Below are 248,493 nucleotides of genomic sequence, written 5' to 3'. Positions count from 1 at the left end.
AAAGATGGCTAAAGAGCTTGAACTTGAGTACTATACCTGAAGAACACCTACTCCTGTATGAAACTGCTTGATGATTGAGTTCTTGCTCAGAGGGCCTACTCAGAATACTGCTGCTTCCTAAGTTAGGCAGGTTGCAACCAGTGGCAGCTGGTGCCCACTAGACCTGATGCAGCTACTAGGAAGTCATGGAGGCCTGGCCAATGAGCAGTCACATTCTCCTTGCAGGGGCTCTGCCCCAGTAGCATAATTCTCCCAACCTCCACTGGGTGCAACATGTCACAGGGCCTTTTCATCTGTGGCACCTCAATAGCAGAACTGCTCCCTCTTCTCATTTGTTCAATGAACCCATTTATGGCTTTCAGATAACAAGTTAAACAAGTATTATCTTTAAATTATTTAAATTAATGTAAATAATTATTATACTTAAAGATAGAAACCAGAAAGGAAAGTTGGGGGAAGTCATGGGGTGGTGGTGGTCAGGAATTTACTTTCTGATAGTATTATAAGATGTAATTCTGTTAAAGATGAAAAATCTAATAAAAAATATTTTCTTAAAAAATAAGTTAAACAAGAATTATGCAAAACTTAATGGAGTTTACTACTTTTTAACTATATTTCTGTTGCTGGTTTTAATGCTGTTCAAAGTGGTTTTAAAATGTTGCTCCTGCTTTTTTTGCTTGCTTGGGGGGCCTTTATGTGCAAGCTGCTGCTTTGGTTCAGTTGTAAGCCAGCTCAAAACCAAGCTTGAGAAGTAGGCTATAAATATTTAAACAAACAAACTCAGCAATGATCATACCAGTTCATTCCCTCATGTACCATCATAAATGTATGAACAGGACTCTGTTTGCAGGTCTTTCCTGCTAATCCATACAGATCTTCTGTTTCAACCTGATGTTCTGTGCAGGAATCATTTGAAAGTGCTCATGGGTAAATATTACATAGAATCTAGTCTGAATTTACAGCAGCCAAGAACAAGGTCTTGGGGATACAGAGGGCGATGGTAGGAAACCAGCTTTCCATCAGACAACTGGAAGCCATGCCCCTGACTCACATCCTACTCCTTCATTGAAGAATCTCTTAAAGAGTTCGTTTTCTTGGCTCAAAATCTAGCACTTCTTCCCTACTCTGTATTCCACTGGCAAACCTGTTGGTATCTTGCATCAGGAAGAAGGACAGGTGCATGTGAGGCCTTGGTGAACTCTTGATGGATCCTCTGAAAGCTTTGGCTGGTCACTTGGGCAGCCTGGCCTGCTGGTTCTGGGGTTCCTTCAGTATTGGGATCCTTTGCCTGCCCATCCCTACATGGAGCTCAAGATTTCTTAGGCCCTGTGAGCAATTTGAGCCCAATTTTGAGCCCGTGGACTTATCTATACTTCCTATTGTTCCACTACTACTTTCCCCCAGGGGAAATGCTCTTTAGTGCTCAGTCAGAGCAAACAGCAAACAGGTTTTAGGCAGATGGCCATTTGTTCCAATTTAGAGCTAAAGAGCAGGTTTTCCTTGTGGAAGGAGCAGAGTAAGCAGGAAACTGCTCTGATTCATGTTTTTCAGGCATGGGGCAAGTGAAAGTACGGACAAGCTCTGTGTCACTTCTACTACAGCTAGAGAGATAGCTGCATCCTTCCCTGAGGGGGGTGACTGGCTGGAAGCATCAATAGTAAAAAAAAAAAAAAAAAAAGCTGCAAGAGGAAATCAGAAACATTACCCCGTTAGAAAAGAGATAAGACAGACTAACTAGAGAATTATAGCTCAGCTGGTCTTGCAAACTGCTGCATCATGTAATTAAAATATTCCATTTAAACGCCACAGGAGTTCCGACCGGGACATGTCATCTTAAATTCATCTGACTGGCTAACTGCATTGCAAACCAACCTTCTGGTTTCTCTTGCAAACCCACACACCGCATCTTCTACTTCAATGGGACCCTGTGTCAGTGGCATGCTTTGAAGGCCTCATTGCCTGTGGGATAGTTCTGTTTCATGATTCCAGGGAGGCATTTGACAGAAATGCAGCGTGACAGTCCTCCGAGTAAACTTGAAATGCAGCTCGATGGAAGTCCTGGTCAGATGGGCGCACGTAACTTGCTGAGACATATTACTCAAAATTAGTGGATCAATGTCATACTGGGAGAAGATAACTAGGAGGGTCCCCAGAGGGTTTGTCCTGGGTTTAGCGTTGCTCAGTGTTTTCATTACCGACTTGGATGAGGGAGTGAAGAGAGCACATTCTTATCAAATTTAGAGATGACACACAAGCTCAAGGGGGATGAAAGCACTTCTGAGAACACGATAAGAATGTAGAGTGAGTTTCAGACTACATCAGGGGATTTGTCTCCTACTTGCAAAGTAAAAGGAGAAAAGAAATGCAGATTGATTGATTGATTTTCAGGCGTAGGATGAGATGCAATTGTCATCCATAAGGCCTGGGACTATAGCAGATAGCCACTTATGTAGCAACATGGTGGCAAGTGTTTTAGCAGGACAGCTTGCCAGTCAATAAGGTGTACATAGCAGACAGGAAATACTAACAAGTCACCACCTAAAGGACCAAATCTTTCTTGACATGAAATAGGTGGGCCTTGCTTTATGAGATTCAGATGATTCAAAAGTAGGAATCCTGGATTTGGATCCCAATGCATTCATAGTAGCAATCTGGCAAGCATTTGCTAAACCATAGTATTTCATAAGTGCAGGATACAGATGCATTTGGGATAATGTGTGAACACGGATTTAAAAACCCAGGACTGGGAATGCAGTGAGTGCACAGTAAGCAAAAGCATGAACACAGGCTTACAGTTAAAATTGAACCTGGCGTCACAAAATAGCAGCCTTTCAGACCCCACAAGTGTCCCTATTTTCCAGGGACGGTTGTGGATTTACAGAGGCCATCCCAGTCTCTGATTTGATCCCACAATGTCCCACTTATCCTTAGGACGTCCTTCTTTTCATTGGAGAAACATTGGAGAATATGGAGTTATGTGAAATCTGAGCCAAGGAAATAAGGAACTATACAACCTTTAGAAGACATCTGAAGGCAGCCCTATATAGGGAAGTTTTTTTTAAAAGTTTAATGTTTTATTAATATATTCTGGAAGCCAGCCAGAGTGGCTGGGGCAACCCAGTCAGATGGGTGGGGTATAAACAGTGTTATTGTTGTTATATTGGACACCCTTATTTTCATCAGAGAAATGTTGGGAGGTATAGCCTTTGTGTGCATTGATCTTGGTAGGTTTGGGACAGTGGTCAATCAAAATATATCTCTGTCTCTGAAAAAATAGGCCTGTAGGTGGCTTAGGCTAAGAGGATGCCTTCTCCTCAATATAACCAGTCCTGTTTCTGGCCAGGCACCCACCCCCATCTTGGTCTTCTGGTAAAATGTAAACATTCATTTCAATTCAGCTCTACTCTGGATAAAAGGGAAGTTTCCTTTCCCACCCTGCACAATTTTATGGCTGGTTGTTAAACCGTGCTTTGCCTTCTAAAATGTCATCAGTGAGAGTCAGTCGCCCTCATATTTTTCTGCATGGTATAAACACACATAAAAAGAATTGCATTAAATGAGCTCCAGCTCGATCAATATTAATATGTCTTCTTATTCAAGTTTTGAATCCTGCTGAGAAAGTGCAAGCGGAGGGGAGCCTTGTAGGAGATGGGACGTTAATCCTTCAAGCCAATAAAAATGTAGGGCACTGCAATTACTTGATGGTTTGTTGCAAGCTAAAACTTTTAAATTCTTAATGCTGAAACCTGGGTTTCTTGCAACACTGAGGTCCAGTTCTTGGTAGGCCTCTGGCCCATGAATTTATATTTAATTTTACATGTATCCATATTTACTACAAAACCTTGTGCCCTGGACTTTGCCATTATAACATTGCCCAAATGTGGCTAATAAAATAAGTAACGAAATATATTATTACTTCAAAACATCACAACTAGTCGCATGCTTCAAAATGGCAGGAAAAAAACATCTAGAGAACTACAGTGAGAAAACTACCATCAGGGGAGGCTAAATAGCATCCAAAAAAGGAACATCTTCATGTAGTGGCATAAAGCCGTAAGAGAGGAAGGTGAGGAGGGTTTTCCTTGGAAGGGAATCCCAAAGCCTACAGAGAATGCAGAATCCTCACCCAATGGAAATGCTAGACAGAAGCTGCTCCTTAGATGGTAGCTGCTCGTCTGGCTATTAATGCTTACACTTTTGTCAGTGGGAGATGTCCATTTGAGATGAGCAAATGTTCCCAATGGGTGGTACTGCCATAGTCACTGAACACCTTCTTTCTTGCTGCCCTGCAGCCCTGTTGCCCACATTACCATACACAGCCCATATACAGCCAGTGTGGTGTAATGGTTAGAGTGCTGGTCCAAGACTTCGGAGACCAAGGTTCAAATCCTCCCTCCACCTTGAAGCTCACTGGGTGCCTTTGAGCCAGTCACTATCTCTCAGCCTAACCTACCTCACTGGGTTGTTGTGCGGATAATATATAGCAGGGGAGAGTCATGCACACCACCTCGAGCCCCTTGGAGGGAAGGTGGAATATAACAGCAATAACAACTATTAATTTTACTTACTTATTTATTTACCTACTATTAATTATATGCAGCAAGTCAGCTTTTTTAATGGGGGGGACAGCAGCAGGTACATTACTGTGCAAGGTCATAGCTCTCAGTGGTGGATGATTCCACACTACATGCACTACATCCTGGGTTCAATTCTCAGCATCTCCAGGTAAGCCTTGTTATGTATTCAGTGGCCTGTGTTTGCCTGAGCTTGAGTTTGGACTAGGGATACTGAGCCCCCGTGTTCTGATTCGATACATGATATCCAATCACAGAACATTTCAGGATTTGGGTCTCTGCCATTGGCCCTTAAACTCTGAGTCATGATTCGCAGCTTGGAAGTTTAGACAGCCAATCGTGTTGGGAATGGGAGTGGCCCAGGCCTTCAGAAATGTATATAAGCAGTTGCTTTGTCCCTGTTGTCCAGTTCTGTAGTTCAGTAAAGGTTCTTGCTGTTATCCCTGTGTCTTGGGAACCCACCTACACTTCAAGCCTGGAAGAGACTCCTGGCCTGAAACCCTGAAACCCTGGAGAGCCACTTGCAGTAAGCAACACTAAACTAGATGGCCCAAAGCCTTACTCAATATGAAGGCCACTTCCTAGGAATCTGACCTAGCCATAATCTCCTGGCGGTATGAGGGACGAGGGGAGCAAGTGAGGGGGATGAAGAATGCGTCACAGTGGATTCCTGTCATGACTTTGGGTGCTCAAAGTTATGCTGCTATCCAGTAAGCATTCTATGCATGCTTACTGGAAGTCAGTGGATCTCGCTTTTGAGTGTTGTGCAGGAGAAGGCTTTGCTGTGGGTGAAGCTGTTCACATCCGCATGTGACCAGCTCAACTTGGCCAAATTCATTCTTCTTTCCCGTTGCGGCAGAAGCTCTGTCCCTATACTTGGGGCATACTGCAATTCACACATCTACATTGTGAAAAGGTATGATATGATAATATGGAAACAAGACGCAAGGAATGTAGCAGATGTTTCTCTGTTGTTTTTTACAAGCAGGCATTGTCTAGTCAAACCTAAAGTTTAAGTAGTGGGGAAGAAAGAGATTGCAACAATGGCAACAAAACCCTTCCAAGCATCAAAGAAGGCATAATATAATTTTGTCTAAAAACGCATGAACGAACAATCCAATTTCACTTTTTCTACCCAGGCTTTCTTGCGCAGAGTAAATACCACACTTTTTCCCCCTCCTCTCCTTCTGACCACTTGTAATAGGATGTCTTCAATTATTGTTATGTCTGCAAGAAGCTGGTAAATAATTCAAATGGGCTTTTTGCCATTTTTCATTTTAATTAATCCACAAAGAATTTTTTTTATCTTTTTTAAAAACCATTATTTCAGCTAGGAAACAGCAGGCAGCAGGAGGTGGGATGGGGGACCTTACTAGATTCCGGTGCAGATTATTTCCAGGGTCATTATTAATAGGGTGTCAAGTTTTGCATTGCCAAAAGGGGGGATTTGCATCAGCAAAAAAAATTAAAAAGACAAAAGAGGACACCAGTTTGCATAAAATTTGCATAAGATGATTTGTATGTATAGACAGAAATTTAGAAATAGTTACTATAATTTAAATAGAAATGCAGTACTTCTCACTACTGTGGGGGCCACCTCGCCCAGAAGGCCTCACTCTGACCCCCATGGCCCTTTCTCAAAGCAAGGTGTGGCTGGCCATAGGCAGTGGGGCAGGGATGGTTGGACAGATTGCCACCCAGTCAGCCAATCTAGCTAATAATGAACTGAGAGGAAGGCTGGGAGAAGGGCAACCATTCACCACTAGCCATCCCTATCACCCAAGACAATTGCCTCATTCCATCTTCATTATGGAGTTGGCCCTGGTCCTGCCCCCTTAAGAATATAAACATTTTCCAATGTGAAAGCCACCCATAAGCTTTACTTTTATGGTTATGCAGAGCAAGCCCATACTTGTGTATTCAGAAGTCCTGTTGTGTTCAGTGGGACTTATTCTCGGGTAAATGGGACAAAATCTCTCAGGATTATTGGAGGTTTACAGACAGCCTTGGTCGAGTATATCTAAAGGAGCGTCTCCACCCCCATCGTACTACTCGGACTTGAGGTCCAGCGCCGAGGGCCTTCTGGCGGTTCCCTCCCTGTGAGAAGCCAAGTTACAGAGAACCAGGCAGAGGGCCTTCTCGGTAGTGGCACCCGCCCTGTGGAATGCCCTCCCACCAGATGTCAAAGAGAACAACAACTACCAGACTTTTAGACGACACCTGAAGGCAGCCATGTTTAGGGAAGCTTTTAACGTTTGATGCATTATTGTATTTTAATATTGTGTTGGAAGCCACCCAGAGTGGCTGGGGAAACCTAGCCAGATGGGCGCGGTATAAATAAATTATTATTATTATTATTATTATTATTATTATTATTATTATTATAGCCTTTTGACTTACCCTTGTTATTATCATTGTTCATGAGTTGTTAGTCTGCAGTCAACCCAAATAGTGTCATGTGTTTCTGAGAAATTCTGTTGTAGGGTGCCAGTGTAGTTGATAGAGTGGAGATTGGGAGCCTATGCACCCCGTGATATTGTTGGGCTCCAACTCCCATCAGGCTCAACCAGCATAGCCAACAGTCAGGGATGATGGGAGTTGGAGTCTAGACACATCTGGAGGATGTTTCCGCATCCTTGAAGTGAAGGGTTCATCTTGGGCCAGGGGAGCTCGGCACAATCTTCTGCCATCCTCACTCACAAAGCTCAGAGCGATATGTTGGACATGTCCGTATCTTTTGGCCCTAATCTGTCTCATAGGTATGTTATGAGGATAAAATGGGGTCACCTCTTGTATGCTGCCCCGAGTTCCTTGGAGGAAGAGCGGCGTCTTAAGTGTGGGTTATCTTCAAGTGTGCCTCACTTAAGGTTGTCCTTGATATAAATGCCAGCAAAGTACAGTGGAGGATCGGACTTAAAGACTAAAGCGTATGCTTCACTCCAAAATGCTTTGCAGCCCGTGCTGTGACTTACGAGGAACAAAATACTTCTGAAGCTGACAGCATGAAGATAAAGCATGGAAGCTGCCTGATGGCAGCACATTAATGCTACGTTGTTGTTTTTCATTTATTTTCCTTGCAGCGCACTGAGATTCATTGCTGAGTGTTTGCATTTGTGTTTCTGGCTCATTCCGTTTCGTCAAGAACACCAAGGTGTGATTCGCTTAAACTGAATGGCTCCTTTGCCTTGATCAGCTATGCTGAGACTAAAGGAAAAACAGAGTGCATCCATAAGCACAACTTTAATTAGAAGTGTTAATAGTGCTGAGAGCTTAAAGGGAATAAGCACATCTTGGCAGACAAAGGGGGGGGGATCTGCAATTAGAGGAGGGTGAGATATAAGCAGGGGATCAGGTGACCTAGCTTGATGCTTCTGTATTTGCTTGTGCCTGGAGAAGTCACCCATGTTCGGCAGGTGGATAAACTGAGCTCCAGGAGTCCATGGATAATTACTGAGAAGAGAACCCCCTGCTGGCCTGCATGAATCATTTATGCAAACTTTAGCCATGTTTTATAGATGAAGAGTAAAAGCCTTGACCGTTTTTGATTAGATACCACCCCATAGGTAGGTTCTGCTTTGCTTTCCAAAGTTCTGCACACATGAAGGGGAAGAGGAGGGGAAACAGGAAGGGCGTAGTGTTCGTTCTGAACTTGCAAGTTACTGTCAACAACCATCCACCTTTGCAAAGTTATGGGCCGGAATTGTTTCTCTGGGTGAAAGCAAGGACAAAGTGGGTTAGGTACAAGAAGCAACCTTTGCTCAGACCGTGAAACTTCCCCTCTCTCTCCTTCCCAACTATGTGCCCTCAATTTCCCCTAACCTTGCAGAGCAGAAGTTCTGTTGCAAAAGTGGAAGTCATTCCGCTCATGCAGTGACTTTGTTTAATTCAACTCAGTGGCTTCTCCATGGTTAGTCATAAAAGCCTGAGTGGTGCCATGGAGATTAAGAATTTGGTTGCAGGGATGTGTTTAAAGCTGTGTGGACTGTCCATTTACCACCAAATGGAGACCCCTTCCCGTTTTTGTTCTGTTGAAGTTAACTGCTTTAGTTGTGATCTTTTCTGAGATTAACCATCAATATACCCAAATTCTACATCAGATCACATAGCATGTCCATGGCTATAGCCTGCACCCAAGCATCAACTGTTTCATGGGGTTGCAATGGCACAAAAACGTGGTTACAAAGCACGGATCCACATGGATTCTCAGGATTTTTGCATTGGGCTACCCCTAACTCACCGTCAAATCACATATTATGTCTGTGGCCACAGCATGAACCACAAAAATCATGCATCCACTGTTTCGTTCAGAATATTTTTTTTCTTGTTTTCCTCCTCTAAAAACTGGGTGTGTCTTATGGAGTGAAAAATACGGTATATGTAGCAGGCATCTTGCTGGTGAGCCTCTTGCTCCGTGGCTCTTAGCCTGTGCTGAGACACTGAAGAAATTGATTGAGGAGCAACAGGTGTCACAGTGGAAGTGGGAACATCAGATACAAGAGAAAGATATGAATTAGAAACATCACCTCCAGGGCTTAGCGTTACCTCACAGGTTGAGAGGGGAATCCAGCCAGCGAGCCAATGATAACACAGACAGCAATTCAAACTATCATAGAAACTGTTGTCATCATTGTGCAGAGCTAGCCAAAAGAGACCATCGATAGGAAGAGCTGCTGCTTAGGAAAATAGCTGCATGGAGAGCAGCTGCCAAAGGGAAGGCAGCCTTTTGGGGAAGATCCTTAGTGGGATCTAAGTCAGAGCCATATAATCTCTGCTGGAGACAGCAAGTGGAGGAGCAGCTGGGAGTTATTGCTATTGTAACATTGAATATATAATTTTCGTGTGAGTACATTGTATGCTTGTTGTTTTTTATTGCTGGCTACCTTGAGTATTATTTTAATAGAAATGTAGGGTATAAATATTGGATTATATCTAATTGGTTTGGTCTAATCTAACAGATTTTGGTCCAGTCTACAAGTTGGTGGAAAAGGGACACGGGTGGCACTGTGGGTTAAACCACAAAGCCTAGGACTTGCCAGTCAGAAGGTCAGTGGTTTGAATCCCCGCGATGGGGTAAGCTCCCATTGCTCGGCCCCTGCTCCTGCCAACCTAGCAGTTCAAAAGCACGTCAAAGTGCAAGTAGATAAATAGGTACCGCTCCAGCGGGAAGGTAAACGGTGTTTCGGTGTGCTGCTCTGGTTTGCCAGAAGCGGCTTAGTCATGCTGGCCACACGACCCGGAAGCTGTACACTGGCTCCCTTGGCCAATAAAGCGAGATGAGCGCTGCAACCCCAGAGTCGGTCACAACTGGACCTAATGGTCAGGGGTCCCTTTACCTTTACCTTTACAAGCTGGTAGCAACACTACAGGTTATGCAGATTTTCAGGGACTGTTCTTGCTCTTTAGATTCATCACTGTCAAGGTTCTCCTGCTGTGAAATTTGGAATGGGTAAAGGAGCATGTGAGCATCTAGTGAACCAAAGGTCTGAGTGAGAAGAAGAGGACATAAAAAGCCAGACCCCATAGTGTGTTTCTCTTTAGCTCAAGAATTTGAAGTAACAGTACACCATGGTTAGTGCACCAGTTATAATCTGATTTTGTATGTGAGTAAAAACAATGTGAGTGTGCTTCTCTTTAGCTCAAGAATTTGAAGTAACAGTACACCTATCAGTGCACCAGTTATAATCTGATTTTGTATGTGAGTAAAAACAAAAGTATTATTGGAAATATTAAGGCTGTGTACACAACATATACCTTTAAAGCACATTTCCCCTCTCAAAGAATTCTGAGAGCTGTAGCTTACCCCTCACAGAATCACAATTTCCAGCAACACTTAACCAAACTGCAGTGCCCAAAATTCTTTGAGGGGGAGATATGTGCTTTGCATGTGCTTTAAAGGTATAGTGCGTATGCAGCCTGAGACTTGCTGTTGCTGTTAATATTAAGAATCCTAATGCAAAATTCACCTCAACCTTTTGAACTTCTCTAGTAAAGGTAAAGGGACCCCTGACCATTAGGGCCAGTTGTGGCTGACTCTGGGGTTGCGGTGCTCATCTCGCTTTATTGGCTGAGGGAGCCGCCATACATGACTAAGCCGCTTCTGGCGAACCAGAGCAGCGCACGGAAACGCCGTTTACCTTCCCGCTGGAGCAGTACCTATTTATCTACTTGCACTTTGATGTGCTTTCGAACTGCTAGGTTGGCAGGAGCAGGGACTGAGCAACGGGAGCTCACCCCGTCGCGGGGATTTGAATTGCCGACCTTCTGATCAGCAAGTTCTAGGCTCTGCGGTTTAACCCACAGCGCCTCTAGCCCGACCCAAAATATACACACTGTAAAATCAGCTTTTAATTTTATTTTTTAAAAAATAAGTCACTTTAAGGGAATCAAAAGAAAATTAATAATAAATCCTCAAGATAGCATCAAAACTATGACTACTACCACATCTTCCCACACATTGTTCCCCCTACTATGGCACCCTCTCTCACTGATGTTCATCAGCAAATGTTTCCAATTCATTGTGGACCAAAGCAGCACACAGCATCACCTACAGCAAAGCAAACACATGGGTGCTTCACCCCTTGTCAAGTTGAGCAGGTCTCCTTCTCCAATAGCAGAAGATGAATCCTTCACCCTCCAGCATCTCTGCTGCAGGAGGAAGGGGAAATCAATTTTCTATTAAGCAGTTAGAGGCCATGGAAAGTCTTGGAACATCCCAGCACTGTAAGAGAGATGCTAGATCAGAACACCCTTTTAACATCAGACTATGCAATGTTCAATGCTTTTCATGCAAAGCTGCTCCTCTCTTTTTAATGTGGGGCTGGAAAAGATGCTCACCTACTGTGCTCTATATGTATGAATGTCTGTCTCCTTGGAAACGAAGATCCAGGCTGCATTTGTTGTTGTAATTTACATTCCCCCCCCCCTTTTAAAAGTGATCTGAAGACCACATTACATACCTTACTTTGCCTTTTAGGCTTCAGCCTCTAGAAGGGATGGCCTCTGGGGTGCCAGACTGTTTTTTTAATTGAAAGGATTGGTTCTGAAGTTCTCCAGAACATGTTAGCAACATGAACATAATAACAACCCACCAATTCACAAGTTGCACTGAGAAATCCTATGTGCTTTCGCTCAGAAGTCTCATTGTCTTTGGTAAGACTCATTCCCTATTCTGTCTGTTTTTAGGGCTGCGTTCAAAACCCTTGGATTCTCCTTATTCCTGGAGTTTTGATTGTGTATGATATTTCAACCTGGACAGCCCTGAGCAGATGTCTCTTAAGATTTCCATATCTCTTCTTCATCCCGCACTGTCAATTTGTGCATACTAACAGGTTGCATATTATTAATTGTCTAGCCTTGTTGCTTACCGAAAAGCAAACAAGCCAACAGCCACTAGAGTTAGTATGTCAACACATCAAGCTATTTCAAAAGCGGCAAGTGCTTACCAGGTTCATGTGCGAGACATGAATGCTTCCAGCATGTTCCAGCTACCTGATTATTTTTTGCCTATTTTTTTGCCGCCGATAAGTTTTCAGAAAATATATATACATATTTATACCACATCAGAAATTACATCTGAAAGAGTCAGCTGTCATAAAAAGCAGGTAAATAAATACATAGTTATCTTGATTCATTTTCAGCACTTAATAAAGACTTTCTAGCTCCTGCCACAACACATATTAAATTTATACAAAGGCCAAATAGGATATGCAAAGAGAGACAGCATGAGCTAAAAACTGAATAAGGTAAGGAAATTAAACAATACTGGCTTTTTTAGATACCTAGTATTCTTTTATTTCATATGTACATTTTACATGTGGTAACACATGACCTCCAGTTGCCCAGGGCTCGCACTGGAGACCTGCTGTCCTAAACCTGAGTTGTTCCATACTCTGCCGATGAACATACTGCTGATTCAAGAAGGAGGCTGTAAAAGGCAACACCAAAACAAACACACACTTTGTGTTTTGTCTGTGGACTCAGCAACATTCATCAATTACCGATATACCGTATTTTTCGCCCTATAGAATGCACTTTTTCCCCTCCAAAAATGAAGGGGAAATGTGTGTGCGTCCTATGGGGCGAATGCAGGCTTTCGATGAAGCCTGGAGAGCCCCACCACCAGCCCCACAAGCTCGGGGGACAGCTGGGAGGCGGAACACCGCCATCCCGCTGTCCCCCAACTTTGTTAGAAGCCTGCTCCTCCCCGCCGCCAGCCCCGCAAACTCAGGGGACAGCGGGAGAGGCGCAGCGCGCCTTTCCCACTGTCCCCCGACTTGGTTAGAAGGCTGGCGGGGGGGAGAAGCCTGCTCCTCCCCGTCGCCAGCCCCGCAAACTCGGGGGACAGCGGGGAGGCGCAGTGTGCCATCCCGCTGTCTCCCAACCTGGTTTGGAGGCTGGCAGAGGGCTTCCCGCTTCCCACAAGCTCCCAGAGCGATGCTGAAGCTGCCCGCAGCTTCAGCATTGCTCTGGCTCCCGTTCTGGGGGCTGGGGTCGGGGGAAGCTCGGGCTTCCCCCGCCCCAGCCCTGCGCTGGGGGGGTAATTTTTTCCCTTTATTTCCCCCCAAAAAAAAAAATCTAGGTGCGTCCTATGGGCCGGTGCGTCCTATAGGGTGAAAAATACGGTAACTGCGTTATAAACATGTGACACTAGATGGTGCTGTAGAGCAGTGCTCCATCACCAATGAGATTTTGCATTGAGAGCTTTTATAGCATTTTTTCTATAGTTTTTTTTTTTATCAGTGTAGATCCAGCCTGCTTCAGATTTAGTGTTGTATTCATTCATATAAAACCTGATTTATTTTTTCAGTCAAAACTATATTTTAAATGGGGGAGGGGATATATATAAGCAGAACACCTCTGCTCTGTGGATTTGTTATTGCTGTGTTGTGGTTTTATTTTATGATGTCAGCACAAATTGTACAGGCAACTCCCCATTTACGCATGTTCAAGGCATGCATGACTTCACAGGCGTGCATCGTGCTGAATCCAGAAGTGGCATGGAAAAGGGCAAAAATGCCTATTAAAGGAGCACAAAAAGGGTGCAAAAACAGTGCCTAGCAATCCCATGAGCCTTTGCAAGTGCAATCCCAGGAGCCTTTGCACTGACCTTTGAGGCTTGTGCAGAGTTGGAGTTTGACAAGGAAGTTGGGAGGGAGTAACTGTGGTGGAGTTTGATGGGTTGGGGGTGGAGTTAGGAGGAGTTTTTGGAGGAGGAGTTTTTCTCAGTAATGTATTTTTTTTTCTCAGTAGAGAGACATACTGCTGGAGAAAGCTTTACCAGGCAGGTTTCTGCCTGCTAGCATGCCAGCCATTAAAGGCACCAGAGTCCTGACTGGTCCTATGTACAGACTTATGACTCCGACAAGCTGACATGCACACACAGCCTGGCACTAGGTGTTTGTGTAGCTTGATTTTAGGGGGGAAAGTCAGAACATCCTCTGGCTAGACAGATTGCACAAACTAACTCCATGCCCATCATTTCTTGAAGTCGCTGTAACACAGATTATTTTGCTCTTTCTAAAAAAAGCAACAACACCTTGACTATTTCCAGTAGTTTTATTTATTTCAGTGATGGAGTCTTCCTAAAGAGGGAAAGCTGGAAATCACATTCCTGCCTATGAGGAGAAAGACAAATAGTGTTTGATGTGGATGAATGCTTGCTTCACCCTCTTGTGCCTCATTTATCATTCACCAACCATCTGCACATCTGCTGTTGAGCCGTGTGCCTGGTAGCTACACAGGCGGAAGAAAAACAAAGAGCATGACGTCCACGGGGGTCAACCAAGCCTGGAGCATGATGGCTGCACAAGCAAGCACCGCCTCTGCCCATATGTGGGTTATAACACCACCACCCCACTCTGAGATATGGCAGTCTTGTTCATCAGGAAATGGTTTAGAAAGACAGAGAAAGCAAAATTATGTCAGGTATTTGGAGCGTGTGGATGTGAACTGTTAGCAGAACATTGGGATTGTGGTCATATAAATATTACCATGGCATTTACCATTCTGCATAAGCAGAGTTAAGTGGCATATATTGCAACGCTTTTAATTAAAAAATACAGTGGTACCTCGGGTTACAGACACTTCAGTTTACAGACTCCGCTAACCCAGAAATAGTACCTCGAGTTAGGAACTTTGCTTCAGGATGTGAACAGAAATCGTGCGGCGGCAGCGGGAGGAGGCCCCATTAGCTAAAGTGGTACCTCAGGTTAAGAACAGTTTCAGGTTAAGAACAGACCTCCAGAACAAATTAAGTTCTTAACCCAAGGTACCACTGTATCCTGTTTGACTGACAATTGGTGTCCGGATTCTATTGGCCATTCCAGGCAGCCCAAATATTTCCCTGAAAGTGAGTAGAAAAGGTCTATAGTTCAGCAGTAAAAGCATTTGGTGGGAAACTAGAGGGATCCATATTTGACTTTGGGACGGTTACATATGGCTTCCAGCCAAATGTTATGAGCCCTCCACAGGTGCTCAGATGGAGGCTGGATTAGGCCAGCCTCCGCCTGGATTAGGCCAGTACCCACCAGATGTTTTGGACTGCAACACATTTCCCGTTATCCCATTTCCCATCATCCCAGACCGTTGGATATTTGGGCTAGGGTTCTACCAGCAAAACATCTTCACTGTCCCTCACAGCAATAGTAACATTAAACCATGGTTTAGTGTGGTGTGGGTGTGTCCATTCAGCCTCCCTCTCCTCAGATACAGCAGGGTGGGGGAGGACTTCTGGCAAATTTAGTTTCATGATAAAGAATTCCAGCTTAGCATTGTGTATCCTAGCCCAACCCACAACTAATTATGTCAGAGTAATTTTGGTTGGCTCGTACTTCTGATACGCTATCTTTTTATTTCAGTTGCTGCTTTGGTATCGGTGACTTCGATGTGGATCTTTTATTATTTTGAGATTTGGGAATGTTAATGTTGGCGTTAATGCTTGTTTAGGGCATTGTAAAACACATTGACAGACTCTTTGGGCCAAAATGATGGCACTTATACTTGAAAAATACATACAGATGTGGCAAGCAAATGTAGGCAACTCTTTGTGGACTGAATGGTTCAATTCTTTTTCTTTCCACAGGATTTGGGTTACCATGGTGCTGAATTTCATGGTAGTACGGAGCATACTGTCCCATTTGTTTCCTCCACTTCTCACATGCCACTGAGGGAGGTGAGAGTAGGGCCTCCAGGAAGGACTTTCCACTTGTCCGGTGGTTTCTAGGCATGGATCTGAGTGGTTTTTGCCTTCACTCCCAGAAAACCTGCTCTTTAGTGATAAATCGGAACAAACAGCAATCTGTGGGAAACCCAATTGCCCTTTGCTCCAATTCAGCACTAAAGACCAGGTTTCCGCAGGGGGGAGCAGCAGGGCAAACAGAGGTGTGGTTAAGCCCCAAGACAGCATTCTATGCATCCTGAATCCAACCCATGGTCGCCCCATTTGATTAATTCAGACTGCACAGTTCTGCATCTTTAAAAGAAGGGGGAATCAGAAAGAAACCCTCTCAAGACCTTCACAGTGGTCCCAATTGCTGCAAATCCTGAATATTTTAGCAGTATTGTAAACGTTGTTTGTGTATTTTCATAGCAGCTGGATTTGTCTTATATGTCCTCTGCTATATATGTCTACATTTTTCTACTATAAATTATAATGAAATATTTATATTTTAAAAAGAATAAATATTTATAAAATAGTGTAATAAAATATGTAGGATTGTTCATAAAATAAAACAGTGCTTTGCAATAAAATGGATCAGGGCACAAGCTTAACGGGGAAAACAGCATTTTTTCTTTTTAAAGGAGACCCGTCTATCCCTTTCCAGAACATGTCTCTTGCATCATGCAGCATAGAATCAATCTGGATTCAACAAAAGTCAGAATGACTCTCATTTTTCTGATCCAATTCAAGTGGGAACAAGGGTCTTTGATACTGAAAATGCCTAACAAGTTGGCTCCCTTTGATTTTTAAGCTCAAAAGTGTGCATTAGACATGGTCAGCTTTGAGACAAAAGTAGGTGACACATACTAAAGTGAGGAGAGAAATGGCATGTTGCACAGCTGGGTAGATCTCACCTTTCCATCAACCTGACGGTAGTCAACTTATTTCCCTCAGGAATAAAAGAGGCAGAATCTGCTGAAATATGTAAGCCATGTTGCAGCAATGAGGCACGTGTGCCTCTCTGATGCTGTTGGACTCCAACTCCCATCAGGATGGCCGATGGGCAAAGTTGTTGGAAGTTGTAGTCTGATAATACCTGAAGGCCCACAGATCGTCCCCCCCCCCAATCCATGCCATATACAGTGGCCAGTTACCGTATTCTTCTGTGTATAACATGCCCCCTTGTATAAGATGACCCTATTTTGGGGGACTGCAAATTAAGGAAATGGGGGGAGATTGCCCAGAATTGTTAATTTGGGGGGATGCTGACAATTGCTCACCCACCTGACCGCCGCTGACAATCACACGCCTCGACGAAGCCACCAATCGACTGGCCGCCAGTAGACGCAAATTGCCAACCCAATTGCCGCCGCCACAGCCTATCGCCAGCAGCCCTTGCTGCAGACACCAATCACCCACCCAAGCACCACTGAAAGTCTCCTACTCATGGCTGCCACCAATCACCCGTCACCCCCCCCCCCAGCAATATCAGTGTATAAGACAAGCCACAATTTTAAACATTTCTTTATAATACAAAAACTTCATCTTATACACAGAAAAATACGGTATGCATTGCCAAAAAAAAGAAGAGGAAACAGGACAAACATGAGGAGAAAGGAGAACAGAGATTTGCATAAAATGGGAATGCTCTAATTTATGGATTCAACTAACCCAGCATACTAGCTAAAGCCAGCACAAAAGCTGCTGCTCATACAATGGGGATTTTCCGCCTCACTTCTCTCAGCGTGCCCCTTGCTTCTGTCCCAAATATGTTCTGGAGGGCCGTGGGGGGGGGGAGTGTTAATTTGACACTCATCTGACTGGGTTGCCCCAGTCACGACTGCCATGACACGATATTGAATTCCACCAATGGTTTTAGAAAGGAATTTAAAGCAATTTGAATTGGACTGTGTAGACAATAAGATAATAAATACACAACAGGGTCAGCGCGTTCATAATTGTTTTGCAGGGAGAATTTCAGTAGACCCAGTTTCTCCTGCTAGTGTTACACTGAGAGTAGAATCAGTGTGTCATAATTCTCCCTTTATGCACCTATTAATTGTGTGATATGTCTCAGAGCCCTACGCAGGAGCCCCTCCACAGTTACGATTTCATCTCCTCTTGGCAGTTTTCTCTAAATTTCAGGAGCTTTGTTGACCGAGATCTAGGGTGTCCACAGCTACATGGCATGAGTTCCATAAAAGTCAGTAGGCAAGGGATCCCAATGAAATTGCCTCCAATTGGTGGGAGTCGTGGAGGAGACACCATCAGAAGCAGAGCAAGTCGCCAACCACCAACCTTAATAAATAGGATCTTTCTTTCTCTGGGAAATTGTTTCCCATGGAGTTCTTCAGGAGCAGCCCATCAAAGAAATTCTGCTGAAAAATCATTAAAAACACCTTGACCGTGTCCTTTCGGTGTAATTAAAAACCTATTTGCAGGCATGCCAAATGTTTACTAATTACACAAGCATTTGTTCTGTAGTGCTAATGAAAAGAAATGGAGCTACTTTTCGGCAAATTCCAGTTTTTAAGAAATAATTACTCTGTAGAAAATGAGTTACTAAATTATTCCATTCTTCACTGGCACTTGTAGCCTCTTTGTGTTTTATGCAGGAGGCCCAAACGCTTGTAATCATTAGGGGATTCCCCCCCCCTCCCCACTTTATCTTGAATGAAAAACAAAATTCCGTTATGGAGAGAAGGAGATAGAAACTGAATCAGAATGTGGCAGAAGGGACTGTTACCCCCATTATCTTCCCCCCCCTTTTTTTAGATTTATGTCTTTATTTCTAGCGCTTTCATCTCTCCTTTTAGCAGAGGCTTGTAAAAATAACTGCCAATTAGTATTGCCATATTCCCCACCACACAGACAGAGAAGCTGTGGTTTTAACAACAACTTTTCGTGAGTATATTCTAGAGAGGCTTCATCAGAAGGCATTAGTAAATCCCAGGCAATGGAAATGTTTGCTGCTGTGGCATCACCTGGCTTATTTAGCAATAGCCCCACAGTCCTCATGGAAGAGTCTGGAGCAGCCTTCACCAAGCTAAGGTAAAGGTAAAGGGACCCCTGACAATTAGGTCCAGTCGTGGCCGACTCTATAGGCTGAGGGAGCCGGTGTACAGCTTCTGGGTCATGTGGCCCGCTTCTGGCGAACCAGAGCAGCGCACGGAAACACAGTTTACCTTCCCGCCGGAGCGGTACCTATTTATCTACTTGCACTTTGACGTGCTTTCGAACTGCTCACCCCGTTGTGGGGATTCAAACCGCCAACCTTCTGATGGACAAGTCCTAGGCTCTGTGGTTTAACCCACAGCGCCACCTGCATCCCATTCACCAAGCTAGTGCCCTCTAAATGTTTTGGACTACAACTCCCCAAAGCCCTATTGCAGTTTGAAGCAATAGGATGAATAAAAACTGACTCCTCTTGGGAGGAAAATTGTCCAGACCCAAAATATGGTTCCAAAGCTTTATTAACAGAACAGAAGGTCACCCAGAAGACAATGGTGGAATCTACACACATATAAAAAACGTTCTGAAAAATAGGTTACATTTTCCATAAGGCTCACCATCACCACCTAGTCTCACGTTGTATATTGCACTTAAAACATTTTATTTGCAGCTGTACAGTGGCACCTCGGGTTAAGTACTTAATTTGTTCCGGAGGTCCGTACTTAACCTGAAACTGTTTTTAACCTGAAGCACCACTTTAGCTAATGGGGCTTCCTGCTGCTGCTGCGCTGCGCTGCCAGAGCACAATTTCTGTTCTCATCCTGAAGCAAAGTTCTTAACCTGAAGCACTATTTCTGGGTTAGCGGAGTCTGTAACCTGAAGCGTATGTAACCCGAGGTACCACTGTATAGCTGAGTCCAATGTGGCCCTTTAACTTAAAAAGCTTTTCTCTCCTACCCCTCACCCCTGGATTAAGCAATTATATTTGTATATGACTAAAAACAATTGCTCTAAAGCAATTTCCCTGTTTTCAGGTGGACAGAAATCCACAGTGGACATCATCCTACAAGAGGCCTTACCTTCTATTTGCTGCAGGATCATAGAAATGTAGTCAGAAGGGACCTGAGGGTCATCTAATCCAACCCCCTGCAAAGCAGGAATCTTTTGCCCAACATGGGGTTCAAACCAACAACCCTGAGATTTAGAGTCTCATGCTCTACTGCATAACTGTCAACTGCCCTGGGAAAAACGGGATATCCCATTTTTTCTAACTGAGAGAACAGCAGCCCAAATGGCTGCTGTGATCTCGTACAATTTTGGACAGTATTTTTGTGGGGCCTGGTGCCCCAAAACACGCATTTCTTTCTTTTAGCACCTCCTTTCTTTTAGCAAATGTTTTGTCCCACTGGGGAAGTGGTAATTCTCTATTGATTTGTTCTGGATGTTGTATGTGATGCCAATAAAAGGTTATACGATACGACGATTTTGGGGCCACACAAGATCACTGCCCCCCGAAAGCACATGTTATATGCAAATCACATGTCACCAAAACACATGCGACGGGCCCTTTGTTTGGGGGAAGAGCGGCTTCAGAAGGTGTGAGGTGGAGAAATGGCAAGGATGAGAGGAGGGGTCACTTAACCCCTTCCCCTCCTGCCTCTTCTCTGTCCCAAATTGCCCTTGCAGATTTCGACAAGTGTGCCGACCGACCTGAAACCCCGTTTTCCTTCAACAGAACTGCGGCAGAGTTCAAGCCAATTTTTATTATTACCATTTTGTCATTGAGCACGATTTGGCAGCCATCCTAGCCCATATGCTTTCCTCCTCGTGGCTGACGGTGACTTCTGCTCCAAATCGAGATGCAAATGATTTTGATCGTAACGTGACTGGCCCCCGGGGGCTGCAAGTGCAGTGGAGACATATTTGCGACTATCATAAATAAGATGAAATGTGTGCATCTGCTTCCTTCTTCTGCAGGCGCAGGAAATGTTTGCAGGCCAAGGGGGATGTTTCTCCAGCTCTGGTGTTCTGGAGAGCGTGGTGCTAAATTGCACATGGATTCACGAACCACCTGGCATTCATTTCTCATTGTAGCTGCATGCCTGTTTGAGCCAGTTTGCAGTGCCTTCTGGGAGGCTTAGACTTTGCAACTCGGTAAAACCAAAAACCTGACGGTGACACTTCTTCCTAATCTGGGGGAAGACAGTGAAGAGGAAACAGAGTTCTGACACATGCAGCCAGCCTGTTATAGAATCCTAAGGGGTGACACGTCTGCCTTGTCTGGATTCTGTAGGACTTTCTGAGCAGATGGGAAGACTGGCTGCATTTGCTGATGATGGATTAAGAGGCTTATCTTTTCAATCTCAACTTTCTCCGGGGTTAGTCAAATTTCAGAGGGGCTCAATGGCAAGGTGTAAGATGAGGTTGATTAAGGGGATGAGCCCCAATGTGACAAGGAAGCTAATTATGAAACATGTGCTTGCTCCAGGACAGGAGAAGATGACAAAGACAGAAAAAACAGTTGGGAGTAAAAGGTGAATTGCACATTTATCTGCATCTCAGCCATGATAAATAGTTTGGGAAGATCATTGATTCTGTGACTTTCTCTGATCACCAGCCTTCCTCAACCATCTGACTGGATTCTTCATTACCTACAGGTGCTGTAATCCTGCACATACCTGATCAGGAGTAATGTGCAATCCTATATATGTCTACTCATTGAGCTCAGTCAGGTTTACTCCCAAATTAGTGGGTATAGAATTGCAGCTTTAGGTTGGGTACGCATTGCTGGCTTAAAACGTAGCTAGGCTGTTTGTTTTCTTAATCTCAATCAAAGCCAGTTTTGGGGGGGAAATGTATCAAAATACAATATTTAACAAGAAATGACAGGTTAGATATGGATTGTGGCTAATATTGTGTGTGCACATAAGGAAAAATTTGTATAGAGTATGGGATAAGTATAAAAACTTATTGGAGACCAAAATGCCACTTTGGCTCTCACCGTTGGAAGCCAAAGCTGTAAAGAAAAAGAATATTATATAATGTTGGACAACTTATATAAATTTATTAAAACAAGAGGAGAGTTTAAATTAAAATAATTTAAGAATTTATCAGGAAAGTTAAAAACATGGATATAATGCCATTAACTGAATGAAGTATTTAAGAAAGATAAGAAACGAGGGTTTGGGGAACAAATATCACAAATGAAGAGAGATCTGTTGGAATGTAATGTTACAGTGCTGTCTAAAATGTATAAGATATTACTGGACTGGGAAACAAAGGATGAGCAAGTAAAATCTTCAATGATACTTTGGGCAATAGACATTGGTTATAATATAGATATGGAAGCATGGGAATGATTGTGGAATACAAGTATAAAATTTACAGCATGCTTCATATAGAGAAAACCATATGAAAAAGTTATATAGATGGTTACATGTTCATTATTTGTTTCGTACTGGTTTTTGTATTTTCCTTTCAAGTTTTCTCCTCTCCCCCCCTTTGTTTAGTGTTATGTGTGTTGGGTTGCACAATAAAATAAATCTCTCTCTCTCTCTCTCTCTCTCTCTCTCTATATATATATATATATATATATGAAAAGTTATATAGATGGTATCTAACACCAAGTAAACTGGCAAAAATGTATAAATCAAAATCAAATAAGTGTTGGAAATGCAAAGTGAAAGAAGCTATCATATGTGGTGGTCTTGCAGTAAGGTTAAAGCTAACTGGGAAATGATATATAATGAATTGAAAAAGTTGTTTAAAATAGCATTTGTTAAAAAAAACACAGAAGCTTTCTTTCTGGGAATTATAGGGGCAGAACTACCTAAACAGTATAGAAATTTATTCATGTATGTGACTACAGCGGCAAGAATGCTATTGGTCAAAAAACGGAGAGAAGATTGGATACAAAAACTCATGGAATATGCAGAAATGGTGAAACTTACCAGAAAAATATGAAATCAAAACAACAAACTTTTTTAATAAAAGAACAGAAATGGTTTATTAAATATGTACAAATAAATTGTAAACGGATAAGGACATTGGCAGGATTATTGTAATAACCTGCAGTTTCATAAGAGTAACTAATTAAAGTAGATGAATAAAAGAATAAGTTAAATTAATTTAGAATATGCAGGAAATGATAAATATAAATTTAAGGAGCCGCAGAAAGAGGAGGAAGGAAGTCGAGTTTTGAAATGTTAAAATGACTATGAAACTATTGAAATACATATAACTGAAAATTACAAATAAATATATATCTATTGTGTGTGTGCACCATTTCCAACACCTGCAGTGGGAATGCAGAGTAAATGTGATTGTGAACAGTCCCCTAAATAAGTAGGACTTGCTTCTGAGTAAACAACCATGGGGAGAGGCCATTATACCAACAATTCATTGTTGTTTTTAAGTACAAACTGCTTTCCATTAGGGGAAATGTCATTATCCCTTGCTGCTTGTGTACGGTGTGATGACGTCGTTTGTATTTTATCCGTTATTGGTGTTGTGATTACCGGTAGATGCTTTTATCTGGTTTCATCTTTATGAGCTGTTTGGGGTCCATCTCAAGAAAAGCAAGATACAGGTCATTAAAATAATAGTAGCAGCAACAGTAGTAGTAATAACTTTGCAGCACAGATATGAGGATAAAAGCATCTGGATGACTGTCAAAGACTGAACAATTGTTTGCAAGCTGAACAAAAAGAGGACACATGGCTTTTGTCCTACGATGCCTCCCATTATTCTAATAGTCCAACTACTGAAGCAATGGCTGCAACCCTCAGTCGTTTTGAAACAACATCAGTTTACGGTCATCAGATACTCTTTTCCTTCCTTACAACATGCAGTTTTTGCCCAGAATTAATTGCCAGGTGCCACAGTGATGTCAACTGCAACCTGGGAGTGATTTGGTGCACCTATATGAATATGCTACACTGCTTTGGCTTCTCTCAAATACTAGTTGGCAACTATCAAAATATTTCTCTCATTATTTCTTTTCTTTTTAAAGGAATGGAGTGGCGCTCCCTTGAAAGAACATAGGGGAGCCATATTAAACTCAGTAGGACTGTGCAGATGGAACCCAGTTCTATGAATGCTTACTCTGAAGTAAATCTCATTGAGCTCAGGGTATTTTGCCCCAATGTAAGTGTGCCTAGGATTGCAGGCTAACAGTGCAATCCTACGCATGTCTTCTCAGAAGTACCGTATTTTTCGCTCTATAAGACGCACCAGACCATAAGACGCACCTAGTTTTTGGAGGAGGAGAACAAGAAAAAAATATTCTGAATCCCAGAAGCCAGAACAGCAAGAGGGATCACTGCACAGCGAAAGCAGCGATCCCTCTTGCTGTTCTGGCTTCTGGGATAGCTGCACAGCCTGCATTCGCTCCATAAGACGCACACACATTTCCCCTTACTTTTTAGGAGGGAAAAAGTGAGTCTTACAGAGCAAAAAATATGGTAAGTCCTATTGAGTTCAGTGGGACTTAGCTCGCAGGAGTCAATGCTTATAGGGTTGAAACCTTAGCATCTTCCATGTCATCTATGGAAGGACATCATAAGAACTTAGGAAGCTGCCTTTTACCAAGTTAGATCATTGGTTCACGTAGCTCAGCATCCTTTGCACACAACTTGTACACTTTGTTTGGTTTGCTGCAGCCTCTCCATTGAAGATGCTCTGACAAAGAGATTGCTGCTTACCAGACTAACATCTTGTGTCATCTAATATGATGAGGAGCCTTGGGCCAAAGCACTGGCTGGCAAAATGAGGGAGCCCCGCAGGACAAGTGGCCTGTTAGCCCTTTTGGGGAGAGGAGAGAAGGGTTTCAAATCCTTTGAGGCAGAAGTGCTATCAGGAGAGGGCAACTGGGACAAAAGGTTTAAGTGGGATTTAACTTTGAAGCGTTCACTGGACCACTCCAAAGGCCTGCAGAAATGTGCCTCTTTGCCTCTGAGCATGAATGGCAATAAACCAAAAGAAGAAAGAATCACAGCCTCTGGAGAGAGAGACAGAAGTGTCTGGCATTCCAGCAGGCTTTGTTTTCATCAGGGCCTCTGGATTACCGGGGGGGGGGGTCATATTAGCCTTGTTCAAGAGAAAGAGTTTACAGCTATTCCAAGATGCATTATTATTCACATTTGCATTGTGTTTATGTAAAGCCTCCCCTACCAGGAGATGATTCTCAGGATGTTTTGCAAAATGACAATATACTCAGCACTCCCAGAGCTTGCAAAAATAATAATCATAAGATGACATACAAATATTAATAGACCTTTAAAAAAACAAAGAAGGAAAACAAGGCCAACCTGATCATTAAGGTGAATGAAGCAGCTGCTTCAGGCACCGGATTTTGCGAGTCCTGAAAGAGTAGCAAACTCTTAGTAATGTCATGTGTTGTTGTCAAGAAGGGGATTTTTGCACCTTGGGTGCCAGAATAACTTGGCTGTCCTTGAGTATCATGCAATCTGCCCTTGGAGGTGCCCAATTTGCTTCTCTGCCTGGAGGAGCAAGATGTGTTGGCCTTGCAGGGGAAGAAGAAAAGGCAGGCTAAAGGGGAACCAATAGGACAGGCATGGCCAAATTTGGCCCTCCAGCTGTTTTGGGACTACAACTCCCATGATCCCTAGCTAACAGGACTAGTGGTCAGGGATGATGGGAATTGTAGTCCCAAAACAGCTGGAGGGTCAAGTTTGGCCATGCCTGCAATAGGAAATCTTTAAGCATCTGGAAAATGAAAAAGGACTTCAAGCCAATCAAGGTGTCTACAATAAAGGTGAGAAGACTAAAGATGTTGCTCCTCCACAGCAAAGTCAAAATCAGCACTGCATTGCTGTGCCAAGACAAACTGCAGTTGCCACAATGCCTTCTTTTTTCATGCAGTTATGAAAAGGGCAGGAGTCTCAGCCTTCTTTGAATTGGGTCGCATAGTGTGCCACTTTCCCCATATGGAGGAGAACATCTAAGGCAAGGATAGAGAATCCATGGCCCTCCAGATGTTTGTTGTATGACAAGCCCCATCAGCCCAGCTAGTGTGGCCAATATCCATCAGGGATGGATGGGAGTTGGAGCCCAAAAACATCTGCAGGGCCACAGATCTAAAGGGTGCGACTTGGTAAGTAGACTCCACCTGTAAGGAGAACATCCCTCCTGTCTCCCCTGCCCAGACTTCTGCCTGCCACTGTCTGCTCTGCCTTTCATTGGAGGGGATGAAAGTCTTTCTTCCTGTAATGGCTGACTATGTGAATATCAGTTCAGCTAGCAGGCCCAGTGGCATGCCCAAGTCCAAAGCTGATCACATTTCCATTTGCTACACTTTGTCATTAAGTTTGCCAACTTTGTTGTCACATTCTTCATCCACTGAGCAGAAGATCCTGCCAGATGGTCATCCACTCAAAAAGCATAACAAAATCTGTTCTAATTTTGCTTTCATTGCATATGACTGATGAAGAAACAGATGGTGGGTTCAAACAATATAAAACAAGCCTGCTATCCTTATCCTACTTGGGGGTAAGTCCTGCTTAATTAAATGGGACTTATATTTGAGTAAATGTGCCTAAGATGTGGTACCAATTCACTTGTGCTGAAATCTTATGCATACTCACTAATAAGCTCTGTAACTCAGTGGGACTTACTTGTAAGTAAACAGGGAAAGGGGACTAGCAAGGCTCTGGTTTGTTGGTATGTTGTTGAGATGGGGGGGGGTACGATTTTCAAGCCTGTGGCATTTCTCCAAAATTTAAATTTCCTTTTACATCTCCAGGTACAGTATTTTAATTAGACCATACTTAATCGTCACTACTTAACAGCACTACTTGCTCTGTTTCTACCGTGTGATTCACAGAGCCCAATGAAATACTTGCCCATAGGAGCCAACTCCTAGAGGTCATAGGAACCCCCCTCCAATTAAATATTTGAGGGGGCCATGCCCCCTAAAGCAGATGGACATTGCCATTCAAGTGATGTGCATGTGCTGTTATCTTGTGATCAGTTATATGAAGTGGGGCTTACCTGTCCCCCTCCCCAGCATTTTCTTCAAGTTGGCACCCCTGCCCTATTTCAAACAGTCCTCTTTGGACCTATCCACATATCAAACTTGGTTTAAGACCAGTCTTATTGCTGCGGCTATCTCCAAAAACCTCAGGGACCTGTAGTGCGCTGAGAGTGCCCATAATACTGTACTAGAGACTCCATAGCTCCCTTCACAACCCATCAGTTCCCTGGGAACCCTGGGAAGAAAGTATGATTTGTAGAAGCAGATTGACTCTATAGTGCAGATATGCTGATTGCCTCAGAAATATTAATACAGTCGTACCTTGGAAGTCGAACGCCTTGCGATTCGAATGTTTTGGCTCTCGAATGCCGCAAACCTGGAAGCAAGTGTTCTGGTTTGCAATCGTTCTTTGGAATCCAAATGTCCAACATGGTTTCCAAGTGGCTACAGGAAGCTCCTGCAGAAGCCATGCCTTGGTTTCCAAACATTTTGGAAGTCAAACGGATTTCTGGAATGGATTCCATTTGACTTCTAAGGTACCACTGTATATGCCAGGGGTAGGCAACCTAAGGCCCATGGACCACAAGCGGCCCACGGGCGTTGTTTAACCAGCCCAGGAGCCGCCTACACACAGAGCCGCCTGCTCGGTGAGTCCCAGCGCACTGCGCTAAACTGGCGCAACGTTGTGTGGGGACTCACTTCTGCGGCACCAGAAATCGTGTCTGCACATGCTCAGACACTGAAAATTGTGTCTGCACGGACACAGATGCCGGAAATCATGGCCATGCACATGCAATCCGGCCTATGGAGGGATATCTGCTAGAGTGAACCGGCCCAGGTGAGGTAAACCTTGCTGACCCCTGGTATATGCTTTGGAGGGAAATACAGATTTCTAGGTGACAGTGTGGCCAGAGGGAGGTGGAGTCCATTCCCTGGACTGGTTGCAACAAAGAAGGGAGGTGGGTAAAGGCCGGCTGAGGTTAGTGCAGCGTTTCCTCATTTGCTCTGATGGGCCAGCCTCCATTGATCATGATATTGAAAGAAATGCACCCCTGAACAGAGAGCCAGTGTGGTGTAGTGATTAAGAGTGGTAGACTAGTAATCTGGTGAACCGGGTTCGCTTCTCCGCACCTCCACATGCAGCTGCTGGGTGACCTTGGGCTAGACACACTTCTCTGAAGTCTCTCAGCCCCACTCACCTCACAGAGTGTTTGTTGTGGGGGAGGAAGGGAAAGGAGAATGTTAGCCGCTTTGAGACTCCTTAGGGTAGTGATAAAGCAGGATATCAAATCCAAACTCTTCTTCTTATTATTATTCTTCGGCGACAGAGACTGCAGGTTCTGGGTATTGCACTCCGTTTAGCTCCCCAATTCCCTGTATAAACACAGACTTCCTCACAGCCAACCATGTTTCAGTATCTTCAAATGCTGGATTCAGCTGCAGACACATCTCTGTCTAGCCAACATGTTGCATGGAGGCTTCTTCCCAGCCAACGGTAAATGGAGTTGGCTAATGAGAACTGGCCAGAGTTGCCTTTTCCTCCATATTAGATAAGCACTTGGCGAACACCAGCCAGCAGCTGCGTCTGCACAAGAGAGCAGCCAGCGGCAAAAGTTCTTCCACAAGAGCCAGGCCGGAGAAAGGATGAGGCGGCAGCAGTGAGGAGGAGGGGAACCTCTCCTCCTACAACCTCAGCTAATTCCCCAGTCTGGGAAGCTGCCACTCATAACGTAGTCGAGAAAAGGCTCTGGGTTTGTTCAGCAGCATCAGGGTGGATTAGAAGACAAGCTGCCGCGATGCTCATGCCTCACGCTGCATGCTGGGACTTTAATTCCAATTCCAGCTGGTGGTTTAGATACGGCCTAGGCTGCCTCTTGCTCTGTGTCAGCCTCCAACGCAGGACGTTTCATGGTTTAGAAGGGGTGAGGCCCGGGGGAGAAGTGTCTTAAACTATTTTCCATTGACCTCCGTGGGTGGTGATGAAATATTCTGCTGTGTCTCCACATTTCCAGGGGCTGGTGGGGGTGAAATAAGTTTCTGAAATAACATGAGACCCAGCAGTCTTGACTCCCACGTCAGCTCTGTGTCCTTTGCCAGTAAGAACCAGGAGGGGGGTAGATGCTGAAAAGGACAGGGGGAAACTGGACCTTTCAATAGTTGCGCAGGCGAGGGAATCACTTGTGCGGCAAATGGTTCATTTCATATCCAAAAAGGGACAGGGTTCATGTAGTTGCCATACATTTAAAACAAATGTCTTCCCCCCCCCCCAAAGAATCCTGGGAACTTTAGTTTACCTCTCACGGGGGTTCAGTTCCCAGCACCCTTAACAAACTACAGCTCCCAGGATTCTTCAGGGGGAGCCGTTGGTTTACATGTCTGCTGTGCACACAGCCAGGGCTTCTGTAGTTCTTCCACCTTGGTCCCTGAGATGTCATTGGACTACAACTCCCATCATCCCTAGGGAGGCTGGTGGTGCAGGGAGTTGGACTACCTTTGGGGCCCCAAGGTTGAAAGACAATGTTTGACACACCTATTGAAGGTCCAGAAGGCCCATCCTTTTTGGCATCTGGCCAACCTATTGTGAGTTCTGTTCCCCAGAGCCTTGGGCTGTTTTGTTACTTCTCATTTGTGCAAACGATGCTGGCGGAATGCCACACTGTGTCCTGATTTGCTCTCAGTTTGTGAGCTTTTCAAGTTGGGAGTTCTCAATGGGCAGACTGAGGTTGGTAGGGCAAAGATCCATTCACCCTAATGGACCTTCCTCCAGCGAGGTCAGTGAAGGAGATCACTCCAGACTCGTGTGTGCAAAGGACTGTGACCTTAGGTGGAAGAAAGAGAAGCCAATCCCATTAATTCACCACTTCTGCCCTTGGAGTAGCCTCACAAGGAATGAAACCATCAGGGCAAGATTATTAAATTATCGTCTTTGAACATGTCCTCTCGATATACAGTGGTACCTCGGGTTACATACTTAATTCGTTCTGGATGTCCGTTGTTACTGTTCTTAACCGGAAGCTGTTCTTAACCGGAAGCACCACTTTAGCTAATGGGGCCTCCTGCTGCTGCCGTGCCGCCGGAGCACGATTTCTGTTCTCATCCTGAAGCAAAGTTCTTAACCCGAGGTACTATTTCTGGGTTAGCAGCCCATTTCTGGGTACCCTATTTCTGGGTAACCTGAAGCATCTGTAACCCGAGGTACAACTGTACTTGGCAGCATCTCACAAAGCTGGATCCAACACATAAGGAAATGTGAAGCCCTGACTGGATCATATATACCTGAATGAGCGTCTCCACCCCCAACGTTCCGCCCGGACACTGAGGTCCAGTGCTGAGGGCCTTCTGACGGTTCCCTCACTGCGAGAAGTGAGGTTACAGGGAACCAAGCAGAGGGCCTTCTCGGTGGTGGCACCCGCCCTGTGGAACACCCTCCCATCAGACGTCAAGGAAATAAACAACTATCTGACTTTTAGAAGACATCTGAAGGCAGCCCTGTGTAGGGAAGTTTTTCATGTTTGATGTTTTATCTCTTTTTTATTATTATTAACAATCTACTGAGAGCCACCCAGAGTGGCTGGGGAAACCCAGCCAGATGGGCAGGGTATAAATAATAAATTATTATAATAAATTATTATTATTATTATTATTATTATTATTATTATTACTACTACTACTACTACTACTACTACTACTACTACTACTATTTGATGGGGAGGTTGCTTGGGGAGGGGACCTGCTGAAGAAGAAGAAGACAGAACTCTCCATTGTATGTCCTCCTCTTTCTGCAGCTGTGAATGAAGAACATTAAATAAACTGTTGGTTTCCTTGCTTTTCAAGGTGTGGAAGGAAACCTTGGAAGCTTCATTATCCCCTTTCAGTACCTATTAATACGAATAATTGATAGCACAAACTCAGCTTATAAAAGACAGTCTGGCATTTGCAATAGGAGATGGAGGAGGAGGAGGGAGGGAGAAACCAATTCATTTTGTTTGTTTTCTTAAAAAAAGAAATAGCACTGAATCACAGCAGAGTGCTCCTCTTCCCTGCCTTCCCTGAGATGCATTTCAGGAATACATCAGCTGATAACCTTCTCGATTTACAAGGCAGGCTGCTTGTCAGAGCTGACCTAAACTGGGTTTAATTGAAAGTCTCCTGTTGGCAGTGGGAGTGAGATATCGGAAAGGGCACCTTCATAGGAGAGTGTAGTACAAAGAGACTGGTGAAATGGGAGAAGGACTCTCAAAAGAGGTGGAGAGAGGGAGAAGGAGGCACCAGCGAGGGAGCAGCACCCTCTGCTGGGCAGTTCCCAGAAGGGATGTGGAATTAGACTGGGAAGACAGGCGTGCTTGAAAGCAGCTGGTGATTTGGAACGGCATGTGTTAAGTGGAAAGGGAGACAGGAAGAGTTCCTGGAGTCCGGTGCTAGAGTAACACCTGCGTGAGGTGTATATAAGAGATCGCATTAATCTGAGCCGTTGCAGCTGACAACCTGAAGATCTGTTATCTACGCATTTTGGCTGTCTAGCAAAGACATCCCATTAGTGCAGGGGTCAGCAAACTTTTTCAGCATTGGGCTGGTCCATTGTCCCTCAGACCTTGTGGGGGCCTGGACTATATTTTGAAGAAGAAAAAAATGAACCAATTCCTATGCCCCACAAATAACCCAGAGATGCATTTTAAATAAAAGGACACATTCCACTCATGTAAAAATATGCTGATTCCCAGACCATCCGCGGGCCAGATTTAGAAGGCGATTGGGCCGGATCCGGCCCCCGGGCCTTAGTTTGCCTACCGATGCATTAGGACCACGGAACTTGCCCTGCCTCTCTGAAGTAGACAGGGGGGTACACAGGGAAAGAAGAGGGAGCAAAGTTTTGTTGCAAAAGTGAATGTTCTTGCACTAAGAGGACGGCATGGTTGGATACACTTCATAGACAGATCTATATGTATGCCAGATGTTTCTTGCTGAATTTCCACAACACTCTGTTGTATCAAAAATTCATGCCTCTGAGGAGAAAAATATATAATCTCTTCTTCATCTTATTCGTTCTTAAGCCTCTGCTTCTTCGCGAAGCGCTTGTTTTCCGGTCGCCTCATCAGAACTTTATTTGATTGCGATTTATCTGCATATTCTAGCGGCCTTTTCTTTTTGACACCATTCAAACTAATCCTGTAAGAAAAGCTCTATAAACTTGTCAACTTTTGAAAAGGGGTTTAATCCTTCATGGCACACAGTATATTATCTTTCATCCCTTTCAAAATGAGATGTGGGCCGAGGGGGCCTCTTCTGCCACGTGCTGAGCTGATTAACATCTAGCATGGCGAAAGAGGGAAAGAAAATTGAATTACACGTGGTTGATGATCAGTGATTTCTCATATTAATTATTGCTACCGGCAGCTGCATTAGAGGCTTTGTGTGAGCAAAGGGTTTGAGTTTGCTTCGGCACATCGCCTTCATGTTTCTTTTCCTTCTAGAAAGCCCACTTGTGTTCATGCGTTAGTCATTGTTTCACATGCGTATACAGTGGTACCTTGGTTCTCAAACACCTTGGTACTCAAACAACTTGGAACCCAAACACTGCAAACCCGGAAGTAAGTGTTCCAGTCTGAGAACTTTTTTCGGAAGCCAAACATGCTCCATTTTGAATGATACGCTTCCGTTTTGAGCGTTACGCTTCCGATTTGAGTGCCACACTTCCATTTTGAGTGTTACGTTGAGGTCTGTCTGTTTTTGCTATTTATTTTGCGTTTTTGTTTTTGCGGCTCTTTTTATTTTGTTTATGTGACTGTGTGGAACCCAGTTCAGCTGCTGATTGATTGATTGTGTGACTGCAGTACATTGTTTATTGCTTTCATTTAATGGATGAATGGTCTCGTTAGATAGTAAAATTCATGTTAACCTGCTGTTTTAGAAGTCTGGAACAGATAAATCCATTTTGCATTACTTTCTATGGGAAAGCATGCCTTGGTTTTGGAACGCTTTGGTTTTGGAATGGACTTCCAGAACAGATTAAGTTTGCTTGAGGGCAAACTACAAACAAAACTGATTGGGGGTAAAGCATGATTAGTTTGTCCAGCCAGATTCACCTACATACATGCAGCACAACTACTTTACAAAGTGACACCTTACCACAAAAAAGTTTCCATTCCCAAGGAGCTTAAAAGCTAGAGACTGACACTAGGGATTCCTCCAGAATGCCAATATTTTGCGGGAGGGATTCAAACACATACTGGAAATCTAAGTTTGTGCACTAAAAGTGGATTGAAGGGCTCTCTTGTCAAGGTGCAACAATTCTATTTTAAAGAGAGAGAGAGGCACTTTTTGCTGTTAGGAAGACGTGGGGGAAATGCACAGAAAGTGTGGGGTGAACAAATAATGAATGAGAAGAAGACACAGAAGCACCCTGCACCTCAATCAAGATGAATGCTCATTGCTGTTAAACTAGCCTGCAAACAAATCCATGAAGACTGGACATAGATTAACCTCTGCGTAACCTTTGTGCAACGAAACCAGGATGGATGAGAAATAAACAGGTTTCCTGGAGGAACCCAAGGAAGACAAAGGGGAAGGGGGCTTGAAATGGAGGCAGGAGTGCATAAGGGGAGAATATGCAATTGTATTTATACCTTATTACATTTATATCCCACCTTTCCTCCAAGGTGCAGAAGGTAGCATACATTTCCCCCCTTCCCATTTTATTCTAACAGGTATGTTAAGCCTGGAAAAGAGGTAATTGAGAAGAGAAGTGATAGCCATTTTCAAATACAGTGGTACCTCGTGTTAAGAACTTAATTCGTTCCGGAGCTCTGTTCTTAACCTGAAACTGTTCTTAACCTGAGGTACCACTTTAGCTAATGGGGCCTCCTGCTGCCACCGCCACGCGATTTCTGTTCTCATCCTGAGGTAAAGTTCTTAAGCCAAGATACTATTTCTGGGTTAGCGGAGTCTGTAACCTGAAGCATCTGTAACCTGAGGTACCACTGTATCTTAAGGGCTGTCACGTGGAAGAGGGAACATGTTTGTTTCCTCCTGCTCTGGAGGGTAGGACTCAAACCAGTGGCTTCAAGTTACAACAAAGGAGATTCCGACTAAACATTCGGAAAAAAACTTTCTGACAGTAAGAGCTGTTCAGCAGCGGAACCAATGAGAGGTGGTGGACTCTCTCCTCCCTTGTAAGTTTTTAAGCAGAGGTTGGATGTGTTAGGAAATCTGCCATATCAGGAGAAACTGGCCACTCTCCAGGCACCCGGCATGATCTCCTGGTGACCTCCCTGTCTGCATTCCCCGGCAGATGCAGGCTAGGTCGCGATCGGCGATCCTCCTCAACGTGAGAAGAACACACCGCTCTTCCCCCCCTCCCAGGTAGGGGGAAAGAGAGATAGACAGAAATGTATTTACATGCCTTTATTTCTGTCTTTGCAGCATTACACAGAAACACGTCTGCTCTCATCAGAGTCCATCAGAAGAGAAGGAAAAAACTCCACCTCCTGTACTTCCTGTACAGGTCATATTTCGCTCTGAGCTAATTCCGGTGCTTTGCACTGAAAATAGACCCTCCCTCTGTTCCCACGGAACAGTTCCAACATTCCCATTATGTTTTGCTTCCAATCCACCTGCTGCTCGCGGTCGCATTGCATCCATATTGTAACAGGATGGCCACCTGTCAGGGATGCTTTAGCTGAGATTCCTGCACGGCAGAGGGTTGGACTAGATGACCCTTGGGTCCCTTCCAACTCATAAGATTCTATGATTCTATTATTCTAACCCTGTGAGGTAGTTTAGGCTGAGAATGAGTAAGCCGTGATTTGAATCCTGGTCTCTCAGGCCCTAGTGCAACACTCTAACCACTACACCACACTAGTTTCTGAGGCTTTTCATGATGTGGGGACTAACAGTGCAATTCTAACTATGGGTAGAATCTAACACACCACCAAGGACTCAGCTATAAAGCTGCAAATATAACGTTTTAAGTGTGTTTTAAGTGCATTATACAACCGTGACACTAGATGGCGATCGTGAGCTTATGGCAAATCCAATATATATTTTAAAACGTTTGTTTATTTTTAAAGCGTTTTCACAGCCTTTTTTTGTATGTGTCTAGATTGCTCCTAAGTCCCTTGTTCTCTTCATGGAAAAGGTAGATTTTGAGCAGGGATTTTAAGTAAGAAAAAGAGGTAGCCGCACGAGAGCGTTCTGGGCTGTATTTCTAGGTACAAGAAGGAAATAATCATAGCAAATGTCGCACATGAATTGCATAAAGAGTGCTACTTGCAACTTCAGGACTGAATGAATATTTATTTGAATAGAATGAAAGAGAATGCAGTGAGCCATGTGAAATAATGCTACCGAAAGCCATCAGTCAAGGCATAAATATACTTTAGGTCGTATATCCTGTCCAGGTTTGTGCTGTTCATGTCAATCCAGGCAGCAAATGCCTGACCAAAACCGAGGAAATATTTCTGCTTCCAAGAGTCCACAAACTGAATAAAACAGCCCATGCCTATTCTTATGTGCGCAAGCCTGCTCCTGAATTGCACTACACAGTACTTCCATTTACATATGGGAGACATACTGCACAATTTGCATCCTGAACCACCATCAGCTAGGTTTTATTTATTTTATTTTATTTTATTTTAATTATCTTAAGGCAGCCCTGGCCAGGGAAGTTTTTAATCTGTGATATTTTAGTGTATTTTTGGTTTCTATGGAAGCCGCCCAGAGTGACTGGGGAAACCCAGCCAGATGGGCAGGGTACAAATAATAAATTATTATTATTATTATTTAACATTTTTATTCATTTTTCATTTTCGTTCATTACATACATCTCAAATTCTTAACGTCTACTATATATAAATAAATATATAGGTTTTAGAACCAAACCAGCATTCTACAGGTTACTGGTATTCTCAAGGCCAATCTGTAAAATTACAGATTTTAGCTGATCAATAATAGAATTATAGAGTTGGAAGGGACCCAAGTGTCATCTAGGCCAACTCCCTTCAATGCAGCAAACACAGCCAATCACCTGGCTTTTATTAAATCTCTGTTCTTTCCCTTGAAAGGTAATGCCCTTTATTAGACACTGGGTGCCACCTATCATAGGTGCCATAGTAGCAGATTTCCTGTGCTGCGGTTCGACTAGATGGCTTTTAAAGTCATTTCTAACACTCCGATTCTATGGATGTTGCTAAAACAGCTGCCTTTCTGATGCTATTGAAGGAAGAGCACAAAATTCTTTTCAGCCCAAGAGCTTCCATGTTAATACACCAAATATACCATTCTGTTGCGGGGGGGTGGGGGGGAATGCACTTAAACTTTTTCATTGCCATTGTTTTCATTTTGGAAATTTGGAACTTATGGTAACAGTTGCGCATCAAAGCCTTAACAGCTTCAGAGTTCAAATCCCAGATCTGCCCACAAAAAAAGATGGTTGTACAAATCTTGGGATTCTCCAATACCTCCTTCTCATGGGTGGTGCCATTCTGGCTGCATGATGATGAGCATGATGTTAGTCTATAAAATGCATAAATGCAACAGTTATACAGTGGTACCTCGGGTTAAGAACTTAATTCGTTCTGGAGGTCCATTCTTAATCTGAAACTGTTCTTAACCTGAGGTACGACTTTAGCTAATGGGGTCTCCCGCTGCCGCCGCGCGATTTCTGTTCTCATCCTGAGGTAAAGTTCTTTACCTATTTCTGGATTAGCAGAGTCTGTAACCTGAAGCGTCTGTAACTCGAGGTACTACTGTATTTATAAGATGTTCAAGTCACCTTTCCCTCCCACTTTGGTGGGGGTTTTTAAAAAAAAAATATAAAACACATGAATAAAACAAATACGGCACTAAAATTACAAAACAATGACAAAGCCAGCAGAGAGTCGAGCCGTTTGTCAGCTCAGTGAGCTAAAATGAGAAACAATGCAGCAGTTGCCTGCAAATGCTTTTCCAGATAAATAGCCTCTTCAGCTGCCAATAGAAGGCATAAAAATAGGAGGGAGCCAGCAAGAGCTGGCCAGCTGGGTTTTGGTGTTTTTTTTTCCCTGGCAGTGATTATTGGGGAGCGGGATGGGGAGAGAAAGAAAAAAGAAAAAAACTTCACCTGCTGGAATTTTTCTTGTCATGTGTCAGTTGCATGCCCATGTGGCTGCTTTTGTGCCCGCCCCGCCCCCCAGCTCTAAATGAGAAGCTTGCTTTGTTCAACTTTGTAGCTCTGTCCTGCTCAACACTGGGTGTGTCCATAAGCCACTTGCGGGAGGGGGGACCCAAAATTAAATGTATCACACACACAATAACAAAGCAACAGTTTGCATGCACTAATTTATATGTGCAGATGCCAGTTTAGCAATAGCCACTACAATTCAGACAGAATAGGAATTTCCTGGGATTTCAAAGGCAAAATCGATTGGGGGGCGGATTTCCAAAAGGCAGTACTTTCTCCTGGCTCAACAATTTGGGGGCTTTCCTTAAAAAAGCTGAACAATTTTGGTGGTTTCCTTTTTAAAAAGCTGAACAATTTTGAGGTCTTCCTAACAAAATCTGGTTTTTACTTTTTGAAATACGGCAACCCTAAGATAGAACTACAAATGCATCTCTCACCATAGCGGGGAAGACTATCCTATCCACCCCATCCATTTAAAACACTCTTATGCCATGGTCATCACTTCCCCTCTCCCTGCTGTCCTGCAAAGAATTATGGGAACAGTTGTTTCTTCAGGGAGCTGAGAGTTGTTTAGAGACCCAGCACCATTCCCAGCACCCTTAGCAAACTATGCTGGGGTTGCCGCATGTCCTATATAATACAGTGGTACCTTGGGTTAAGAACTTATGGTAATTCATTCTGGAGGTCCATTCTTAACCTGAAACTGTTCTTAACCTGAAGCACCACTTTAGTTAATGGGGCCTCCTCCTGCTGCTGCGCCGCCAGAGCACGATTTTCTGTTCTCACCCTGAAGCAATGTTCTTAATTCGAGGTACTATTTCTGGGTTAGTGGAGTCTGTAACCTGAAGCGTATGTAACCCGAGGTACCACTGTATAGGATTGTCCCATATTTCAATGTAAAATGCTACATCCTGTATCGTTTCAGTTTTGTCCTGTATTTCAGATCTCTCTCTGCCAAGTTAGGGATCCTCTCCAAATGTGTGTGTCTGTGACAAATTTCAGATGGGCCATCCTATTAGGCTGCAGTAGATTTTAATGAATTGCTTTGAAGTTGCTTCAGCACCAGATATATTTTTTTAATCGCCCAACCACCCCGCTTCGCCCAGCCCTGTATTTTGCCAGAACCCTATACAATTCCCATATTCCTTGTGGGGGATCCATGACTGTTAAAGTGGTGTAAGAGTGCATCAAATGGATGGGGCAGCCCTGTGTGCTTGCACAGTCCACTGTTGAGTGTTGTGTATTGATGGGCAACTTCAAGACCCCTGCCTCTCTCCTTTCTTATGGTCCTTAAAACTGTCCACTTGGTCCCTGGGCCTGCAACAGGGGAACACACAAACATACCAAGATGCTTTACCCTGAGTCAAACCACTGGATCCATCCAATTCACCGCTGTCTACACTGACTGACACCATCTCTCTCGGGTCTTTCCTAGTCCCATCTGGAGGTGGCAGAGTTTGCAAGTGGGCCTTTCTGCATCCTGAGCTACGGCTCTTCCCTTAAGCTTCCCTTTCTTCTTAGGGAAGCAGAACCCTGTGCGGGGAAATATCTGACAAACCCTCAGAAGGAAAAATGGAAAACCTACCCTAAAATCAACGATATGGGAATAATGCCATTCAATTTAGGAAAATGATGCGGTCCGAGGATTGCAGGTTTGTAGTCAGTGGGGAGGGGGGCGTGTTGTCTTCATTTTGTCTCTTAGATCTCAACCTTACGAGATGCTGCTCTCTGTCAAGAACCCCAGTCAATTAAAGCAAATCTGCCTTTTCCCCGTGGTGTGTTTCACACTGACTATTTTTGCAACAAGCAAGAGATGAGTGTCAGGTCCGTGCTTTAGACAGATGCTTCAGAATACAATGAGACTAGCCGAGGCCCCATCATGGTTGTTCTGTCAGGTTTTGAGTAGGAGGAACTGACATGTTTACACCAATGAATAAAACATAAAGCAGGATGAAGAGTACAGTGGTACCTCAGGTTACATACGCTTCAGGTTACATACGCTTCAGGTTACAGGCTCCACTAACCCAGAAATAGTGCTCAGGATAAGAACAGAAATCGTGCTCCGGCGGCGCAGGGGCAGCAGGAGGCCCCATTAGCCAAAGTGGTGCTTCAGGTTAAGAACGGACCTCCAGAACGAATTAAGTATGTACTTAACCCGAGGTACCACTGTAATTCCCTTGGGATGGGATAATTAATTTGGCTCTGGGAAGACTTGTGACAGAATGCTCTTTTCTTGGTAAGGAAAGTGTGTGTGTGTGTGTGTGTGTGAGAGAGAGAGAGAGAGAGAGAGAGAGAGAGAGAGAGAGAGAGAGAGAGAATGAGAATTCAGGGCTTGCAAGTATTAGGAAAACTAAAGGAATATCAATTTTTTAAAACCATCTATTTCCCCTTTATTTCAACATCTGTTCAAAAGGAATGGCAAGAGACTTCAAAGAGCCCTGGAGATTTCAATCCACTTCAGAAAGGACATCTTTTTTCTTGACCTCTTAAACACATCCAGTCCATTTCTGACACAAGCTCTTCGTCTTGCCAAAGAGACAGATTGGGACTGCAGAGGAGGCAAGAGATGTGAGAGGTTGTGATAAAACTGAAGATCAGCAGCATATGTGTTGACCTGATAAAAGCTAGCTAAAGGAATGAAAACCATACATTCACAGCTGCGGAACTCACTGCCCTTGGAAACAGTGATGGGTTGGGTTATACCTGATGAAAAAGAAAACAAGGGAAAGGAGCCAATCCAGGGATAATTTGCATGTAAATAGGAATGCAGCATTCAAGCATTGTGCTCCCTTTTGCACAAGTTGATAGAATCTGAAAGATGACATTACAGACTATGTGATCTGGTCAACTGCCATGAAAAAGAGGCAGGACCAATCTCCAGGACCAACTGGTCTCTGCATTCAAGATGGCTGTATTTATTCTGTTGCCCCTGAGCAGAAAAAGTTTGCTGCCCTGACATAAGCGCGCGCGCACACGCACACACACACACACACACACACACACACACACTAGTGCCTGAGGTAAAGACACTCTTTTCTCCTGGGGGTGCATTAGGGTGATAAGAATCCACCAGTTTGGGATCTTTTCCTGGCTTTTGGATTACCACCCACTATTGCTCCCAACAATCCCATTAAATAGGTCCACAAGGTTTGGGACCATTACCACATTTGTAGAAGTCTGCAGACAATCTATCTGGGCCAGATCAGTGATGTGGTTTTAGTTTAGAAATAACAGTGCACTTCCTCAGATGTTACTTTATCATGAAAGCATTCCCTAAATTCCAGAGTAAAATTTGGGACAAAAACACTGTGTAAAAATGATTCAATACATTCCTGAAAAGGCTCCTTGGAGGCACAAAGTGATTCATAGACTTCAGGAAAGTGGAGATTTGTTTTTCCTGAATATAGTATATGATCCCCATGGGCAGAGCATATTGCAAAAACTTGGCATTTCATATACTGTTGTTTTAAGGCATTGACTAAAAGAGGAGGAATTTGAACGAAAAAGAGTTGTTGTTGTTGTTTTAAAAAAAATGCAAATTGCTGCAGAAATGTGGAGAACTGAATTTAAGACCTGAAAAGACTGTAAGAGAACCAAAACCGACAGATTCTTCTATCCCTAAGTGCTGGTTATTGCAACTCTGTGAGAAATAAACTACAGTTCCCAAGATTCTTTGGAGGAAGCCATGACTGCTAAGTAGGATACAAGTGCTTTAAATGTACAGTGGTACCTCTGGATGCAAACAGGATCCGTTCCGGAGCCCCGTTCACATCCTGAAGCGAACGCAACCCGCATCTGCACATGCACGGGTCATAATTCACCGCTTCCGTGCATGCGCGTACGTCATTTTGAGCACATGCGGCGAACCCGGAAGTAAAGCGTTCCGTCACTTCCGGATCGCTGCGGAGCGCAACCCTAAAACGCTTAACCTGAATCTACTTCAACCCGAGGTATGACTGTATTGTGTGGATGTGACCTCCCAAAGCATGCTTTCTAGGGAAGGGCCCCGAGTGCTTTTCCATTTGCCCCACCAGTTTACCTAGGAATACCTGCTCTTTACCACTGAATCACAGCAAACATCAATCTGCAGAAAAACCAGTTGTCATTTGCTCTGATTCAGCGGTAAGGAGAGAGTTTTCCCGGGAGAAAGCAGAGGGACAAACAGAAGTGTGGCTGAGCCCTGAACCAATGGAAGTGGATTATCCTGCTACTCTCTCCTTTTGCTGACCCAAAATTGAACGCTATTGGAGAAAGGCTATCTAATAATAATCACTTATCTGCCTCCTGTCACAATAAAAAAGAATTACCATATGCTATCAGACTAATGCTTGATCAGGACAACCCTTTCTGGCAATATCTCTGAAATTCAGACATCTAGGATTTCAGCCAGAAGTCTTTCTACACCCTTGCAATGAATTTCTTATGAAATGTTGGGGATCAAATCAGTAGTTGGGAGATCCATGCTGAGGTAATGGTGAGCTTTGTTTTAATGCTCAGGGTCCACCATATTTGAAATTCCAAATCCCTCCCCCCCCCCGCAGTGCTATGTTTCTAGAAAAATAAGTGCCGGAACCCACCATGAAAATCTCCCTTGTTTTCTTACAATGGCAATGGAACCCACCTCAGAGGTGCCAGAACTGAGGGACTTCCGGGATAGCGCGATCCGGTAATGGCGGATTCCCTCCGAGCTCCGGAGGGAATCGGCTCCGCAGAGGACGGGTCTTGCCGTGCCGGCGACACGGGGACCCTCAAAAACCGCAGGCGCTGAAGCCTGCGGACTTGGTGACTCGGTGGGCACCTTAAACGCCCTCCCCGACCCGCGAAGAGCCTTTTTAAAGGCTGCGGAGTGGACTGGGGTGCGGCGCGGTGCTGAGAGTCCATCGCTACCTCGGCGGAGCGAAGCCGCGAGCCATGGCCGGAGAGCGCTGTCTTCCTTCCTGAAATTTGGACTGAAACAAAGAACCCGTGAGTAAAATGAAAATTCGACACTAAAATTTTACCTTTGATTGGAGTACGACCGGGGGATGTGCTAAAAGGAAGTCCACACTCCCCCCCCCATAAAAAGATTCAAGCAAGGAGAGGAGCACTAAGGTGGAAAGACTTTTGTGTTTAGAAAAACAACTTGCACGAAATGGATTAAAAGTTACTGTGCTGGAGAGGAGAGAGGAATATTAGAAGCTTTTGTGTAATCCCCCCCCCCATTCTGGACCCGGGAGTGTCCTGCGTGTGAGCCTGAGGAAAAAAAAAAAAAGAAAGAAAGTTTGACAGCTGTCAAAAGAGCTGTCAAACGGACGATTAGAGGCTGGAACTGTGATATTTAGAAATTTCTCTTTGGATTAAAGGTGACAGATTGTATCTGAACTGATTGGAAACAAAGTATTTTGAACAACAAAGTAACGAATTGCTGGAAAAGAACTATTGGACTTGCAATCCCCCTGGAGGGAACAAAGGATACTGCAATGGCTGCAGAAGGAAAATTATGGGCAGAGATAGAAAGGATGCTTTTTCTCGTGGGAACTTTACAAGAGCAGACTGCAGATATGAGCAAACAACTTGTGACCTTGAATCTGAAACTGAGCAACTCTGCTGACAATACAAAGTTGGAAAAAAACCTGGCAGCCGGAAAAGAAGAGACAGCTTTGGAAATGGGGGGAAAAGAAGAAGAAGAAGAAGGAGAGGATGTTCAGATGGAAAGTACCAACCAAAAGCCTGCAGCTTCAGGAAACAAAGGAACTGAAGAAGAGGACCAGTGGACCGTAAACCTGCAAAAGGAGAGAAGGACAAAGGAAGAAGCCCCTGGAATATCTGGAACACTGGAATACAAAAAAATAAATAAATATGACTGGGACTTCTTCCTCAAGTTCGAATATGGGAGACTGGCAGATCCTTGGCAGCAATTGCTATTGACTGATTCGGTGGAAGGAAAGAACAAGCATGATTGGGACCTTTTCTTGAAGTTTGAGCATGGGAGATTGGCAGATCCTTGGCAGCAACTGCTACTGACTTTGGTGGAAGGAAAGAAGATGGAACTTGGGACACAACTCCTTCGAGAACTGAAGGCCAATAAGCAACAAAACAGATGGAGAAAGACTAACTGGGGCTTGAGAGCCTCGGATGTGAGAAATCCGGGCTGAAACTGTTCTTTTAGAATAGTGATTTGGGAAGGGACAGAAACCGGGCCAGGGAGGGAGATGGAGAGTAGAATAGTAAAAATTTATGATTTTTGTTTTTTTTTGATTTTGATATGACTTGTTTAATAAAAAGGGAGGATTTCGTGGGAGAGAGGGTAGGACGACCTTAGAGAAAGGAGCTAATGTGTAAAAATAGGATAAGTAAACTTGAGCCTAACAAGAGATGTTAAATATTAAGAACAGAGGACAAAAATATAATAGAGAGAAGAGGAAATAACTTGCTGAATTAATTACTGAAATTGGAATGTGGGGAGGAGAGATGTGGGGAAGTCAAGGAAAGAGGGTAATGAACATTATATATGTTTTGTTTTGTGTTTTGTGTTTGTGTGTGTGTATGTCTATAAAATGTGAAAACCCAATAAAAATATTTAAAAAAAAAAAAAAACAGAGGTGCCAGAACTGAGTTCCGGCTGAAGAAAGGGCTTGCCTCCCCCCTGCATTTTCCTCTACCCCAGAATGTGACAAAGCTCATTTGGCTAAACTTTCTGACTGACTTGATGTTTACAAAGTGCATTCCTTGCTCAGAAGGTATCACCCTCTGATCAACCCTGCTCACTGGGACAAGGTCATCAGAGTATGTAATTAAAGAAGCTCCTGCCTCAGTTGACATATAATAGCTCTCTTTGACATGGCCAAGGGGCCTCTTTGGCTGTGAACACACTATACCAGGGATGTCCAACCAGTAGCCTGCAATCTACTGGTAGATCCCTGGCTGATCCTGGTAGATCGCGGGATCCTTTAAAACTCTGTGCAACCCTTCCCAAAAAAAGCTCAACAACTCTCGGCAATCCACCCACCCCATGCATGTTCCTCTTCGCTCCAATGACAATAGGTAGATGACTGCCAGCTTTTTTTTAATACTGGGAGTAGATCACTATACCTTTAAAGCACATTCAAAGCACATTCTTTCCATCAAAGAATTCTGGGCATTGTAGTTTACCCCTCACAGACCATCCAAGCGTCCCTATTTTCCAGGGACGTCCCTATTTTCACAGACCATCCAAGCGTCCCTATTTTTATCAGAGAAATGTTGGAGGGTATGGAATTATGTGACCCCCGAGTCAAGAAGATATACAACCTTTAGAAGACATAGGAAGGCAGTCCTGTATAGTTTTTTAATGTTTAATGTTTTGTTGCATTTTAAATATATTTTGGAAGCTGTCCAGAATGGCTGAGGCAACCCAGACCTGATGGGCAGAGTGTTGTTGTTTTTGTTGTTGTTGTTGGTGGTGGTGGTGGTGGTGGTTGTTGAATAGGATATTTAATCCTATTTTCATCGGAGAAATATTGGAAGGAATGAGAGTTACGATTTCCCCCAGCCCTTAACAAACCTATTGTATGTGCTCAGCCTTTGATAACAGTACTCACTTTCTATTTAGCAGATGGGTAGGCAAGATAGAACACAAGATCAATTACCTGACGCTCAACATTGACTTAGCAACATCTCCAAGAGGCAGTGCTGAGAAAGGTATTCCTAGGCAGTCAGGTTTGAGACTATTCATTTATTCAATCATTTGTTCATCATTGACATTATTAGGCTAGATGGACCATCAGTTTCAGCACTGGCATAATAATGGATGGCTCTTTATGTACTAGATGTTGTCTTCTTACTTGTGGTATTCTGCATATGGCACAACATGATCTATATAGGGTAGAGTAAGTGCTGGACCTACAGGAGACTAATCAGCTTCCTCATCTGCTCCTTGTGCTACATGGAGATACCTGGGATTGATTTTAGGACCTTAATAATTGCTCTGCTGCGATGGCAGTCAAGAAAAGAGTACCTTGTGTTTCGGGCTGGATGGCCCCACCTTTTATTTCTATATTCCTATAATTTGCAGAGGAAATGATTCATCCAGAATCATTAAAAAAAAAAAAGCCAGAAACCCACTTACGGAAGATACTGTATTGCCAGCAGGCAGAAACCATCACATAGCAAAAGGGAGCCTAATTGAAGTTGATTTCAACAAATGACTTTCATAAATGGCGATTTCCTTTTAATATGACAGCATGAGAAATTTCTTACATAAACCACTAACCTTTCTATTTATTTCCTCCTTTCAGAGATAACACTGAAGACCAAATGCCTTTTGTAGGAAGAGAACGAAATCAGCCTTGCTTCTCATTATCCTTTTTTTAAAAAAACAATAAAACAGGATTAGCCATTTATTTCAAATAACGAGATTCAACATGTCAAGCAATCAGCCATAAGCCCTGTTATTATAGCAAACTAAGAAGGTTGAGTGCCTATCAGTTTGGAAACAAAATACCACTACCCAAAAATAAGATTTGTGTGGCTTCTACATACGGTACTTGGGGGACAGCCTAAGCCTTTAGAAGTACTTGGGTTTGTGGGTTTAAAGAGAGAAAGATGGAATGTGATTTTTTTTTTAATTGTCTGGTTGTTATATTGATATTGATGACACAGTGGACACCCATCTTTAGATGGTAATGTGTATTAATTACGTCATTTACTGCCAAATGTGATAAGCCAGCTTTGCTGATTTAGGGACACTCCTACTCATTCTTTTTGAGCGAAGCCCTGGACTTCAGCCTGAAAAGTATTGCCTTGGAGAAAACACTGGATGCCTTCTGGCAGGGGCAAAACTAGGCTTTATTTCACCTTGGTCAAAGACCCAGTTTCACACACACACACACACACACGCCTTTGCATACACACATACACAGGCTGGGAGCATCAATGGTGCCTCTCTGGAGGCTTCACCTGGGGCAAAAAAAAAAAAAAAAGGCTAGCCCCTTTGTAGAACACCCTCCCTTCAGATGTGAAGGAAATAAGCAGCTATCCTAACTTTAGAAGACATCTGAAGGCAGCCCTGTTCAGGGAAGTTTTTAATATTTAATGCTGTACTGTTTTTAACACTTGATTGGGAGCCGCCCAGAATGGCTGGGGAAACTCAGCCAGACGGTCGGGGTATAAATAAATTGTTGTTGTTATTCTTCTTGTTGTTGTTGTTATTGCTACGGCTCTGCCTTCTAGGGCTACACAGCATGGGTGGGGAAAGCCTCAAGGGATCTCTCCCTCCCTCCCTCTCTGGGGTGTAGGAAGCGGGTGTGGGGGTGTAGCCTGCCCTGGGTGTCATCCCTGAGGGGGTGACAAAATGGCACTTACCGTGGGGCCTGGTCTGCAATGCACCCGAGCCACGTGTCTCTCCTGGGAGTGACGTGGTGGCTCGGGGTCCTGCACTGCCCGAAACAGCAGCGTGGGGCTTGCGTCCACCAGGCGGACTCCGTGGGCAGCTCACTGCGCTGTGCCGCCCCTGTGCGCGGATTGCTGCCCCCGTGGGCGGCTCACCCCGCCCCCACTGCTCCGGGTGCCAGAGCAGCTAGCTACACCCCTGCGCTCGCTCTCGCTCTCTCTCTCTCTCTCTCTCTCTCTCTCTCACACACACACACACACACACACACACACACAATATCTTACCACAAGGTTCCTATTCCAAGCTGCCTGTAATGCTGGACTACAGCACTTCTCTTAGAAAGCTGTTGTTGTTGTTTAGTCGTTTAGTCGTGTCCGACTCTTCATGACCCCGAAGAGTCGGAGTCAGAAAGCTAGCAGGTCCCATTTGCATTCCTCCAGGTTTGTGTTTCCCTGTCCTTGCGCCCATGTGCTCCTATACCGGTTGCGGCGAGCAGGACTCTAGATCTAGCCCACAACTCTACGGATAATTGAGGCACCATCTGCGTTTGTTGGCTGCCTGCTCCTATTGCATTAGAAACCTTAAAATCGCAACTCGCAAATCACTCTGCCATCGTGTGCTGCAGCCTGCGCAACAATGCCCAGGTCTCACCTGCTTCCAAAGTTTCCGTTAAGTTGCTGTCGGCCATCATTTATTTCCGGGCAGCTTCCCCAGACCCCGCTTTGCAGGCACCGCACGGTACATGTTTGCCTCAGCAAGTGACAGGCCTGGCTCAAAGACATCCATCTTCTTAGGAAGGATTGCGGCTGCCAGCTGGAAGCTATGGATTCGGGCCATGAAGGAAATCATGCAAATGACTTTGATTTCCATAATGCCACAACCATTACCTTTGTTAGGGGCTGTTTTACAACGAGCTGCTTGTGGCAGAGGACAGGGCAGGGCCTAGGGGAGGAGCAGTAAAAAGTGAGAGGCATCTATGCAAAGATGGTCCCTAGGAGACAGTAGAGCGCACATTGCTGTTCTGCCAGAGCAGCTCCCAGCCATAATGTCTGCTTTCCACATCACCATTTACAACCTAGGTAGTAACAGAAGTATTAGGGACCCATGGTGGGGGGGGGGACATTTTGCTGATTTGCATGTGTGTTAGATCCTTCTATGCTTGTAGCATTTCCCCTCTATTAGTTTAGCCATGTATATATTCGCTTACTTCATGTCCCATCAGCTACTCTCAGCCTATAAAACAAATAATGCAAACTTCCTCTTTCCTCTAAGTGGATGGGGACGAGGGAAAGGGCCTTAATTGTGGCACCCTGTTCATGGAATGCTCTCCCTAAGGACTAGCACCAACTGATATCTCTTTCCAGTGTCAGGTTAACACATTCCAACACAAATACAATGGAACCTTGCGTCCCGAACGCCTTGGTACACGAACATTTCGGTTCCCAAATGCTGAAAACCCAGAGGTTTTTCCAGTTTTTGAATGTTTTTCAGAAGCCGAATGTGCTTTTGGAACGGATTGCATTCAAGAACCAAGGTATCACTGTCGGCCATTGTTTCCAGGGCGCCTGTGCCAATTGGAGGTTACACCTTGGTTTTCAAACGTTTCAGAAGTCGAAGGGGCTTTTGAAACGGATTGCATTCAAGAACCAAGGTATCACTGTATATGAACTGGCTTACTGTTGGTTTTATCCACTTTCTATCTACTGTGTTGTTTTTTGATTGTGGTGGTTGTTTTTTTTTAAAAAAAGATTGTCTTTGAATGCTGTCCTTACAATTTTGTTGAATGGTAGCTGTCAGGGTTTCTGGGAGAGAGGAGGAGATGACAGAGGAGACGGAGAGCGAGTGGGAGGAGGGGCAGAAGGATGAGGAAGAAGATGACGGAATTCTGAGGGAATCCACGAGTCTGAGCAGCGAGTCAGAGGATTCTCAAAAGGGGGTTACCTTAATCAAGCAAAAGGGAGGAGAAGGGAGAAGCGGAGAGGAGCCCAGTGGAAGACAGACGCAGCAAGAGGCGTCTCAGCCGGAACGGAGTAAAGGGGGTGGAGTCGTCAGCCTCTCGGAGGGAGCAGGATTAGGAGAGAGCAGAGAAAGGGGGTTGGAGCAAGGTGTTCAGCCGGAAAGGGTGGAGAGCAGAACAAGGGGTGGTGTAGCGGTCGAAAGAAAGGTCAGCAGCAACGTACGCGCGCCAAGTTCAAACGTAGAGGCGCGCGGAAGTGGAGAGAGCTCAGGGGAGGAGCCCGGCCCTAAAGCCAGAAGGAGGGGGGAAGAGGCGGCAGAGGATTCAGCCTCAGGCGAGTCACGGAGAGAGGGAACCCAGGGGGGCAGGAAGACCCTGCGGAAAAGAAAGGAGAGGAAGAGGTGGTCTAGAGCCAGGCTATTAAGTTGGTGTGGAAGAGGGGAGGAGTCAGAGGGGACTTCAGCGGTCTAACGTGACAGACGTACGGCCACGATGCTGAACTGTACGAGAAGCAGAAATCTTCAATAAACTTTTCCTGTAAATAAACTGCAACGGAGTGAGGTCTCTTGTGAGCTGGGACCCGTCCTGGGTGGCCGTGACAGTAAGTCCCCTCTCAGAAAGCAAAAAATTTTTTTTGCGAAGCTCACGAACGGGAGCAGCCATGAGCGCTGAGGAGCAGCTGGTTGCACTGCGGAATCAGGTTACCGCTCTCACATCGGCAGTCATTGCTTCGCAGAAGAAGAATGACGACTTGGAGAAGACGTGCCAGGATTTGCAGGCAAGGTGGGAACACGCGGACAGGGCGGGGGCCCCAGGTTCCAGAGCGGAGGGCATTGCGCTTGGACGGAGGGGGGGTGCCCTGGTTCCGCATTTTAATGGCAACTTGCAAGACTATCCCAATTTCAGAGCGGACGTCGTATATGCACTGCATTTGCTCCGTCACGATTTTAAAGATGAGGAGGAGAAAGTGGGGTTCATTGTTTCGCACCTGCATGGGGAGGCCAGGGCTTGGCTACGCAATCTGTGGCGCGAAGATGGACCGGCCCGTCGCAATTCAACTGCGTTCATCAAAGCGATGGATTCTTGTTTTCAATCCTCTGTGGATGTGGACATTGCGCGCCGTCAAATGCACGGGTTGAGGCAGGGGAAAGCGACTGTGCGCCAATACCACTCTAAATTTTTTGCATTGCTCACCGCCTTAGATTGGCCAAAGGACAGTAAGCCGGTCAGAGATCTTTTTTGGGAGGGATTGAGCCCCCCCATCAAGGATGAGATCGCTAGGGGGGACAGACCCCAGACCCTAGAAGACGTGGTGCAACGGGCTTTAGCTATTGGAATTCGACATGAGGGACGTCCGTGGCACGAGGAGGACGGGCCCCAAGCGCGTGCGCAAGCGAGGACTCTCCCTTTTGTGCACAGGGATTTCAGCCGTGCGCACCCCTCGCCAATGGGGAAGGACAGCGAGGAGCCAATGGAGATTGGTGGTGCTAGGGCTCAGAAGCCATCCCAGAGCCCTGTCCCTGGTGCAGCCAAAGCGAAGCCTCCTAGAGGAACCAGGAAGTGTTACATCTGTGACAGTGCGCACCATATGGCGAAAGAGTGCCCCCAGAGGCTCCAGAAGCACACTGCAGCACTGGCAACTGTAACAGCAGAGGTGCAACCAGGGGAGCAGCTTCAGGGAAACGACAGTGCCTGGCTGGAAGCAGAGCTACTGGGGCTCAGCCAGGCGGATCTGTAGACAAGCCCCCAGCATCACTGCAGAGCGTGGACCCTTTGCCTCCCAGACCGGCAGTTCTGCTCACAGCAACACTCCAGTTGCCTGATGGGAGACTCCTCGAGGTTCCAATAACGATCGATTCGGGAAGCAACGCCGACTTCGTGGGACTGCAGTTCGTTAAGCAGCACAACATGGCGCTCCTGCCTGCAACGACGCCTCTAAACGTGGTCACGGTAGACGGCAGGAAGTTGCTGGGGGGGCAAGTGGTGCAGCAAACCCCTCCCATGATGATGCAGATTGGCAACCATCGAGAACTTATTAGTTTCAATGTCACCCACTTATCGGACACACCCGTCGTGTTAGGCATGAGTTGGCTGGAGAGGCACAGTCCCGCGGTTGCGTGGTACCAGCGGCAGATCACCTTTTGTTCATCGTATTGTGCTCAGCATTGCTTTCAGACCGATCAGGGAGGAGAAGCCGAGCAGCAGTTGCATCTGGGTATGGTGCAAACAGTGCCTCACAAGTACCAGGACTTCTTGGAGGTTTTCTGTGAGAAGGAAGCTGACAAGTTGCCGCCTCACAGACCTTACGACTGCGCGATTGATTTAGTGCCAGGGGCGCAACTGCCTGCTGCCAAGCTGTACTCCATGTCGGAAGACGAGATGCAAGAGCTTCGGGAGTTCATAGACCATAACCTCAAGCGAGGTTTCATCCAGGAATCTAAAGCAGCGGGTGGCAGCCCTGTGTTCTTTGTGAAGAAGAAAAACACGCCCCAAAAAAGGCTTATAGTGGATTACAGGTTCATAAACAGCTTGACTAAGCCCAAAGCTTTCCCCATGCCCAAGATTGACGACCTTTTAGCGACCGTCAGGAGGGGCAAGATTTTCACCAAGCTGGACCTACGTGGAGCTTACAATCTCATCCGCATCCGGAAAGGAGATGAGTGGAAGACCGCCATGTTCACCCCTCTGGGCACATACGAATACAGAGTCATGCCTTTCGGTCTCCAAAATGGCAGCCACGTTTTTCAAGCATTTATGCACCACGTGCTAGCAGGTCTCCTCTACAAAAAGTGTGTCTGCTTTCTCGACGATATCCTGATTTTCTCGGAATCGCCGGAGGATCACGATAAGGACGTGAGGGAGGTCCTGCAGAGGCTGAAGGACCACAGGCTGTACGCCAAGTTGGAAAAATGCCAGTTTGATGTCAGAGAGGTTGATTTCCTTGGCTACAAGTTGTCCGACGAGGGACTGGCCATGGACAGGGCTAAGGTTCAAGCGCTGTTGGACTGGAAAAGCCCTCGAAATCGGAAAGAGGTCCAGAGGTTCATCGGCTTTGCCAATTTTTACCGCAAGTTTATTAAAGGTTTTGCGAACGCGACGGCGGCTATCACTGACACCCTCAGTTCCAAGAAGAAGAAGTTCGTCTGGACCGAACAAGCGGAGCGGTCCTTCCGGACGCTTAAAGGTCTTTTCGCCTCCGAAGAGCAGCTGCTCCACGTGAATCCCGGCAGACCCATGCGGGTAGAGACCGATGCGTCAGACAGAGCGGTTGGGGCCGTTCTTTTGCAAGAGGATTCACAAGGCAACTGGAGACCGGGTGCGTTCTACTCCCGGAAGCTCAGCAAGACGGAGCGCAATTATACCATATGGGACAGGGAGTTGTTGGCCATTCATGCAGCTTTCAAAGCGTGGCGACACTTCTTAATAGGAGCCAAGCACACGGTGCAAGTCCGCACGGATCACAAGAACTTAGAGTATTGGCGGACGGCTAAGTTACAGACCCAGCGACACATGCGCTGGGCGGAGTTCTTTGCGGATTTCGACTTCAAAATAGAATACATCCCAGGAGACTCCAATGTTATTGCAGACGCGCTGTCCCGAAAGCCGCAATACTTGGAGGAAGCAGCTCCAATCGCAGCAAAGCACATTTTCGCACCGCAGGCGTGGACGTGCGCTACCATCGCAGTCGACCTGGACGCGGTGCGACGCGCGTTGCAAAGGGATCAGTTTGCACAGTCCAAGATGGAGGAGCTACGCGGAGGGTCGCGAGACAACGATGAATTCCAATTGCAAGATGGACTTTTGACTCGTAAGGGTGCCCTTTACGTGCCCACCGACGATCTTCGAGCCAAGGTTCTGCAACAATTGCATGACGCCCCTAGTGCAGGCCATTTCGGCAAAGAGAAGACGATGGAGTTGGTGGCTAGAGACTTTTGGTGGCCCCAGATGAGAGGAGAGGTGGCGGACTACGTCGCCAGGTGTGATATCTGCCAGAGGTCCAAACCAGTGCACCAGAAGCAGGCGGGATTGCTAGAACCGCTGGAGACACCGCAGCAACCGTGGGAGAGGGTAGCGTTGGACTTTGTTACGGACCTGCCCAGCTCCAGAGGTAAGACGGCGGTGTTAGTGGTGGTGGACTTGTTCACCAAGATGGCGCATTTCATCCCTTGTGCCAAGGTGGCGACGGCAGAACAGACCGCAAAGCTCTTCATCGATCACGTCTTCAGAGTGCATGGACTTCCACAGTCCGTCTTGTCCGACAGGGGGCGCCAGTTTGTTTCCACTTTCTGGCGAAAGCTTCTGGGCATCTTGCACGTCAAAATCAACCTGACATCGGCGAGACATCCACAAACCAACGGTCAAGCGGAGAGGGTCAACGCGATCATGCAGCAGTACCTGCGGTGCTACGCCAACCAGCGACCTGCGGCGTGGGTGGACTATCTACCGATGGCTGAATTCGCCTACAACAACACGAAACACGCATCCACCGGGGTGACGCCTTTCTTTGCGAACAATGGCCGTCATCCCAGAACCTTCCCGAGATTTGCGGCACCAGGAGGGGGGGGGCCTCAAGATGCCGACCAGTTTGCAGCGGAGTTGCAAGAGGTGCACGAGGAGCTGCGGAGACATTTGGAGCTGGCAAAACAGGCGTATAAGGTGCAGGCCGATAAGCACAGGAGGGCGGGAGAGGACATCCAGATTGGGGACTGGGTGTGGTTAGCAGCCCACGCGATGCCGGCCAGGTCATTGGCCAAGAAGAAGTTAGGACACAGGCAGCTAGGGCCATATCAAGTTGAGGCTAAGATCAATCCGGTGGCTTTTCGCCTAGCCCTTCCGGAGGGTTCCAGGGTGCACCCGGTCTTTCATAGGTCGGTGCTCACTCCCTACAAAACCCCACACAGGTTTCAAGAGTCAGGAGCACTCCCAGAGCCACGTAGAAGGGCGCCTGAGGGGGGGGAATCGCCAAGACCAGAACCTCTTAACGAGGTCACAGAGATACTGGACTCGAGATGGGGGGAGGAGGGAGTTGAATATTTTCTAGCCAGGGAAGGCACTCCGGCCTCTGCCAATAGCTGGGTGCCGGGTTACGCGTTGGACGAACCCCTGTTGAAGGAGGAGTTCCATGCACTTTTTCCGCACAAGCCCATGCCCGAGGAGTATTTTGATGATTGGCTTTTCACGCCCACTTTGTCAGACAGCACGTTCGAGGGTTTCTCCTCACCCGAGGGCCATACGCCCGAAACAAGCCCGACCAGGGATCCGAGACTGGGGGGGGAGGAGACAGGCCCTTGTTGGTGGGTGGATCAGCCAAGGGAGGCATGGAGTCAGAGATGGATGGTAGGTCCTTGGCAGGCAGCGCCAGGAGAAGCAGTGATGGAGGAAGAGACTGTGAGGTCTGTGGGTGGGGAACCCGAGTTCGAACACACATATACGGAGATGACAGAGGAGAACGTTGAAGTGGACAACTTGTATCCTGAACCGACCCCGGAAGAACCACGTTTTCCTCAACCTGCACCCGGCGAGCGGGAGGGGGGAAGGGGGGGCTTCGAGGGGGGGATGGATGTCAGGGTTTCTGGGAGAGAGGAGGAGATGACAGAGGAGACGGAGAGCGAGTGGGAGGAGGGGCAGAAGGATGAGGAAGAAGATGACGGAATTCTGAGGGAATCCACGAGTCTGAGCAGCGAGTCAGAGGATTCTCAAAAGGGGGTTACCTTAATCAAGCAAAAGGGAGGAGAAGGGAGAAGCGGAGAGGAGCCCAGTGGAAGACAGACGCAGCAAGAGGCGTCTCAGCCGGAACGGAGTAAAGGGGGTGGAGTCGTCAGCCTCTCGGAGGGAGCAGGATTAGGAGAGAGCAGAGAAAGGGGGTTGGAGCAAGGTGTTCAGCCGGAAAGGGTGGAGAGCAGAACAAGGGGTGGTGTAGCGGTCGAAAGAAAGGTCAGCAGCAACGTACGCGCGCCAAGTTCAAACGTAGAGGCGCGCGGAAGTGGAGAGAGCTCAGGGGAGGAGCCCGGCCCTAAAGCCAGAAGGAGGGGGGAAGAGGCGGCAGAGGATTCAGCCTCAGGCGAGTCACGGAGAGAGGGAACCCAGGGGGGCAGGAAGACCCTGCGGAAAAGAAAGGAGAGGAAGAGGTGGTCTAGAGCCAGGCTATTAAGTTGGTGTGGAAGAGGGGAGGAGTCAGAGGGGACTTCAGCGGTCTAACGTGACAGACGTACGGCCACGATGCTGAACTGTACGAGAAGCAGAAATCTTCAATAAACTTTTCCTGTAAATAAACTGCAACGGAGTGAGGTCTCTTGTGAGCTGGGACCCGTCCTGGGTGGCCGTGACAGTAGCTCAGCAATCTTTTAAATAAAAATAATTAGACTGAAATTATTACAAATAAGAATCTTTAAAATTGCAGGGGGGGGGGAGAGAAAGACATTGTGTGCTTTAGATATACATATACTCAGAAACCTATGCAAAAGTATTCCCAAGTGTATATAGGATTGCAGTCATGGCTTGCTCTTAATAATCCTCTGAACAGTATCAATTGTTATAAAATGGCTTGCAAGAATTCTAAGGTAAGGACACTCTTCACCATTATCAGGAAAGAGGGGCATCCACCATGGCTGTCATGAATTCTTTCCGTAAGACAAGACGCAATTTTTCTACCAGACAGAAAAAGCAAGGAATTTTGCAGATAATCCACGCCACACATTTAACTCAAAAATCACTAAGCACATTTGCAAAATATAGGTATTGGTTGAGGTTCACTTTTATTCAGATGGTGTAATCACAGAAAGAAATGAAACAAGGAGCTATTCTCAATACTCTCAAAACTGGTGCCATAAAAATGAGAATACTTTGAGTCATCATTTTTTTAAAAAAAATAACAGAAGTATGACAATAAACTAGAATGGCTGATCACAAAATCATTTCATGAATTGAAATAATCTGGGACAGCAAGGCATGTGTATTGCAAAATTTATGCCAACGACATCTAATTACCCAAACCTTTGGTGGTGGTGGTGATGTCTCTTCTCAAATGAGATTTTTAAAAAAGATGTGCCAGGTTCTGTAGGTGGGCAGCTGTGTCTCTCCCCTCCGAGACAGGCAATGCCTGATGGGACCAATGCCCTATTTCTGGAATCCCTTTGCTTCATTTGGCATTTGTCCCTTGACATCCTTAGCCTCCACTTCGGGGTCAGACCAAAAGTTTGAAGAAGTTCAGATAGCTTCCTTTCCTCCCCCTCTCTCAGCAGCAACTATTTTAAAATTTCTGAACACAATCCACTGTGTAGGCAATCCCCACTAAAATTAACTAATCAGTTTCAACAAGGCTTTGCATTGAGAAGCTCATAGGACCTAGAATCATCCTTTTCATTCCTCACCCATTGCCCCAAACAATAAGCTCTTTACTCTCAGCAATGCTCTTGGAAAATTATTCCCTTGGGAAAGGATTAACCCCCAGGTAGTTTATTTAATAGTAATCTCACCAAATTCCCAACAATGAACTCAAGGATGTTCAAGGAACTCAAGCCAAGTAAGCCCACAACTTACATAGGGGGTTTGTTCCATGCCTAATGCCAAAATTGCATATAGTTAAAGACACATTGGGTGCAATGCAAGTGGAATTGCCAAAGTATTTTTTCCTGGATACCCCCTGCCCTTTTTTTAAAAAAAAAATCGCCAAGCATGTAAAGCTGAATGCACCTAAGTCAAATGTGCATAAGTTGTGGGCTTAGTGTACTGCATTTTTCCACTTATCCCTTTAAGCACAGAGTATGCAATTCAATGTATCTAGTTGTGTACATGCAGACACTAACTGTACACAGACACCATGATTGTCACATATGGTTTTCACACATTTCCCTACATTTACTTTTTAAGGCTGCAATCTGTAACAGTTACTAGGGCGTAAGTGTTGGTTTCTATTTCCCTCACTGAGCAGCAACTGCAGTCACAAGACATTGTTTTGCATTCCACAGTCAGAGTTACTGTTGGGTTCCCACGGGAATGGGAGACTGGAGTAACATCCAGTACACTGGTTTCCTGTTTTTCACTGTTCTCTCGGTGTTCTTTGTTTCCGAGAGGGGTTGTTTCTCTGCTCTCACAGAGGCAAGATGCATGTTTGTATTCTCTCAGCATAGAAGTGTAAATAAAGTTAAGAATGTGGCACATACTGCTTATCATTCCGCTGTGTGTGACCACGCTCTGCTTGGGCTCAAGATAAGACGAGCCTGTATCAGCTTCAGCTTCAGATGGGCCGAAGCTGGTCGAAATCTCACAGTAAGCCCTACTTCTGAGTAAACATGCACAGGAGAGCACTGTAAGCAGTTTGTAGTATTTAACATTTTAAATGGCCCTGAGTCTCTTGCCATTGCTCTTAGCGGTGTTCCTCCCTGGGATCCTGACAATGCTAAACTCGTAAGATCTTATTCTTCCCAAGCAAGCATTAAAAAATATATTAAAAGTCTGTGGTGGCAAATTTCCCCAAATGATGTTGCCAGTAAAGTAAGACAATGAGGCTAGAATCCAGCACAGCACTTTCCTTAATCAGGTCCCTACCTGTGCAGCTGAGAAATTTTATGCCTGTGACAAGCCATGCAGAACACCAGGGTATTTGAATATTTGTGGGATCACTATGGTAAAGTATTTGGGAGTCTCTGGAGTGCATTTCCTACAGAGTTTCATAGCAGCAAATATCATTATAAACTTGATCCTGAGAAAATATAATATAAAGTCTCAGAGCACACAGGAATATGGGGACTACGGGGGTTCTGAACCATAATCATTTTTACCTCTGATGAGACTCAGCTAAAATTAGCTAAAATAGCTTGTGCAAATGCATTTCATTCCCTTATGCTATTATCCCATAATATATAGCTCCTCTTTTAAAAAATCGACGCTCATTCACATTATAATGTAAGAACATTAGAGTTATTTGGAGAAAAATGGAACTGGGGTTATTTTAAAAGCATTGGAAACCCTCCATGGATTTCCATATAAATCCACAAAGTGAACTGGCCTTCCATCTTGTGAAAAAAATATCCTCATGTACTTGGGGGGAGGGGGTGTCCTGAAAAGACTACTGTTTGCTTCAGAGACAGTCAAGTAAAAAATGAAAAAGGAATGCAATTAAAAAGAATAAAGGGTCTCCAAAATAGGTGGGCATAAGCGTAAGATGCAGGCACTTGGCAAGTGGAAATAATTAAGAAGAGGCTTCGCTGCCCCAATGGCCAGGCTACTATTCCACATTGTAGTATGCAATACCCATCACAACATGTTGATAAGGGGAGGGTAAGCTTTTTAAAACTTTGGAGTTCAGTCTTCCCTGTGTTCAGAAGATGCTATCAAGTCTTTTCTAAGGAGCACGTGCTTGTGTCTCTGCATGTGAATACTGTCGCGGGCCACTGAAACCGCCTCCATCAAATGCTGCTGTAATCTGTGTTTTTGGCCACAAAGGCTGGGGCCTCCCACTCCACGGTGAAGAAGGAAAGTGTCCCAAAGAACCCAACCACGGCCATAATCAGAAGCTGCCACTGAAGAAGCAGGTAGTTGCTGTAGAAGTACGCGATGGCGGCACAGACAGACTGAAAAGGGAAGCAAGGAAGGGTGTGAGTGACATTTCAACTTGGCTTCAGTGCCATTCAGCTTTAGTAACATTCCAACTTTTTGTGATTTCCAGAGCATAAATTCCCCAGTCCAAGTTGTTTTTCTAATTAACTGGCTTACTTAGCTCTCCTGCAATCTGCCTATTTCAAAGTGAACAGCTTAGCATCAAATGCCCTTTCATATTCAGCTTTGACTCTTCCTGATCCAAGGTCATTCCTAATTCCTAGATTCCTTACTGCGTCTACAAATGGCTGACCTGCACCAAATCCAGGAAAAGAGACTCCCCGATTCCTAGAATTGTAGAGTTGGAAGGGACCACGAGGGTCATCTGGTCCAACCCCCTGCAATACAGGAATCTTTTGCCCAATGTAGAGATTAAGGGTCTCATGCTTTACCAGCTGAGCCATCACAGTGACTTGCAGATTGAGTTGGAACATGGCGTTTTTTGCATCTATCTTTTCCACTTTATTCACTTAGCTATTTTAATTTAATTTATACTGATATGGAATGCTATTGTTCCATTAATATCATTCATTGCATTGAGATAGAAGGTAGCATTTTCTATATAGCGCACCTACCAATGCATGTATTCCACTTATGACTACTCCAAAAGTTTGTTCTTTAAAAATAATTGTTCTATTAACCATTGTTTCGTCACGCACAAATATATCACATCACACATGCTTATGTTTAAACAGAATTAAATTTCAGTGTCTTCACTGGGGCTTAAACACAGGACTGTAGTATGTATTTTGGTTAACCAAACATCCTGCATTACTGAAAAGGCTTCTGTGTTTTTGCCTTACCCAGTGTCCTAGACAAAAGTAGATGACTTTTAAACTCCTTCCAATTTTACACAAAGCTCTTTGTTTGCATAATGAATAAACTACTGTATTATTTCACTAGACTACTCATTATATGATGTCTGGCTCTGACATTTGGCAACCAATAATACCTGGATGAATTTAAAGACTGCAAAGGCAGGTGCACTGTCTTCTGAGTACAGGAATCCCAAAATACTGAGGAGTTGAGTGTTGAAACAGCTATCACCTAGACCCAGTAAGAAGCTGCAGAAAATTGCCACTTCTTTGCTGAAAATAAAGAGATGCCAACCACACTGTAATTAATAAAAATATACACAACTATGAATGGAAAATTAGGTACAATCCTACCATTCATATTATTTTTGTCTAAGTCTATTGAGATATAATGGAGAAAAAAATGGCAAGGTCCAGATTGCTACCAAAGAGCTGCTTCATTTTGAGAATTCTCGTTTCGGGCATTTCTGCATTGCAATTAAATATGTCAAAGGCACTTTGCCCATATTATTTAATGTTTTAAATATTCTTTGACTTAGCATTCCATCCAAACCTGGGCTTATGGTTTGTCTTCCCCAGATAAACCATGGGTGGTAAACCAAGAGCAAATCTTACGTTTACAGTTCATGGATTGTTTGGAGCAAGAGAAACCATGAGCCCAATTTTGGCCATCACAGTAAGGCAGTCCATGACTTGGCCCAGATAGCGCAGCAGCAGAAAGGGAAGGAGAATGGCACCTCAGCCATTACCTTTGGTCCTTGCCTATTCATATTAAGCCATGGTTTGGCTTAGCACCCTGTGTAAACCAGATCTGTCTGGTCATGAGAAGTAAAGTAACTTGTACCTTGGTTCCATGAATGCTATGCTGTCTGTGCCATGGATGGAGGCGATGGGGGCATCATTTGGCATGTTGTAGAAAATCAAATAGAAGGCTACAAAATGGACCACAATGCCTAACATCACCACTGGGTTCCTGCCAAAACGGTTGTTTTTGCTAAGAAGGCCAAAGATTCCTCCACCTGTAATAGAGAATGTATCATTATTGTGAGCAAGAAAACAGGGTTAAATCACTTCCCTAGTATGTCATGTAAGGGAATGATGGGAATGGACTTATTTGACTCAACCCTGCTCTGCTCAGCAGCATCCCATCGCACCCCTAAAAAGCCTCACTAAAGGATGAGAGGATCCTGCTAAATTGTGTGTTCTCTGGCTTGGGAGGTTGAGTAGGAAGGAGGGATTCCAGAAAATCCAGCAGAGGCAACTTCCATCCTGAGCGTTATGCCTTGTGGTGGTGGTTCTACCCACAGTCCAACATGCTAGAAAGCAGGCAACGCTGTGGGAGGGGAGAAGCAAACCCCCACCAGATGACTGACTATGGCAAAGTGTCGAACTAACGCTCCATCCTCTCTCCCCCACACAGCACCACTACCTGATCCACAAGTGGAAACTGTGGCCTGGCCTCTCACAAGAGCAAATCAGGAGGTAAACTGTGTCACCACTGTATCACATGAGACCTCAAGAGGGTAGGAACTCACATGCTCCTCCATACCTCCACCTCGGTTAAATAAACATCCCTGTAAAGAAAACGCTAGCATGTCAGGAAAAGGACTAAGCTTGTATCCTTCTCCCTGGAACCTAGTCTATTAAGCCAAGGGTTGTTTTTCTTTCTTTCACAGAAACATATTCACTCATGTAAGTCTATATCTGCAGTCTAAAGTGGTACACTTCAATGGTTTACTGCTATTTCTGAGAACTAGGACTAATTATGTCACAAACATTGCTGGCTCCAACGGCCAAAAAGGCAATCTGCTTTTTATACCCAACAGCTGCTTGCCTTGGCTGTCAGAAGTCCTATACTGCAGAGTTTGCATAGTCTAAAATGAGCAAAACACTGCTGCTACTCCATCACCACTATAAATAAGTATTAACTTCCTGATCTTCTGCCAACCTAGCAGTTCAAAGGCATGCCAGTGCAGGTAGATAAATAGGCACTGCTGCGGCAGGAAGGTAAATGGCGTTTCCATGCACTCTGACTTCCGTCACAGTGTCCCGTTGTGCCAGAAGCGGTTTAGTCATGCTGGCCACATGACCCAGAAAGCTGTCTGTGGACAAACGCAGGATCCCTTGGCCTGAAAGCAAGATGAGCGCCGCAACCCCACAGTCACCTTTGACCGGACTTTACCATCCAGGGCTCCTTTACTGGTTTTTTTTTACCCTTTAACTTCCTGATGCATTAAACTGGTGTGGATAGTTTTAGTTAGCTCCTGAGGATTAAACAAACTGTTGTAGCTGTTTATATTAATGCACGTCATAAGCATTTAAAACAGGTCCACCTCATTTAACTACATAGAAGCCATTTTGGCATATGTGGTATATATGTATTAAACAACTGTAGGCAAAATTTATTTCCTGCTATTTCAAATCCAGTTTTGGGAGATGCCATAGTGCAATGGTAAGGCATCTGCCTTGCATGCAGGAGATCCCAGATTCAATCCCCAGCACCTTTTCAGATGCCTGTCTGAAACCCTGGAGATCTGCTATGAGTCTCTATGTCAACAATACTGAGCTAGATAAACCAAAGGCCTAACGTTCATCAAGGAATTTCCTTTGTTCCTTTGACTCACCTAATATTTCTCCAATACCAATAAAAATACCAGAGAGTCCAATCAGACTTTTTTCTTCAGTACCAAATTTATTTACAGCACCTATACAGGTCCCATACACTCCAGAGAAGAACGTTAATTCCAGACCTAGAAAAAAAACAGCAATATTACAAAAGGGAAGGAGAAAGTCCCTAGTTAGAGCTTTATCAAAGTCTACAGTTTAAGATAGAATTGCAACATGGATATCAGTAGTCTGAATGATACACTGGTCTTTTAGGAGAACTTTTCATAACTGTATTCATGCAATGCAAGTCAAGTTGACCAGCGGTGGCATTGGTGATTATCTGGAGGAAGCAGCTGGTAGCAAAAATGCCTGTGTAGGATCCAACCATATAAACCACCAAGGTATTCCAAGTACCATGGCGCCGATATTAAATTTTAAGAATGTTTGTGCAGGATTCAGCTACAACAACCAAGGTACCTATGGAACACTAAGTGTTAGCTTTACTAACAACTCCCAAGAAGTATTCGTGAAACATTTTACTTCAGAGCTGTCTGGTTCTATATAATGATTGTTAAAAGGATCATATGTACCACATGCCTTGATTTCTTTTGATGAAAAGTAGAACGTAAATTAAATAATAAAAAATCTTAACCAAGTGAGGTAAATGAGGCACATGGCCCATTGAGAGCCTGCTATGGGCCAAAATTTCCACCGACCCATAGAACTGCAGACAAACCCCCCCAAAACACAACTTGGTGAAGGAACCTGAGACAGGCCTCCAAGTTTAAAGCAAGAATACTAAAATGTGGTGATCGGGCCAACTAAGGTCCGCAAAAAATGGGATCGAAATAAATGCAAAATTCTGAAAATCTCCACTTTCATTTTAAAGCCCCAAAAATTTGAAATCCTTTCGCATCTGAAAGGATTTAAAAAAAAAAAAAAAAAGACTGCAGGCTATGAAAGGTACAGATACTCTCAGCTGTAACCACCAGATGGCAATCTGCAACACAAGTATTCTGCTACCAAAGGGAAGATACAGGAAGAGGAGCACTGAAAGTTGCTCCGGGGGTAGAGAGAGAGAGGAACATATGATGGAAGAGATAACTGAAGATGTTGGAATGGAATGTCTTGATGCAGGGCAAGGGCCACAATCCAAAAAGCATCTACAGATGTGTACAAAGGAATCATCCAAGCAGCCAAGGCTTTTGTCCGAAGCAGCATCAGCCAGCAATATGAGTGGCAGTTCATTAGAAAGAGCAGGTTGTCTTTTTTGGATGCAGAGAAATCTTTAAAAGAAATCCTCAGCTCTGTGCATGGTTCTCCCACAGGCTCACGGGCTCAGAATGAGAGCAGAAACTCAGACTAACAAATGCTTTGGGAGATACAAGGAAAAGAAAAGCACTTGGGGGATTTGCATGATGCAGCCAAAAGCAATGGATGTGGGGTAGGACTGATGGGCAGTAAGAAAGTCAGGGCAAAAGAAAAGTCCCATGCAAACTCCTAAGGCTAGTGATTCTATCCCCGTCCAGTTAGTTACCTGTATAGGCCGTTGTGATGCTAAGCAGCAGAATCTCTTTTGTGACACACAGCTTGATGGATCTTTCTGCAAAGAAGCCACAAGTAAAATACACACATGCACACCATGAGGATCCTCGCTGGATGCTGAATTAAAGTGGGAGGAAGTGGAATGGACTGAAGTATGTTATCCCCTCCCACAATCATAATGACGACTTCTGAATTAATATTCACAGTTGCATACAGGAACACAGAACTATAGGGCTTAAGAAGACAAAAGGGTGACAGATTCCAGCTTTGTGAGCCTAGACCATTGCTCACTGGTAGAGCAGCTGCTTGTATGCAGAAGGCCCCAGGTTCAATCCAGGTAGGGGTCTCCAGGTGGGGGTGGAAAATACTGAGCTAGATGGATCAATGGTCAGAAGAAGGCCGCTTCCTAGGCAGGAGAAGACACCTTAAGAGCCTCCCTTCCTGCCTACTTCATATCTGAAACAAACCACATTACAGCGAATGTAGTAATCCTGATGCTAATATTAGGCAAACCATCTTTCAATTCCCCTTACCCCACTGAGAACACATCCACTGCTCCCTTAAGAGAACAGCCACCATGCTCCATTAAGGATGAAACTTTCAAGGAACCCCTAGCACAGGGAATTAAAAGCATATTTTCCTCGCTAGGGGTAAGAATCTCAGACAATGAAGCTTAACTGTGGCCCTGGGAAATGCAAAGCATTGGTGTCTGGGTGGCAAGAAGAGAAGTATCATACAACACAGGAAAATAATGCATATTGCTTGTCCTTTTTATAAACAAAACACCTGGAGGTGAGCTTTTAACGTGAGACATCCATGTATGACTATGGCTTGACATGCTGGAAAATCTAATATTTCCATGGGATTTTACTTACTAAATGCGTCGATGGCCCTTGTCATGTTGCTTTGGCCAGACCTGGTTAAAACAAACATTTATTTAAAGTGAGAAAATAAATTTACAAATGGTGAATTTGTCATGATTATTATTCTTTATACAACAACGCCATTAGAAATTTTACCATACCAATATGGGAAATAACTCGTTCAGAAACGAACTACTTATCATGTATTGCTTATGATTATTAGCCATATTTCAGAATGAGCTCGCCGGCTGGGGCAAAACCACTCCACTAGCTTCCTGGTGGGTGAGTCACGACTGCTTATAACAGGAGAAGCGTAAGGTGGCAGGGAGGTCAGTGCAGTGCAAACACACTGGCAGGTGTGCCAGGTTGGCTCTGCTGGTGCATATGCACTCTGCTGACCTCCCCACCACTCCTTCTCTATCTCCCACTACGCAACAGCAAACCCACCTGCCAAGAAGCTCATGCAGCAGCTGCACCCCAGCCAGCAAGCTACCTCTGAATTGTTGTATTTTACTGATATTATATTATGTTCTATAATTATGTTTCTACCCAAACCCAAGTTAATTTCTGCTGCCCAGATGAATGCATTCTATAGTAACTCCTAAAGTATCAGAAGGACTTAATTCTTACTTTAGCCACACACTAGCCTGGATTAGTGTCACATTAAAGGTAAAGGGACCCCTGACCATTGGGTCCAGTCGTGGCCGACTCTGGGGTTGTGGAGCTCATCTCGCTTTATTGGCCAAGGGAGCCAGCGTACAGCTTCCAGGTCATGTGGCTAGCATGACTAAGCCGCTTCTGGTGAACCAGAGCAGTGCACGGAAACGCCGTTTACCTTCCCGCCGGAGCGGTACCTATTTATCTACTTGCACTTTGACGTGCTTTCGAACTGCTAAGTGGAGTCTTTCCCACAAACTCCTCTACTCCCCCCCAAAACAAACCGATTAATGGAAACATATAGTGCGACCTGTGAGGACAGTGTGCATAACCATCCTTCGTAATACAAATTAGTTATCTATCTTATTCACAGAGGAGTAGAAATGGCTAAGCATACAGATTCAGGAGTCAGATAGCCATAAACACCTACGTGCGTTCTATGAGGTTGTCAGTAGAGGCATCAGCGTCTTCTTCCTCTGAATTTGATTCTTCCGGGGTCCTAATGAGAAAAAACAGAACGGTCCCCACAAGACTAATCACCGTCAGAGCAATGAAGACGGTCCTACGGTCGTTTTCTGGGAAAGAAAAAGAAGTGTGCGTCAACTTCATAAACCAACAATAGCATATCCATTCATTCTATACCTAGGACATTTCTGTGCTGTGATTAAATACAGCATATAAAATAAGGTGTACTCTCCCATGTACTAGTCAAGCTCTCCATCAATGAAACTCAAGTTCTATATCCCAAGTTACCTATACAATAGAAGTGGGGAACCTTTTTCAACCCAAGGGCCAGTTCCCTCTGAGTAACTTTCTGGGAACCACATGCCAGTAGCGTGTTTTAATTCTGAGCTTTATTCAATTTCAAAATCAACTGTGAATTCTAGCTAATGTATCAAATCTGACTCACAGACAAAATAAATGTAAAAGGTTATTGAAGCTTGTGAAAACTGGCATGAGCTCAGTTGCAGAATCTGGCAGCCAGAGCAAGAGGAATGTAGGAGGGAAGTTCAAGGATGGCACAGTGCTTTTTTGAGGTTGGAATGATAAAATAACAACAAACAGAAGGGAAACACTGTAGTGTTTACAATTATGCTGCTACACATGAAGTTAAAAATAGCCTCCAAGGACTTTTAAAATACTGTTTAAAATAAGCCGTGGCTATCTCCACTGCTTTTTTAATTTCTGTTTGTCCCCTCATCAACATAGCAATTTCCCCTTATTATTTCATTCACAACCTGGTTACCTTAAAAAAAAAGGATATATTAAAAAGACCAACCTGATATATGAAGTTTCCCTTGCCAGGCAAAGTATATATATAGATTTCCAAAAAACAAACTGTGAACAAAAGAAAGCACATTACTGGTTAAGCAAGCTACTTGAATCGCGAAAGAAGGGAAAAAATGTAGACTGCAATTTAGTCTACACTGTCAGAAGATAAGACTGCAAATCCTAGTGAAGCTGAAACAAGCCCAAGGATTTCCTTGTAAAAAGTTAAATTATGTTGGCTTTCCAGGCATAGTTGAACATACCTGGACAACATAAGATAACAAAGAGCTTGTTCTCTTTGTTCTCCTGCTACACACACACAAAAAGTCTAACGAAGTTAAAGCAAGAATACTTCTTGGCTGGATAAAGAAGCCAACAAGTTGCTTCCAACAATGGTGATACAGTGGTACCTCAGGTTAAGTACTTAATTCATTCCAGAGGTCCGTTCTTAACCTGAAACTGTTCTTAACCTGAAGCACCACTTTAGCTAATGGGGCCTCCCGCTGCCGCCGCACCGCTGAAGCACGATTTCTGTTCTCATCCTGAAGCAAAGTTCTTAATCCGAGGTAATATTTCTGGGTTAGTGGAGTCTGTAACCTGAAGCGTATGTAACCTGAAGTGTATGTAACCCGAGGGACCACTGTATACATCTACATCACAAAAATTGATCCAAAAGAAGAATGGATTTTGTCAGCATCTGCTTATATCGTTGCTCTTCTTTCTTCATTTTCTACCACCACCACCACCAGATCTCAGAGTTAATTCCAGGGGGGCATTTGTTTCTGGGCTCAGTTTAAACTACTGGTGATGACCTTTAAACCTCTAAACTCTGCCATATATGAATCAACAAGCATCAGTTTCTTCAGACATCTTGTGAAAACTTTACCTTTCTGACCAGGCTTTCCCTGACTCATGAAATTGGGCCCTGTTTTATATGTTCGTATTCCCTGAATTCCTGTTTTTCTTATTCTTAGATCCTTTTATAGTTCTGTTTTATAGGGAGTTTTTGTATTAATGTTTCATATTGTACACCACTTGGGAGATTTTTAAAAACGTTAAGCAGTTTGTAAATGTTTTTAATTAATTAATAAAAAAATAAAGCTGCGGGTATCTAATTAATTAATTAATTAATTAATGGGTAGCTTAGGGACCAGTTACCTTGGCAACTGCCCACTCACACAGGAACTTGACTGATCTCACTGCCCCTGCTTCCTGTGCGACTCCTACACAAAATCAGGCAGGGACATGTGATAGACAGGACCTTCTCAGTGTTGGCACCGTGACTCTTTAACTCCCTCCTGGTGGGGATTCAAATCCCCACTAGCCGCTTTATCAACTCACACTAAAAACTAACATTCTAAAGACTTCTTGACATTTGTTGGACAAATTTAAATCAGGGGTCTACTCATTAAAAAGCAAACAGGGAGCATCTCCACCCCCATCACCCAGCCCAGACACAGAGGTCCAGCTCCAAGGGCCTTCTACCTCACTGCGAGAAGTGAAGTTACAGAGAACCAGGCAGAGGGCCTTCTTGACAGTGGTGCTCGCCCTGTGGAATGCCCTCCCTTCAGATGTCAAACAGATAAACAACTCTATGACTTTTGGAAGACATCTGGAGGCAGCCCTGTATAGGGAAGGTTTTAATGTTTGATGTTTTGTTGTGTTTCTATATTTTGCTAGAAGCCACCCAGAGTGGCTAGGACAACCCAGTTAAATGGACAACATATAAGAATGAGAATAATTTTTTTCAAAGCCAGTGTGCCTCCCAGATAAAGCAGGTTGTCTTAAAAATGAATAGGAATTGCCTTCCAGTCAATCGGACAAGGAAGCTTGCGTGAACTGGAAGGAAACTGGTTATTTTCCTCTTCTATGGGCAAGTGACGACCATATGCAGGTGTGAACACGACAGCAGGTGAACGGTTTTGTGGGTTAGTGCCACGGAAGGCTGGAATTAAGCTTATATAAAAGACTGATCACATAAGCCAGGCAGCATCCTCTGCAGCCTTCCCTGAATTTCTGACTACTTCCCTTCAGATGCCAGGCCACTAGCTAAGTTCATGGGAAATTCTTAGTGCTAGCCTACAGGAAGAAGGCCGATCATTTCCCATGACACAGAAATGATGTTGACTCAGAACAGCCTTAGAGCAAAGTACTCCTTCCAATATAGAAGACCATTTCTAAATAAGCATTTTGGAACACAGAATTGTCTGGAAGCTGTTATTCAACCCAATCCTAGCCATATTTTCTTGGAAGAAAATGAGTGAGCACAGAATTGCTACTGAACTGCAATTGTTTTGTTCCAATTAACCACGGATATTTCAGAAGAGACAGAATTCATAAAACTAGACATTTGGTGATAAATGACACAAGTGCAGCATTCTCTAAAAAAGCTAACAAGTGCCAGGTAGACAGACAAAATATTTATTGGCTTTTTACCAACAACAACAAAAAAAACAACAACAAGTAGGGAGAGGTCAAGATCGTATTCGGTAGATAATTTTGTTTCCTACCTGGATTGTAGTAATGCCCAGAAGATGCCACTGTTTCTGCCAATGGTGTTTTCGTTGGAATTTATTGTCAGACAGTTTCCCTGAGCAGTCCACAATACTGAAATTTAAATCAGAACACAGGTAAACAAGGAAAGAAAGTTATCTAGGATTTGCTGACATTTTTTGTGTGTCTTGTGTCTGTGGGCCCAGGGTAGTTAGTATTTTTAAGATGCCTATTTGGGCCACTTCACAGATTTTTAGGACTATACCTAAGATGTTTTTAAATGTACTAATAAAAATGTCAAGCGTGAATGTAACAAAGTTCTGTCTGAAACACAAATATCATACTTCATATGCTACAAGGCTGGAATTGGCAGCAGCTCCTTGCTGAGTTTGTTGCCATGTGTGAAACAACACTTATCCTCCATCTTCAAAATGTGAAAATAATGACACATTTGCAAGCATCAACAAATCTCAAATACCAAATAGAATTTGTTGCCATGTGTGAAACAACATTTATCACCCAGCTTCAAAATGTGAAAATAATTACACACTTGCAAGCATCAACAATTAATATATACCAAATAACATAAAACATTACTAGAAGGTATTCTAGGTATTTCTCCACTTGCTGGCAACGCAGCCAGCCTCTGCGGCACTAAGGGTTAGTTTCTGATTTATCACAGGCTGCTGGCAGCAACAAATCTGAACCATATATACTTTTTAAGATGCATAAGGTATGACTTTCAGAGTGGATGCCACTTCAGCTACGGTCATATTTCTAATCTGGACTTTGAGTACCACTTCAGGGCATCTCCAAATGACACAGCAAAAAACCCCAAGTTAATTATGCTGCTACCTACTTTGAACATGGTGATCCTAAGTAAATCTCTCTAAATTCAACTGGGCTTGCTTTCTAGATAATGTGTTAGGTTTGCAGCCTAAGGGAATAATTATAGTAAAATAATAATAATAATAATAATTCCTGTGGGAACCTTTCACACAAACCATATCCATGCCTGAGTGTATGCTTTGTGTAAATATTTCATTTTCAAGATATACCAACTTGATAATTCTCAGCTTGAGCTGTAAAAATGAAACAAATGTACTGTTGCGTGCTTAAAGCCAAACTAGCCATGTCACTTGTTCTTATGCCTTTTGCATCTTAATTCATAATCGGAGGCACAGAGAACTTGTTGAAACCATGGTGCCAAGGAGAGGGAGTTTAGCCCTTTCTTCCCCTGATGCGACTGTTAAAAAAACTAAAAATCCACACACTAGCTGTTAGCAATTCAAAAAGAAACACGTAACATGTGACACATTTAATATAACATCTCGCCTAGATTTTAGGATTCCTACTAAGTTGGAACATCAAGAATCACAAACTTCTTTTAATTTTTAAAGGCGGAGCTTAAGAAATCAAGAGATTTCCTAACAGAATAATTTTGGGGATCTTTTACATTCAACTTTGTTTTCATTCATTCCTCTTCCAGCTCCAAACTATCAGGTATAAAAGTTCTCTAATGTTTCTTTACAACTATCATTACTAGAGAAGTGGGGACACTAAAGAGCTTTTTAAAAATAGAAACGCTAACATTTGGATTCAAAGACCACACATAGTTCTTCTGCATGTCCAAAGGAGCTTTGGACTTTGTCGTCTCAAACAAGATATCCTCATACTACATAGCACACCTGTTTTTAAACTGAAAGGAGTTTCAAAAGCAAAGTTGTCGTTTGGAAGATGGGGAAGCTGAAAAAAAAAATCAACAATTCCAAAGGGCATATTATGTGCCTAGAATATATGCTCTGGGCATCTTGGCCTCGATCTCAAGATCCTACCAAGACCCCAAGTCCAACCTAAACATTCCTAGATCTTTCTGATACAAAGTTGGGAACAGCATACAGAAATTCACACATTTTGTTAAAACCATAGTTTAGTGCTACACACGTGAGCCTCCCAGAGCCTGAGTGAGCCGCTGGGCTTGCATGCTCCTACCTCATCTCTCCTGCACAGTCAAGAGGAGTTCTACCAAGCTTAGCTTCAGTTTAAAAAAATTTTGCTAAACATTGCACACAAACCCGGGACCCTGGATTAAAACAAGCTCTGGTCAGTTTTGATACAAGCCAACTTCCAACCATAAGTTATGAAGTTGGGTTGTTTAACAAACCACTTTTATTTTAAACCAGAATCCCTGATTCACTGCTAACAGTTAGCCAAGATTGTTTGAAAGCAAAACTCACAAACTGTGTGCAAGAGGGGAGGGAGAATTACGCAAGCCAAACGCTTTGCTTGGGCTCATGAAGCCTCACCAACTTAGCACTCAACCAAGCATAGGCAAACCTGGCCCCCCAGATTTTTTGGGACTGCAACTGCCATCATCCCTGACTACTGGTCCTGTTTGCTAGGGATGATGGGAGTTGTAGTCCCAAAACATCTGGAGGGCCAGGTTTGCCTATGCCTAAACTAAACTATGCTTTAATGTTCCATGAGAACCAAGGCGTGGTAGAAAAAGGCTTACCAGCAGCTGCTATTCCAAGGAAAACAGAGGCTGTGTAGAAGCTCCAAGTAGAAGGCTGGATAAAAACGGCAATATATATGCTGAAAAGATGGCAATGTATGGGATTCAGTTTTAAAATTGCTGATGCTACAACTGCAATACTTTATATTATACTAAAGTCAATTTCTTACTCCAACTGCAAAAAATACTGCAGCTCAATAAATCTGAAAGTTTTACATATCACTAAAGCACATCATGACATGCTGTTTCAATCATGAAATCTAACAACCATTATTTTCTTACACTGTACCCCACTCCAAGAAGCTCAATTTAAAATATTAAAAAAATTAAAAATTTAAAATATTAGCCTCACAGCAACCCCGAGTGCTCGATTTAAGCTGTGAGAAGATGACTTGATCAGGGCTTCCAAGCGAGATTCATGGTTCTACAGGGATTTTAACTTGTACATCCTGTGTCCAAAGCCAACACACTAACCACTATCCCATGTTCTTCAGTTCCTCACCTGCTGATCCTGCCCATGAGGATAATAAGCCTTCCAAAGGTAGATGAATAAAAGGTAGACAGCCAGAAGGAAACATCAAGGGCTTACGTATTTTAACTTACCTGTAAAAGATACCACTAACAAACATGGACAATTGCGGTCCTATGATGGCAACCACCGAAGGCGAGATAAGATTGGATGCCGAAAACACCCCATAAATAACAGCCATGCTGCGGAAAGTAACACTAATTATTAATAAATCTTAGGATACCGTTCAATGTCATTTCAGAGTTTTTAAATATATGAATAGTGGGGTAGGAGAGATGAAAATAATGCCAACTTATTTCACATATGGCAACCAATGTGCCACTTTGGTTTCAGATAGTACATGGGTAGACGAGTCTAAAAAGCCCGGGACACAAATTTTCATGGCCCTCTAGTAGCTATGGTGGCTCATTTACCAGAAGTAAAGCATTTAGTGTGAACTGGAGCAGAATATACATCAAGAGGTTTAGTTTGGTCAGTTATATAATGTCCAGTTTGGCCATTATTTGCCTTCCTCAACTGTATCTATTAATTAACACAGGACTGTATGCCTGTGTTATGCCAGGTCCAATCCAATCAATTTGTAGGTCCCTCTACAAAAACAACACAAAACAGGACACGTAGGAAGTTGTATTCACACATATCCAATGACAAATTGGATTTAGCCATTAGTAGTCAAAGGATTTGTTATTATTAATTATTATTTTAGCCATTTTCATTGTTCTTCCCTTCTTCCATGGCTTGGATCAAAACATTATAAATTGGGAGAGCTCAATTATGGAAGCAAAATACATTTCACAAAACAAGCAGATATAGTGGTACCTCGGTTTACAAACATAATCCATTCCAGAAATCAGTTCTTAAATCGAGGTGCGCTTTCCCTAATAAGGCCTCCCGCCGCTGGTGCCCTTCTACCATTCGGCTTCCGTTCATAGACCAAGTTAAAGTTCGCAAACAGGGACACTACTTCCGGTTTTGCGGAGTTCGTAAACCGAATAGTTGGTAAACAGGGCTGTTCTTAAACTTAGGTACCACTGTATATGCATTTTTACATAATTTTGAGTTACTGTATTTTAGCAATTACCTCACACTATGAGATGAAAATAACTAGGAATGTATCATTTGTATCTTAAGCTGAAATGCTGTCAGCACATTGTAACTTCTTATCCAGAGGCTAATCCTTACTTTTTTCTGGGTGTTTTTAACACATTCTTTGTTAAGGACTTTCAACTTTGGAAGAGCAGAGTTTGTTTTGCGGGATATCACCAATTTATTTACATAAATCCTTATGAGTCAGTGAAATGGACAGGGGGAAATTGAGTTAGACACCGGCTTGCCTTCTCACCCCACCACCTTCCCCCACAAGAAAGGCATGCACATAAGGGGGACAAAATGAAGGGGTTTCTATTTTTTGACACTTTGGTGCAAGTCTCGTTTTCTTCATGCACTTTTTTCACTGCTTTGCAGATGGGGACTAGCATTCTGACACATTGCATTAGCTGTTTAGCTTGAAATGTTTAGCTCTGAACCTCTGTTTGGGACCTCAGGAGGAACTCAGAGTATTGATAGGGAGAATGATTGTTTTCCATTATGAACCCAGCACATAGTGCAACTCAAAAGCAACAAAAAGAGAAAGGTATCAGTGAAGAGTACCTTGTGTAGCCACTGCCATGGAAATCAGTGTGATTTAAATTTGTGATGACGGTTTGCTGTACAGAAAGAATTTTTTAAAAAGATTAAAATATGGTATATAAATATATTTTTTTAAATGATAAATACTTGAGATACCTAACAGAACTAGAAATCAAACTACAGATTAACAGTAATTAAAACACTAATTAAACTTCAAAGCAACACCTTGAATTAGGTAGTTGCTATTGTAATACTCCTTTCATTGATATAGGCACTGACTGATTCAGCACGTGAACACAGGTTTTCATAATCACTAATGTTGCAACACAGAAAGCAAGGATGCAAAGGAAAGTTGATAGCCTGAGTAAGTTAAGAGTTTTGCACATCGGTTTTCTGAGCTCCCTGAGTGTTTTTCTCTCCCCTTCTCCTGAAGGCAAAACTACACTTTACTTTCACAAACAGATGTTCTGAAACCTACATTTGAACAGGTAACACTAATGAGATTGCAATGGAACATTCTAACTGGTGAGTGGGAAGTGTCCCTGATTACGTATAATCCACAGGGAACTAGGAAGGGAATAACACTCTCACACTCCTGCTTATTGAGGACAGGATTGATACTGCATGCTTGGAACAAGATATTATTGCACAACAGGAATTCCCTCCATCCTCCCCCCCCAAATGCCTGCCAGCCCGCCAGAAATCTGCTCTGGAGGGTTGGATGAAAGCCCAGAACTGGTTTAGGGGGCACATGGGGAGTGTCTTGTTGTGAGACTGGACCATGTTGTGTGTATGTATGCTTCATTAGTGCTACATTGAATTCTACCCCTTATACCCAGGAAACCTGATGCATGGGATTGGGGCGAGGTGGAGTGATAAAAAAAGGAATTTCAAACAAAGGGATGGGCAACATGGTAACCTCCTAATGTTGTTAGAATCCTTCTCCCATTAGCCTCAGCATAGCTAATAGACAGGGGTGGTAGGAACTGTGCTCCAACAACATCTAGAGATGCATGGGTTTCTCTCTATAAAAGAGATGTGCAAGTGCTGGCAGTTAAGAATACAATCCTACAGTCCATGGGAGGGTGTCCCAGGGCCATAGAAATTTGCGGATCTTCATTTCCTTGGCCAAAGAGAGAGGTCCATCCTCAGAGGGGGGCATCCACCCCCAGAACGATTCCCCTGGTTCCCAATAAAAAGGCCACGGACATGGCTCCTCCCCAGTGGTTTTTGGAGAGGAATATTGGGATGAATCCCAAGCATCTGGGATGCTCTTAGCATGATCCTCTGGCATGCTCCTGGAATATTGGGGGGGGGATAGATATCAGTCCTGGCAGGGCTATAGAATTGGTGATTATTCTGCCTTGCATTCACATAGACATGAACACACAGAGAGACAGAATAAAGATTATTATGCCTCAGCATTACGTCCTGAAAGATCATCTGAATGCTACACAGGGCAGTGTGGGGAATCACATGCTTTTTCACTTGGAAGCTCATTGAGATCTATTATCCTTGCAGGCAGTGAGGTTAGGATTCCAGCCCTAATCATTTTCTGTGTTCACTAAAAGCAGTAGATAGCTTCAGAAATATTTCTAAATCTAGAGAGATTAGAAGAAACAAAACTAGAGTTATCACATTGCATGTGCTTGAAGCCCCAAAACAATATAACCAGACTGAAGCACCATGAAGAAAGGAAAGGGATGCATTCAGGGGGAGGTAGGAAGGGGTAGGCTTAGATTTTCACTTACCGCAACATTTCCACATGTTTGGAAAGCAGTGAACATAAACATAAAGGCTGTTCCTAGAACAATGATGTTCAACAGCTTTTTTGTCTCAGGAGTCATTTTGTGTTTCCTCAAAAAGCTTTCTGGCTGAAGTTGGGGCAGGGTCACTACCTTTAAGCTTCTTTTTTAAAAAATTCTGTCAAGACAACACAAATACCACAATAAGCGCATATGTAAAACTGACTGTGGCATCGACAGATATATTCTGACAAATGAAGGGAAATCATGTACAACTGTAGCTAAGCAAAATAATAGCAGAGAAAAATCTCCAAGCAACAGGAATGAAAATACTACCTTTCACACAGTGAACAACAGCAGGCTCTCCCAAAAGATGAAGCATTCTGCCCCAGCTGATCTTCTTTGACATTTTACTTCCTCATCATATCTTCTGAGTCAGTTTTTGGCCCAGAGACTTTAAATCACGTGGTGACAAAGGGAACTCCTGCAGAGAGAGCATTCAGTTCATGCTGGACAGGAACTAAAGAGCAGTACAGAAGTCAGGTCAGCTGACCAAAAGGAAGAAAGCCCTGATGTATTCTGGGAAATGCAGTTCTGAATGTTCCATTCTTAGTCAACACAGAAAAGGCAAGCATGCAAAGGACTTGCTTGGTTGTTTAAATGATACATTTAATGAGGAATTGTTGACTCCCTTTAAAAAACATTCATTTCTGCTTTATATATTTATATAATCTCAATGAGTGGTAAAAAGAGGTAAGATATCTAAGTATCATTTACTTAATTGGGCATTCAAGTTATGTGTTTCAGTGTTTAATTTACTTTCTCCACACTGTACTAGAATGTGAATTACTCGGATATAACGTGTACTGTTAACACAGTAATAATTTCTATTACTTTATTTTTCCATCACACAAGGAAACCACTTTTTAAATTAACCGTTACACATTCCCATGCAGCTTTTTGGTGACAATGAGGCACAACAGATTAGGTGGTGATACATTCTGGTTCAGGGGTATGTTTGGAATGTGGGCAAGATATTGCTGATGTATTAAAAGGTTGGGAGGCATTGTTTTTAGATGCTTCTACCATGATTTCAGGGATGCAGGTGGCACTGTGGGTTAAACCACAGAGCCTAGGACTTGCCGATCAGAAGGTCGGCGGTTCGAATCCTTGCGATGGGGTGAGCTCCCGTTGCTCGATCCCTGCTCCTGCCAACCTAGCAGTTCGAAAGCACTTCAAAGTGCAAGTAGATAAATAGGTACCACTCCGGCGGGAAGGTAAACGTTTCCGTGCGCTGCTCTGGTTTGCCAGAAGCGGCTTAATCATGCTGGCCACATGACCCGGAAGCTCTATGCCAGCTCCCTTGGCCAGTAAAGCGAGATGAGCACCGCAACCCCAGAGTCAGTCACGAATGGACCTAATGGTCAGGGGTCCCTTTACCATCATTTCATAAATCAGAGTGATGACCTCTAATATTTCAGAATTTTGTCAGCTAAACATTTCACTTGTGGAAACAAGTAGCCAAACACTATTTTTGTTCATAGCCAAACACAAAAGGGGTGCCTTATTAACTCACTAGTGCATTGTCCCAAGAAAAAAGATATTCCATTTGGGAGAACTACTAATTAACCTGTCTTTAAATCTGTTTACTTCAGTGTAATACTTTTGTACAGAACACAGTTTGGTAGGTTAGGTTGTAATAATGGCTATAAACCTCCATAGAACAAAATACAGTAACACAGGTCTATTGTTTTTTTAAAATGCCAAACTTTTACTTTTTTTGCTGTTCACATTCACTAATACACCAGTTGTAATCTGCAGTCCCCTTAGCAAAAAGCTTGCTTTATGGTGTCATGATTGCTTTTGATAAAAGACACTGCTGGGCTATTATTTTCTGATTCCACCCCCCCACCACCACCAACGCAGCACGGCTCCTATCAACATCTCCCCCACCTCCACGTAACTCGGCACTAATAGCAATGGGCGGGGCAAAAAGTAGCCACGCCCTCAACCCTAGTTCGCGCCTCTTCACTGCGGCAGGAAGGACATCATCGCTCCGCCTCACATCCTTAAACCGTCCAAGGCTCTCGTGCACGCTACGTGTGTACTACAGATTTCGCGCGCGCGCTCCCTAAAGATCAGTTTCCGCTCTCCCTTCGCCGCCATTTTGAATCCAATACTTCCTCTTTTTCGACAGGCGCTATTTGAACGCTTAAAAAGAAATAAACCCGCGCAACTTGTAATAAACAGAATCTTAAAGAACATATTTTCATATTTGATTCGTCAAATTTAAAAACATTGCATAGTCCTCAGGAACAGACATTTATGTATAATACGTGTGTGTGTAATCTCTTCCGGGGTTTCAAACCTAACGGCGCCTGAGCGTCCAAAACCCTGTAATTAAGTTTACAGTATCTCCCTTGACGGCCCAGTTGCACCGCCAGCGCGTTTCAATGACTTTTTCGGTTGAGAAAACGAAAACGGATTTTTAATTTGAATCGGCCCAGCTCCGGGAGTAGGAGGGGGGAGGGTGGTCTCGCGGTTTGCTTCCGGGTCACAGGCGGCCATTTTGTGGCGCTTAAGTGCTCGGGGAAGGGCGGCACCTCGCTCATTTGCTCGTGGCTGCGCGGAGATGGTGGTGAGCGAATGAGGCCTTGTCCGCGCGCTTGAGACCCGACCGCAGGTCCCGACACCTGCAGCCCCAACGGAAGAGGCCTTCGGCCGCTACTCCTCACTCCCAGCCCTCTCGTCACGCGCCTTCTTCCCCCCCACCCCCGTCACCGCTCCGCTTCTCCGGCGTCACCCCCTCCTCCCTTCCCTTTCCCCCCTTTCCCCTCCCGCTGCTATGAGTTACGGGCGGCCGCCGCCGGACGTGGAAGGCATGACCTCGCTGAAGGTAGACAACCTGACTTACCGCACCTCCCCGGACACGCTGCGGCGCGTCTTCGAGAAGTACGGCCGCGTCGGAGACGTCTACATCCCCCGCGACCGCTACACCAAAGAGAGCCGCGGCTTCGCCTTCGTGCGCTTCCACGACAAGCGCGACGCGGAGGACGCCATGGACGCTATGGATGGGGCCGTGCTCGACGGGCGGGAACTGCGCGTCCAGATGGCCCGCTACGGGCGGCCGCCTGATTCCCACCACAGCCGCCGGGGGCCCCCTCCGCGCCGGTACGGCAGCGGAGGCTACGGACGTCGGAGCAGGAGGTGAGTGGGGGGGGGGGAGAGAGAAGGCCCCGCGGCTGCTTCGGAGGCCAAGGCTGGGCGGGTGGAGGGGTGTATGGAAAGTGGGATCTTTGGCGTGTGAAGGTAAAGGGAGTGATTGTTGCGAGTAACTTGAGGTGGCAAACGAAATGCCTGTGTTCTTTGCGGATCGCTTTGGCTCAGGTCGGCGGGAAAAGAGCTGGGCCACGTGATCCCCGAGGGCGAGGGATCGAATGGGCGGCGCGGAGTTTTCCCCTTTAGGCGTCATAAACGAGATCTGGCCGGGAAATAGCATTGTGAGTTTCTAGCCGTTATTCAATCCGCCCTTTTTTCTCCCTTCTCAATCCTTCCTCTAACCCGCCCGCTCTCCGCAGTCCTAGAAGACGTCGTCGCAGCCGGTCCCGAAGCAGGAGCCGCTCCAGGTCCCGAAGCAGATCGCGCTACAGCCGCTCCAAGTCCAGATCCCGCACACGATCCCGGTCTCGTTCCACTTCCAAGTCCAGGTCTGCCAGGAGATCGAAGTCCAAGTCCTCTTCTGCCTCCAGATCTCGCTCCCGATCGAGGTCCAGGTCCAGATCAAGAAGCCCCCCGCCTGTTTCAAAGAGGGAATCGAAGTCGAGGTCCCGTTCTAAGAGCCCTCCTAAGTCTCCCGAAGAAGAAGGAGCTGTGTCATCTTAAGAATATGGTAACGTGTCTGGCGGCCTACTGTATTTGCATGCTGTATTGTAGCACTCTAGTGGGTATTGGGTCTTGAGACAGGATTCTAGCGTAAGTAAATCCTAATGGGGCATGTTCGTTTCTGAGGAGGGCATTTTAGCTTATGGCTAATAAAATAAAATGCAATTTTTTACAGAGACTATATTTGTGTTTTGTTGCAATTAATAGCTTGCTTTTTAATATCTATTGTTTGAGACGCAACCTATTTCTGAAATGACTATTTCTTACTGTTCTTACCCAACATCTGCATTTTCCCCTTTAAAGCTGCGGTCTCCTGTTTGCTTAAAGAATATTGGCCAGTATTGCAGATTTTAACTGATTTGGCTGATCCTCCAGGGACCAGTTTCTGTGGGCGTGTATTGGAGCAGGTTTGTCTTTAAATGTTAAAGATACACTATCCTGTTAATGACCAATCAGTCCTGTGTTTACAATGCTGAACGGCATCCAATATTTTTAAAAGTGGAAGGTGAATTGCAAGAGCTAATGGAAATCAGTTATCTAAAGTACGATTGTGGGCTTCTAAGGATATGTAGGGTGGGGAAAATGGATAGTGTGTCTTTAACCTCCCTCAAATTGTTTGGTCCTGTTTTTTCAACGGAAGTGGGCCTAGAATTGTTAAGTTACACAACTATTTAATGATTCTTCAAGGTTTTGAATAAGAACTGATGCCTAATGTGAATTGGGCTGGATTCAGGTTAAGGGTAGTTCGATCTTAGACACTATGTAACATCAATAATGGAGATTCAACAGTATCAAAAAATTCTCATGCTGTCTACATTAGTATCCAGTATCATGGTGGGAGGTGGGCATTGCACATTTCTAAAACAGTGAGACAAGGCCAGTATTACTAGGAATCTGAGAGCATCCATAAAATATGGAGGACATACAAAGGGGTACCTTGCTGAACTATACCTTTTTCAAACCTAGATACCGTCAAAAACATGAGAAACCTACATAAAGGAAGCCCTGGAGGAAGTACGATCGTTAGAATCGCCAGTCCATTGGAGAGATCCCGGCACAACCAACCAGCTGTTGAAAAGGTTATTTTGTAACACTTTGTCTAACTTTTACTTTACTTTTGAGCCTCAAATGGCAGACTTTTACATTTATGTGCCATTTTGTTGCTATTATTCAAATTTCTTGTAATTTAGTGAAGTGAACGACTACAGATTTCATTATTGGCTTGGATATGTGAGGTAAAATTTTCATTTTTGTTCATGTAGTGCTGATTTTGCAAATAAAAGTGATAACTAACTTGCTTCCTCAAGTTTATTAAAGATCTATGCAGCTGTGATATGCTGAATAGCTTAATGCTGTCCACATGCTCAATTTTTGCCTTTAGTCTCAAATTCTGAAATTTTTAATTCAAATGCATTTGCAAATACTTCGTTGAAATAGTATCTACAAGTCAAACGTTAAACTTTACAGCTGACAATTATTTTGAACAATTTGTTTTTATCAGACAAAATTCTAATCTCTTCTCTTATGTATTTTTGTGCACTAGGCGCAGTTGTGTAGCAGTTGAGTAATGCTGGTTAGCTGTTAAGGTGGCGTGTTGCAGTGCAGAGTGCTTGGCTGTTTCCTGTTTTCTCCTGATTGCTCCTGTAACGATGCCTTGTCGTGCAGAAACAAATGGCTGTCCAGTTAATTATAATTGCCTGACAACTGCACTTCCAGTCACCCGGGCCTTGCATAAAAATAACGGAGCATACAGTGAGCACATCTAGCTGGTGGTAAACACACCTTATTTTTTTCCAGAATGGTAAATTAGACCATCTACATATGTGAACTTGGATATAAACAAATGTAATGTTAAAAGCATTTGATTCATTCCTCTGTAAGTTCTGATATGGAGTATCTCTTACAACATTCTATACTATAACCACTGTGTCTGTAGTTTAATAAAACACTTACTTGGTGTTCAGTTTTTTGAACTCTTATATCCTGACTCTGCTTTGTATGTTAGAAGCGAACAAAATCTGTCATCCTATTTCAGAACAGTAGCTAATGTGTATTAACCTTCATTTATATATAACAAATCACATTTGGAGTACTTTTCCTTTGAAATGTGTATGAATTGTTCCAGATTTGCAGGATAGGTGTCAATAATGTACCTCTACAGTACACACTATATAGTAGAGCACACAGATGGGAATATTGCACATAAGTCATTGGAGGTGTTTTTCTGGGTAGTGGATACATGAAGTAGGAAACTAAACTGACTAAGCAGAATATGCTATCTTAATGTGAGAATGGCTGCACTAAAACTTTTAATAAACATGCTGTGTACATTGACAGCTATGTTGGGGGGCAACTGCTACTTCACTGCTTAATGTCGGGGGAAGAAGACTAGGATCCCTTGAAATGCAAGGAAAAGCACCACCTCATGGTGCCACATAACTCCATTTACTTAAGAGCAGGCATGGAGGAGCAAGATGTGTTGGCCTTGAAGGGGAAGATGAAAAGGCAGGCTAAAGAGGAACCAATAGGATAGGCATGGCCAAATTTGGCCCTCCAGCTGTTTTGGGACTACAACTCACATCATCCCTAGCTAACAGGACAAGTGGTCAGGGATGATGGGAATGGTAGTCCCAAAACATCTGGAGGGCCACATTTGGCCATGCCTGTTAGAACAGCATCTATTGTAAACTGGCTTGAATGTACAGCTTGCTAGTATATCCAACACAAATGTGTTAGAGGTAAATAACTTTTATTTTAAAACACATCAAAGCAAACCTCTCTTTTAAACAGTAACAGGATCTGACTTGGTTGCTTTATTTGTTGTGAGGATCAGCATTTCAATAGTATGTCTCCCCGGAAGAGTAGAACCTGCCAGTTGTTCCTTGTTGCCCTCAAAGGATTGCAAGGGCACAGAGCTGCTTTCCATTTCCCATTTGTGAAGCAGTCCTTCAATAGTCCAGTCAGCACTGAAAGAAACACCAGTCAGCACTTGAATCTTTATCATTCAATACCTAGGCTTGTGTAATCGCCAACGTATTTTAAAACTGGCTCCTCAGTAACACTTCAAGGTTACAAGTCACAGAACACCTTGTAAAAATACAAAAATGGTAATAAACTAATAGTGTGCACATTTTAGACCAGGGTCCATCAGTATGCCCTGTGAAAATGCTTGAAACAAAATACCAATACAAATACAGCATACCTCCTGATTTGATGTGTGGTCCAGAACTGAGCATGCGGATTCTTTTCCATTAGGTAGTGCACTGTACTTATAACATCTTCAAAGTCTATGAAATAACGAAAGTATTTAATGCAATAATACTGTAAAAGTGGTGGCATTTTACTTTTGTGCCTTTTTTACTTTGGTCTTTAAAAACCTAAGCTGCCATTTATTCCATGTTGGAGAAGGGATATAAATGTGTAGAAGTTTGTAAATTATTTGCACTGTATTTTGCTGTACAATGGCATAAATACTGTTATCAGAAGTATAAGTTGTAGTAACATCTATTCTAAAAAGCCTCTTCATATAGGCTTTGTTCTTTTAGAGTGTGTGGGGCTTTCATCCAGTTTTGCACATAAGTTCTGTCTGTTTTTCAGATCTTGACCCAAGTTTCTACAGAATGGGTAGTGAATGAGACTGCCAACCGCATCCTTGGCCCATGGCTATGCTGGCTTGGGCTAATGGGAGTTGGGGAACCAAAGGTTCCCCACCCTTGCAACTATATTATTTATCCAGCTGAATAAAAGTACAACCATTGTATCTGATTCCCATTTCAAAAGAAACTTCCCATGTGACAAGGGCAGAAGAATATTACTGTACACTGTTCACACACACACACGGGTGTGGGTGTGTGAGAGAGAGATATCAGGTAGTTTTACATAGCCTTCACTGGTCTGGACTAATTTTTTGAAGAAAGCGCAGGTGGAATATCTACCACATGCCGATAAAAGGCCACAGTGTATGTTCCCATGCTGCCATGATAATGGTTATTTGCAGCTCCTAAGATAGTAAAAATTAAATGATTACAAGCACATAAAAGAGTGAGGAAGGTGTGTTGCTGTCCTATTTGTGTCAGGTGCCCAGTTCATTGTGCTATCACTTAAACAATTGAATCAACACTATTCATATTATAGTTCATCAAGCCATGGCTTGATGGTGGAGTAGACACTTCACAGACAGGTGTCCTGGGATTTGGCTTCATTAAAATACCTTGGGTAACGAGAAGAGTTTGAAAAGTTCACTACATGATATCCACAGCAGGTCGAGATAGATTACAAATCCTCACAGCCAAGCTGATGAGACTTAAAAGTCCCAACAACATCTGAAGGACCACATGTTCTCCAGCCCTATAGACTAGTGGTTCTCAAACTTTGTTTTTACTATTTTGCTAACAGTCTTGATGGACTTTCTTTTCTACAAGTTGCAAAAAAAAATTGTAACTACAGTTTTCATTTCTGACGTGCTTCCAGCTTGAAGGGATTTTTGTTGCTGTTCAATACCTGTATTTTTAAAACCATCACAGCATTATGAAAATAGTGGCCCCCAGGTCATGGCATTCTTAGCCTGCTTAAGAATCTGGCCCTCATCAAAACTACATCCAAAAAAAAGTGTAGGACCAAGTTTTTTTCACATAGACCTTTAGCAATAGAAAATGCTGACCAAGATGAGTAATGGTCCAGAACAGCTTCATATTTTTTGTGGACATGTTGGCCAGTCTGCTCTTGTTGGAAAGAAGACTGGAATATAAGAAAATGAATTCATTTACATATAATTGACCAATGATACTTAGTCTGATATATAAACGAAAAGCAAATATTTGCTACTTTGCTAGATTTCCATGAGTCAGTAATTTAAGAAAAACTCCCATTTACTTTCAAAGTTGCTCTATCCTAGTATACTCTTGCAGTGCCTCAAATCAATGATTTACCATTTCTGTCATTGCAGAGCTCCCACACTTTGTGTTTTGATGATAGTTTTAGGAATTTCAATATACTGGAGACCAAGTAAAAGTTCATGTCAAATACTTAATTCGCAAATATTCTAAGAATGACACCTGGACCTTTAAGCAGGAAGGAATATCCTTTTTTATTCTTTTTAATTTCATTCATATATATATATATATATATATATATATATATATATATATATCAAGGGGAATAATACTTTCTTCACCAATAACACACATGGCAGACAGGAGTGGCCAATAAGAGCTGAGGAACTACTCAGGTTTTTGTAGCCACCATTCACCAATTTAATTTGGTGTCAAATTCTATGCTATGCTATCTTCACACGGATGCTCAGAACATGCACAGCAGTAGAGTTACCTTCTGGTTCGAAAAAAACGTCGGATGCCAAAATAATGTCCACTGGAGGTAAGGCCAATAGACTGGGTGATACATGACCCCAGGTGAGTCCTATGACATATACTCCTGAGAGGTTATTCATCTGGCAGCTTCTTCGACAGTTGTCCAAACACTGAGGGGATTCTGCGTTATCTGACAATATAATTTCTGCTCCGCATTTTGCTGCCACTATCCCAGGAAGACTCACACCTGCTCCAATCTAAACAGAGTAAAAACCTATTTTTAACACCAAATACATGTGTAAGGAGTTCAGAACTTTAGTACAGCGTGGGTGTGTTTTTTCCTCATGATCATTGTTAACTGCTAAATGACACAAATGAAAACATACCAGCAGTTTACTCACCAGAAGCCTCTTTCATTGCACAATCCGATTTCTAAGGTCTTTTTCTACTTAGAACCATTCTAGAAAGTAATTTAATCTTTGATTAAGTGTTTCCTTCAAAAATGAACTGTCAACAGTTGTGGTCTGGTCTACATTTGCTTGTTGCAGTTTTTTTAGCAGGAAAGCTTGAATGGGAAAGTAGGTATAATAGTTCCATGGTCTGCTACCCGATTGATATGGTCCATGTCCCAGAGATTTATGGAACTAGGGATTCCTGAATACTATAGAGGATTTTCCAGTGGATAGAGTTGATCCTGTCAAAGCCCTCTCTGTTGCAGAAAGCTAGATAACATCTGAAGGGTCACACCCATGTTTTAAAAACATAGTTTTACTTTATTTTAAAATGATAATTTCATACTATAAACCTATAATCCAAGGTGTTGCGTTTCGATGTGTGTTTTCAGGGCCTACCCTATTCCTGTGACTAATCTGTTTTCACTTTTTAATTGTAAGCCGCACTGAGACCTGCTGGCAAAGGGCAGGTAAATTTTATAATGAAGATGATAATAAAATGATTACGATGCTTTACCTCCAAAATTCTCTTGCCGCAGACTAGTCTTCTATGAAACCACACATATTGGGCCAGAACCACTGCACAGGGCCAAACGTACATGCCATATTGGGGATCAAGGACCTGAAAAAAGGACATCTTGCTGTGAAACATGGTTGATCCAGAAACATTTTTTTAAAGAAACATGATACAAGTGCATTTTAAGTTTTCATCAGTTTTCCTTTTTGTAATGGGATTTTTCATTAGAAACCACATACTGACAGAGAGCTGCAATTGCAATTGTGTAATACGTCAAAGGGGAATCATGTTTGTTTTGCAGAAGACAATTGTTTTTTCCTGCTGGGTGTCCATAAAAGGAGTTGCTGTCATTGATCAGCTATACAGTGCCAGTGAAGCAAAATGATGGTTGCTGGTTGCCAGCATAACCAATTATAACCACATATGTAACACAACAACTGAGACCGTTAACTTTTATTTAGATGGCCAAGCAACACTACCATGCTACCATGTGGAATGACTCCAGGATTTATTAGAGTCTATGTAATCTAAAGTGCTGTTACAATCTTAAATGAGGCTAGCAGCAGCATTGAACATTTGCACATTTTAAAGAATGTCAGTGTTGCCACTATTATTCCACCAGTAATGTGAACTCTTGTAACTTTATCATAGTTATAATCAGTGCTTTTTTCTAAAAAAAATTGTTTAGGGGTACTCTCATTTTGACCCAAGAAAATCACCATTTTATAGTTTAAATCGAAGGAAATAAATACAGTACAGTAAATAGACAAAAGCACAAAGATTCACAAAATATTTAGGGGTATGCATCCCCCCAGAAAGAAAGCACTGGTTATAGCCAATGTCAAAAAAAGAAAAGATGTGTTATGGAAGCTTTGTCAACCATACGTTGTATTTGCTAAATTAACACATATAGATAAGAAGTCAAATTACCTATAAAGCACTTGTGCATAAAGGACAAATACACAAACACACATACTGTACTCTTCCTACTATTTTAAAAAACATAAATGCAAGCTGCTGAAGTTTTGACCCAGTCTGGCACATCACTGAGGCATGAACCAAACATTAAACATGTGCAAATGGTCGAGACAGTGCAGATATGCTGTGATTTTTTAGTTGTGAGAGAGTAGAAGTGGCAAAGATCTGCAGAGCAAATAGAAGCTTGAGATACAAAAGAGACGGAAAAATTTTCCTGAATTCATTGATTTGTCCTACAAAATGATCACCTGTACCTTACTCCAGTGATTCACAAATAATGGAACAAATTGTGCCAATGGATCACAGGAACATAATGGAAGAGCCATCAGATTTCCAGCTACTGATGAATGCTAAAGGGGAAAATCAGCATAATGGACTAACAGTGCAGTCTTGTACATCTCTACTCAGAAGAATGATCCATTTAGTTCAATGGGATTTATGCCCATGTAAGTGGGCACAAGGGACGCAGCACTTGTGCCAGCGCCTGCCAACCTAGCAGTTCGAAAGCACCCCCGGGTGCAAGTAGATAAATAGGGACCGCTTACTAGCGGGAAGGTAAATGGTGTTTCTGTGTGCTGCGCTGGCTCGCCAGATGCAGCTTGTCACGCTGGCCACGTGACCCGGAAGTGTCTCCGGACAGCGCTGGCCCCCGGCCTCTTAAGCGAGATGGGTGCGCAACCCCAGAGTCGGACATGACTGGCCCGTATGGGCAGGGGTACCTTTACCTTTAAGTGGGCACAAGATTGCAACCTAAGTGGTTTCCACTTTCAGATCAATACTTGAAATTTAAATAGTCCTGAACTAAGATGAAATGTTGTCATTGTTACCTCCTCGTCAACAGATTTGAAAAGAAGCATTACTTTTCTTTTGCAACAGAATGCCCTGCCAAACCTTTGCAGGGTGGGACTAAAATAACAAGGCTACCTTTTCATCTTCACAATTCGTTTTATTTTAAAACAAAGCTTATCCCCCCAAAATAATATTTTTAAAATCCTATAAAATTGCTCTTAGTTTTCTCCTAGGAGTTAACATCTAAACAACTTAGTTGATTTTGCCTATCAAAATAAATTAAGCAGCTTTCATTAAAATGTCTCTAAGTGGCAAGCAACACCAAATGATTCCTGAGCAATTTACTAGTAAATGCAGACCCATTTGATACATATATTTCTATATATGTATCTCCTGCCCCATATTTCTTCTGCTTTAAATTGCGCAGTTCCAAATTCTGCTTCCTGCAAATACGCATTTAAAAAATGATAATGGATCAGCACCTCAGGAATAAGCACCACTAGCTGATCTCTTTCTTCTTCCTCCTCCTCCTGATGCTCTCCTGCAAACCTGTACTCCCTCACACTGAATTTGCATTCCGGCTCGCACATGGGAACCCTTTTCCCCGCAAGAAGGAAAGCTCCCGATACATAGACAGACAACCATGAGGTGCTTCCTGAGCTTTGGCTGTATCTTACTCGCTTTCGACTGATGTCTAAGTGGACCATTCGCAGTCAAGAACGTTAAAGGCGTCTTCCGGCCAAGCACCCTATCGCAGCTAGTTACGAGGAGGGTGGGATTAGGAAAAGCAGCAGGCGGGTTGATGGAGTTTGTGCTGCAGCAGAGGTCCCTCGCCTTTTGATTTTTGTTTTACTCAAGTCTTCATGGTTCGGCAGGATGTGCTTCTCAGGCGTTCCCCTGGAGTACCCCTGTTGGTTCAATGAATGCATTACTACTCCGGAGTTAATAAAATAAAATAATAATCTGATGAGGTGAAATGCGGGGACAGAACACCTGAACCAACACACAGCGAAGAGCAGCTGATAATGGCCAGGAGCTTTCGTGGATCAGAGCCCACTTCGATGCATGGAAGTTTTTAGTTCTTGGTTCTTTTTAAAGAACTTCCGTGGGACCTACTTCCATCCGGTGCACGATATCGGGCACCTGTGATCAGACCCACGTTGCGACGTGGTCCTCATCCCTGCGCAAAGTCCGGAAATGTCTATGGGTTGTTAGCAAATAAGGAATGCAACATGTTGTTTCCAAGAAATATAAAGCACCTTCCACTGCCGGAGCATATCCCGCATGCTTTGTCCATAAATTGCTGCAATCGTTTGCACACTTGCTGGAACTGAGCCACTGACTTTAAGTATGATTCAACATGCATTGTTTAACCATCTCCTCGAGCGATGGTTGCAGCCTTTAATGCGTCTCTTTCTTTGCTGGAAGGGGTAACTGTCGTGTAGCAAAAACGAAGGGTGGGATTCAACGAACTTCTACTCAGAGTACACCTATTGAAATTAACTTGAAATTAAATTGTTCTTGCATTTCAGTGGGTCTACCCTGAGTTGAATACCACCCAAAGAGTTGTGTGTGTCTCCTTATGAACACATGCATTGGGGCAAAAGCTTTCATGACCTCAATGCCGCTTCACGGTGCATCTGAGGAATCTCGAGCCCACGAAACCTTATGCGTTAGAATTAGGTCTTCACGGTGCCACATGCCTGTGTGATTGTTTCTCTTCTTTCAGCCTCTCCTCTCTTACAATCCAGACTGACATTGGGAATGGGCTTTCTGACCCACGCCAGCCAGCCAGTCAGATCTTATGCACCATTCCTCCCTAAACAGCAGTGAAGTTCCCGTTGTTGTTGTTTTTAATAATAAAATACAACAACAACGGCAAGAACCTGCCACAACTTTTGCCCATTTCAATGCGGCGACGCATCCCCTTGAAGGCGGGCGACTGTCTTCTCAAGATGGCGGCGGAGGCGGCGCCGCTTCCTCCGCCCTCCTCCAATCCTTCCCTCTCGGCGCCCTCTTTCCGCTGCCAGGGTCATCCAATCGGCGCTGCCTGCGCGAGGGAGGGCCGAGAAACGCCGGCCAATGGGAAGGAGCGATGCCTGGAGGGAGGCTGAGGAGGTAGCGGCGTTTGGCGGCGGAGCGAGGAGGCGCGGGCGTGAGGTTTCTGGAAGCTGCGGGGCGCTGCTCCTTCGGGCGGGGTGTCTCCGCGAAGGATCCGTAGCCTGAAGAGACGGCGGACGAAGGAGGAGGAGGAGACGGCGGCGAAGGCGCCGGCAGCGGGAGCATGAACCACAAGAGCAAGAAGCGCATCCGCGAGGCGAAGCGGAGCGCCCGGCCGGAGCTCAAGGACTCCCTCGACTGGACCCGGCACAACTACTGCGAGAGCTTCCCGCTTAGCCCCGCAGCCTGCAAGGTGAAGCGGGCGCGGGGAGGTGAAAAGGGGCAGGAAAATGGCGGGGCAGGGAGGGGGAGAAGGGCTGTGGGGCGCAGGGAGTCGGGGGGAGGCTCAAGGCCGGATCCTGCGTGAAACCGGGCAAGGTTAGGCAGGTGCCAGTCCTCCCTAGGGGCAAAGGGGCTTAACCCACAGCAGCCACCCCGTGAACGCGTGCCCGTTTTCCACCACATAGGAGGGAGTATGTGTGTATATATATATATATATACTGTATATAATATGTAAACAGGTATGGGGAAAGCAGAAGTCGTGTGATCCCTTGAAGACTAAGGTGTATTGTGGTGTGAACTTTCCTGGACTGGAACCCGCAATCACCAGAGGCTGCTTGTATGCACTTGCATGCTTCACTTAACTCTGTGGCGCAAGCTGATAGATGTCAGCTCAGAAGCAAGCTACTGTACCTTGTTCAGTGGGGTCTACTTTCACTTAAATGGGGATAAGGCTTTAGTCTTGTCAGTGCAACTGTTGCTGCAGATTTGAGGTTTTCCCCATTGGCATTTAAAAAAAAAGTACTTTGCAAGAGCATAAGTAGCTGCTCTTTCCCTATTTTCTTCCATTTTTTCCTGCTTTCTCTGACCATGGAACCTAAGGTGGCATATAAGTGGTTTGCCAGGCGGTGTCAGACTGAACATCTCCATAGTTTCAGCTATGTGCCTTCAGAGCACACCCTGGGAACAGAAAGCCGTTTGGCACTGTCTTGCCATCCATGGTTCTTTATTTTATATGGTACAATGACCCAGAGAGAGTGAGTTTATGAGTGTATGCTGTGAAAAGTGGTAGAACACTTGTTGCTGGAGATCTGGGAAATAAATCGGGTGTTAACTCAAGAACATTCGTATTCTCAAGAAATTGTATAAATCTTGCCTCAATAGTCTTGGAGGGGAAGCGACACAAAGTAGAACTTGTTATATACAGCATTCTAAATTCGCCAGGTCCCAAGAGCAGTTGTGACCAAGTGAAGATGTCCAGGTGCCAGGATGGCACCTGACATCTCTGCCATCTGGAGGTTGAAGCCTGGGGATCCTTGGATCTTGACTGTCTTCATACACTAGCAACACATCCAGTTGAATTCTTCCCATTATATTTTATCTGCGCAATTAGAATGAATTTTAAGAATCAAAAAGTCTTACTGAAAAATAGAACTTTTGAGTTGTCTGGAACAGAAATGGCATCTAGACATTCTGTTTGGATGACTGTAATCCTGGTTTACGAAGGCATTTGCCTCCTAGTGTATATATCTGAGTTTCTAACACTGAATAAGGAAACAATTTTCAAAGGCTCATGGTGACAAGTTTCCTTATGTAACATAGAATCCTGTGTCATCTTTACAGTGGGTAGTTATCGAGGAAACATGAATCTAATGCTTCTTGTCTCGTTCTGTTCTTTGTATCTGTAACTCTATTCTCGGAGTGGAAAGCAACCTTTTAAAATTCAAATCATAAGCACACCAAAAATAGTCTGTTTCCAAGAATATTATGGACCATAAAATTACTCTTAATGTGTAATCCTCCGCACATTGAACTTGGTGGGGCTTCTGAGCAACTCTCCATATTATCAGGCTTCATGTGCTGCAGTTGTTTACAGATCTGACTGTTTGACATAACTTGGTTATCTTGAAACTTTGGAATCTTTATGGTGTGACATAAATGTAGGAGGGGAATCTGTTGATGTGTGTTGAAATACAAAGTAATATCTTATCTTAATGCATAGCAATTTAGGCATGAAGAGGAATGGAAATTTCCATTCAAGTACTTCACTATTTGTACAAAGAACTTTTAGCTGTAGCAAGAATCTTGGGTGCCTTTGGATTAAGTTGCAATGTTTTCTCTATCCCTCTGATTTCACTCATTGCTTCATGGTGATGATTCAGGTATACTTTTGAACAATTGGGATATTGTTAGTGCTGTGCCTCATTTTAATGAGGAATAAGAACAGAATCATTTAGAACTGCATGTTTTCAGTGTAGAACAAAATTTATGTGTTTTGAAGCTTTCCTATCTAAAGGGGGATCTGTAATTGTCAGTTTTATTGCTATATTTTAAATTCCTTTGTACACTGAGGCTGCCCTCTGGTATTTGTTTATCTGAGAGTAAGTCCTGCTGAAATCAATGGGGCTTCCATTTGAATAGACATGTATATGGTTGCACTGTTAAAGTGTTGTAGAAATTATATTAAAATAATTATTACCATACACAATGTTTTTCCTTGAGGGTGCCAGTTAAGGACTAGAACCTCTTGTATTTCATTAAGCATATCAGATTATCTGGCCATTTAAAAAGATATTTTTAAAAGTGTGGATCACATAGTGCTATTATTCAGATGCATTCAGAATAAAATCTACTGCCTATTGGTTGCCTGGATGAGTCTATGTCCTTGTAGAACTAAGGAAGATTTTTTGGGTGGCGGGATTTTAAAGACTGCTTAATGTATATTTCTTATTGACTGGTTGATTCAGTATAAGGCTTGCTCTGCACTTGTTCTGTGGAACTTAACATGGTCACTATTATTCTGCAGTATTAAATGTGCATTATCCTGCATTGAGAACACTTTATCCATCTTTCAGGACAATGTGGAAAGGGCAGACGCACTCCATTTGTCAGTAGAAGAATTTATTGAACGTTTTGAGAAGCCTTACAAGCCGGTTGTCCTCTTAAATGCTCAGGCAGGATGGCCAGCTCAAGAGAAATGGACCCTGGAGCGTTTGAAACGCAAATACAGGAACCAGAAATTCAAGTGTGGGGAGGACAATGATGGGTACTCTGTCAAGATGAAAATGAAATATTACATTGAATACATGGAGACCACGCGGGATGACAGTCCCCTCTATATATTCGACAGCAGCTATGGAGAGCACCCAAAGCGTAGAAAACTCTTGGAGGATTACAGGGTGCCCAAGTTTTTCACAGATGACCTGTTCAAGTATGCAGGCGAGAAGAGAAGGCCACCTTACAGGTATAAACTGGTTATTTGATGCCTCGGGATAGAAACAGCAAAGGGCAGTGATCTTTAAACAGATGCACAGTCCATCAGGGGTCCAACATTTTCCATTTTCCCTGCATATGCAGCATAGGTGCGCCAGAGTTGTTTTTATTTCAGAACTTTCACTAAAAGCTAACAAAAAACATAATAGGGAAGAGCTAATGAGAAATGGAGACACGTAAAAGACCCATATTTTACGGAAATGACCTTGTACTTCCTATGCCAACGCCAGATGTTCCTCCTCACTCCTACTGTCACCCTTTTGGTGTATCATTTACACAGTTTTGGCTTACATTCTTTGCAGTGCATTTTCCTATGCTTATATATACTTTTCATAGCTACATCTCAGGGTAATCAGGTTCCTTACTTTTTTGGGGGGTGGGGTTTCCACAGTTTCACACTCGTACCATGTTAACATATTTCAGTAACAAAATTATGGTACAGATCATTGGTTCCCAAACATGCCCCCCACAGAACTGTGCTAAGTGCTACATGATTTCCAAGTGATTTTTTGTTGCTTCTTTTATTTCGTTTACTGTATTTTGCTATATTACAATTTGCATTACATAGAATTTCAAATTGCAATACAATGTGAAAAATAAAATTAAAATGCCCCAGTCTCTTACACCTTCATTTTTCAAAAGGTATTCTAACTTCTGTTCTTCATTTGGGTAAAATTGGTTTCTTTCTTGCCTTCTGTAGGCTTTTTTTGACTATTTACTATTATTATTTATTAGATTTGTACACTGCCCTTTATCCATAGATCTCGGGCAGTTCACATTATGCTGGCATAATCATAGATTTTAATTTATTTTTTATATGCCACCAACCTTTTAATTGCCTTTGTAACATTTCTATGGAGACGTCTCCCCAGGTTCTGGGATAACCAGCTGGGCTGAAGAAGGGTTCGTCTTGGATGGGAGGCGGAATAATGCAATTTCTAGTTAAATGAATAGCAGGCTTGGAAAGGCCTCTGGAGAGCTTGGAGAAAGCTGCTGGTTAACCTAGGCAATACTGAACTAATGGTCTGACTTGTATAGAGCAGCATAATTTTTATCGTTCTTTCATCTCTTTGCTTTCATCTCTCCTCAAATACAAACAAAAGATAAAGCAAACTTATCTCAGACTGCTTTGGAAATGGAAAGAAAACACTTGCTTTTGAGAAACACGTTAAGGAAAATAGCGGAGTTGTTTGTAACCCTGCTGGGTTTTTCCCTTTGTGCAGATGGTTTGTGATGGGTCCACCTCGATCAGGTACAGGCATCCACATTGACCCCTTGGGAACCAGTGCCTGGAATTCCTTAGTCCAAGGATACAAACGCTGGTGCCTCTTCCCTACCAGCACTCCCAGAGAGTTGATCAAAGTGACTCGTGAGGAAGGAGGGAACCAACAAGATGAAGCCATCACTTGGTTCAGAGTAATATATCCAAGGACTCAGCTTCCCACTTGGCCTTCTGAGTTCAAACCCTTGGAAATTGTGCAAAAACCAGGAGAGACTGTCTTTGTACCAGGTAAGGGCTTTTATTAAGTTTTGTGCTGAAGTGAAGTTATAGAAGATACACTTCTGGTGCAGTATCCAAGCCTGGACAGATGCAAAACAAAGTGTCATAAGAGTTCTTCATAGATTCTGTTATGTTAGGCTGTGTGTGTTGAAGAAGGATGCATAGCAAATGTGATGGGAGGTAAACCTGAAATAATGTATACTTTAGCAAGGCAACTGAGATGGAGATGTGCTAAACCTTTGAAGATTAGGAAGTGGGAGGAAGCCCCTTGAATAATGTCCTTTCAGTTCCAAGCAGATTAACTGGCACAATAGGCGAGATAATTTGTCAGCTTTGAGACTTCCACGGTGAAATGGAAGCAGAAAACGAAAGTGGACTCCACTTGATCTTGCTTCTTAAAATTACTTTTGCGCTGTGTCTCTTGTTACATCTGTACAAACCTGCATCTCTCCAGAAAAGGTATATGAAGCAGGGAAGTAAACACTTGGACCCTCATTTCAATTTTTTCCTTAGGGAAATAATCTCTCTCCTTCTGTCTCCAACTTTTAATTTCAGAAACTCAAGTACATGGGTATTATGGTCTCTGGCAGGTTGGGGCTGACCCAGTAGCAAATACTGGTTCTGTGATCTGTGGACCAGATCAGGTTTTTGGCTTTTAAATGCACACTTCTAGGACGTGAGCCAGATGTCACATAATAACCAGACTGGAGTAGGCCTCTGTCTCTTGTGTTTTGAGGATTTTTGGTCAGTTGACAATTGTCTTTGTAGAACTGTTGATTCCGTATCAGAAATATATCACAGTCTTCAGTTAACATGAGTTGCCTTGTCAGTTTCCTTTATAAACTGTTTTTGTCTTAGGTGCTTATAACTTTCATAAGAAATGTGTAAATGTAATCAATTGAACATATCTTTAATTGTAGCTTCATATGTAAGGGAAATTAATATTCTCGTCATAAAAAGTCAGCTTAAAAATAGATCTCTGGTATTTGATACAGAGTTTCTGTGCAACATAGATTACATATTAAGTATGCCACTAACAGTGGAGGAAACAGAATTCCATTCTTCTGTGACTCCTTTGTTCTTTTAAAACCATACTGAAGCAAAACAAAACAGTTTTGTTTAAATACAATAGTTTTATTTAGTTGAAACAATAAGATCCCAAATAAAAACCAAGCTATTGTGCTTCCATTTCATTTATCATTTAAAGTTCATTGCGTCTTCTGTCTTACTTGATATATTGATTGGATGCTGTGGCTAACAGCCCAGCCTTCCACAGATTTATTTGGAAGCAAGTCTCACCATGTTTGGTAGGACTTCCAAGTAAGTGAACACTCTAAATCCTATTGAACCCAGTGAGGCGTACTTCCAGGTAAATCTGAAAGGGACTGGACTGCATCGTATGTTCTCTCTGTGGAAAATGTATAGAGTAGGTCCAGATCAGCCCTGACCATCAGCCATGCTGGCAAGGGCTGATGAGATTTGTAGTGTAATAAATTTGGAGGACACCAAGTTGGGGAAGGCTGTCCTAGGAGGATGGCTCACCAGGTGAACAGTCCCAGAGTATAAGGAAACCCTTTTATTTATCCACTGTTTGCTAAGCAGTCCCTTTTCCTCCTCTTATGTAGTGTCATGCTCTGCCACTCTGAATTTTCTTCATCGATGTCAGTCAGGGGTTGATTTGGGGACAAAAATACTCATTTTCATTCCTATATATGGGTTTGCTTTATTTATAAATTTATACCCTGCCTTTCCTCCCAAAGCAGGTTGTTTTTTTCCTTTTTCAGTTTGTTTATAATGCAGTAGGATATTGTTCTTCATTATTGTTTTTATGGTTTGGCCTTTGGTCTACATACTACATACTACATACTACTCTGTCCCCCATGTCAGGAAGGAAGATTTTGACATTGTTCAGTTTCACTTATCTCAGCTTGTCCTGTTATAAAGACCAGGGATTGTAGCTTGTAACAAAGTTGGTTGTCGGTTTCAAAACAAGCCAGCTTCAAATCCTGGTTTCTGAAACTCTCTTTTTAAGCTAGTCAGGGTTTTAAGAACATTTTCCTGTTCAAGTGAAAGTAAAATGAAATGCTGCTGAAGTCACCCTCTTGACTGTGGGGACGATGGGTTACATTAGTCTGAGCCACACAACTCATGCACATCATGCTGAACACTGCATGGTTTATCACAATGTGTGAAGATGACCACTGTCTACGAACTGGGGTTCTCTATAAAAGCAGGAAAAGTCTCAACTTGTTTTTGTTGTCTGCTAAAGCCTGGCCTGAAGTGATTTAGAAAAGACCCCATCCCTGAGTTTCTTGCATATTACAGAGTACTTGGGGAGCAGCTTTTGCAGAGGGCCTTGCCGACCTCTCACTGCTTTTTAGAAAGGTGAAAAATTTCTCCCCTTTCCTCACACTTTTAAGGCAGAGGTGACTGCCACTTTTGACCAAATTTGTAAACCTTTGTGTTTATCCCAAGACATTATTGGAATGAGTATTGTACAGGAGACATGGGTTTCAAAGATGCTTCTTATACACCTCTGTTTCCAAACATGCTTTTCCCTATTTTCAAGCCTACATTTAAAAATAGCTTCCTTCGTTTGGTTGTTTATAACCTTATGTGGTGTTGCATTTGTAGGTGGCTGGTGGCATGTAGTTCTCAATCTTGACACAACTATTGCTGTCACTCAGAACTTTGCCAGCTGTACAAATTTCCCTGTGGTGTGGCACAAGACAGTAAGGGGAAGACCAAAATTATCAAGAAAATGGTACAGGTGAGAGATGTGATCATTACTTCTGTGGTTTCCCAGATGCTGGCAGTACAAGCTAAATGTTGCTTCCTGCGTACGCCTGGAATGATGTTTGACAGAATATCTGAAAGGCAGAAGTGATGAAGGTGTACTTGTTTTTGCATTTTGGAAAAAGATTGTGGCTTTCTAATAGCAACATCTTGCATGTGGTCCAGAAGGAGAATTAGGCTTCTGGATTTCAAGATTCAATAAGGTGACTCAACTGTGTTTTAAAACATATAGTTTAAGACAGGGAATGCATTTGAACACTTTGTTTAAACTTACAATTACCAGCTATCAAATAAAAATGCTATTTCAGTAGTTGAAATGTATTATCATGGTGGAAAAGGATGTTTTTGAGCATAAGTTAAAGTTATTTTAGAAACAGATGCATTCTCACTCTGTTGTGAGTACTCATTTCTCAGATTACCTATGTGAGTAGTCTGATCTGGCTTCCCATTGAACTGATCAAAAGGAAAGGCCCATCTAGTCCAACATCCTGTTTCTCATTTTCGCCTTTCAGATTCCTTTTGAGACACTTACAAGCAGGACATATGGGCAATAGCCCTCTCCTGTTGTTTCCAGCAACTGGTATTTTTGGTGGCAAGCTCAAAGTTGCAATGGTTACATTATGGGAACAGGCCTGCTCGAACTGTTGAGTGAATTTGGATCACATTTAAGCAGCATATTGGGAATTGAGAACATCTGTATCCCATTTCTTATTTTACCTAGATACTGTACATGAGAACCCCAGTCAATATTGTTAAATTACTTTTAATAAACACTCCAAGTTGCATGTAAACACAGACTCCAGAATTGTAGCTGATGCATTTGGCTTGTGAAATAGTCTGCTGTGTCATATGGGCTGAAGATGCAAAATGTACAATAATGTTGCCATCTGCATGTATATCCATTAGTTTGTTTGCCAACAAATATTTCTTGAAAATTTGTCTTCAAGGGTCCTAAAACAGGAACATCCTGATCTGGCTGCACTAGCAGATTCTGTTGACTTACAGGAATCAACAGGCATTGCTTCTGATAGTTCTAGTGATTCGTCCAGCTCTTCAAGTTCCAGTTCTTCAGACTCTGATTCAGAGGTAAGTCACGGGTGGGGTTGTATGACAACAGTTCTGGAGTGGGGGATGTTGACTTTCAGGTGGTGTGCTTTAGCAAAAATGATTGCATCACTAGTTCTGGTCCCATATATAAATGGTTTCTATATTCCCCAACCACTGCAGATGATCTAAAAGGTTTTGATGGTCAGTAATATCAACAAGTGAATCTTCAGCAAAAGGTGGCAGTGTGGGATGTTCCTGTTCAGGGTCAACCATCATGTTTTTCATTTCCCCCCTCTATTCAAGCAACATTCTGTGGGGAGTGAGCACACTCGGTCACCATTGAGCTATGCTTGTTTTTTCTTCTTCTAATTCTTCTTATTCTAATTTTGTACATGTGATATGCCACTGTAAGATCTAGGGAGCTGAAAAAGTCAGTCTCCAGGCACAGTCCACCAAGGAATACTGAAGTGGCTTAATTTCCAAATCTTGGGCCAAAGCCCAACTGATATGGGTCCACCTCCACCTTTGGCCTAGATTCTAGAAGTGTAACCATCATGTTCAAAAATGAGACTTAATTGCATTCTACCCCATCTTTGGACATCTAAATAGGAATATAACAGACTCTTAACAGCTCAGATTCTAGGAGCCTCGTAATCACTTCAGATGTCACCATGAAATAATGCTGTTCCTCAGGCAATGTAGACATTATTATTGGCTAGCCATTATTACTAATCAGTGATCAGAATTGCTGCTTTGATAGTCAGGATTTATTACTGTCATTTCTTGTTTAGTGTGATTCTAGCTCTGAGACGGAAGGAATGATGCATAGAAGGAAAAAGCGAAGGACATGCAGCATGATGGGGAATGGCGATACAAGCTCCCACGATGACTGCGTGAGCAAAGAGCGCAGCTCCTCCAGGTGACCAAACAAATTATGGAAGCTCATCAGATTTGTGGGGCTGGGCTGCTAATTGCAGACAAGGAGTGTATAAGGGAGTTGTCCATAAAGGGAGGTAGCTTCACCATGTGCTTGTAACCCACCTTACCCCACACATCTCCTTTCTCATTTCTAATGTTCTAAACTGGGACTTCTATTTATCAAAAGTGCCTAGATTTCTTCACTTTTGATTCATTTTGATTGCTTGTCCAACTCACAACTCCTTAACTTGAAAATGGTAATGTTGTTAAGGTATAAAAATTCTATTTCTAGGAAAGAGAATCAGATTCCATGCTTATAGGGATGTTAAGTGCTAGAGCTGGCAACTGAGGAATGAGACTTGAATAGCTAATCATATCTTGGAAAATACTTCTCAGGTTTTTGTAGTTTTTTGTAGCCTTGACTTCATGTATCTGCGGTGTTGTAGATGTTGATGTTCAAATAGTAGGTCAGAGCTTATGCCTGGTAAGCTTCCAGTGGTGGGTGGTAGGTAACAAAGGAAAAGAAATGGTGTCTCTTGTACCACTGGGTCATTCTTCAGAGGCAGCAGGTGGATTCTGACCATACTATCTATTGTGGATCCTGTTGATATAAAGCTTAGGAGTTTCTGCTTTTAAGACAAAAAAAAATTGGATCTCTGAAGAGCTGTTGTCCTGCTCTTGGTAAGGCTTGTGGCTGAGGTAAACATCTTAAGATGGCATCTCATCTCTCTTGCTTTTGTGTTCTGAAGGCTAGCAGGATGGGAATTGTTGGGTAATTAAAGGCTCTTTCCCAGCTATTTATGTCAGTACTTTTCTCAGATATTCATATGATTGGCTAGCCACTTCTGATTCCGCTGCAGTAAATGTATTGAAGAACTGGAGCTACTTCCAAGAAGCTTGAGGTTCATTAGATTCTCTATGAAAAGTTTTTTTTACTGCCATCTTGCATAAGCTAAAAGATGCATGCCCTGACATGACAGGAAGTTGTGTTTTTATTTTTGTTGTTATTTTTGACAGGATTAGGGAATCTTGTGGAAGCCGTGCTCATCCCTGAAAGATAACAAGACCCCTCTAAAGGCAGTTGCAGCCAGCCAGCAGTCTTCTATTCTTCCTGTCAGCTGTATGCTTGGAGCTTTCTCAAGTCTTCACCACTCCTTTTAATTATTTTTTTAAATCCAAACTTCTACTTGCCATTACCTGCTGACTTCTTGCTTCCTAAAGGAGAAAACTAGAGATTTCTATGTTCTCAAAACTTTCTGCACTCCATCAAACAAGCTTTGTTATACATCAGAAGACAATGCTGCCCTCTGCAAGGCTGTGCTGTGGCTCACAACTCTGTGCAGTCGGCAAAAGAAAATGGGGAATATCTATTCAAAACGTAATCTTAAAAATAAGCAGGTAGCTCCTGAAAGCCTGTGTCAAGTTCCAACATTGTCATATGTTTACAAGTTGAGTTCTCGTGCACTACAACTGGAGGTCAGAACTATAACCTCTGCTGCATGTAACTAGTCAGCAGGTCCTTTAACTAGAGCACAAAAAGAGACACTGTGTTAGCTATATCCAACCAAGTACCCTTCTGTTGTGTAAAAAAATGATCACCCTGTAAAAAGCACCTTTTTGTAATTCTTAACTTGTTGATGACACCAAACCAACCATGGACTAATAAGATTCATGAGATATGTAATGTCTGAACCAGCAGTCCATTTCCACAATTAATATGCTTTCTATTTTAAAGAAAAGCTGCTGGATTTTGCAGTAAGTTTGTAAGTTTGCCCCAGAAAAATAGGTATGGAAGAAGCTGTAGTTGCCTCTTTTACCTCTCCCTGTGGGAGCTTCTGGAAACATTATATGAAGGTAAAGCTTTTTTATATGGAGTGTATGGAGTCTGAAAAAATACAATAAAAAACCCATTTTATGAAGAACTGCTTCTCTGCAGCCCAGAAACTTCCTACTCGTATCTGCTGTTGTAATATGGCAGGTATTTTTGTGTGTGTGTGTTTTGTCTTGAAATAAGATGTGGTTGTGTGTATCTTAAGGTAGCTGTATTCTTTCAGGATATGTTGCTGCTTCAAGGTTTTGTGTTTGGTTAATGGAGATGGGTGTTATGTGTTAAGATCGTCTTGTACCTCCATACACAACAGTCTCTACCCTGAAGGTCTGCAATATAGTGAAAAGGTCTGATGCCCCAATAACACTTAAAAGCAAGTTTAATGATTAATTGGGTATGCTTCTCAATTCCCATTTTGTTTTTCTACTTACCCCTATTACCAGCAACCTAGGGAGAATTCACATCTACTGGCTGATGCATTGTGAAAGTACTAATTATTCATTTCCAAAATACTACCATATCACTCAGGCAGGGATCCACATATCACTTGCCAGCCTTAACTCCATACTTGCACAAAACTATCATTTTTTGTGAATGCCAACAGTATGTGTTAAAAGAATGGCTGCCTTCTGTATCCCATAACTGTTTTCTCCCAGGCTCTTTTTCCTTAAAAACACTTGGGTTAAACTAGCAGACTTGTACCTGATGCTGCTCAGCCAGTGCAGTTAAAATCAGTATCGTTTGTAAGGTTCAGTCTACTATCTTGATTCAAAATTGCATCCAAACATTGAGGAGAACCTGATGTCTGAACTCAGGAGCTATCATGTAAAGTTTGGTTACAATATCTTAAGAAGGATCCAAATGCATAGCGAGCGCACAAACACCTTTCCAAAATTTATAGTGGATGAAAGTAACCAGGTGAATTTACCTTGCATACTCCTGGATTTTACAACTTCCTGGGAAGCTGTATCTGTATAACTTTATGTTCCGATATTGTGTGGCCTGGTACCCAAGAACTTGTAACTCAGGAGGCAGATGAACAGCAACAGGAAAGGAATTAGGACTAGTATAGATATCTTAACATTGACCAGAACATTTGAAGCAGCCTGAGTCAGCCCAATATTTACTCATTGGCAGCGGCATTTTCAATATCTTGGGCAAAGGTCTTTTCTAGCCTTGCTTCCTGCTATTACGTTGTTTGACAACCGTGGATTGCATCAATAACCTTCAGCATGCCAATCAGAATTTGGCAAAATCTGCCCGTGCTGTTAAAGTATTCCTTGCAACCATGAGGTTTAGAATATTGAAAGTGTATTTGTTTTGCTTTCTATGTTTAAAAAAGGAGAGTTGTGTAATACATTCTGTGTGGCCTTTATGCACTAGGTTTGCAGGGAATGTCATCTTTACCTAGAAGACTTAATTCCTGTTTGTCATACCGGGATGCAGATACATTTGTTCAGCCATGTACATTTATTTAAACTAGGATTATAAACCTTCACTGAGTTGATCAGTAAAATTCATCTGGAAGTTGGGGGCTAAGTATGCTTGGTGGGTGAGGCTGAAGAGTACATTTGGGTACAATATGCTAACTTTCTCTGTCTTGTATCAAATATGCTATTAAAACACAAACTTCGGTGGCTTTTTTCTTTGTATCAAAAGCTGATGGATATTTGGCATTTCAGGGTTAAGCCAGTTATATTTTTTTAGGAATACAGTAGTCACCACAGGCAACTGAACATATCAGTGTTCAGCTACAATCAGTGTCCTTTTAAAATGTATATTTTCCACAAGTGGGATTTGTTCATTTATAGATGCCATTTGTCTCTGTTACTGTACTAGGGAATATTTTTATTCCAGATCTCCCAAACTGATGAAAAAAACCCCACATTAAACTTGGGCTTTCTTTCTTTAAAAAAGTTGTAGATTTTATTTATAGGAATGTACATCTTGCATCTGAGTAGCTGGCTAGCTCCTTTCAGTTGCGCTCTTTCAGTGTTGTCATTTTCATTGTTTTGCCAGATGCCAACTATATTCCTGTTCTGCGGAGTTGAAGCCAGGCAGCTGTCATGCTGGAGGAAAGTAAATTGGTTTTGTTAAGTACCAATCATTCAGATAGCCGTGGGTTGGGAATAAGGATCCTGAATTCTTTACTTGCCCAGGGTTGCAAGCAGAAGTAAATAACTCCAAGCTTCTGGTTTAATGATTCCTTTGTGATGGGGTGACAAGAGTGTGAAAACTGCAATATTGCTTCTAAATAATCCTTGCAGAGAAAATTTACAGCTGATCGTTGTTTAAATCACAACTCTTATTTTAAAGATACTGCTTTTCACAAACTCCCCCCCCCTTAATGTGCCTCTTTGAAAACCAATGCAGTGTTTATATTATGACAGCTGCGGTTAGACCTGAAGTTGCTGCCTAAAAGTCCAATGGCTAATACTTGCCTTTTTTATAACTATGATACCTAGAAACTTATATTATGAGATTATAATGATCCTAGCCAGGATCATTATTAAACACTAATTAAGCAACAGGGGCTTAACAAATCAATATATCTCTAGCTCAGACTTTATTTTCAGGTCCTTAATGCTGCACTGTTATTAGAACATCTGCTTTTGTTAATGGAGGCACTTTATGCATTTTTAAAGGATGCATGTTTTACAGTTACCCATCCGGTGAAAATTTTCACTTAGAGCTTGTGATTGCATCAAAGAAAGTCCTGGGTTTATTAGCTCTTCTTGCATATTTCAGTTAAACTGGATCAACCTTTTTTTCTGAACAGCTTTCAGCAACAGGCACTTCTTACTTGGGGAAATGTGCTAAAACCTTTCCTTTCTCGAATTCCTAATGACTGGGTCATTGTGTTGAGGATACCTGAGAGGCCCTTAGACTAGAGCTCCATTCTTCCCTTTTGTGAGGGGCGAAGTCTCTGGACTGTTTCAGCAACATTTAAAGTGCCACCTCCTCCAACAACTCTTTAAGTCTAATCATTTAATGGAGCCAGGGTGGGAGTGCTCTGAATTGTTCTCTGAATGATTTTCATGTTTTTCATTTTTAAATTTTTTGAAATAAAGCCTTATTTTCCATTACTTCACTTGTACTTAGCTTTCATCTAAACATTGGGTGATAATCTTTTTCCTTATGTGCAGTATCTAACTTGCAGTGTTACAATTTGTAGGATTCTGAAATACTTGATTCAGTGCAGCGTGCTAACTAGAATATATCTTCTGCTAGAGCTTCAACTTCTTACTGAATTTGTATCCTGATTACTGCCTTGCATTTTCTAGGAAATGCTTTAGATGGTATTGTACCCTTCTGCACAGAGGAAATCAGAAGCCCAAAGTGACTTCATGCTTCCGCAATACATACATTTGAAAGCAACAGTGAATTGGCCTTTAGTTTTGTGTAGCACTTTTTAATCAACCCGTATAGCCTCGATAAGGATATCAGAGACAGAACAGATTACCTTTATTTAACTTGTAACTTTCGGTTAAGCCGTATCAGACAAATGAAACATAAGTTTGATATGGCTTAACTGGAAGTTGCAACATCCTTTACTTAGCCAGAGCAACCACATAGATCTGAAAAGAAGTTGTGAATCTCTGCTTCGCTCTCTATGCATGCTAGGCGGTGTGCTACTTACTCAGTGCTAGGCTATAGTTACGTGGCTGAGAGGAATTAGCTATGTTTTACTAAAAAACTCATCAATAGTGAAAAAAGGGAATAGTCTATTATAGAATTGTACAGGTGGAAGGTACCCTGGGGTCATCTAGTTCAACCGCCTACAATGCAAGAATCTCAACTAGATCACATATGGCAGATGGCCATCCAACCTCTGCAATTATATTGTAGGAATTTATTTTTAGGAGACTTTAATTAGTTACCAGAGTTTGATCTGGAAGCTCCTACAAAGCTTTCCAATCACCTTTTTGTTGACCTTGGTCTTTCTCTGGATTTAGAGTGCAATCGGAACAAATGTGGTTATGGTTTAAACAAGTTTCACACAATTTCTTACAAACATTTGAAACAATAAAGTCACACATATATTTAAAAGAAGAAACACGAGGCATTTCTTAAACAGTAGAGATTCAAGGTAGCAGTTCTTACCTGTCACCCCAGAGTCCCATATGCACCCACAGCTTTGGTGGTCCAAATCCAAAAGAATCACACCTGTCAGGGTTTCTGGGAGAGAGGAGGAGATGACAGAGGAGACGGAGAGCGAGTGGGAGGAGGGGCAGAAGGATGAGGAAGAAGATGACGGAATTCTGAGGGAATCCACGAGTCTGAGCAGCGAGTCAGAGGATTCTCAAAAGGGGGTTACCTTAATCAAGCAAAAGGGAGGAGAAGGGAGAAGCGGAGAGGAGCCCAGTGGAAGACAGACGCAGCAAGAGGCGTCTCAGCCGGAACGGAGTAAAGGGGGTGGAGTCGTCAGCCTCTCGGAGGGAGCAGGATTAGGAGAGAACAGAGAAAGGGGGTTGGAGCAAGGTGTTCAGCCGGAAAGGGTGGAGAGCAGAACAAGGGGTGGTGTAGCGGTCGAAAGAAAGGTCAGCAGCAACGTACGCGCGCCAAGTTCAAACGTAGAGGCGCGCGGAAGTGGAGAGAGCTCAGGGGAGGAGCCCGGCCCTAAAGCCAGAAGGAGGGGGGAAGAGGCGGCAGAGGATTCAGCCTCAGGCGAGTCACGGAGAGAGGGAACCCAGGGGGGCAGGAAGACCCTGCGGAAAAGAAAGGAGAGGAAGAGGTGGTCTAGAGCCAGGCTATTAAGTTGGTGTGGAAGAGGGGAGGAGTCAGAGGGGACTTCAGCGGTCTAACGTGACAGACGTACGGCCACGATGCTGAACTGTACGAGAAGCAGAAATCTTCAATAAACTTTTCCTGTAAATAAACTGCGACGGAGTGAGGTCTCTTGTGAGCTGGGACCCGTCCTGGGTGGCCGTGACAGTAAGTCCCCTCTCAGAAAGCAAAAAATTTTTTTTGCGAAGCTCACGAACGGGAGCAGCCATGAGCGCTGAGGAGCAGCTGGTTGCACTGCGGGATCAGGTTACCGCTCTCACATCGGCAGTCATTGCTTCGCAGAAGAAGAATGACGACTTGGAGAAGACGTGCCAGGATTTGCAGGCAAGGTGGGAACACGCGGACAGGGCGGGGGCCCCAGGTTCCAGAGCGGAGGGCATTGCGCTTGGACGGAGGGGGGGTGCCCTGGTTCCGCATTTTAATGGCAACTTGCAAGACTATCCCAATTTCAGAGCGGACGTCGTATATGCACTGCATTTACTCCGTCACGATTTTAAAGATGAGGAGGAGAAAGTGGGGTTCATTGTTTCGCACCTGCATGGGGAGGCCAGGGCTTGGCTACGCAATCTGTGGCGCGAAGATGGACCGGCCCGTCGCAATTCCACTGCGTTCATCAAAGCGATGGATTCTTGTTTTCAATCCTCTGTGGATGTGGACATTGCGCGCCGTCAAATGCACGGGCTGAGGCAGGGGAAAGCGACTGTGCGCCAATACCACTCTAAATTTTTTGCATTGCTCACCGCCTTAGATTGGCCAAAAGACAGTAAGCCGGTCAGAGATCTTTTTTGGGAGGGATTGAGCCCCCCCATCAAGGATGAGATCGCTAGGGGGGACAGACCCCAGACCCTAGAAGACGTGGTGCAACGGGCTTTAGCTATTGGAATTCGACATGAGGGACGTCCGTGGCACGAGGAGGACGGGCCCCAAGCGCGTGCGCAAGCGAGGACTCTCCCTTTTGTGCACAGGGATTTCAGCCGTGCGCACCCCTCGCCAATGGGGAAGGACAGCGAGGAGCCAATGGAGATTGGTGGTGCTAGGGCTCAGAAGCCATCCCAGAGCCCTGTCCCTGGTGCAGCCAAAGCGAAGCCCCCTAGAGGAACCAGGAAGTGTTACATCTGTGACAGTGCGCACCATATGGCGAAAGAGTGCCCCCAGAGGCTCCAGAAGCACACTGCAGCACTGGCAACTGTAACAGCAGAGGTGCAACCAGGGGAGCAGCTTCAGGGAAACGACAGTGCCTGGCTGGAAGCAGAGCTACTGGGGCTCAGCCAGGCGGATCTGTAGACAAGCCCCCAGCATCACTGCAGAGCGTGGACCCTTTGCCTCCCAGACCGGCAGTTCTGCTCACAGCAACACTCCAGTTGCCTGATGGGAGACTCCTCGAGGTTCCAATAACGATCGATTCGGGAAGCAACGCCGACTTCGTGGGACTGCAGTTCGTTAAGCAGCACAACATGGCGCTCCTGCCTGCAACGACGCCTCTAAACGTGGTCACGGTAGACGGCAGGAAGTTGCTGGGGGGGCAAGTGGTGCAGCAAACCCCTCCCATGATGATGCAGATTGGCAACCATCGAGAACTTATTAGTTTCAATGTCACCCACTTATCGGACACACCCATCGTGTTAGGCATGAGTTGGCTGGAGAGGCACAGTCCCGCGGTTGCGTGGTACCAGAGGCAGATCACCTTTTGTTCATCGTATTGTGCTCAGCATTGCTTTCAGACCGATCAGGGAGGAGAAGCCGAGCAGCAGTTGCATCTGGGTATGGTGCAAACAGTGCCTCACAAGTACCAGGACTTCTTGGAGGTTTTCTGTGAGAAGGAAGCTGACAAGTTGCCGCCTCACAGACCTTACGACTGCGCGATTGATTTAGTGCCAGGGGCGCAACTGCCTGCTGCCAAGCTGTACTCCATGTCGGAAGACGAGATGCAAGAGCTTCGGGAGTTCATAGACCATAACCTCAAGCGAGGTTTCATCCAGGAATCTAAAGCAGCGGGTGGCAGCCCTGTGTTCTTTGTGAAGAAGAAAAACACGCCCCAAAAAAGGCTTATAGTGGATTACAGGTTCATAAACAGCTTGACTAAGCCCAAAGCTTTCCCCATGCCCAAGATTGACGACCTTTTAGCGACCGTCAGGAGGGGCAAGATTTTCACCAAGCTGGACCTACGTGGAGCTTACAATCTCATCCGCATCCGGAAAGGAGATGAGTGGAAGACCGCCATGTTCACCCCTCTGGGCACATACGAATACAGAGTCATGCCTTTCGGTCTCCAAAATGGCAGCCACGTTTTTCAAGCATTTATGCACCACGTGCTAGCAGGTCTCCTCTACAAGAAGTGTGTCTGCTTTCTCGACGATATCCTGATTTTCTCGGAATCGCCGGAGGATCACGATAAGGACGTGAGGGAGGTCCTGCAGAGGCTGAAGGACCACAGGCTGTACGCCAAGTTGGAAAAATGCCAGTTTGATGTCAGAGAGGTTGATTTCCTTGGCTACAAGTTGTCCGACGAGGGACTGGCCATGGACAGGGCTAAGGTTCAAGCGCTGTTGGACTGGAAAAGCCCTCGAAATCGGAAAGAGGTCCAGAGGTTCATCGGCTTTGCCAATTTTTACCGCAAGTTTATTAAAGGTTTTGCGAACGCGACGGCGGCTATCACTGACACCCTCAGTTCCAAGAAGAAGAAGTTCGTCTGGACCGAACAAGCGGAGCGGTCCTTCCGGACGCTTAAAGGTCTTTTCGCCTCCGAAGAGCAGCTGCTCCACGTGAATCCCGGCAGACCCATGCGGGTAGAGACCGATGCGTCAGACAGAGCGGTTGGGGCCGTTCTTTTGCAAGAGGATTCACAAGGCAACTGGAGACCGGGTGCGTTCTACTCCCGGAAGCTCAGCAAGACGGAGCGCAATTATACCATATGGGACAGGGAGTTGTTGGCCATTCATGCAGCTTTCAAAGCGTGGCGACACTTCTTAATAGGAGCCAAGCACACGGTGCAAGTCCGCACGGATCACAAGAACTTAGAGTATTGGCGGACGGCTAAGTTACAGACCCAGCGACACATGCGCTGGGCGGAGTTCTTTGCGGATTTCGACTTCAAAATAGAATACATCCCAGGAGACTCCAATGTTATTGCAGACGCGCTGTCCCGAAAGCCGCAATACTTGGAGGAAGCAGCTCCAATCGCAGCAAAGCACATTTTCGCACCGCAGGCGTGGACGTGCGCTACCATCGCAGTCGACCTGGACGCGGTGCGACGCGCGTTGCAAAGGGATCAGTTTGCACAGTCCAAGATGGAGGAGCTACGCGGAGGGTCGCGAGACAACGATGAGTTCCAATTGCAAGATGGACTTTTGACTCGTAAGGGTGCCCTTTACGTGCCCACCGACGATCTTCGAGCCAAGGTTCTGCAACAATTGCATGACGCCCCTAGTGCAGGCCATTTCGGCAAAGAGAAGACGATGGAGTTGGTGGCTAGAGACTTTTGGTGGCCCCAGATGAGAGGAGAGGTGGCGGACTACGTCGCCAGGTGTGATATCTGCCAGAGGTCCAAACCAGTGCACCAGAAGCAGGCGGGATTGCTAGAACCGCTGGAGACACCGCAGCAACCGTGGGAGAGGGTAGCGTTGGACTTTGTTACGGACCTGCCCAGCTCCAGAGGTAAGACGGCGGTGTTAGTGGTGGTGGACTTGTTCACCAAGATGGCGCATTTCATCCCTTGTGCCAAGGTGGCGACGGCAGAACAGACCGCAAAGCTCTTCATCGATCACGTCTTCAGAGTGCATGGACTTCCGCAGTCCGTCTTGTCCGACAGGGGGCGCCAGTTTGTTTCCACTTTCTGGCGAAAGCTTCTGGGCATCTTGCACGTCAAAATCAACCTGACATCGGCGAGACATCCACAAACCAACGGTCAAGCGGAGAGGGTCAACGCGATCATGCAGCAGTACCTGCGGTGCTACGCCAACCAGCGACCTGCGGCGTGGGTGGACTATCTGCCGATGGCTGAATTCGCCTACAACAACACGAAACACGCATCCACCGGGGTGACGCCTTTCTTCGCGAACAATGGCCGTCATCCCAGAACCTTCCCGAGATTTGCGGCACCAGGAGGGGGGGGGCCTCAAGATGCCGACCAGTTTGCAGCGGAGTTGCAAGAGGTGCACGAGGAGCTGCGGAGACATTTGGAGCTGGCAAAACAGGCGTATAAGGTGCAGGCCGATAAGCACAGGAGGGCGGGAGAGGACATCCAGATTGGGGACTGGGTGTGGTTAGCAGCCCACGCGATGCCGGCCAGGTCATTGGCCAAGAAGAAGTTAGGACACAGGCAGCTAGGGCCATATCAAGTTGAGGCTAAGATCAATCCGGTGGCTTTTCGTCTAGCCCTTCCGGAGGGTTCCAGGGTGCACCCGGTCTTTCATAGGTCGGTGCTCACTCCCTACAAAACCCCACACAGGTTTCAAGAGTCAGGAGCACTCCCAGAGCCACGTAGGAGGGCGCCTGAGGGGGGGGAATCGCCAAGACCAGAACCTCTTAACGAGGTCACAGAGATACTGGACTCGAGATGGGGGGAGGAGGGAGTTGAATATTTTCTAGCCAGGGAAGGCACTCCGGCCTCTGCCAATAGCTGGGTGCCGGGTTACGCGTTGGACGAACCCCTGTTGAAGGAGGAGTTCCATGCACTTTTTCCGCACAAGCCCATGCCCGAGGAGTATTTTGATGATTGGCTTTTCACGCCCACTTTGTCAGACAGCACGTTCGAGGGTTTCTCCTCACCCGAGGGCCATACGCCCGAAACAAGCCCGACCAGGGATCCGAGACTGGGGGGGGAGGAGACAGGCCCTTGTTGGTGGGTGGATCAGCCAAGGGAGGCATGGAGTCAGAGATGGATGGTAGGTCCTTGGCAGGCAGCGCCAGGAGAAGCAGTGATGGAGGAAGAGACTGTGAGGTCTGTGGGTGGGGAACCCGAGTTCGAACACACATATACGGAGATGACAGAGGAGAACGTTGAAGTGGACAACTTGTATCCTGAACCGACCCCGGAAGAACCACGTTTTCCTCAACCTGCACCCGGCGAGCGGGAGGGGGGAAGGGGGGGCTTCGAGGGGGGGATGGATGTCAGGGTTTCTGGGAGAGAGGAGGAGATGACAGAGGAGACGGAGAGCGAGTGGGAGGAGGGGCAGAAGGATGAGGAAGAAGATGACGGAATTCTGAGGGAATCCACGAGTCTGAGCAGCGAGTCAGAGGATTCTCAAAAGGGGGTTACCTTAATCAAGCAAAAGGGAGGAGAAGGGAGAAGCGGAGAGGAGCCCAGTGGAAGACAGACGCAGCAAGAGGCGTCTCAGCCGGAACGGAGTAAAGGGGGTGGAGTCGTCAGCCTCTCGGAGGGAGCAGGATTAGGAGAGAACAGAGAAAGGGGGTTGGAGCAAGGTGTTCAGCCGGAAAGGGTGGAGAGCAGAACAAGGGGTGGTGTAGCGGTCGAAAGAAAGGTCAGCAGCAACGTACGCGCGCCAAGTTCAAACGTAGAGGCGCGCGGAAGTGGAGAGAGCTCAGGGGAGGAGCCCGGCCCTAAAGCCAGAAGGAGGGGGGAAGAGGCGGCAGAGGATTCAGCCTCAGGCGAGTCACGGAGAGAGGGAACCCAGGGGGGCAGGAAGACCCTGCGGAAAAGAAAGGAGAGGAAGAAGTGGTCTAGAGCCAGGCTATTAAGTTGGTGTGGAAGAGGGGAGGAGTCAGAGGGGACTTCAGCGGTCTAACGTGACAGACGTACGGCCACGATGCTGAACTGTACGAGAAGCAGAAATCTTCAATAAACTTTTCCTGTAAATAAACTGCGACGGAGTGAGGTCTCTTGTGAGCTGGGACCCGTCCTGGGTGGCCGTGACAACACCCATCATGCTTTTGCCCTTTTTATATAGTTCTTAAACCTTGGGTTCCATATAAGGTGGCTATCTCAAACATAATGCCCCTCTGATTCTCCTTTCTCCACATGTGACTTTGACATACACTGCAGAATTCAGTAGCCTTTCCCACCATGAGCTCATCCCAGTTATGTGTTCTCCTGGTCTTGCTGAGGTTTCTGAAAATAATTCCCTGTTATGATCCTTTAAAATATTCACCAGATGTCCCAATCAAAACCCTAAACATTTAACACACTTTCCTGCCTATGTTCTGTGTCTGTTTGAGATTGCAAGTGTTCACAGAGTACCTCTATCCCTTCTTCTGTTTGCTTTACCGTCCACTAGTTCTTCTTTTCCCAAACTTGCTCCAGCTTAATATACAGTACCAGTGTATCAATGTGGTCAATTTTTACAAGACCCCATATCCTTGATGGGTCTAGTATTCACTTCTACTTTTTTCTAATTCAGTTATGTGCATTCAGCAATGAACAATCTTTGCCTCCTGTGCAGCCCACTGTAAAATTTGGCCTTTCCTGTTTCTGCCAGCAGCTATGAATAATACTCCATTTAACTTCAAGACAGGAGAGTCTGATAGTTGAATGGTGGTCACAGGGTCCTAGAATAGCCAGCCCAGGAAATGGCTGAAGCTGTGATCCAAGTATACATGGTTACTAGAATGTAAGCCTCACTGAACTCTGTAGGAAGCCACCTACATCAGTTTCTTAAGACTTTGCAAATTCTTACAATTCTGTGGTACAGGATTTAGATTCTTGAACCTGAACAACAGCTGCTTTGAAGCTTTGCCTTCATCTTCATGGTCTCCCTCTGCATCACTGGTAGGGAAAGTGTTTCACTGTCCTTCTGCTAGAATCCCTTTTGTATGGTACCATCTTGCTTGTGGGATTTGCATTGGCTGTCAGTCTGCTGCCAGCCACTTTCTCCTTTTATATCCCTTATATACTGCATTCTGTAGGAGACTTAGTCTTTAAAAGTTCCAAAGATACCAGAAGCCAGCCCCACAGTAACTCAGACCAGGGCTTTCAGTATAGCTGCCCCTGTTCTATGGAGCAGCATTCCTGCTGAGATAATGGCAGGTGTCCACTATGTATACTTTCTAGAAACAACTGGTACCATTTTTGTTTCTGCAAGCCTTTTCAGCTAATTGAAAAGTTACCTGCCTTAAGTGTTCATTTTGTGATTTTAAACCTACACTGGGTTGGTCTTTTCTGCCTTTTAGGGACATGGCTGTAGGTCACCTGGGACATGTATATGGAAGGCAATTCCCTAATTATCAAATAATCATAACAGCGAGAAGTCAAGAGGGATTTTCTCTCCCATTTCAGATGTTCAACTGATTTGCTCTTTTACCATTCCATGGTTTAGTTGTGCATTGGCTATCCAAACACACACTGGTTGTTTACAAATTAGGTTGACATGTCTTTGTGCATTGGAAATAGTGCTGGCACTCAACTAACCTTTCCTACCTTGTTTTTCTCAATAAGGTCCTTTCCATTCTAAAGCGATTGAGTCTGCATATCGCCACCATAGTTGCAGCTGTCCTTGCTGTCAATTTCCTGCTTAGCTATTTGTTTGGAGGACAACCCTTTTCCAGTAGAGGGCAGCAAATTGCCGAAATTAGCCAAGTGTTCTGTGGAAATGCTTGGACTGTTAAAAATTAGACACCGTTTGATTAAGAACTGGCCCTTATCTCCAATAATGGGGTGATCTGGACTAAGGAGAGCAGACAACAGCAACCTTGTCATTTAAGTAAGGGGGGAGGGGAGAATCTTGGCAAACCATGCTACCACTTCCTTATAACCGGGAGAGGTAAACCTGTGACCCTCAGGAAGTTTTGTTCCAATTCCCATCCGTTCCAGTTAGCATGGTTCATTTTCAGGGGTGATGAGAGTTGCAGAGCAGCAACATCTGCAGAGCACCAGGTTCCCTATCCCTTCTTGAAATGGATTGCCACATCAACCCTTTGTACAGATCTTTGGCTCTTCATCGGTGAATCTTCAAAAGGATTCCCAGTCCATAGATTTCCTTTTTTGTCAGAGGTTCTGAGAACCAATATATTCAGTCACATAAGACTACAGTGGTACCTCGGGTTACAGACGCTTCAGGTTACAGACTCCGCTAACCCAGAAATAGTACCTTGGGTTAAGAACTTTACCTTAGGATGAGAACAGAAATTGTGCGGTGGTGGCACTGCTGCAGTGGGAGGCCCCATTAGCTAAAGTGGTACCTCAGGTTAAGAACAGTTTCAGGTTAAGGAAAGACCTCCAGAACAAATTAAGTTCTTAACCGAAGGTACCACTGTATATACTTGGTTCCTGGCTGCATGGTTCCCATGGGCATCTGGTTGGCCACTGTGAGAACAGGATGCTGGGTTTAGATGGACTACTGGCCTCAGCAGGCTCTTTTTGTGTTCTTATACTGTACTCTCTTTTAAAAAAATAATAATCAAGTTTGGGGTGTTTCTTAGCTAGATACTCAAAATCCAGAAATGTCCATATTGAGTGTGTCCATATGAACACTTCTGCAAAATGGAAATTTAAGCAACAAATAAAATAGAGGCTATGGCCTTTCACTGATGTGCTGTATATCTGGCTCACTTGTACCAGTTGCTCCCTCTTGCACACAGAAGTAGTCAGTGTGGGAGCTACTCTGATTAAATCAGAGAACTGGAAAACTGTATCAGATGCCAGTTCTGTCATCTATTACTTTTACCTGCCAAAATGAAACTTGGAGGCAACTAGCCCAGACCTTCCCAAAGATTTGAGTCATGCAGAGAGAAAGGTAGAGATGTTCTAATGCTAAAGATTTAAAGAGAATTCACTTCCCTTTTCTGTCATAGTCCGTTCTGAAAAATGACACTGACGTATCTAGCAACTCTATATTGTCTAACAAAAGAGAAGAAATACCAGCCAGCTGACAACGCTTCCTAGATGTGCCTTAGCACCGTCCAAAAGGGAGCGATCAGTAACAGTCCAGCTCTGCTTATCCCTTTCCTGTGAGATATAAAGCTGTATGGAGGAGAAGATTAGGTGTTATGGCTGTTTGTTACTAAGAATATAATTATCCGCATGCTAATGATCACCGTCTTGATAGGATTAGCCCGAAAGACAATCCCAGCTACAACCCTGGAGACGTTGCCTTGGCCAGTCCACTGTTCTTTAAAGTGGATTTACTTGGTCTCCCTATCCCAGGCAATGCATAAAATATTAATTTATAAAGGTCACATTAGAGCTCGGAGAGAATTTATATTGGCTCTGTTGACTTAAGTAGGACAAAATCAAAAGAAAACAAACCCTGTTCCTTAAAGGCATGCTGGAATGTGACCCTTGTCTCCAGAGGTGAGCTTGATTAATGCCCTCTTGCTAGGGATGGTGTGTCCCATTTTGTTGCTTGAGATTAAAGGAGAAGTTCTGCTTCTGCCATCTCCTGCCTTCTCCTGCTGCCACCTGTTCTGCCACCACCATGCATCCTGGTGCGCCATTGTCAGAGGAGTGGCACCACTATCAGTGCTGATTTAGGGTAATATTGCACTGGTTTCAGGTGAGATCTTGCCCAAAATGGCTGCAAACTTGCCCAAAATTGGTGCTGATTGTGGTGGGGTTTCTCCCATGGGGTAGGCAAGGCACCCACAGGCATGCCGCCTAAGGAGTTTCTGCTGCCTTATACAGTGGCCTCCCCTGCCTGGTGGCTGGGACACCTCTGCCTTCTGTTGTAAAGGAAACAATGCAAACCTGTGGGAATGTGATTTGGTGGGTTTGTTTGTTTTCTACAACTCTTAAAGGCTGAAGTAGTCCTAAATGCCAACTGGCAACTTCTATTCATATATTTTAGAAAATGGGAGCAGCCCTGCATCCATCACGTCTCATTACTGATGATGACTCACTTTTTCTCTGACCTACAAGCTAGTAGCATAAAATCAAAGTGTGTGTATGGCTGCAAGCCTCTCTGCACACAGAGACCTCTAACCAGGCACTCGCATGAGGCCGGTCTGCCCAATACCAGGAGCATTAAAACCCTTTTTCTTCAACAAAGGTGATCTAAGGTGGGTCATAACAGTCATGTTACCACCACACAAATGTATGGAAAAGAAAAGAAGAAAAGAAAAGGATCCCCAGATTCATGTCTGGATTAAATATGGGTCCTGGATCTGTAAAAATGCAGACTCTATCAATTCAAGCCTTTGGTGAAGTCTCACAAGCTGTGTGTGTACAGAGATGGGGGTGACTTGTGGCTCTATGTTCTTGAACTACAACTGTCACCATCTCTGACCATTGGCCATGCTGACTGGGGCTGATGGGGGTTTGAAGTCCAGCTACACCTGGAGGGCCACAGAGTTCCCCACTCCTGCTTTGCTGTCTCAGTACAACGTATTGCATTCACTGGACCCCTCAAGACTTCACACAAAACTGGGAACCGTAACATGAGCTAGAGACTGAGTTCTACCCAGCAAATTTGTCCCAGTAGCACAAAGGCTTCCACCACCTACACAAAGGAACTTCCTCTTCTTTCCTCCCCGTGAATTCCTCCTGATCTGTTCTAGGGGTTCCTTAAACCCCCAGAGCAGATGTGGGAAGAGAACGTCCTGTTTCATAGGCAGAAGCCCTTGTCCTAGTCGGAGGACTTGGTTAAAGATAGCCCTGTGCTGAGCACCTACGCCGATTCATTTATAAATCTATTTTAAAAAAATGGGGATATGTTTAGCGAGGATGTGGATAAAAGCCAACCCTCTCTTATCCTACCAGAGTTGTGATGTTACATACAAACTTCAGAATCTTAAAATGAACCAAAGAAGGCTGAAGCTGACCTCTTTGTGGGTTTTTGTTTTTACAAAAGAAACAAGGTAAAATCTGTAAAATGGAGAGATGGGTAAAACTTCAGCCGCTTCCAGCAGCCACCCTGTACCATATCTTTTCCCCCAAGGCTGTGCAAACAATATTTGGCCATCCAGCTTCCTGGCAATGACTAGAGACCAGTAAACATCACTGAAGGATGCATCTGCGTTGACTGCAAGGTTATGGTGCAGTCTCTCTCTCTCTCTCTCTCTCCCCCCCCCCCCTTATGACTGAAGCAGGATGGAGAACTGCAGGACTAATCGCTCTGTTTACAGGCCAGCACCTAGCAGCCCTAGGATATGAGTCTGGCATGCGAGTTTTAATTTCCCTTTCCTGTTGGCAAGTCAGGGCATAGTTATCTATCCTGATAGCTTGGGGGGGAGTCTGTAACGGCACAGATAAATTTTACTTCTGGGCAGCAATCTGCTACCAGACTTACAAATCTTGCAGGGCTTAATCAATACAGTGGTACCTCAGGTTACATACACTTCAGGTTACATATGCTTCAGGTTACAGACTCTGCTAACCCAGAAATATTACCTCAGGTTAAGAGCTTTGCTTCAGGATGAGAAGAGAAATCGTGCTCCGGTGGCGCGGCAGCAGTGGGAGGCACCATTAGCTAAAGTGGTGCTTCAGGTTAAGAACAGTTTCAGGTTAAGAACGGACCTCCGGAACAAATTAAGTACTTAACCTGAGGTACCACTGTGTTTAGGACTGTTAAAGAGAGGAAAAGCATGGCCCTATTGTCCAGGGATTTTTTCTGTCACCTTGTGCCTCCTTTTGTGGTGCATCAAGGATTGTTCATCCTGCCTTGCTAAGCAAGGCATTGCTGTGGTAAGTAGATTGAACAATGCAAAAGGCAGGTGCGTGTGACAAATGGCACAGGTGTCTCTAAGGGAAGCTGTACCTCTGTGGTTTAACCGGCGACGGCCGCTGCCAGCACCTCAGATTCTATCTTGCTTTGAAGCCAAAGGCTCTTCAGCTACGATACTTTTCAAAAACAGGGAAACAACACTTCTCAGCCCACTGCTCACCTTCATTCCTAACTTGGTTTAATAGACTAACCATCTCCATTCATGAGGGAGGTCTCTGGACCTGATCCTGATCAACTTCTGCTGAAGGCAAATAAACAGACATCCCAACTGTATTAAGTATTTTAAAAATGTGTTCTAGGAATGGGGGAAGGTAAGCAGAGAAGTTTTTGGATGTTCACTTAGTGTAGCAAAGAGGCAGGGAAAGTACTTAGCACTAAGCCAGGGAAATCTCTGGAGAAGGTGTAAAGGAGATACCCTCTTGCAAGATTTCCCCTTGTATACTGAGGAACAAAACAACTGAATTGCTAAACCAACCTTAATTGTTGCTTGGCTTTGGAGATTATGGACAGAAAGAACCTTCCTTGCTGGGTGGAAGGAGAGAATCCATACCAGACAGAGTATTTAAGTGGGAGATGGGTTTGAGCTTAGTTCTGCTACGGTGGTGAAGGGCTGGCTGCATGTGAAAGAGTGCGCCAGTTATATAGCACTCTTAATGGACCAAGTGTTTTACAATCTTAATATTTCCTCATTCCTGTGAAATAAGTGCTTAATGTCCCCATTTTATGAGTAAGCAACTGAGGCAGAGGCTGAGTGATTGATTCAGGGCCACCCAGTTGTCTTAACTGAGCAAGTGCAATTCCTTGGTGGAAAGAGGCTTGTTATTCTTACTTATTTTATTTCTACACCACCCTTCATCCAAAGATCACAGGTCAGTTTTCAATATAAAAACACATGCAAACCATAATAACAAACAGAAATAATTTTCCCCTTCCCCTGCACACACACATATACACAGTTTGAAAGGGAGAAGCAGAACAGAGCATTCCATAAATATTGTGTTGTCACCCTATGGACCTCTTGCAGAAGAGGCACACAAAGAAAGGCCTCGGGTGATGATTGCACCATATGATTTTATGATACAATTTTATGATTGCTTGATCATAGTGCTTATCTATTCATAGGCCTAACCAGGATTTATATTGGAGTCAGGATGGTGGGGGGGGGGGTGTAGAACCAAGCTATCTGTGACACAATTGGTCGGTTAGTTAAGTATTTTAATTTACTAGGTGGGGGGGACTGTCCCCTGGTTACGCCCATGTATCTATTATGATTTGATGATATTGTAAGATGTCTTATGATATAATATTTCACTTTCTTCAATGTTTTATTCTGGATAGTTTTATTTGATGTTTTAATTAAGGTTGTAAACCACTTTGAGTTGTTTTTTGCTTAAAAATATAAAGTAGCATAGAAATAATAATAATAATAATAATAATAATAATAATAATAATAATAATAATAATAATAATAATAATAAATAGTCAAGGACTGGGCCCAACCCATACCAGCTGGGGAGAAGGAGCAAAGAGAACTCGCCCCCCCCCCGCATCAGGGGTCTAAGAGGCGGGAGCGCGCGGCGGTGGGCGGGGCGCAGGGCCGTGACGCGCGTGTTGTGAAACCCGACCCAGCTTGAGGAGAGGCGGGATTCCGCCCAGTGCTGCTGCTGCTGTCAGGCTGTTGCGCGGCGCGCGTGGGGACCGTGGAATTCGCCGGACCTCTTTCCACTGCTCGGCAGCAGAACCAGGGGAGGCGAGATATCGGAAGGAGCTGCCTGCCGCTCTTACCCTTAATAACGCGGTTCTTCTCTGCTAGCGGCGGCAGCTCCTTGCTGGTGCGTTGCAGGCGGTGCTGCGGAGCCCCCAGCGCAGGGACTGCGGCGGCGCTGCTGCTGCCGAAGGAGGGATGGATGTAGCGTCGGAGTTGTACTACCTGGCCGTCCCGCTGCTCTTCACCGTCTTGGCCGTGATCCTCGCCTCGGTCTTTGTGAAGCTGAGGACCGGCTCGGAGGGCGACAAAGCGGCAGCGGCGGCGGCCCCGGGAGGAGGCGAGCCCCGAGAGTCCGCCGAGGAGAGCGCTGCGGCAGAGCCGGCGGACGGGGCAGAGGGCGGCGAAGCGGGAGCGGAGGAGCCGGACGCAGCGGGGCCTCCCCGGCTTCCTGAGGAGGGAGGCGGGGAAGTGAAGGGCGATGGGAGAAGGCGCCGCGAGGAGGAGGAGATCGGGGCTGCCGAAGAAGAAGGGGACGAGGAGGAGAAAGAGCAGCGCCAGGAGAGAGGCGCCGAGGAGGACGAGGACGCCGTCGCCTCTAGGACTGCCCAAGCCGGACAGCAGAGCCACCCGCAGGAGGTCAAGATCCCCAGCCAGGCGGCGGCGGCTGTCGCTGCAGCTCCGGTGGCGGTAGAAGAAGAGCAGGAGGAAGAGGAGGAAGAAGAGGAGGAGGAGGAAGAGGAGGAGAGCAAGGTAAAGGAGATGCGACTGGGGGAGCCAGGGAGAAGTGTGTGCTTGGAGTCTTGTAAGATCCAGGTGTGTGTGTGTGTGGAAGGGAGCCCGCGAGTCATCTAGTCCAACCCCCTGCAATGCAGGACTCTCCACTAAAGCATTCCTGTGTATGCATATATATGTAGATCGCGGAGCTTTTGCATTTTGTGCGCGTTTGCCTCGACTTGTGCATGTGAGCCAAGCCGGTGACTTGAACTGTGCGGGTATTTGGTGGGGAGGTCAATGCGCTCTCCTTCCTTTCCTTCGAAAGGCCGAGCGAAGCCTCCCGCCGCAGCCAATCAAGGCGCGGATCGCCTCCTGCCGAGGACTCCCCTCGCCTTTGTTGCTCTGCGTTTCGTGCCCATTCAGCATTCCAGGCAATTGGCGGGCGCAGCTCCAGGGCGATGCCACGTTCCATGCAGTGCTATTACTTGGAAAAAGGTAAAAGGCGGATCTACACGGATCCTCGTGAATTCATATGATTTTTTCATTCAAATTAAATAAAACCACCATGATACTGTAGACCATGTCCTACTCTGTAGACAGCATCAAAAAAATCATGCATCCACTATTTCGTGGGGCCGCAGGGGCGCAAAAACATGGTTAAAAAACACGGATCCTCATGGATCCTCATGATTTTTGCACAAGACCAGCCCAAAGTCACCATCAGATCAAACATCATGGCCAGGGGCACAGCATCCACCACAAAAATCACAGATCCACGGCTTCCTGGCCATACCGTGGCCCAAAAACGTGGTTCCGAAGCACGGATCCTCATGGATCCTCACGCTTTTTGCATTGGGCCAACCCAGACTCACTGTCAAATCACATATCATAGCCAGGGGAACAGCATCCACCACAAAAAACTCGGAACCACGCCTGCCTGGCCATACCATGGCCCAAAAACGTGGTTTTCAAGCACGGATCCTCATGGATCCTCACGCTTTTTGCATTGGGCCAACCCAAAGTCACCATCAGATCAAACATCATGTCCAGGGGCACAGCCTGCACCAGAAAATAACGGATCCACGGTTTCCTGGCCACACCGTGGCCCAAAAACGTGGTTTTGAAGCACGGATCCTCATGGATCCTCACGCTTTTTGCATTGGGCCAACCCAAACTCACCGTCAAATCACATATCATAGCCAGGGGGACAGCATCCACCACAAAAATCACGGATCCACGGCTTCCTGGCCACTCCATGGCCCCAAAACGTGGTTTTCAAGCACGGATCCTCATGGATCCTCACGCTTTTTGCATTGGGCCAACCCAAACTCACTGTCAAATCACATATCATAGCCAGGGGAACAGCATCCACCACAAAAAACTCGGATCCACGCCTGTCTGGACCATACCGTGGCCCAGAAACGTGGTTTACAAGCACGGATCCTCATGGATCCTCACGCTTTTTGCATTGGGCCAACCCAAAGTCACCATCAGATCAAACATCATGTCCAGGGGCACAGCCTGCACCAGAAAATCACGGATCCACGGTTTCCTGGCCATACCGTGGCCCAAAAACGTGGTTTTGAAGCACGGATCCTCATGGATCCTCACGCTTTTTGCATTGGGCCAACCCAAACTCACCGTCAAATCACACATCATGTCCGGAGGCACAGCCTGCACCACAAACAATTCGGATCCACGGCTTCCTGGCCACTCCATGGCCCCAAAACGTGGTTTTCAAGCACGGATCCTCATGGATCCTCACGCTTTTTGCATTGGGCCAACCCAAACTCACTGTCAAATCACATATCATAGCCAGGGGAACAGCATCCACCACAAAAAACTTGGAACCACGCCTGCCTGGCCATACCATGGCCCAAAAACGTGGTTTTCAAGCACGGATCCTCATGGATCCTCACGCTTTTTGCATTGGGCCAACCCAAAGTCACCATCAGATCAAACATCATGTCCAGGGGCACAGCCTGCACCAGAAAATAACGGATCCACGGTTTCCTGGCGATACCGTGGCCCAAAAATGTGGTTTTGAAGCACGGATCCTCATGGATCATCACACTTTTTGCATTGGGCCAACCCAAACTCACTGTCAAATCACACATCATTCCCAGGGGCACAGCTTACACCACGAAAATCGTGGATCCACGGCTTCCTGGCCACTCCGTGGCCAACAAACATGTTTTTGAATCACAGATCCTCATGGATCCTCACGCTTTTTGCATTGGGCCAACCCAAACGCACCGTTAAATCACACATCCTGTCCAGGGACACAGCCTGCACGATGAAAATCACGGATCCAAGGCTTCCTGGCCACTCCGTCGCCAACAAACGTGTTTTTGAATCACGGATCCTCATGGATCGTCACGCTTTTTGCATTAGATCAGCCCAAATTCTCCGTCAAATCACACATCATGGCCAGGGGCACAGTCTGCACCACACAAAACTCAGATCCACGGCTTCCTGGCCATACCGTGGCCCAAAAACGTGGTTTTGAAGCACGGATCCTCATGGATCCTCACGCTTTTTGCATTGGGCCAACCCAAACTCACCGTCAAATCACACATCATTCCCAGGGGCACAGCTTACACCAAAAAATACTCGGATCCACAGCTTCCTGGCCACTCCATGGCCCCAAAACGTGGTTTTCAAGCACGGATCCTCATGGATCCTCACGCTTTTTGCATTGGGCCAACCCAAACTCACTGTCAAATCACATATCATAGCCAGGGGAACAGCATCCACCACAAAAAACTCGGATCCACGCCTGTCTGGACCATACCGTGGCCCAAAAACGTGGTTTTGAAGCACGGATCCTCATGGATCCTCACACTTTTTGCATTGGGCCAACCCAAACGCACCGTTAAATCACACATCCTGTCCAGGGGCACAGCCTACACGACGAAAATCACGGATCCAACGCTTCCTGGCCACTCCGTGGGCCAAAAACGTGGTTTTGAAGCACGGATCCTCATGGATCCTCACGCTTTTTGCATTGGGCCAACCCAAACTCACCGTGAAATCACATATCATAGCCAGGGGCACAGCATCCACCACAAAGAACTCGGATCCACGCCTGCCTGGCCATACCGTGGCCCAAAAACGTGGTTTTGAAGCACGGATCCTCATGGATCCTCACACTTTTTTCATTGGGCCAACCCAAAGTCACCATCAAATCAAACATCATGTATAGGGGCACAGCCTGCACCAAAAAATCACGGATCCACGGTTTCTTGGCCATACCGTGGCCCAAAAACGTGGTTTTGAAGCACGGATCCTCATGGATCATCACACTTTTTGCACTAGATCAGCCCAAATTCACCGTCAAATCACACATCATGGCCAGGGGCACAGCATCTACCACAAAATCACGGATCCACGGCTTCCTGGCGATAGCGTGGCCCAAAAACGTGGTTTTGAAGCGCGGATCCTCATGGATCCTCACGCTTTTTGCATTGGGCCAACCCAAAGTCACCATCAGATCAAACATCATGTCCAGGGGCACAGCCTGCACCAGAAAATAACGGATCCACGGTTTCCTGGCGATACCGTGGCCCAAAAACGTGGCTTCAGAAATAGCAGCACGAAGCCCCTGAAGCGCAGAGGGAGCGCTCCCTCCGCCCTCCAGAGGCTACGCGTTGCTTTCGCTGAAGCCTGGAGAGCAAGAGGGGTTGGTGCGCACCGACCCCTCTCACTATCCAAGCTTCAGGGATAGCTGCCTGAAGCCTTTGGAGCGCAGCACAAGTTCCCGCTGTGCTCCGAAGGCTTTCAGATAGCCAACTGAAGCCTGGAGAATGAGAGGGATCGGTGCACACCGATCCATCTTGCTCTCCAGGCTTTGCTTCGCTGGAGAGGCGCTGAGCGGATAGGGGGAGAATTTTCCCCCCCCCTGTTCTCCCCCTCCTATGGTTTGGTGCGTCCTATATAGCGAAAAATACGGTATATATTGTACCAAGATATGGTTCATCTTCAAGAACAAATCAAATACATGCCAAAGCATTAAAGAGGAGAAAAAATATGAAACTGTTTACATACTGTCAACTAATATACAGATTCAAGAAAGACAGTATGGCAAACATTTAAATCAGTGAAAAGACAGAATTTGAGTCGATCATAACACAGTTCTACCTTTCAAGTAAAATTTATAAACTATTACTCAAATATGACACCAAGCCCGAACAAGCAAAACCTTATATGACAAAATGGATGCAAAAATTTTAAGAGCAGTTCACAGTGGAACAATGAGAACAATTATGAATAAAGGAATAAAATTTACTGCAAGTTAAGCCCTAAATCAAAATTGGTAAAGTGGAACCTCGGGTTGCAGACATAACCCGTGAATGAGGCACGTCCGCAACCCACAGCATTCGCATCCTCAAGTGCCATGTCTGTAAGGATTTGTATAATAGACCTTAGTTACAAAAATATTTCCTGTTTAAAAATAGAAGCTTTGTGTGTATATGATAAAGAAAGAAATATATAGTAGAACAAATCTTGTCTGTCTGATCTAGAAATGAAATCATATTTTAAAATAATTCTTGCTTTAGATTTTTAAAATCATATATGGTATTTCTCCAATAGCAAACTACCTAGAATTGGAAATAATATTTAGTACACTAACCTTTGATTAACTCTTGATAAATGTCAGCTTGCTGAGTTATTTTGTACGATTGTGATTCAATGTTATATTTGCGCTCAACTAGGGAAACCCACATGACCTGAAGGTGTTGCTGTGCAATGCCAGGTCAATGATTCATAAGACCACTGCCATCCATGACTTGATCGTGGATGGAGGACTTGACCTGGCATGTGTAACAGAGACTTGGTTGGATGAAGCAGATGGTCCTGTCCTAGCTGCTGCTTGTCCACCCGGTTTCTCTTACACACAGCAACCCAGGTCATGTGGGCAGGGGTGGTGGGTTGCAGTGATTTTTAGGAAGTCACTAGCTTACATCAGGCGTCCTACTGGGAAGACCCAGTTCTCTGAGTGCATGTTCTGGAAGTTGGGCAATAGGGGCAGTACAGGATTCCTTTTGGTGTACCGACCTCCCCACTGCACCAAGGATTCCCTGCCCGAGCTGCTCCAGGTCATGGCGGATGTTCTCCTGGAGATACCTAGTTTGGTTGTCCTAGGGGATTTTAACATCTATGCCAACATAACCTTACAAGGGGTTGCTTGGGACTTTGTGGAAAGCATGGCCCCCATGGGGCTGTCCCTGATTAAGTTTGGCCCAACTCATAGTCACAGACATGCCTTAGACCTAGTGTTCACCTCTAGTGACGTGGGTGATGTGACACTAGGTAAAAGTGAAACAAAGAAGTGCCATGGTCAGATCACTTCCTGGTGCAACTGGACATCTCCGTGACCCTTCTCCTCTGCAGGGAGGTGGGACCAATGCGGATGGTCCGCCCCCGCCACTTAATGGATCCAAATGGTTTCCAGAGAGTGGTAGGGGATGCTTTATCCCATGTTGATGGCCTTTCAGTGATTCCCTGGTGGCCCGCTGGAATGCGGAGTTAACCAGGGCTATCGACTGTCTGGCTCCGAAGCGCCCTCTCCGACTGCATGGAGCCCAGACAGCCCCGTGGTTTTCTTTGGAGCTGAGGGTGAGGAAACAATTGCTGAGACGGCTAGAGCGCCGGTGGCAGAAAACTCATTCTGAATTGGACCGGACACAGGTTAGAGCTCAATGCCGGGCCTACGAAGTGGCGATAGCGACGGCGAAGAAGACTTTCTTCACCGCCTCTATTGCATCTGTAGAAAATAGTAGCAGGAGACTCTTTCAGGTGGTTTGCAATTTAACGGAACCACCTTTACCACTGGGGCCTTGTAAAGACCCCAAGATCTCCTGCAACGATTTTTCAAATTTCTATGCAGATAAAGTTGCTAATATTCGGAAGGAGGTAGCAGGGTCGGGGCAGGAGAGTGCTAGAGCCCTGTCTGGTCAAGTTGCATGGAACGAATTTCAATCCGTTACTCCCGAGAATGTGGGCAGGTTGCTTGGATGCGTGAAACCAACCACCTGTCTCCTTGATCCTTGCCCATCCTGGCTAATAAAAGCAAGCCGGGAAGGGCTGGGCGATGGGCTCTGCGGGGTGGTGAATGCTTCCCTCTGTGAGGGGGCATTCCCAGACCTGCTGAAAGAGGTGGTCATTAAACCGCTTCTTAAAAAAACATCTTTAGACCCGGCCAGTATGGCCAACTATCGCTCAGCCTCAAATCTTCCATTCTTGGGCAAGGTGATTGAGAGGGGGGTTGCTGAAGAACTCCAGGCACGCCTGGAGGATGCAGACCATTTGGATCCCTTCCAATCGGGATTCACGCCTCACCATGGGACTGAAACTGCCTTGGTCACACTGGTTGATGATCTCCGGGGGGCTAGGGACAAAGGTGAGAGCTGTTTCCTAGTTCTGCTGGATCTCTCAGCGGCTTTTGATACAATCGATCAAAACATCCTTCTGGACCGTCTAGAGGAGCTGGGAGCTGAGGGCACTGTTATACAGTGGTTCTGCTCCTTCCTCCTGGGCTGTATCCAGAAAGTGGTGGTGGGGGAATGAGTGTTCAGACTTACTTGTGGGGTGCCTCGGGGTTCCGTCCTCCCCTCCATGCTTTTTAACATCTACATGAAGCTGCTGGGAGAGATCATCAGGGGGTTTGGGCTTGGTGTCCATTAATATGCGGATGATACCCAGCTCTACCTCTCTTTCAACTCAGAACCAGTGAAGGCGGTGAAGGTCCTGTGTGAGTGCTTGGAGGCGGTTGGAGGATGGATGGCAGCTAATGGATTGAGGTTGAATCCTGACAATATGGAAGTTCTGTTCTTGGGGGACAGGGGGTGAGCTGGTGTGAAGGACTCCCTGGTCCTGAATGGGGTAACTGTGCCCCTGAAGGACCAGGTGTGCAGCCTGGGAGTCATTTTGGACTCACAGCTGTCCATAGACGCACAGGTCAATTCTGTATCCAGGGCAGCTGTCTACCAGCTCCATCTGGTACGCAGGCTGAGACCCTACCTGCCCGGAGACTGACTCACTAGAGTGGTGCATGCTCTTGTTATCTTCCGCTTGGACTACTGCAATGTGCTCTACATGGGGCTACCTTTGAAGGTGACCAGGAAACTACAACAAATCCAGAACGCGGCAGCTAGTCTGGTGACTGAGAGTGGCCACCAAGAACATATAACACATGTCCTGAAAGACTTACATTGGCTCCCAGTACATTTCCAAGCACAATTCAAAGTTTTGGTGCTGACCTTTAAAGCCCTAAATGGCCTCGGCCCAGTAAACCTGAAGGAGCATCTCCACGCCCATCATTCTGCCCAGACACTGATGTCCAGCACCAAGGGCCTTCTGGTGGTTCCCTCACTGTGAGAAGCAAAGCGACAAGGAACCAGGCAGAGGGCCTTCTTGGTAGTGGTGCCCGCCCTGTGGAACGCCCTCCCATTAGATGTCAAAGAGATAAACAACTACCTGACATTTAGAAGACATCTGACGGTAGCCCTGTTTAGGGATGTTTTTAATGTGTGACTTTTTAATGTATTTTTATTTCATTTTTTTGGAAGCCACCCAGAGTGGCTGGGGAAACCCAGCCAGATGGGCAGGGTACAAATATAGTAGTAGTATAGTAGTAGTAGTAGTACTTTGTAGGATTTGATATTCTTTATAGGTCTTTTAATTTTCTAATCAATCTATCTATCTATCCCCTCCCCCTTTTCCCTTTCTGTACTTCCCTATCCTTATAAAATTGAATATACCGGTATATATATATATATATACAGTATATATATGCAGGTTTTGGTGTCCTCGGGTGTCTTCCCGTGTAAAAGTTGGGGTGTCTAGGCGACGTTTCGACGAGGTCTCACTCGTCATCTTCAGGCTGGTGCTTTCGGCTTCTTGTTACTGGAACAGAGCAGGATCTCAGTGTTTGAGTTCCTATAAATACTGTTGAGGGGGTGTGGTGTATAGCCTCCAATGTTCTGGGCAGAGAGGAAGTTCCCAGGCTAGTGTGCCTTTTCTTCTTTTGTTCCTTAATTACTTGAGGGATATCTTGAGTGATTTCTTGAGTGATATCTTGAGTACCACTTAGGTGGGTCATTAGGTGTGGATTAGTTGCTAAAGTCTTTGTGTCTTGACCTCTTGAACTTTGTGAAGAGTTTTTCTGAGAAGATGGCTGTACTGCACTTAGTTGTGCTCTGGCTTGGCTTCATGTATAGGGGCGAGCTGTGGTTTTGTGGCCTGTGTCAGCCAGATCTGTGTAGGGATTGCAGGGGGGTGCAGCATCCGGAGGTGCCACCATGGTTTGGCTACTGGATGGTGTCTGTAATTTATCTGTGGAGAGGGTCTGGGTTTGGGTCTGGTGTGGTTGATTGGTGATAGCGTTCTGTGTGCCTCTGGATCTGGTGTCAGTTTTTGTGGGGAGGGCTAATTTCCAGATGTCTGGCAAGCGGGATGTGTCGTCACGCTTGTTCATGTTGTGAGGGTGTTTCTCTATCTCGATGGCTTCCATGATTATTCTCTTGTGGTGATGTTCCATGTTAAAGAGCAATTTGGAATCTGCAAAATTAATTTCGTGTCCTGTTTCTTTCATGTGTTGGAAAAGAGAGGAAGTTTTTTCTTCTTTTTTGACGGCATTCTTGTGTTCTGCGATACGTGCATTTATTCGTCTGTTTGTTTGTCCAATGTACGTGGCTGGGCAGACTTTGCAGGGTATTTCATAGACCCCTTGGTTTTCCAACTGGATTTTATCCTTGGGGTTTCTGAGGATATTGGCTATTTTTTGGTTGGTGCAAAAGGCTGTTTTGATATTGTGTTTATGGAGGATACATATACAGTATATATATGTATATATATATAAAATTTACGGCTCCACAGTTTTCTGGGTCACCCCATATTCATACAAACACTATCTGAAATGGTTCTGCATTACCAAGAACATTGAATTAAAATGACATTCATATCCATAGCTTCCACTGTGAAGAACTGCACCTGGAAATTTTTTATGCTGTTAAACCTCAAGAATATCCAAGGCAGAGATTGTGATGATCTTACCTGTGAATGTAAATTATCAAACCAACCTGGTGGAGACCACCAAAGTAACCATGAAAAACAATCACATGTCTTGCGTCAATTCAGCTACAAATGGTTTTGGGACAAAAGTTGGTTGCTTTGCGGGGGTGGTAATTATAAATGGAGGTTTAACTGCAAGTTTTCTTGCCAACAGATTTTGTCAGTGCAAACTTTGAAATAGGGGGTTTCCAACGTGGTGCCCATGGGCATCATGGTGCCTGCTGACAGCTTTCCTGGAGTCCACCACGTGTTTTTAGAAAAAGAACAGGATTAGTGGTGAATTGTGCCCAGCATGACTTCAGATTGTTTATAGTACATTTGATTGACTGCAGGGGCATACGAAGGGGCCATGCTGGGGGGAGGGTGACAGTACGGTCGCTGTACTGGCTGCCGCTTGTGTGGCGTCTGTGTGGGCTGCCGCTCTTGCGGCAACTGTACAGGCAGCCCCTCTCGCAGCGACTGTATGGGCAGTACGGGCAGCTGATCTCGCAGCGACTGTACAGGCTGCTGCTCGTGTAGCGTCCATACAGGCAGCCCCTCTCACGGTGGCCGTACAGGCTGTATGGGCAGCCGCTCTCCTGGCAACCATATGGGCTGCCATGCATGCACAGTCCGTACAGGACATTGTGTGCACACTCATCATCCGGGACTTGTTACCATATTATAGCTGCCACAAAATCTATCGGCATGCCACCAGAACCAAGGAAGCCTTGCCAGTTGCAGCTCACACAGTTGAAATGAAATAAAAGACAGAAGAGTAGATCAGGAAGAAAGTTCCCCAGACTGCAGGAAAAGATAACAGTAGCTCCAGCATCTGATTCAGTGCAGGCTGCTGAGGGGTTGGACTCCTTAAGATCACCAACTGACTATGAGACACCTGGAAAGCACTCAACCTCAGATGACCTCCACTCCACAAAGTGGGAAGAGGATTTGACAGTGACCAATATTGATTCTTTTGATAGCAGCCCCATATTCTCAACACAAAGTGAGAAGTGTTTGGACAAATCTCTGATTTGTACATCAGTTCCCCCATGGCACAACTGTACCTTCCCCACACTCAGTCTACAAACCATGGGACTTGTGGGTTCAGTTGGCAACATCTGTGTGTATGACTATGACATAACCACACTGAAAGGATCAAACTGGATAAATGATCGCATAATAGATGCCTTTCTTGCCTCCAGGGTGATCATAGCCAAAGAGCTGGGTCACAATGGAACAATTTTCCCACTTACCGTACTTGCCACTTCATGCAGATATGTCAAAGATTGCCAGTGCAAGCTCTGAAGAACTGTTTGAGATTTGGAGTGCTAAAGAAAGATGTTTTGATTGTTTCAGTAGATGACAGAGAAGTCCACTGGATACTGAAAGTAATCATTTTTAAAAGGAAGACCATGCTCTATCTAGATTCCAAACACGGATTGAACCACTCTGTTGAACCACTCTGTGATTGATGCAATAACATCCTTCTTAGCATGTCTGTATGAGATGGATTCAAAATATCCCTATAGTTTTGTGGACTGGTCATTTTTTACACCAACTGATATACCCAGGCAAGGTAATTCCAGTGACTACAGTCCTTTCACATGTACCATTGCCCATCTGATTGCTTCTGCTGCCCAATTACAGTTCATACAAAAGGATATGGCTGCCACTAGACCCTGGCTTGCAAAAGAAATAATACAGTACTGTGGGAAAACCACAAGACAAATATTTTCAAGTGGAAATTGATGCTGTACCTCCCAAGAAGAGACAAATATTGAAAGAGAGTCACATTACTGTGTCTTGATCATGCCCACTAACCTATTGCTCAGATATGTTACCTTCCTTGTTTGAAGGCTGCTGGTCACTATGTTTCTTGAAGGAAGAGTGCAGGAGGCCCAGTGGTGACCTAACTATGGTTTACTGTGAAGGAAACTGCAAGGACTGGTACCACTGCTTTCGCATAGGCATTGATTCAAAAGATCTTCCAGAGGTTTCCGTGTGTCCAGACTGTCAATCCACTGTGGCCAAATAGATTTTGAAACAGCAAACTGTCATATTCCACAGGTTGGTATAATACAGCAAAATCCAAACATATAGTTTTCATCATCATGGCAGGGATGGTCCTTTTCCATCGAATTCTTATTCATGGAGTTGGTTTTTATATCCTGCTTTTCTCTACTTGAAGGAGTCTCAAAGTGGCTAAAAATCTCCTTTCCCTTCCACCCCCACAACAGACACCTTGTGTGGTAGGTGGGGCTGAGAGAGTTCAGAGAGAAGTGTGACTGGCCTAAGGTCACCCAGCAGCCTGCATGTGAAGGAGCGGGGAAGCGAACCCAGCTCACCAGATTAGAGTCCACTGCTCTTAACCACTACACCACAGAAACGTATCTCTTTAAACTCTGGAGCAAGCTGTTCAGTTCAGCCTCATAGTGATACTGATTTGTGGAGGGAAGGTTGGTGATGAGCAAGATCCTTTCCCATTTCCCAACACAGAGACCATAGAGCAGTTTCTTTTGGGGGCTGAACCTGCAGAGTGTTTCTGTTCAGAATTTCCGTGGCAGAAATTGGCTAAGTGCCTTTATAAACATTCAGCTTCTCAAATAGAACTCCATCACGAAACTTTCAGGTGTAGCTGTGGGAGTTGGAGGGCAGAGAAGGTGCTAGTCCTTACCTCCCTCCTCCCAGCCCCATGATCCGTTGCCCAATGGGCTGAATTTCAGGGCTTTTGCATGTAAAGGGCAAGCTTGTTCTTTACTTGTTTAGATCTTTAAACTTGGGAACAGATATTTGGCTCCATGACCAAAATGACCAAAAGGGTCAGCTTCTAGAGGACTGGAAAGATCATGATTGTACTTCCCCTACCCTCAGCCCTAACCCCGTTGAGTATTTTTTGTTATGAGACTGAGTGTTTGGGGCTGATGCTGTAGCATTCTTGTCTGGGGGCTTGATGGAAAAACAGAAAAGTGACCCTCACCTAACTCTCCAATGCCCTTCAGCAAGAATGCTGTAGGAAATATTGCTAAGCCCAAAGAATTTGCTTCAGCTCACCCTGTTAATGGAAGAGCAAAAGCTATGTGTGTGTCATTCTCAATCAGTCTACTTTCAGGACTGATTTTAGAACCCTCTTATATCAGGCCACATGGTCACTGGAGGTGGCCCCATCATGCAAACATGACTATCCACACAGGGACCATCTATTTTTATTTTTTTCTGATACTGGATTTAAAGTTACAGTTACATCTTTTAAAACAGCTGTCAGTATATCACACTGTATTCCACTTGCCTTCCAAAGGAATACGTGGCTCTCCCCACATAGTGGGTTAGGTTGAGACTACTGATCCAAAGTGATCAGTAATTTTTATGGTAATTACAATCCTGCTTTCCCTTGTACCAGCTTACCTTGACTTCAGTAAGGCCTTTGAAAAGGTCCCCCATAATATTATTGCAAAAAAGCTAGTAAAATGTGGGCTAGACAAAGCTACTGTTAGGTGGATTTGTAATTGGTTGACGGGCTGAACCCAAAGAGTGCTCATCAGTGGCTCCCCTTCATCCTTGAAAAAAAAAGACTATTGGGGTTCCACAAGGTTCTGTCCTGGGCCTGGTGCTATTCAATATTTTTATAAATGATTTGGATGATGGAATAGAGGGTGTGCTAATCAAATTTGCAAATGACTGCCAACTGGGAGGAGTTGCTAATACACCAGAGGACAGAGTCAGAATTCAAAATGACCTGAATAGCCTAGAGAGCTGGGCCAAAACCAACAATATGGAGTTCAATAGGGAGAAATGTAAGGTACTCCACCTGGATAGAAAAAATGAAATGCACAGGTGGGGGACACTTGGCTTGACAACAGTACCTGTGAAAGGGATCTGGGAGTCTTAGTCGACCACAAGCTGAATATGAGTCAACAGTCTGATGTGGCAGCTAAGAATGCCAATGCGATTCTGGGCTGCATCAATAGGAGTATAGTGTCTAGATCAAGTGAAGGAATGCTACCACACTATTCTGGTTGGTCAGACCACACCTGAAATACTGTGTCCAGTTCTGGGCACCACAGTTAAAGAAGGATATTGTCAAACTGGAGCATGTCCAGAGGAGGGTGACCAAAATGTAAAAGGTCTGGAATCCAAGCCCTATGAGGAGAGACTTAGGGAGCTGGATTTGTTTAATCTAGAGAAGAGAAGATTAAGGAGTGACATGATAGCCATTTTTAAATATTTGAAGGGATGTCATGTTGAAGAGGGAGCAAGCTTGTTTTCTGCTGTTCTAGAGACTAGGATGCAGAATAATGGATTCAAACTATGGGAAAAGAGATTCCACCCAGGCGCCGTGATCCAGTCAGGGAAAAAGGGAGGCATACTATGTTTAGGGCACCGTTTCCAGCCCCTTCCCCTTTTCGGGGTGAGCATAGTAGATCCTAAAAAGGGCTGCTCAGTCATGGATACAGCTGCTCAGCTGCTCAACTGCCTCATTCCTTGAGTCAGAACGACTGACTGCCCATGTGTCGGTTCATGACTAGGGGCTTCACATTCCTGCCCCCGTAGCCATTTAGTGATCGCCATGGGGGGAGGGTTTGGGGGGCTTGGGTTGGGTTTTTGGGAGACGCCTGTGCGTGAATTTGTTTTATGTGTGTGGATCAGTGCACGCTGACCAACGCACAGCCTTCGCAGTAGGGCTCTGTTCTGATGGCATGAGTAGTCACGACAAACTGGTGGATCCCATCTGCTGCAGCCTTCATCCGCCTTCAGAACCGTTGTAACACACTGCTTGTTATCACCCGCCTGTTCTGCCGTTGAGGACTTCTTGGATCATTCTTTGTCTAGCTCCTTCCCTGTTATGTACTAAGCTTGGGTCCTAGAACAATAGGCAAGTAGGATCCTAGAACGCAAGAACTGATTGGCTTGCAGGAAAAGATCAATCAGGCTCCTGGAGGGAAGCAGAATCAGCCAGTCAGACGGGACTCATTGTGTAAATAATGTATATAAAAGCCTGAGGTTTGGGGGGAAATTCAATCACTGTTTTACAAGCTGCAATAAAGAGCATGAAATCACTACAGGACTCTGAGCATACTTAGTTTTCTTTGACCTTACCACCTTGGGTGACCCTGCTGGGAGTACGAGATTCCCAACGGCCTCGCTCACAAGGGTCATAGGAATGTGCAAGCCCACTCACCATGACAAGTGAGAGAACCGAGATAGATTGCACTGAGCCCTGGTCTCATTAGACAAAGCATTCCACCAAAAAGGCTCTGGCTCTGGTTGAGGACAGCTGGATATGTTTTGGGCCAGGGACCACCAGTAGGTTGCTGTTAGATGAGCGTCACACTCATGGGGGTTGTATTGGAAGATAATTCCCACAGATAAGAAAGGTCACAGACTGTTTAGAGCTTTAAAGATTAGCACAAAAACATTGAACCTGATTCGATACTCCAACTGGAGCCAATCCAGCTGATGAAGAACCAACTGAATGTGGGCTCTCCACAAAGTCCAAGTAAGAACTCATGCATCTGCATTTTAGACCATTTGGAGTTTCTGGATATCAAGGGTAGCCTAAATATATATCTCTCTCTCTCTCTCTCTCTCTCTCTCTCTCTCTCTCTCTCTCTCTCTCTCTCTCTCTCTCGCATTTATACGCTGCCCTCCCCGGCTCAGGTGTAATGCAAGTTAAAGTAGTCTAGTCTGCAGGTGACTACTGCATGGATCACCATGGCTAGGTTGGAAAGGGACAGGTACAGTACCGATCGCCTAACCTGACATAGATTCAAAAATTCCAGTTTGGCTAAATTTGTGACCAATGCCTCCATAGAGACAGAAGCATCCAGGATCACACCGGGACTCCTGATGGCAGCTACAGGTGACTATTGCACCACATGAAGAGCTGGGAGCTGGCAAACCAAACTGAAATTATTCTGGCCCAGCCATTGGACACCCATCTTTAATGGATAGAGATTCAGCCGACTCCGTTTCCTCCATCCCAGCACAACCACCTAAAAATTGGCCAATATATCCAGGGTAGCATTTGGCCAGGGTCATGAAGCAGTAGATCCATGATGTTTGTGGTCAGATCTGTAGTTATGTACAAGATATTTGAATAAAGGGTGAATTTGGGGTTCCCCAATGCAAAAAGTGTGATGATCCATGAGGATCCGTGCTTCAAAACCACGTTTTTGGGCCATGGAGTGTCCAGGAAGCCGTGGTTCCGGGTTTTTTTTTGGTGCAGGCTGTGCCCATGAACATAATGTCTGATTTGACAGTGAGTTTGGGTTGGCCCAATGCAAAAAGCTTGAGGATCCATGAGGATCCGTGCTTCAAAACCACGTTTTTGGGCCACGGTATGGCCAGGAAGCCTTGGATCCGTGATTTTTGTGGTGGATGCTGTGCCCCTGGCCATGATATGTAATTTGACGGTGGGTTTGGGTTGGCCCAATGCAAAAAGCGTGAGGATCCATGAGGATCTGTGATTCAAAAACATGTTTGTTGGCCACGGAGTGGCCAGGAAGCCGTGGATCCACGATTTTCGTGGTGTAAGCTGTGCCCCTGGGAATGATGTGTGATTTGACAGTGAGTTTGGGTTGGCCCAATGCAAAAAGTGTGATGATCCATGAGGATCCGTGCTTCAAAACCACATTTTTGGGCCACGGTATCGCCAGGAAACCGTGGATCCGTTATTTTCTGGTGCAGGCTGTGCCCCTGGACATGATGTTTGATCTGATGGTGACTTTGGGTTGGCCCAATGCAAAAAGCGTGAGGATCCATGAGGATCCGTGCTTGAAAACCACATTTTTGGGCCATGGTATGGCCAGGCAGGCGTGGTTCCAAGTTTTTTGTGGTGGATGCTGTTCCCCTGGCTATGATATGTGATTTGACAGTGAGTTTGGGTTGGCCCAATGCAAAAAGCGTGAGGATCCATGAGGATCCGTGCTTGAAAACCACGTTTTGGGGCCATGGAGTGGCCAGGAAGCCGTGGATCCGAGTTGTTTGTGGTGCAGGCTGTGCCTCCGGACATGATGTGTGATTTGACGGTGAGTTTGGGTTGGCCCAATGCAAAAAGCGTGAGGATCCATGAGGATCCGTGCTTGAAAACCACATTTTTGGGCCACGGTATGGTCCAGGCAGGCGTGGATCCGAGTTTTTTGTGGTGGATGCTGTTCCCCTGGCTATGATATGTGATTTGACAGTGAGTTTGGGTTGGCCCAATGCAAAAAGCGTGAGGATCCATGAGGATCCGTGCTTGAAAACCACGTTTTTGGGCCATGGAGTGGCCAGGAAGCCGTGGATCTGAGTTTTTTGTGTTGCATGCTGTGCTCCTGGCCATGATGTTTGATCTGATGGTGACTTTCGGCTGATCTAGTGCAAAAATCATGGGGATCCATTAGGATCTGTGCTTCGGAACCACGTTTTTGGGCCACAGTATGGCCAGGCAGGAGTGGATCCGAGTTTTTTGTGGTGTAGGCTGTCCCCCTGGCTATGATGTGTGATTTGACAGTGACTTTGGGTTTGCCCAATGCAAAAAGTGTGAGGATCCATGAGGATCTGTTCTTGAAAACCACGTTTTTGGGCCACGGTATGGCCAGGAAGCCATGGACCCGTGATTTCTGTGGTGGATGCTGTGCCCCTGGACATGATGTGTTATTTGACAGTGAGTTTGGGCTGATCTAGTGCAAAAATCATTAGGATTCATGAGGATCCGTGTTTTTTAACCATGTTTTTGCGCCATTGCGGCACCACGAAACAGTGGATGCGTGATTTTTTTGGTTCCTCCTACAGACTAAGATGTGGTCTACAGTAGCATGGTGTTTTTATTTTGTTTCAATATAAAAATCATATGAATTCATGAGGATCCGTGCCTCGGATCCATGTTTTTGTGGTGCTGCAGCGCGGCAAAGTGTTGGATCCACGTTTTTTCTAGTCCAGTTTGTAGGCGTGCCTTCTAGGTGTGATTTGACATTGCATTTGTTGGAATTATTTTTAAAAAAGTGGAGGATCCACGAGGATCCGTGTAGATCCGCCTTTTACGGAGACCCCTATTACTTCTAATACTTGCCCTAGCCCGCATCCTGGAAAGACCGCGAGCCAAAGAGGTAATAAACGGGGGAGAGGCATCCAGGACCCTCGATCTCTTGACAGCATCAACCCAAACTTTGATTGTAACAAACGAGCTGCCTTGGTTTCACTCGTTGTACATCCCAATGCATCTATAAAAGGGAGACCCCGAAAAGCTTTCTCTCCCATTTGTGTAACTGGCTCAGGAAGACCACCTGTTGCTTCAGGAAGTGTGAGCAATGACTGCTTGTTGATACTGTAAATGTCGCAGGCCTCATTCAGAAGAGAGACTTTTAAGATTCCCAAAGAAAAGGTGTGCTGATTCATTTATTTCTGAAATAGCTTGATGGAAATAATCAAACACAAGCATTACCTTTTACCTTTAGTTGCTTGTGCTCACTTTGGGAATCTGCCTTTGGCGTTTTGTCTTTTCTGTTGGTAGCCTAAATGCTAGAGGAGGTCTTGGAAAGTCTTCTCCTTACTCATACATGAAGGTGAAATCCCCATGGGTGCTGCCTTCTCCAGCCGTTAAGAAGGACAGGTCTGGCTTCCTATCTCCTCCTGCAGTCTCATGTTTTCCCATAGTCTCGAGAGTGAGACACATTGTGATGTCCCTTATTTTCCCAGAGATGTGCCCTGGATATGCATAGGGCAGGAGGCACTGGCATGCAGCAGAGGTAAAAAATACTCGCCTCTACATTCAGCCCTGGATGGCTTCTGATTAAAAATAAATGAGCCATCTTCAAGACACAAAGAGGTGACACCCTGCCTGCTTTGTCAACCTACCATTGTTCTAGTTAGGCTATAAACCATGTGTTGTGCTTAAAATCCTTAATATCTAAAATATGCCCCATTACTTCACTCTCTTCTAGACTGGCACTGGAACTGTATTCCTTGAAGTAGCTCAAATATAGTCCAGACAAGTGGGACTTGCAGCAACATTTGGCCATGCTTTTTCTAGGATACTCCATTCCATTTCCACTCCCACCCCCTTTTCCTGTCCCCTCCTCAACAGTCGGCATTCCCATGGCCACTGAACATGCTCAGTCCCTGTGGGGTTGTTCTATGTGGGGCTGCTACTTTGATTTGATTTTTCTACAGACTATTTTGTACTTTGCTCTGACTGTAAGTACTTCTGCCCATTACCTCCTGGGCTATTTTGGCTATACAGGGATCCACACTCAAGGAATGAATCTGCCCTTAGCATATAGGATGATTACAGATGCACATTGAAGTATCACAACAGATGGCTCCAGGCAGACCTTTTTTTAAGACGCTGGAAGGCTAAGGAGGGTGGTGCCTGAATGTTCATTTGAGGGGATCCCCTCATTCTTAACAGTGCACCCTGCATTAAGGTCATTTCCAGGGCTTTTTTCGCCCTGAGGTCTGGCACTTCTCAGGTGGGCTCCATTGCCATTATAAGAGAACAAGGGAGGTGTTTATGGTGAGTTCCAGCACCTCTTTTCCCATAAAAGTAGCACTGGTCATCCACCACCACCCCACTCCTCTTGGAGTACACTTTGTCCAGATAGATGAGTCACTGTTGTCACCCTCATGTACAAGGCCAAGAACAATTCCTTTGCTGAAGAAAGAGGCTGCCACGAGGGCTTGAAAAGAGGGAAGCATTGCACAACCCCACCCACACCAGCACTTTCACCTAAGTGCAACACAGAATGTGCGCTGCCTAACATTGACTTGGTTGTTGAGGAAAATCTACTGCATATAGAAAGTGTGTGTAAAGTCTCATGAAGAGTCCAAGTCTAGTGTCATCACCACTGTGGCATGACTCAGCATTGGGGAGGGGGAACATTGATTCCTCCATTATGCTGGGTGTATAATCTTTGCAACTCCATAGAAATAGCGCTATTAAAAGAGCTGTTGTGTTGTAGCGGCTAGATGACAGACGACATGAGCTGCAGTCCAGAACGCTTCCAATTCAAATCTACTCTCCATGATGGATCTCACTAGGCATTGCTATATCATCATCATCATCATCATCATCGCTTCCTGAATTACTGTAGACACCAAATCTGAATAATTCCCCAAATAAAAGGTGATTTTGGAGGGGATTTACTAAATGAAAGTAATTTATAAGTGTCCCCCCCCAATTTGATTTGGAATAGCAGTGGGAACACCAAACATGTGTCTCCTTCCAAATGGTGTTGGAATATAATTCTCATCACCCCTGAATGAATAACGCTGCTCATGGTTAGAACAACTAAAAGGGCTGGTGCCTGGTTAAGTGTGTGCAGGAGCGTGGCAGGCCCAGAGGAGATTAATGAGCAGTGAGCCTGTCTTTGTGCTTTACTGGGATCCAACCTAGAAGACTTTGATTTAAGATTATTTAATTCCATTGACGTCACTGTCTTTAACTAGTTTGTGCCATTGACTGCCTCATACATATCTTCCAATCCCACTCTCCCATCTCTAACGGGGGAATAATACTAACCTGCTTAGAAGTTGTGGTAAGGATTGCTGAAGTTATTTGAACCCACAAAAGTGCTATATAAGTATTATTTATTACATTTATATCCCCCCTTTCCCACAATGGGCTCAAAGTATCATACCCCCCCATTTTATCCCCACAACAATCCTGTGAGGTAGGCTAGGTTGAGATGTGATGACTGACCAAAAGTTACCTAGTGAGCTTCATGGCTACATTTTAACCTGGATCTCCTGGTCTTAGTCTGAGAGCCGAACCACACCTTCTCCAACCAGTCAGAAATAACAACTGGGGGGCCTGTCCTTGGTTAAAATCACTTCAGGTCTCCATCTGAGGTCTCACTTGGTACAAAAAGCCAGTACGGAGTAGTGAATAAGATTAGTAAAGGGCCTGGCAAATGAGTCCTGCATTTACTCTGCTCATTTTGTTTTCTGGTTCATATGCTGCTTGCCTCTGCGGCATCTCTCTAGGAGAAATGCTACCTTCGTTGGTTGTTTTTTTGCGAAGTAAATGGAAGCAGTGCAGAGTCAGCACATCTTAGAAACAGGCCCCTATAGCCCAGATGCCAGATTGCAGGAGGAAGGGTGTGTTTGTTGATGCTATTGTGATTATTATTTTCATCCCTGGACCCGGTGATTACCTTCCACATCGCTCGCTTAGCTCCTGTGCCTGTTTATGCCTTTGGCCACCCTTTTACCAAGTTTTGTAATTTCCCCGGGGAAACATTGGCGAGAGGGAGAAGTTGCCCTAAGCAGGCCTGCTGATCAGGAGATAGCTTCTGTTAAGCCAGCTGGGTTTCCCAGCATACAGAGCACGTGCTGGCTTCTCTGGGTGGAAATATACAGCATCTAAATATATATATAGCTGGTCTCAGACAAGCAGCCTCACAGTGTGCTTGGTGGGAGCCTCCCCACTGCCGTGGCATGATGGGCGTCTCTTGGTTCAGAAAGAATTACTTTTATTTCTCTGAGGTGGGGCTGGGCTCCTTTCTGGCTAGCGTACACCCTTCTCTGCCTTTCCCCCTATTCTTCTGTCTCTGTATTAGCTACAGCTTATCTACGCTTTCTAAGAGTATCTACAAAAGCAACGTTTATGCCTGCTCTGTACATAAGGTCACCTCATTTTACTGCCTTTTTGCTGTTTGTACCCAAATATGTCCATGGGGTATTCCCGTGTTTATTGTGTGATAACCATCAGTGCAGATTAATGGGCAGTTTCCTGTGACTCCTAGCTGTATGTCCATAGAACACAGCTTCACAAACAAAGCTGTTGTGTGAATATGTTTGGTGGCTCCCATGTTGCTAACCCTCATGGTTTTGGAGATAATTTTAGAAAAGGGAAAACTCTCATTTGGGGGAAATACCTTTTGTACACTGTAAAGCTACCTGACTTGTTGTTTTTTCCTCCGTCAGTGCGTCTCCTATCATCTCTGCCTCCCTTCCCCTCAGAATCATAATCACCTCTCACCACCACCATCATAACCCTGTCGCTCCATTTTTTTCTTGTTACCTGTAATCACAAAATCTGTGCAAACTCAAACTGTGAATGAAGAATGCACCAAAAGGAATCCACACATTCTAACTGCGTTAAATTTCACGTGCTGCATTTTTTTGGGGGGGGGCAACTAAATTTGAATCCACGTTACTTCCTGAACAGTGCCCACTAAATTGCCTCAAAAACAAAATATGTTCCCTAAGTTGACTCCCTCCAGTTATTGCTGGACTGCATCTTCTATCGCCGCTGTTCGTTGGTCATGCTGGCAGGGACTGGTGGAAGCTGGAGTCCAATAAACACCTGGAAGACATCATATTGATTACCCCTGCCCTATGTCAATAAGCAAACTCCATTTGGTGTTTTTTATATATAATTAAGGGAGAGTTATCAGGCCTTTTGATTAGAACAACCACAGGAAACCAATGCCTGGTTAAGTGTGAGTCTACCAGGTCCAGAGGGGTTTAATGAGTGGATGGGCTTAGCTGGGATCCTAGCCAGAATGCTTTGATGCAGAAGTAACACACCGAGCAGCTCACTGGCTTAACTGCCTTGTGGTGTACCTTGTCTTTCTTATTTATTTATTATGTTCATTTATGCAGACTGCATACCACGCATTCGCAAGGCTGAAAACCTGAGGTACAGTGGTACCTCAGGTTAAGTACTTAATTCGTTCTGGAGGTCCGTTATTAACCTGAAACTGTTCTTAACCTAAAGCACCACTTTAGCTAATGGGGCCTCTTGCTGCTGCTGCACCACCAGAGCACGATTTCTGTTCTCATCCTGAAGCAAAGTTATTAACCTGAAGCACTATTTCTGGGTTAGCGGAGTCTGTAACCTGAAGTGTATGTAACCTGAAGCGTATGTAACCTGAAGCGTATGTAACCCGAGGTACCACTGTATATTGGAAGGATATTAAGTAGGAAGATGCCTTGCGTTGTAAAGAAAATGTCATGTTTCAGAACCCCTCAGCCTGTAGAGTATGGCACCTACCCATTCCAACATCCCTTGTTTTTTAAGTTCTCAGCCAGAATTCTGCAAATCACCTACGTCTAAAGTCAAGCATTTCTTTTTTTGCACACACAACTTCCAAGGAACAGCTGATACATTCTCCTCTGCCTACCAGCAAGCTACCTCCAGTTTTCTTTTGTTTGTTAAACAGCATGATGTTGGATGATGGGCCGGCTTCACGTCACAGTCTCCCCATTTCATTTTACCCCACCCACCCCATATTAGATTGTTAAAGCGAGCCGGAATATTCTGATTATTACTTCTCTGCCACTTGCCACATGTTGTTTGTGGGAAGAATGGCCCCATTTAGTTTACTTGCTTTGCATATCTTCTTTTGGCTGATCTCGGAGGGAGGCGAGGCTGTGCTTGAGCAGTGTCTAGAGGGAGAGAGATGTTTCTGTACTGAGCAAGTGCTTGACGGGACTGGGCTGGCACAGCGCAAGGGAGACTAGGCGTGTGTCTGGGCTGCTCTCTGAGCAGTCCTTTTTTTTTAAAAAAAGCTGGCATTAAAGTAAATGGTGCCCACAGAATTCAATATGGGTGGCAGTCACTGGCCTTTAGTCTTTGAAAACATGGTCTGTGAGGTCTCTCATCTCCCTTACTCTAGCTAGAGCAGAAATAAGGGAGCATTTGAATAAATACTAACTTATTTGATTATTGGATCGTGGGTTTGGAACTCAGGGTTCAGCTTTATGCCAGGGCAGACCATTTATTGGCCTGCATTTTGGTTTGTCTGATTCATCCAGCCTATTTTCTCGTCGAAAATTCTTCTATTTGAGAATGTCATTGTTGTTGCTATGAAATTTGCAGCTCCAGAGAAGATATTTAGGCTGCTATGGTATACTCCCTTACTAGGGAGCAAGCCCTGTTGAACTCAACTGGACTTGCTTCTGAGTAGACATGTATCATCAGATTGTACAGGAAATCTGATCAGGGCTTTGTGAGTCAACGGTGTTTGAGAGAGGTGGACTTGGATGCAAATAAATATCTGGTTCAGCTGTCAGTGATTGGATTTATTTGTCCTTACTCCCAGAAAGGGAATGTTGTTGAGCTGTTTCTCTGATGGCTGCCTTGCAAAAAAAGAAAAGAAAAAAAAATGGAAGAAGTATGAAGCAAGCATTTGCCTTAAAAATATGCTGATTCTTGGAGTTTTGAAAAACTCCTCCTGTCTGCCTGACACTAGAGATTTGGTCAGGGAGCTGAGCCACTGCTGTTTGGAAGGCCACCTAGGAAGAGGTTGTTGACTACACAGCTGCCCCTAAATGCCAAGAGGAATCTGGAGAAAGATGTAGATACCTTGAAAATAATGACATTCCTTGCCTCCTGGCTAATTCTTAATCTGTGGCAGGCATGATTTATTAAAATAATCTTATCTAATCAGGAAAGCTCTAGAAATGTCTGCTACCTGAGTTTCCGAGACACTGTGAGCTCAGCTGTCCATTCTGTAGCCACCTCAGGGGTTTCCAAAGCAGGCAGAAGGCCCTTTTAATTGAATCGCTACATCAGGAATGGCAGAAAAGCAAGGATGATTGCTTCTTTCCCCTTCAACTGCCTGGATGCGTCATGCATCAGGACGTGGCTGGATTCCGTGCAAATATTAATCAGCCAACTAAAATGTTCATTGATAAAAGGTGCTCTGAATGTGCTGATAGGCTGTTTGTTGATAAGGGGATTCAGCATCCTTATCTCGTTCAGCTTCACAAATCAAGGAAACTAAGGGTTGGCCCACTCATGACTGTTTGTCACTTGGTAACTTCATAATGATGTTATTTTGCACCCTTTACAGAGTAACACAAGCAAACAGACACACAGACACACAAACAGGTTCTGTCGGCCCATTGAAGTATCAAATGGTAACATGTGGCATCAAGTGATGATGTGACTGAGTGGTCACATATCTTAACACTGCATACAAACTTTCACTGCCTGACTTCACATAAAAGCTATAGTTATGAATCAAATCACTTCACTTGTTTAGCTCAGCTCAAAGTTGTTATGTATTCAAGCTTGAGTCTGGACTAAGGATTCTGAGCTCCTGTGTTCTGATTTGATACATGTTGTCCAATCACAGAACATTTCAGGATTTGGGCCTCTGCCATTGGCCCTTGAACTCTGAGTTCTGATTAGCTGCTTGAAAGCTTAGACAGCCAACCACGTTGGGAGTGGGAGTGGCCCAGGCTTTCAGGAATGTATATAAGTAGTTGCTTTGCTCCTGTTTTCCAGTTATGTAGTTCAATAAATTTCTTGCTGTTATCACTGTGTCTTGCCTCATGGGAACCCACCTATGCTTCACAAGTCATCAAATGCTGCAAGGAAATAACGCTGATGTCCATGTACCTGTGAAAACCACTTCTGAGAATGAGAATCAGCAGCATCCCCAGATGCTAAGCAATGTACCGAAAAGACTGGGCTTGGCAGTCAAACCAAGTTTTTGCAGGAAATTCCAACCTACTGGCTAGTTGACCACATTTGTCTCTCTCCGCTCTCAACCCCTTGATACCAAACACTGGATTCCTCATCACTTGATAACCCAACAGTTCAAGCACCATATTCTGTAGATATTAAAATGTCTATCCCACCCTTCCTCTTAAGGGAGCTCATGGTGGCAAATTTTAAATTGCCGCCAAGTCCGAACTCCCACCATGACTGGCTGAGGCTCCCAGTTGCTTGGGAGAGTGGTTCTTTGGTGGTGGTGGGGCCTTTCCGCCAAGAACAGTAAACAGTCTATTTCTGTTGGTGAAGTAGGTCCTTGCTTTGGGATGCATGTAATAATAGTGGCGTGCATTGCAGAAGTTCTTTGCAGCTGATAGAGCTGTAGCCAGCAGTGTTTTGTGGATAAAATCCTTAAATCCTTTCCTGCCCTGTGAGCTGGATCAGATGTAGGTTTGTGCATCCCATCTGCTCATCAAGCTGCAAAGCTTTGATACAGGAGCCATTTTAAAAGGACCTGACATCCAGCTAAAAAGGTTTTGCAGTTCAGATAAGAAGGGAGCTAGATGGGATTGGATACAGCTGTGGATCTTAAAGGCCTTTCTTTCAGCTGAAGTTATGGGAAGGAAACAAGATGCTTGTAAAACAGGCTCTTTTCAAGTTTCCCAGGGCCGGCCCTACCTTTAGACAGAATGAGGCGGCTGCTTCAGGTGGCCGATAATGAGGAAGCAGAGTTGTGAGCGGTGATCTTGTATATGGGAAACAGTAAGTCACACCACATCATCAAACTCAACAAATATTTATTAAAACCTACAGAGCAACAATTTTTGACATTAAAGAGCAACATAAACAACTTTGCCAAATAATATCCAGATTCTGATTGTCTTGGCAAAAATATCCCAGGCCTTTTTTTTTTTTTGAAGCTTAGAAAACTAAATCTCCCCCCCCCCTCTCCTGTTCTATTCCTCTTGCATGGACTGCTAGCATGAGGCCTTCTCAGCTTGCCTCTTAAAGAGATAGTATCAACAGGTGACACATTAGAGGATCATGGGGCCTCCCCTCAACCCCTAACCAAACCTGGTGGTCTTAGAAGTAGAAGATGAGGAGAGTGCCCCATCACAGTGTTGAAAGAAGATTCATCTGACATTCCTGTCAACTTCTGAATGTGGAATCAGGGTGGGGAGAGGAAGTGTCATATTACCGCAGACCCCAAAATGCTTTTGGCTACCCTTGCTTTCTTCTTAATATATTCAGTTACCATAGATGGGGTCCTGATCACCCATCAGACATTCGGTTGTCTCTATGAGTATTCACACACAAAATAGCCCTGCTATGTATAAATCCCATCTACTTATTTTGCCCATAACATAGGACATCATGTTCTGAAATCAGTAGGCTGAAAATAATATCACACAGGAGGTTTATTGTGTTATTCCCATTTGCAGATGATGAACCTGTAGTGGTTATGGGGTGGGTGTTTAAATTCAAAGTATTACATGCTTTGAGCAAGAATGGAGCATGCAGCTCTCTGAGTCCCAATCCACTTGCTTAGCCCCCAGGCTTTGGCTTGTGTATGAGAAACTTGCTTGGCATCTGATGACTTTAAATTTTCCATCTGGATTTCTCTTAAACTTCTGGAACTGTTTCCAGAACTCTCCGGGAGTCTGGAATTCAGAATGGGCTAGACTTCATTGTGAATTTACAATGTCCCTGATATGGGTTGATGCTATTGTCAACCAATACAGGAAATTTCTACATATGCATGTCAAGGTATAGAAATGCTGCCAGATTCTGGCAAATCCCTACTCGAGATTCCTGAAGAATTCACTAAGGCAAAAGCTCCTCTTTCATCTCTAGATGTATGAAGGAGTGAGGCCATTCCTTGCCTTTCCTCCTTCGCTCTATTGTCATATGTGCCTTGAAATGGCTCAGGGCAGGAAATGGCAGGGCAAGACAGAGGGCACATATGAGCAAATTTAAAAATTGCAGCTCCCTCCTCTCACTCCTGCACATCATTCTACAAGCCAATTCAAGAAACAGGAGTGGAAGAGGCATCCAGTTCAGAAAACATACAGACGAAAACCAGTGGTACAGTGCAGTCGCTTCCATGGGACTTCTTCTCTGACTTAATTTATCACTTCTTCTTCCCAATTAGGTACACGCTTAAAAGATTCAAGTCTTTCTCGTCTCCCTGTGGGCCTATTTGGCAGTATAATATACAACCTACTGCCATTGTCAGTCCTCTGTGTCCAAGCATTGTGGATTGCTTGGGGTCCTTGCAAACCTGAGCTAGCTGAAATCTGGATTATTATTTTGTTGTTGCTGCTGCTGCTGAGGTTGGTGGAGTTTAGTATTCATTCAGACCTGGGATTGCAACATCAAGCGATGATTTGTACACTTGAAGTAGCCATCCCATATTAAAATAATGCAGAGGATTATTATCACCTGACATATTTTGTGGGGGGGGGGTTACACACACACACACACACACACACACACAAAATACAGTCACAGCAAAGAAAATAACATAGCACCGAGCCCATGGTGTCATTTTACATGATCTTAAAACACTGGCAGTCTATATAGCTTCTCCACGGGCAGGTTTGTGAGGCTGGTGGAAAACCTTTATTTTATTTTCCCCTTACATATGAAAGAAAAGGGAGACTGGGTTTCACATCAAAGGTATTTTCCTTTACAACCCCATTTGCAACTCTTCTAAGCCCAGTTAGTTGTTCTGAACCATAGGCAGAGCATTCTTATCATCTGACATCATTTTGACAATGTATTTCACCGGAGGGAGGCAGTTCCCCATGTCATCTGAGTCATCAAAACAGATTGATGGAGTGCTGCGCCCGTGTGCATGTAGACCAGTCCTCAGATAACTCTTCCTGCTTTGTTGAGGGTTCCTTTTGTGGGGAGCGAAGATCTGGATGGTGCCTGTCGCCAAGCAAGCAAAGATGTCAAGATCACAGTGCAGCAGTCTTAGTTCCTCAGAGCAGGGGCCGCCTCCGACAGGCACAACCATGTGGGAAATGAATTGTGCTAGACAACAGCGGTCCTATTCACCCAGTAAACTGACACTTCCCCCTGCAGAGTCAGCTGCCTCCTAACTCATGTTTTGCTTTTCAAGCAGACAAGATCCTGATTAATGGGCAGTGGATGGATGTTATCCCAGCTGCCCTGTAGGAGTTTCGGGTGGGGTAGCTGCAAGGAGCAGAGCTGCCAGATGTTCCTTAATTTTAAGAAAAGCATCCTTAGAAGTGGGGGGGGGGCAGGGGGTTAGTCCTTGTTCCTCACCACCTTTTAAAGAAATTAAAACACAATAGATGAACTGGAGTTTAAAAGGGAAAGGTTTCCATGGGAGCTCTTCCTGCTCTTGGATTCTAGTGGGGGAGGAGATATGGGGATTATTCTCTCGGCATTAAGCTGTGCACAGATCAGCTCTTGTGGAAAACCAAGAAAGGATGAGAGGGGAGAGGAATGAAGGGGTAGTAACTGGACTGAGAGTAGAAGCTCAATTAAGAGCTGTCATTATCGTGTGCATATGCTGTTTCTTTTAATAATAAAAAAACCACATACACAGTCTAGCTAATTATATTTAGGCTGCATTTTAGGTTTATAGAATCCCAATGCAGGCTTTCTAAAGTGGTCAGGAATTTAACCTTAAAACTTCTCATTCAGTCCTATAAATTTGTGGGAGCCTCCCCCCCAAAATCCCAACCAAAAGGGGGTGGGTGGAGATTTGGCAATATCAGGTGCAGCTCATACTTCATTATTGTCATCTGTAGGCAAAACAACAACAACACCCCAATCTACAGCATTCTGTTTTGCATTTTCCTTTTCCTTTGTGCACTAGGTTCTTGAATTCCTCCGAAAGCAATGGAATAATATTTTTCAAACCTCCTACTGCGTACAAGCCAACAGCCCACCCTCCCCAACTATAAAGTTAGGAACTCAGTCCACATGCTCAGGCTCTTGTGACACCTTTTGTTTACTGGAGCTGCTGGATCAGATGATATTTTAAAGCCAGTCCAATTAGAGGGGCCTTAATAGGCTCCTGTCAGGTCTATTTTAGGGGCCCAGAGCTCAACAAACCTGTCCTGCATGTGTACTATAGCTCATTGCTTCAGCCTCTGCCAGTGTGGTATGTGATATTAATAATGAGAAAAACAAACAGCATTTCCCAAAGTAGCAAGTAGCCATTTAGTAGAACGAGCTAAACCTGACTGTGTTATTACTTTGGTGGACTACATCATTCCTGACCATGGACCATGCTGACTGGGGCTGATGGGAGTTGGAGTCTACAACATCTGGAAGGCACCATGTTGGCTATCCCTGCTTCCGATCATGCACACATTTTCTTTCTTTCTTAGGACACACGTGTCTCCTCATCCCCTCCCCCTTTTTTGACTATATTTGTTTTTATTTTATTTATTAAATTTGTATACCTATACCCGTAGGTCTTAGGGCAGTTTACAACCCAAAGTTATGTTATACAAAGTTCAAAATACATAATTAAAAATGATCAAAACCATTATTGATACAAAGGTATACACACTAATAGTAAACAATCTATTCCCCAACAAAAGCCCCTAAGCAATACTGCAGCCCACAAATCCATATACAAAAATCCAAATTAACATATAACATTAAAAAATATATTTTAAAAAAAACCTAACTCCAATACTTCACATTTCAATATTCTTTTCTGCCTCTGGTACTTCCTGTCACTTGGGGTGGATGGTAGCATCACCCTTGCACTAAAGCAGAGGTAGGCAACCTAAGGCCCACGGGCTGGCTGCAGCCCAATTGCCTTCAAAATCCAGCCCAAGGATCAGAGTGTTTTTACATGAGTAGAATGTGTCCTTTTATTTAAAATGCATCTCTGGGTTATTTGTGGGGCTTGCTTGGTTTTCTTACATGAGTAGAATATGTGCTTTTATTTAAAATGCATCTCTAGGTTATTTGTGGGGCATAGGAATTAGTTCATTCCCCCCCCCAAAAAAAATAATAGTCCGGCCCAGCACCACCCACGGTCTGAGGGACAGTGAACTGGCCCATGGCTGGAAAAGGTTCCTGATCCCTGCACACAAAGTGTGGAATGACAGCACAGCTGTGCCCCTAGACAGCATGAATTGTCTGGTTCTGATTCTTCCTGGAATCCTTCAGTTTTTATAGACAGCAGTTGTCTTCAAAGGCTTAAGGGGCTACCACATGGAAGATGGAGCATACTTAACTTCTGCTACTCCAGCTGACAGGTCCAGAATGAATAGGTGGAAATGGCAAGGGAGGAGATTTTGGCAACGCAGTGGGAGAACCCTCTTAACTTGACTGTGTAGCCAACTGCCTTGGGAGGTTCTGGTAGGCTCAGATCTCCTTCGCTGGGGGTATTTAACCAGAGATTCGGACAACCATCTGTCAGGGGTGCTGTGGTTGCATGGAGATGCTGCAACCTCATGTGCACCTGCATATCTGCAGAGGTCCAAAGCTAAGTGTTCTGTCAATAATACTGCTACCTGGGCTGCTTCCTTGAGTGAATCCTGGGTGCAGGGTGAACTGCTCACTCTGCCAGGGATAGAAGGGGGAATGAGGAAAAAGCACGTGGGGAAAGAACGGTGCCAGATTTATGTATAAGCTAAACAAGCTATAGCTTAGGGTCCCACTCACTTGGGGGGCCCCCAAAAAATTAGAGGGGGAAAAACTGGTTGTGCATTTCCAAAATATAAGATAAAAAACAAATAAAATAAAACTACATGCAGCAACAGTGTTTTGTGTTGTGTAGGTTCCTAGGATGTAAGTACAGTGGTACCTCGGGTTAAGTACTTAATTCGTTCCGGAGGTCTGTACTTAACCTGAAACTGTTCTTAACCTGAAGCACCACTTTAGCTAATGGGGCCTCCTGCTGCTGCCGCGCCGCCAGAGCACGATTTCTGTTCTCAACCTGAAGCAAAGTTCTTAACCTGAAGTACTATTTCTGGGTTAGCAGAGTCTGTAACCTGAAGCATATGTAACCCGAGGTAGCACTGTAATGGCCTGCTCCCTAAAATATCACTTGTTTGCTCATTTCTATATATAGGGTGCCTACATTCTGCATGGACTGGTTGCAAATGGCTTTAGATATCTATTAGGTCAATAAATTACCATATAGCGTACATTCAACACAGAAAACAGCGACCATTTGTTGTTGGCAAAGGACAGCTGGACATATAAAGGGCCCAATTACCTTCAGTAGCTTAGGGTCTCATCTAACCTAAATCCAGCCCTGGGAGAGAAGCATAACATGCACCTTAACACACCGAGGAAGGTGGAGAATTGGCAATGGCAGGGAACATATTGCACACCTTGCCTGGGGTTGAGGGACCCCCTCGGGGACTGTTGGGGCTGGAGCCAGATGAAGACCAGGTGCTGCTCACTGACCGATGGCAAAAATCTCTTGCGTAACGTAAAGGCAGCTCTGGTGACTGTTGTTACAGAGCTGGCACACAAGCCTACATTTCATGAAAAGAACCTCAAATAGATTTTTGAAACCGTAGATGAGGAAAAAATGGCTCAGGAGAGGGAGATGCTCACTTTCTGTGCAAGTGGACGTGTTCTTGTCAAACATGGTGTATGTTCTCTTACTGCATTTCCCAGGGGCTTGTAGCATGGACTCGCAACATACCATTGTATGGTGCCATTGTATGGAGTACCACACCGTAAGTCCCTTGTTTATAATGTGAGTCCGTGCTACATGCCATGGGCTTGTGTTATTAACAATGGGCTTATAGGGTGGTATCCCACGCAATGTGCCCCATGCATAGCATTTGTGTTTATTTTTTAAAAAATTAGTGTAGCATTGCATTGCAAACACAAGGGGCTGTAATGTGGATCCGGCCCCATCGTTGGGTAAGGTACAGAACAGAGCATGTTAACATGGACGTGCTCTCCAAAGAACAAATAACTAGTCTTGCTTTCCCATCTGAAATAGCATTTGTGCACACTCCACACTTCTGTAAGCAGAAGATACTTTTCCTGGTTGGGAACATTGCTTGTGGCTCTGAAATTGCTTAGAACAATTACTGTGCAATGCTTTGTTGAGCTGTAAGAAGAAGAGTCTAATAAGCAAAGGGATTAAAATATATAGGGGATGACTCTCTCTTTGCAGGAAAAAGAAAATGATATTCCAATTGTGCTTATTGGGGAAAGCGTCATTTTTATTCTTAGTAAGGAAACAGAGACAAAGAGATTTGACAAGATGTGCCCAAGGCTTGGACTTTAAGTCCAAAACAATAATGGAATATAACTTCGTGTTTGGACTTCAAGTCCTGTGCTGTTAACACTGTAGCCGGCAATTCCTGCTGTTTCTAAGATTAGTTGAAATCTATTCATAATAATGTCTGGGCAAAATTACATCGTATATTATCAGGCCGATGCAGTTGGAGGTCTGGTATTAATGAGCCAGATTAGAAATGTTGTTAAAAACAGCAGACTCAAACAACCTTGCAAAGCATCCCAGGAGGATGGGCTGGGTGCGGCTGGGAGCCCTTTGTTAACTCCTTCCCTTATTATTACTACATTCAGAGCAGGGATAAATGTAGAAGGGAAATAAATAGCAGATCTGGGCAGCTATATGCAGGGTAGGCCTACAATTTGTCTGGGAGCGGTTTTAATTGTCTGTCTAGGGATGTCAACACCTTGGTGCAATTGTAGGTGACTAGCTCCTGAGAACTGTGGTCCCCAGGTCACTTTCTTGCCTTTTAAAGATCTTCATAGGTATAGTTTTGTGAGCCAGATAAAAAAAGAGAGGAATAATCCTGTGCTGGCCATAACTTTTTTTCATTGCATAATTATAAATTATCTGCAGCCTCAGCCTTGTTCACTGTGGAGAATGATCAAACCTTTTTATATAACTCATTAAAAAAATAATCTCATTCATCCACACAACATCACTGTGAAAGACAAGTAAACATTACACCCGTTATAGAGATGATGGGTTTGAGGCTAGGAGTGGGAGAACTTTCTCAACCACCCCATGATTTCATGGGCAGGCAGAGATGTGAAGTCCAACCGTCCATCCCCCACTGTCCTCCTCAGATCACGCTGGGGGGTGTCACATATATTAGATTAAATAATTGCACCATCTGTGTACACAAATAGTTGAGCTGTACATTTATTTGCATGCAGCATTCAAGGAGTGTACAGTTTGTGTACACAACAGTGGGGCCATACAGATCGACAAGTGTGCACCCTGCCTGTACATGTATAGAGACAGCTTATGTCTGTCGCCAGTGTAATCAGCACTGAAGAAGTGTGCATGCACACGAAAGCTCATACCAAGAACTAACTTAGTTGGTCTTTAAGGTGCTACTGGAAGGAATTTTTTTTGTTTTGACTATGGCAGACCAACACGGCTACCTATCTGTAACTGGATTTAAGGCAGTGCAGGTGCTCCCCCTGCATATGGTGCCAAGCCAAGGGGGTGAAAAATAGCAGCAGCAGCAACAACAACAACAACATATTTATATGGATAGCTATATGGGTAAACTGCACCAAAAGCAATTATTGGGAAAATAAAAAATAATTGCAGGGAAGAGGGCACCAAATTTTGTCCTCGCTCAGGGTGCCATGTTACCAAAGTCCGCCCTGGTGCAATGTGTAAAGTCTTAAGTCACTGTGAAGGCAGTGTGTGTGGAGCAAGAGTTGGTGATGCTCCAGCCTACATTCATTCATCAGTGGTCAATGTATCATGTCCGTATGAAAGCCCTTGAGACCCATTTCAGGATATGGGTTATTGACAGAGAATATGCCACCTTTCCTTTTAAATTAGAGAGTCAAGATCACAGCATGAGAGATAGCAAGTAGAACATCTCACCTTGCCTATCAGGCCAACTTCTGCCAATAAGTTTAGAAGATAATGAAAGACTTGTCCTGCTGCTGATCAGTGGCATGAGGCATTTGGGCTCAAATGCCAGTGGGGAGGAGGAGAAAGAGGAGGTAAGGCATGCCTCAACCTTTCTTGCTCTATCAGGACTCAAGAACAGATGTTCATAGAAGGATTTCAAGCTCCAGGAAGAAGTCCCAGGCCAGAGCTTGTCATGCAGTTAAAGGTTAAAGTATGAGAAGCTAAGAACCAGAGCAACCAAGCAGGTCGCAGGCAAGACTGAGATAGCCAGGAGCTGAGCAACCAAGCATTGACCTTACGCCAGCTGATGTTTTACAATACATTTGCTGGTTGGTTACAGGCAATTTCTACCCTGCTCTTCAAGCCTAAAAGGGTTGCCACAGCAGCTAGCAATGCAAACCAACCATTTAAAATAACCACCCAGTTTAAACAGCGTAACAACTGAACAGTACAGGATGTTAAAACCATGGAAGCGGCTCAAGTCACTTCTTTGAAACCACAATTAAAGGCACTGGAGCCCGGTACACTGGTTGCCTGTGTTCACAGGCAATTGGGAAACAAAAAGCTGTTGATCATACGACATGGGGAGAGGGAGACCCCAGTTGCCGTCCTTGCCTCCTTTGCCATATCCCTGTTGCCACTCTCAACACTCTGGAAGGTGAACCTCTAAAGCCATAGGAGCCGACTCCTAGGGTCCGAGCTCCCTTTGGCTCCCCAATAAAATATTTGAGGGGGCCAGGCCCCTGCAAAGTTGATGGGCACTGCCATTCAAACCACATCTTGTGATAGATGTGGGGCAGGGCTTACCTGGGCCCTCCCAATATTTTATTCAAGTTGGCACCCCTGTCTTACATAGCTTCCCTCACAGTTTAGGACCTGGTTGTGTTGGGAGCCCTCAGAAGCTGGAACCACAAGAAGCTGAACACCTGAATGCAGGATCAGACCAAAGGCCCATCTAGTCCAGCATCCTGTTCTCACAGTCGCCTACCAAATGCCTCTGGAAAGAACAAAAGCACAACAACTCTCTTCATGCTTGTGATCCCCAGTCATGGCATTAGGAGAAACCTACAATGGAAGCAGAACTTGGCCATTTGGGTTAGTAACCATTCATAATTTTGTCCGCCAAAGCAAATCAGCAGAGTGCATCTCTTCCCCTGTTTGCCACATCATTCCTCCTTCAGTAGGCGCATTGATGCACATGGGACATAATGTACACACGCGTGCACATACAGGATATCCAAGACGTCTCAGCTGAACGTGCTCTCCCCCATTGACTCTACATATTGGCTATCTACTTTTTTCCATTCTGGACAAAAAGAGACTTCAGCTGTGGTTATTCCAACGGTCTGGAGAGGTGTTTGCCTTCGCAGCTGTTTCCTTCAATACAAGGAGGCAGAGTTCTAGATGTGGAATAAGGGTGAAAAGGAACAGGGCATGATGTCATTGTCTCTCTGGCCATGTTCGTGGAGTGTGCCTTTCTTCCAGACTTTGTTCCTTCCCTTTTCCTCTTGCAGCGTCTTGCATCAGGCTTGGGTCAGAAAGCAGAGCCATAAATGGCAACGTGTTACTGGCTTCAGCACTGTAAGCCAAGAGTTATTTTCCAAGCTGTGGTTTTCCTCTTCAGAGCTCGGTGTTTACATTCCCTTCACACCCTTCTTCTCCCTCAGAGTCGAGATCACACAGATTCCTCCTTCAGCCTCTGTGGGCTTGGGATTGCTCTTTCATTTTTAATAAAAACAAAAATCAAGCATCTGGCAGACCTTACATGCTTTTTCTCTTTGTTTTTCTTTTGCAAGGATCATCTGGCAACTTTACCTGTTAGATGTCAGCCTGTGTTTGGGGGACAAGAGAAATGAACTTGTAGGAAATAAACAAGGTGATATCATGAGCCTCTTTCCCTTTTCCTCTTGCCAGAGCTGTGCTTAAAAACAAGTGGCAGTCTGATCTATACAGTCCAGTAATAGATGGATTTAGCACGGAAACTGTGGGGGGTGGGCTTTAGCCCACCATGCCCCTCTCTGTCATGTTCCCATAACTGCCCATCTTTGAAAGTGACCAGAAGAGTCAGAGCCTGGCTTCTCTCACCCCAAAATTCACAATTCCTTCTGACATTAATGTCCCCATCACATTCACAGAGTGAATGCACAGAAGAAAGGAGGGGGTAAACAAGGTTGCAATACTCATGAAACAAAAATAATATAATCCTCCAATGAATGGATCTTTGTCAATTACAGCAGCTGCCCAAACTGCCTGTGTATGCAGCAGTTCCCCCAGATGCTCGCAGATCTGTGCCTCTGTTTGCCTTCAAGCAAGAAGCTTTCCACTGCCCTCTTTCCTAAAGGGAAACCTCCTTGCCCCCCCCTGCTGATGTCACTCTCCAAGCCACAGTCAGTGAACACTGGGAGAACATAAGCCTCCCGGGGTACCGTGGCCTTCATGACCCCAAAAAATCTGCGCTGATGCTCCTTTGCCTGCTGCTTGCCAACTGGGTCGAGGCTTTTCTGCCGATGGGCCTTTCTGTCCTCTTGTTTTGCCCATCATTGAAACAGCTGTTCCATCTTACAGAAGAGCGGCTTGACTTGATAACTCTTAGGGACCCTCTGTGTGGCACAGCACGGTGGAGCTGGAAGGGACCCTGAGGATCATCTGGTCCAACCCTCAGCCAGGCAGCTGCACCATACGGGCATCGAACCTGCAACCTTGGCATTATCATAAAAGTGGTGTTCTTCCTGTGCAGGCCTCAAAGCTAGTGCTGAACAGCACACACCTTGATTGCAGCGAACAGCAAGCCGTGGGCATGACTGCCACAGTCTACACATAGAATCATAGAATTGTACAGTTGGAAGCAGGGCCGGATTTAGGTTTGATGAGGCCCTAAGCTACTGAAAGTAATGGGGCCCTTTATATGTCCAGCTGTCCTTCGTCAACAACAAATTGTTGTTGTTGTTTGTGTTGAATATATGGTAATTTATGGACCTAATAGGTATCTAAAGCCATTTGCACATAACAAAATATGTATTTTATCAAAGTACATCAAGTTTTTCCCCCTTTAAGTTTTTTTTGGGCATCCCAGGCAGTGGGGCCCTAAGCTATAGATTGTTTAGCTTAGACGTACATCACTGGACTTGGAAGGAACCCAAACGGACTTCTCGCCCAATCCGATACAATCCAGGCATCACAGAGGAAGGTGCAACGTTCACATGAGATAGTTCAGCACCAAACTGTGCTTCCTGTTTTTGAGACTGCTTTCCATATTTCTGGTTGTGTGCTGAAGTGCAAGAAGGTCTCCCAGACAGATGTGCCATTAGGAAATGTCTTAAACCTCCGGCCCCGCTGTTCCAACACAGCAGAAAGCAGAAGTGAGGATTCCATGGTGCTCTATAATTCAAAGGAGCGCCCTATTCAGATGTTCTTGCTGTGCTCCACATGTTTAATGAATGACTATAAGGCAGAAGGGGTGGTATTGCAGAAGCAGGCTCTCCCAACACCACACACACTTTCATTTCGCCCTATTCTGCAGTATGGGATGATCTTTCCCTGACTTCATGCTGACTTTTGCAGGAGGAGGAAAGAATCAATAGTTTATTGGCACTGCCACAGCCATTCTCTTGCATTGCGGCATCACACACTGCACACAACTGCAATGAAAACACTTGGAGTAGAGGAATACAGCATTTCCCCTCCTGGCACTAAATGATGCAATTATTATTATTATTATTATTATTATTATTATTATTATTATTATTATTATTTTATTTTGCAGTAAAAGCACTACCTTGGGAAAAGTCATTTGAATTCTCTGTAGTAACCAAGCAACAACGGCAGTTTAGTGCATGTGCCCCAAATGATTGTCTCCAGAAGTGATGTTAACGAGCAAAAATTAGAACATTCCTGCGGATCCAGGGCTTTCTTATATTAACCCCATTGCAAATATGACCATTTTGCTTTAGTTATGACTTGGGGAAATCATTCCCCGCCCCCTCCCACCATGATTAAATAAACTCGCTGTGATATTCTGTGAACCTCCTGCTCACCTGTGCCTCCACCTTGCTGTGTTACTTTGTCAGGCAAACACGTAAAGCAAGTTCCACCAGGCCCTGAAAACTGCTGGATTCCTCCTGAGAAAGGCCCTCTGCACTGCCCAGTTTTGGTTTTGTTGGGACATGCTTCGGAGAGAGACGCTCTTACCATTGGCAAAGGAATAGAGAGATGAGATAGAAATATGTTGTGAACACCCCCCTGCTGCCGCCGCCGCCGCCCTAGCCGTATTATATGACCTCATGAAAAGATGTTCAGCACGAACAGTCCTGTGCACAGCTTTTGGACAGCTGAAACGTACATCCTGATCTGTTAAAAATAATGGCCAAGGAACACCTGCTGATTAGAAGTCAGAACAGAAACCTGCAAAGGCAGGAGGGTCAGAAAATGGTTTATCATAATGGTGAACATAACAAAAAAGGAGAGATTTCCTGGAATTGTAGAGTTGGAAAAGACCCTGAGGATCATCTAGTTCAACCCCCTGCAATGCAGGAATATGCCGTTGTCCCATACGGGGATCAAACCTGCAACCTTGGCATTATCAGTACCATGCTCTTACCAACTGAGCTATCCAGGCTAAAGCATTAATGGAAGCATATGTTTATTTTTAAACTGGTATTTTATACTTAGCAGAAGAGTCCCATTGGACTCTTTCCCGTGTGTTAATCCCACACATAGGCCCAGGCAGACAGATGTCTGTCTAGATATTTAAAGTTCTCATTTGCTCTTCCAGAGTTCTACAATACTTATTTTATTATATTGATATTCCACCATTCTTGCATCATTGGATTGAAGGCAGCATACATTTTCTGAGAAGGTCTCCACTCATGCCCAGGCACTGACCAGACCCAGACTTAGCTTCCATCTATCTTAACTCTGTCTATTGGTCTAAACCTCTCCCTCATGCACACCCACCCACCAAGAGAGATGGGTAATAGAGAAAACATGGTAGTGCAGATTTAAACGATCTTACAGGCTGGGTTCAAGGACCCAAACACTGATCGCGACCACAGCATATGTATCAAGCACCATTGTACCACTTTAAGTCATGGGGAATCCTGGGAATTGTAGTCTGCTAAGGGTCCTAGGAATTGTAGGTCTGTGCAGTCAGCGCCCTCAAACTACAGTTCCAATAATTCTTTGAGGGAAGTCATGACTGTTAAAAGTGGTATAATAGTGCTTTAGATGTATAGTGTGGGTGGGAGAATAGTGGATGACATATTGCAGGGGTCAGCAAACTTTTTCAGCAGGGGGCCAGTCCACTGTCCCTCAGACGTTGTGGGGCCCGGACTATATTTTTTGGGGGGAATGAATGAATTTCTATGCCCCACAAATAACCCAGAGATGCATTTTAAATAAAAGGACACATTCTACTCAGGTAAAAACATGCTGATTCCCGGACTGTCTGCGGGCTGGATTAAGAAGGCGATTGGGACGGATCCAGCCCCCGGGCCTTAGTTTGCCTACCCATGGCATAGTGCTCTATTGCCTCAAGGCGATCAGATAACAATCCCCCATTCAAGGAGAATTTCTCTGGGCTGGTCTGCCCCATCTATGCAAGAGGACCAGGTCAAGCCACCTTTCTGGCATTCCCTCTATGCATAAGAAAACCTCAGCTTGCTGGGTCATGCTTCCTCTCCCCACCCCAAATAAGGGCTGTTGAGAAATAAATGAATGAAGAGGCGAAAGGAGTTTCCATTTTTGGAAGCATGGACTAAAATAGACGTGTGTGTAGGAGATGCTGGCTCTGGCTCTGTGTGTGTGTGTGTGTGTCTCCAGCCGGTTGGTGAGTCAGAGACCAGAGAATGCGAGATGCGCCCAAAAAGGCTGGTGAATCGCACACATTCCTCAGCGGTGACACTTTCCATCCAGATCTGACCTCTGGGTAACAACAGCAAATTTCTGGTTTCTATGAAGCTGCTTTCTGAATTCCCAAGACCTTTCCTGCCGGGAGAGCGCTCCTGTTTTATCTCTCCGAGCTCTTGACCCTGAGATGTCTGCAATAGCTCCCTTTGTCTCTTCTCCAACTTGACTCCATCTTCGTAATTGAGGCTGGCAGCCTCCCGTGGCTCTTCCTCTACACAAACACACACACACACACCATCATTTACAAATAGAGCAAATGGTAGCAACTGTAAAGGCCCTGTCCCATTGAATCAAGCATGGGAGATTAGATGAGGTGGGGAGGAGATGGGCAACAGGCCCACACACCATCTGGAATCTGACTGGCTATTCCACTCCTCTCCAGGGATGCAGAGATACGGAGAGGGAATATGTGCTGCTGCTGCTGGCTGCCCTGTTATGCATTCCAGCACTTAAGTGTTAATGGAAAAGTAAGTGTGGGCGTGTGGGCATTTGTGTCTGTGGAAGGGGGACTAGCAGATTGAGCCACCAGCTTCTACAGTGGCAAGAACTTGAAACCCAAACCCAAACAGAAAATCAGTTCAATAACAATTGTCACAGCATTTCTTGAAGAATCCTAAGGATTGTAGTTTACTGAGGATGCTGAGAATTCACGATTCTCCCTTTCACGGAACTGCATCTCCCAGCTCTCCCTGAGAGAAGAGAATTACTTTTCAACCTATGTATAGAATAGCAGCTCTTGTTCTGGGAATTTGCTACTACTGAGGTCTTCACTGTGGCACTATTATTATTATTAATAATAATAATTTATACCCCCCAATCTGGCTGGGTATAAATAATAATTTTATTTGTATGCCTCCTTTCCACAGTTCAAAGAGTAGTTATAAACGATAAAGTAAAGCACTGAAAAATAGACAACCAAACTCAACCATTTCCACATACATCACAACAAGATGTATGTATGTATGTATGTGTATGTATAGGCATGACCAAAGATGGAATGAGGTGGATCAAAATGAACATGCTTAAACTAGAAGGGGTGGGTCTATAAATCCAAGACCAAAGTTTCCTGCAAGCATTATTTTCCCCCTTTTATAATTGAGGTCTTTCCTTTTGTCACACACATAAGCTGCCACCAGAAAAGAATCAGGCTCCCACCTTCTCCTAGAATATGTATGTGTGCGTTATTAACACAGGACAGCAAGTGGATAAATAACATTTTAAAATAGAATGTACATGCTAGCCAATTCAAGTTTTAAAGAGGGCAATTTTAAGGAAAAAAGCACTTAATGAATTCCCTGTGCCAAAAAAAAAAGTGTCATTCATTTTCAAATATATATTTCTCTTTTAAAAATCTTGTGCCAATCATTTTTACGTGTGCTGTGAGTATAAGTTGCATGAATTTCTATCATGCATTTATAAGCCTTTAAATTTCATTTTCCGGCGCCTGTTCCCCTGAAGAGCAATGGGGAAGAAAGTATAAATGAATTTAAGATTTATTTAATGGAAGATGCCTTTCAGTGAGATCCAACTAAAATTCTATCTTTGAGCTATTATGCCTATGATTCCCTTGTGATTCTGCAGTGTGCTGCTCTGTTTGTTTTGTAGGGAGGTCTTGCCGCCAGCATCTTTACAACAGATTTATGTTTAATTCCTCTGTTCCAGGAAGAAGATCAGGAATCAGAAAATGAGAAACTAGTGGTGAGGGAACCTGAGACTGAAGATGGTAAGTCTGGGGATGCATGACGGCTGGAGGGACAAACGCTGGCGATAAAAGACTGCACAAGTGATGCAAAGAGCATCATTTAGTCTGGAGACCATCATTTTTTAATGTTCTTAATGTAAGACTGGAAGAAAGCCATTTTTAAAATTTATTTTGTTTGAAATTCTTAACCATTAGAGGCTGTGACAGAGCAAAAAGGGCAATTTTAAAATGGAATGCACATTCCAGTTAGTGCAAGCTTTTGTATGTGGACTGAAGGTAGAGGGATCACTTGTGAAAATCAGAGCCAAGCGGAAAATGTTCTAGGGAAAACTAGACAAATGCCACAATGCATTGCCACTTGGTTGGTTTTCCTGCTGATTTTCCTGACTCTCTATTGTAATCCAATTTCTAAATGTTAGTTGATTCAGTTCCATTCATAACATAAACAAAGTACATTTTAAATTTGTATACATCTACATGTAAATTAACACTAGATAATGAGAGAGACAGGGACACGGGTGGTGCTGTGGGTTAAACCACAGAGCCTAGGACTTGCCGATCAGAAGGTCAGCGGTTTGAATCCCTGCGATGGAGTGAGCTCCTGTTGCTTGGTCCCTGCTCCTGCCAACCTAGCAGTTTGAAAGCACGCTAAAGTGCAAATAGATAAATAGGTACCGCTCCGGCAGGTACCGTTTCCATGCACTGCTCTGGTTCGCCAGAAGCGGCTTGGTCATGCTGGCCACATGACCCGGAAGCTGTACGGTGGCTCCCTCGGCCAATAAAGCAAGATGAGAGTTGGCCACGACTAGATCTAGTGGTCAGGGGTCCCTTTACCTTTACTAATGAGGGACAGCAACTCCCAACTTCCCATTGTTTCTTACTTTAGAAATTCTCCTGTCTGTTGATTCCAACTTCTGTAGTCCTACCTACCCACCCCGCAGCCTTACCTGAACTGCTTCCTTATCTCTGGCCCTCTAAGCAACCTTGGGGAAATAGGCACGTTTCTGAAAATATGAGGCTTGCCTTCCACCTCTATCTGGCTTTGTTGCACAAGAAGATTGTGTAGTGCATTGTGGGAATATTTCTCCATCATATTTAAATGTGAACAGAAAGCTCCATAGTGGCACACCTCAGCCATAGTACCCTTAGATTAAAAGCAAACAATATCTGCATCCCTACTAAATCAGGGATGACATACACACCTGGGTGGGATCTGATGACTTATTATTGGATGCGAACTCACCCCTTGTGATACAATGGAAGGGGCTGACAAAGAAATCTGGTGCTGACAATCGGAACCCTGCAAGTTCTACACTTTCGTCCTCTCCCCTCTGAGCCAGCAAAGATGAAAATCCAGGTGGCTTTCACTTTTCATTTCCAATTCTCTCCTATATTAGCAGAGGTGGGGAGGAAGCCAGAGAGGGAGGACTAAAGCAGCCTGGCAAGAACCCTGCTTCTTGAAGGATGTGAATTGGAGAGTCTGAGCCCAGTTACAAGGCTAAGGCAAGGCTGTCACATCCTATAAATAAGGCCTCCGGTGAAGAAGTCCTGGGCATTGCATTCACTCTCCCATCCCTTCTGGGGGAGGGCAGAGGATTAGCTGCCTGCCCCCCAAGCAGCTGCTTCCTCCTCCTGATTATCAGGCTGTTAATTCTTTTCAGAGGAGATGCAAAGCAGGGGGAAGAACAAAAGACAAGCCGGGGATTTGTCAATGAAACCTTGTAAGAAGAAGATTGTCAAATTAGCACAGTGTGTCCACCAGTTGTATCAGCTGGCATCCTTCAAGTTCATGAAAATACTAGGCAATTTATATTAATTGCAGGCGTTTTAGATGCGGACCTCCAGCAAATGGTGTCCCCCCCACCCCCAACCGCCAGAGCAGACCTCAGCATGGAACAAATTGCACATCTGAAATGATAATACATTTAAAAATAAAGCAGAACGCTAGCGTGGCAGCGTAGCTCACCAACACACGACCTTCACCATTCAGCACAGATCTGCTTTCTATTTCTGCCTCCACCTACCCTTGCTTTACAACGACTTTAGAAGCCGGGCCTAGAGCTCCTTGCCAGATCTGGAGGGCATCTCTGAAGAGGTTCATATGGAGCCCTGTTTAAGTGATTAGTCCATCAGTTGATTTGCAAATGATTAATTGACTAATTGGGGAACACAGCGTAAAGCAAGGCAGACAGAAACATGTGTGCCTTGAGGCCTTTCCAGCTAATTTTTTTTTTAAAAACCCTCTGTATTTTATGCCATGATCCAGCACCAGCGGCTCAAATTCCAGTGTCCAGTTAGGGTTGCCAACTTTTCAACTGGCCCTTGTAGCTGTGCTTTCAGCAGTGCTGTGATCTGCGCCAATTGGCAGGTGGTTCCTGCAGTTCAAGCAATAGGAACACACCAGATTTACTGGGGGTTGCTTTTGCAGTTGGCAAGCCTGATAATCTTACTGAAATTTAAATGGGGCACTGGGCTTGGCTTACTTTAAAAAGTGCTGCATTACTTTTTGGGGTTGGAGGATCATTTGAGGCAGTTTATAGAAAGTTGTCACGGTGCTGTTTGCAACTTGTCTGGTGGTTACAGCAAGTGGGACAAATCCTTGTCCCACTTTCTTGCTGTCCCTCGAGGCCCCATGTCACAGCAACAATCCTATTGGCTCAGGAGGATTACACTTATCACCCTTATAAACAATCTTTAATCCTCACAAACCATGTCCGCAAGGCAGGGGGAGTGATTATCATCCCTGTTTTATAGTGCCATTTGTTGGCGCTCACACAGCAATACTTTTTTTTGAGAAATAAGAAGTGGAGCTGCCACATTTCTTTATAGGCGCTGCTCCTGTGCCTTTGACAGCGGTCTGGCACACAGACGCTAAGCAAGTGAATCCTTTCCTTTCATTTTATCTCTGCACCAGGAAAGTTTTTGCTGGTTAAAGGAGGAAGGTCAATTTAAAGAGGGAGGGGGGGACATAAGAAACTGCCTTAAACTGGGTGAAACCAATTATCTAGACCAATATTGTGTTTTCTGACTGGCAGCAGTTTTTGAGGTCTTTTGAGATCACTATCTGATCCTTTAGTTCCAATTTTGTTTCTTTTAGAGATTTTCTGCAAAGCATGTCCTTTGCTATAGAGCTATGATCTTTTCACACACAAAAGTATCACCTACTGGATTGTATCTTCCCACCCTTTATATCTTCCTGTATGCATACAAATGTAATGTGTAGTCCTGAATAATAGTTGTGTCCGGGGTAGCTTGTCCTCATCTTGTAGTACGAAACAAAGCACAGGAGGACGTTGGCACTAGGTTTCCAGATGGACTGTAAAGTTGCATGCCAAAGCATTTAACAGTCCCAGCGGCTGAATTTCTGCCTGCTCCATAGCTTTTAAAGGCACATGAGTCCTGCCAAAAGGTGGAAGCTCTAGATAAACAAAGCACAGAGCCAATGCAGACAGTGGACCTCTCTTTGCGTCCTTTTTACTGTGCGTTCATGATGGCATCAGGGTGGTTATACCCAGTAGTGTTTGTGCCTGCAAAAATATTGCGGTGCTTTGTTTCCAATTGGTGTGTGCCCCTTAGCTTCCTGCCAACATCCTGTAACTCTTTGTACCACAAATGTTCCAGGTTCATTTGTTCTTTGCCCTCGCTTTCGTCGCAGCACTATATGCTCCTCCAGAAAGCAGTCATGCAATAACACTGGGGGATTATCACAGAACGGCCGAGAAAGCAGAAAGGTGGGTGGGTGGGTACGTGGGTCAGTCCACCACCACTTTCATTGCACCAGTGGCATGTCACAGAATACACCAGCAAAACACCACCAGTCTGGCCCTGTGAGGGTGAGGTTTCTAAGAGCAATACTAGAGACTAGTAGCCAACCAGAGCTCTGACATGAGGCTACAGAGCTATTTTATTCACCTAGTAAGGCTCAGAGTGGTGATTTTTAGGGTGATCAGATGCAAAGGAGGACAGGGACCTTTAACCATTTGTAAAAGTGGGAAGCATTTCCTCCCCAGCAGGTGCTGTCTGTCTTGCGAAGGTAAGAAAAGCTGCACCTCCTGAAATTTCCACACTTGCACAAAAGGTTCAGGAGCCCAGTCTTCCTTCCCATCTGGCTTGTCCAATTCCCTGATACTACATATGTATGCAGACACACCTGAACAGGCATCACTGAGTGAAAATAAGAAAGGCGCATCATCGATCTCCAGCTCTGCATCCAACATTGATTAAGGGACTTCCAAATTAAAGAAAGAAGCTAGAAGGAAAACTATTACTGTCCTAAGAAGGAGGCGACGTGATCCCTGGGTGTGTTGGAATTTATTCATTTCACAAACCTGAGGTACCATTTACTGGAATAGCTTAAAATGTCCATGTAAAATGTCAATAGCAGTTAGTGGAGGCAGACAGGATTCCAAGGCTTGGGGAACTTGAGGTCATACAAGATCTTTGCCATATGGGACTCTGGTGCTGCGGCTGTCTCGGTTCATACACTCGTCCCCTCCCAACCACGAAGAAAGGTATTATATAATTCAGGCGTATTAATAGAATTGGGAAGGCCAAGAAGGTGAGGCCCCTGGCAACCATGTGGGAGCTGAATTGTTAGCCAGCAAATTTTGTACTTCGCTAATGCATTTTTCGCCCCTGCCTGCGGCATCCAGCCTTCTGAGTGTTTCTCTGACGTAAATGGATGCCTCTCTCCCCAGTTCCCATCTTTGTGCAAGAAGAGTGCCCATTATTATAGTTCAACTACTTTCTCTTTCCTCTTTCTTTTTTCTTTTGCAATCTGACTCTGGGTTCGCTTCTTCTTCTACTTCTTTTCGGCAACGTGAACTTAAGTCTGCTTCCAGACAGATTCAGCGGGAGATTTCCGCCCCATTTCAGCACTGCAGTCTTGTGCTTCATCAGATTTGGGCGGCAAGGCTGCCCACTTCAGTGCTGCTGATCAAATACGTAGTGCTGCTGCAGTATCAAATATCAATATTATTTTATCATATTTGATTCCTAAACTCTATGAAACCTCCAGGGTGTGTAGCATTATGTCGCTGAATACCAGCTGCTGGGAGCAACAAGGGTACTTTAAAACTGATCAGGGATATGGACTCAGTATCACTTCATTTCAAAAGTACCAGGTCCATGCAGATTTAGGAGCCGATCTACTTTAAGTGTTTTGTAGACTGCATATAGCAGGAGATGAATGACTTGGCAAATCTGCCACTGACTTTGCATGCTGAATGTTAGAAACCAAAGCTTCATGTTTCACATCCTCTTATCCATCTGGGTGCAGCCAGAAATGAAGCTTTTAACAAGCTGAGACCTACCCCAAGCATCCCTCTTCATCTTCCTTAAAGGTGTGACGTTGCCACACAAAAATCTCCAGTAGGCTATAGGATTCACAGGTTTAAAACTTGGAAATGAGTCCTATCAAACTACAGTGGACGCTTGGGTTGCGAACGTGATCCGTGCGGGATGCACAATCGCAACCCGCAGCGGCGCATCTGCGCACGCACGGTTGCAATTCGGCACTTCTGCACATGCGCAAAGCGCAATTTAGTGCTTTTGCGCATACGTGTGCGCCGAATCCCAGAAGTAACCCGTTCCGGTACTTCCGGGTTTTGGCGGTCCGTAACCCAAAAAAATGCAACCTAAAGCATCTGTAACCCGAGGTATGACTGAAATTGGGATAACTTTCTGAGAAAATGACCTGCATAGGATCAGATTGTGAGGAAGATAGGATGGGAAAGCATTTAAAGTTCTCTATTTTTTAAAATAATAAAAAAATGACTTTATGGAAGAAGATGACCTTTTGAGGCAGAGTCCCATGGCATCTGGCAGGCTCATGATGGGGTGGGTGAGGGCAGAGGAGTGAGTTTAGCTAAATGCCTTTTAAAATTCTATTTCCAGCTGTTTTGTTTAAAGTAGGTCATTCCACTCCTCTTACATATTTTGCAACAAGTCTCATGCCCAGAACTTGAAAAGTGTTTCCTGTAGTTTGCTGGAGGCAGGGAAGATATAAATATTGGTAGGCCTTTTCATTTCAGCCCAATTCCTATGAACACTTGGAAAGCTTGCTTTGCCATATTTAGAATTCTTTACTGCATCTATGGATAATTTAAACTTAGGTTATGTAGGGGTTGCAGGTGCTTCCAGACTGTTGTTATTTTTGAGGGAGACTCTGCCACAAATTCAGGTTGCTCAATTATATTTGATTGGGAGGTCTTGTGCAACAAACCCACTTCCCTAAAAATTTGGACTTTTTGCAATAAGGAAAGTGAGGGATAACACGTGCTTCGAGGCAACGTCATCTAACCTCCCTGCAGACAAATCAGAACAAATGCACATTAAATAGCAAACATTGTTTAATCAGAATAAATGCTCAATAAATCAGGATGAACGCTCAATAAACAGGTCGTGTGGAAGGACCCACAGAGATTGTGTGCTGATCTTTAAATGACGAAGTTCTCACAGAAGAAGTAAAAACTAGAGAAATAAGAGTTAAGTTGCAAGCATGGATAGATGACCGTCGACTTTGTTCAGTAAACTTTCATTAGTGTTTGAAGCAGCAGCAGCAGCTTTAGCGCACATTGATCACTCTGAAAATGTTTTATTTTTCATTTTTGTTCTGAAATGACATGGTATGTTGATGGTCACTCATCATCTACCATCTGAATGCCAGAGCATCAGGACTCGCCCCCCAGCCCTATCCTCTTCCACTTGTGTCTGGGCAGCTAGATCTAGCTGCATCCTATCCAGCTTCAGCCTATCTTCCCAAAAGCATTAGAGCAGGGGTGGAGGAATCTGCGGCTATGGCTGACGGAAGTCCAACGTCATTGGGAGAAGCAAAAGTCCCCCATCCCTGCGCTTCAGACAGAAGCCTTCCATGCATGCGGTTGAGGGGAAGCCATTTGCCTCAGGTGGCAGATCCCTCCCCTTCTCGGCCCCCGCACCTGCCATTGTGCCACTGTCAGTCCTGCTGGGGCTTCAGCTGTGCCACCAACCCAACGACTGTGCCGCTGCACCCACTGCCCCTGTATTGCAGCGGCAGCACAGGTACAGCTGCAGATGAGGGTACAGTTGCAGTAATGCAGCTGGCAGCAATGTGGGGGAATTAAAGAACCTTTTAATGAGGGTGAAAGAGGAGAGCGCAAAATATGGTCTGAAGCTCAACATCAAAAAAACGAAGATCATGGCCACTGGGCCCATCACCTCCTGGCAAATAGAAGAGGAAGAAATGGAGGCAGTGAGAGATTTTACCTTCTTGGGCTCCATGATCACTGCAGATGGTGACAGCAGCCACGAAATTAAAAGACGCCTGCTTCTTGGGAGAAAAGCAATGACAAACCTAGCCAGCATCTTAAAAAGCAGAGACATCACCTTGCCAACAAAGGTCCGCATAGTTAAAGCTATGGTTTTCCCAGTAGTAATGCATGGAAGTGAGAGCTGGACCATAAAGAAGGCTGATTGCAGAAGAATTGATGCTTTTGAATTATGGTGCTGGAGGAGACTCTTGAGAGCACCATGGACTGCAAGAAGATCAAACCTATCCATTCTGAAGGAAACCAGCCCTGACTGCTCACTGGAAGGACAGATCGTGAAGCTGAGGCTCCAATACTTTGGCCACCTCATGAGAAGAGAAGACTCCCTGGAAAAGACCCTGATGTTGGGAAAGATGGAGGGCACAAGGAGAAGGGGACGACAGAGGACGAGATGGTTGGACAGTGTTCTCGAAGCTACCAGCATGAGTCTGACCAAACTGCGGGAGGCAGTAGAAGACAGGAGTGCCTGGCATACTCTGGTCCATGGGGTCACGGAGAGTCGGACACGACTAAATGACTAAACAACAAGCAGTGTTGGGGGCATGGCAGAGGCAGGGAGGGGACCAGGATCTGTGGGTGGGGGGCGCCATTGTGCAGGTGGGGACAGCGTCGTCGTGTTTTGCCTGCAGCTGCAACATGTCTCAGGCCGGCCCTGACTATGGAAAGAAGTGGAAGAAAGAGGTCCTTGGTAGACTCATCAGCTATTATAGCGTGCCTGTTCACTTTTTTATTCAGTCAGCCAGGCTTTCCTCCAGGATGCCCCTACTCCATTCCAGTCCCCCCAAAATCCAGTTTTATATCGTTGCTGTTTTCTCCCTCCATCCCCAACAAACTGTCAGCATTTTGTGGTCAGTGATCATGCTCGGTGCTACTGTATTTCTTTTTTTACAAAATTGGCCTGTATTCCGTGCACTTTTCTCCTGTACAGCTCTCCTGTAGTTTCTTGAAAAACACTGAGTTTTGATGCTTTTCCTCTCAAACCAGCTTTGATCCTATTTGAAAACGTAACCGTATGAAGGCATCCACACACACTCTCTGTCCACTGTTGTGAACTCAAACGGTGGGAAACTTGGAAACAGCCCCCCCCCCCAATACAGCTGTATGCAGTGACATGCAAATGTGATTTGAAATGCAACGAGGTGGGGACGACCTGGCTACTTTTAAAGCTGGCCTTTTTGTATTTATTGCAGTCCTTCCTCTGAACATATACTCTCTCTCCTCCAAGCACATTCCAATTCATTACACTTCCCTTTTGGTCATCTGATTACATAAGCACCAGCACTTTCACCTGAACATCGGCAACAGAGAGAATGATTGCAAAGCGATCTTAGGTTTCTCTTACTCCTTCCACAAGAGGCAACTGAAAATATCATGGCCTCCCTGGACATTCCACTGGGAACGAAAACAAACAAAACTCTGTACTTCAGAGCTTTCTGAATATGCTGGTGGCCAGGCTAACCCTAAGTACAGAAACAACAAATCCTTTCTCCGTTCCTTATTTAATTCCTTTCATAAATCATAGCGTTACTGCTGATTTCTCTCAATGAATGGTCTCGGTAGCATTTATCCAGGAACTCCAGGATCAGTGACCCATTAAAGCGCCTTTTCAAGCTCTCTGGTAGTGTGTGATAATTAAATGAGCTGAAGTTCTGCACACTTCCAGTCGATCAGACTTGTGTGGCTGCCATTGTCAGGGGACGCTGTTGGTTTTTCCATGGGGGAAATGAGATTTCATGAAGCTTCATTTTCCTCAAGGCTGCTGAGCCAAGGCTTTGCTGTTCAGAGTGGTTGCTGTTGCTGAAAGTGTGTGACCTATGGGAAGGGAGTGAATTTGCATAGTGCTGTTTTCCAGTAGTTTTACTCCAATGCCGCAAGCAAACTTCATAGTTTACCTCTACCTTTTGTGGGCTGCTCTTTCTTCTCAGTCCTAGAAAATATAAAATATATGCTATGGAGCTGGTTGGCATTACACCCAGTTTTCCCTCCTTGTGTCCCAGTACATACGGTACTTTAGTTGTCCACAGATTGCTCCAGAAACTATAGTTTCTGAGGGTGACCGATTCAAATAGAGGAGGGGGACTGAAGCATGTGTATGATAGAAGGGTCCAGGAATTTTTACTTCTGCATATATAGGTCCGGCAGATGGATTCCCCCCCCTTACCTTGAGGTAAGTAGTTTTCTCAGGTGGTTTGAACTGGGGGATAGAGCAATATGGAGGGTATTAAATATAGGGGTTGAGCAAGAGAAGTGGTAGCTAAAAGGATTCCCTCGATATGTTGGACTCCAACTTCCATCAGCCCCAACCAACATGACCAGTGGTCAGGGATGATGGGAGCTGTGATCCAGCAACATCTGAAGAGCACCTGCATTGGCTATATCTGAGGCAGAGCTTTGAGCACTACCACTTTTGGGAGGCGGGGGTGAGCAACCACCTCTGTGACTCTTAACTGGTGCCACAATTGGCTAATGAATCGATTAATTGGTTGAAGCAGAAATTTAATTCCTGCCCTATTACCCGACACCATCAGAATTCCGTACGGTTGGCTCTGCACGGGGCCTTTCCCTTTGGCAGTCGGGCTCATACTATCACCTGAAGCCATTAGGGGTGGGGGTGGCGCAAGGCAGCCTAGGTGGCTCTGAGGGAAACCCTGGGGCGCTTCCTCCCCATCTGTTCCCGACCCCTCGCCAAAGACAAGCACCGCTCGCTCGGAGCAGTAATACAAACAGCATGACAATTCCTCGTGAAGATGTATTGCCGGAGATGCGCAAAGCGCTGTTTGGCTCTTTCCAAATGAGATGCAAATTGCCGACAGCATGTCATTATGCTGATGGCGTGACATTAGCATATACAAATGAAGCAGCGGTCCTTCAGCTCCTGATGAGTTGCCTCTCGCAATGGCGAGAAAGCTGCATAGCCTGCTTTACAACAATACCTTCCTCTCTGCAGTTAGAAATAAAGCTCTAAGAATAGACAGTGTTCCCCTGCTCCTCACACATGGAGAACAACCTGTGCCCCAGTGGAGAGTCCCAACAATGAGACAGCATTGCTCCATCGTCCGCCTGGTGCAGAGTGTATTTAAATGCAACCTTTTATGTATGCACGCTTAAAAGAAGAGAAGCTGACAGGCACAGGTGTCTCCCCCTTGCCGTGGGGCCTTTAATTGACTTCCAGGCCTATCATTTACTGGGGCTGTTGTAGGAAGATAACCCAGAACTGCGGTTTCAAACATAAACAAAGAGCTCTACCAAAAACCTGCTTTGAATAGATAAACGTCGTGTCTTTGCCTACTAGTTATAGCTTTAATTACGTCTACAGGATTCCAGAGAAATAAAGCATCATTCAGTGCTGTAAAGAAAGGCAGCAGACCCAATCTACGACTTAGGAATCCTCTTGTGTTTTCAGTATTTTCTTGGGAGCCACCCAGAATGGCTGGGGCAGCCCAGTCAAATGGGTGGCAAATAAATAAAATCACCATCACGTGGTAACAAAGAAAACCGCTGCCCCATAATATCTTGGGTTGTGCGCACACGTTTGAGTCATATAGGCAACATGCTTAATGGGTACACAATTCAACACAGAATTTGACATGCTAGAGCCGCACTGTGTGAGGAGACACCGGGCAGAACAACACACAGAGATGTGACCGTAGGGGGAGGTTAGGGAATGGTGATAAAAGTGAGAATAAAGCGATTGCCTTGTGATCTACTCATGACAACTTATCTGCCATTCTCTGAAATATGCATAGAAAACATTTCTTGCACCTATAAGAGATGGCTAGATATGACCAGCTCGCACCTTTAATTTTTTAAAAAAATGTTTCTTCTGATTTTCACATTTCAGAATTGAAAAATCTGAAGTGGAATTATTTTCAAAGATGCAACTAGATTTCTGTGTGATGAGCATTTTTGGCCCAGCTCGGTTTTCTTTCTGTGTGATTATAGATTGCATGCAAAACTAAAGCATTAAACAGCTCACAAGGGAAACAGATAAATCTCTGGCTGGAAGGAAGGCAAAATCAGAATAACGTAGGGTAATCAAAATAGCATTTGCTTCTTCCTAATATGGAAGTGAACCCTTAATTCAAGGAGAAAGGAATATTCTTCAGAGAACAATAGCTTGATCTTTTGCGTTTTGCTTGGGAATAAGCCTCACTGTTATGTAGTCTTTCCTCCTATGTCAGCATAAAATTGTGGACCTAGCTCTTTCTTTGTTCTGACTTTCTCTCTCTCTTTCTTCTGTAGCAGATGAACAGTTCTCCTTTAAATATAGTCCTGGAAAACTGAGAGGAAACCAGTATAAAACCATGATGACCAAAGAAGAACTTGAAGAAGAACAAAGGTAAGCTGAGCACCCTTTTAAATTCAGCAGATCAGCCAGGGATTGGAACGCATCTTCTTCTGGTTACAAGTTGTAACTCGGAATTATTTGGCTGCTGCTCAAAAGACTAAGATATTCGGGTCTGTTTGCACCTGCTGCTTCCCTGGGAATTAAAGACCGGCTAATGGCTATGTGGTATTCCCATTTTGAGAGATGCTTCCCACTTCCTTGGAAACAGCTCTGCTGGCAGCTCTAGCCTCCTATTTCAAGGAGGGATCTCGAGGTCGTCCAAGCAATGAATAGCCAGCATTTCTCAGAGGAACAAGATATACTGTGGGCATCCTGTTGTGGTTGCCCTCAGACTCAGACAAGTTCAGTTTAAATCACTTTCCAAACAGGATTTATTTTCTTTTTAGTTCTTTTAGTTTAGCCACCCAGTATGGTAGGGAACATGTAAATAGACGCCATTTCTGGCCTTCCATTACTTTCTCATTCTGCCCAGTAAGACCTCTTGTCAACCAGGGAGCAGATGGCCAGTGGGATTAACTATACATACAGTATTTCCACTAATACCCCTGGGAATGGTGCTTCACCAGCCTTCCACAACCTGGTGCCCTCCAGATGTTTGGGCAACTCCCACCAGCAGCTGCATCAGTGGGGTTGGTAGAAGTTGTAGCCCAAAGGCTGTACTGCATCAAAATATAGCATTGTTCCTATTAAGTAGTGGGTTGACAAAGCAGACGACACAGAGATTTCTCCAAGTGGTTCTTTATAGTAAGCTGGAACTGAACTGAACTGAACTGAACAGCTCAGCCGGCCTGCTTTTATAGGCAGCCGGCTGTCAACAATGTAACAACACCACCCCAGGGTTTCCCGCCTAAATTAACTGACATGGACCTGAGTGAAAACTATATACACAATACCCCTGGTGGCCAGGGTGAGAATTTCAATACATAACAGTTCCCATTCAGGAAGGCTGAGCTGCCGCTGCTCATTACAGGTCTGCCACCACTTGATACCTTCTGCCACCTCATATCTAGCATGGTAAGCTAGATATGAGGTATCTGCCACCCCCACAAAAAATGTAAGTTCCCCCCAGTACTGAAGATCATAAAATCAAGTGCCAAAACGGGTCTTAGCTGAATACTTCACTCAACCCTAGTGCTGGAAGATGTCCAGCATGAGCCTAAGCACATTCACTCAGAAGTGTGCTCCACTGACTATAGTAGAGCTTACTCTCTTGTATGTGCATTTAGGATTGCAGCTATACAGGAACAGCTGCCTAGGTCCAGTTGGGAGATGGCATCACCAGCATCATTATTATGTTTTACATGCCAAAGCAGGTGGTGGAGAAGAACCTTTAGCTCTCCAGATGCTGCTGAACTACATCTCTCATCATCCCTGGCCATTGGCCATACTTGCTGGGGCTGATGGGAGTTGGGGTTCAGCAACATTGGGGGGGGGCAAGGGTTCCTCACACCTGTGCCAGAGAGTTCTTGGGACACTGCCTTTCTTGTTAAAATAAAAATAAAAAGGCAGTTTTAACCTAAATAAAATAAGTAAGAAAATAATGGAATATAGCAAAAAAAAATTATAAAGCTTTCCTTCTTGTGCTAATGGCTTAGCGATTCCCTCTCATGTTGTTGCTTTATGATGTGGTCAGCAAAGTTTGCTTTGCCTTCTCCTCCCTTTTTGTGTCTGTTTGGTCAGAGCTGTGTAAAAACGAGCTTACTAATGAAGACCTGAAGTCTGACTAGGAATGGGTCGCATGCTCGCAAGCCTAAATATTTAATTGGCAATTCCATAAATCCTGGACCTGTCTTTATATACATACTCAAACACACATACAGATAATAATTCATTGTTTTTGAGCACTTACTTTGCTCTGCAGTCACACTTAGTTCCAATAAAAACAGGGACTATAGACTGCTATTATTTAAAATAGCAGAATGACACCCTGCTTCTTCAGTTGGAGCTCAGTTCAGAATTCTCTTATGGTTCCACAAGGGTCTGCAAAGGACATTGTGATGAGAAAGGAAGCCAGTTCTGGAACTGAAATTTATGTTTGTAAAGATGTTAACCTGCAATCCTAGACATGTTTACTCAGAAGCAGATCTCATTGTTTTCAGCTGAGCTTAATCCCGGGTAAGTGTGTATAGGGTTGCAGCTTAAACAATCCAGATCTGCTTTCTCCAGTGGAAATCCACTTGTGAGGAAATCACTGCATATAGGCTAATTGGAGCTGCTGATTCCAGCTGAACACAAGTCACTCCAGTAGAAGTGCTTCTGCTTGCTTCTGCTGTAGATTGCGACCACCACATAGGGTGACCAAATGCAACAGGACAGGGCTCCTTTATGTAGAAGGAATTTCAGCATGCACAGCTTTTCATGCAATGCTAGTTAGCGCAGCAAGGTGCCTATATTTGGCCTACATATCAATTCATATGTATCAATTCAATTCATAAAGGGACGCAGGTGGCGCTGTGGTCTAAACCACTGAGCCTCTTGGGCTTGCCAATCAGAAGGTCAGCGGTTTGAATCCCCACAATGGGGTGAGCTCCCGTTGCTCGGTCCCAGCTCATGCCAACCTAGCAGTTCGAAAGCACGCCAAAAAGTGCAAGTAGATAAATAGGTACCGCTCTGGCGGGAAGGTAAATGGTGTTTCCATGCGTTGCTCTGGTTTTGCCAGAAGAGGCTCAGTTATGCTGGCCACATGACCTGGAAAAACTGTCTGCGGACAAACGCCGGCTCCCTCAGCCTGTAAAGCGAGATGAGCGCCCCAACCCCAGAGTTGTCTGCGACTGGACTTTAACTTTCAGGGTCCTTTACCTTTACCTTTATTAATCAATTCATAACAGACGAGAGCTATATCGTCTAGTAGTTCATGCCAGGTGAGTAATCGGGTCAGGAAGCCAAATGTTCAAGGGAACTGAATATGAATTTAAAGCTTTCAAAATGTGTGCACCAGGCACAAATATCTAGCTTCTTTTGGTAAGAAGAACAGCAACATTTCATGCTCATCAGGCATATCGCTGGAAGAAGACAATTCTTTACAGCCCTCAGTGAAGTAGCATTGAATGTACCCATTAGCTGGGTAGGGTGCTATAGGAGTGCTACCTGTTACATTCATACATACTACTGTGGGTACAGAAAGGCCCTGGAGTTGTCCTGCTCTTAGAAATGGTCTTCTATATCAAATGTCCTTCAGAGAAGCCTCTATTCATTGGTGCAGTTTGATGCTTTTAGCTGGATGTAGTTAGAAATGAGTTTCTTTGGAAAGAAGATCTTTATGTAATCTGGGCAGTTAAGTTAAAATCAAGCCACAAAAGAATCAAACTTGTGGTCTCCAATAGCTGCGATCCATCCTTGAGAAGTCCCAACTCATTTTGATGCAAGCTTTGCTGTAAGGTTATCTTCTGCCTCAGTCCTAAACATATTTTTGGGGGGAAGAAATTATTTAAGCCGTTCTGGAGCAGTCTTTCATTTATTTATTTAATAGAACTATTTATACCCTGCCCTTCCACTGTAAGTCTCAGCGCTCAGAGCAGCTTGCATTTTTGTACTCATGACATGCAGAAATACAGAAAGTGCAAGTCAGAGGCACCTCTGTCCTCATGCATATCTTTAACAGACAAAATGTAGACTTGCACATTTCCAGGGAATCAAACTTCCTGTGCTTACATGTAGGAACATAATGTCCTTTCCTTCCTCTGTTGGTAATAATTCAAGTACCTGTTAGGCTCTCATTCATACCAGGCTTTCTCTACCTCTTCCATTAATACCAAAATGAAAGATTCAACTGTTAAGCTAGCTTTTCAATGATGCATCAGCAGGTAAAAGAGGCTCCAGGTGGCTAATGTATTGCTCTACTGACTTTGTAATCCCATTGCTCTATTGACCTTGCATTGCTGACTGACATTTTGCTGGGGAGAGATAGATAGAGAAATAATTTAAATAGAAATACAATACTTCTCACCAGAGTCTGGGATGGCCCTTGATGGGCAACTTCAAAGTTACTGCACTCCCTTGTTTTGGTTCTTTACCTTTAAACCAGATTTGGACCAGACAGCCACCTTCAAACAGAGGACCATCCTCTGTGAAGTGGGACCACATATGATCCAGAGCCTGTATGATGTGCAGGTCTGCTTTAAAGACCACAGTCATTCATTGGGTAGATCAAGGATAGAGAACCCTATGGCCCTTCCAGTCCTGTTGGATCCCCAACCCCAGTCATCGCTGGTCCTGCTGTCTGGGGCTGGTGAGTCCGACAACCTCTGGAGGGCCATAATCTCCCCATCCCTGCAGGTGCTAATTTAACCAAAAATGCACGAGGACTGATGTAAGAACAACCAGGTGAGATTCTCTTGCCTCCGTCATGGAGGTGGTTCAGTGACTGTTCCTCCGACCTTCCATTTAACAGGAAGGCAAGCAGTTCTACGGGACAACTTTTTCATAAGGGCTGAGCATGTGCTCTGACACCTCTCCCTGTCCTGGATTGCAATGTCGGTGTTACAAGCGGTGGTTTGCTTCCTGGCTGACAGCATTTTCTCCTGTGCCATGCATTTCCGTTCCAGAATTCACCTGGGCTGGGATCCTTGATGCTTGCTGCCTCTGTGCAGAGCCCTTCGCAAACCCCTCTCCAGCCTCCTGCACTAATTGGCGTTGGCAGATTGTCGCATTTCTTCTAACGGATTCTCTGTTTCTTGTCAATGTGCCATATTTTTGTGTGTCTGTGTTTTTTGTTTTCCCCAAGCTCTGGTTTTGTTTCTTTTCTTCTTCCCCCGTCCTTGCCCCACCTCTGAGTGCTGGCTGTGGCATCAGCAATTTCTCATTTCAGGCTTCTTCAAACAATCCTTCTTTCTAGCTGGTTTGTTGGGGCAGGGCTGCCCTCAGGTAAGGAGATGCACTGAATCAGATGAGGGAAGCCATGCCAGCCAGTCCTTCCCCCCCCCACCCCCAAATCCCTTGCGTGCAAACACAACTGCCTTACCCCTCAGCCCCACCCCAGTCAGGGACTGCCTGACAGTGCTGCCATGTTGATGTGACCCAGGTTTGCTGCGTTTATATTACAGGATTGAGCTGACCTCTGACCTCACATCCCTGTAGCAAGTACCTTAGGTCCTCGGCCACAAACATTCTTACAAATCTTTTTGGTAAGGAGACGATGCTTCTTAGAATTAGTGGTACCACCTATAACCTCTGCTAATGTGATCTGAAACTAAAGTTGACCATGTTCCCCCCCCCCCGTCCCCGCACCTTCCACTTCCCCCCTCCCTCCTCATAACTAATGAATTAGTCTCCTTCCCCTCTGTGCCCCATTTCATTTACCATGAGCACCACAAATCAATATGGTGGAACAGGATACACCGGCTTTTCCCTAATGGCACATTCACTGGCCTTTATTTTCCATTCTGCGAGTTGTTCCTCCTAGGCAGCAGCCAGAATTAAAAATAACAAGAGCGGGCTGCAGGGGTTCCACGTAGAATTCTTCTGTCAGATCTCCGAATCCACATTCTGACTTCACCAGAGTCCAGCAAAGTTGCCTCCCAAATTTGAAAATGAACATTTACGTCAAATTGCTATAGGCTGGACAGAACTTCTTTCCATTCAGGTTGAGTTTCTGTTTGTAGTAATATTGGCGTCTTTTCTGCCCAAAGGAACTGTCCACCCAAAATGAAAGGCATGCAGCAGAATGATATTACAGTCGTACCTCGGAAGTCAAATGTCTTGCAAGTCAAACGTTTTGGCTCCCGAACACCGCAAACCCTGAAGTCAGTGTTCCGGTTTGTGAACATTCTTTGGAACCCGAACATCTGACGCGGTTTGCGCGGCTTCCGATTGGCCTTGGTTTCCCAACATTTTGGAAGTCAAACAGACTTCCAGAATGGATTCCGTTTGACTTCTGAGGTGCATCTGTATCAGTTAGGGGCTGAGATACAGTCGTTTGCCTAAGGCCATTTTCTAGTCCAGAACTTGTGCTCTTTAACTACCGTAGCACCCCCAAAGCTACGCACATGCTGAAATCTCTCCCACTGACATCAGTGGGGTTTTATGGTGCTTACTGGATTGGGCCCTGGGTTTTAAATATTGGAAGGTGTTTGCATTATAGGACACACTGACCCCAGTCCATTAATATCCTTTTAATATCCTTTACCACAGTTTTGCTGTGTTGTTTACAATCTAATGCTTGCAATTTTGGCTTAAACCAGCCTTCCCCAACTTGGTGCCCTCTAGGTGTTTTGGACTACAACTCCCATCAGCCTGAATCAGCAAAGCCAGTGGTCAGGGATCATAGGACCATGTTGGGGACAGCTGCCTTATGTAGACACTACGCAACAACTACATATAGGGCTTAGCTTGCTGTGCAGTTATGAAAATAAGAGGGTAGTTTTTAAAGGGACCATTTGCCCAACAGCTCCAGAAATTCTCATACTGAAGAACAAGCTTTTCTGAAAATCATTATTGTTTAGCATTCATACAGTACTTCCCAAGTGTTCAGAAACATGCATTATCTCAACAATCCTTGAAACAGCCCAGTAAGGAAGATCAATAGTATTCTTGAGATGCAGAGTGGAGATGAGAGAATGGTTTGCCTTTTGAGTCTATGGTAGAAATGAGACCTGAACCTAGCCACTCAGCTACAGCAGCTCTGGCTTGCTTCTCTGCCTTTAACGTAGGTTTGACATCAGCAAGTGAAGCTTTTCATGTCATGGAGCTAATCATTATCCACTGCTAATTGCTCCACATAAAACTGCTGTTCAAGGGGCAACTATCTGGGCCAATTCAAAATCTGGCAACAGGGAGGAAATTCAAGGGGTGTCCTGGTCATGTCAGCTTTCTGATTGCAAACAACTTAAATCATTAAAGCACAACTGGAAAATTCAACACTTCACATGTAAGGGCTGCGTTTGGAACTCGTTCAAGTCAGAGGCCAAGGAAATAGGCAGGAACAGCAAAGCTTGAAGACTATGGATTATGATCATGCCAAGGTTAAGTCAGCCAGGACATCAAGGCAAGGTTAAAGCTTCCAAGATTGCAGCGCAAACAGGGAAAGATACAGCCCCAGGAGCAGAGAGTAAGAACCGAAGATGAAGGGCAAGCTATGACATAGGATCCAGCAGGAGTTAAGAGCAGTGACAAGCCAAATAGTAGGATTACAGAAGAAGCAAAAAATAGAGGTCTGCAAGGAATCCAGCTGCACTGCATAGGCTCTGCCTGCCTGGCTCCTCAATACTTTTTGTCCTCTTGGATTAGCTCCATTTCATAACTTGTCTTGGTAGCTGAGGATCCGCATCGGTGTCCAGTGCCAATCCAAGGGCCCCTTGGGGGCAAGATGCTCTCCTTGGGCTCCCTTCCCTAAGCGCACCCATCCCTTTCTCCCTTGCCATTGTTGCCACAGTGTGCCTTTCCTTTGAGGCCCAACAGGCAACCCTGCCCAAGAGAATGAGTGCAAGGCATTGCTCACTCCAAGAAGGCAGGTGAACAGGCAGCAAGAAGAGGCAGCAGCCAGGGATTGGAAGCAAGCAAGCCTCCTGCTGGGGCATGGGCTTCAGCAAGCGCCCTTGATGCCAGCCTTCTCAGTGTTGCAGATACCCCAGTGAAAATCTATGAAGATGCCCTGCAGTAAGTGACTAGGTTCTGGATTGTGGCCAAAACCTACAGTCCAGAAGCCGCTTCAAGTGGCAAACTTGCACTTCCACTTAGTTAGTAGCCCCTTTGGCGTCAAGGGAACAAACCAGCCTGGAAATGCTCATGATTTCAAATGGGTTCCACATTCTATATTTACATATGAAGCATTACCTTTCCTCCTCTTATGCACTTCCACCTGCCTATCAGGAAGTCTAAAGGATGCATTTTAGAAACTGCCTCAGCAAGTGATTTGTGAATTATACTTTATGGATCTCTGGTCATATTAGGATTTAATCCTGAAGGGTGCAACAATTCAAAGCAGGATATGATTCTGGATTCGGTCCTTTCCAGTCTTCATTTTTACTGTTTCCTCGGGAAGACAATGTGAGATTCCTGGTGTTGGGGCGCCCTCTGTAGATCTTGGGAAGCCTCTCTGCAAAACCCCTTCTCCTGTTTTGTATTATAGCGGCATATCCACACCAGATTAGAACTGGTTTCTCAACCAGTCCCTCTTCCCAGGGAAACCTTGGCATTGTAGCTTGAGGGTGGTGGTGATAGTAGATGTGGTGGGGACCTTTCATAGAATTCTCCTCACCATGTCTCCATACTACAATTCCAAGCATTCTTTGAGGAAGCCTAGGCAGTTAACAAGGTATAAACCAACATAACTTGTTCAGTGTAGTTAAGCAAGGGTCTAGAAACACAGGTTTTCTTGGTCACCAGAGCAGACTTGTTGAAATTAATGACCATAACTTACTAAGTTCCACTAATTTCAGCAGGTCTGCTCTGGGCAGGATCTGGGCTGATACAACCCACAATATCTTTTTGTCATTCCATAGATGAGAGAAACAGAGAAGGGGGGTATGAGCCTAAGCCTAAGAACAAGAAGGTCTGCAGATGGCCCCTGTGAAATTTCCATTTTGAGGTGAATGTCTGTGTGCACATTCTTGACACAGTTTTAGGGTCAGCCAGAGGCAAAGGACAACATTCAAGTGTCCCGTGAGTTTTGAAAGAGCAATAAAGGTCAGGATGCTTTCTGAATGTCACCCCTCCTGGGAAATATCAACAAAGTGCCATTCTGATGTAACCACCATTTGATAGCATCAGGTGCTGTTGTTTCCAGGTACAGACAACCCCAAAGCAGTTTTCTGATGGCCAGACTTAGACATCATGGGAAACGTGCAGCTGCCAATGAAAACAGCAGCTCTGCATCTAGCTCCACTTCTCTTTCTCTAATGTGTAGTAGAACGTATCTTGTGTTGTGACATCATGATCTCATGTTTTCCTACCTCCCAATTATGCAGCTTGGAGAATGAATGTGATTTTGGCATTGCAGATTGCAGCCAGTATACGTTCTACTAGACATTATGGCAGTGGGCAGTGGGGAGTTAGATGCATGGTGGCTGTGTTTACTATCACCAACAGCTGTGTGCTTGCCGTAGTTTAACTCCAAGTGAAGAAGAGGAGAATGGAGGGGATGCAGCCCTCCTGCTTGACCTGCCCTTCATTTAAGATACAGTGGCCAAAGCTTGCAGTAGATTTGTGCACAACACTCTGAAACTCACAATTCATACAACAGGAAGAACTCTCAACTTTGGATCTAAATGTTAGTGCACCACAACTTCTTGGTGAAATCCCACAGGGCAGGGCAAGAATTTCCCATTTGGGGTCTGCTTGTGTCCTGTTTTTAAGGACAACATACAAGTTTGTCTTTCTAGTCACAAAGCATCACTTCAGACTGCACAAACACGTCATCATAAGACAGCTCCTCCGAATATGCCCAAAGAAAGAAGCGATTGCAGAGAATCAATCAAAGCAGCTAAGGCGCTTTTGCCAACTCCCCCTTCCACAAACACAGCTAGGCCTTCCGAGGGGTAGGGAATACATTGGAGCAGGTGCCCTTTTGGCCTCTGCCAATCCTGCTCCCCAGTGCATGCTTCCCTCCTCTGCTTGCTCCTCCTGTGATATCTGCTTGCTGATTCCTTGTGTGTGTAGCCTTGGGATGGTAAATACCTTCTCTTCCTGTTGTCATTTGCCCTTTCGCTGCTTGCCTTGTCCTTCTCCTCCCACTCCTTGATCAGCAGCTTTGCTTTCCTGTCCAGCATGGTGCTTCTTTGGGATAAGAGAGGCTGGTAAGTTTCTGTTCCTTTTTTTGCTTTTCATCTTTTGCAGCACGGTAAGAGCACTCACCGGTGGGGAAGAAGAAGCAGGAATCTTGAGACCCAAGGCGGTGGGGGCTTACTGCAGTCAGCATAGCTATTTCTCTAGAAACTATAATTAACCTGCATGCATATTTTCAAATAAAACCATTCATATAAGGGGAAATCATGAGAGTACACACACTGAAATTAACGTAGGTGCTTCAATTTCAATGGATCTCCTCTGAGTATAATTTAATTGGAATACATCTCATGGTATTTATTAGCTAGTGGGCCAAAATTTCTCTTCTTTCTGAACGTGTTAGGAAGGCATAGAGAAAACAGAGGGGCAGTGGGAATGTTGCTTTGAGCTTTTGAAATTTTCCATTTTTGCTCAGCTTCTAGTTCTCCCCAGATCTTTTTGTTCTTTATCTGTGCCCCACCTGGCAATCCTTCACAAAATTTCCTTCTCATATCTTTTGTGTTGTACTGATCCTTTTCCAGGCAGTTGATGTCATTCCCCATCTGCTAACTTATGAGTGTTTTGCTGTGTCAACAAGCGATAGGGAAGGGGATGAATGGATTAGGAAGCTGCAGAAAAATACTGAATGGGAGAACTGGGAGCCATCAAGGGACTATGATCTCATATTCCTCTCCCTACTTGTACAATATTTTGGATCTATGCCATGCAAAGTTAGCTAACATTACATCAGATGAATTGCTTGCATAGCGAAACATTAGCTAATGCAGTTCCTGATGTTTGTAGTAAAATCTAAGTACCGTATTTTTCGCCCTATAGGACGCACCGGCCCATAGGCGCTGCTTTCCCCACCGCCAGCCTCAAAGAGCAGACTCTCCTGGCTTCAGCGGAAGCAATGCGAAGCCTCCAGAGCGCAGGCTTTGGAGGCTTCGCGTTGCTATCGCTGAAGCCAAGGAGCCTGCATTCGCCCGATAAGATGCACACACATTTCCCCTTCATTTTTGGAGGGGAAAAAGTGCGTCTTATAGGGCGAAAAATACGGTATATTGGCTTGAATGGGTAGATTGGGCTGTTAGTGAATTGTCCAGAAATGAGCATTTTGGGGTGATCATGGTCAAAATAAGATTGTTTTCTGCATTCCTAAAAGTGTGGTATGTAGGTACCCTCCTTTCCCTATGCATGGAGAAGATGCATCAAGAATTTCATAGAACAACTGAATGCCATTTTGTTTCCCTAAAACACTAAAGTCAGTGACTGTCCACAAAGCTGGAATCGGAAAGCATGTGGAACTCTCTTTTGCATGATGCTGCTTATATTGCCAAGCCATCTGATGCTGACATTAATGTTTCTCTTAAGATTGGGATGAACTGTTTCAGTTGAAACGACAAGTAATAAGAATAATAATTTATTATTTATACCCTGCCCATCTGGCTGGGTTTCCCCAGCCACTCTGGGCAGCTTCCAACAAAACAAAATAAACAAAATAAAATGCCTTATATAAATGTATATGGCATCAAGAGTACTGCTGTGTGGTCCAACTGCTCAAAAATACTTGACATAACACACCGAGGCCATTAAGTCTACTTTGGGAAAAAGACCATTTCTGAAGAGTGTAATGGCATTCAAATGCTGTCTGCCTGTTTCCTAAGCCATTAAGCTCCTTTGACCCAAATGAGGTAAAAGTGGTTTAAGGGCAGGCACACCAGTTCTTTAATCATGTTGACTGCAACCTAGTGGAGCTATTTCACGATCATTTCCATTGCTTTAGCCTCATTAACTTCAGTAAGTCAACAGCAGTATAAATGATATTGGATTCATACACTTTGCTTCTTTTTCTTTTATTCATTCTATAAAAGGGGAACAATAAACAACTGAGTGTGACTGAACTATGCTGCCCTTTGTAAATTATTAAAATGTTATTTCCAGCATAAAGAAGATTATAGCCTGTATCTTTTTATACTGGACAATTGTGTGTAAACTCATTTTGTCTGATATATAAGACATGGGTGAGTATACCTCTTGTCCACTGCTGTCTATGATAAATGGTTACCAGTACCCATAGTGCCTCAACAGCAAACCTTAGCAAGCACATGCTCTCAAAATATTTATGAACCGAGTCAGTCTTTGATTTTTATGAAAAATGTATGCGGTTGGGTGGGGGGATAAGGAAATGATGCTGGGATGTGCATATTTTTAGGAAAGGGTTGCCGGCAGAAATGAGATTGGTTAAAGCTATGCACTGCAGTAATTCCCTCCATTGCAAGCTCCAGTTTCCTGGGTCAGTAAAAACTGCTTCTGTCAACCGTGGAAAGGCTAACGCAAATCTGTAATGTGTGAGAAGCAATGTATGGTCTGCCTGAATCTGTTCGTAGACCTATATTATGAAACATGTTATTTGGCCAAGTGACCCACTTTTCTGGGGATATCCAAAGGGGGAAATGTTTGAGGTGGGAAACTGAGACAGACTAATTTGGTTTTACATGGATCCTTGCATGTTTTCAGTTTGCAGGGCTAGAACCTGGAATATGCCTGGCACAAAATAAGAGGTTTCTAGATACAGTGCTCACTTTCTTGGGCATAGACTACCCTGCTGCAAATGATGAAGCAAATGCCTTAAGCCTTGAGGCACCCCTTCTGCTAATCACTGTGTGTGTGTGTGCCTGGGTGGTTCAGAAACTTTCCTTCAAACTCCCTCCCTAAACTCGGTTCTTTTCCTCCACTTATCTCGGAAAGTAGTAGTAGGAAAGCAACCCACAGAAAGCGACCTGACTGAAATGTATCCTCTTTATTTTTCTTCTTGTTTCCCTTGCAGAACTGAAGACTATATGAAGTTATCCCTAAACTCTTCCTAAGGCTTTCCCTTTGGCATCTTTAAAGGCTTGAGAAACAAACCAACCCCAAACCAACCTGATACGCATACATAACCGAAAAAATAAATAACCCCTCAAAATACGGGACTTTCTCTTTGGCTGAACGAAGCCGAGTTCCTCAGAATAAATCTTTGTAATATCGAGACCGGAAAGGATCTGTGTGGCTTGATCCCAAGAATTAAGTGGGCTAGAGAAAGTTACGGAAGTTACATTTTGAGGGTGCTGTTCTTGGATGTCAAAGTAAAACTCATGAATGCACTTTGTTGTGACAACCACTCCATATCTGCTGTTTCCAAAAGAAAAACCTGAGATATTCCGTTTAGATAGCATGGACAAAGGTTACCCATTGCATCAGCCAGTCCAGAGATACAATATCAAACTATTTGGTCCCTTTCCACCCCTCTACCTGGTACCAAAAACTTCCTTTATATCCTTGAAGACAATGCATTGAGATATAAAGCATTGTGATGGTTTGTGGATGGTGGAAGGATGTAGACTTTAGTGTAGCCTGTCTTGCTTCATAGCCTTTTGAAGACGAAGCAGTCCTCCATCTTAGGTAGAATGAATCCTGAGAGATAAGAATGCACTCCTAGGCCTGTGTACTCAGAAGTAAGTCCCACTGAATTCAATGGGGCTTACTCCCAGCAAAATGGATATACAGGATTGCCGCCTTAGTGTAATAGTTCATGACTGATTTTCATCCTGAGGTCTGAGCACCATTAATGCTCGATAGCCAATGCTTCTGTTTAGTTAGCGGTTGCTTCCTGTCCCCAATAACAGAGTTAGAAAACGTAATCCATGAAATGTAAGGCAACTCTTGAAATATTAATTATAAACTTAACCTCAAAGATCCTTGTTTTCTTTTCTCCCTGACACCACACTGTTATCTTTTTTGAACTTCTCTGTTCTTTGCTTCCCTGAAAGATTTATCCGATCATTAACCCATACAGAAAATAACATCTGATGGGCCTTAGTGGCTAGAAACCATCAGTTACTATAAGCTCACACTGGTTTTATAAGTCTTTTCCTCCACAAAGGTAGTATTTCAGGACAATACTGATGTCACTTCCTGTTTTGCAAAATTACCATTTTAGGCTGGAATTTCCTCCCAATACTCCTGTTTTTTCTTCATGTTTTGAGGGCACACTGATTCGATGCTTAATAATATATCAAACCCAAGCTGCTTTTAAAAATGATAACTTATGCAGACAATACTTGAAATTGTTTAGTCAATCATTCTTTGGGGCACCTAGGTTTGGGGCAGATGTTTTTCCCCCCCTAGCATAACTTTTTCAAGGGCTTATTTAGGAAACAGTGGGAAGTTTGGCTTTTCTTTCTTTTTTTTTAAGTCTAAGCTTCTGCTTCTGTATGTTTTCACTAGCAATACAGTTTGCAATTGAATCCTATTTATATATACAAATATGTATAAGGACACTCGGCTTTGAAAAAACTGTTAGCAACCATTCTGCCTCCAACTCACATTGACAGATGCAGTGTTCCAAACAGCATTAACTATGCAAAGAATGCCTTATATACAATATAACGTCTCAGTATACAGCAATACGTCTATTGTACAAGGAATATTACTAGTGGCAGCGAGCAAAGCTATCTCCTCAATAGTGACAAAACTGGCTGTCTGGGTATTTTTTACATTTTTTTTTCTAAATGTGAAGGTGGATCTTATATACATAGGACTGTAATTTCTAGTGGCTTAAAATGTATATTGCCATTATTCAGTCCAATAAACCTTTAAATAGTTTATATGAATGGTCATTGTGTTTGTTAATGTGCATGGTGTCCATGCCCTTCCACCCTTGAACTACTTGGTTTGGTTCAAATATTACCCTGGGAGTGGGAGGTGGGTGGGTGGGAGGAATACTTCAAAGAGCATTAGTTATATCCTCCTTGGGAAACAATACCATAATTACTGCCCAAGATTAACGACTGGAAGACAGTATCATCTTGGAAGGAATGGTATGAGAAGCAGGTATTCTAAAAGAGCAAATTCAAACTATCAGTTTATGTTGGGCTAAAAGTAGGCAGGACACAAAGTTACAGGCATCTCTCCCCACCCCCCACTGCCCTCAAAAACTTCCTTTCATGCTTTTGCATGTCATGTGCTGTCTGGGTCCATTCACATTTCACATAGGTAAGCAGTGTAACAGTGGGCTGAATATGGGCACATATGGATGGGTCATCCTCTGGGCAGCTCAAAAGTGGTTGAGGGGAAGTTGAGACAGCACCGAGCCAAACAAAGTTGGAAATAGATGCATCTGAATGGCATCTCTGCTCAATGAACATAGGCTTGAACCAGAAAGATGGAAGGGAACAAGACCTTCCCTCAGTTACAGATAACCCTAGTGTCAATGATCAATACATCCATAAAAAGATCAATCCATACAACTTCGCATAAAGCAATTTAGATTAACTAACACAACATCTTAAAAATAAACACAAATAAAGTCTGAAAGGAGAAATAGTGGCATGCAGGGCCAAATATTTCTGGAACATCTGTTCCCATTGCACATCTACTCTGGCCTATATAGGCTGGGTGTGGTCTGATTAAGTGGTCATTTATTTCGCTATGATTTCTCCCTTTAGGAATCTCCCTAGGTTCTTGTGGGAAGAATGGTAGCTCAGTGGAAGAGCACATGTTTTGCATGCAAGAGGTTCTAGGTTCATCCTCTGACATCTTCAGATAAGGCTGGGAAAAGGTCAACTGGAAATCCAGGAAAGAGCTGCTAGTCAGTGTGGACAATATTGAGTTAGACGGCTTCAGTGGTAGGCAGAAGTACTTGCCTGATCTCTGTGCAGGTGAGTTGTTGTTGCTGCTTACCAAGAGAGAGCAGGGAGGGCAAGGCTGTTGGGAAGTTGATTCTGCACAAATGCACCAGTGGAGGCAATACAGTGCTCACGCCAGTGTGTTTGCACAGTGCTGACCTCCCCATTGCCTCTTCTTCTGGGTAAGCTGCAGGGACCCACCTGATGGCATCAGCTACTGAATAGACCAATGGCTTCACTTCATATAAGGCAGCTTCCTTGTTCCTACTCACCACTACCATTTTAACCCTTCTCTTTCCAAAGAGTACTACCTTTTTATCTGCTTCTTTTCTTCCACCACCATCACACACAGCTGCAGCAAGGGTGGGGGCAATCATGACTGGGAGTGCAGCAAGAGCCAGGGAGAGTGTAAGTCCTTTTCCTCCACTCCAAGGACCAATAAAAATTATCTCTCCACCCCCAATATTTGGAGCTGAGGAAAGGAGGAAGGATCACTTAGTTACAGAATGTTATTTGTATTCCAAAAACCTAGACACCAAGTGGGCATTCTAGTGGGGCATAACCAGGAGGTGGCAACTCCCCCCCCCATCCACAAATATTATTGAAAAGCATTGAAAGTATTCAACTGTTGTTTAGTCGTGTCTGACTCTTCGGGACCCCATGGACCAGAGCATGCCAGGCACTCCTTTCTTCCACTGTTAGTAGCATTCAATTACCTGAATCCAAATCATCTGTCAGGAGAGCTATTCCCAGCAAGGACTCCGGCCTGGCCAGGACGGCTTTCCTATTACAATGGTACCTTGGGTTAAGTACTTAATTTGTTCCGGAGGTCTGTTCTTAACCTGAAACTGTTCTTAACCTGAAGCACCACTTTAGCTAATGGGGCCTCCTGCTGCTGCCGCGCCGCCGGAGCACGATTTCTGTTCTCATCCTGAAGCAAAGTTCTTAACCTGAAGCATTATTTCTGGGTTAGCGGAGTCTGTAACCTGAAGCGTATGTAAGCTGAAGCATATGTAACCCGAGGTACCACTGTATACCTTCTGGTCTTGACGACGCATGTGACCCTCACCTGTCCTAAACCTACTCCAGCTGAGGAATCACACACCTCCTCCCCGAGCTAGTGAGCCCCACCTGGACTGTGAGTTCTTGCCTGCCTTCCCTCAAAACTGACAGCTGTAAGTTCTGGAATCCTGAGGTCAGGAGTAGTACGTCCCATTTTTCCACTTGATGCGAAACAGGAAGTGCCACCCTGCTCTGCCACACCACCACCAGTGGGATGCACACCACCACCTGTGCCACCTACCAGTGGCACTGCAGCTGCACCACCAGCTGTGTCACCTCCGCCTCTTGTGGAGAAGCAGTGCTGGCAATGGTGCTGATTCCCTGAAGATCTCACCCAGATCTCATAAGGACTTTTGCTCTCCTTGACATCTTGCAAGACTTTGATGAGGTATCACAAGATCTTGCAGGAAACCAGCAGGACTGGCACACCTGGTGGGGGAGGGGCAGGAGGCATCCATGAGGCTGCTGCCTTGGGGGCTTCTGCTGCCTGAGGCAGCTACTTCACGCCACTTCATGGGTGGGCTGGCCTTCCCTGAGGTCCCTATGGGCATGCACACTGGTATTTGTTTACCTGTAAGCACATAGCTTTCTTATTATTTTTCCTCAGTCTACCAGATTTTCACAAAACAGCAGCCTTGTGTGTGTGTGTGTGTGTGTGTGTGTGTGTGTTGCTCCAAGCCATGAAACCTGAGATCCATGGATATTTGTTTACATGTGCACATACACCTTTTGTGACCTATCATGCTTGCACAAAACAGCAGTCCAAAACTGGAAATAAGCGATGCCTCATTCCAAAGTAGGTAAGGGTTTGGAGTTGTTCACATGAAAGGCTGCCTGTTGCTTCATTTTCTCCCCCTTTTCTCTCCATCTCCTGTACCCATGGGCGTACACAAATATTATTGAAAAGCATTGAAAGTGCTCAGTTATCTGAGGTTCTGCCCTCCCAGCAGAAGCCTGCCCCCCGCAATGTCCTATTTACAGTACAGGGTATTTTTACCCATGATTTCCCAAGAAAAGTTCAACAATTTTTATTTCCTATTAAAAAAAAAAAAGCCCAACAACTTTTGCTGCCCCTCCCCAAACAAAAGTCCTGACTACACCCATGGTAGCTAATCAGGAATGTATAATAGTGTCTGTCACCATAAATCAGCACTGGAGCCTTGGTTATAATAGAGAAGTCTTCTGAATGATCAGGGCAATGAACTTTTAAACCCAAGTCACAAGTATAATGAAATCTGTGCAATGGGTTGCTGTGAACAGAGTGTTCCACCACCGTGTGTTCTCCTCAGCAGGGACAGTTACTAAACTGATTTAAAAAATGGTAACCATTTCTCTCAGACAGTAATGGCTATGGGCCAAGCTACATGCTACTCAGTCACATTATGTTTTCATGTGATTTAAAAAAACCACACACACACACACCAATATGTCTGCTGTTGAAGTTGAGCATGACAGGAGATTTGCTTTTCTGTTTTCCCACACTAAAACCGCAAAAAGCTACTTTTGTCTCATGGCACACTGCAATCCACCTGCACACATCTTTCTCTCTGCTTTTGCAACTTCTGCCACTCATTCTATAGAAGAAAATGTCAAGGGGAAAACCACATGGCTGGGCATTTTGTATAGGCTGGTCCATAGGCTTTTGCTTGTAGCCTAGGCTGCTCTTCCACTAGCACAGAATACTTTGGCCTCCAAATCGATACTTCCTCTTCTCAAACCCCCCCCCCCATACAGCTGGAAAAATTGCTCCAGAGGATTGCAGAATACCCCATAATAAATTTTGAAGGCATGCAAGGAGAGGAAGATTAAGTCCCATTGCACGAGTATAACTCTGCAGTCGCAGGATTGGACACAACACATACAGTCCTGTTCTACCTCCTCTTTCTGGTGAAGAAGAAAAATAACAAGAAAACTTACATTTCTTTTGAAACATAACCATGGAAAATCCATTTTTAAGCCAGAGGTCTTTTAAAAATAATAATAATCTAATTCATTGCTATTAATTGTAGATGTTCCTCTTAGTTCCAAATCCAGTCTTTCTGAATTTACCAATATTTCTTCTTTTGCCACATCAAGAAACCGACATTCAACTGAACTGCAGATTCAAGAATGTGCATGTTCTTACACCAGTACAGTTGCCATGTGTAACCCATGAATTTTTCAAGGTTCTTGCCCATAGAAGTTCATATCACAATAGACTTTAAAACATTCCAAAGAACTCTGTTGCTTTATCCATTCAGATGTGCCTTAAGATTGACTTGTTCCATAATGGAGGGGAAAACACAACTAGTTTCTCTCTTTATATGGGAGGGTGGGAAAGATGACTGAACTGGGATTTCAAACGGGCAGGACCTATTGTTAGTATTCCCTCCCCTTTGTTAAAATATGTTTAGAATGAGAGTTCCACATTAAAGATCTCACCCCTGCTGTTAGACATCTATGATTTTCTGAAATAAAATATGTAATCGGCGCTTAAGCATTAGTTTGTGCAGACATGATGTCCCCTTACCCCTGAAGGTTCATTTAAACTGAACTTGCTTCTGTACCACAAACATCCCTTTGGGACCCCTGCTCAACTCCTCATGGCAAGCTCACTGACTCTTGAATAGCAAATGATTAATCCCCAGTTGTCCCTAATTTCAATGAAGAATAAGTGCTAGATCCGTTCATCAAGTTATCAGAGTGATGGAGACCATCAGAAAAGTATGTTTTGGAACCATAGTTATTTTTAAGGGTGACACACTTCAGAGATGCTTGTTTCTACAAAGTAAAGTTTAAGTTAAACATATAAAAATGTCACAAGTCACAGAGCATGTCCATCATCTAAGGTCTAAGGGATGGGAGAAATATCATGAAGTTACAGATGTTTTTGGGACAGATGGGACGTGGGTGGAGCTGTGCGTTAAACCACAGAGCCTAGGACTTGCCAATCAGAAGGTTGGCGGTTCGAATCCCCGCAACGGGCTGAACTCCCGTTGCTCGGTCCCTGCTCCTGCCAACCTAGCAGTTTGAAAGCACGTCAAAGTGCAAGTAGATAAATAGGTATCGCTCCGGCGGGAAGGTAAACGGCGTTTCCGTGTGCTGCTCTGGTTTGCCAGAAGCGGCATAGTCATGCTGGCCACATGATCCAGAAGCTGTACGCCAGCTCCCTCGGCCAATAAAGCGAGATGAGTGCCGCAACCCCAGAGTAGGTCACAACTGGACCTAATGGTCAGAGGTCCCTTTACCTTTACCTTTACTGATGTTTTTAGACATCCCATCACTTCCCTCTAAATTACATTAAACTGAAATCCTGCTGTAAGCAACTGCTCTGTTGTGCCTGCTTGAAGAAGCTATCTATTTACGTAAACACCTTCATACATAACATAGCACCTTACTGGTCTTAGCTTCCATAGTTTCTGAGACTAAAAAATAAACAACGTTTTTGTAACTGATGGGATTCAGGGAAATAAGCTCTTGTATCTGAAAAGACAATTTCCTTTTAATAAACGAACACACTCAAAGTGGGGTTTAGAAACCAAGGTCCCCCACAACTAGAGGTGCATGCTATTTTCCATTCTGAATGTTAGGGAAGGATTTCATTCAAATGTCCTCCATAAAGCAGACTTTAGGTCTGGGATGGGAAATATGGTACCATCCATATTTTGTTAGCAGGCTAGAGCTGATGAGTCCAACACCTGGAGAGCCATAGGTTCTCCATTCCTGCTTTTAATTCTGGATGGGGAATATCCCAGGGCTATCGTACTCATACCACAGAGACCCCAGATATAACTGCAGAAGACGTACCGGAAAGCATCATGACAGACTCCATTTATCCTGCTCAGAGGCATTATAAGTTTATGAAGCAATGGTTTTTCCATTTTCTCTTTCTGTTATTGTTCTTCTCTTCTTGGCAGGGTCCAAAGAGAACAACTGACTGCCATCTTCACCCTCTTAAAGGAAAAAACAGAAACATTTGGGGAGATGTCTGAAACTGACATCAAAGAACAGCTAAAGCTTTATGACATGTAGACTGCAAGTCGCCAAGCCTCACCACCGTTGGTTTTTAATTCTTTAGCACACTGGAGGCTGCAGAACTTTCAGCAAAAATATGTAGAACAAGATAATGTTTGCATTTTGGCCTGTTTAAAATATTCGGTACTAGCTTTTATTCTGATTTTGGGAATTGATTTTTCCTAGAAGAAAAATGTCCTCTGGTTTTTTGTTTGAATATACCAACTGCTATCCAAATCAACGTTCCAACTTAATGTTACACTCGCATTGAGGGAAGATACCCTTAGTGCTGAATGAAGATTCAATGTTTCCGAACCCAGCTGAAACAAGGTAATTGTTTGAAATGATCTGTTTTGAGATAATGTAACCAATTAGGTAGAGTAATAAATGGTTGTTAGAAACATATTGTTGCTGGCAGCAAAGTAAATAATGTCAGCTACTTTCTCAACATATTATCTCCCATTTATTTCAAAATAAATTGATTTCTTAATTGGCATTGCATTTACCAGATTTCACACACTTGTTGACAAAACTTTCTCATGGATGCAGTGGAAGACTAAAACCCTATTTTTAAAAAAAACTGATGATAAACATTAACTTAAAACTTTCACAAATAAAGATCTATGCTCATTCATGTTTAATATGGGATTAATGCCTTTACCTTTACCTTTTACCTTACTGCTAAAAGCACAATGGGAAATTTTATGAAAAGTTTGTTTTCATGTTATGTTTTCTTAAATAAATGTATTCTTGATATCTTAAATAAATGCATTCTTGTTTAACATACAAAAGGGGGGGACACTGAGTGTGCATGTGATGTTGGTTAGAAGGACCATCTGGGCTTTGCATTTTTTCTTCTGCTATTCAATATAAGGCCAGCAGAAAGGAAGTGGGGCGGGGGAGATTGCCCCAAAATCTCAGGCTAGGATTAAAATAACACTTTATTCCAGTTTTCAATTAGAATTTCACATGCTTTCCCCTGGTAGGAATAAGCCATACAGCCTTTGAACTAAATACTCCACGACACATATAAGAACTCTCAGAATATAGTTATGTATTGACCCTGTATTCTCCAGTGAGATTGAGACTTTTATTTATTTTAAATGTCCACATTGCAATTCTCCGCCCTCCAGTCCAGTATGGCTGTTCAGAAGGATCAGCATCACAAGCTATCAACAAATTAATAAAATAAAAAATAAAAAATCTGAGCCCCTGGAACATAAAATGTGTAATAATACCCGCTTAGAATTTAAGGCAGAGATAAAATTAACACATAACATGGAAATGAATCCATAGCTTGTTAAGCAGTGGGAGAGAAATGCATCTTGTCCAAAAGGACTTGGTGGGTGTAAGAACACATGCTGGGATATCTTCATTAAATAATAGACAATTCATGTATTATAACAGTGTGATCTTACTGAGAGTTGCTCACTGAGAGCTTCATTGATTTCATAAGACTTCCTCCTAATCAAGTGAGCATAAGATTGCCGCCTGTATTTTGGTGAAGAGCATAGGCAAAATGTTTTTTCCTCGGTATTCTATGCCATTTCGTTCCAACTCACTTTCATCAATAGAAAAGAAATCCTTTTGAAGACAAGTGTTTCAGTGGTGGCTACTTGCACCATTAGGCAGCATTGTCCCCATTCCCCACAAAACAACTTTAGCTTATAATTTGCCAGCCTCAAGTCAACTTGAACATTTAAGACAAGTCAGGAAGGTGCTACAATTGCAGCGTCCATGAATTACGGTAACTGGATTGCACTCCAGCCACAAAAGCTGAGGCTGCCAAACAGACTCTTGGCCCCAGGGTCTTGTTTAATAACTGTTACAGCTATTAACTTTCTGTATCTTGTATTTTTTTAGATCCCATTATGATTTATGTGGAAATCGTTCCATTTGATTGGGCACTTTCTGATGAGTTTTATTTATTGCTGATGACTTTTGTCATGTTTGCAATTCTGCAAATTATATGCTGCTAAGCAGCACAATCCTAACCATGTCTACTACTGTACTCAGGTGTAAGTTCTATTGAATTCAGGGAAGTAGGGTTAGGGTTAAGCACACGTGGGCAGCCCACTGTGTTTATGGCGCAGTAACTATTTTTAAATGTGCACCTACACATATAAATCAGCCCAGGCACATTTGTTGCATATAAAAACACATGCAGATTTTATAGCTTGGCCATCTTTGTTCCTCCCTCCGCACTGCGCATGCGTGATCTGCCGTCCTGCGCTGCTCTCACCTCCGCCAGGCGGAGAGCGGAGCGAGGGCTAAACTGAACCACGAACTGAGGCCTCCAGGCGACTCTCTACACATTGCGAGTCTAGGATACTGTAGCGAGCCGTGCCGCGCCCGGTGCGCACGCGCGCTTCCCTCCTCGGTCCGGAAGAAGGATCATTGGCTACGGCGGCTGCGTGGGTCCTTTTCCCGCTCGATGTCAAACTGGAGGCTGTTCCCTGCTCGCGGTCACACGCCGCTGTCGTCGTTTGTCCGGCGCTCGCGGTGACGGAGAGAGGGAGAGACGGGGGGGGGCAGCGTTTCCAGGGCAACGGCCCGTTTTCGCTTCTCTCCGGCGGGGAAGCGCCCGGGGCCTAGCGGAGTTCGCGGGAGGGGGGCGCCTCAGAAACTCCCGCGCCTCTCTCGGGAGCTGAGACCCGGGGAGGGTGGCGAGGGGGTAGAGAAGGGCGCCTGGGCTGGACCCCTCCGCTCTCGCGCTTCTTCCGGCTGCAGAGTAACCGCCGCCTCGGCCTTCCACCTCGAAGGGCCCTACATTTCGCCTTAAAAGGTCGCTCACTTGTGCTGCTAGGTGCGGCTCCCGCCGCTGCCGCCACCTCAGTGCTGGACGTGAAGCACCTCAGTGCTGAGCCTGCAAAGCACCTGCCCCAAGAGACAGGCAGCGCCCTATATTTATAGGTTATTTTGGGGCCTGGGGTTTCCCTTATACCTGCAATAAAATTTGGTCCCTTGGAGCACCCCATAGCTTCCCTGCCATCTCCCCGTTGCTTCTGCCATGGAGCCAGTCAAGAGGCCCAGTGACGACAGCCTCGTCGTCCCCGGGACGCCAGAAAACAAGCTTCCCAGGGGACCCAACCCTAAGGACAGTCCCCCAAACCCGTCCCTCATGAAAGCCTTGGAGGCGGTTTTAATCGCTGGCCGCCGTGGCTTGCTTGGCCCGGAAGCCATGGCGGCAGCGGGAGGCACCCCGGAATTGAATCCGGGAGGCAGCAACGGAGTGGCCCCTCCGGCAGTAGACCCTCCGGGAGGCCTGAATCCTATTCCCCGCTTGGCAGGAGGGGGGAAGAAGAAGAAGGCTGTCAATGAGATGCGTACGTCTGTGATAACTGCCGTGCAACAGGTGACGGGTAAGTCAAACAAGGCGCCCTCCAATATGGTGGGGCTGCAACCTCAAGCCAGATGCTCCGAAACACATACCTGCAGGGATTCCCATTTCCATGCCACTGTATCTTGTCCCACACTTGTTTGGAAAAAATGGCAGCAAGTGAGTGAGGATGGGAAAAAAGTTTCCAAACCACAGCTGCCTAGTGTGGCATGACTGTGGTAATTGTGCGAATTATATATCTAGCTGCAACTCACTGAGAGCAAGGGTAGATTTTTCTTTATTTAGCAGGAAATGGAAAGTTTTGTCTCTGTGTCCCATGGCCTTTGACAAGGCCAGAAAGGATAGAATAAATTATGGAATATTAGAAAATGCAGAAAACACATGTTGTGGTATAAATTGATTGTGCACCCGACACCATAAACTTCTGGATTAATAATGCAGATTTTTAGTGACTGCGTTAAAGTGGGCAAGTGGAACAATTAAGGCAATGGAATACCCATTATGAAACCAGAAAGTAGTAAATAAAGAGTTGAAAAAGAATATGGGCACAAATGCAATGGTGTATAAAATCCTGAAATATTTAGAAAAAGCAATTGCTGAATCAGTATAGGTACCATACTATATGTGATAAGCTTTAACGTTATTGTGTCATACAGCAAGTCAGACAATGTATGATCAGCAGGTCCTTATACTTCTGAACAATAGATGTAAGTACTGTAGAAGAAGATGATCTTTATTGTCTTGTGCTTCTGGCCTCTCTTTGTCTAGCATTTGGTTCTGCCTATAGCTGATCCAAAGATACTGTATTAAAAAAGCAATCATATAAAAAAGCCTTACACTGAGACCAACAATATGTTGCTGCTTTGCCAGAAAAAAAGGCTGCCATATCCAGTGCATACTCAGACTGGGAGTGGGGAAACACACTACTTGGAAAATACACAAAAAGGGAAACAGTGCCACTGTCCATCAATCTGGTGCTATGCAGAACATGCTGCGTATAATGCAGACATGAAGGGAGCCAGTAAGCCAAGCTGGGGGCATTTTGGCCATGCCATTGTACCCCTAACATGTACGAAGTGCTGACAACTGGGCAGCAGTCACATTCAAGGGGCCCTTCTGGTGCTGTCTGCTAAAGTGGTAGCAAACATACTTAGGTGATTACTGGCTCGAAGGCAAAACATTTTACCCCTCTAGCAAACCCCAATGGAAGAAAAGCATAGAATCAAGTGGTAGCAACAAACAAGAGAATGCAATTGTGCTGTCTCCAAACAAGCGTGAACAAACTCAGGAGGCTGCTGGCTCAAATCCATACCAGCCATTGTTCCTTGATCAAGTACACTTGTGGAAATACTTGAGTGAATGCATACATGTTTCCAGGGGTAGTGGTCCAAATACTATCAAGTGAAAAATACATTGTAGCTCACATAAAATATTGCCTGGGAACAACTGGGACAGTATGCTCTCAAGGTCACACTGATCGCTGGGAAGGATCCAGCAGTGCACCAGGAACAGGATTCATACAGCATCAAAATCCAGGTATGCATCACCAGAGACTTCTCCAGGACTGAGGGTAAGCATGTAGCAGAGGCAGGTGCCCTTGGATATCAAGTTGCTGGACCAAAGAAAGTGGTGAGATTGCCTACCTGCCTGGGGGCATATCGACAGCAAGAAGATAGTAGTCCTTTCACCCTGAAACCATCTCTGCTAGGGACAGGGAGCACCCTGCAGACATGCCCACCATGTTGCTGGGTAAGTCTTGCAAAAACGGCAGCCTAAAGTTTTGTACTGCTGAGCAGTGCTCAATAACACTGTGGGCATGCCTTAAAGATGGGAACAGTCACTGTGACCAGCATAAGAGAGGATCATCACTCAGCCACCTTTCCTAGTTGACCATTAATAAATTCAGCTGGAAATTAAAAGTTTTTCAACTACAGAAATTTTGAATGCTGCATTTGGGTGCTCAGAATTTCTGTGGCACCAAAGAATCTCATTGGCTTTAAGAAATTTCTGAAGTATACATTTTTATTTTGGATCTCCATACGTGGTTCATGTGCTTTGCTATAGCTTATCCAGCAAAAAACTAGACAGCCTGCTGCAGACGTATGTTTCCAGAAATGTTCTGTGTGCATGCATAGGTGCTATGCACATAATTCCTTCCCTCAGCTACCCCAGGTCAAATAATCAATGATAGCACTGGGAGCAGAGAGCTAGATTTGGTCTCCCTTATTAATGCCGTAATTGGTGAAGGTGTGACTGTGGCAACATTAGACTGGAAGCAGTGACTTTTAGTTATCAAATCCACTTTACTTTTACGACCAATATATGTCTCATCTCCTTTGCTTAAACACCTGGATCTATTTGTACATCATGCACATTTCTGAGTTCCACTTAGTTACTGGTAGGGCACTCTGCTCTGGATTGCACGGGCTGTGGGAAGCTTGGGGGGGGGGGTGACCAGCTTCATAGTAGAGTATTATACTTGTTCATCTTCTCTTCCAGCGGTATGATTCTGTGTTCTTGACACAAAACAAGGTTCAGATAATTTTTTCTACCCTAGTTTTTCAAGTTATGTGTGACTTTGTTAAGATGTTGTCTTGTTTTGTGGGTTTTTAAAACCTTGTTTGTTGCCATATATTGTTTATATTTATCTTAAGTATTAATCCATCTAATAAAAAGAAACCAGCTAATTACAGTCAGATGCTCCTTTTGGAAGTGTTCTTTTTCGTCTCTGGTGCTTTTGTTCAAAACTTCTATGGAACTGAGTTACAGGTGGTAGGTATAATTCACATTCCACAGATGTCAAAGTGTAATGATTGCGACTTGTGCCCCTTATTTTTCTCTGTGTGCGGATTTTGAAGCTAACGGAGACAAAAAGAATCTACTGCATTATGTCACTGCAGTTTTGATACTTTAAAAAAACTCTCAAGCCAGGTTCTTAGCACTACCTGCCATTCAAATGGCCATCTCCATGCTCTTGCCTATTTTCACCACTCACTGAATTTTGCTGTCTTCCTACTCTTACTGCTGTGGTTGATTATATCCTCCTTCATTCTAAATGACACTAGTCTCATCACAGAGGTAAGTAGGCTAATCTTGCTGGTTCCCCTCTTACCTAATAAAACTCTTTGTATTAATCGTACGAAAACATGCAGCATATCACCTGCAGTTGTCAATACCTGCAGTATTTGTTTGCTGATGGAGGAGAGGCAGGTTTGAGTTCAGGGTTTGACTCTTAAGAAAAATAAAGAGAGAGGTGCATCTTTTCTGTTTGCCTGAATTTTGGTTCATACAGATATGTTTGTGAAAACAGCAGTGGCGAGATCTGTTAAAACTGCAGAGTTCACTGAACTGGGCAAACAGAATACTGTACAGATGCACTCTCTTTCTCCTTTCTCTACCATTTATATATGTAAAATGTAGTTTAACAACACAAAATTAAGCATGTTAACTCCAAAGTCAGTTCCATATGCCCAGTGGCCATTACTCCTTATCATGTATTCTAAGGATCACAGCATAAGATTACCATGTTTTGGCCATGCTAAAATTCTGGGGTGGCAAGAAAATGAGGCATGCCAAATTGCCTCTACTTGCTGGTTTCTGCTGTGGCCTTTCCTTGTGGGGGAAATTGCCCCAGAATGCTTATTCCTGTGAAAGCAGCTTAATGGCCTTTCTTGGTCAGAAAAAAAACACTTTATTGCACCTTCTTCAATTCAGGTCAGATTGAGCTGCATTTGCTAAAGCTAGGTACACTATAGCCTCAGGTTGATAAGTGGGTGAGTGCAGATGTCAGGATCACTCAGCTCCTGTTGTCTTCCCTGCCTGCGTATCATCTGGGCTGCTGCTCATAGTGGAAGGATTAGTGTTGCTGAGACTGGTTCTGCAGCCAGCTCTTTTCATGACCCGTGGCAGTGATAGTCCTGTCATCTGTTCCTGAAAACCAGTGCTTACAGCTGAAGGAGGGGGATATCCTTTTTTGTGTGCTTCCTCGTGTGCTGAGCTCAGCTGCACTGTTCACCTTACCCCATCCTTGATCCTCTTAGTGGGTTTTCCTCAGTCAGTTGTCTTAACAGGCTTCTGCGAATGTTTTAATTCTGCTGCATATTAGTGGACTTCTGTCTTCTCAAAAGTGCAGCTAGCTTGGTCTCTTGATTTTGGTCTGGAGAGAATGCTGATCAAATTTTCTAGCATATTAACATGTTTATAGATTTTAAATTTCAGTCTTTAACCTTTTAGTACTAGCGCTTTCAGGATGGAGGAACAGTAAGCTAGTGCAGGGGTCAATCTGAAGCAGTTGAACTAATGTGGCATTTTACTTTTAGGTGCTGGAAGACAGCAACCTCCCCCAAAGGAAATCTGGATATGTGGCAATTCTGTGATCTTGGCATCAAAGAAGAGAGCTAAAAGTCTACCACATGGATTGCAGTTGGGCATCTCTGTTTCAAGGGCATATGTGTATTGGCATGGGATACAGGCAATGAAGTGGGAACAGCTCATGCCTCTTCTGCATGAAATTTATCATCTCCGTTCTTCTCCATCCCTTATAATAATTCATATTGGAGAAGATGATCTACTTCCCAATGATAACTTGTCTCTCATTATATCCATGAAAAATGACTTGGGCATTCTTAAAAGAGCATTCCCAAATGCTACCATAGTTTGGTCTTCACTGTTGCCAAGACGTGCTTGCAAGATGGACCAAAATCCTGAACAGATGGCGAAAGCTCAAAAGCATGTTAACAAGAAAATGGTATGCTTTTGTAATGAAATTGGTGTACACTTTCTGTCACATAACTTGATTACGTCTGATAAAGCAAACCTGTTCTTGCCTGATGTCAATGACCTATCTGATGCTGGAGCTGATTTATTCTTGGCAGACCTGAAGAAAGTCCTGCGGTTCTATCAGGTTTTGGGATAGTTGGAAAGATGCTAGTAATATATGTTTGTTTTTGTCAGAAAGAATGGGTTTGTTGCTGCTTGACCATCATATAGTGTCTTACAAATTGTACACTTGGATGAATACAAGTGGATATGGGCTTCCTGTTCCTAGGTAGCTTTAAACTTCATTTTGCATATATAGATGTCACAGGTTGATAGATACGTTCCTCTGACTAATCTCTGCAACGATAGGACTGTCTAATAACAGATGAAAAAAACTGTTCCCTTTTAACATCATGAAGATTTTCAATGTATACACTCATTGTTAATGAAACTGTACATTTTGATTTCTTTGAGGGAAACTTGTAAGATGGTATAATGAAAAATGTTGTGGATCAGGTATCTGCTTACTGCTCTGTCTTCAAGGCATTATTCAGAGAGGTACATGTATGTAACTATTCATTATAAGGAACCCAAGCAAAAACAGGTGAAACAGTTTTTCAGATGTTAACAAATTGTATGTGCAAGTGTATTGGGTAGACAGGGGAAATGAGACCACACAAAGTATACATATACATGTTTTTCAGCATTGGATATTTGCATTTGCATTGATTCTCTCTTGCAGTCAACAAATTGCTTACTCCACTTGGTCATTGAATGCTATGCGCTATTCCAGAGTAAGCTATTTGAGGGTTGTGAGTCTTTTGAGGGCTGAGTTTCTGCCGCAGACTAGTTCCATTGTCTAGAAGAGGTCATTTGGAGCAATAATTGGCTGTGATTCCCAACCATCATTCCCTAGTGTGGTGGCACTTAGGAAGTATTCATTGTCTGTTGCCATTTGTACCAGTTTATATCTCTCTCCCCCCCCCCCCCATCTTACTATTTGTAATTCTGATATATGTTTTCCCACTTTGACTACCTTAAGGACATGGAATTACATCTGGTGGGAAAGACTTGCTTAAGACAAGTACAGGGAAACTCCATATTACCTCTTCAGTATCCATAATTAATTATAATTACAGTCAACCCTACTGGACCATGAGAGAAAATCCAGACAACCCCAGCATCATAATACTGTTATTAGGACTGCAGAGTAGTGAACTAACCTTCTTGTTTCACAGAACTCTTTATCGGGATGAATATGGAACACACACACAAAAAGGAAGAGGACAGGGAGAGAAGAGAAAAAGGTGTTGCTAGTAAGAGCGCAGTGGAAGTTGCATGTGCCATATGTGATTGCCTTAGCACAGTGATTCAGGAAAACGTTTGCCAAATGATTAGGTCTGTTTATGCCATGTGCAAATGATTTGAACAAAGAATCAGTGACCACGCTCACTTTGGAAATTGCAAAGCCAGCACTTGAACCTGTCTCTGATATGGTTTTGAATCACTACTCAGGTATTTTCAAAGGGGGGATGGCCATTGATTCTTTGTCCCAGTGTTCTTTGGTGCAACCTGAACCATCTGTACTTAGCATAAACTAACCTTAGCAATCTGCAAGGGGCTTGTCCTTTACTGGTGATAGGGCTTCTACCATGCCCTCTACCAGCAACAGATCTCTTCTCTCCATGACACCTTGTTTTGTTTAACAACCTGTCTGACAAAGAGGATTGTGAAATTTGAAAAACTAGCCACTTATTTTGTGACATCTAGTTACTCCTAATTAAGTATTGTAAAGTGGCTGCCGTTTCCATAATTAATAGAAATTGCTATTACAATTTTCTGTGCTTTTTTTTGTCAGAATGATGATAAATGATTTGCCTAGGGTGGCGGCGGTTATGTTCTCTCCCCCCCCCCCTCACTATTTTGTATTGAATTCACAAGCTATCATTTAGTATAGGGAGGTCAGGATAATGTTGTAAACTGTATTATGACCAAAGAACGTATTCATCAGTTTGTTTGGGTTTCGTCTAAGCTTGAGGATGAGCTTATCTATGCAGGTCAGATATAGGTGCAGAAGTAAGAAGTTCCATATGTGGTTTTAAATAAAAACTTAAAAACCGTATTGTGCAAATAATCTAATGGAATTAGCAGCAGAGGCCAATACTCTTCCAGATAATTCTTTGGCAGTCATGGAATCATCCAAGACAGAAGGAGAAATGGGTTTATGTTTGGCTACCTGAATTTTTATTATCTATTTTTGCAACATGAATCTCAGTGTAAATATTGCAATAGAACCATAACTTTGACTTTGTGTAGTAGTGCCTTGCAGTGCTTTTGGTACATCAAAATAGTTACTGTTGACTGATCCAACAGAGTTAGAGGTAAGTTGCTAGAAAAACTGCTCCATCTGGAATGAAGATGGAGGCAAATGTTTCTTATGGCTCGTGCTGTTCAGTAGCCACATCACTGCAGGAACTTAAGTGGACATGGACATCTGTGAATAAAAGGTGAGCAGAAACAGGGAAAAATGGAGATGCCTGCAAAACCAAGGAACTGCTATTTTTGTGAATTTTTTATATATACACTTGAGTTACACACTTAGTCTATATTTTGTTTTGCTTCGAGTAGGATGAGGCTTTGCCTCAACTATCTACAGAATTGGATCTTTGCAAAATGTGATAGTATATGCCAGAAGTAAAGGCCACAGGAGCAAGCAAAAGGATCTCTAAACCAAGATGTCTAGAGAGAATTGTAACTTGTGAAGACATTTGAAGAATCAAAATTGTACTGTGATGGAAATGCAAACATGTCTTGACTGTATATTACTTCGTAACATACGAATGTAACAAATTGTATGCAGGCAAAGGTTGTGTCCTGTAGACCTGCCACTGTTGTGTTTCTTCATGTTATGTTAAAGCAGTTGCCTTGCTTTGGAACTAAATCTGTTCTTGTACATTATATTGAGTTGTTATCCACAGCACTGTTGCTTAATTTTGTTAAGATTCTCAGCCTGTTTCTGTCATACATCACCACAGTGTTTAATTTCGACGATAATGAAAATAACAGAGTCTGGTGGCACCTACCAAGGATGAGGCGTTTATGCTTTTGTCAATGCAGCCTTGTTAATTGTTACAATACTTATTTTGTTTTTATGTTATTATCACTGTCCTTTTGCATTTCTGTTGGACTAACTCCTGTCAACCCCCCACCAATGTATGTACACATCCACGCCAATTGGGGATTGCACTTCAGCAGGGGTGGGGAACCAGTGGGCTGCAACTCCCATCAGCCCCAACCAACATGCCCTGTGATCGGGCAAGATGGGAATTGCAGATCAGCAGCAGATTCCCCACTCTTGCACTTCATGTATCTGCTTAAGTGGATTCTGGTCCATGAAAGCTAATCCTATAATGAATTTGTTAGTCCTTGTGCTGCCACAAGACTCTTTATTGGTTTTGGTGCGCCAGCCTAACACAGCTGTCTCTCTGGGAATTGTAACAAAATAAATAATTCTTCATTAAAGGGCAGCTGCAAACTGATTTTGGAAACAGTTCCTTTATCAACAGGCAATGATGACATTACTTTATACTATGAGGATTCTTCTCCAGAAGGAAGGGTTTTATCTAAATCATGAACAGAGAACCTTTGGCCCCTCCAGAGGTTGCTGAACTACAGCTCCCTTCAGCCCTAGTAAGCATGTCCAATGGCCAGGGGTAATGCGAGTTGTAGATAAATAACATCTGGAGGACGAAAGGTTCTCCACACCTGATCTAAATCATCTTTTTGTGGACATGCTGCTGTCAACCTTGAGGCCCTATACATGTATTACTCACATTTGCGGCAATATTGGGAAGTAGGGCTGTGCTTTCTGTCCTGCCCCCAATGTTAGATATACTTCCTTCAGCAACTATACCCAGTTGTCTTTAGAGCAAGAATTCTCAAAAGGAAATCCACTGATGTAATCAAAAGGGCATACCATGTGCACCAGAACAAAAAGCAAGTAGTTTGGGGGACTGTAAAGATGATAACAGTGGCACATCTTGTCTATTCTGAATCTTGCATACCCTTTCAATTGTAATATCCTGAATGTGTTTCAGGGTGGAATTCTTACTCAAAGTTGATAGACATAACAAAGATGTTGGTATCACTATTCCTGGAATAACACACGGTGAACTTTGTGTAATAGAGTAAAGTGACTGAATTCTTTAGACAGATGCGAAATTAATTTTCAGGTTCAGTTATTACTTTCATCGTGGACAGAGGCATTCATGTCTCAAGTTAATTCTTCCCTGTTAGGAGTTTTTAATTTATGAAGATAATGTTTTGACCAGTTTCCCCCCTGGAAATAAAGCATCTTTCTTTATTGCTCCTAGAAAAACCAAAATGTGTTTCACTGTTGATGTTTATAATGATAATACTTTTTCTTAGTCATGTTTAGCACAAACATATACATAGGGTTTGAGTTAAACTAAGGAAATATTCACTCAGTGCCACATCTTACAGCACTACAACACTTCAATTTTTGACTTGAAGTGTCAGGGACGCGGGTGGTGCTGTGGTCTAAACCACAGAGCCTAGAGCTTGCCGATCAGAAGGTTGGCGGTTCAAATCCCCGTGACAGGGTGAGCTCCCGTTGTTCGGTCCCAGCTCCTGCCCACCTAGCAGTTTGAAAGCATGTCAAACTGCAAATAGGTACTACTCTGGCGGGAAGGTAAACAGCGTTTCCGTGCGCTGCTCTGGTTCACCAGAAGCGGCTTAGTCATGCTGGCCACATCACCTGGAAGCTGGCTGTGGACAAACGCTGGCTCCCTTGGCCTATAGAGCGAGATGATCGTGCAACCCCAGAGTCGTCTGCGACTGGACCTAAGGGTCAGGGGTACCTTTACCTATTAAGTCAGCACAGGGGGTTCACACTTTGAATTTGTTAAATATTCCAGTTGTTAAACTTGGAGAGAGAGGGAAAGCAAGGGGACAAATGAGTCATTTATACAGTTAAATGAGACATAGGTTACATTCTATACATCCTATACCCATTTACCTGGGCATAAACTGTTTAGATGCATGTCAGGCTGTCTTGTAACTCTATCTGAGAAACAAAATTAACTCAAAACCAGTATTTAAATCATGGAGAACATGAGCATCACTCATGTTATCTGTAACTTATTTACATACTGGTTTTAGATTTATTACTATGGTAATTTCATTTCTGTAAGAGCAGAATTGTTTTTTATACAGTATTACAGTATATTATGAGATACTCCCAGTGATAACTTTGTATTCCACTAGATGGTGCTATGACTAAAGCAAGGTTTTAAAGTTTGTGGTTGTCTCATTTTGCCAGTTGTTGATAATGTAGAAGTTCCAGTTTGTAGGACTCCCATGAAGCAGTTCAGGAATATTTTCACTATATCCCAGTTACTGCATATGTGAGTTCTACATAGTATTTGGCAGTCTTTCCTATTTAGCAAACGGTAGTGACAGCTCACCTTTTTGAGCCATCTGGACGTACTTCTTTTTCGCTTGGTTCTTGGTTCTGCTCCTAGTTTGGAGCTCACTGTAATATCACTGGATGTACTATATTGACTACTTGTCAGGAATAAGTAGTATGGAGGATCATTTTATTTTATTTTAAAAAAGAGAGTAGAATAAGTAACATTGGATTATTCTTTAACAGAATCTGGAAACTCACTTTATAGATTCCATAGCAGAACCTTTTATAAATTTTGTTAATCTCAAATTATAGTTCTCAAACATTCAGTTTTATGAACTTTTGTGATCTCCCTGGCGCCCTTAGTACTGTCTTGATTCCCAAACAAATGTTTATTTTGAATTGATAGGTAGTGCCCTGTTTGTCACACAGCTGACCTTCCCCTCCAGCTATTTTTAAAGGTTTTCCACTACTGTCCATGACACCATGGATGCACTTTGAGTGGCTGTGGCCTATTACAAAAAGAATGTGGATATTCTCATGCCTCTGACTGGCCATTCCACAATCTTGGAGAACAATATGCCCTTCATCCAGTTCCCTGAGACAGGCTGCTCCCATCTCAGGCACCTGGCTATGGGTTGCTTTCTTGCCCAGCAGAAGGCAGTGGGAGCAAGGGTTCAGGGAAATAAGCACCCTGCGGCCAAGTGCTGCCCTCTCCATTCAGTTTCCTGAGCCTCCTGCTGCTTCCACTGCCTCTACCATATAATACTGCTGGGAAAGAAAGTCAAGTGGGATGGAACAGTCCATTGCCTAACTCTCAGGAAAGAGAAAAAATCCACAAAAGTTAACATGAAGTCCATAATAAGGGACAAAAATAGGCCAGTCACCATAGCCTAATGTTATCCTATTGACTGATACTGTCATTTGTTTTTGTAATTTTGGGCAATGCTGCCTCTTGCTGTTCCATTCCTTTGCTTTTGACTGGTTAAATCCCTGCTCACAAATGCACCATTTTATGTCTTTTCCACTGGTATTGTTGTCAACAGTCCTATCTCTCAGTAAATACTGTTCATGTCACTAAAGCTGAAGCCCTATGTACACTTACTTGGAAATAAGCCCCACTGAACTCAATGGGACTTCCTTCTAAATAAAGATGTGTAAGACCAGACTGGAACATTGTCTTGGTCTCAACCTGGAATCCCTCAGGCTGCAAAGCCCTATATTATAACTTACCGGGTAATCTGCATCCTACCGTGATAGCTTGCTAAGTAGAGAAGTTATTAGTCTTGTTTGAAAAATTCTTCTAATAACATGGAAGGTTTCCTTAAGCCATTTTGCTTTACTTGCCACTGTACTAGAACATCTGCTCCAAAACTCACTCTTGCTTTTCCTGCCTTGAATCGGGGATGGTCCCTGCTCAATTATTTGGGTCCAGCGTGATGGCAAACTGGCAAGCTCATTAGAAAAGCTGGAGCGAACTCTGCCTCTTTATTAGCTGTAGCACATGCCTTGGAGCAGAGCTTGGATTATAACAGTAATTGCAATTGCTTGGCGTTCATAATTATAAGCTTCTGGGAACTTTAACAAAACATTAACAATACAGTTGTTGCTGCAAATGGCCGGGTGCCCTGAGCAGTTTAACAAAAAAGAAACTGGGAATGGAGCGAATAAATGAAACTCCTTGTGCATGACACACACTGCTATACAATCAGCAGCAGGGAACTAACTCACATCTTCACTGAAAGTAAGAATTATATAAACTTTTGCTTTTAATGGCAGTTGTCATCACCACCTGCCGTTTTCTACCTTTTAATTCCTCCAGCATCACAACTGAAAAGTGTTGCCCCAAGAATGGTTGTGCTGACCAGGGTGATAGTCTTAATATGTGGACAGTAAAGCTACTTCTCAGTGGGCATTCACTAATATAGACAGATAATCTCACATCTCCTGCTATCCAGTAGTGTGAGGATAAACCTCAATAAATAAATAAAACCTTTATTTCTTGAGATCCACTTGCTGCTGGCCTCTTTCTCCTTCAAGGTAGGATGACTGTTGGCTATTGTTCTTGTTTTCCTTTGTTACTTCTATGTTCTCCACACATTTCTCTCTGCTGGGAAGGAAGGACTGAAGGAAAATGCACCCCATCTATTCCTACTCCCAGTATTTTGCTAATTCTGTTCGTATGCATTTATAGCCCAACCCTTCACCATGTCCCAGGGTGGGATACATGCAACTCAGTACAAGTAGACATGATGGGACCATAAATTCAACCAAATTAATGAGCAGAAATAGTAACGCCAGTCCAATGGGAGGGGTATTTTGATCTCATCTTCTCTCTTCAAGGAGCTGTGCAAAAAGGTACATCTTGAACTAATGCTGAAATGTTTACAACAGTAAGGCCAGATATACCTCAATTTGTTTTGGGGGTCACCACAGAAAAGGTCCTGTTCATGCACGACCAACCTGTGAACATCACTGGGAGACACAACTGTCAGCAGGGCCTCCCCTGCAGATCTCAACACATGGGCAGGCCTATAAAGGAGGAGGATCCTCCAGGTATTTAGTGGCCAAGTTGTATGGGGCCCCAAATACCTGAAGCACCTGGAATTGTGCTTATACAAACACAGGCAACCAGTGCAGGTCTTAAGAAGTGGTGCAACATGTGCCTAGCCTGTGGTACCCACCAGCACCTTAGCTGCTTCTGCATTCTGGAAGGGCTATCAGTTGGCAAACCAGCTGGCATCCGTAGCCACTGAAGCCATCTGGGCATTTTGATTTTAATGTGCCATCATCTTCCCCCGCCTTAATTGGGTATAGCTGTAGGCCATTTCCCTGCAACTTACAGTGTTTCTGGTCCAGGGGTGAATAAAATATGGGTCCAACTTGAATAAAATATGGGGGGGGGGTGAAGTAACCCCTGCCCCACATAATCACAAGTTGAAGTGCATGCACACCTTCTGAATGGCAATGCCTATCAACTGGGGGAGGGCAGCCCCTCAAATATTTTATTGGGGGGACCGAAGGGACTTCAGCCCCTAGGAGCTGGCTCCTATTTTCTGGTCACTGTTTCAAAAGTCAGCTAATACAGGTGCTGTGGTCTGCTTCCTTTTGCTCTTCACTGGAAGGGCTCACTTAACACATACATTCTAGCAGTATGAAGATGTGCTTCCAAAGCTCACTGATTCATGTCAGAGTCAATGCAGTTGTGTAATGCTTCATACTCTTTAGAACAGGCGTCTTCAACCCCCATGATCCCTAGCTAGCAGGAGCAGTGGTCGGGGATGATGGGAACTGTAGTCTCAAAGCATCTGGAGGGCTGAGGTTGAGGAAGCCTGCTTTAGAACTATGATGGGCATAGAAAGAATGTGTTAGGTAATGGAACACTCTCTCTGAACCAGGTAAGGACTTGAACATCCAGATTTTTTCAATCCTTTCACACTGGATGCAAAAGCAACATCTTTCTATCACCTTGTTTATTTTGAGAAAAACAAAAAAAGGCTTTTCTTTCCATTTATACTTAAAAGTATATTAAAGGGATTTGCTTACAAGAGATACGGCGTGCGAGGCAATCTGTTTTTAAGGGGAGGCATATTGGGCATTTTCACGAAGCTTACATTAGCGTTTCTTCACAGTCCAGGTGTAAGCTATTTGTTGATGGCATCTTTTCTCAGGAGGCAATAGAAGCGTGCACCTTTGGGGTGAAGTCAAAGCATAGGAGAGTTACAGCACCTGCTGTGGCTGCAGAGACCGACATGTTTTGTTGCAGCTGGGGCAGATGAAGGCATCCAGTTGTGCTGATGCAGATGTGCTGTGCGTTTCTTCTTTTTGTGCTCCTAGGGGTCATTCCTCCTCCGATCACTGCTGCAGATACACAACCTGCCTGTCTCGAGGTGCTGCGGTCATCTGCAAGGGATTCCACGTGGCACGGTTAATGCAGCCAAGCTCCACGGCACGTTTGCAGACATCTTTGTAATACAGAGTTGGTCTGCCAACAAGCCAGGTGCCCGAAGACAGCTCTCCATAGATGATCCTGCCATCTTCCATTCTGTGGACATGACCAAGCCATTGCAAAGGTTGCCGAGACATCATTGTGAATTTGTTTGGAATGTGGGCTTGGGAGAGCACATCTTTGTTTGAGACTCTGTTCTGCCATGTGATGCCCAAAATCTTCCTGATGCAGCACATGTGGAAGGCATTGAGGCATCATTTCTGTAAGTTGTCCATGACCAGTCGCGGAGGATGGGGATTCGGTACCCAGGATGGCAGGGGCGTCCCAAGGGGAAGGCGCCCGCCTGAGCATCCCAAGGGGGAGGTGCCCACCCAAGCAAGTGTCCCAAGGGGGAGGTACCCACCCGTGCAAGCCATCATCCCAATTGGGTAGGCGCCCGCCCGTGCGAGCGTCATCCCAATGGGGCGGCATCTGCCCAGGCGTCCCAAGGGGGAGGTGCCTGCCCACAGCGATGTCACCCCCCAGGCTGGCACTGGGGCAGACCGCCCCCTTCCTCTGCCACTGCCCGTGACTCACTTCCATAAAGCAGCGTGCTCAGCACACAAGCCTGGTAGACCTTCATCTTGCTATTGGTCATTAGCACTACATTCTCCCGTACTCTTGGAGAGGGGAGCCATAGCTGTAGCTGTCTTACCAATATGCTTGTCCAGCTCAGCATCGATGAGAGGTTGCTGGTTACTGTGGAGCCCAGGTATACAAAAGTGTCTACCATCTCAAGCATGTGGTCGCCAGTGCTGATGCATGGAGTGCTGGCGATGTTCTGACCCAGGAAATTGGTCTTTGTCAGGGGGGTGGTAAAGTCAAACTCCCTGCAGGCTTGGGCAAAATGGTTGGTGGATCTCTGTTCAGCTTCCTCACAGTGCGCTATGAAGACTGCATCATCATAAAGAACCACTGCAGTTTTCTCTTGATGTGGAGAATGCAAGGTTGAACAGACCGTTGAATGGATGTTCACCCAGTCTTCAGTCAAGCTGAAGGCATATGAGAGCAACCCATAGAATGGAATTAGGGTAAGAACACAGCCCTTTGCCACACCGTGCTTTGAATTGCTTGCTGGACTACTGGCAGCTCTTCTCTGCATATACTTGGAGGGAATTGCAGGGATTCATGCAGGTCTCGCAGGAGTTGCTCTACCCTCCTGGATGAGCAGCGCAGGATCTCCTTGAGACCTTTTAAGCTATTTGTTGCACAGGTCAGCCATTATAAGAGCACTTCCTGGAGAGAGAAATGTTTTAAAATTCCAGAGTGAAAACAAAAAGAGAGTATCAGATGCTGTCCGTCTGATGCTGTTAAATTGCTCCTGCCAGACACATGATCAAAGTAATTCTGAAGGGCAAATATTCTTCTGGAATGGATTTGATCAAGCAAACATTGACAGACACTTTGGTATGTTCAGAATACAATGCCCAAGGCAAGACAACTTCCTACCACGAAGAGCATAGTATCCTATTCACTATAACACTGAAACTTCCAAGTAACCATTTCTAGGATCCTGACTTGACAATAAGGTTGCCGATATCAGTCCCACCCACAACCAGCCTCCAAGGTAAAGACTCATTTAATGTATGTTAATTCACTTTAAATTATTAGTGTTCTGGAATCGAAACTCAATTTGAAAAGGAATGAGCAGGGGGAAAGGCCAACATAATAATAATAATAATAATAATAATAATAATAATAATAATAATAATAATAAAATTTTATTTATATCCCGCCCTCCCCAGCCGAAGCTGAAACGGCAACTCTGACAAGAAGGCCATGTAATGTAATAATGTAGTAAATAATTATTTTCTAACCAGCCCCATGCCCCTTATTTAAAGATTCGCACCTCATTTAAACCAGCTCCACTGGCCATTTGCAGTGATGTGGATACAACGTATGTCAATAATGGTGGTTAGCATCCATCTATCTTGAGAGACAATGGAGTGTGCCTCCAAGGGTGAAGTGACCTCCCCAGGGCACAAGCCTGGGCAGTGTGTGGATGGAGGTCCTGGGCTGCCCAGATAACATGGTTCCCCTCTCAGCCTTGCTGATGTGGTCCAAAGGAAAGCAGAGCAATACATTTGGCACCAGTTTGGTTGCTGGAAGGAGGCGTACAAGGTGCCATCCAGCCACATTAGGAACTGGATTTGTGTAGGGTTTACTCCTTATCCTTTTCTGCTCCTGAAGATAAACTGCAAGGCAACAGAGGATTAGGATCAGAGTTTTCCTTCTCCTAGATAGCCTACTATTTTCCCAGGCTCTTCCTCTGTCCCTCGCTTCCCTCTACAGCACATGCAGAAACCACCTTCTTGGCCATTTCTTGGTTTCATCCACTCACTCAGCTTCAGCCTGTCTTCGCCTGGAGGGTCCTTAACTCACCAAGGGTTTGAGACCCATCAGCTAGCCTCACTCAGTTTAGCTGGCCAATTGAAGCCATTCCCAGAGTGTGGCTGCTGTAACATGTTGACACCTTCTATGATAAGGTTACCAGATTTTTTTCCAATGAATCCAGGGACACTTTTCAACTTCAATGGATTTTGTATGGGGGCTGATGTTTAGATCTGGCGACTGTCCCCGGGAAACGGGGACGTCTGGTAACCTTATTCTATGAGCCACAGGTGAGAGCTGAGTGCAGGGTGGGGACCAAGATGGACTAACTCCCCCAGAAGGAGCACAATTTGTCTCTCACCAGAAGTACTACCCCTCCCCTTGCACCCCTGTCAATAATACAATGAAAATAAACCCCCATCTAATACCTTAAAGCAGTGGTAGCCAATATGGTGCCCTCCAGAAGTTGCTGAGCTCCCATCACCCCCAGCCAGCATGGCCAGTCATCAGGGACTATAGGAGCTAGAGGGCAGCAACACATTGACTATCCCTGCTAAAGTCTGTATTCCGTCCATCGGTCCCCTGTCCCCCCCATTCATGTGAGTGTCTGTGGTCTCTCTTAAGCTAGGCACTGCAGCTTCCAATCAGGAAGAAAAGTGTAACTAACAGGTTCCTTCTAACCTATGTTTTGAGTAATCTTCCACACACTTACTAGAGAGTAAATCTCACTGAGTTCAGTGCTACCTCTGAATAAAGATGTTTAGGATTGGACTGAATTAAGAGGTTGGCAAGGAAGGCCAATGTCCTGTGCTGCTTCTTGGGAGTCTAGTGCTTCCTCCATTATCTCTATCCATAGGAACACGGCCTAAATCTTCACCCTGTCAGTATTTTTAGATTTCACAGTGTTATTTTCTTACAGCTTCTAATATGATACCCTTTCGGTGGTCATGCCCTGGTTATGGAATGCCCTCGCTAGAGGTACTTGCCTGACACCCACATTGTGGTCTTTTTTATTTTCTGGGATTTTAAATCCTTAAGATACTCTAGTGCTTTTCTATGCTATCTTTTTTTAAATAAATAAATAAATAAATAGATAAATATTAGATTTTTAACAATAAGGAGAAACATCACATTTCCAAAATAGAGGCTATGAAACACCAAAGATGGAATTTCCACAATATTAGCATACATACTACTGTAACTGTTTAGGTGTTAAACCCAACTATTGTGCAAAATGTTAAATAATGCTTTGAGATGGATTGAAGTAATAAAAATAATTAAACTTTAATTCAAAGAGACGTTATGACAAAAGGATTATATAAAATAAAACTTGCCCTTTTTTCCATAGGTGAGCCTCTTTCACCAAAGAAGGGGGGTTAGGAGAGTTACATCAACTATACAATAAAAAGAGCTGCTGCCAGAAGATTGCCATGTTCAGCTGTACTCATAAATCAACGCAAGTTGCAGTGAAATTTCCTTAAAAAATTTATTCTCATGCAAGTCTCAATTTATTTGTCAAGATTTCCAATAGTCCAATCTGCCATTTTTATGCTATTTTACATGGTTTGCTGTTGATGGTTTTATCGGTTAATGTTTTATTGCCTGTTTTGTTGCTTTTTAAAAATATTTATGCATTTTAAACTTTATTATTCACCTGTATATTAGCTGTTGGGTAATATACATACATTGTTAATAAATAAATAAATAAATAAATGAGTGCATTAAATCTTTTAAAACATAATCATACTATCTGAAGTAAAACAAAGACAAAAATGAATAAAAACACTGGTCACAAATAAATAACAATTGGGGGAAATGGCTGCCTTGAAAATGATAGTATTGTCAAAAATACTATTGTATTTTTTAAATTCACCATTAGTTTACCTGAAATTTTTGATAATTGGATATTTATAGTTTTTATCTGGCAAAAGAAAAGACCCAGAGTAACTTTGAAGACTCTACATAACAATGAAGGAGAAAGGAATAGCTCTCCCATGAATTAGAAAACACTATGAAGCAGCTATGCTGGCCCATTTAAAAATCAGATGTTACCCGAAAAGATTTAAATACTGGACCAAATTAATGTTTTGACAAGTCTAAACAATACACTCTGGCATTGCTCACATTTTGATAAGGCTATAAGCCATGCATATCAGCCATGTTTAATACTTTGTATAATAAATACAAGCAAAAAAATAGCCCCAGGTTTAATCACCTCTTACTGCAGTGTTTTATAATGCAAACATGGAGGAGGAGGATTATTAGGAAATCTTTATTTATGGAAATCATGGTTTCACAGAACTAAGAAAATAATTTAAGGATGATAATTTATGACATATTATGAAATAATTGTTGAACTGCACGAACATCCTTAATCCTTTCAATGTCTGCAGCTTAGAACTACTGCTCATACTTTCAACCACAAACTATAGTTTTCCAAGAGGACTTGCTAACTTTAATATCCTGGTGTTGAAAGAATATCCAGCACAGATCCTAAGTAAAATCTACGACACCATCACAAACCTAATGTATTTACCCATCCAAATGAGAAAGGAGGTCAGTAAATATGGATAAACTTAATGTGCCCCATAATAGTGTTAGTACAGTGGTACCTCTGGATGCGAAAGGGATCCGTTCCGGAGCCCCGTTCGCATCCTGAAGCGAACGCAACCAGCGTCTGCGCAGGTTGCGACTCGCCGCTTCTGTGCATGTGCGTGACATCATTTTGAGTGTCTGTGCATGCGCGAGCGGCAAAACCCGGAAGTAACACGTTCCATCACTTCCGGGTCGCCACGGAGCGCAACCCGAAAACACTCAACCTGAAGCATATTTAACAGGTATGACTGTATAATAAAGATTCTGTGTAAGTGGACTTCTGCATTGATAAATCCCCTTCCTCTCATCTCCACTGCAGCCTCCCCAATCTGCTGTAGAGGGTCGCCCTGTCCATCTGGTCCCCCTCTCCCTGAATTAATGAAATTCCTTAATGAAAACGCACATTTCTTTACAAACCCTCAAGAAGTGTTACACCTTAGATCTGATGCAGGAAGTCCCACTGAGTTCAGTGGGGCTTACTGCCAAGTAACTTCAGTACAGGATTATAGCTTGTAGTTCCCCTTCCTTGTGAACACAGCTACTTCTTCCTACACAGAGACAGAGAGAGAAACTAACGGGAAAAGAAGACAGAATGCCTGTGTTGTCTTCAGGTAGCTGTTTCAGAGAGGGAAATTCGGCAGGTGCAGCTTGTTTTGCAGGAATAAGATAAAGCCACACCTGCCTAAATGTCCTCTTTTTAATTTTTTAAAGGGAACAGAGCCCTGTTCCTTTCGCCATCTGCTCACATTTTATCTGTTCAGGTAATATTTACCTGCAGCAAACAAGCCTTTTTCAACAGGATAATCAAAGAGCACTGTTTATGGGGCTAAGGAAATGTGTGAAACCCACCTGTTTGACTTGTGGGTGTTTCTCTGCTTGCAAATTCTGCCCATAAAATCACTAAGCCAGACATGAGGAAGTAACCCTTCTCTGCCCTTTTGGCAGAAGAATGAGGCTGAGCTGCCCTTGAGCACCTGAATGGAGTGTGTGCCTTGCCTTCAAGGGATATCAGAGGAGCAGATTTGTAGCTTTCGTCAGTCTGCAAAGTACCTGTGGCAAAGAAGGCAGAGACTTCCTAGGATGTCTAGTGTGAAACCATGAGATCAATCAGGAGGTGGTGTCCTAGGGGAACCAGACTGCTTCTCATAGGCTTCTTGTTCCTTGTTCTCTCTTTTGCTGCCTACATTGGCTTTACTGAAAAATATCCATACAGGTAAGAGGAGATCCCTCTCCTTTTCAGATGAACCTTATGTGTTGCTTTCTCTGATAAGCTTAGCTGGTCTTTCCTTATACTGAAATGCATAGTGTGTCATACTTACCCATGTAATCTCTCTTATGGGCACGTAAAACTATTGCATAATATAAGTTAAGATAATATTTTCTCTGTCAGGGGCTCACTTTTATCTGCAGGGCCATAGCCAGCAATCCTTGCGAAGTCTTGATTGCTACGTTTCCGGGTAGGGCTTCAAATGAATTAATTCAGAAGTGTTGGCTTCATCATAACCGACAGCAACTTTGATACGCCTTTCACATAATCTGTGTCTGTATCTATAAAAGGCTCACCTAGCATCACACACAGGTTGAATGAGAACAGCTATTTGTAAACTGAAATACATCAACTCACTTATAATGACTACATTCCTGAAATAATGTCCAAAAGGGGGAGATTTATAGTGAGTTTATGCAGATATAAGAAATAATGAAAAATCAACTAATTCATTGAGTTAAATGACAAGAAGTCCTGCTCCCCCCCCCCAAAATAAGAATTAAGGATATGCAGTGAACATGAGGTATCTAAAAATTTAAAGCAAATTACTTCTGCTGTAACTAATAGTAAGTGGAAATAGCTGTGCCCCTTAATTTTTTCAGACACTCGGGATTAATCATATGTTGCATACCATTGCTTAAAAATACAGGCTGAGAAATACAAAAAAGGGTACATACTGGCTGCAGTAAAGCCCTTTTAGTTCTCACTTGGAAACGCCCTTTAGCTCTCCCATAGTTAACCCGTTTGTGAAGGGTGCTCGAAGAGAATTTTCTGTCCTATGTGGGAGAAGCCTCTTGCTGCTATGAGCACATGAAGACAAATAATACTTGCTGCCTGGTGGGGGTTGTAGCTCTCAACGCTGCCAAGAAGTGCATGCTACTATTATTTGAGGCGTGCAGTTTTTTTGTTCCATTTCCTGGGGTTCCTTCCTTTCTGTTCCCCTTGATTGAAGGGATAGAAAGGAAGCAACACATTGTTCTAGAACACTGCTGACACTTCTTGCATCGGTCTATAACAGAAGGACAGAACTAGGGATGTAGAAAAGCAGCAGTTTCCATTCCGATCCATATTCATTGCAGTCAGCACTGTTTCCATTCCACTGCAGTTTCTACCAAATCCTCCATTAGGGGTTTCACTGTCCTCTTTTTAACATAAATTAGATAGCGCTATTTTTATTGTAATTATATATGTATGTTTTTAATCAATGTTTTATATATTTATATCGTTTTAATTCTACTTGTTTTTTAATGGTTGCTTTTTCTTCTATGTTTTTAGCTGTTATTATTTTCTTGGTAAGCTGCCTTAAGTCCCTGTCAAGGGAAAAGGTGCGATATACCGTATTTTTCGCCCTATAGGACGCACTTTTTCCCCTCCAAAAATGAAGGGGAAATGTGTGTGCGTCCTATGGGGCGAATGCAGGCTTTCGCTGAAGCCTGGAGAGCGAGAGGCTTTGGTGCGCACTGACCCCTCTCGCTCTCCAGGCTTCAGGAAGCTATCCGCAAGCCTTGGGAGCCCGCGGGAGTTCCCACAGGCTCACAAGGCTTGCGGGTGGCAGCCTGCAGACCACTTTAGCTAATGGGGCCTCCCGCTGCTGCCGGAGCACGATTTCTGTTCTCATCCTGAAGCAAAGTTCTTAACCTGAAGCACTATTTCTGGGTTAGCGGAGGCTGTAACCTGAAGTGTATGTAATCTGAAGCGTATGTAACCTGAGGTACCACTGTATATACATATATAAAATCTATGAAAAACCACACAAATAATTACAATAAAATCAGAACAGCACCATCCCTTTCATTAAAATCAGCCGGTTCCCCAAAGCCTGTTGGAATAGGAAAGATTTATTCACCTGCCGGCAGATGGGCAACGAGGGCAAACATGCGCCAACCTTCACCTACCACAGATGCACAGTAACTAATTTAGAAGAAAATCAACAGCTATTGCCAATAATTGGCAGCCATCTTGTGACTTCTGACAACTCAGAATTGTGAATGCAAACATGACCAAAGGAAACAGCCTTGAAAGGGAGAAGAGCAGTAAAACTTTAAATATGAAGGGAGGAAGGTATTTAGCCTGGTCAATGTAAATAAGTGATCAAAGAGCTTGGAGGGGCCCACCTCTGTCCCACCCCCTGTTGCCCTCTTGCCTCTTAGTGCCCCCTGGGTAATCCCATTGCCCCCCAGAGGGCAGTACCAGCCACCTTGGGAACCACTGAGCTAAAGGGTAAGTACTGCAATTCTCACATGCTTTTGCTAACAAGTGGCCCCATAAGGTGGGGCATGGGGTTGAAAAACTTCCACTTAGGTGGTTTCATGGGATAGTTGGGTGTGATCAAGTGAGAGGTGATCAACTGATAATTAACTGACTGGCCTGGTAACCCTATTGTTGTTTCAAAACTGTACTTTCAACCTAAAGCTTTTAATCATTACCAGATGTCCAGCACAGTTTAAATCAATAAATCATTCTTTGCAGAGAGGGTTCAAGCCTGTCACTTTTGGAGTACAAGCCATTCCTCCTTTTAATTGCATACCTACAATTATTTACAATGGTATCCCGACTTTAAGGCTGCTGGACTTGGCAGCCATCTGGTGCTCGATCTGTTTGCAGAAGGGCTGTACATACAATTGCATTTACTCAGGCGTGTCCGAGATTTAATTTAGGGTCAGAGTTGTGCATGAGATTAGACCTTGTGCTGAACATATCAAAAGACAGAGTAACCTTTAAAGTTTATTGAAAAGAGGTGGAAGATAACGCAGAAATGCAAGGCCTCTATATAAATCAAGGGTTGCTCCAGCAGTACGTCCTGTGGTGGGTCAAGTTACCATTGTTGTTTTGGGGCATGCTAATAGTTCTCTCTCCTGTGCTGGTCCTTGTAGTCTAGAAGTTATTAGAACAGCGTGTTGTTTAGAAGGGATCCCTGTTCCGACTTAGAGCTCCAGTCTCCTCCGAAAGTTCGTGTGGAAGGAAGCTTAATGGTCACTTCCCTGGAAAGCATTATTCCGGGCCAGGTGGCATGTTGCAGCCCCATGAAGAAACCATAACAAGCGCCACCACTTGCCATTTATATACAGTGGTACCTTGGGTTAAGTACTTAATTCGTTCCGGAGGTCCGTTCTTAACCTGAAACTGTTCTTAACCTGAAGCACCACTTTAGCTAATGGAGCCTCCCGCTGCCGCTGTGCCAAAGCACAATTTCTGTTCTTATCCTGAAGCGAAGTTCTTAACCTGAGGTAATATTTCTGGGTTAGCAGAGTCTGTAACCCGAGGTACTACTGTACTCCAAATTGTGCCACCGGGTAGACAAAGTCATTGGGGTGAACGGTGCTGGCCCTGAATGGAGCCACTGTGAGGCAGGAGCATTCTTCAACCGTTTACATAATTTTGGGGGAAGGAGGAGGGTGATTTAGCATTAAGAACACTTTATACTTTCAACAAAATGAAATAAATAACAAAAACGAATTCTTGAGCTTCAAGAGGCATACTGTATTGCCAAGATGGAAGAGACCACTGAAGCGGGGGATCCGGCAGTCAGTCTCAAAACTGTCTTCCTTGTAGCTGTAGGAGGGCAAGGTGACATGGTAGAGGGTGCCTGTTCTCAACATCAGATTCTATCAAACAGTTCTGTTAAATCTCTGCTTCTCTTTCTCCCAACCTTCTCAAACAAAAAACAAAAACTGCCATGGGTGGCTTTTCCCGAACTGCAACATCGAAGTCTTATGATATCATCAAGGCCTCATTCTTACAGAAATGTCATGGAGATACAGATATGTGACAAATGCCCGTGTGGTTGCGGTTCAGTGGGAGTTCAGTAATTCTCAGTGACAGAAAGTTTCCCAAGAATAGCCAGCACCACAGCCCCATTAACCAAAGACCAGCAGTATTTCTCTTGTGCTTTGCTGAATGACATGGGCACATTGTGTGCCCTGGCTCTTTTTCAGAGCCCCAGCAATTGGGAGATGATTGATGCACAGAACCATTATTTTGTTTGGGGACAGAATTTTACTTACTTATTTTTTTTAAAAAAAAACCCTCTGGTAAAGTGCTATGATGGATTATCTTCTGGCTAGCTGCCGCTCTGCAGGTTTGTCCCAGCACAACAAACAGTTCCAACCGCATGTAACCTGTGCGATTGCATGCAGTAGAGGCAGTGGGGACTGTCTTACAAACATTCAGGACTCAAGCAGATAAAGTGCTTGCACCCCCTTTTTTTTGGGGGGGGGGGAATCTCCTCACCTTGTGCTAGTACACGCCTCACACTCACCAATAATTGCACTTATCTGTGAATACAACCACACCTGGGTAAATGAATTTATCTCGCCTCCAGCACCAGCAGAGATACTGGTGCAAGGTGAAAGTATCTTCATTGGCTTGGATAAGAGATGCAGTTACCAGTCCATTAGATTACTGCAGTTACCAGTCCATTAGATGATATTCCCAGCTGCTTCAAGACATTAGCACAGAGCTTTCCAAACTCTGTGTTGTGACACGTTAGTGTGTTGGCTGCAGTGTGTAGGTGTGTTGCACTCCCTACACTCCTCCTGGGGCTGGAAAGGGGCTAGTTTAACCTCTAGTTTGCTAGTAGAATGGAATTACTGTGTTGTGAAATGATGCATGTCCAGAAAGTGTGTCACCAACATGAAAAGTCTGGAAAGCTTTGCATTAGCAGGACACAAAGCCGAGAGCAGTGATATTACTACTTTGCAGCAAGTCCTTTCCCCAGAGGATTATTCCTTTAACCCCATACTCTTTCTTAATGCATTAAACAAGTTGTGCTGCAGCCATGTTGCTTTCATACACAGAATATGGGTTGTCGTTTTCTCAGGAAGCCTAGTAAATAACAGCATATTGTCAAGGTTGCATTCCTGCCATCGGCTGTATTCGGAACAGCCTTTGAAAACACTTCAGAAACATCCATTAGGGCAGAATACATTTGCCAAAATGTTGATGTGTCCCAGCTTGTTCAGATCACTTCTTGTTGGTTAAAGTAGGTTAAAAAGATCTGTGCTGGTCGCCCGGTTGTTTCTGAGCAGAGTCCAAGTTACTTAGCTAGAACCTTTAAACTAGGCATAAACTACTTTTTTTCTTCTCAAGGGCTGTATTCCCTTGGGAGTGATCTGTTAAAGGGCCACACATGCTATGTGTGTGTGTTGTGGGGAAAGGTGGACTAATTTCATGGGAGCCAGACTCCCAGCTCCCACCATGCTGCCCAATAGTAATAATAATAATAATAATAATAATTTATTATTTATTATTTATACCCCACCCATCTGGCTATCTGGCTGGGTTTCCCCTGCCGCTCTGGGCAGCTTCCAGCAGAATATTAAAATACGATTCTAGATCCTTATTTCTTCATCTGGCTGCAATTGTGGATGGCATGGGAGAAAACCAGCTGATAAGAAGAAGAAAAAAGAAAAATGCAATGTCATTTGAAATGGGAACGTTTAAAGGGCTAGATGTGATTCCCATAGAGGAAAAATGCCCCCAAAGAGAAGGAAATGGCTAGAACAATCTACACAAGCCCTAAGAAGCCAGAATTGCTGTGCCCCATGGGTCATCCTATTTGGGGAAACTGTGCAGCTGTTCCACTGTGGCGTAGGTTTTTTTGGTGTGTTTTTTTAAGATTAAGTTTCTGAGCTCTGAAAAAAGAAAGAAGATGAACACAGACAACATGGGAGGAGCTTGATTTGTTCGCAACGACATGCAGGTGGCTCATTGCTATTCCACAGTAAATGCCCAGTTTGGAAGCAGTTTACATGGAAAGAGGGGGAAATACTGTTAAAAGCCGGGGGCAGGGGGGGGGGATAAGGAAGAAACAGAACAGGAAGGAAGGAAACCTGATGGCATGGAAGAATGGGACAGCTGCAAGGCATCGTGGGGGCTGCAGGTTGCTCATCTGTGCCCTACATGGATTGAGACCCAAGTATTCCTGTTTCTGCCTACTCTCATATTCATCTTGCTGTGATATAAAGTTATGCCCTTCTTCTGGTGCAACCTCCTTCAGGCTGCCAACTAGGAAGAAGGTGTTCTCCCCAAAAAGACTCCTTTGGCTGGCACCCACGTCACAGTCATCATGGCGCCAGGCAAAGGTTCATTTATTTACCCAGGCATTTTGTGGTTTATCTGTGCACTCTTGGCTTTATGTCTGCATTTATAGTTTTATTGGAGCTGTATTTCATTTCTAAAACAAATATGTATTTCATTGGCTTTTAACAGTAACAAAAGAAACATAACATGAAAAAACAACAACACATGAAGTACATAATATTGGGATGCCAGTTACAAAAGGAACAGTAAGGAGCAGGCTTAATAGGTTCACGGATTGCTCTCCACAGAGATGTGTGTATTGTAGCAAGTTGCAATAACTGCTGAATTACAAACTTTTAACGTGTTTATCTGGAATCTTGTTTTTTATGAAGGGTGATATACAAATCTTTTAAATTTAAATCACTATCATGACCAACATGATAACAGTCTTCCACAAAACCAAACCTATAATGCCATGTTAACAACGCTATGCACCCACTACTGTTTACCTTGGCTCCGGTGTGCTTCCACTGCTAGTGTTTGAAGATGAGTACACACGTCAGCCACAATCCATCTGTATCCTATAGTTTCTCGAGAAACACTCCTGTTGGATGTGTTTTCCCTCGAAGCAGCTTCTGTCTGATTTGAAAATGCAAATCTGAGGTGTGTACAGTCTTTGTTCATGCACATGCACTGATGACAGCACATGCGCAGGCAAAAGTTTCTTTGAACAGAAGTTTGGCAGGGGGAGCTACAGGGGTGGGGAAACAAATCTGGTATTGCATATTTGGAGAAAACATCCCCACTTGCGCAGTTGTGTAGAACAATGTATAAATGTGATTTGAAATGATCTCACTGCAGTTTGTGCCGCCAATGTGTACATAGCCCAAGTGTATTTATACACTTGGCTTTTTTGTCTGAATGTGTTAAAACCCAGCCTCAGGGAGGGCTTACTTGTTATTTGTTTAAATCCGTAGAATCCTCCTGTCACCTTTCTACAAATCCAAATATCTGCAGGCCACTCCTTGGCACCACAGGTGCATTGGGGGAGAATTAATTATAATGGCTTATTAAAGGTTGTAAACAAGGGGTCGAGAGTTCAAATCTTGCTGGGGCCTCCATAACACGGCTTCCATTATATTGTCAAGTTTAAGCAACTGTCTAGTACACTTCATACAAGTGGAACACAGTGTATAATTTGTATAGTTATCTATTGCTGTAACTATCTCTTTTTTAAACTACCTTTCAGCCAGTTTCCTTACTTTCGCCGTGCTGGAAGCGTGCCACAAATAGACACCCGGCCTGCTACCCCAGAAGTGATGACTGCCAACAGGGAGACACCAAGGCCTCTCAATGTAATACTTGGCCCAAGAAGCTCCCCATTGGAGCAAGATGCTGTTAAGAGATTGGCAAATGGTGGCAACACCATGGACACCCGAGAGAAGCATGTGAAGGTCACCAGCCCATCAGAATCAACTGAGAAGCAAGTCAGGGAGAGAGGTGTGATAGCAGCCAATCCAAAGCAAGTTGTGGAGAAACTCGGGCCCACAGCCAATGAGAATCAAGCTGGTCAAAACCGTGCTGGGGGTCTGAATGCCACCCCCACTGTGTATGAGAAAAAAAGTGAGAAGCGTGTGACATCAACATCCAGTCCAAAGGAAGAGAAAAATAAGTCGGAACACAAAGGAAATGAACGAGCTGAGGCTAAATATGAAGCGCCAGCATCCAATCGAAAGCTGGATGAGGAAAGAGGTGCAAAAACAGCATCCAATCAAAATGCCACACCACGACCCACTGCAAGACACACCAAGGGGAAAATTTCCAGAGAAATGGACGTAGCTAAAAAGAACCAGAGTTTAGTTGATTCTCTTCCTGTTGTCGCAGATCACAACGTCTCTATCCCTAGGCCAGGGGCTCAACAAGTCACACATCCAGTTCCTGCACCGACCCCCAAGAAAAGGCTTAAAGCATCTGACTTCAAATCTGAGCCCCATTGGGACTTTGATGACCAGTATCTCCTGGACAATTCAACACCAGCATCAGTGAGTTGATATAGCGTGACCTGGCCCTAAATGTCCTACAGATACCTTCATTTCATTGTTACACATACAGAATAATACAGAAGTATAGACCTGGCCCGGGCCATTTCAGTTCTCTATAGTCTGGGGCGTAATCAAACAAAAGAGTAGAAGGTGACATTCTCACCTGTTCTCTTCCCACTCTTCTAATCTTGGCTGTAAACCTTTTTGGCATGAGGGTCCCTCCTAGGTTCCTACAGTGTTTTAAACACCTGTTCTGGTTTGAGTTGATGAATATAAATTAATGCACTTTAGACTGCTTATGGTGGCTTAGATTATTGTTCCTACAAAATAAGGTAAATAAATAAATCCATGGGCACAGAGAATTGGCATGAGAAGGGAACAGAAAGTCAAGGTTCCTTCTCTGGTCTAGTTTTCTATACGAAGGAAGGGTATTTTTTTAGTACAGAGGACCACTTAACATCAGCCTGTATCTGCAATCTCTGACAGGTTTAGCAGCCCAGTGAGATGGTCTAAAACTCATTTTGACTGTGTACACACCACCCATTTGCAACATATTTATTTTCCCCCTTGCCCAATAATCCTGGGAGTTGTAGTATAGCCCTCACCGAGCTACAGTTCCCAAGATTCGGGGTGTGGATGTGTGCATGCATTCAATGCATGGTGTGTACACAAAAATCATTCAGATAATAGCAGCTCCCTTTGACTGAGACTGTCCAACAGGATTTTGCTAACCTAACTAACAGGATGTGGTTACTGTTATCAGTGTCAGTTAATATGGTTCTCTAAATATAGTCTCTCAAATAAACACCTCCTGACTTCATTCACTCTTTTTTTGTGTATTTTGAGAGCTGCCCTGATTCTCTGCGGGTCAAGGCTGCCAAGTCTGATTGGCTGAAGGATCTCTTCCTGCCCAACCTCACTCTTTTCATGGACAAGACTCACTTCAGTGACAGCGAATGGGAGCGTCTAGACCATTTTGGCCCACCCTATGGCTTCATGGAGCTGAATTACTCATGTGAGTAACTCTTTGAAGAGGATGACAGAAAGAACCGAGGGTCAAGGGTTCTTCTCTCTGGGACAAGTGCTCACAGGTCTTTCATTGAGAAGACCATCCCTCTTTCAAATTCCCCAGATGAGAACCTGCTCCCTGTCCCCCTGTCATGTGATCTAGGAACAGTCACCATTTCGAGAATTGTGAGGACTTTTGCAGAAACCCAGGTTTAGGGCAAACCTGTTCACTCAGATTTACTGTAAGGCTTACTGTAAAGAACGCAGCAAAACAACATGGGAGGCAGCAGTTATGGGTTACCGGTCTCTGCAGCCACAGCAGGCGCTGTGATTCTCCAGTGGTTAAACTTCACCCCTGGACGCACACTCCATTGTCTATCAAGACAAATAGATGTAAAGAAGCAAGGATTATTTTGCTACAAGGTAGATAGTATCCTCAAATAGAAGCATTTCCCACCTTCAGGACGCTGGTAGCTTGTAAGTTATTTAGATGATGATGATGATGAACCAAGAGAGGACATTATTGGATTTTTCACTTCAAGTGCCAAAATGCCTTGAGGTAGCCTTAACAGAAATTGATTGGCCAAATGCGAAAGGAAGCATGGTTCCCGTGTCTTCGATGTTTGGGTAGAGGAGGGGAAGTGTAAGTGCACCATGCTGGAATTCCCTCTTGTGCCGAGCTCTTAAAGATGCAGGAGACTCGACTTCCGGTTGGCTCGCCCGATTATGGCGGACAGGAGTTCTTTAGCGGAAAGGGGGAGAGCTGCTAGAGTGCAGCGGCACCCTGAAAAACCCTCAGACCGAGCATTCTGAGGACCTGGAGTTCCTGCGGGTGCCGGGAACGACTCTCCCGCTCCCCGGTAAGCTCTAAAAAGAGCGCCGAGTGCGAGCGGGGTTGGAGACGGTGGCACTGGGGAATCAATTCGCTTCCTTAAAGATGTAGGAGACTCCCCCCCCGCCATGTCCTCTTTGGGTCTGGCCTCCCTTAGCAGAAGGTGCCTATGCGCTCCAGGTGTGCTTGCGCATTTGGTAAATGAGTGTGGTGAGGAGCATCTTGAGCATCAGTGCAAATGCATCCTTAAAGTAGAAGGCTGTAGAACAGGGTTTCCCAAACTTGGGTCTCCAGCTGCTGTTAGACTACAACTCCCATTATCCCTAGCGAGCCAGACCAGTGGTCAAGGGTGATGGGAATTGTAGTCAAAAACAGCTGGAAACCCAAGTTTGGAAAGCACTGTTATAAAAGAACACTCCTTCATTGGAAGGGGCTTTTCAGCAGGGCTGGAGGACCTCTGGGCTGCAGAACTAATTAGGTCTGGCACAGGCCCCAATTTGGCCACCGGGCTGCATCCTCCCAAAAGTCATGCTCACCTGCTGCCATATGCGATGACAGCATAGAGAGAGCAAACCAGCTGGGATCAGCTGCACTTCTGGATTCCCTGACTCCAGCAGAAAGCAGAGAAGAAAGTGAAGCTTTAAGTTAGCACCCAGCTGCTGACAGACACTGACGTCAAGCCAGGGGAATTCCTTTGCCAGGCAATCCCAGCTCCAAGTCAGTGCCTGTCAGCTGACAGGCATAGGGGTGTCAGGTGGTTGAACAGGTGAGCAGGCACCTGCTGAAATTGCCTCCTGAGGGTGGGAGAACCCAGGATCTGGCCCAATAATATTTACTTAAAAGTACTAAGATGGTCTTTTAACCCAGGATCTGGCTCAATAATATTTACTTAAAAGTACTAAGATGGTTTCGGGACACAGGTGGCGCTGTGGGTTAAAGCCTCAGCGCCTAGGACTTGCTGATCGAAAGGTCGGCGGTTCGAATCCCTGCTGCGGGGTGCGCTCCCGCTGCTCGGTCCCAGCGCCTGCCAACCTAGCAGTTCGAAAGCACCTCCGGGTGCAAGTAGATAAATAGGGACCGCTTACCAGCGGGAAGGTAAACGGCGTTTCCGTGTGCAGCTCTGGCTCGCCAGAGCAGCGATGTCACACTGGCCATGTGACCCGGAAGTGTCTCCGGACAGCGCTGGCCCCTGGCCTCTTAAGTGAGATGGGCGCACAACCCCAGAGTCTGTCAAGACTGGCCCGTACGGGCAGGGGTACCTTTACCTTTACCTTTACCTTTACCTTTACTAAGATGGTCAGGAAGTCTTTCAGGAAGCATTCCAGATAAAGACCAGGGTGAAGAAATGTCATAATAGGGATCTCCTTTTAGATAAAATTTATGCCAACATTTACCCAACTGCGGTAATAAACCTTGAAAAAGTTCGGTTTGGCATACACTATTACTCAGCTATATAGAATGGAATCTGTTTTGCATTACATTAAGCTGGATTCTGGTAGTGATGAGGCTCCCCTGCTTTGGCGGCAGGAGCTGTGTGCCCTCAACAATATTGTGGATTCAGCAATGCTGTATGTACTTGCTGAACTTCAGGCGTATGATTTATGACTTTCCTGTTCCAACAGGCATTTTAAGTTAGGGCTTGGTTTTAGGATACATTTTTATTGTTTCATTTTCTGTATGTTTTTTTTTTAGAAAGTACACTGCTTAGAAATGATAATGATTAAGCAGTATATAAGAGTATTAAATTTTAAAAATAAAGGTAGAATCCCAGGAGGTGGGGGTTCCCCAGTGCTTTCAAAGAATTATAGACTAGTAGAGTTGGAAGGGATCCTGAGGGTCATCTAGTCCACCCCCCTGCAATGCAGGAATCTTTTTGCCCAGTGTGGGGCTCGAAACCACAATCCTGAGATTAAGAGTCTCCTTCTGTACCAGCTACGTTATCTATGGGATCTTTGACATGTCTGCTACATTTATGACTGCCTCCACCTTGGGCAAAAGTCATGGGTGTGTCTGAGGTGCATTGAACCTATGTTCTTATGCTCTTAAGCCCTTAATGAAAGAATGCATTATCTGTCGAGATAAGGGTTAACCAAATAAGGGATACTTTGCTTGGGAAAAGCTGCAGAAGAATGTCCTTTTATAAACTTTAGAGCTTCATGAGATAAAATAAATGTGCACCTCATATAAAGTATCTCTGTGTTCCTTTGTCAAGGTCAAACACTTATTTGTTTAAAAATTAATAGCCCACCTTTCCATGTATTTTATTTTTTTTAATAATTCCCAAGGCAGCTTACGGTAAATATTTTTTAAAAACCAAAACCAGAGATGCTTCAGAATTTTGAAAGCTATGTGAACCTCTGTTTGTAAACTGAGCCTGCACAGTTTGTGCTATTGCACATTGGGTATATCAAAAAGCTTGCAGGATTTTTTATTGTTTGAAAAGGAGTGTAGTGGGCATTGCAATGGGGTGGGGGAGAGCAAGGAATCTAAATGTGCACTAGACACGCCCTCCCAGTGGCGTAGCGTGGGAGGTGCAGGGGGGGCGGCCGCACCGGGCGCAACATCTGGGGGTTAGGGTTAGGGGGCGCAAATCCACGGGTTAGGGGGCACAAATCCACGGGTTAGGGGGCGCAAATTACTTGCCTTGCCCCGGGTGCTGACAACCCACGCTACGCCACTGCGTCCTCCCTGTGTACAGATAGCAACAATTCAGCAGCTGCTCCGCTGTCCGCAGGTATGGACTTCTTACAAAGCGATGTCTACAAAAGTGAAAATGGCAGCAGTTCAGAGGCCAAGCCTAAGACGAGCTGGCAGACTTTAAAGTGCTCTGATTCTGTTCTGTTCCTGTGCCTTACTTCCATCCTACGCCCTAACCAGTTCAGAGCTGTGAGTGTTTACTGCCTGCCCTTCATGCTGAATAAGGACGCCTTTTGTCTTTCAGTGGTAAAACAAGTCATCACCATGCTTCCCCCTAAACCGTACCACCAAATTCTCTTTGCACGCAACAGCAGCCAGACTTCCAGGTGTATCAGATGTGCGGTGGTAGGGAATGGGGGGATACTGAACAACTCCAAAATGGGCCAGGAGATTGACTCCCATGATTACGTGTTCCGGTAAGAGGAACTGCTGCTTTCCTGTGTTCTTCTTCTGCCTATCTATCTATTTAGATCTTTAGCCCTTCCTAAACAAGTAAACAAAAACAGTCTAAGGTAGCTTAACAGCATTGTTAAAACAGTAACGTGTGTGCACGTATTTTTGTGTGCATATGTGTGTTTGTGTATATCAGAAGTCAACGAAAGCATAATCCATGAAAGTGCCTGAAGGATAAAGCCAGAATTAAAACTGGCATCTCCTCTCAGTACTGAAGGATCGAGATTATCTCCCCTCAACAGTCTGGAGATTGGCAGAAAAGTGCTGTGTAAAGCCAATCTATGACAGAAAGTCAGTCACAAGGAATGAGCTAACTGATGTCTGTGTCTGTTTTTAAACCTGCACATGCTCGCAGTTTGGGGCAGACAGGATTGGGGACGGGGAGCTAAAAAAGTTCTGTTTCTCTTGTCTGCTTGAGTAAACTTCCTCTTTTTTTGCCTGTATGGGTAATCCTGCAGAAATTGTTTACTGGAAGCCTCAGAGAACAAGGAGGGGCTCAGCCTTTGGGAGAGATCCCGCTGCAGCCCCTGCGCAGGTGAATAAATTCTGTCTTTCCTTGAAAGAATCCGTGTCTGTCATTATTGACTGGGAGAAATCCTGCAACAGTGCCACAAAGCCTTCTTGGTCATCTACTAAAAACCAATGTTATAAGCCAAAACTGTGTGTGTGTGGCGAGGTGAACTTCCATCAATAATTCTTTGAGCAAAAGAATGTCCTTTGAAAGTGCTTTCAATGTATATTGTAGGGATATTTGGGGCATCTAAAGGTAGGGAATCTTCTGATGGTGATGAGAGGGATGCTTCATACAGGAGAAGGTAGTCCTAGGGACAGGGCCAATTCACCAACACTGCTGTTTCTTTTCCAGGTAGTTTGAAAAATCTGAAACTGATGGTCCTAAACCAAATATTATGCACACACAATGACCTTCTCTCTCTCTCTCTCTCTCTCTCTCTCTCTCTCTCTCTCTCTCTCTCTCTCTTTCGGAGCCAACATTATTGACAACCTTTTTTAAAATTAAAAGTTATGGGGGATTCCCACACCTTATATACTGTATAATTTAATTTATTTGTGTCTACATATAAATTCTATGCCAGGGTATTTGGAGTCTTCTCCAAATGTCAGGATGCTAACAGCTATCCATTATACACCAACCTTCTGCATATGTGCAAAGATCATGGTTCCGATTAAGTTTCATTGTTCTGGCTTACAGAAAACTGAAATCACCTAGATATCTTTAACCTTTGGGGCTCCCTTCATCTAGAAACTTGCCCAAGCCGCTTATTTTGCATCAAATATTGAAAACCACCCACCCCAGCAGCACGCTGTGAAATCCAGTAATCTGCTACAAGGCTAACTTTACAATGTTATATGGTCATTTTTGGCCAGGGTGAGTGGAGCCGTGGTCAAAGGTTTTGAGGAAGACGTGGGAACCAGAACGTCCTTCTACGGATTCACAGCCTACTCCTTAGTGTCTTCTGTCTCAGTTCTGGGAAATCGTGGATTCAAGAAGATCCCCATGGGAAAGGTAACACAGATTATGGCATATTAGATGTTTTCTCCCATGTGGGACAGCTAGTGGGGTTTTTAGAGAGGGGTCATTTAGATGAGAAAAATGGTGACGGGAGAAAGGTTTATTGCCCACCCTCCAAGCTCCACATTAAAATCCAAGCACTGGTTCCTCAGTCTGTGACCACTTACTATCTATTGACATTAGGCTTGACAATAGATGAGCCTTTAACCCTAGTCCCAGCATGTGTTTCATGTTGCAGAACAGCAGACCAGTCACTAAAGTGCCCAGCTCAGTTCTCCGCACAGGTAGAGCTAGCTGCTCTGGCACCCAGAGTGGCACACATGCTGTTCACCCGGGGGGGGGGGGCGAGTGTCCCGGGAGGCGGCGCAGCAATGTCACCTCCCTCAGGGATGACACCCGGGGCAGACCGCACCCACTGCACCCCCCTTCCTCCGCCAGTGGAACTTCTTGGGAGAGCCACACAGTACCTAGTTTATGTTGAACCTGAATAATCTGGGTTGTCTCTGGATTTTTAAATCGGCACTCCCAATTTTGCAGAGCTTTCCATTTTCTGTCATTTTGCCTCTCTTGTTCCACTGAGGTTGGCCATGCCTCATTTACATAAATTATTCAGAATGAGGTCTGGATCAGAATTTGGATTTTGTTTGGCCAGCACAGAGTGCCTACCCATTCATTAGTTGTGCTCTGGCAGCGCTTATGCTCCATCTGCTGCACCCCTACCAGCGTATGTGTGGCTTGTTTCCTAGGAGATCAAGTACCTTCATTTCCTGGAAGGGCCAAGAGATTACGAATGGCTGAAAGCTCTTCTGCTGAACACGAGAGTCAGGAAGGGATTTTTGGATGGCTATGGGTAAGAGAAGCAGATTTCCCCCTTTTTGTTTTTCAGTTTGTTTCAGGACAATGTTCCTTAAGAGTTTGGCCACTTTAGTTTGCATTTGCAGAAGACCATGGGCAGATCCACACCATTCATTTAAAGTACATTCAAATTTCCATGTGGCAGTCAACAAATAAGGTATCACTCCCTTCTGTTTAATACTACAGTTGACTTCTTCAAATATGGATAGTGAAAACAATTCCAGAGTTAAAGGACTGGATTCTCCTGCTATTTTAACAAGTACAGTGGAACCTCGGTTATCAAATGTAATCTGTTCCAGAAGACCGTTCGACTTCCAAAACGTTCAACAACCGAGGCGCAATTGCTGGTCAGCAAAATCCATTGAAAAAATGGAGAAACATGCCTTGGAAGCCATTCAATTTCCGAGGCACATTCGAAAACGGAAGCATTCTCTTCCGGGTTGTTGGTGTTCGAAAGCCAAAATGTTTGACTTCCAACTGAGGTTCCACTGTAGTTGGTGAATCTTCAACCAGAACTCCTGTGTATGCGGGAATGCCCACCAAAGATTGTAGTATGCGCTCTTGCAGGTACAGCCATGTCAACATAAAGGCTTGATTGAGGACATCATATGTCACATGGTCACTCCAGGAAGACCTGACGGGCTGGAATATTGTCAGCAAAGAGTCCCATGCTGCTGTGAATGAGCAGAGGGCTTTTCTTTAGCAGCATTTGAACTCAGTGAGAAGAGAGCCTTTGGTCTCCTCATTCAATTTCTGTGGTAAACACAACATCCTTGCCCCATCCCTTGCTGACGCTTCATTTCTCCCCCTTGCCCTTTTAAAAGCCACGTCCTCCTCGCCTCCTTTCCCTTTTTTGGCAGCGCTTTTGCTTTGTTTCGAACAGCGGGTTCCCATACAGTTCTTAGGCACACCCTGAAAAATGGTGGCTGCCTACCACATCACCTAACTCATAGGAGAAGTGGCCGAACTAGTTCTTGCTTGAATGGCACGTGCTTGGCCTAAAAGGTTATTTTCTGTTTCCATTCCCAGGCCACACCCTCGGGATAAATTTGGTAGCAATTTCACCCTGGATAACTACTTTGTCATTCATCCCGATTTTCTCAGATACATGAAAAACAGGTATGTGGTATGTAAGGTTAACTTGAATGATAAGGGATGCTCTGGGCTAGCAGGGTCCAAATAAAAAAGCTTATCAGGTCCAGTAAGGGGATAGGGCTCCTTGTCCTGGCATGATGGTGTCATCATTTATGAACAAGAACAGCTGCCACTGCCTTCAATGGTAGTTAGAGAAGCTGTACCCACTGACAGCCGGGGCTTTTTTCAGCCAGAACTCTCTGGTACTGAGTCCCAGCACCTCTTGGGGAGGTGTTCATAGTGAGTTCCGGCACCTCTTTTTCTAGAAACATAGCACTGGATTTCTTCTGCACAGTTCTTAAAAACACAGGGCCCTTTGACCGAATGGAAGATGGCAACTTTTACAAATGAGGAGCATCCATTGTTAGGTTGGCTTTACAGTGGTACCTCAGGTTACATACGCTTCAGGTTACATATGCTTCAGGTTACATACGCTTCAGATTACAGACTCCACTAACCCAGAAATAATACCTCGGGTTAAGAACTTTGCTTCAGGATGAGAACAGAAATTGTGCTCCAGCGGCGCGGCGGCAGCAGGAGGCCCCATTTGCTAAAGTGGTGCTTCAGGTTAAGAGCAGTTTCAGGTTAAGAACAGACCTCCAGAACGACTTAAGTACTTAACCCGAGGTACCACTGTATTGCTAATTTTTAAAAAATGCCACTTCTTTTACCTGCCTAAGCAGCCATCAGAAATTATAGGATGTGCTCCCACAATCAAATAAGGATGTAAGACAAGCCATCTGTGCCCACAAAGCATCTCCAGCTAGCTTATTTACCTTTGTATCCTGTTGATAAAACTCAATAAAAAGAAACTTTTTTTAAAAAAATTAATATCTCATACTTCAGGTTTCTAAGATCCAAAAGCCTAGACAAGTCCTACTGGCGGATCTATAGACCCACCACAGGTGCCTTCCTCCTTCTAACTGCACTCCATCTATGTGACCAGGTAAGAATTCAAAGGCGCCCCAAAGGTTGCTTCCAGACAATCTGTCTGTTGAATCTTCCTTCTGATTTGTTTGCACAAAGTTTACAGGGAGGTTATTTCATGCCGGCTACAGTATTTGCTGAGCATTTGTTCTGATTTGTTTGCGGGGATCTTATACAATGTGGCATTCAACAAAGAAGTTTAGTTTGCGGAGTGGGGGAGTGAGTTTGTTGCACAAGAGCTAGAAATTAATTTCAGAACTTGACTGTGGCTGAATCCCACCCTCAAAAACCAGTGACAGTCTAGAAGTGCCCAGAGGTGATAATCTGAGCTGCAAGGGCTGCAAACACACAGCGGATAGGATTCAGCTAATAATTCCCATCAGCAGAAGCCATCAACAGGGAATTCTGCTTGCGCTGTGGGGCTTCCTCCCCTTTTCATCCTCCATGACCCCTCCCAATTGGCTGGGGGTGGTCTGGAGAACCCCAGGGACAACATGAGTGGGGATTGTTCTCTCTAGCAAGCTGATGAAACAGTCACATTAGTGTGACATTTAATTCCTCCCCATACCTTGGGGATGTTAGGGATGTTGTCAATGGACAGGGTTGTATCAGCTGAGGGTGGTGAGGCTTAACCCCTTTCTAAATCCTGCCCTGCCAGAACCTCACAAACACACACACTTCAATGACGAATAACAGCTTTGGATGGAGATTGCTTTAGGTTGAGGAAAGAGCAAGGAAAGAAAAGGTTTTGAACATCCTCTCTGCCCATGCATTACTTCCCCAGCCTTCAAAACTGACCCCCGGGGCTGCTAATAATTTTACAGCTTTGCAGGAGACCCTAGTCACCATGGATCTTCCACAGCACGTCTCTGTGTGGGTTGCATCATTATTATTATTATTATTATTATTATTATTATTATTATTATTAGAGCCCTCCTTTATCCTGTAGCTCCCCAATTATGGCTCTTGGCTTTCCACAGGTAAGTGCTTATGGATACATCACCGAAGGCTACCAAAAGTATTCGGATCATTATTATGACCAGAAATGGCACCGCTTAGTCTTTTATAGCAACCATGACTTTGATTTGGAACGGAGGACATGGAAGAAACTTCACGACTCGGGCATCATGAAGCTGTACCAGCGATCCTGAGGGAGATGAAAAGGGAGCCCCGGCTGATGGCAAATTTTGGAAGCTGAGATGGATCTGAGCCATATTTTCTATTATCATTTTGGTAGAGCGGGTCCTTGCCAACTAAAGACTTGGTTCTTGCAACAACAAATATCCGTCCCGCTGCACATGCAGTTTTGTTGGTTGCAGGACAAATCAAAAGACTAAAAGGATATTACTGGTTGAAAACATTTTGATGGGGTTAATTATTCCCTGAGAATCCACTGTGAGTATGATGAGCCGAGTTGGCCACTGCTACCTGTGTTGGCTGGAAGGAGCCTCACACAGCATTTCCGCTATACTCTCTGGTCCGTTTTACTCCTTCCTGGTTTCAGTTCTCCACCAGTCAGTCTCTACTTACAGTAGCTTAAACATTTGATTTACATCAGTGAAGAGCCCTTGCTTTTTCCTCTGTGTGTGTTGGCAACATGTCTAGATGCATTTGCCATCACTTTGGTGAAGCCTATTCTCTCATTAGATGTTTTCCCATTAGATGTGCTCTGTCTCTGCTCTGGGAGACGATCCTGGGGCTTTAAGTTCTCAGTAGGGTCGCAAGGACTTATTGTTTCTCCGGCTCTGGAATCCAAGCTGTGCCACATTGCTCCAGGTTGCTAGGTGACCATCTCCATGCTGGCATTCTTCAAAGCTGAATAGGACCCTTTTCAATTCTCAAGAAGTTTTTGAAGTTTCTCTCTCCAGAGGCCCTTTCTCCCTTGCACTTCTCTGTTGTGGAAAGGGGATTACCTTCCAACTCCTTCATATCAGCAGGAGGTGATGGAAAATTCTCCCTTGACAACAAAGTCAGCTGCAAATCCAAGAAAACTCAAGGGCATAGAGACATGGACAAAGATCAACTGTCTGCAAGACTGGAGCTGATTGCACCCCTGTCTTGCTTCTTTCCTACAAGACCATAGAACTGGTTTGGGATTAATCATTGTAGTCTCACTGGAAGAAAAATCCTGATCTCTTAGGATCCAGAAAACAGAAGGTTAAGATGCTGAATTTCCTTTAAGTTCAGGCTGGAGGGTGAATCCATTCTGTCTCTTTAGATAGTAATAGATATTGACACTATTTTTTATTTTATTTTTACAAAGCAGCTGATTGGTTTAACAGAGTTGTTAAAAATATAGTGCAAAGATACTATCAAATATTTTTTTCTGATTTATGAAAGGCCAGAGTAGATGCGATGCTTGTGATAAGAGGGAGAAAAGCAAGGAAAGAAAATAAAAGTGAAGAAAGTGAAGTACTTTTTTATTGCTGGGTTGTCCAGTTGTACCGGAAATCTACTTGTACAGGTATGCATTCCTATGCCCACTCCATTGCTCTTGGCGTCTGTTGCTACGTAGTTTGCTCTTATCCGAAAGTACTACCATGTACTTGTTTCTTGAGTGATATTTCTTAATCAGTGTTATAAGAAGTTAAAGTTGCATTTCTCACCTGGCAGTAAGCCTCAATGAACTCAATGGAACTTTCTTCTGAACACACCTGCGTAGGATTGCAATGTAAGGTAAGAATCACAAGACAAACTTTTCAGGAGATGGCAAAGTCAGTTAATATCTCAATATAAAAATAGTGCAGAGTTTTTAAAAAACAGACCTATGTTTACACTTACACCTTATTAAATGCAATACTCAGAAAAAGTCCTACTGAGCTTACTTCTTAGCATTGCAGCCTAAATGCCTTTGCTTATACAAGAACGTGATCAAAAGGTATGTAAATATAAAAATACCTAGGTTAGCCAGCACAGGAATGGGCGTCTTGATGAGGAGAGGGCAGGGAAACGTTCTTTTTGCATTTGCAGATCTCTGCAAAGGGTTTCATCTTCTATCTGCTATCATTCCTCTAAAAAATCTCCTTTCCAAAGGCAGGATACTGGCTTGTTCTGACTTTTCACTTATTCCACTATGACCCTTACAATGAGCAAGTCATTAGTGAAATGCCCATCATCAATATGGCAGGAAGTTTGTTTGTTTGTTTCTACCATCCGGAGAATGCATACACTGCATGCCCTCAGACACACATGTGAGGTGAGCCATAGTGATAGAGGAAAGAGTTTTCCCCATTCAAGTGGGGGGACTAAACTTTCTTCCACCTCTCTGGTGTGGACGCCAATGTATGGGCTGAAGGTGTCCCAAGAACATGCGCAAGAATGTCCATGTTCTCTCTGCATAATTGTAATGCTGCTTTGGCCCATCAGGTGGCAGCATCTCTTTAGGTTGCCATATGATTTATTGACAGCAAAGCCCAAAGTAATGCCTTCTGTGTGAGGCTGCCCTTAGGGACCAGTCTGAAAGCCGCAGCAGCTCCAAAAGGCAGGGGCTAAGGTATTGAGCCAGGCATCCTATCATGTAGCTGTTATACCACTCTTAAACCTGGCCAGGTTTAAGGTTTTAGTTTTGCACTGCAAAACCCTAAACTAGTGACCAGCTTACTCAAAGGAGGGCCTTTGTCAGTCTGCCCAATCATTAAGATCATTGGATGAATCCCTCCTGGCTATGCTGTGTCCTATAAATGCTTTTTTAGAGGTGACAAGAGGAAAGGCCTTATTAGTGGTGGCACCCGCTCTGTAGAATCACCTCCCCTCTGAATTGCAGCAATTGCCTACACCGTTGCAATTTTGGGGTGTGCTGCAAACCCCTCTGTTCTCTGAGGTCCTTGTTGGCCACCAATACCAGCTAGTTTCTTTTTAACTTAACTTTCTGTTTGCTTAGCTACATTTTATTCTCAATTGTACTTTTGTTGTACTTCTTGGTTTTGCACACTTCTGGCTGTTGCTTATGAAAAGCAATATAGAAATGTGTTCATAGATTATTAGTTTTAATGCACTCTTTTCACAAAATAGCATTGCAATATGTGATGTTGCAAAAGTGCCACAATCTGAGATATGGTGTACCATCTTTCGTACAGCTGTCAGTCACCGTGTAAGTGTGGGAGTGTGTGTGTGATCCACTCTGACTTGTGCTGCAATGGAAAGCAGAATACCCAAGCGCTGTTCATATGCAAATCTTTTCTCCAGAGTGCATTGGGGAATCAGGGGGGAATCAGACCAGGAGGAGGAAGCCCTGTGCCACTCAGCCGATGCTCTGGTCTTCTGCTCCTTGACCCAGAAAGGTTGGTGATCCCTAATTTAGCACATCCAGTCTGCTTTCAATATCATTACAATAACAAAGCAAGACAAAAGGGGATGGTTTGTGCTCTCTCTCTCATTGTGTCCCTTGCTGTTTCATCCATGCCACATAATAAAAGAAGAGGAAACTAGTGTGGCCATTTGAAAGCGCATATGAAAGTCAGTGCCTGAGGAAAAAAAAGGTAAAGGGGACCCCTGACCATTAGGTCCAGTTGTGACCAACTCTGAGGTTGCAGCGCTCATCTCGCTTTATTGGCCGAGGGAGCCGGCTTACAGCTTCCGGGTCATGTGGCCAGCATGACTAAGCTGCTTCTGGCAAACCAGAGCAGCACACAGAAACGCTGTTTACCTTCCCATCAGAGCGGTACCTATTTATCTACTTGCACTCTGACGTGCTTTCAAACTGCTAGGTTTGAAAGGAGCAGGGACCAAACAACGGGAGCTCACCCCATCACGGGGATTTGAACCGCCGACCTTCTGATCAGCAAGTCCTAGGCTCGGTGGCCATCACTGCCTTTTGTGGGAGCAAGTTCCATAGTTTAACTATGCACCGTGTGAAGAAGTACCATATTTTTTGCTCTATAAGACTCACTTTTTCCCTCCTAAAAAGTAAGGGGAAATGTGTGTGCATCTTATGGAGCGAATGCAGGCTGCGCAGCTATCCCAGAAACCAGAACAGCAAGAGGGATCGCTGCTTTCGCTGTGCAGTGATCCCTCCTGTTGTTCTGGCTTCTGATATTCAGAATATTTTTTTTCTTGCTTTCCTCCTCCAAAAACTAGGTGCGTCTTATGGTCTGGTGCGTCTTATAGAGCCCACGGCGCCACCCGTGCCCCTTAGTGCCTGAGGTAGATTGACTCAAAGATGGCCTCTCTGAGGGGTGGAGAGATTCTTCCATCACCAAGGAGCTGTTAGGAATTGTCCCTCTGTCATTGCGCTGGAATGCACTTGAAGCTACTTGAGTTCCCCAACTGTCTCTGACTCCAGCCTTCCAGCAGCTCCTATGAAAGGAAGTGATTGCTGAAAGACTCCTGTCTCAAACCCTAGAGAGATGCTGCCAGTGGCTGAGTTTGGCTTAGTTTTAGGGCATCTTTCCATGTTCCTGAATTCTGCTTTGAATCGCACCTCAGGATTGCTTCCTCCTTCCCAAAAGCTCACCCCAAGTCTGCTCTTTCCTGGTCCTCCTCCTAAATCCATGGGCATCTAAAGTTTGACATGTGCCACAGTAGATATATGCACATTTGCTTTTGTTCCTAAGCATATCATGTTCACCGTGGAAGGATTTTGTGAAGTCTCCTGAGACATATGCCATCTACTCTGCCCATATGCTGCAGATTCCCAGACTGCCATATGCTCTATGTTCTTTGGCAGGGTTGATGGATGACAGACTTTGTAGACCATCTTGAGGATCTTTATGGGGAGATGTATACTTCTCATGCTTGGATTTTCTGCTTTGGGTGCAAATGAAGATCCAGCCTTTGATGAAAAGCTATACTAAGTGTTAACAGCCTCAGTAAAGCTGTGGATGTGGCAAATGGTTGACACAGGTGTGGGTGTGCACCTTCCTCTCTATTAAAAATATGCTTGAAAGCCAGGTCAATGGGCTTGGATGAGCATTGCAATTATCAGGGCTAAGTGAGCCACCCACAAAGAAGGCTGATCGCCGAAGAATTGATGCTTTTGAATTATGGTGCTGGAGGAAACTCTTGAGAGTCCCGTGGACTGCAAGAAGATCAAATCTCTCCATTCTGAAGGAAATCAGCCCTGAGTGCTCACTGGAAGGACAGATCATGAAGCTGAGACTCCAATACTTTGGCCACCTCATGAGAAGAGAAGACTCCCTGGAGAAGACCCTGATGTTGGGGAAGATGGAGGGCACAAGAAGAAGGGGTCGACAGAAGACAAGATGGTTGGACAGTGTTCTCGAAGCTACCAGCATGAGTTTGACTAAACTGCGGGAGGCAGTGGAAGACAGGAGCGCCTGGCGTGCTCTGGTCCATGGGGTCACGAAGAGTCGGACACGACTAAACGACTAAACAACAACAACAAAGTGAGCCACAGGCAACAGAGAGAGAAGTTGGTTGCCAACGACCCAGAAACACTCCAGAGGCAGGAGGACGATTGCTCAGGCAAAGCCTACACAGGAAATCTCTTACAGTCTCTCCTATAAGGCCCCAATGGTTAATTTAGGTGGGTGGGGCAGTTCAGTGCCTGAGAAGACTCCCCTTCCCCAGAACAGGACAGACGTCAGCACACATCATAGTGGGGCAAAGGCAATGACCCATGGGCCTCAAAGGGCATACTGGGGCTGTTTCCAGGATTGATTTGTTTTCAGACATAAACTGAAAGGAGAAGTATCAGGCGGGGAACCATCCGGTGGGATATCCAGCCTCATATAACAAACATGCTTAACTCTAATGAATCATCACCACCATCATCATCATAATTTAATTATGTATACCCCACCCATCTGGCTGGGTTTCCCCAGCCACTCTGGGCAGCTTCCAGCAAAATATAAAAACATAAAATGCATGAAGGGGTTAAGACCATAGAGTAAGCAGTCCTGCCAGGCTTAGCTAGGTCTCTCCCCATCATCTTGGAAGGAAGGGTTACCAAACACTCTTGTTCTTCTTCTTTCACCATTTGAACCGTACCAGTAAGGAGGACAAAGCTGCATGCTCCAAGCTTAGACTGTGGGGCTTAAGCAAGCAATCTTTGTGTTCCTAGACAAATAATTTAGAAACATTTGCCATTTTGGGAGCTTAAGTTATACTGCCTATCTTTTCTTGCTGCCGTGTGGAAAAGCACATGAATCTGACTTTTGAAGAGTTTGTAAGTAAACCATTTTTACCTTACAAAATGTTTGGTCTCAGTTTTGGAAGAAACTTAGAAGGGGATATTGTAAAGGTCCAGAAGTCTAGATTTCCACACTTAATTTTGCTGCATTTTTGTGATTTTAAATCTTTGTTGGAGTTTTCTCTCACCAAAGAGTACTTTCTCCGAACCTCCATCTAAGCATCCAGGGAGTTCTTCTTTTATTTTACCTAGTGGTTTTTTTCCTATTACCCAAAATACAAAAACCAACACATCACACACAGCCACCCAAAACTTCTGGGCCCCCCAAGGCATTGTGGGGGAGCAAGGATGGTCATCACTGCAGCTGCCTGACCTGGAACTCCTTTTTTGGAGCTGAATCCTTAAAAGGAAAAACAAAAAGCTGTGCCAGAGCCTGTGCCTGTCTCCCGAAAACATGTCCCCCACCCCTGTAAGCTTAGCAGGGATGAGTATAATGATTACACCCGCCGCCAGCGTATGGTGTGTGTTTTTTATTTCCTTTCAAGGGCTCAATGCTGGGCTGGGCAGCTATGGCAGTCTCTCTCAGCCATTTGTTCCTGCAGCTGCCCACTCTCAGCACCGGGTAGCTGGGGTGCCCATTCTGGGGGTGGTGGCCCACACTTGCTTGGCAAAGGTGCCAGGGTGGTGCTTTGGCAGAGGGCTCCGAGGTGCTGGACTTGGCCCCAGGATGTGCTGCCAGTTGCAGCTTATAAGGGGGCAGCTGCAAACTGAGCTGAGGGTATTATTTATATATAAAAGTTGTTGCCCGCTTTTCATTAGGAAATAACCCGGAAGCAGGATATGGTACCCATAAACACAGTATATAAAAAAGCACGTTCTAGCAGTAAACATTGAAACAGGACGACAGGAGAGAGCACATACCCCCTTCAAATAACAAAGGACAGTGACACAGATTCCGTCAAAAGGCTGGGTGTACAAGTAGGCCGTCCGGTGAGGCTAAAAGCTTATAAGACTCCATTGTGGCCTCAATATTGGCAGGGATGTCAGGCATCCAGATAAAAACCCCACCAATTTTTTAAAGTCTGTTTTCATTGCTATTTTTAACAAATATTTTATACTATTTAATGCAAACCTCAGGACATTGTTTTCAGATGAAGCTGCACATGGATCCTACTAATTTAATAAAGTATCAGCAACGTGTACAGAAGGCTACTTGCAAACGTGCAGCAGATCCACTTCTTGCACTTAAAGCACTTCCAATGCACACTTAAAGCACATGAGTTTCCCGCTCAAAGAATCATGAGACCTGTAGTTTTCCCTCTCACAGAGCTACAGTTCCCAGGAGAACCCTTCAAACTACAAGGGAGGGGAAGAGGAAAGCCACAGGCTTTAAATGTGTGGTGGGTGTGCTATAAACGTATATTGTTTGATCTTTCTTGCTAGACTATTGAAGTCGGTCTCTTAAGGATCACCTTCAGGCACACATTGTACGAGACCTTAACTCCTTACCAGAGCAGCTTGTCATCCACATCAAGCGATATTGAATTTTTGCTTGTTTGTTTGCTTGCTTTTTCAATCCCTGGGCGCTGATTCCAAAAATATATTTACCGTATTTTTTGCTCTATAAGACTCACTTTTTCCCTCATAAAAAGTAAGGGGAAATGTGTGTGCGTCTTATGGAGCAAATGCAGGCTGCGCTGCTATCCCAGAAGCCAGAACAGCAAGAGGGATTGCTGCTTTCACTGCGCAGTGATCCCTCTTGCTGTTCTGGCTTCTGAGATTCAGAATATTTTTTTTCTTGTTTTCTTCCTCCAAAAACTACGTGCGTCTTGTGGTCTGGTGCGTCTTATAGAGCGAAAAATACGGTATATATTTATTTAAAGGATGCTCCCTTTTTGCTGTCTTAATCTTTCCTTCCTCCAAGACTGTAATCAACAAATTCACTCTTATGAGCCAGGGCTTCTGGATTTTACCTTTGTGTGTGCCTCATTGACATGCATCATCTTGGCCTAGAAGTATTAACAAAAAGGAGACTCGTCGGATCATCCGTTGTACCCAAGGGTTAGTTACTTCCTGAGGCCATGTCCAAAGCCAAGGGCGGAGAGCTGATAGCCATGAAATGCTGGAAACCACTGCACTCCTCTTTTTTTAAAAACAACAACAACAACAACCCAGCCTCCTAGGACCAATTTCAGGGTGTTTGATCAAGGCAGCACAGCAGGCGTGTGGTTAAATCCCCAACCCAACCCACCCCCAGCTTCTAGCGGAACAAATTTAATTACCTGCCTCCAGCATCTCATTACTGCCTCTTGCCTTCATGTTTCCTGAATCTACATGGCGCAATGTCATCTCACTTGGACAATCTAATTTCAAGCAGAAACATGGCTGCATGGAAAGACATGGTCAGCGTGCTCCACTATATTTGCAAGTGCTGGAGGGTTCTTCTGCCAGGACTACATTGCTAGAGGTGGAGAAGAAATGTGTCCTGCTGTAAAAATGTCCATAAATGTGTCTGGAGGCTTTTTACAGCTAGAGAGGGAAACTTAGGGTCCTCCAGATGTTGGTGAACTGCAGCTCTCACCATCCCTGACCATGCTGTCTAAGGCAGTGGCCAGTACAGAGTGCAGGAGAGGGAATAGCAATAACAATAATAATATCCTCCCATTCTCGGGGCCCACTGTGATGATGTAAGCTTCTCCAGAGACTTGAGATGGTAAGTGTCAAGACTTCAGGGAATTCTATCGCTCCTACAGTGGGATGTCAAGAAGCAGAAAAACAAGAAGAGTTCTTACCAAGTAGTTTATTCAATATTCACAGAGAGAGATGAAGGGATGCGATCCCTCTTAGATAATGGCATTGCTCCACGTAAAGTTCTACCCTCTCAGTCCCTGGATCCTCAGGAGTTTTGCGCTGGGTCACCCCAAATTCACCATCAGATCACATAGCATGTCCATGGCCACAGCCTGCACCAAAAAACCCCACGTATCCACTGTTTCGCGGGGCTGCAATGGCACATAAACGTGGTTACAAATCACAGATCCACATGGACCCTCAGGATGTTTGCACTGGGTCACCCCAAATTCACCATCAGTTTTCTCACCCCCCCCCCAAACACTGGGACGATGAGCCCAGCCACCTTTTATTCACATAAAGCACTACACTACAGCATGGCCATAAAGCTGTATGTTCAACCGCTGAAATACACACCCAATATGTAGCAATGGAGATTTATGTTACTACTTTATGAAGGGACTCTGTATTTTTGGAATTACCTAAGAGCCACCAATAGGGAGCTCTAGAATCTGACAGCTAACCAATGGGGTACTACCAAACAGCGACCCCTATTGCTGAAAGCAGGTAACCAGCAGGAAACACTTCAGCTCAGCCTTTGCACTGTTGACTGAACACCCCCTGCTGTGCAGATAATGGAGAAAGCTCATAAACTGTATCCCTTCTTTCGTCCTGGCCAACTCTATTACACTGGTGTAAACCCTGGTGCACCAGGAACCCAGAATAATAGCAAATAACATCCGCTCATACGTCAGCGACTGATAAGACTTGTCAACCTGTTATTGCAAAGTCTTCCTAGATTATAAAGTTACAAATTCCAGGCCAAAAGAGAGCATGTCTTGAAATAGGGAGCCATACAATGGGCACCACCAGTGAAAAGGCCCTGCTCCGTGTAGCTCCTGCCTTGTCATTTGATAGGGTGCCCACTTGCCCTCCTTCTTGACATGGAATGCTCTCTATTGGAGTCTCCAGGTCCAATATAAAGACCATAAGAAGGGAGAGCAGGGACCTTGAAGTTCCCAACAGCTGTTAATCAAGTAAGCAAGCACACGGGTGTGTCACGCCTATGTCCTGGCCAGGCCTGCACCCAATCTTGTTTCTGTACACTCTTGTTGGTTCTCAGTAATTTCCCCCCAAAGAGTTAAATGAGATTCAGGTGAGGGTCAGACACCTTGTCAATCCCAGCAGGTATATAACAGGAAGACCCGGCCTGCCCAGGCCGATGTGGCCTGATTATGGTGGAGTTTTGAGCAGTTCTCCCTCCACTGCTGGTTTTGCTGGGGGGAAGCGTAAAAGTCTGAAGACATGGGGGCAACACCAGGATCCCAAAGCTTAAACGGCCAGGGAAGGTGGAAGGTCGTGTGTCCTCCCTGGAATTTGACCATTGGGAGCATTTCAAGCCCTATAAATCAGTGAGAGTTTTAGTCCTCTGGTGACAAGTGGAAGAGAAGGAGGAACTAGAAAACGGGCAGGGGCATTTGGTGGGGATGAAGGTGGCATTTCCATAGATGAGGGAAAATATGGGAAATAGGGAGGGAGTGTGTGTGGGGGGGGGTAATTTAAGGGTTCTGGTTACAAGAGGAAAGCTGGTCCGGAGGAGAAATTGGAAAGAGGGCAGATGGAATTAGATGTGGTTAAAGGGGGCATTTGCAGAGCTATGGAGGAGGAAGAGGAGGCATTGGGAGATAAGGAGAATTTGTCAGTATACTCAAATGTCTCTCTTTTCCATTCCTCAGCTGATAAAGGATGCAGAGCCCTCAAATATTCCATAGTATCTTTACACAATGCATTTTCACTCCTGGTAGCATATATACATTCTAAATATTTGAGCTGTGGCCACATCCAAAGATTTGCAAACCCAAACTGCATGTAACGTGGAATATCCACGGAAGTGGTTTTAAATATCTGTGGAAGTGGTTTTAAAACTTTCTGACTTAAGCATAGAGGTCATAGAATCACAGAGTTGGAAGGGACCACGAGAGTTATCTAGTCCAACCCCCTGAAATGCAACGTGGAGCTCAAACCCACTATCCTGAGATTAAGAGTCTCATGCTCGTTTGAGGGAATCCTTTCCACATCAAAAGGAACTGGTATATTCTAATCTAGGCCCGTGCAAGCAGGTTGTGGGCCATGCCTGATGGGCCTAACTCTCTTCCTACAAACATGGTGTGGTGGGTAAAACTGTTGCTGCTGTGCTATAATATTAATTATTATTAATAGCAGTAATAGTCATGCTGCATCATGCACCCCAATACACGAGCAGTGAGAGACTCGAGGAGTTCCAGTACTTACCCAGGGTTTGGTTTCCTTGAAATGAAGAGACTGTGGTGTCTTTAGGTTATATAGTTTTCTGTACACAAATATACAACCTGAGTTAAAGATGGAGGGGAACACAGCATTAACACTAGGTTTCCTGGGGAGCCCCAAACTTTGGATCCAGTACAGAGCAAGACAAGGCTGTGTCTCCAGCTTCCAGCATCAGCCCAAACTTACTCATGCACAGACCCCTTGGCCTATTGTTCTGCATCCTAGGATGATGTGCCAGCCAGCCAGGTAAGCTGGGGAAGGGCCACCCATTTGTCGCTATGGCAACAGGGCAACCTCTTTGGATATGTAAATGGCTAGCTCAAGCTATTACCCAAACAAAGGAACTGGTTTGGCTGGTTTTCCCTTAAATAGATACAGGGTCACAGGTCTGGGAGGGATTCAGACTGACCCCTCAAACCTCAAACAGGAATAGCAATGTTTTCATTTTTTTGTGGAACCTGAACTGCCATTACTCTGCTCTTGAAGATCCATTTATGAGCTTTCAAGGAACCGCAGGTATCCAGCCTGAAAATCCCTGTCTTTCTTAAGCTATCTGCCCAGTTAAACAGCTTTCTGCAGTGCACCTCATATGCTAATAATAATAATAATAACAATAATAATTTTATTATTTGTACCCCACCCATCTGACTGAGTTGCCCCAGCCACTCTGGACAGCTTCCAACACACATAAAAACATAATAAAACATCAAATATTAAAAGCTTCCCTATACAGGGCTGCCTTCTAAAAGTTATATAGTTATTTATCGCCTTGACATCTGACGTGAGGGCGTTCCACAGGACAGGCGCCACTAGCAGGAAATGGACTGTTGTAGTCAGGATCATGGACAAGTCAATGCCTGGTTGAAGAACATTCTTGCCATATGCAAGAAATTGGATTAGATGTAGTGGGAGAAATTAGCATTTGTTGAGTTTCTGTCCTTCATACAAAGTGTTCCTTCTGTATGGAAGAATGCTAACAGTGCTAAACTGGGGCACTGTGCCACTGGCAGGCAGTGGCATTCATGAAGGCCCCAAAATGGGATTTCAGTTAGGTTTGGAACCTGAACACGTCCTGTCACATACAAGCACTTTCTTTTACATCCCAGTAGCGTTGGTGGTTCATACAACACCAGTGGATGGTCTGGATTAAGATCCTGCTCTGCTGTATTCTTTTTGGTGCCTGCTAAAAACATTATGGTTTAGACAAGCCTAACCAGATGTTTAGAAAGCTGATGTGAATTTTCTTTAGTTTCAGTCTATTGTTGTAACTTTTTTATGTTTTACATTATTGTATTTTATGTATTACATTACTGTAAAAAATGTTAGCGATAATTTTGTTGTTTTAGCCTTTTTTTTGAAAACCACTTTGAGGGGTTTTTCTACAATCAAGCGACATATAATTTTCTACAATCAAGCGACATAAACAATGCCTCTTTCTCTCTCACACACACATGCATACACACCTCCTACACAACAACATCATTTAGTTTGATGGCTAATCCAGTCCTTTGTATTTTCAGAGCAAGTTTGTGTGACAACATCAATGTGGCAAGAAGCATGATTCTGCATCATGTCTGCAAATCTCTCCATTTTGACATAAGTGGGAGTAAATGTGAATGAAGCTATTGGGAAGTTGAATACAGTGGTACCTCGGTTTAAAAACAGCCCCGTTTACGAACGATTCGGGTTACAAACCGGAATAGGATGGCTGCACAGAGGCAGATTCAGACCTTGGCTGCACCATCATTGCACTAACTGCAAGTCATTTCTTAATATTTATTTAGAGTTCAGCTGGTGATTATTTAGTGCATTGCTAGGACTCAAGCATACCAGAAAGCAAATATCTTCCCAGTGCAAACCCTCCCCTTAAACCCCAGACGTGGGGGTTTGTTATTATCACTGTTATTTTTATTTATTGTATTTCTTGCCATTACCAGTGACCAGGGTGGTTACTTCTTCCAGGTCATGTGGCCAGCATCACTAAGCTGCTTCTGGTGAACCAGAGCAGCACACGGAAACGCCGTTTACCTTCTCGCTGGAGTGGTACCTATTTATCTACTTGCACTTCGTGCTTTCAAACTGCTAGGTTGGCAGGAGCTGGGACCGAGCAATGGGAGCTCACTCTGTTGCGGGGATTCAAACTGCCAACCTTCTGATCGGCAAGTCCTAGGCTCTGACTTCCCCCAAAGAATCCAGGGACTTCCTAGTTTCCCCTCACAGAGCTACAATACCCAGTACCCTTAGCAAACTACAGTTCTCAGGATGAGGAATGAGATTTAAATGTGCACTGTGTGTGCTTTGAAGGTACAGTGTGGATTCAGTGGCTGTAGGTAGAGAAAGATATAGAAAACGAGTCCCTTGCCTTTGTCTTGTTTGGTGATCTCAGGGACGAACCTTCTGTACAGTGGTTGGCTGTCTAGGCAGGTTGGCTGTCTAGTAGGTTGAATCAACCAGGACTGAGGACATGGGTAGTTTCTTTGCTCAGCGAATTCACTCTGCACTTTGTCAAGGGGGGGACATACAGTGGTACCTCTGGTTATGTACTTAATTCGTTCTGGAGGTCCATTCTTAACCTGAAACTGTTCTTAACCTGAAGCACCACTTTAGCTAATGGGGCCTCCTGCTGCCGCCGCGCTGCCGGAGCACAATTTCTGTTCTCATCCTGAACCAAATTTCTTAACCTGAAGCACTATTTCTGGGTTAGCGGAGTCTGTAACCTGAAGCGTCTGTAACCTCAAGCATATGTAACCTGAGGTACCACTGTATTATATTATGGAGACACGCAAATTCTCGCGCATGCAAATTCATCAGGCATTCATGGATTTGGGCCCCCTCCTCAGGTACAGCACCCCATGGAGAAGGCAAGACATACAAACTGCCCAAGACACACAAACTTTGCCCATTCTCTGTGCAAAGTTGGTCTTGGGGCCTTGGGAAATGCCCAACCTGGTCACCCTCTGGAGCTGGCCTTCGCCCAGTGAAGTTGCAAGGGGTGGGGGGCAGGAGTCTGAATTCTTCAGGGCAGGGCAGAGGAGAGACAAATCTCCCTGGAAATTCAGTGAGGAGTACCTGCAATGGTTGGAGGGGAGGGGACGTGGGTCTTTTCCATACATTCTTCAGCGAGGGTGGGCGGGTCTTTACTTAGCCCAGCAGCACAGCCGTTCTTCCAGGGCTCTTCTGTTTACCCAACAACACAGCAGGAGTAACTCCGGATTTAGATCAGCGCTAACAACCCCTCCCCACCCCGCCAACCCCGCCCGAAACCTCTCACATATCTGCTGCGAGGTTTTCGAAACGGGGGTGCGCACGCGCGCTTCCGTGGGTGCGTAAAAAGCTCCTTGTTTCATCGGAAATAAGCGTTTATGAATTCCACCACCCTCTCCC

At 44.4% G+C, this 248,493-nt stretch overlaps 6 protein-coding genes and 3 long non-coding RNA genes across 29 annotated transcripts; 5 read left to right on the top strand and 4 right to left on the bottom strand.

Moving 5' to 3' along the window:
- Positions 1 to 39,194: 39,194 nt before the first annotated feature.
- On the bottom strand, positions 39,195 to 46,331 carry LOC309362505. The gene is made up of 3 exons (XR_014164980.1): positions 46,155 to 46,331; positions 45,064 to 45,154; positions 39,195 to 39,381 (listed from the first exon to the last, which is right to left on the bottom strand). It is a non-coding gene; the product is annotated as an uncharacterized lncRNA (long non-coding RNA).
- Positions 46,332 to 56,448: 10,117 nt separating this feature from the next.
- Positions 56,449 to 75,129, bottom strand: MFSD11 (major facilitator superfamily domain containing 11). 4 transcript variants are annotated; one of them, XM_081898010.1, is made up of 14 exons: positions 74,723 to 75,129; positions 74,410 to 74,566; positions 72,680 to 72,735; positions 71,104 to 71,211; positions 70,501 to 70,580; positions 68,003 to 68,099; positions 65,503 to 65,561; positions 64,654 to 64,798; positions 63,579 to 63,619; positions 62,696 to 62,761; positions 61,176 to 61,301; positions 59,396 to 59,570; positions 58,689 to 58,824; positions 56,449 to 57,711 (listed from the first exon to the last, which is right to left on the bottom strand). In XM_081898010.1, the coding sequence occupies exons 2-14, from the start codon at positions 74,503 to 74,505 to the stop codon at positions 57,547 to 57,549; spliced, it is 1,350 nt and encodes a 449-aa protein (XP_081754136.1). In that variant the 5' UTR covers positions 74,506 to 74,566; positions 74,723 to 75,129; the 3' UTR covers positions 56,449 to 57,546. The 4 variants fall into 4 exon arrangements, with proteins under 4 accessions (XP_081754136.1, XP_081754135.1, XP_081754137.1 ...); XM_081898009.1 differs by having other exon boundaries at positions 74,410 to 74,581; positions 74,740 to 75,127; XM_081898011.1 differs by lacking the exon at positions 74,723 to 75,129 and adding an exon at positions 74,087 to 74,259 and having other exon boundaries at positions 74,410 to 74,567.
- Positions 75,130 to 76,975: 1,846 nt separating this feature from the next.
- On the top strand, positions 76,976 to 80,264 carry SRSF2 (serine and arginine rich splicing factor 2). Of its 8 annotated transcripts, none has more exons than XR_014164972.1 (4): positions 76,976 to 77,610; positions 77,982 to 78,292; positions 78,589 to 78,692; positions 79,252 to 80,264. XR_014164972.1 is itself a non-coding variant. In XM_081898058.1 (3 exons), exons 1-2 carry the CDS (start codon positions 77,249 to 77,251, stop codon positions 78,283 to 78,285), a joined length of 666 nt encoding a protein of 221 aa, XP_081754184.1. In that variant the 5' UTR covers positions 76,976 to 77,248; the 3' UTR covers positions 78,286 to 78,292; positions 78,589 to 80,264. The 8 variants fall into 8 exon arrangements, 3 of the variants coding, with proteins under 3 accessions (XP_081754184.1, XP_081754182.1, XP_081754183.1); XR_014164973.1 differs by having other exon boundaries at positions 77,982 to 78,692; positions 79,252 to 79,364; positions 79,829 to 80,264; XR_014164976.1 differs by lacking the exon at positions 78,589 to 78,692 and having other exon boundaries at positions 76,977 to 77,610; positions 79,252 to 79,364; positions 79,829 to 80,264.
- Positions 80,265 to 81,015: 751 nt separating this feature from the next.
- On the bottom strand, positions 81,016 to 88,150 carry METTL23 (methyltransferase 23, arginine). 3 transcript variants are annotated; one of them, XM_081898055.1, is made up of 5 exons: positions 87,444 to 88,150; positions 84,561 to 84,665; positions 83,611 to 83,848; positions 81,488 to 81,572; positions 81,016 to 81,251 (listed from the first exon to the last, which is right to left on the bottom strand). In XM_081898055.1, exons 1-5 carry the CDS (start codon positions 87,447 to 87,449, stop codon positions 81,068 to 81,070), a joined length of 618 nt encoding a protein of 205 aa, XP_081754181.1. In that variant the 5' UTR covers positions 87,450 to 88,150; the 3' UTR covers positions 81,016 to 81,067. The 3 variants fall into 3 exon arrangements, with proteins under 3 accessions (XP_081754181.1, XP_081754180.1, XP_081754179.1); XM_081898054.1 differs by lacking the exon at positions 87,444 to 88,150 and adding an exon at positions 87,005 to 87,162; XM_081898053.1 differs by lacking the exon at positions 87,444 to 88,150 and adding an exon at positions 86,810 to 86,998.
- On the top strand, positions 81,571 to 82,324 carry LOC309362520. The gene is made up of 2 exons (XR_014164998.1): positions 81,571 to 82,101; positions 82,148 to 82,324. It is a non-coding gene; the product is annotated as an uncharacterized lncRNA (long non-coding RNA).
- Positions 88,151 to 88,414: 264 nt separating the features above from the next.
- Positions 88,415 to 191,901, top strand: JMJD6 (jumonji domain containing 6, arginine demethylase and lysine hydroxylase). 9 transcript variants are annotated; one of them, XM_081897863.1, is made up of 11 exons: positions 88,416 to 88,740; positions 91,343 to 91,731; positions 92,984 to 93,270; positions 95,896 to 96,031; positions 97,005 to 97,143; positions 97,896 to 98,023; positions 158,318 to 158,402; positions 159,598 to 159,658; positions 171,187 to 171,283; positions 191,619 to 191,736; positions 191,790 to 191,901. In XM_081897863.1, the coding sequence occupies exons 1-10, from the start codon at positions 88,612 to 88,614 to the stop codon at positions 191,731 to 191,733; spliced, it is 1,566 nt and encodes a 521-aa protein (XP_081753989.1). In that variant the 5' UTR covers positions 88,416 to 88,611; the 3' UTR covers positions 191,734 to 191,736; positions 191,790 to 191,901. The 9 variants fall into 9 exon arrangements, 6 of the variants coding, with proteins under 6 accessions (XP_081753992.1, XP_081753989.1, XP_081753991.1 ...); XM_081897865.1 differs by lacking the exons at positions 191,619 to 191,736; positions 191,790 to 191,901 and adding exons at positions 176,335 to 176,415; positions 183,822 to 185,640; XM_081897862.1 differs by having other exon boundaries at positions 191,619 to 191,901.
- A 642-nt stretch (positions 191,902 to 192,543) lies between these two features.
- LOC309362485 (uncharacterized protein) lies at positions 192,544 to 200,524 on the top strand. Its single transcript, XM_081898047.1, has 2 exons — positions 192,544 to 195,077; positions 199,375 to 200,524. The coding sequence occupies exons 1-2, from the start codon at positions 194,726 to 194,728 to the stop codon at positions 199,968 to 199,970; spliced, it is 948 nt and encodes a 315-aa protein (XP_081754173.1). The 5' UTR covers positions 192,544 to 194,725; the 3' UTR covers positions 199,971 to 200,524.
- Positions 200,525 to 215,139: 14,615 nt separating this feature from the next.
- Positions 215,140 to 234,271, top strand: ST6GALNAC1 (ST6 N-acetylgalactosaminide alpha-2,6-sialyltransferase 1). The gene is made up of 9 exons (XM_081897760.1): positions 215,140 to 215,368; positions 222,693 to 223,485; positions 224,332 to 224,500; positions 228,267 to 228,438; positions 229,862 to 230,000; positions 230,753 to 230,856; positions 231,891 to 231,980; positions 232,842 to 232,941; positions 233,903 to 234,271. The coding sequence occupies exons 1-9, from the start codon at positions 215,253 to 215,255 to the stop codon at positions 234,071 to 234,073; spliced, it is 1,854 nt and encodes a 617-aa protein (XP_081753886.1). The 5' UTR covers positions 215,140 to 215,252; the 3' UTR covers positions 234,074 to 234,271.
- Positions 225,273 to 227,715, bottom strand: LOC309362519. Its single transcript, XR_014164997.1, has 3 exons — positions 227,640 to 227,715; positions 226,615 to 226,790; positions 225,273 to 226,170 (listed from the first exon to the last, which is right to left on the bottom strand). It is a non-coding gene; the product is annotated as an uncharacterized lncRNA (long non-coding RNA).
- Positions 234,272 to 248,493: the final 14,222 nt, after the last annotated feature.

Source organism: Podarcis melisellensis (genome assembly GCF_964234715.1).
Source record: "Podarcis melisellensis genome assembly, chromosome: 2".
Classification (NCBI taxonomy): Eukaryota; Metazoa; Chordata; class Lepidosauria; order Squamata; family Lacertidae; genus Podarcis; species Podarcis melisellensis.
This window is presented reverse-complemented; position numbering and strand designations above follow the sequence as displayed.

Excerpts from the sequence above, each read along its gene's own strand:
- LOC309362485 (XM_081898047.1), top strand. The coding sequence starts at position 194,726 with ATGGAGCCAGTCAAGAGGCCCAGTGACGACAGCCTCGTCGTCCCCGGG. Across the intron at positions 195,078-199,374 it reads TGCCGTGCAACAGGTGACGG|GTGCTGGAAGACAGCAACCT; the intron begins GTAAGTCAAACA and ends TTTTACTTTTAG.
- JMJD6 (XM_081897863.1), top strand. The coding sequence starts at position 88,612 with ATGAACCACAAGAGCAAGAAGCGCATCCGCGAGGCGAAGCGGAGCGCC. Across the intron at positions 91,732-92,983 it reads AAGAGAAGGCCACCTTACAG|ATGGTTTGTGATGGGTCCAC; the intron begins GTATAAACTGGT and ends CCCTTTGTGCAG. Across the intron at positions 159,659-171,186 it reads GGAACCTGAGACTGAAGATG|CAGATGAACAGTTCTCCTTT; the intron begins GTAAGTCTGGGG and ends TTTCTTCTGTAG.
- MFSD11 (XM_081898010.1), bottom strand. The coding sequence starts at position 74,505 with ATGACTCCTGAGACAAAAAAGCTGTTGAACATCATTGTTCTAGGAACA. Across the intron at positions 62,762-63,578 it reads AAGGGCCATCGACGCATTTA|AAAGATCCATCAAGCTGTGT; the intron begins GTAAGTAAAATC and ends GCTTCTTTGCAG. Across the intron at positions 58,825-59,395 it reads ATAGCATTCATGGAACCAAG|CAAAGAAGTGGCAATTTTCT; the intron begins GTACAAGTTACT and ends CTTTATTTTCAG.
- ST6GALNAC1 (XM_081897760.1), top strand. The coding sequence starts at position 215,253 with ATGAGATCAATCAGGAGGTGGTGTCCTAGGGGAACCAGACTGCTTCTC. Across the intron at positions 231,981-232,841 it reads CTCAGATACATGAAAAACAG|GTTTCTAAGATCCAAAAGCC; the intron begins GTATGTGGTATG and ends CTCATACTTCAG. Across the intron at positions 232,942-233,902 it reads CACTCCATCTATGTGACCAG|GTAAGTGCTTATGGATACAT; the intron begins GTAAGAATTCAA and ends GGCTTTCCACAG.
- SRSF2 (XM_081898058.1), top strand. The coding sequence starts at position 77,249 with ATGAGTTACGGGCGGCCGCCGCCGGACGTGGAAGGCATGACCTCGCTG. Across the intron at positions 77,611-77,981 it reads TACGGACGTCGGAGCAGGAG|TCCTAGAAGACGTCGTCGCA; the intron begins GTGAGTGGGGGG and ends CGCTCTCCGCAG.
- METTL23 (XM_081898053.1), bottom strand. The coding sequence starts at position 86,917 with ATGTGCGAGCCGGAATGCAAATTCAGTGTGAGGGAGTACAGGTTTGCA. Across the intron at positions 81,573-83,610 it reads CGTTTTTTTCGAACCAGAAG|ACTTTGAAGATGTTATAAGT; the intron begins GTAACTCTACTG and ends GTTATTTCATAG. Across the intron at positions 81,252-81,487 it reads ACCACACATCAAATCAGGAG|TGCTGACTGGACTATTGAAG; the intron begins GTATGCTGTATT and ends TGTTTCTTTCAG.